General features: G+C 34.6%; 2 protein-coding genes and 1 pseudogene across 3 annotated transcripts; all 3 read left to right on the plus strand.

Annotated features, from left to right (window-relative positions):
- Nucleotides 1–9826: 9826 nt before the first annotated feature.
- Nucleotides 9827–12766, plus strand: SLITRK3 (SLIT and NTRK like family member 3; the record flags this gene model as incomplete). Its single annotated transcript, XM_079705617.1, has 1 exon — nt 9827–12766. One exon carries the CDS (start codon nt 9827–9829, stop codon nt 12764–12766), a length of 2940 nt encoding a protein of 979 aa, XP_079561743.1.
- Nucleotides 12767–99361: 86595 nt separating this feature from the next.
- SI (sucrase-isomaltase) lies at nt 99362–216987 on the plus strand (the record flags this gene model as incomplete). The annotated part of the gene is made up of 47 exons (XM_079704827.1): nt 99362–99479; nt 100940–101076; nt 102662–102779; nt 103075–103184; nt 110204–110355; nt 111544–111715; nt 113363–113462; nt 114404–114516; nt 117581–117706; nt 118346–118477; nt 118565–118684; nt 133004–133117; nt 137438–137522; nt 138469–138586; nt 150225–150396; nt 153582–153698; nt 155602–155756; nt 156609–156693; nt 157464–157520; nt 158648–158772; nt 160727–160815; nt 163586–163635; nt 164603–164773; nt 166509–166664; nt 171118–171324; nt 172925–173079; nt 174476–174644; nt 176524–176620; nt 176713–176825; nt 176913–177038; nt 178536–178664; nt 179777–179887; nt 181572–181631; nt 190684–190800; nt 192076–192163; nt 193068–193206; nt 199846–199979; nt 201283–201317; nt 201405–201521; nt 204005–204153; nt 205976–206060; nt 206144–206200; nt 206805–206929; nt 209572–209660; nt 213570–213619; nt 213857–214021; nt 216919–216987. 47 exons carry the CDS (start codon nt 99362–99364, stop codon nt 216985–216987), a joined length of 5478 nt encoding a protein of 1825 aa, XP_079560953.1.
- On the plus strand, nt 126142–127500 carry LOC307053431 (elongation factor Tu, mitochondrial-like; annotated as a pseudogene). Its single transcript has one exon. The product of its transcript is annotated as an elongation factor Tu, mitochondrial-like (transcript).
- Nucleotides 216988–288358: the final 71371 nt, after the last annotated feature.

Here is a 288358-nt window from a genome sequence, read left to right on the forward strand (position 1 = left end):
TCAAATAAGTAGGAAGTTTATTACTTTAGATTTTTAAACAAATCCTCAAGAGGTAACTAATACAAATTAATGGGAAGTAGAAGAAAACGTTTTCTTTTCAGTTTGCTTAAACATTTTTCTATTGATTAGATTTGTCCAAAAATAAAATGGGCTGCTCTGAAATGTACTATGATCCACATCATAGGCAATTTGAAAGCATAGTCTAGATAACAACTTGGCAAGGGATAGTGAAGTAGGAATTTGAATATCACATAATCGGTGAGACAAGATAAACTTTCAAGTCCTGTTTAATTCTGAGATTCTATAATGCTATAAAATTACTCTTATTCTCTTCTCTCATCATATATATTTTTTAAAAACTTCCTTCACTGCTAAAACTTACATGAGTTACCTCTTTCCATTACGTATAACACTTATTGTTAGTTTCCTGCTGTATTATTTAACAGTTTAATTCATTTCAACAAATATATTTGATTAATTTCCTCTTAATTTGGTCACTTAAGGATTTTTTTTTGTCTCTCAGTAGTTTTAATCTTAATACCTACAATCTGTTAACTCCAAATACATTTAGAAAATCTCTTATAAAAGAAACAACAGCTTTGTATGCTTAATCCAGACTACAGATAAAAATCTGGAAGTTTATTCATATTGAAAGATTAACTCTGGGAGTCCTAAAATAGTTTACATTTGAGATTAAAAGATGTGTTTACTTCAAAAATAAACTGAGATTTCATTTAGTGGATGCCTATGAAATGTTTCTAAATCTTTAGTGAAACAGTATAGAAAAGATCAATGTCTAGTTGAATATCTTGGAACTACTCCATATTTATAGCTTGTTAGTTATAATGACAATGCAGCTAACATTACAAATCTATGTTGATTCACTAAATTTTACAAGATGCTTTTGAAAAAAGTTACCAATGCTTTGGAACTTTTTCTACATGATATAAAATGTTTCAAACATGTTTTTTCTATGGAGGTTTAGGAAGATCTATACAAATAAACATTTATATAAGTATGTAATCCTCAGTATCAATTGTTCAATCCTATGAATTCTTACAATAAACACCAAGCTCAATAGAACAAAATTAAAAATACTTAATGTTTTATCATACTTTTATTTGCCTATTTTCTTTTCTGCAGGTTAAATTCCCATTTAAAAAATGTGTGTCCGAGTAACTGTATTTTCAATTGTTTCAACAGTAGTATAAAAAGTTGATGGAATGAGGATACAATTAGTTTTTTGATAATTATCAAATACGTAGTTTCTTGGCATGAAAATTATTTGGAATGCACAAAGAAAAATTATTTGGAATGCACAAAGAAAAAAAAAAGAGGCAGGCTTCATGATGCTTGTGAATTGTTAAAAACAAATGAATATGATATAAAGGTGACTTAGATATGCCGTATATAATCATAAATTGCTGCAGTTTGAAACTTTCTTGGATGGTTGCTCCATTATACAACAAACTCACTAGCACTACTTCAATTAGTTTTAAATCCTTCAAAAGATGTATTTATTTCATTTAAATCAGAGTGAGTAAAACATATGCTAGACAAGAGAAATATGCCTACTTTATTCATTTTAATACCTTGTCCTTCTCTGGAAAATGTCACAGTAGTAAAAAGGAAGCTGTAAAGTAGTAAGAAAGAAGCTGTAAAGTCTTTGTAACCAAAAATATATGTCAATCAGCAATATAAACATTTAAGTTTTATTGAACTGACAATTACATTTTGTATGTTATATCTATATTTTCCTTTTATCCATTATGCATTATTAATAAAGAACAGTTTTTTTCACAAAAGTTCTTCTTTTTTACTATGTAAATTTATGTGTGATTAAAATATAACTATGGACATATAAATGCCTTCACAGAATGCATTACAAATTCACAACATAGAATCACTCCAAGGCCCATCACAACCACTTACTCTACAACATTTTTATCTGGCCTGAAATATTTGTGTTGGAAGTACTCTTAACACTAACAACCCATCCTAACTATTCAATCTTCTGTAGCTCCCCAGTACCATCAAACCATACCAACATCTGTTCAGAATAAATGTATTAACATATTCAGAGTTCTCTCATCAACAAATAACCTTGAAAAACAAATAAAATGAAAAAAGTTCCAAAAGTTAAAGAGATTCAGCTATTTTAGGAATGATGTTGCCTGATGTCTTTCAGGGTTACTCTAATATCCTCCAGCCCTGAAGCTCAGGGGCGTGTGTGTGATTTCACACCTGCCCACATAGAATATGGTGTACTCAGGAGTGATTCTCCTCAAATTGAGCAACCACCTGAAAAGGCCAGAAACATGTCTTTGACTCATCAGCTTACTGATGTAGCTTGGTTTCTCCTAAATCAGACTGATTTGTTATAGGAATGGATCTTTTTTGCAACCTTTCCTGGATATAGCTCTTTAAAAGTGAATTTGAAGACCTAATGGGTGAAAAACCTGAGACAAATGTTCTTTTCATATCCATGTTTTCACATATGTAAAATTCATATGGAAGCATTTATTATCCAAGAAAATACTGAGGAAAGTATTTGAAATTCATGCCAGTAGATGTGCAAAGATATATTTAAAGGAATAGGTTTTGATATCATGGTACTTTTATCACTTCCTTGGTTCCTATAGATATCTTGTTAATCTAAGTAGTTTTAAAGGAAACTGAGTACTTTGGAGAACAAATTGAAACATTGTAAGTATGTTATTTTTAAAAAGCAATATAAACTCACACTTTATGCATAACCAATACAGTTGCTATACTAAATTTGGCATATATATGTGTATATATATATATTTTTGGAATATATATATATATATATATATATATATTCCAAAAAATTCCACAGGCCTCTAGTTTTCACTATAACCAGCTCCATACCTGTCTCTCTTTCAATGAAGGTAATATGGACACCAGACTTGTTGTATTATATGTATACAGTAAAGAGTAACAATGTTATAACACAGTATATAGAATCCAATATATAAAGGCTAAAATCATATCTCTAGGCCTGCTTCTCAGAGATTTTCATATATAAAAGTACTGTCTCTTTTCAAGGGTTGAGTTAGAGTTCCTTTGAAAGCTTTTGAAAATAGGGTGAGTTCATTTTACATCTACAATTATAACAGCTACACAACTTCCCTTGCCTTGGACAATTTATTGCATTCACTTCAGGAGGGAATGGTAAGAGATAGAGATGATTCCCCAGACTACCTCCTATTCAGTTTGGGAGCTAGTGGAAGACTGCCTTCTCTCCAACACCAGTCTCTGATGAACGGGATCTATTAAAAAGAACTGCGTTGGTTTACACTGCAGATTGAATGGAGCACTAAGTGACTGCGTTAGTATTCTGAAGTGGGGGTAATGGTCGCCTCCAGTTGGTATATAATGTTGCAATAATACTTTCACACAGATGCAACAATTGTTCAAGTGTCCTTATTTAAGTTGTCACTACTACCCAGCATATCTCCATCAAATGCCCCCACCTCCCTTCACCCCACAGTTTTTTCCTCCCTCTTAGCAGGTGTAAACAGATGAGGAAATATGTGTACTTTCAAACTGTCATCTATGTATCATGAAGGTGGGAGGCTACTGCAAATAACTTGGAAACTGCTTCTAGGAGGCGTTTAGCGATACAGCCCACCGGTACAGGTCAGATGCTATTAATTGGATCACCCCCAACCCCTCAGGCCTGGGCTGTAATTTGCCAAACAGCTATCTCTCATTTGCAAATAAAAGTTAAAATCAATCCACAGATACAGAATGCTGACTTCCTGTCACTCAAATTTACGGGGGTTTTCTTTGTAGAGCTGGCAGATTGTGACCGAGAGAGACAGAGAGAGAGAGAGAGAGAGAGAGAGAGAGAGAGAGAGAGAGAGAGAGAGAGAGAGGAGAGGGAGAGGGAGAGGGAAAGAGAGAGAGAGGATGAATATCACTTGCTTCCTAAGCAGGGATTTGCCTGCGATGCGCGGCGAGAGGACTGCGGCGGCTGATTTACACAGTTGGAGCGGAGGAGGAGCCGGGGGGTGCTGGGGGGACAAGCTGGCTGAGGCTCCGGCGATGGGCTGATCTGGGGCTCCCGAGCGCCGCTCCCTCTCTGCGCGATTTGGGGACGGCTGATGGATTTGCATTCGGGTTCCAGCCAGGCGTTTGGTATATTATCTCCTAACACCCGACCTGGCGCTCCCAGTTTGGGTGCAGACGCTGGTAAGTAACGTGTAATCCTATTTTAGTTATTTCCTAGGCCATTAAAGTGGCACTTTTAAAGCAGGTCAGTCTTAAATGATGCCGCTGCCGAGAGCGTCTCCTTCGCCTGAAACGTTCCGCGGTCTCCTCCCCGCTCCCCCCCCCCACCCCGCCCCCCGCTCCAGAAGTGAGGGTGCTTGAATGGTGAGCTGTCAGGGGGCTCACTCTCTGCCAACCGAATCGCTTCACCTTGGTGCTTTGCCCGAGATCCCCCAAATTCAAGTAGAATTTGGTGTGTACAGCCGTACTGTTGTATTCGTATCCCGTCTCTGCTTTTCTCTCCTCCCCCCACACCGCCACCACCTTCGCTGTCTGGTCAATGCTGGGATCTGGGATCCGGTCACCCCCTTCCACCCTCCTTCCCACTCCTCCCCACCCTCTTCTCTCATCTACACAGCACCCAGCCCCACTACCACCTACTCAAAGGGTCAAGAGCAAAGACACCCGGAGAAGGCAAGGTCTAGTCCCAGCTCCTCCTAAGGAAGGAGGCCTCGCGAAGGGATTGCGCTGTGAGTGACAACCTTTCAGGAAGCGAGAGAGAGAAAAAAACAAAACAAAAAACCCAGAGACCGAGCCAGGGCTCTCGGGGACCGCGAAGCTCGCCACTGAATCGAGAGCACCGAGATCTGAAAACAAAGAACCCAGTCCTGGGACACTCACTGCCTGCCATCGAGGGTATGTAGAGCTGCGGTCGGGAGCTGCCTGTCACTGGCACTGCCGCGCTAGGTGTGCGCCCGGCTTTCACATTGGTATGCAGCGACCATTTCCCTGCAAGTCGCAAAGGTGGAAGCACTTAAAAGGATTACAAGCGTGATTTGGTGGCCTTTCTGAAAGTTGGTGCCTGAGGAGGAGAAACTGCAGGCTACTGCATGATGGATACAATTCAGCCTCCCAGAGAGTTTGCACCTCTCGCTGGGAAGCCCCTCGGAGTAAACCTCGGAGATCGAGAGCGCTCTGCACGGATAGGTACTCACCGCCATCCTTTCCTACTTTGCCCAATTGAAACCAGTATTCTCGCGTGTAAGGATATTCTTTGTAGAGCATATAGTTTGGCCGCGGTGGCTTCTATAAGCTCACAGGTGCTAGAGGGTTGTATTTTTGAACTGGATATTTAGCTGTAAGGACGGTGTTAGAAAGAGTGGTACTGGAGACTAACATACCCTCGGACCCCTTTTCTTGGGGGAGTAAATAGTAAGTAACTCAAATAAATAGGCCAGGTGGTGGAGCGAAGGGCCCCTCCCCCAGCGGATCGCTCGTGTTGTAAAGCATAGAAGGAAAATGGCTTGAGCTTTTAATCATTTTCCATTTCTAAACAGACCCATTGTGCGTTTCGCCCGGCGATAGATTAGAAAAGGACCTCTGGAAGGCTCAGGGCTTTTCAGAAAATGAATGATGCAGCATTTTAATTATTTGTTCTAGGGAAGATCATTTTGCTTCCATATTGGAATATTTAATCTTAGATATGGAGAGATTAGTGGGCTCGGAGATCCAGCAAAGCGGAGGGGGAGGTGGGAGGGGGTACAATGGGGAGAAAGGGCTTCTTGTCCTCCCTGTGGACAAATGATGCCCGGGCGTTCGCAGCAGAAAGCAGTCGAAATCCGGGCTCCAGAGCCCTTCATCCCCTAACTTTTAGAGCTCTTCCTATAGCTTAGACACCCTACACTGAGATAAAGGAAAAGAAAATGGTGAAATAGCCTTTGGACATGTCCCAGATCAAGAACTTAGGGGGTTGTTGTTCAAGAGAGAACAGAGAATGATTGCCAAGGGGGCCATTTACTGTCACTGGGAAGCCTCCCGGTTACCCATCGATTCCATCGCATCTTGGGTTCCGATAAGATCCCTGAAACAGTCACCGTCTCTGCACGTTGGGTACAGAAGGTGGTGTGTGTGTGTGTGGCGGGGGCAGATGGTGAAGGAGAAGGGACTGCTCTCGTTCTGAGCTCAGACTGTTAGTGTTGGTCTGCTTCTCGGTTGAGACCCGGAGAAATAGGGTGGGTCTGGAACGTTAAGGGTGTGGAATGTTAGAGAATCCTGCCGGCCTGCTTACTTAGTCTCTGACGGCTACTGTGAAGTGGCAGACACAGGTGCGGTCATTTCTAATGCAAAATACCATGCAAATATCCGATGGCTGACTCTTAAGTAACGTTTTGTTGAGTTAGGTGATTTATATATATTTAGAATGGTAAGAAACTGATACATAAAGTTGGGTTTTGTAAAAAGCGCTTTAAGAAACAATCAGCTCTACGGTCTAACTTTGAGCCCTTGGGCAAGTGAGTCCAGTTCTTTAGAGACCAGAAAGTCCCTCCCTTCCCCATGAGTTGGTGACAGGATTGGCATGTGTTGCGGGGCTGGGGGGCGACATTGTGGAGGCACAGTTCCCGCTGACGAGACTCCTTTGCTGCACACTTGCCTCTCTCCAGCTTCTCTACTAAGGTGCATTTCCTCCCAGCAGGTAGGACTGTAGAACCATCAGGTGAGCCTTTAAAAACTCCTTAGAGGATTCTTGTGAGCTCTGGTCTGGTGGCTCCTCTTCATTGAAACGTCTTCCCTCAATCATCCCCACCCTCAGGACTCTCTACCATCCCCTTGCCGAAAATATCACGGAGAAATATTTGGGGGGACGAGGGGATGGTAGGAAAGAAAAGAAAGAATCTAAACCCTGAAATGCTGCCCCCTATCCCCGAGAGGTCTTCCCCGGTGTAAGAAGTGAAATGTGTCATTGTTACCCAAGTGGTCTGCGTATCCTTCCAGAGCATTGGTTCGTCTCTGGTTTTAAAGAGGTGCAGCAAACACATAGCTGTTGAATCCAGGGGAAATCGAAGGCTTTGAGCTGCAGCAAAACAAAATGATTCCTGGTGCAAAGAGATCGAAGCAAAATGCAGGAGAAACTCGGTCCAAGTCGCTCAGGCTGCCTGAGCTCTTACTCAGGACACTCAAGCAGAATCAGCTAGATTCAGGTCTTCTGCTATGGAGACCTGAATTTCCCTTTATTCCAGTCTTTGGAGGGAAGTGTGTGCTGTGAAAAGGGTAATTCCGAAGGACAGTCTTACTTTTCAAACTCTCTAGAGAGTGGAGATTGTGGGAACTAGAGGAGCAAACTAGTCAGGCAATGGTTTCCTTTAGAGTTAAAATAAATTAAAAATAAAAATTTAAAAATGCCTAACCCCTCCCCCAGTCCCAACCAAAGGAACGTTTCCCCTTGGTTGATCTCTTCTTCCTTCTTGTTTTATTCTGACAATTTGTCATCTTGACCTCTTCACTTCTTTTCTCTCACCTTACACACACACACACACACACACACACACACACACACACACAACTGTATAGTCACGGCTTCCTAGTGCTCGCGCCCGACCCCATGCTAAGCGCGTTCCCCTTCTTGGAGCTCATTTTGGTGACGTGGAAAGCCGGATCCAGGGTTACAGCACATATTAAAAAAAAAAAAAAAAAAAAAAATCCAGCGCAAGAGAAGTCCGAGATTCTGCACCGTGACTGAGCCTGCCTTCCTCCCTGCCTTCCTCCCGCCCTCCTTCCAAGGATGCCCAATGATGTGTTGCCGGTACCCAGGAAGAGAAGCTACGGCGGTGGCAGCAGCAGCGGCGGCAGCGAAGCTGGAAGCCTACAGCAGCCCCTTCTCCCTACTCTATTGAGTGTTCCAAGCGGTAGTTCTGCATTCTAAAGAAACCCATTGAAAGGCCCATTGCATTCCCAGCACGTCTCAAGCTTGCTGCCTTTTATTTTTTTCCCTTGGTCTCCCCCCCCAATCCCCCAACCCCCTTGCCTTCAGCTTCAGCAAAAGGAAGGAAGGGAGAGGGAGAGAGAGAATCCTTAAACTCAAGCTTTTTCTTTTTTTTTCCTCCCCCGATGTTCAATGCTAAAAAAAAAAAAAAAAAAAAACTCCTTCAAAATAGGTAAGTCAAAGACATCTGGAGCCTTTCTTGTCTAAATCTCAAGGACCTCAAAAACAAGGAAAAGCATTTTTAAAAAAGAATGGTGAAAAGGAAATAACTTAAGTAGATTTTAATATTTTAAAAGGGATACAGGGAAGACTAACTGATACTGCAATGTAGCCTCATCTGCCTTCTCTCTTTTTGCATTTAATTGTTTCCAAAAATTGAGTATGCATGCCTGAGGCAAATTTCTCTTTGCTTTCTTATGGGTTCTCCTTTCCTTACAGCTGTGTACATCATATGCAAGTTGAGTGCGGAGATTTATTCTTTTCACTCTCTCTGTAAATTATACCATTGTGTTTTAAGTTAGAGGGTTGACAAAATATTTCCTTAATGGATGCATCTGTGTGGAAAGAAAATATATGCTAAAAATTCGTTTATTTTTATTGATTACAAACAATTCAATTTTGACTGCTATTTCAGTGACTCAGAAAGGGCAATCTAATAAAACTGCATTATTATAATTTATTTATGTACGTATTTTCATATACTGATGATATTTGGCAAGGAATGAAAGCCAAAGAGGAAGGCTCTGTATTATTAGAATAGTGCACTGTATTTGTTTCTTCTGATGGGAAAAGAACGATGTCTTTCTTTGAAATGTATTTCATGTGACAGAACATCTATCAGCAGGTAAGAATCCAGGTTTCCACTCTTTCTTGCCTTTAACTACCCAAATCTCCTCTAGCCAACCACCTGCCATCCCATCTTTTAGCAGGGTTCCTTAGTTGATCTCAAAGGCACAGATATACATTCCAAACTAAGCTCTGAAAGTGTTTTTAATACAGACACTCCCAGGCTCAGCATCCTTTAGCTGTCACTATCTTTAGCTCTGACAATTGCATGGGCTTGTTCTTTAGAAAGGCTAATCACTCCTAAAGGATTTAAACGGCCAAAATGATACACATATGTAGAAATCATTTAATTAAACGAGATGTTAATTTTTGCTTGGGCAAAAGTGGTTGGGGTATAGTGTGTTACTGAGCATGCACTATAATTAAGCATATTGTGCTCATTTCTTAAGAGAAATCTTAGGTTTTCCTGAGATACTAATCATCTTATACATCTCAACATCTGATTGGTCAATGGGCTAATAATTTATCATACTCTTTAATAACTTTCGGGTATGCCATGTCTTTTTATGAATAGAAACCCATAGTTTAAAGAACACTTCCTTCCCTCAGAGTTTCAATCAGATCCATAATAGGCACCTCTGAAATCAATATGATTTTTAACAGGCAAACAGGTGTAATGGCCAAATGATTGCCATTATTACTGAATCTGCCTATCCCTAAAAGGAATCACTGTATGCAGTTTCTTTGCTTGCTATAAGAAGCAATGAAGGCTGCTTTTGATTTCATGATATGCCCTTTACCAAATATGGCTTGATTCAGGAAAATGTCATCACATGGTACAATATTTCATCTCCTAATTTTAAGATATAGGACATGTTAAGCATGTTGATAGGTTATTTTGAGTGTCAGTTCAACAATTACTAAAGTTTTTGTATCACTCTTAAAAAGCCCCACATGTATGAGACAATTAGAAAAGAGCATATGACTAAAAGCTAAAAATCTGCATCTTTATTTCTGTTGCAGTTTTGTAATCATCCGTGAACGATGAAATCTTCTATAGCTGAGCTGCTTCACAGAGGGAGGATGTTGTGGATAATTCTTCTAAGCACAATTGCTTTAGGATGGACTACCCCGATTCCCCTGATAGAGGACTCAGAGGAAATAGATGAGCCCTGTTTTGATCCATGCTACTGTGAAGTGAAAGAAAGCCTCTTTCATATACATTGTGACAGCAAAGGATTTACAAATATTAGTCAGATTGCTGAGTTCTGGTCAAGACCTTTTAAACTATATCTGCAGAGGAATTCAATGAGGAAATTGTACACCAACAGTTTTCTTCATTTGAATAATGCTGTGTCCATTAACCTTGGGAACAATGCATTGCAGGACATTCAAACAGGAGCTTTCAATGGTCTTAAGATTTTAAAGAGGCTATATCTGCACGAGAACAAACTAGACATCTTCAGAAATGACAGCTTCCTTGGCTTGGAAAGTCTGGAATATCTGCAGGCAGATTACAATGTCATTAAACGTATTGAGAGTGGGGCATTTCGGAACCTAAGTAAACTGAGAGTTCTGATTTTAAATGATAATCTCATCCCCATGCTTCCAACCAATTTATTTAAGGCTGTCTCCTTAACCCACTTGGACCTACGTGGAAACAGGTTAAAAGTTCTTTTTTACCGAGGAATGCTAGATCACATTGGCAGAAGCCTGATGGAGCTCCAGCTGGAAGAAAATCCCTGGAACTGTACGTGTGAAATTGTGCAATTGAAGAGTTGGCTGGAACGCATTCCTTACACTGCCCTGGTGGGAGACATCACCTGCGAGACTCCTTTCCATTTCCATGGAAAGGACCTGCGAGAAATCAGGAAGACAGAACTCTGTCCCTTGTTGTCTGACTCTGAGGTGGAGGCTAGTTTGGGGATTCCCCACTTGTCATCAAGCAAGGAGAATGCATGGCCAACTAAGCCTTCCTCAATGCTGTCCTCTGTCCATTTTACTGCTTCTTCTGTTGAATACAAGTCCTCAAATAAACAGCCCAAACCCACCAAACAACCTCGAACACCAAGGCCACCCTCCACATCCCAAGCTTTATACCCTGGTCCAAACCAACCTCCCATCGCTCCTTACCAAACCAGACCCCCCATTCCCATTATATGCCCTACTGGGTGTACCTGTAATTTGCACATCAATGACCTTGGCTTGACGGTCAACTGCAAAGAGCGAGGATTTCATAACATTTCTGAACTTCTTCCAAGGCCACTGAATGCTAAGAAACTGTATCTGAGTAGCAATCTGATTCAGAAAATATACCGTTCTGATTTTTGGAATTTCTCTTCCTTGGATCTCTTACATCTAGGGAATAATCGCATTTCTTACGTCCAGGATGGAGCTTTCATCAACCTGCCTAACCTAAAGAGCCTCTTTCTCAATGGCAACGATATCGAGAAGCTGACACCGGGCATGTTCCGAGGCCTACAGAGTCTACACTACTTGTATTTTGAGTTCAATGTCATCCGGGAAATCCAGCCTGCGGCCTTCAGCCTCATGCCCAACTTGAAGCTGCTATTCCTCAACAATAACTTGCTGAGAACCCTGCCAACAGACGCCTTTGCAGGCACATCTCTGGCTCGGCTCAACTTGAGGAAGAACTACTTCCTCTACCTTCCTGTGGCTGGTGTCCTAGAACACTTGAACGCCATTGTCCAGATAGACCTCAATGAGAATCCTTGGGACTGTACCTGTGACCTGGTTCCCTTCAAACAGTGGATCGAAACCATCAGCTCAGTCAGTGTGGTGGGTGATGTCCTGTGCAGGAGCCCTGAGAACCTCACCCACCGTGACGTGCGCACTATCGAGCTGGAAGTTCTCTGCCCAGAGATGCTGCACCTTGAGCCAGATGGAGCATCCCCAGCTCAGCCTGGAGATTCTCATCTTGCTGGGGGGCCAACGAGTGCATCACCTTATGAATTCTCTCCCCCTGGGGGTCCTGTGCCACTTTCTGTGTTGATTCTCAGCCTGCTGGTTCTGTTTTTTTCAGCAGTCTTCATTGCGGCAGGCCTCTTTGCCTATGTCCTCCGACGGCGCCGGAAGAAGCTGCCCTTTAGAAGCAAGCGGCAAGAAGGTGTGGACCTCACTGGCATCCAGATGCAATGCCACCGGCTTTTTGAGGATGGTGGAGGTGGTGGAGGTGGAAGTGGAGGTGGGGGACGACCGGCTATTTCTTCTCCAGAGAAGGCCCCTCCTGTGGGTCATGTATATGAGTACATACCCCACCCTGTTACTCAGATGTGCAATAACCCCATCTACAAGCCTCGCGAGGAGGAGGAGGTGGCCGTTTCATCAGTCCAGGAGACAGGGCATGCAGAACGCGGGGCTCCTGGGACACAACCCCGAGGAATGGGAGAGGCTCTCCTAGGAAGTGAGCAGTTTGCTGAGACACCCAAGGAAAACCACAGCAACTACCGGACATTGCTAGAAAAAGAAAAGGAGTGGGCCTTGGCAGTGTCCAGCTCCCAGCTCAACACCATAGTGACCATGAATCATCATCACCCTCAGCCTCACCACCCAGCCGCTGGTGGGGTGTCAGGGGTAGCTGCGGGAACTGGGGGAGACTTGGCTGGGTTCCGCCGCCATGAGAAGAATGGTGGGGTGGTGCTGTTTCCCCCCGGGGGAGGCTGTGGTGGTGGCAGTACGCTACTAGACCGAGAGAGGCCGCCACCAGCCCCCTGCACAGTGGGGTTTGTGGACTGTCTCTATGGCACAGTGCCCAAATTAAAGGAACTGCACGTCCACCCTCCTGGCATGCAATACCCAGACTTACAGCAGGACGCCAGGCTCAAAGAAACCCTTCTCTTCTCGGCTGGAAAGGGCTTCACAGACCACCAAACCCAAAAAAGTGATTACCTCGAGTTAAGGGCCAAACTTCAAACCAAGCCGGATTACCTCGAAGTCCTGGAGAAGACAACATATAGGTTCTAACAGAAAAAGAAAAATAAATTAGTGCTTTTTATTCAAAAGAAAATAAAAAGAAAAAATATATCCCTTGCTCCCTTTATACTTGTCCCAATAACTCCATTCTTACAAACTTCCCTGCCCTGAACAGAACTGAAACCGCATGATAACTAGAAAATACAGATGTATGCTCTCTCCACTCAGATGTGATTCGGAGGAAGGGCCATACTCAGATCATTAAACAATGAAGTGCCTTCGCAGACTTTTGCCAGCAAATGTTATTATTTTTTTATACTGAAACTTGAGACTTTGACTGTGCCATGTATAAGGTATATTAGGGATCGTTGTATTGATCCTAATTAAGTAAAATTCGATGTGTCTTTTTCTTTTCAGTAACTTTTGTTTTTAGTTGTAGTTTTGTTTTGACAAGGGGGGGGGAAACAAATTGACATTTGTGGCTTTCGTTCCTCTTGCCCTCATGGCACAGATTCTGTACATGTATTAATAATGCAGTTTGCTGCATGCCTGGAAACTGCAAGGCGGGGAGGGAGGGGGCGGGTCTTGCTCGAACGTTCTCACCCACTCGTTTTTCTCTTACACACATACCCACACGCAAATCACAAATCTCTGCACATAGGTCCCTACACCTGCAGCCTCTTCCTTATGGTGTAGGTACATACACACACACACACACACACACCCACTCCCGTTCAACCCAATCTAATTAGTTCGGGTTCAATCCATTCCTATCCTCTCCATAGCTTCACCTTCCCTTCACCCCTAGTGTACAGCTCACAGCGTCTCTCCTCCACCCTGGGAAAAGTCATCTTCCAGGGTGGAGCCAACTGACGTGGAGGGCCTGGTGGTTTAACAGCCGTAGGCCCTCACCTAGTATGAACACATTCTTTGTGACACTTCATCCTGATGCCAAGATTTTTTGGAGAACATCTGCACTTTCTTATATATATATATATATATATATATATACATATATATATATAAAATATAAAAAACATAAAAAAGCAACTGGGTATATATCACTAACAGCTTTGTAGGAAGCACTTTTAATGTTTTCTCTCTCACACACAAAGATTCAAAAGAAATGTGCATATATTTATTCTGTAATTTCAGTGATTATAAATTGTAAAGGTAATGTTTAATCATTGTATAGTGATTATGCGTCTGGTATAGCTTTCCTAATAAAAAGATTTTGAAAAACATAATACATTATATATAGAGGATACAAAGCTTGAACCTTAAATTCCAGCTATGCCATGCCTTTCGTGCTCCCTTTTTATTTTTTTGAAAAACTTTCTTTTACTTCTTATACAGAAAGCTAGTTTATTAACAAGTTTGATGCACTGTGATATTGATAAATCTTATAACCCATCATGCCCATCCCATACCAGGATATAAGTGGGACATTAAAAATAATCTGATTTATATAGTTTACCTCTTTCTCTTGGATTATGAATTTCAAACTTAGTACTCCAATGATGCATCATTTTTCCTAGGCAGGATACAATTGGGAGAAAACACAGTAACTATATTGCTAAGAAGTACAGGATTAATTAGGAGGAGATGATCAAGGATCCATGAATTGTATGATAGTTAAAGACATAATAGAGGAAAAGGAAAGTGAAATTGCTATACTTTTTAAAAACGTACACTAAAATTACTTACACTCACACACACCAACCAATAAAAATATAAGGCCTTGGAGCCAGTTTGTCAGAATTCTGTTATCTGTTGTCACTGTTATATTTTAGCTACTTTTTTTCCCAACCACTTACTGCAACCGGCCCCAAACATTCTTGAACAAAGACAGGATACTGAAAGAGTTTTTCTTTCTGTATGACACTAAAATATGTTGAAAAATTAACCAGACAATAATCCAAGTTATGATCCATTTACATGTGAGCGAAACCAAAGATAATCGGATATTTAAGGTGCCAGTATCTTGTTTGTGGAGGAAACTAAACTGATACAAAGGAACTCGGGAGCTTTGAGGCAGGCACTTATCTCATCAGGCCAGTAGAGGACAGCAGAGCTCCAGAGATTCATAGAACCTGTAGCTGCAGCATTATGCAGTGAGGCCAGTGTTCTCTGCTAGTGTTTCCTCAAGTTGCCCTTAGTAGAAATTATTATTATGCTTTGAATGTAACTCACTACAAGTCACTGATGCCTTACATCACATTTTTTTCCATAAAAAAGGAGACTAGTGGCTTCTAAAACTCCATAACTGATATAAAACTAAGGCATTGTATTTAAAAAGAAAAAAAAATGAATGTCTAGAGTAACCTATTTATATATCTCTTGATTAATTATATTTGGGTAATAACATAGATATGCATAAAATTAAAAAAAACCACAAGTATATCAATATGAAATGCAACTTTTCAGGGCTACCTTGCATTTGGTACATCATACCTAAACCTTTTGTCCTCCATTATTTGAAGTATATTTTGGAATTAGTTCAGATGAAGAAAAGCCCATGGACGTGATTCACTATTTCTCTATATACAATATTGAAATGCAACTCTTCTTATGCAAGAGGATCAGACCCACTATTAAATAGGTGTCATTCTTCTTTGTTTCTTATTTTCTTTTTACTTTCCCATAAGTCACCTTTTTCATAGTTATCTCACTTTCCTTGTTTTTTCTAATCATCTCTCCATCCTTCACCTGAAGTCTTTTATTTTGAGGCACAGAAAGCTAGTATTAACCTTTAAGTGTTTTAATATCAGATTTATGAAGTCCCTCTTAGCTAGTTATTTATCATGTCCCCATTCCTCCTAATCAAATATTTTGATGTATAGTAGAAAGATGTGCATAATAAAAATTCAAAGTGCAAATCTAGATACTTACAATTTCCTTAATAACTGTGCATATATTCATAACATGGCATATTATCAGACTAAAGTACAATTCCTAACAATCCCAGAGCTTTTGACATTTGAAAAATGAGTGTCCATAAACCATATCAAATTATAATATAATTTGATAATTATAATGCTTATATTTTATTTATTATAGAAAGTAAGACTATCTTGTCTGAAATATAGGTATAAATTTTACCCTTGAATTAGGAGTAAATTTATTTAGTGAAAATAAATTTATATGAGAATGGAATTTTGTATCAAAGGAGGTAATATTTTGCTTCCATGGAGTTTTCTACCCCCTTGGCTAGGCCACTTATTTTAGCTGTGCATTAGAAGTACTTAAGTTAGCTTTACATTATAATACCAGATATGTTTTCTTAAAGTACCATGGGTATTAATATAGGTCCTATGATTAAGATTTGTTCTATGTTTTTGCTGCAGTAAAATGATTATTTTTAAGAAAAAGGTAGATTACTAATTCACTTCAGAGTGCTGGTCAATTAAACTGAAGTAGACCCAGATCTGACAGATGTTTGTTATTATTCTTTGCTATTTTATTACAAATTATAATAATAATGTTTGAAAGTAATAAAATGTATTGTAATATGCCTTTAACTATGAGATGGTGAGTAGAAAATAACTGAAAGTGATATATTAGTTTGATTCAGTACTAGTTTTAACACATTATTTTTCTATACTGTATTATTATGTGAATGCTTTTATGTTTTTATTTAAAAAGCTGTATTATTTCATCTAATTGCAAAATACTAAAAAATATAAGGATGATGACCACCATATTTTAAATAAAAGTTTAGAGAGAGATCACAAGAAAAGTTTAATTATTGAGCTTGAAAAGTCTTTTTTTTTTCTTACCTAAGAATATTGGTTTTAAACCCTTGTTATCTGCAAAGAATATTTATGTTTAGATTATGAAAATTGATAATGCAATTGAAGAACATAAGGATTTTTCATTAACCATTGCAACACATTATTTTGATTCATTTAGTGCAAATTCATTGTTCATACAGTACTATCCTTTTGCAATTATGTTGTCTAAGCCAATAAATGTTGCATTTTTGTAAAATGGCTATGACAAAGGAATGATTAACAAAATGCTCCACAAAATGTAAGACATATGACTGTAACGAGTCAAGAAAATATGAGAGGAAATGGTAATAAAAGACTTCATCTTAAGTCATTTGAGCAATTTGAATTTGCGCTTAGACATTTATAACTTATACTTAGCTCAAAATCCTCAACTGTGAAAATTCTGGTAAACAGAACATAAATAACTATCACGAATTTCACTATATAAGTGTTCTGTTTAATAAATATACTATATGCCTTTTAAAAGAAATAAGAGCAATAACATGTATAATTGGGCCATCATGTGTGTGTTTATATAAATATAGTACTATTATATATATGTATATACACTGTATATACATGTATATAGTTTATATATGCTGGATTATACTTACATGTAAATTATGGATTTTTTTCTTTCACGTATAACAATTGCAGTTTTATGCATTTATTTTCCTTGCTTCTGTCTAGCTATGTCCAAGTGAAGCTGGATGAAATTATAAGTCTTCACTTTGGGAATATTCACATGTAAAAAGTAACTCTACAATTACTATTTCTGAATTTAAAAGTCTTTTATCTTCCAATTTTTTTCATTTTATTATTTAAGTCATAGGGGACAAATGTCAGTCAAACTGTGAGTTAAATCAAGTCCTCACAGTAAAGAAACGAATCTCTTGATGAGATTCTAAGATTCTAAGACACTTCAATTTCCATCAGTTAAGATAATCATTGGACATGAAATCAACCCTCAACAGTAACTAAAGCAAATATAATTAAAAGTAATTTTTTTGTGTGTATATGTCAATCCCAATCTCCCAATTTATCCCTCCCCTCCCTTACCCCCAGTAACCGTTTGTTTTCTACATCTGTAACTCTATTTCTGTTTTTGTAGATAAGTTCACTTGTACACTTTTTTGAGATACCACATATAAGTGATATCATATGATTTGTCTTTCTTTGTCTGACTGACCTCACTATAACAAACTCTAGATCCATCCATGTTGCTGCAAATGGTATTATTTTGTTCTTTTTTATGGCTGAGTACTATTCCATTGTATATATGTGTCACAGCTTCTTTACCTATTCCTCTGTCGATGGACTTTTAGGTTGCTTCCATGTCCTGGCTATTGTAAGTAGTGCTGCAATGAACACTGGGGTGCATGTATCTTTTCGAATTATGGTTTTCTCTGGATATATGCCCAAGAGTGGGATTGCTGGATCATATGGTAGCTCTATTTTTAGTTTTTTAAGGAATCTCCATACTGTTCTCCATAGTGGTTGTACCAATTTACTTTCCCACCAACAGTGCAAGAGGGTTCCCTTTTCTCCACACCCTCTCCCGCATTTATTGTTTGTAGATTTTTTTGATGATGGCTTTTCTGACTGGTGTTTGGTGATACCTCATTGTAGTTTTGATTTGCATTTCTTTAATAATTAGTGATGTTGAGCATCTTTTCATGTGCTTTTTAGCCATCTGTATGTCTTCTTTGGAGAAATGTCCATTAAGATCTTCTGCCCATTTTTTGATTGGGTTGTTTGTTTTTTTGATATTGAGCTGCATGAGCTGTTTGTATATTTTGGAGATTAATCCCTTGTCGGTTGCTTCATTTGCAAATATTTTCTCCCATTCTGAGGGTTGTCTTTTCGTTTTGTTTATGGTTTCCTTTGCTGTGCAAAAGCTTTTAAGTTTAATTAGGTCCCATTTGTTTATTTTTGTTTTTATTTTCATTACTCTTGGAGGTCGATCGAAAAAGATCTTGCTGCAATTTACGTCAAAGAGAGTTCGCCTATGTTTCCCTTTAAGAGTTTTGTAGCATCTGGCCTTAAATTTAGATCGTTACTCCATTTTGAGTTTATTTTTGTGTATGGTGTTAAGGAGTGTTAAAAGTAAATTTTAATGCAAAAGAAATCACAAGGGTAAACTGAGGCAACAGTGCAAACTAAGGCATTTAGCTTAGTTCATGGTACAGATGTGTAAAATGAATTATAAAAGTCCTCTCTTTTTTTTTTTAATTAGTAGTTTTTCCAAATAATACATAACTCATTATGCCACAGTTAATTTTGAGGCCATCTTAGCATAAGTTTTTTGTTTGCCCCATGTCAGAATTTATTTAAGGAAGACAACCCAGTTATTAATATTTATTTAAGAAAATATTTATTAAAAATTTCCTATAATTTGTCATATAATATATCCCAGAGCTATGACTATTCCAGAGCCAAATATATGTAGTTTAAAACAATTTTCATTATCTATAATATTGTTCTTCTCTATTGGTATTTATGATTTGAATTTTATCAGTATAAATGATATTGAAATTGCTCCTTAATTTGGATCATATACTCTTCTCTCTTTATAAATGTAGATAACGGGTAGTTGAACATTGCTTAACTGAATTTTAATATATATATTCTGTATATATGTAAATATATACACACATATATATGGATTTTATTTACTAACAACTTTATCAAATAAATTTACATAATGCATCACTGCACAGGTGGAATTTTAAAAAGATTTAAATTTAAGGTTCAAAATGGGGTAAGATATAGTGTGGAATGCTGAACAATACATAAAACCTAGTTGCTAATGTTTTATTTGTTAATTGAACCAGGCTTAAGTTTGACAATAAATCACTTCTCTTCCCATGTTAATTTAAATATGGCCACCCCGTTCTGAGATAATACATTCACTACTCCTACGGCATTTCAAAAAAATAAATTAGCATTTCTATAAATCATTGTGTCTTAAAGAACGGCAGGTAGAGATATCAATTCTGGGGAACTTCTCTGCAAACTACTCTCTGTCTATCCTAACTGCAACACGCAGAGCTCTACTCTTATTTCCACTGAAAAGGGCATCACAGAATGATAATAAACAAATATGTATTGCAAACAGAAAATGAAGAGAGAGAGAAGACAGTGTGTATTCAGTTGGAAAAAGCTTGTAAGGTAGTTCTGATATGCTCACTCATCAACCCCCACTTTGAAAACTACTGTTCCCAGCAAGTATCTTTAGCTGCATCCAAGCAAATACTTTATCTTTCAGTATATTCAATTTGCTAATTTCCATGTTTGTACAAATCACTGTGGTTATTCTTTTATTTTCTGAAAATACACATCTCTAATGGGCATCAAAATTTAGTTTCAAGTTTCCTTCATCCAGTAGGCCTTTATTGATACAGTAAACAAAATTCTGATATTCTCTCAAACACTTATGCACACTATTTATTCTATGCTGATTTATATAAAATATGTTGGAATATTTTACCTTCAGTGTCCTTCAGTCACTTTGCCTGTCTGTACCAAGAATTCTGGCTTTTCCATTATATTATAAGTACTTGAAAATACAGACTCTCTTCAAGGTCTTCTGTAGCCCAGTGTCTAGGACCATATTTTGCACAGCTATGGAAAATATATTCTGAACAATCTTTGGAGTTTCATGGATCCTATCTTGTTTCTAGCATAGCCACAGTACTACCTTTTTTCCCCCGTTATTTCTAACACACAGCCTTAATAACAATAGACAGTATGTAAATATTTATTGACTAAATGAATGAACGGAGTTTTAAAATATGTATGGTCTATGCATTCTTGCAAAAGGTGATAGACCTTTGGTATGTAACCCAGAGAAAAGATGAAAAGGGATAGAGAGGGTTGGAGTGTGGAAGAGGCAGCAAGAAGTGTTACAGTATGGGAAATGTAATAACTTCTTGTACTTTTCTTGGATTTCTTTATTAGTAACATACACACTGACCTCAAGGAAATAAAACTGAGGAAACTGAGTAGTGTGAGTATGTCTCTGGGGAGAAAATAATGAAAAGGAAGGAAGGGAGGGAGGAGGTCTAAAGCTTAGTTTTATCTTCCTCAACAGCAGCAAAAGCAAAGGAGTTTGCCTGGTAGTGTGCAGATGTGGCATTAGTGAAGCTTGTGCTCAGTTATTTAAATGCTTATAAATAAGAGCAATAATTTAATAGAGTTTGTTGATGTCTTCTTTGTTATGATGGCTTAACTGGTGGTTCTACCACTTTACTGAAAATTCTATCGGAAAGTTAATCCAGCCAAGAGTATTAAATAAAAAGGGCACAAATACAAGTATTATACATACTACCTTCTTTTAGAGAGATGTGCAAATTAAAATTTTTATTTCTTCTACACCAGCCACATATACAAGATTTCACTCTTAGAGCGACAGAATATGACTATCTCTATTCATATATTTCAGCCTCTGATCCTGTTGTGGACAAAGGTGATGTAAATTTAGCTGATGAATGAAGAAGTACATGGATCATCATATGAATGAATATATAAAATGTATTTCTATCTTATAAGATGCAAATATTAATGTATAGCTAACCACATTTTCACTTAGGTGATGTGAGACTTTAAAAAGAGAAAAAAATCATCTGTGTTCTTACTAATGTTTAAATCTTGAAATGTTACTATGATCATATTCTCCTTTATCTTACCAAAGGGTATAATAAACTAACCAATGAGAGTTTAGTTTATTAAATTTAGCCCAAAAATAAACATGTAAGGCAAACACAAAGACATGCTTTTAAAATAATTTGCAGACATTTATTTCATTTATTTTCATTAAAGCTATGGATATGCCTTTGGAAATTCAGAGTTCTTTTTTGGTATCTGGAAGCTTGCTATTGTGGTGCTACACCTTAGCTTGCTTTAGTGTAGCACCAAAGCAAAGTCTTGGATGTTTGACTTTGTATTAAAATTATATATTCTTGTTGGCATTTTATGCTGTCCTTGAAAAAAATGATCCTAAATTGTACATTTATATCTTTTAATACATCTAGAGTATAATTCAAGTATCTTAGAAGTTATTGTGCAAAAGAATTGCAGAATTTCAAACTGTTGTCAAGGCAAATAAATGGCACGTAGTCAACTATGTCTTAGAAGATGTAACATAAGAATATCTTGCTTATTAAATAGAATCAGGGATGTAGAGATGAATTCTTCAAATGTAAAGTAAGCTTATATAAAATTAAAATATAAAAACATGATATTTAGGACTATTTAATATATTAGAATTTTAAAGTAAAATCTTCATGTGTATAGATATGTGTACCGATATTCCACATACTTTTATTACTATTTCCATTACAAAAATGCTATAATCATATATAAAAAAGTTAATATACAACTTACAAAAGCTATGAACATGAGATACAAATTGAGTTGTATATATTGACCCACTGTAAAAGTTAGTAAGCATATCAACTTGAAGTTTTCTGAATAACTAACTGTGTAAAAACATGATGTTATATGGAGGGCAGATATGGTAATAATTAATAACTCCTAGGGAAAGCTTTCTTATGCCTTAAAAATGCTCACAAACTGTAAACTTCATTGGCACTTTATAGCATGCTGATATCTAAGAAACATAAAAAGCCTTTTGTACCTCCTATTAAAATGTATTTTTTATTTGATTGCTTATAGTTCTGAAATTGTGATATGATTAGATTTGTTTTAAATAGTTGAGGATCTCCTATCACTATGGTAGGTAGATTCTGCTCTGAGTCAATATTATTTTATTATGGACTATGCTCTTATCTTAAAAAGCAAAAATGTCAAAACAAATGTAAAATATAAAAAACAAAATCCAACAACTATGAATCTTTGCTAAATGAGTACTGTAGGGAGTTAGATTTCCTCTGCCTCCTGCTATTAACAGTTGAAGCAACGACTGGATAAGAAAAGACTACTGTAGTTTGCAATCTCATCCTTTTGTCCAAGTCTCTCCACTAAAGTTCCTATGGTTCAATAGAAAGCTAAGTCTAATGAGGATCCCACAGAAAACCAGAGATAATAGGCCTCACTGCTAAATGCCTTTCCCTCTGTGAAAATGGAACTTGGTAAATTAGAGCTCCTTGACCTAATATGAAGATAAGCAGGCTATAATAATACAGCTTGAAAATCCTTGAAGATTTTTTTACATAGTTTTAGTTCCCCATTACACTCTAGAATGTGGAATGGGGCTAAACTTTAGAGGATGTCTTCATGATCCAGCTATTGCTTCATAAGGAAGGGGAGACTGAAGCTCCATATGCAGAACGTGGGACCTCTGCTAATGACCATTTTGATAGTGCATCCTTTTGAATGTACATCCCAGTAAGCCATCATGGTGAAGGCAATTGTGACCACTGTAATAACCTCTCAGGAAGACTTTTTCTCATACCTTAAGAAAAATCTCAGACACTGCATTGTAGCTGAAAAGCAGAAAAAAACTTTTCCTTTTCCTCACTCTCCTATTAGTTTAGTTGATATTGATAAACATTTCTCAGGATTTTGAATCGGACTGAATTTACACCATGAATGGGATATATGCAAAGATGGGAAACAATGACTTCTTTGTGATACGTGCTGAGCTCATGGCTCACGTAGAGAACCCAGTAGTAAAATGCTTAAGAAATATTGAATTCTGTCAGATCTGGGTGAGAATCCCTGTTCAGCCATTAATACCTATATAATCTTGGACAGGTTGTTTTAATCTTTTTGAGTTACTTAAAATCTCTAAGTTGCATGATTTATATTATTAGAAGATCACTCTAGCAACTGTGAAGACTGGACTGAGCGTGGCTAGACAGCAGCTAAGAAAACAGTTTGGGTTTATAAAAATATTTTTCTTTGCAATAATTTTAGATGTACAGAAAAGTTGCAAAGATAGTAAAGAGAGTTCCCTGGGTATAATTCAGTCAGGCTCCCCTAACGTTAACATCTCACATACTGATGGTGCGTCAAAACTAAAAATTGGTACAACACTGCAAGCTAAACTACAGACTTTATTTATATTTCAACAGTTTTTTTTTTTTTTCCACTAATTCCCTTTTTTTCTGTTCTAGGAGCCAACTCAGGATATCATATTGCATTTAATAGTGTTGCTTTTACATTTTTATTTTTTTTCCACATTACAGCCTAAAGATACTGGTGACCTAGACTAGCTGGTAGCAGTGAAGAAGGAAGAAAGCAGATGTGAAACATATGCTGAAGCTAGAAACGATGGGTGAGATTACTAATAGATATAAGTCGTGAAGCAAAGGAAAGAATCAAGGATGATTTGCACCTTCTGGCTTGAAGAACTGAGTGGATGGTGGTGACTTTTACTAAGACAGGTGACTGGAGGGAGGGTGGGATTGAAAACATGTTTAGAATGAAAATCATGAGTTTCATGTTAGACTTGTTAAGATGTGAGTATTAGCAATAATATACATAAAACATTTAGATCAATGTTGCCATATAGTCTGTGTTCAATAAGTGATGGCCATTATGAAATTATTATTATTATAATCATCATCATTATCATCATTATTATCATCAAGAAGGAATTTCAATACTGCTTCAGGTTGCAAAGAAATTTTCTATCCAAGTGACAGTGAGAGAGGCATTCCTGTTTGGTTCTACACTTTTCTCTGCACAGTGTTTTCAGAGACTTATCCAATGGAAGTGTAAGCTGGAAATGCCAGGCCTTGTTTGGGGCTGCAGAAGTATATGCATATAACATTCCCTAACTAGGGACCCTATAGTACAAAGCGCTCCACTGTAAAATCCCAAGTTGAGAGGGTACTACATAACTTGAACAAAGTCATAGAGGTATAAAAGGGAACAAAATGTTAAGAAAATGGAAGAGGTTTGGTGAGTCGAAGGGAATGGTTAAAGATGATACTAGTAAGGCAAATTGGGGTCATGGTGAGAATGGCTTAAATGCATACTAAGGAGTTTGGAATTTATCCCAGTAGAGGGGAGAGTACATAATTTTGCAATATCAAGATCTTTATCAGTGGGAAAACTACATCAATGTAATAATGGAATTCTAATGTAAAAAATCCTTATAAGGAACATGATTTCCTATGTTCAGGCCATTGCTAACCACAGTGCTTTTCAGAGTAGCAAGAATGCATATTTTGAGGATGAGAATGGTGAATTTAGCAAAAAGAGTCACTTTTGCTTTTGATAGAAATATTTAGTAGATTCCTATGCTGAAAAAGGCCCAGGGCTACTGTAAAGGCTCAATTATGATGTGCCTTTCCTTTATCAATCTTAAAACATTCTCTTCAAGTCAGAGAGAGAGAAGACTAACGTGCCAAAAATGCAGGACTGATCTTACTCTCTGAAGGATGGTAGAATATTATAGATCCTAGCATAAGTTTTATCCAGTGCAAAATAACAGAAGTAAATTCTGGTTGAGCTAAAAAAATGAGACATTTCCAGGGTAAGAAAGGGCAGTATTTCTTCATGATGCTATAAGTATACTTTCTTTGCGCTGTACATAGCCAAAATACCCAGAATTTACAAGTACCAGCATGTATCTAGCCTTTAGCTAATGATAAGCTATTTTGACTGGAATTGTATGTTACATTTAATCTTGTAGCAGGTTCATTTTACATGTGCCTTGAACATCAAAGAGGGACAAAAGGGCAGATTCAATGTACTACTGGATGTAAAAATAGGAAATGATTTGTATATATACTAAAATATTAACAATTAAGTGTTATTCTACCATTCATTAGATGGAAGGTGGGTGCGTGTAAGTTGGTAGAATAAAATCAAACAAAGGAACAAAGACTTCTTCATAACTATGAATAATCTTTCATACTCTATTCATATTTCCCCAATGCTGGCATCATTGGGCATTAGACATATTACCCAGAATTACTTCATTGTGTTGACATAGGTCCTGAGACTCAGATTCTTCAGTGTAAATAATGAAGAAAGTATTGGAGCTGACTTCACCATGGGGCCTTATATGTATCTTTTATTAGATCTGCTTATATTTTATTCTTTGAACACATGTGCATGCTAAGCAGTAGAGACAATAAATAGGGTTTAAAGCAGTCACAAACAAGGGAATGCTATTAAAAAAATGAATGTTTTCATTTAGAATTAGCATGGTAGAATCCAGGCCATGAATCCTATTAGAAGATTTAGTCCTTTAACTGCAGCCCCTGGGGTCAGACAAAATGCCGATAAAAATTCACTTCACATACATATATGAAGGATAAGAGTGTGAATGATGGAGCCCCGGAGGAAGATGGCGGAAGAGTAAGACGTAGAGATCACCTTCCTCCCCACAGATACATCAGAAATTCAACTACACGTGGAACAACTCCTACAGAACACCTACTGAACGCTGACAGAAGACCTCAGACCCCCCAAAAGGCAAGAAACTCCCCACATACCTGGGTAGGGCAAAAGAAAAAAAGAATAAACAGAGACAATAGGATAGGGACGGGACCTGCACCAGTGGGAGGGAGCCGTGAAGGAGGAAAGGTTTCCACACACTACAAGCCCCTTCACGGGCGGAGACTGCAGGGGGCGGAGGGGGAAAGCTTCGGAGTAGCGGAGGAGAGCACAGCAACGGGTGTGGAGGGCAAAGCAGAGAGATTCCGGCACAGAGGATCGGTGCCCTCAGGCACACACCAGCCCGAGAGGCTTGTCTGCTTGGCCGCCGGGGCGGGCGGGGCTGGGAGCTGAGGCTTGGGTATCGGGTTTCAGTCGGAAGGCAGGGAGGGGACTGGGGCTGGCGGCAGGAAGAGAGCCTAAAGGGGTTAGTGCACCACGGCTAGCCCGGAGGGAGTCCGGGGAAAGGGTCTGGAGCTGCCGAAGAGGCAAGAGACTTTTTTCCCTTTTGTTTCCTGGTGCGAGAGGAGAGGGCATTAAGAGGGCTGCTTGGGGAAGCGCCGGAGACAGGCGCGAGCCGCGCCTAAAGGCGCGGACCTCGGAGACGGGCGTGGGACGCTGGGGCTGCTGCTGCCGCCGCCGCCGCCGCGGGGCCTGTGTGCAAGCGCGGGTCACTGTCCGCCCCGCCTTCCGGGGGGCCTGTGCACTCCGCCACTGCCAGGGTCCCGGCACCCGGGGACGGCTTTCACGGGAAAGCGCACGGAGCGCCTCGGGCTGCTGCAACGTCACGCCGGCCTCTGCCACCGCAGGCCCGCCCCACACTGCGCGCCCCTCCCTCCCCTCTGCCTGAGTGAGCCAGAGCCCCCGAATCAGCGGCTCCTTTAAACCTGTCCTGTCTGAGCGAAGAACGGATGCCCTCCGGCGACCTACGCGCAGAGGCGGGGCCAGGTCCAAGGCTGAGACCCGGGAGCTGTGAGAGTAGAGACAGGGAAATGTCTCTGTGCAGCCTCGGAGGCAGCGGATTAAAGCTCCACGGTCCATTTGATGTGCCCTGCGTCTGTGGAGTGCATAAATGGACAGCGAATCATCCCAAATTGAGGAAGTGGACTTTGAGGACAAGATTTAAAGACTTTCCCCCCTTTTCCTCTTTTTACAACGAATTATCCCAAATTAAGGAGGTGGACTTGGAGAGCAAGATTTCAGACTTCTAGTCCTTTTCCTCTTTTTACAACGAATTATCCCAAATTGAGGAGGTGGACTTGGAGAGCAAGATTTTTGATTTTTCCCCCTGCTCTCTTTTAGTGAATGTGTAGGTGTAATCTTCTGTGTAAGATTCTCTCTGTATAGCTTTGCTTCCACCATATGACCCAGGGTTCTATCTGTCCTTTTTTTTTTTTTCAGTAATTACTTTTTAATTTTAATAACACTACTATATTTCATACTTTATTCTATTTTACTTTACCTGCTCTTTCTTTTTTTCCTACCTTCCCTTCCTCCCTCCCTCCCCCCGCTCCTCCTTTCCTTCTTTCTTTTCCTTTCCTCCCTCCCTCCCACCCTTCTTCTTCCCACTTTCTTTTTCTTTCCTTCCTCCCTCCCTCCCTCCTGTTTTTCTTTCTTTCGTTCCTTCCTCCCTCCACCCCTCCCTTCTTCCATTCACTCTTCCTTTTGCTTTCATTCCTCTCTCCCTCCCTCCTTTCTTTCTTTCTTTCTTTCCATCCTTCCTCCCTCCCTCCCTCCTTTCTTTCTTCCTTCCTTTCTTTCCCTCTCTCTTTCTTTCTTCTACTAAATCTTTCTTTCTACTTTTTCTCCCTGTTATTCTGAGCTGGGTGGATGAAACGCTCTTGGTGCTGCAGCCAGGAGTCAGTGCTGTGCCTCTGAAGTGGGGGAGCCAACTTCAGGACACGGGTCCACAAGAGACCTCCCAGCTCCACATAATATCAAGCAGCGAAAATCTCCCAGAGATCTCCATCTCAACACCAGCACCCAGCTTCAGTCAACGACCAGCAAGCTACAGTGCTGGTCAACCTATGCCAAGCAACGAGCAAGGCAGGGACACAACCCCACCCATTAGCAGAGAGGCTACGTAAAAACATAATAAGGCCACAGGCACCCCAAAACACACCACCAGACGTGGACCTGTCCAACAGAAAGATAAGATTGAGCCTCAACCACCAGAACAGAGGCATTAGTCCCCCCTACCAGGAAGCGTACACAACCTACTGAAACAACCTTAGCCACTGGTGACAGACACCAAAAACAACGGGAACTACGAATCTGCAGCCTGCAAAAAGGAGACCCCAAACACAGTAACATAAGCAAAATGAGAAGACAGAAAAACACACAGCAGGTGAAGGAGTAAGATAAAAACCTACCAGACCTAACAAATGAAGAGGTAATAGGCAGTCTACCTGAAAAAGAATTCAGAATAATGATAGTAAAGCTGATCCAAGATTCTATTTCAAAGATCCAAAATCTTGGAAATAGAATAGAAACAGTTAACAAGGACTTAGAAGAACTAAAGATGAATCAAGCATCGATTAAAAACACAATAAATGAATTGAAAAATACTCCAGATGGGATCAATAGCAGAATAACTGAGGCAGAAGAACGGATAAGTGAGGTGGAAGATAAAATACTGGAAATAAGTGATGCAGAGCAAAATAAAGAAAAAAGAATGAAAAGAACAGAGGACAGTCTCAGAGACCTCTGGGACAACATTAAACGCACCAACATTTGACTTATAGGGGTTCCAGAAGCAGAAGACAAACAGAAAGGGACTGAGAAAATATTTGAAGAGATTATAGTTGAAAACTTCCCTAATATGGGAAAGGAAATAGTTAATCAAGTCCAGGAGGCACAGAGAGTCCCATACAGAATAAATCCAAGGAGAAATAAGCCAAGACACATATTAATCAAACTGTCAAAAATTAAACACAAAGAAATCATATTAAAAGCAGCAAGGGAAAAACAACAAATAACACACAAGGGAATCCCCATCAGGTTAACAGCTTATCTCTCAGCAGAAACTCTACAAGCCAGAAGGGAGTGGCAGGACATAATTAAAGTGATGAAGGAGAGAAACCTGCAACCAAGATTACTCTTCCCAGCAAGGATCTCATTCAGATTTGATGGAGAAATTAAAACGTTTACAGACAAGCAAAAGCTGAGAGAGTTCAGCACCACCAAACCAGCTTTACAACAAATGCTAAAGGAACTTCTCTAGGCAAGAAACACAACAGAAGGTATATACCTACAGTAACGAACCCAAAGCAATTAAGGAAATGGGAATAGGAACATACATATCAATAATTACCTTAAATGTAAATGGACTAAATGCTCCCACCAAAAGACACAGAGTGGCTGAATGGATACAAAAACAAGACCCATATATATGATGTCTACAAGAGACCCAGTTCAGACCTAGAGACACATACAGATTGAAAGTAAGGGGATGGAAAAAGATATTCCATGCAAATGGAAATCAAAAGAAAGCTGGAGTAGCAATTCTTATATCAGACAAAATAGACTTTAAAATAAAGACTATTAGAAGAGACAAAGAAGGACACTACATAATGAAAAAGGGATCGATCCAAGAAGAAGATATAACAATTGTAAATATTTATGCACCCAACATAGGAGCACCTCAGTACATAAGGCAAATACTAACAGCCATAAAAGGGGAAATCGACAGTAACACAATCATAGTAGGGGACTTTAACACCCCACTTTCACCAATGGACAGATCATCCAAAATGAAAATAAATAAGGAAACACAAGCTTTAAATGATACATTAAACAAGATGGACTTAGTTGATATTTATAGGACATTCCATCCAAAAACAACAGAATACACATTTTTCTCAAGTGCTCATGGAACATTCTCCAGGATAGATCATATCTTGGGTCACAAATCAAGCCTTGGTAAATTTAAGAAAATTGAAATTTTATCAAGTATCTTTTCCGACCACAATGCTATGAGACTAGACATCAATTACTGGAAAAGATCTGTAAAAAATACAAACACATGGAGGCTAAACAATACACTACTCAATAACGAAGTGATCACTGAAGAAATCAAAGAGGAAATTAAAAAATACCTAGAAATAAATGACGATAGAAACACGACGACCCAAAACCTATGGGACGCAGCAAAAGCAGTTCTAAGGGGGAAGTTTATAGCAATACAATCCCACCTTAAGAAACAGGAAACATCTCGAGTAAACAAACTGAACCTGCACCTAAAGCAATTAGAGAAAGAAGAACAAAAAAACCCCAAAGTTAGCAGAAGGAAAGAAATCATAAAGATCAGATCAGAAATAAATGAAAAAGAAATGAAGGAAACGATAGCAAAGATCAACCAAACTAAAAGCTGGTCCTTTGAGAAGATAAACAAAATTGAAAAACCATTAGCCAGACTCATCAAGAAAAGAAGGGAGAAGACTCAAATCAATAGAATTAGAAATGAAAAAGGAGAAGTAACAACTGACACTGCAGAAATACAAAAGATCATGAGAGATTACTACAAGCAACTCTATGCCAACAAAATGGACAATCTGGAAGAAATGGACAAATTCTTAGAAATGCACAACCTGCCAAGACTGAATCAGGAAGAAATAGAAAATATGAATAGACCAATCACAAGCACTGAAATTGAAACTGTGATTAAAATCTTCCAACAAACAAAAGCCTAGGACCAGATGGCTTCACAGGCGAATTCTATCAAACATTTAGAGAAGAGCTAACACCCATCCTTCTTAAACTCTTCCAAACAATATCAGAGGAAGGAACACTCCCAAACTCATTCTATGAGACCACCATCACCTTGATACCAAAACCAGGCAAGGATGTCACAAAGAAAGAAAACTACAGGCCAATATCACTGATGAACATAGATGCAAAAATCCTCAACAAAATACTAGCAAACAGAATCCAACAGCACATTAAAAGGATCATACACCATGATCAAGTGGGGTTTATTCCAGGAATGCAAGGATTCTTCAATATACGCAAATCAATCAATGTGATACACCATATTAACAAGTTGAAGGAGAAAAACCATATGATCATCTCAATAGATGCAGAGAAAGCTTTCGACAAAATTCAACACCCATTTATGATAAAAACCCTGCAGAAAGTAGGCATAGAGGGAACTTTCCTCAACATAATAAAGGCCATATATGACAAACCCACAGCCAACATTGTCCTCAATGGTGAAAAACTGAAACCATTTCCACTAAGATCAGGAACAAGACAAGGCTGCCCACTCTCACCACTCTTATTCAACATAGTTTTGGAAGTTTTAGCCACAGCAATCAGAGAAGAAAAGGAAATAAAAGGAATCCAAATTGGAAAAGAAGTAAAGCTGTCACTGTTTGCAGATGACATGATACTATACATAGAGAATCCTAAAGATGCTACCAGAAAACTACTAGAGCTAATCAATGAATTTGGTAAAGTAGCAGGATACAAAATTAATGCACAGAAATCTCTGGCATTCCTGTACACTAATGATGAAAAATCTGAAAATGAAATCAAGAAAACACTCCCATTTACCATTGCAACAGAAAGAATAAATATCTACGAATAAACCTACCTAAGGAGACAAAAGACCTGTATTCAGAAAATTATAAGACACTGATGAAAGAAATTAAAGATGATACAAATAGATGGAGAGATATACCATGCTCCTGGATTGGAAGAATCAGTATTGTGAAAATGACTCTACTACCCAAAGCAATCTACAGATTCAATGCAATCCCTATCAAACTACCACTGGCATTTTTCACAGAACTAGAACAAAAAATTTCAAAATTTGTTGGGAAAAACAAAAGACCCCGAATAGCCAAAGCAATCTTGAGAACGAAAAACGGAGCTGGAGGAATCAGGCTCCCTGACTTCAGACTATACTACAAAGCTACAGTAACCAAGACAGTGTGGTACTGGCATAAAAACAGAAAGATAGATCAATGGAACAGGATAGAAAGCCCAGAGATAAACCCACGCACATATGGTCAACTTATCTTTGATAAAGGAGGTAGGAATGTACAGTGGAGAAAGGACAGCCTCTTCAATAAGTGGTGCTGGGAAAACTGGACAGGGACATGTAAAAGTATGAGATTAGATCATTCCCTAACACCATACACAAAAATAAGCTCAAAATGGATTAAAGACCTAAATGTAAGGCCAGAAACTATCAAACTCTTAGAGGAAAATATAGGCAGAACACTCTATGACATAAATCACAGCAAGATCCTTTTGGACCCACCTCCTAGAGAAATGGAAATAAAAACAAAGATAAACAAATGGGACCTCATGAAACTTCAAAGCTTTTGCACAGCAAAGGAAACCATAAACAAGACCAAAAGACAACCTTCAGAATGGGAGAAAATATTTGCAAATGAAGCAACTGACAGAGGATTAATCTCCAAAATTTATAAACAGCTCATGCAGCTCAATAGCAAAAACACAAACAACCCAATCCAAAAATGGGCAGAATACCTAAATAGACATTTCCCCAAAGAAGATATACAGACTGCCAACAAACACATGAAAAAATGCTCAACATCATTAATCATTAGAGAAATGCAAATCAAAACTACAATGAGATATCATCTCACACCAGTCAGAATGGCCATCATCAAGAATTCTAGAAACAAATAAATGCTGGAGAGGGTGTGGAGAAAAGGGAACACTCTTGCACTGCTGGTGGGAATGTGAATTGGTACAGCCACTATGGAGAACAGTATGGAGGTTCCTTAAAAAACTAAAAATAGAACTACCATATGACCCAGCAATCCCACTACTAGGCATATACCCTGAGAAAACCATAATTCAAAAAGAGACATGTACCAAAATGTTCATTGCAGCTCTATTCACAATAGCCCGGAGCTGGAAACAACCTAAGTGTCCATCATCGGATGAATGGATAAAGAAGGTGTGGCACATATATACAATGGAATATTACTCAGCCATAAAAAGAAACGAAACTGAGCTATTTGTAATGAGGTGGATAGACCTAGAGTCTGTCATACAGAGTGAAGTAAGTCAGAAAGAGAAAGACAAATACTGTATGCTAACACATATATATGGAATTAAAAAAAAAATGTCATGAAGAACCTAGGGGTAAAACGGGAATAAAGACACAGACCTACTTGAGAATGGACTTGAGGATATGGGGAGGGGGAAGGGTAAGCTGTGACAAAGCAAAAGAGAGGCATGGACATATATACACTACCAAACGTAAGGTAGATAGATAGTGGGAAGCAGCCGCAGAGCACAGGGAGACCAGCTTGGTGCTTTGTGACCGCCTGGAGGGGTGGGATGGGGAGGGTGGGAGGGAGGGAGATGCATGAGGGAAGGGATGTGGGAACAGATGTATATTATGACTGATTCACTTTGTTATAAAGCAGAAACTAATTAAAAAAAAAAGAGTGTGAATGATTAGAAACACTCCCATGTCTTCCTTGTTCAAAGGGTTATTTAATCTTGCTGGTGTTATTTGAAACAATGGTCTCAACCCTCTGCTTTGCTTTTCCTGTGCAGACACAGCCATCACAGTGCTGAGTGGAGAATCTACTGTTTTCATAATTTAAGTATTGTTAGAATAGAAGTAGGAGAAGAGCCTTCAGTAATGTATGTACCATTTAAAAATATCTTTGGAAGTTCTCTAAAAAAGCTTCTATAGGTTTCTTCCTTAAAGTAAGATATGTAATCTTTAAAGGCTTAATTCTGAATGACTTTAACATTGTTGTCTGTGATACTGATGCCTGATTTTTCTCAGTTACACTTAGTCCAGTTTCTGCACTAGTAATTTTTGCCCTATTTGTATTTTTTCTTGTTTGAGTGAAGAATCTAATTATATAAGTTTAAATTTTAAACCTGCTATAAAACAGTCAACAAAGTGGCAGGAATTTTATGAATAAAATATAACATGATGCTTCTTAAATGATGTTTAAAATATGACTTTTAGGTGTCTGTTCCAAGAATGATACAAAGTTACTTATCAAGAAGTTGATGAGGTACTGACAAGAATACACAGTATCATATTTTGCATACGGCTATTGAATATCTACTTCAAGGCAAGTCACTGTGAATACAAACTATATTATCTCAAGGAAATGACAGACTGGTTTTGGGAGATGTGACTTACACATGCAAACTCTTTAAAGATATTAAAAACTATTGCTATAGATATAACACTATAGGAATTAGTCGCTGTGAATACAGACTATATTATCTTAAGGAAATGACAGACTAGTTTTGGGAGATGCGACTTACACATGCAAATTATTTAAAGGTATTAAAAACTATTGCTATAGATATAACACACTACAGGAATTAAGAAGGAGTTAATTACTGTTTGATACTGTTTGATACCTTAATATTTAATCTGATGTCCTCAACACCCAGGTCAGCCCTGAGTAAGGACCTTTTGAAATGCTGAAGAACACAGCCTTAGCTCCCTGTTCACAGCTCATTTCTGTTTCAGTTTGTATTAGCTTGAATCAACTATTAAGTGTGTAGAATAGTGAAGTCTGTAAAGGAAAATATTAACCATGATTCTACACTTAAAAGTCCTGAGCTTCAGAATCACTTAATGATACAGTTATAATTATTCAAACTCTTGCATTTTTTTAAAGTGTTCTAGATTTAGAAAAATGCTGATTTGTTCAAACAACTGCATCTGAAATCATTACACTCCTTTTGCAAAAAAATAAAAAAAAATCCGTATCATGATGGTTTAAAATATTCATTTAAGCATATGTTATGGAAATAAACTCCAGCTCCCTGAATTTGGTTGTACTGCCATCTTTATCTCTGAATTGATGTATAATCATTGTTTCCATGCAGCCTTTTGTGAATGGTAGGAAAGGACTCGCATTGCTGTGAAAGAATGGCTGAGGTTATAGTGGTTGTACAGTTGGGAATCAGGTCAGGTTTTTCCAGACTCTTCTAGGTTGCTAACACTGCTCTCATCAGTCTGCACATATTCTACTAATTTCAATAAATAATTATTGATCTCTGCAATAAATCTATAGGAGTCAGCAATATTCTGCTCCTTAGAACTTAAAAAAGAGTCTCTTAAAGTAAAAATCATAAGCATAATACAATAAGTTCATAATGGAAAATGTTATCCATCTGCAGAATAACTCAGACAGTTGTTTCTGTTGAGGAGTTTCTTATATAATCATATTTGGTCACAATGATTTAGGTGTAGTCTCAGGAATCCACAGGAGGGAAAAGACAGCCTATTGATTTTTATAACCCAAATATTTCTGGAATTATTTATATCCATCTCTAAGAAACCACTCTTTAAGCCATCATAATTTATTCTTGAACTAAAGTAATAGCTAATTATTCTAACAATTTTCACTCTTGACACTACCCCCATAAATACCTTATCAAGAGCAGCCAAACTGATAATTTTTAAGTGCAATTCTAATTAGTTTCTTCCTTGCTTAAAAGCCCTTCAACAACTTCTTATAAAGTCCAAAATCTGTAATATATTCAGGAATGCCCAGCATGGTCTTCACCTCCCAAATCCTCACCTCCACCCCTCATTATTTTATCAATCTTTCCCTCATTCACTAAGTTTCAATGCATCCACTCTCTGTTACTTACTTAAAAGACGCAGGTTATTTCCCACTTAAGGAAATGTTCCATGTCCCCACTGCCTAAAATCTCTTTCTCTACTTCTCTGTGGTGTCCATGCTATAAATCCTTTAAGTCCTATCTTAAAAATCACTTCCACAGGAAAGCCTTCCCTGACTTCCCACAGAAAACTGGGTCCTGTATTTTGCAGTCTCACAACCCCACTTAATTTTTCTTCAGAGTCACAAAAGCAATTGTAATTAATTTTTTGTGTGATTACCTCTTCAATAACTGACTCCATCACTAAACTATAAGTTGAGAACAGGAACTATGTTTGCCTTGTTAATGGGTGTCTTCACTGATTTACTGGGTACTTAGCACACGGTCTGTGTTGAATAAATATTTTTAAATGAATTAATCAATGAATAAATGAAAACTAAAACCTAGTCAAGTTCGAGGAAGAACTATTAATACCAAGGACTAACTAAAGGAAGTCAACGAGCAAGAACTTATCACTGCTTCACCAACACTGTGTCAGGAATGCAGGTGCCTCCTGAGGAAACACCACGGTTAAGGGTCCTGCTATGAATCAGAATGAATTACCATTAAGATTATCCAGCTACTACCCTTGCTTGATTCTATGCTCATCAAACAATACTCTCTTTTCAATTTTTTCTTTCCTTGTTATTTTTTCAGAAAGAAATCCCACTGTGAAACATGGGACTATCCTGATCTCTATGACATACTTCTCACTGTAAATAAAAGATATTGATATTCCAGTTTATACATAATCCCTTATTAATTGAGTTAATATGAGTCAGTCTCACAAATCTAAATACCTCTTCCCTGGTGGATAGAGTGGGGAAGAGCTAAGAAAACAGGATTTTGAAGAAAGTAATCCAGTCAAGACTGCAGTGGACCTTAAATCAAAGGCATGAGCACAAACTGTTCTAGTAAAAAAAAAAAAAAAAAAAAAATTAATGTCTAGAAGGGACTTCAAGTCTATAGAATAGAAACTATTATAAATGCAGGATACAGAGCTAAGAATTCAATAGCCAAACCAAAAAAAGTGAGAGGAGGCTGAGTAGAACTAAAGAGTGGCCTGGGAAAATTGTATGCCACAAACACTGTTGCTCATAGTACCAGAAGTAGTACGTTGTGGCTGCTTGGTCAGCTACAGTTAAAGCACAGCAGGCATGAGTGACACTAAGGACTGGACACAAATGCAGCATTGCAACAAGTCTAAAAGTATGCCAGTTAAAAACTGATCCACCTCTCTAGGGAGGCAGGAGAATGCGGAGTCACAGTGTGTTGATCCGGAGATGGGATCTAGAGTTAGAATGCCTATACCGAGTCCCAGATCTCCACATAATAACTATGTGACCTTGGGCAAGTGACTTTATATTGTTAAGCATTAGTTTCCTTTTCTATAAAATGGTAATAATAATAATAGTACCAACTTGTGAAAATTAGATGGGAATTTATGTATACACTGTTATTTAGCGCAGTCCATGGGACAAAATAATGCTTTGTAACTGTAATGGTACCCTAAATCAAATAACCTACTATGTTCAAAGCACTGTGATAACCATTCACAGGAGGAGATAAGGCAGGGTGAAGGAAGATAAATCTAAAGATAAATGAGACTGAATTCCTATGATTTCATAAGGGAGATTTATGATTAAAAAACAGGAGACTTTCTGATTAAAAAAAAAAATCAAGAGCCTGTCCTGTCACTGTTTGCACAGGATAAATTCTTTTGGCAGATGGGCTTAGTTATACGAGATGGAGAAAAGATGAAGTACAGAGATTAACTTGTTAGAATGTGGATAATTTATTTAACCTTTCAAGAATTTATTTTGGTAAAACTGAATTAATAAAACTCAGTAGAAGACAATTCGCAAAGTAATTTAGGGACATGAAAAGTAAAATTCCTGTTTAAACAGAAATATTATGTCATACTAAAATGAAGTCTGGATGCAAAAGCTCACTCAAATAAAAGTGATTTGTGTTTTGGGACTTACTAATGTGTGTAATTGTATAATAACAACTAAATGATGCTCACCTCCTTTGAAAAATTCTGAGCAATGTTTATGGAATGGAGAAGTTGAAGATTTCAAAAATAAAACCTGCATCAGAGGAAAGAAAAGGAACAATGTGATGGATATGAGAGGACTGCTCAGTTCGCATATACTCTTACACATATATATTAGGTAGGTGGTCGACCATTTGGGACAAACTATACCTGTAGCTATTGAAACAGTAAATTATAAGAGGAAGGTTATCGTCAATATTTTACTAGTAAAGCACAAAATAATGACTTAGTAACAGGAAGCCAACTTGAGCTGTTTAAAGCATATTGGAATAGCAAGTGTTACAGACAATGCAGTAAGTCAGCACAGTAAGAAGCTTACGTAACTAAGCCAAACATTGGTTTCGAGTTTTTGGTTGAAACCACCTACTGATGACTCAGAATGAGACTGAAAAGAAGGAATGAGTAAAAGAGTATGCCTGGAGATTAGAAAAGTGTATGTGTGTGTGTTAAATAAACAAGTACACATGACAGAAAACAAAAGACTGAAAATTCAACTGACTAATAAGAATAAACTAATGATAGCAAAAACAAAAACTGATGTAAGGAGTACATCCTTGACCACATAAAGTGACCTTGCAAGTGTGATAAAAATTTCCCACTTCATAAAACTGCTACAAAAAAATAGACCATTTACCTCATTTACCAAGGTTTACCTTTACCTTGGTAAAGGTTTATCTCCTTTACCAAGATTCAAGACTCAGATGATAAGATGAATTTCAATTCAGCAAAACTAAACAGGCCTAGAGGCAAATTTACGGATTAAAGAAATGCCAAACCATGTCTAAGTGTTACCAGTTATTCAGGTGTTTTGATCAAGATGTTATGACAAAACATAATCCCTGAAACTATATGTAGAGGCCTTGAGAAAGGAAATTCTCTAAATTCTGAGGACCTCTCTATATTCTGAGCAGTAGTTAATGGTAATAATGAAATCTGTTTGACTGCTGGGTGTTTGTGTGTGTGAGAATACAGGTTAAAAATTCAAACTACAAAATTTGAATTCCACATAACTATTCTGCTCTAAGTTTTTCTATGGGATTGTATTAATATATTTGTCTTTTTGTCAAAAGCATTTATTGTGCTTAATAATTTTATATTTGTGGATCATTATGTTTTATCAACTACATTTTATCATCTGAGGTTACATCTTCTAAACTTGCTGTAGACACGTGTGTTCTAAAAGCCTTTTCAATACTAAATCATCATATTTTAAATTTCAATTTTTTTTAGTTTGATATTACAGGTTGCATTGAAACCTCTACAAAGTTTCATTTTATTTGCTTTTAATGTAGCTTGTCTTTAACATTTATTTCAAATGCATAATAGAAGGCAATTCCATTTACTCCAAACAAAAACTAAGTAGAAATAAAGTCTCCCTTCATAGAAAACTCTATGGAAAAATTATATACAGGAGAAGAGACAGATACTGTGTATACCTATAAAAGTGAAGACCAAAACATACTGAGGTCCTTTTCCCATTTCAGTAAGACAGCAACAAGTAATGATCTTGCCTTCCTCAAAAAAAAAAAAATTAATACCGTGTTCGGAATGTCATATTCAGCATTCAGCTTCACAGAATTCTGCTCCTATTATTAAAAATGGGGTTTCAGAAGTTCATGGGAGAGCAAAATCTACCCCTTAAGATGTATGCTCATTAATTTTCCACTGAAGGAAAAAAAATACAGAATGTAGTTCTGACAAAACCTATTTATACAATTAATCTTTTGATATGGAATGTCCCAAACTTTTGAATAGAATTTGCTTAAAGTCAAGGTTTTTAAGGAACCCACCTTAATTATTCAGCCTTAGTAGAACAGAGTTTCAATACTATGGCTCCTTAAAGCAGTGTGTTTCATCATCCTAGCCATTTATGAAATATTATGTTATGGGTTAGAAAGGGTGAGATGAAATCATGAATTCTTTTTAAACATGTGTTTCACTTGTTTTAAGATTGAAATACACAGGGGATGATCACAAAACTTTTGTGTAAGTGAATATTTTAGATATAATTTTAAAGCACAAAGAAATGAATATCATTCTCCTCTCAACTGTAAGAAAGTTCTCCTAAGGCGTAGAAATGCTAGTGGGAAAGTATGTTCAATTGCACTTGTCTTTATTTATTTATTTATTCATTTGTTTATTTATGGCTGTGTGGGTCTTCATTGCTGTGTGCAGGCTTTCTCTAGTTGTGGCGAGTGGGGACTACTCTTCATTGCAGTGCGTGGGCCTCTCATTGTGGTGGCTTCTCTTGTTGTGGAGCATGGGCTCTAGGCTCGCGGACTTCAGTAGTGGTGGCACAAGGGCTTAGTTGCTCTGTGGCATGTGGGATCCTTCTGAACCAGGGATCGGACCCATGTCCCCTGCATTGTCAGGCAGAATCTTAACCACTGTGCCACCAGGGAAGCCCCTGTACTTGTCTTTAATACTTTGTTGCTAAACATGTTAGTATGTTATCCATGCATTTAAAGGGAAAACTTCTATTTTTACACAAGTGCCTAATGTTTATTCAGGAAATCTGCTAACAGTGCATTGTCTGGATATAAAAAAAGAAATTTTAAATAAACATATTTTTATTTCTAAACTAAATGATAAAATATATGAACTACTTCTCTCTAGCATAACTAAAGAGGGCAAAAATTTATAAAAGTGATTCACTCTGGATTTGTACTCAAAAAGAGGGTAGTACACCTGTAGAAGGCTGCATTTTGCGGGTTCATATTGATGGGGTTGCTATGTTAAGCCGGAGAATACATCCCAACTAGGTGCGCTGGCCTTGTTTTTACAAATGTGCTGTACAGACTGAATGTTAGTGCCCCCCCAAACTCATATATATTAAATCTTAATGCCCAATGTGATGGTATTAGGAGATGGGGCCTTAGCAAAGTTATTCAGTTGAACCCTCATGAATAGGATTTGTGGCCTCAGAAAGAGACCCCAGAGAGCTCCCTTTCCCCTTCTACCGTATGAGAACACACAGAGAAGACTGTGGTCTATAAGCCAGAAAATGGGATCTCACCAGACACGGATCTGCAGGTTCCTTGACTTTGGACTTTCCAGCATTTAGAACTGTAAGAAATAAATTTCTGTTGTTTATAGGCCACCTAGTCTATACTATTTTGTTATGGCAACCCAAATGGACTAGAACAGAATGACTAAGGTTGATATGAAATATGCACATTTTGTATCATTCCATTAAACAGTGGCTTAATAATTTCTGCTTGAGCCAGGCTTCAGGAATGAGAAGAAAGTCCAGAAGAGAAAAAAATCAGGTTATTAGGCTATGTAGGGTTATATATGCCAGGCTTAACAGACCATAGGTTTTCCTAAAAGAAATAAAAAGTCTGTCTGTCTCTCTGTCTCTGTCTCTTTCTTGCTTTTTTATCAATATATGCTTGTAACTTTCAGAGCTTACATAGATAGGGATAATGCAAAAAATTATAGACTTGAATAATATTCCTGGGAAATTTACATTTTGGTGGGACAATTTCTCTTCTTTGGCTGTAAAATATATATTACTTTTACCACCACAAAGAATATGAGAGTGTATGATTATAAAGTGGTTTTTTTCAGGGTCATATAAAGGGTGGGACACATGTGAACTTAATGGTTTGTTTCAGTTGGGTAAGATTCCACAGATTTGGATAGACTAGACTAAGGTTTAGAAGGTGCTGCGATAAGACAACAAGCTTTTGCTATACCAGGGACAGGGAGAGCTTTCCCCAGACCGTACAAAAGAGATTATACTAGTAGGATTAGACTAACATGAAAATTGGAATTAGGAGGTGTTTAAAATTTGGCCTGAATGGGATAACAAAACTGATATTCTCAAAGGAGACATACTGAGATGAGACAAGACTTTAGAATTGGGTAGTTACTTTTTTTTTAGTAAATTATTTCCATAAGTTGATGCTTAAATATTAGTGATTAGGGGGGATAAGAAAAAGATTAGAGCTGACCTGTACCATACTTTCTATCTGTTTCAACTTGTAAATGTTTTAATCTGTATTCAGGGTAGATTAATAGCCTGTAAATGTGTGTCATACCATAAATCTGTGTTGGAATGCAACAGGATAAATACCTTACTTGAAAATATGTTATCTGAATTTAATGTACTTGTTTCAGTTTCAGGGAGTAGAAATGGACATATTATTAAATGTTGAGTAGTCATAAAGTGTCAATTCATTAAAAAAAATTAGCACTAAAACTAACTAAAAGCCATTTAAGCTCACTAATAGGACTCTCTGACTTTTCAGTAACATCCATTGATATTAACAATAATAATAGGAAAATTAACTTTGATGGCATAATAGATGGTTTATATTATTTAGTACCTAAAAACAGAAGCACAAGTGCACTAGGCTAGAAGGGGTTATGGTTAATGTAAAAATCATAAGCACTCAGCCACAAAAAAAATAAATTCTTATAGTTAGTGCCTGAGGTCAGTAAAAGTATAAAGTATGCCTTCACTATGTGCTCTGAATAATTTTGGAAGCCATAAAACAGAAAGGAGGGACACATTCCAAAGGATTTTTTGGGGAACTGGATTGAGAATTATTTTAACATGTTGAGCATAAAATTGGAACTAGTGATATGACTGCTCTAACCCCACATCTAAATCCTAAGCAGGCATCAGTGGGAAATCAGAAGTAAAATAATCCTTGTGGTTCAGAAGTCCCAGATAGGGCCTGGATTCTATCTCCTTTAACCTGAGCTAAAAAAAAAAAAAAAAAAAAAAAAAAAAAAAAAAAAAAATTCTCCTACTAAAATAATAGATTTTCCTACTTGACTGTAACTTCTTCATGGTCAGAGGTTGTGCACATCTTAGTATCTAGCAGAGTTTCTGGCATAAGACACTCAAAAAACAGTTTGTTCTTGTTATTTCCAGTAGTTATTTTCTACAAAGGTCGGGGAGAACACTTAGTAAATGCTGAACTGTTGCTCCTAGGAGAAATACATATATAGGTGTGTGTATATATATATATATATATATATATATATGTATATATATATACATATATATATGTATGTATATACTATGCACACACATATCACATATAAATTACAATATTAATCTTAAAAACAACTCATCTTGGTAAATTCTATTTTCTTTATTTTACAAAAGAGGAAATGAGGTTCAGAAATGTTAAGTGACTTTCCTGAGGCTGCCCCATTAATAGGTGTCAGAGTTGGGATCCAAATCTCACCCAACTGGCCCCAGAGCTGGAGCATCTTGCAGTATACTGCACTGACCCCTACTGTCTCCATCTTCTGGTCATCTATGAACAAGAACTGAGCCTAGGCAGCGTGTTGCCATGTTTGATCTCAGCTGGAAATATGTACATTTTTAGGTGCTCTGCACATGTCCAGCATTTAACCCAGAAAGTGCCTCAAGTATTAACCTTGGGGTTACAAATAAATTTCAGTAAGAAGGTGAATTCACAAATATAGAATCCATGAATAACAAGTCCTGCTCCTGCTTGAGGCTCATCTTGTATATTTCCTGCCACAATCATTTCTACAATACAAGAAACCCTGGTTTCTTTTAGCAGTAAATGGTATTAGAAACCAAGATCTGGGTTCTAGTCATGCTCATTGCTACTGGGATGACTTTTCTTTAAGGCCCTTTCAACTGATAAAGAAAATAAATCTATCTTTGTACACTAATGTATAGATGCATATCTATAAATATTTCTATATCTAACCATAATTAACTCTGTTAAACACGAGTTCTAACTGATAACTCTAATTCATTATGACATGAATAATCCTAGTGTCTTTCTCCTTGCTAATTTGTAAATTCACACTCCAATAGTGATAAACCTGGCTCCCATCATCCACCATGCACTTACTTATTGGGTTCTAGAATCATGTATGGCAGTAACAGGTTGATAACCTGTACCTCTGTGGGAAAAAATTCATTAACCAGAGTACAGTGCTTATGTACCGTAAAGGTCCTTTTACCTTTAATCTTACAGATTCTGTTCATTTCCAAAGTCACTTAGGTCAGTACCTCCACCATAGGAATGCTTTACCTCCTCCATCAGGTTGTTTCGTACATTTGTAATGAAATTAGACTCCCTTGTCACAGTGTTCATTCTTTCATAGGACCTCAACCTCCTAAATTATTATTTTAAATTGCATACTTATGTTTCACTCTGTGCTATAAAGTTCCATGGGCTTTGACAAATGCGTAATATCATATCCACTATTATGGGTTTAATTGTTTTGCACCCCAGAGTACATGTTTGAGTTCTAACCCCCCAGTACCTCAAAATGTGGCCTTATTTGAGATAGTCTTTACAGAGGTGATATGTAAAATAAGGTCACTGAGGTGAGCCCTAATCCAATAAAGCTAGTTTCCTTATAAAACGAGTATACAGAGACACACACAGGGATGCCATGTTAAGATGAGGCAGAGATCATGGTGATTCATTACAAGCCAAAGGATGCAAAATTTTCCAGCAAACCACTAGAAGCTAGGAGAGAGGCATGGAACAGATTCTCCCTCATAGCCCTCCAAAGGAACTAACCATGCCAATACCTCGATTTCAGAGTTTCAGTCTCCAAAACTTTTGTTCTAAGCCACCCAGTTTTTGGTAATTTGTCAGGCAGGTCTAGGAATCTAATACATCCACCATTACATATAGAATAGTTTCACTGTCTAAAAATGTCCTGTGCTTCACCTATTCATCTCTCACTCCTTCCCCCTGCGTCCCTGACAATCACTAATATTAATGTTTCTAATGTTTTGCCTATGAAATGTAATTTTTAAGTAGAACTTTGGATAATCACGGGCAGCTAAAAAAAGAAAGAGAGAAAGAGAGAAGAAAATCACTTGACTTTCAACTGGTACATTCAGGTATTTGTTGAAAATTATAGGAATAATTAAATGTGGAAACTAGTATAAAAAGAACTGTCAGAACAAATAATCCTTCCATTTTTTGAGGGTACATGTGGAGTAAAGTAAAATAACAGGTGTTGCTGGCAAATAGTAAAAACGTAAGTACAAAATATTATGTCAGTTATAAAACTTAGCACTGAGGTCAAAGCAGAGTAATCATCCTATCAAAGCAATGATAAATTAATTGGATTAATGGAATTCATAGTAACTTAAAACGTCTGTTATGCCTTTTGCTGCATAAGCAGGGGGCATACACTCAGATTTCAGTTTATTAGCAAGGTATATAATGTGCAAAGCCTAAAAGATATAATGTTCATATGTAGTTACGAACTTGTGCTCAGCAAAAGATGTCAAAATTTATCAATAACTTCTCTTAAAATGTACACAGAAATGAAAGAGAATAAAGATGACATCCTTTAAATGGGCAGAGATAACTTTACAATGATTATTAACTAAATGTTAAATCCTTTACTCCCTCTTTTTCATCAAAAATGCATTGCTGCATAGAGAAGCACACATCAAAGTTTAGGCATCAATTGATCACTTTCTAGAGGTGAACACTGCCTCTAGTTGCTTCTAGGGAAAACGGACTCAAGAAAAAAGAGTGAACTATGCTTTGGTTTTAGTAATTCCATCCAACTCATTTGCTTTGCACACACAGTTGAATATTTTGTTAAGAAGTGAGCATATTATTCAATATTTTGTTATCACATAGAGGGTTTTGGGTACTATAGTATGGAATCTACTATATTACACACAACCAATTGTGTGTGTGTGTGTGATCTGTTTTCTCTGTTACACACTGGGATTTGAAGATGGCAGGGACCATGTTCTATTTATCTTTAATTCCCAAATACTTTACACTTGGAATATAGTATGTAGTCAATAAACATATGTTTTAAAATTATTTTCTCCTTCTTAGTCCAAGATTATTTAAAAAATGTTGAATTACATAAAAATATAAAGCAAAATATTTAAATAACCAGTAAGATTACAAACCCAAATTAAACACTTATATCTTGATATATTTTCTTCGGACTTTTTAAAAATGCACACATACTTATATACCTATATGTAGGTATATATTACATAATTTGGATCAGATAATAAATTCTGTTTAGAGCCTCCTTATTTTGCTTACTATTATACATGCTTATTTTACAATATCATTAAAATCACTTAAATATGTCTTAAATGGCTATGCAATATACACTGATTTATTTAATCATTCTCACCTTGGCTAATTAATATTTTAAATTAAATTTATAGTGTATACAATTTCATGATGAAGCAACATTGTCTTAGAGTCTATGAGCACAGAACATTATTATGGCTTAGCAGGAGTTTCCTTTTAAAATTTTTTTATTGAAGTATAGTTGATTTACCATGTTGTGCTAATTACTGCTGTACAGCAAAGTGACTCAGTTATACATACATATACATTCTTTTTCATATTCTTTTCCATCATGGTTTATCACAGGATATTGAATATAGTTCTCTGTGCTATGTAGTAGAAACTTGTTGTTTATCCATTCTATATATACCAATTTGCATCTGCCAATTGCAAACCCTTAATCCAGCCCTCTCCCACTCCCTACTCCTTGGCAACCACCTATCTAGTCTCTATGTCCGTGATTATATTTCTGTTTCATAGATACGTTCCTCTGTTTCATATTTTAGATTCCACATATAAGTGATAACATATGGTATTTGTCTTTCTCATTCTGACTTCACTTAGTTTGATAATCTCTAGTTGCACCCATGTTGTTGCAAATTGCATTATTTCATTATTTTTTATGGTTGAGCACTATTCCACTGTATATATGTACCACATTTTCTTTATCCATTCCTCTCTCAATGGACATTTAGGCTGTTTCCATGTCTTCACTATTGTGAATAGTGCTGTTATAAACATAGAAGTGCATGTATCTTTTTGGATTAGAGTTTTGTCTGGATATATGCCCAGGAGTGGGATTCCTGGATCATATGGTAATTCTATTTTTAGTTTTCTGAGGAACCTCCATAGCATTCTCCATAGTGGCAGTACCAACTTACATTCCTACCAACAGTGTAGGAGGCTTCCCTTTTCTCCACACCCTCTCTAGTATTTGTTATTTGTAGACTTTTAAACGATAGCCATTCTGACTGTCGTGTGGTGGTACCTCATTGTAGTTGTGATTTGCATTTGTCTAATGATTAGTGATGTTGAGTATCTTCTCATGGGCCTATTGGACATCTGTATTTCTTCTCTGGTGAAATGTCTCTTTAGGGCTTCTGCCAATTTTCCAATTGGGTTGGTTTTGTTGTTGTTGTTGTTGAGTTGTATGAGCTGTTTGTATATTTTGGAAATGAAGCCCCTGTTGGTCGCATCATTTGCAAATGTTTTCTCCCATTCTGCAGGTTGTCTTTTCATTTTGTTTATGGTTCCCTTTGCTGTGCAAAAGCTTGTTAAGTTTGATTAGGTCCCATTTGTTTATTTTTGCTTTTATTTCTATTGCTTTGCGAGACCTAAGAAAACTTTGGTACGATTTATGTCAGAGAATGTTTTGCTTCTGTTCTCTTCTAGAGTTTTATGGTGTCATGTCTTATGTTTAAGTCTTTAAGCCATTTTGAGTTTATTTTTGTGTATGGTGAGAGAGTATGTTCTAACTTCATTGATTTACATGTGGTTGTCCAACTTTCCCAACACCACTTGCTGAAGAGACTGTCTTTGTCCCATTCTTTGCCTCCTTTGTCAAAGATTAATTGACTGTAGGCAAGTGGGTTTATTTCTGGGCTCTCTATTCTGTTCCATTGATCCATATGTCTGTTTTTGTGCCAATACCTTGCTCTTTTGATTACTGTAGCTTTATAGTTTGTCTGAAGTCTGGGATGGTTATGCCTCCTGTTTTGTTCTTTTTTTTTTAGGATTGCCTGGGCAATTCTGGGTCTTTTATGGTTCTGTATACATTTTAGGATTATTTGTTCTAGTTCTGTGAAAAATGTCATGGGTAATTTGATAGAGATAGAGTTTAATCTGTAGATTGCTTTAGATAGTATGGCTATTTTAACAATATTAATTCTTCCAACCCAAGAGCATGGGATTTCCGTTTCTTTGAATCATCTTCAATTTCCTTTATTAATGTTTTATAGTTCTCTGCATATAAGTCTTTTACCTCCTTGGTGAGGTTTATTCCTAAGTATTTTATTTTTTTGGGTGGCTTAGCAAGTGTTTCTAATTTTTTTTGTGTGTGTGTGGTACGCGGGCCTCTCACTGTTGTGGTCTCTCCCGTTGTGGAGCACAGGTGCTCTGGATGCACCGGCTCAGTGGCCATGGCTCACAGGCCCAGCCGCTCTGCGGCATGTGGGATCTTCCCAGACTGGGGCACAAACCTGTATCCCCTGCATCGGCAGGTGGACTCAACCACTGCGCCACCAGGGAAGCCCCTCTAATTTTTATGTTGCGTTAATTTTTGTTAAGATTTTTAGAGCATATTATTAAATTCGAAAAATGATAGGATTAGGACTAGGGTGAGGCAAGCAAAGTGCCTAAGGCAAAAATTTAAGGAGGTATACACTCTTCAGTGCAAATGCTGACCCTGCACTTACATGAACTCAAGTGTGAGTGCTTCCTTAAACTTTGCACTAGTTCCCTTGTTTGCCTCACCCTAGTCAGGTCCCTGACTAAATGTTAATCTTAATTTTTGCAGCATCCTAAAAATACACCATGTGAGAAGTATTAGACTATTCTGTTCCTAAAACCTAACTTCTAATTTCACATTTAGAAAGCATTCTTTGTAAATCATTATTTTTCATTTGGAGTTCATCTGTGTGTATCATTACTTCTAAGTCAGGATTTTTAAATCTTTCTGTTATGTTATTATGGATAAAGTATATTACCTCTAATGTGATGCTGTTTATAACAGAGGCCAAAAGCAACTTTGTGTTATTTTCCATTTCACCACTTAGGAAAATTAGGCAAGTTTTTGATCTATTAAACAATAAAGCCTATCACATAGGATTTTTTTAAACTATTAAATGGCAGTGTATGTAAATCATCTGGCACAGGGCTTGACATAAAGCAAGCTCTAAAAATGAAAGTTATTAGTTATTATTATTTATTAATTATTATTGCCATACATGTCTACCTCTTTTTTGTCTATCTTAGTAGATGGCTTCTCCTACTGTCTGCTTCTGATTCTACATGTGTGCTCTTAATTCTATGTCCCTCTGTCTCCTCAACACTGTGACCATTAGCCAAATGCCTTAAATAGAATAGTCAACACTTATTGGCTTTACTTCTTAATCTGCCATTAATTTCTAAATGTGACTAACAGTCTAGTCCTCAAAACCTGTGCAAAATGTACTGTCATTAACATATTTTTCCTTTCTGTAGCACTGGAATATGGAATAGTATCTCTTTGAACCCCATTCTTCTTGCCTGGAGCCTCTAACACCATTCAATCATGACTGTCTTTATATCTCTAAGGACATTTCTGCTTAGTTTTTTGTTTGCTTGTTCATTTTCTTTCATTTCCTTTTTTGCTTTTTTGGAATGGCAATAGACATTGAGTAGGATTTGAAATGTTAAGATGGTATATCTAAAGGGTTTTGTGGAAATAGTTTGTAGTGAAGAATGGGAAAAGTAAGAAATAATATGTGGATGGAGATTACAGAAAAAAGGAATTATAGAAGAAGGAGCTAATTTGGGAAAGAAAGTTCATTTTAAGTGTATTGTGTTGGAGAGGTCTATAGGACATTTGGAAGGGAAGATCAAGTAAGCAGTTGAGATACACAGTTCTAAGAAACCTAGTTGGAGTTACGAATTTGGCGGTGACTAGCACAGAGATAGTTACTCAAGTCTATTGCTTAATGACATCTCCTTGAAATATTAATAAGAAAAATAAAATAAGACAAAAGATAGAACAGAATTCTGGGGATGAAAATGTAATGGCTGGGTAGAAAATGAAAATCCTGAAACTGAAAAGCAGTTGGTGATTGATAATGAAAAGGCCTCTGAAAGGAACTGTGATGACAGAGCGTCATTTGTTTTGGCATTTGTGAGGCACTGAGTGTCTGACCTTCAAGATCAGGGAAGGAATATGAATAGATGTTCAATGCAAAAATGTAATGATAATGTATAAGAAACTGAAACACCAAATGACAGTCTAATAAGTTCAAGAAATTTGGTGGTATGGAAGTTTAAGTGGGACCTGAAATGGAGAGAACAATTTTTTCATTAATTATTAAAAACATGACCGTGTTTATGGATCTGTTAATAGTGGCTTGACATTTCACTCTAGATAAGTAAAAGAAATGTTTGGTACAGTTGAAGGTTTCTCTGAAATTATTTACTTGACTTTTTAGGGGATTCAATCTGCAATTAGGTGACTTTTCTGTAGTGCTTAGAATCATGGGACTTAACAACATAAGGAAGGAAAATATGAAGTCAGTGGACCTGGGAGAGAAGGAATGGTGGGAATATGAAAGTGGCAGGGAAATATTCTAAGTTTAATATCAAGGAAGTAGAGCAGTTCCAAGTGATAATCAGGCCAAAGAGGCAACTGTGCATGTGAGTTGTAACTGGCATAGAGGACTTCCATGAACTATAAAGTAAAGGTGCCAGGAAAGGGCACCAAGGTGAAGAAGTATGGTATATACAACTGAGTATGGCTGTGATAAAGGAAAATAATACATTCTTTAAGTGATGGAGTTTGACCCTTGGTATTTTACCACAAATAACTAAATCACAAATAAGTTAATCTGAATCATAAAATCATAAAGCTTTAAAACTGAAATGGATATCTAAGATAGACTTGCTGAACTGCCATCATTTTACAATTGAGGAAGTGGTGGAAATGTGAGTTGTCAGAGGTCACACTTCTAGTGAGTAACAAATTTAAGGCTACATAAAAACTTAGCACTTCATGGATGGACCTAGAGGTTATCATACTAAGTGAAGTAAGTCAGAGAAAGACAGATATCATATAATATCACTTATATGTGGAATCTAATAAAAAGTTATAGAAATGAACATTTTTACAAAACAGAAACAGAATCACAGATTTCAAAATCAAACTTATGGTTACAGAGGAGAACTGTGGGGGGAAGTGATAAATTAGGAGATTGGGATTAACATATACACACTACTATATATAAAATAGGTAACTAACAAGGACCTACTGTATAGCGCAGGGAACTCTACTCAATATTCTGTAATAACCTATATGACAAAAGAATCTGAAAAGGAATGTGTGTGTGTATGTGTGTATATATATATATATATATATATATATATATATATACATACATATATCTGATTCAGTTTGCTGTATACCTGAAATGAACAAAACATTATAAATCAACTATACTCCAATTAAAAAAAAACAAAAAAAACTTAGTACTTGGCTATATGTAAAGGCATATCTCAGAGGTATTGTGAGTTTGGTTCCAGACCATCACAATAAAGTGAATATAGCAATAAAGTGAGTCACACAAATTTTTGTTTCCCAGTCCGTATAAAAGTTATGTTTACACTGCCCTGTAGTCTGAGTAGCATTATGTCTAAAAAAAGTACATACCTAATTTAAAAATACTTTATTGCTAAAAATACTGTCATCTGAGACTTCAGCAAGTTGTAAGTTTTTTGCTGGTGGCAAGTTTAAAATATTGTGGGAATTGCCAAAATGTGCCACAGGAACAGGAAGTGAGCAAATGTTGTTGGAAAAATGGTGGTGATAGACTTGCTCAATGCAGGGTTGCCACAAACCTTCAATTTGCAAAAAGTGCAGTATCTTTGAAGTGCAATACAGCAAAGTACAATAAAACAAGGTATGCCTGTAATTCAAATGGGTCATATCTTACTGATACTGAAGAATGTTTTCTATCACGTGAAGAGTATCTGATTTGTCCTTTCTACAGAGTTGCATTTTTAGTTCTTTGTCTGCCAGGATTTGGTAATGGTTTATTAATTGATAAAATACTGTTTTTTTAGACAAGAGACGTAGTTATACAGAATATGCAGGTTTTGATTGGTTCTAGCAGATTATATAATTTTTTAACAACTTTATATTTTATTTATAATTTACATTGATTGAAAATGTATGCTCAAATTTTGTCATTGGCTAGTGTTGAACAATGTCTGAAACACATTGTGATGTGCCCAACTAAATATTAGTTTCTTTTAATTTCACTAAGCTCAATAGAAAAGAATTATTAATTTCTCTTTGTGTGTCTAATCACTTAGCAGAATTGTAGAATGAATCACACTGCTAAAAGAGTTCATTGACATTAACCAATCCCACACCCTCAGTTTTTAGATGCGCAAAATAGAGATCAGAAAAGTTTAAATGATTGGCCTCACATGACTTGTGCTACATGATTAGGTTTCTTAGATTTCTTAATTCCTTTGGCACTTTCCAAGCTCCTTGTATCCCAGGAATGTAAGTACTTGGTGACAACAGTTGTGGATTAATAGAGTTTCCAAGCCTCAATCTCCATTACAATTCATTTTAGTGTACATATTCTCTCCTCTCAGTATAACATCTTATTTAACCTTACTCTACACATTGATATTCAGCTCCTTCATAACAGATGGCCATAGCAATTTATATTTTTGGTTGACAAAAAAATCCCTAGAAAGGAGCAGCCTAACAAGACAAAATACTTTTAGATGATAAACACTCTACTACAGTAAAAAAAAAAAACAAAAACAAAAACTGTGGTCCCAAGCCCACCCATTAGCAAAAGCTGAGTGGGATCACAGACTTCTGCCCTCACAAGTACATACTAAAGTGTCTCTACATGCTCACTGAGATTGTTGCAGGAGAGATCACATGGGGAGTCTGGACTTGAACCCTCACTAGGTAGTAACCAGATCCCCCTCCCCTTCCCCTCTGGAAAGGTATTAAAGGAGGCTTAATGAAGTTAGGACTTTCACTATCACCTGACAGAAATGAGGTCACCCACACTGCAGCACTAGGGGACATCTGGGGAGCCAGAAGCCCCACCCTCATCCAGGAAAATGAGAATCCTCGCCCTCATTTGTCAATGCAGACCAAGTGGGGAAACCTGGACTTCTACCTCCATCTGGTAGTAATAAAAAGGTACCCTTCTTTTCCCCAATGGAGTGAGCAGTGTCAAATAAAGTCAATTAAAATAGAAGATTTAAGTAAGATGTGAGGTCTCACAATATAATGTTAAATAATCAGGTTTCAATCACAAACCATTCATCACCCAACTACAAGGAAGATCTCCAACTAAATGAAAAAAGATAATCAATACATGCCAATACTGAGCTGGCAGAAATGTTAGAGTTATCTGACAAAGAGTTCTAAGCAGCCATGATAAAAATACTTCAATAAGCATTTATGATCATTCTTGAAAAATTAAAAAAAATAGAAAGCCTCAGAAAATAAATAGAAAGTTTTGATAAAGAAATAAATGATATAGAGTACCATCAATTGAAAATTTTAGAACTGAAAAACATAACAATGAAAATGAAAATCTCAGTGGATTCTCTTTTTTGCATCTTCCATTATAGAATGAAAGATGCAAAAGAAAGAATCAGTAACACAGAAGATGGAACAATAAAAATTACCAATCTGAACAAATTAAAAATAAAATGGGGAATAAAAACCCCAAAACATCAGGGCCCTATCGGACTATAATAAAAGATCTAGCATTTTTGTCATCACTGTTGTGGATGGAGAGAAAAGAAAGCAATGCTGAAAAAATACTTGAAGAAATAACAGCTGAAAGCTTTGCAAATATGACAAGAGATATGAATCTACAGACTCAAGAAATAATAACCCCAAACATGAGAAACCTAAGGAATTCCACACCAAGACACATCATAATTAAGATGAAAACTAAAAACAAAGAAAATATCTTGAAATCAGTCAGAGAAAAATGATGCTATATCTCTAAGGGAAAAACAATTTAAATGACAGAGGGTTTCCCATCAGAAACCACAGGAGACAGAAGAAATGGGCACAACAGGAAGGAACTGTGGCCCAGCATCTTACACCCAGCAAAAATATCCTTCAGTAATGAAAGGGAAATCAAGACACTCTCCAATGAAGAAAAAGGTAATAGAATTTATTACCAGATATCCCCTAAAAAACTGGCTAAAGGAAGTTTTCTAAACAGAAAGGACATGATAAAAGAAGGAACCTTGAAACAACAGGTAGGAAAAAAGAACATGCATGGTAAGTAAAATATGGGTAAATTCAACAAGTTTCCCCTCTACTCCTAAAATTTCTAATTTATGTTTGAAGGTTAAAGCAAACATCATAAGACTGTCTAATGTGGTTCCAAATGCATGTTGAAGAAATATTTAAAACAATTATAAATAGAAGAAAATAAGGGATATGCAGGGAAATTAGTTTTCTATACTTCAAAAAATCTTATAAACTAATGACTCCAGGTGACCGTGATAATATGTATATATAATGTAATACCTATAGCAACCAATTAAGAAAAACTATACAAAGATATACTCAAAAACACTAGAAAGATACACTCAAAACAAAAAAAGGAAAAAAGAACACAAATAAGGAAAAAAGGCAGACTTAAGCCTTAACATGTCATTAATTACCCTGTAAGTGGTATAAATACAGCAATTAAAAGGCAAAGATTGGCAGATTTGATTAAAACTTATGGCCCAACTATATGCTGCCTATAAGAAATTCATTTCATGTATAACAACACATGCAAGTTGGAAGTATAAGAATGGAAAATATATATATCATATAAACACTAATTAAAGGAAAGTAAGACTGTGAATATCAAATCAACTTTAGAGAAAATAAAATTAACAGGGACAGAGAGGGAAACTATAAAATAATAGAAAGGTAAATCCAAAAAGAAAACACAGCAATCCTAAATAAGTAGGCATCAAACAATGAAGCTGCAAAATATATGAAGCAAAAATCGGTAAAGCTAAAAGTAGAAATAGAAAAACCTACAATTATAGTTAGATGTTTCAACTGTCTTCCCTCAACAATTGATAGAACAACTAGACAAAAAATCAGCAAGTATATAGAAACTCTGAACAACATCAACCAACTGGATGTAATTAAAATTTATACAATGCTTCACCTAACACCAGCAGAATGTACATTCTTTTCATGTCCCCAAGAATATACAACAAGATAGGCCATACTCTGGGCAAGAAAACAAATTTAAAAGAGCTGAAATCATAAGAGTTCATTCTCTGACCACAAAAAACAGAAATCAATAATAGAAAGATACCAGGTAAATCTCCAAACCCTTGGAAACTAAAAAACACAATTTTAAACAATCCATGTGCCAAGGAGAAAGTCTCAAGGGGATATTTTTTTTAAAAAAATGAACTGAATGAAAATGCAAATACAACATGTCAGATTTGTGGGACAAACCTAAAGCAATGCCGAGAGGAAGGCTTATAGCACTTAGTGCATATGTTAGAAAGGAGAAATCACAAATCAATAATCTAAGTCTCATCTTAAGAATCTAGAAAAAGAAGACCAATATAAACAAAAGCAAGCAGAAGGAGGGACACAGTAAAGATAAGAGCAGATTTAAATTCAGTTGAAAACAGAAAACAATACAGAAATATCAATGAAGAAAGAGAACAAAGATCTAGTTCTTTGAAAAGATAATAAAATTGGACAAACCTCTAGCAAAACTGGAAAAAAAAAGATGCAAATTACCAATATCAGGAATGAAACAGAGAATATCACAATAGACTCTTCAGGCATCAAAAGAATAATAAAGAAATACTGTGAACAACTTTACACACACGGATTTGACACAGGGAAGGAATGGACCAATTCTTCAGAAACCAGAACTATCAAAATTCATCCAATATGAAATAAGTAATTTAAGTAGATTTATATAATTTATATATAACATATTTATATAACATAAATTTATATAACATAAATATTAAGGAAACTGAGTTCACAATTTTGAACATCCCAAAAACAAAACATCCAGGTCCAGAGGATTTCACTGGAGAATTCTACCAAATATTTAAAGAAGAGTTAACACAAATTCAAAACTATCTCTTCAGGAAAATATAAGAGATTATAAAATTTTCCAATTCATTTTATTAAACTAGTATTACTTAAATACCAAAATAAGACAAATAGTCAGTACACAAAAAAAGAAAACTACAAACATACATCCCTCATGTATACAGATGCAACAGTCCTTAACAAATTATTAGCAAGTAGAATTCAGTAATAGTTAAAAGAATTATAAACCATAATCAAGTAGGGTTTATTCCATATATGCAAAGCTGGTTCAATATTTGAACATCAATCAATGTAATCCACCATATCAACAGGTTAAAGAGATTAAAAGTCACATTGATTCTAGCAGTGAAAAGATGGAAGAAGGACCTCCGTTTTTGTCTTCTTTGAAGAAAGAATTCAGCAAAGAGACCAAGATTGTGAAAAAGATAAAAGCTTTTACTAGAAGCAAAGTACATGAGAAAGAACACACAAGTGGACTCAGAATGACTTACTCACCATAAGGGCGGCTTAGGTTGATTACATGGGGACAGTTTTCTGGGTTGTCTTTGGCCAATCATCTCCATATTTGGTCCTGGTGTGCACATGCATCTCTCAGCTAAGATGAATTCCAGGGGGCGTCTTCTCCCTCCTTTTGTCCTTCCACTAGACTAAGGACCTTCTCTGTGCATGTGTTGGGCCGGGAAATCCAGGAGAATGCACCCAGCCAGGGCCCAGTGCTCCTGCCGGTATCCCATCTGGAAGCCTCAGCAGTAGACCGGCTGCAGTTGTTCAGCCTGGGGCCTATCTACTCCTACCTCAACATGGCCATATCAACATATACAGAAAAAGCCTTTGGCAAATTTCAACAGCCATATATGATAAAAATAAGCTTGATAAAAAGCATCTACCAAAAAAAAAAAAAAAAAAAGAAAAACCTACAGCTAACATTATATTTAATAGTCAAAAAATAAATGCTTTCATCCACAAAGAACAAGATAAGGATGTCTACTCTCACTACTCATTCAACATAGCGCCAGAAGTTCCAGCCAATGCAAAAAAGGCCAAGCACAATATTTAGAATGTATAAAGAGGTCTCAGAACCTAATAATAATAATAATAAAAATCCAGTTAGAAAATGGGCAAAAGAAGAGACATTTCACTAATGAGGACATACAGATGACAAATAAGCACATGTATGTTCAGCATTATTTGAGAAATGTAAATTAAAACCATGAGATATTATTTACCAGAATGCCTAAAATAACAAAAATAATGACAGCACCAGATGCTGGTAAAGGATTCAGAGAAACTGGATCACTCACACATTGCTGATGAGAATGTAAAATGGCACAGTCACTCCCAAAAAGTTCTGCAGTTTTTATAAAACTAAACATGCAACTACCATATTACTCAGAAATTGCACTCTTGGGCATTTATCCCAGAGAAATGTAAATTTATGTTCACACAAAAACCTGTATATAAATATTTATACCAGCTTTATTAGTAATAGCCCAACACTGGAAAAAACCCAGATGTCCAACTGGTGAACAGTTAAAGGAACCGTGGTATATTGATACTATGCAAAATTACTCAGAAATAAAAAAGAACAAACTACTAACACACACAACTTGGATAAATCTCCATAATTATGCTGAGTGAAAAAAGCCAACCCTAAAAAGTAAGTTACTCTATGATCCCATTTATATAACATTCTGGAAATGACAAAATTATATAAATGGAGAACAGATGAGTGGTTGCTGGGAATTAGAAGAAGGTGGTGACAGGGAGTGAATTGGGTGTGGCTATAAAAGAATAACATGAGGGATCCCTGTTGCTATGGATTGTTCTGCAACTTGTATCAATATCAATATCTTGGTTGTGATATTGTACTATAATTTTTTCAAGATGTTACTATTGAGGGAAACTAGGTAAAGAATACATGAAGTATTTCCGTATTATTTCTTACAACTTACATGTGAATCTATGATAATTTAAAACTAAAAAGTGTAAATAAGCAACAAATCCCTAGCTCTCTCCTTCCCTTTCCTGACACCCACTCGACCACCAAAAGTTTCTTCTTTCAAGTGAAACAAAGTCACTCCTACTATATTAAAAAAAAAAGCAATTGCAGCACATAAATTATTATAAAAGGTCTTAAATCTTTACATTGGATGGAAGAATGAAAAGAATCAGATTACTCCAAATAATGCATAATCCTCTGACAAAATATTTCTTCATCTCTTATAAAGCTGTGGCCACTTTTGATAAATATAAAAATCACACATTTTCCCTATAATACTATTGAAATTTCAAAATAAATGATAATCACTAAACCATTCAAAACTGTAAAAAAATTTGACTGTGGGTTTTCAACCTTCCTCCCAGAGACTGAATGCACTGGAATCCATAAAACAACAACATAGAAGGAACACAGCCTTAATCTGAGCCAGGCTGTTCCTGCTATGTTTGACTTTATGCCATCCAGGTCTCTGCTGGTTTCCCAGGGCCTTGCAATTGGATGTTGTGACTGAGAAGAAAGCCAAAAGAAAATAAATATATTTCATTCTCTTTAAAAGTTGAAGCTTGACTCTACTTGGTTTGGTTAACATCATCAATAAGGAAAACAACACAAGCACACAGAAGAGAACGTGGTCATGGAATACTCATCTTCCTTGAGAACTGGTGCCAGACAGGGGGCTTCAAAAGAATGAAGCACATGAACAGACTGTTGTTTCTTTCCTGTTGCCTCTCTCATTTATAAAAATCTATATCTATATCTACATCTCCAGAATCCACTTCTCACCACTGTCATCACTACGATCCTGGGACAAACCACCACCACGCCACCCAATTCTCGCAATAGACGTCTCCACATCTATAAGCGATACCTGACCATTTATTCTCCACACAACAGCCGGAGAGCCTCACTAAACAGAAGTTAGGTCGTTTCTGTTACTTCTCTGCTCAGAACAGAGTGGCTCCTACTCGTCTCAAGGAAAAGCCGAAATCCTATACTTGTCTGCAAGGTCCTGCAGGCCAAGCCCCACGTTCACCTCATTCGCGCAGCTCTGGCCGCGCCAGCTTCCTCCTCAGGAAAGGCCGGGTCCTCAGGAGCCGGGAGCCTGCGCTTCGCCTTCCCATCCTCAGCTCTATCCGCACCGCAGGGATCCCGCGTGGACACCAGGCCTCTCTCCAACCCCACCAGTCCTTTTCCTCCACAGCTGCCGGTCACAGTCACCTCAACCCTGGCCCCAGGACAGCAGGGAAGGAGGCCCCGCAGGCGCCCGAAGCGGGAGGCGGGAACTCAGGGGGCCCCGGTACCCAATTAGAGGTCAAAGATGGCGGCGCCCCGAGGCTGGGACGTGTGCGCCCTCTGGGCTCTGGCCAATCCCCGGAAGGGAGTCGAGCGGGGATGGTGGGGAGCGACGGTGGAGAGTAGAGTGCAGCAGCTCCGTGCAGGCTCTCCGCAGAGTTCTCGTGCTCCGGCTGTTCCTCCCACACTGGGTAAGTGCTCTCGCTTAGGTTCTCTGTCGCCTCCGGTCCCTCTACCTGCGGTGTTTGCCCCGATATGCCTGTGACTCGCTCCCTCACGGCCTTCGAGGTGTTGCTTAAATCACCCGTTCTCAAAGTGGCATCATCTGACCAGAATATTTCGTTGTACAGCCATTATCCCCACCCTTTCGATCCATGCCCCTTTATTTACTTTTTCTTTGTTCAAACAACTACTCACTTTCTAAGGTAGATATTTTTACTTTTTTGTTTTCCGTAACACACGGCTAAAAGGTAACTTTGTTTAGGGCAAGGGAAAAACTTCTCTAGCCATACCGGCTTCAGCTTTTAGGTCACAGCAAGGACTTTGTCTCCTACTTCAGATCTGGCTCTTTTCTTCATGCTCACGGTCACTATCTAGAGCCAAGCAACCATCCTTCTCTTGAATTACCACCATAACCTTAAGCTGCTTACTATTCAGTGCATCCCCTTACATGCATCTAGAGGGTTTTCTAACATTCAAACATGATTATATTACTCCCCTGTCTAAAACCATTTAATGTTTTCTCATTGCATTTAGGATTACATCGAAGTTGAGTGAGGGACAAAGAAGCTGTCAAAAAGAAGAATGGTGGAGCATTCTTACAGACAGTTAAGCTTGGAGATGGTAGAATTATTCCCATTCCAGTGGGGCTTCTGAATATGTCCTTAGAAGAGGGACTGGTTGTGACTTGGGGCACTCTGGAATTTGAGAGTGACGTGCATGACTTTAGGTGTCACCCCGTTCCAGGCTGGACAAATGAACTTCTCCAGCAGTCTTCTGCATTCCCAGTTTAGACACAGAGTAGACAGTCAATGAGATTCTCTCAGGGTTTCTGCTTTGCCAGTAGTTTAACAATATTGAGGAACTTGGAAGTTTATTAGCATGAAAGGAAGACTTTGTGAGGATTAGGGGAGAAGTGAAACAAGGCAGCATGGGAGCAATTGTTTAGAGAGATTTATAACATTCCTTGGTATTTAGCAAAGATACTATCTTCTGATGGCAGGAGGGGAGATGGTGAAGTTAATATTGATCAGTAGCCTGGTCTCCAGGTGCTGAGGGCAGGAATTTGAGATCATGTAGAACCGGTGACACAAAAAAAGGTAAAGCTAGAAGATATCTTAGTAAAATCTTAATATATTATGTAGTAAAATCTTAGTATACATTGATACTCAGTAATATCTTTACATCTATTTCATTCCAGGTAAATTCTGTGAATGTTTAGCTAATTTAAAACACCTCTATCTCAAGATGGAATATGGATAAGAGTGTTGTATCATTACATAAATAATGTCATATTCTTATTAAATAGACTAATTTCCATCAAAACATGGATCATATCTGTCTTATTTGTTATTCTTGGTTCCTAGAGAAATGCCTGGGAGCATGCTTTTTTATTTTTTTGAATAAATGAATCACATTTATTAGTTTTATTTCATTTTTGTTTCATATCATATTACCATTATATGCATGAAGATTTTTTTTTAAATGTTTTACTTGAATGACAATTTTGCAATTTGATGGTCTATGTATAATATCCTGTAAAAAATAACATATGAAGGACAGTTTGAAGGATGGATGTTCATGATGGATTACCTTGAAGTCAGAAAAAAGAAAGTCCTGTTATGACGTATTTTAACTTAGATTATATAATAGGTAGTTAGTAGGTAGGTAATCCTCATTGTGCAGTGACTTGAAAATATATTCACGTTGTGGAAGCTGGATTGTAGTGGATCTGATACATCTTACATTATTTTAAACTGGAGCTAAAGGAAAATATATAAAATCAAAAATTTGAATAAAAACATATGACAGAAGCAACCTAAGTGTCCATCGACAGATGAATGGATAAATAAGATGTGGCACATATATACAATGGATTATTAATCAGCCATAAAAAGAAACAAAATTGAGTTATTTGTGGTGAGGTGGATGGACCTAGAGTCTGTCATACAGAGTGAAGTAAGTCAGAAAGAGAAAAACAAATACTGTATGCTAACACATATATATGGAATCTCAAAAAAAAAGGTCAGGAAGAACCTAGGGGCAGGACAGGAATAAAGATGCAGACCTACTAGAGAATGGACTTGAGGATATGGGGAGGGGGAAGGGTAAGCTGGGACAAAGTGAGAGAGTGTCATGGACATATATACACTACCAAATGTAAAATAGGTATCTAGTAGGAAGCAGCCGCATAGCACAGGGAGACCAGCTCAGTGTTTTGTGACCACCTAGAGGGGTGGCATAGGGAGGGTGGGAGGTGGAGCAGAAACTAACACACTATTGTAAAGCAATTATACTCCAGTAAAAAAAAAAATAGTTTAATACAAAATTTTGGAACTTAAGTCGCTCATCACCTACTTATTGAGAATTTACATTATACTAGGATATGGAGTCAAAACAAAGTCCCTATCAACACATTCACACACACACACACACACACACACACACACACACATACACGCACCACCCCATAATCTTTATATGCCTACTATAAATATATACATACCTATATAATTACTTTATCTAGTTACATATACCTGTATACCTATTACATATACACACAAACATACCTACTACTTATATTGTACATACATATATATTTTCTGAGACTTAAGAGAATATCACAATTAAAACTGGAGACTAAAACCACTGTGGATGAGAAAATAATTTTATAATTTTAATAACAAGTGAATAAACATGGAACTAAAAGTCATTATCTAAGATTTAAAAATAAATAAAATGAGCATAAGAAAAAGTTTGTAATTTTATGAAATGACATTGTCTAAGCAATAACAGCTTTAATATGTAATTTTTTTTTCAAAATTGTATCTTAGAAGCATTCATACTAGAATATGTATTCAATTGTTAATTACTGCTTTGTCATAATTTTAATTGCATCTCTTCAAGTTTTTTCTGTTATCTCTGAAGGATTCACCTTGCTAAAATGATTATTCAATTTTAAAAACATTCTGTTTTTAAAATGTTATTAAAGAAAAGCCATGTCAACCAATTATTTAGCCTATTTTAAAATGGCACTGCATAAATATTCTGCTAGACCCTCTCCGTGCTTCCTGGAAACCTCTCTGTATAAGATGCATTGACTCAGGCAATCAAGGTGCTGTTTAGTAAATGGCTTCACAGAACATCAATTTCTATGTAAACCAGTTCTAGTTGCTCTTCTTTGTCAGCCATTGTCGAAAGTATTTATTTTTAAAAGACAAGAGTAAATGAAATGAATGAAATATTTCTCTTTCCCTTGCTAAGTTTGACAGATTTATATGCCAAATGTATTTGTATTCTGAATCTTGTGTTTTAATTAACGCATGTGCCTTGTAAAAGCATGTGTTTCCAGCCATGTGCAGAAAGCTGACCCCTAATTATGTGTCCTATCTAATCATTTTTATGGCTGATTATTATAGGATTTGTGTACTGGAGAAAGACCAATTTAAAACAAGTGGAGGTAAATGCTATTATAATATGGCTTGTTATTAAGTGGAATCAGTTTTATGTCAAATCTTGTCCTCCAAAATACTTAAAGTACATACTGTAAAAATTTGATAAACTGTTCACCTGAAGATAAAATGATCATACTACATATGGATTAATAAATGCAAAAACGAGAAAAGTGTGTAAAGTAGGATGAAAAGTCAGGATTCAGGAAGAGAGAAGAAAGAGAGCAATGGTAGGCAGGAAACAGAATATTATGTATAGACAGATAAAGAACAAAAAGATCTCAACAAAATGGTGTATTGTTACTTCTTACTTATCTGGTCCCTTTTTCCCAGTTTCCTCAATATTTGTGATGATGTTAAAATTTAAAAATTTTGCATCACTATTCTTACATATGTAAGACCCCTCCTCTTCCTTACTACCAACTCAGTTTTGCCAGCCAGAAAATACCCTTGAAAAACTGCTTCTGTGTGTGGACAGATGGAGAAGACGAAGGGAAAGAAGGAGGAATATATATATATACACACAATATATATATATTTAACAGTTGACTAACAAGTGAGGGACGATGCTTTAGCAACTGTGTCATTCAAGGAAAAATTTTTCGCTTCTTTCAGCTTGTGGCGTTAATGAGTAGCCACAAAGTTGTAGCCAAAATCAATGTCAGATGGTTCTGAGGAAGGTTTTCTAATGATTTTCTTATTATTTGTTTACTTTGGAAGAAATGATTTTACAGAAAATCAACATAACACTCACACAGATCCATCTGTGCTTCTGGGTCATAACATAGTCCTTGTGACTTCAGTGATAGCAGAAGAATCCTGTCTTGAACAGCTTTAGAGTTCTTAAAATGTAAAGAGATTCCCCAAACTCTTTCAGCATATGAATTGCCTAGGAATTGCCTAGTTGAAATACATATTCTTGGGCCACTGCCTTTATGATTTGGATCCATTATTTCTGGGGCAGTTTCCAGGGGTCTGTTCTTTGTGGGTATTCCAAGTGATTCTTATGTGCCTTCTTTAAGGACCACTATTTTAGTAAAACATAAATAAGCCTTGCTAACAAACCAGGAGGCTGCTTCTCTGGTCATTCCTATTCTGAGTTCAGAAATTTCAGGCATTTGTCAGCATCTGTACTCAGTTTGGACAACTTTCTGTAACCATAATTGAAATGATTCAGTAATTTGGAATTTGTGAAGATGACAAAAATAGTTAAAATTAGTGAGGCCACATTATTCAATGAGAGCTGTATTCACTGTACATTTAACCTGAATAAGTGTTTATAACCAAAACAAGTGGGTATTATAATATATTCCTTTGGACTCAAAATCAGTAGTTGCTTGGCATCCTACAGTTCCCTTTTTAAATTAGTAAATTAAATCGCTTTCAAAACGCTTGAAGCTTTTCCTTTGTTTTTGAGCAAAGTACGTAGCTTTATTGCTGTTATACCTAGGAAGGTGACATTGGAAGCCGATGCCATATTCTTCTTTTCTTTCACTTCATTACCTGATGTAATGAACCAAAGTAGGAGATCTTTAGTCTTTTATTGAATTTGTTCTTTTTTGAATTCCTGATTAGGATGTTGTCAGTGCATACCATAATATCTGGAATTCTGGAAAGCACAGGTCCATAAAACTTCGGACAATTCACAGAGTAATAGAAATTTGAGCTGGAAGAATTTCACTTGAAAAACTGAGTAGAAAAATGATTATTAAGAAGGACTGGAGAAAGAAAAGCCCTGTTTCTCAAATGTGAAAATTCTAGGAATCATGTGGTATAGATGTTAAACATGCAGATTTGATTGGTCTTAAAATCTATGTGTGGACCCTGAAATCTATGTGTTTAACAATTACACAGGCCTTTTTATGACCACTCAAGTTTGGTATATACTGAAACAGAATTAATGATGGGTTAGCTTGATGAAGGCATGTTTGTAAAAGTCTTCACAGCTGAATCTGGGAGGAGTTCATGACCCTGGCCACCAAATATGGGTGAGTCTTAGATTCTTATTCACAGTGCTTCTATAACCCCTATAAACTTTTTAAATGCAAATTTATTTTGAGGAAATTTATATACAATAAAATGTACCCATTTTAAGTGAACCTTTGAATGAGTTTTGTCTCTATACAGTTATAGTGATGCAATACTTGGTACATATTAATGTTTTGAGGAAATATCTATTAATCTTTAAAAATTGAAAATAATTCTCCCTTTGATTTTTTTTTAAACCTTGATAGCAAGGTTATCAAGGCTATAACAAGGCTATAACAGATAGGCTCAGAGAATGGCTTGGGACATCTGTTAATAACTTCTGGTAGTTTGCCTATTGTGATAATATGAATGCCTTCAAATCTGATTGCTTAAGTCTTTGTGTAAACAAATTATTTTCCATGGGACTCTTACATGCCCTTCTTTAAGTCTTCATTTGAAGTTCCACATTTGATGACATTATCCTGGAATGCGTAACATCCAATAATTACATTTAAGTTTATTCTATTGATAATATTAAAAAACATATGACAGTCGCAACAATTTTGACAAAGGTAGTAAAGAATGCTGTGGAAAGCATCTTTATAAATCACAATCAGAATGCTTTTTATCTACTTTTGGAGAAATTTGTGAGTACGTATGCTGAAACCACAGAATGCCATGTATATTGCCTTGTTATTTCTGAAAATTATGTAACTCCTTCACTTCACAATCATTTAGGGTATTCAAGACATGTTTATTCTAGAAGTTGTGAACTGAATAGGTGATAGAGGGTAAACAGTACTATCAAGCATCATCAAATTCAGATCTTTACCCAACAAGCCTATGAAAAACCAAAACCACTGCTAACAACCCTTTAATGTGTGGCTTTATTTCATTTATATTTGCTTAACAAATAAAAGTAAACTTGAGATGTCTTTGATTCAATAAATAGATATTCTTGATCTACGTTTTATCGTTAATTATTGCATAGGTTCAGTAGTTAAGAACATGTTCTAACTCAGTGACCAAGAATGCTCACTAGATCTTGAAATGTTTTCTCAAATATAAGTTTCTAAATTCTGGGTAGAGTTTGGAAGTAAGGAATGTATTATGGTTATTTACTTGGGCCTTAAATAAATGTCTATGGACCATCCTGTAGTGCTGTTTATTTCATTTTGTAGTCTTTTACTTAAAACATCTTTCACCTGAATAGAAATAATTCCTTTTATAGTTCACTACATTGTACTGTCTAAAACTTTTTTCTACTCTGATCTTTGATAATCCTATTGAATTATATTTTTCTACCAATTAGGCTTTCAAAAAAATTTTTTTAGTAATTATGGGCATACAGTACTGTCATCTATTCCCTTTAGTTTCCTGTCTTTGTTCAAAGGACTTTCCATAATCTAACTTTGAGTTCTGACTGATGTTTATGTTTGTGAAAATGTATCTTTTAGATAGTAAGGATGAGATGTAAGTTCATCCTGATAAAATAAACTTACTAATTGAATGTGATGGTAGTGGGACAAAGGGAAAATTTAAACAACAAAAGTATTTGGTAGCCTTAAATTTGGGTATGGCACTGGATGTATTTGACATTCATGCTCTAAATATGACTTCTTCAAGATAACCATTTGTATAATTAGTGTACAGTTTCTTAGCCAGATTGACTGTTAATTGCCGATGTTCTCCAGCCACATTCATTTTATTATATAGTGTTTGTTGTACTGTTTTAATTTAGGGAAGCAAATATTAGTTATTTCAAATATTCCAAAACAAATTGAAATTAAAGAATGCATGGAAAGGGACATATGCTCTTGACCAAAGCTAAAATATTTCAAGTTACTAATTTCCAGGTCATGTTGTGCTATTTATCTTTAGTTATCCTGAGGGTTACCTCCAAAACCCTATCTCCCACAAGAATCCAATGCAAAATTAAATCCTATGTATTTTAATTTTCAACTTATTTTGCTAAATAATACTTCATTTTAAAGATATGGGAAAATGTGTCATAAAAATGAATGATATGATGTTTCAAGCTTTTACTGTTTTTAAGTAAGTTAAATGTTAATAAGTAACTCTAAAGTTAACATACTGTAAATCTCCAAAGTATGTAAGATTCTTTTAAGTTATATAATTATAACTACAATATTCATGTTAATCAAGAGCAATTTAAGAAAATTTATGTGTGTGCTTATCTTATTATATTGCTATCAAGGAAATTCTGTTTGAAAATATACTCGTGAATAGGTTATTAAAATTAAGCAGACAACAGCTTTAGTCTTTTCTGTCTGTAACAATCTTATGTCTCTAAACAAATCATTTAAACTTTCTGAACCTCGGTGTCTTCATTGGCACTACTACGTGATAGACATTATCCTCATGTTATAAATTATGAAAATTAAGTGTAGATGGCTTGTCACTTGTCAAGGACACAAAACCAAGAACTAACAGAGCAAAACCTTAGACTTAGGTTTGTAGCCTCAAATCCCATGACTTGACTGACTAGGACACACTGTCTTTCATTAAAATAAGGTTGTATCTTTGTTAGGTAAACTGAGACAAAGAGAGGTTAGAGTACTTATCCAAGATTATATGGTCAATAAATGTCAAAGCTGAGACTTGCATACAGAGCTTCTAATTCTGATTCTAGTTCTTTCTTCTGTACCACAGTGAAGGCCTCATGAAGTTCAGCGGGAGTTAGAAGCAAAAGACTCTAGAAACAATGCCTGGTGTGTGTGTGTGTGTGTGTGTGTGTGTGTGTGTGTGTGTATGGTACATATATGTACCACATATATATTATAAATGTACATCCAGTAGATCCAGTTTTTTTCAAATTGTAATATATGTTCATGATGCATATTATACACACTATTTTGCTTCTTGCTTTTATTCTCTTGGAAGTCCTGACATAGGAGTCACTGTATATCTGTCTTTCTTTTAAATGGTTGTATAATATTCTGTTTTATATGTGTACCATAAGTTACTTAACTAGCCCACAATTTTTTCCCATTCAAGAATGTCTGTAACATCAAAAAAAAAAAAGAAAAAGAAAGAATGCCTGTGATAAAATGTTCTAGGCCAATATATTTCAGAATGCAGGACTGGTTCTAATTTAGAACAGACTACAGACCTGGAGTTAAGGGAAAGAAGTGCTGACAGTCATGCCCAAGGTTTTAATTGCCCTTCTGCTATAACTATGCTTGGGAGAACACAAAAATCATTAATGAAAATGAATTATTAAGGCAAAAAGCTATTAAGGAAAAGAAAAATGGTAAGAATACGAGTAACAAGAAAGAACTGGAAAAGATGCACAATTCTTTTAAAACAAAGATTGCTTGGAAGGAAAAGGGATAGGGGAATTAGATCATCAAAATGTTATAGGAAAGAAACATGCTTTGGGTTTTCCTGATGAATGGAATAAAATAATGAACTTAAAAATTCCAGTTGTTTGGTATTATAAACAAAACTGCAGGGAATATACATCATTTTAATGTATGCAATTATACATGTATTAAGAAAAAGACCTATGGGTGTAATTGCTGGGTGAACAAATATATACATTAAAATTTTAATACATATTCCCAAAATTGCTGTTCACCAAGCTGGCACCAATTTCCTACCCAGCTGCACATATGAGAATGACTGTTTCCTACACATACTCCATCACAGTGTTTTCCAGTTATTTTATTGCTCAGGGGTGAAACATGATCTGACAGCTTTAATTTTTATACCTCCTATCATGAGTGATTTTCAGCATGTTTATTTTCTAAGAGCAATTTTTTTTTTTTTTGCTAATGTCAATTCATATATTTTGCCATTTTTCAATTTGTCCATTTGTCTATTTCTTATTTATTTGTAGGAACTTTTAATTCCAGAAAGTAAACTTCGGCATTTTATATGAATTCCCCAAATTTTCTCAATCTGTCTTTTAATCTTTTCTTTGTTTAGGGTGTTTTGAGCAAAGATGATTGTTTATATTTTTATGTAGTTGATTTATCAATGTGTTCTCTTTATAGCTTCTGAGTGTTGAAATATACTTAGATGCATTTTCTACTCAGTTTCTATTTTTAAAAAGTAGAGGAGAATGATTAAGTAAACTTCTTATTTTCTTCTAGTAATTTTATGTTCATGTTAAAAAATCAATTTATTTGAGACTTATTTTGGAGTAAAGGTGAGGTAAAAATCCCACATTTTGTTTTTCTCCAGGTTACTGCCCTCTTTTTCTAACACCATTTATGGAATAATCTTTATTTCCCCACAGATCTGAAACAAAAATTTTAAGGTTCATTAATTGCTTTTTTTTTTTTAAACAGTATTTTATAAAGTATTTAAAGAGCTATCTGCCCTCTGTTAACCAAGTTTAGCACATGTCAGGAAGACATTGTAATACTTTCTAAGCCCTTGAGTTACCTTGGAAGAAGTAATGGACTGATTTGACCATATTCAGTTGTTGAGTTAAATGTTTACTTAATGCAACTTCTATAAATAAGATTTAGGTAATAATTAAGGGTAAAGAGAAAGTGTAGTCAGCAAACAGAAGCGCTATCTATGAAAAATCTTGAATGTCACAGTCTTGAGTGTCATGTTTTGCCAAAAGCCTTACTTTTGGTTTCAAGTTTCATAGGACTCACTGAGAAAATAACCACTCTACACTCAGTTAAATAAGAATTTAGAGAGAGTTTATTGAATTAACAAAGTTTGCAGTATACTAATTAAGAAAAGTATAGTATAACTGACTAAGAAAGAATAGCAAAGTCAGGTTTATACATCACCAAATTGGGGAAGCAGCTACATCCACATCCAAGCAGTGCTGGGAAGTCCCTTGAACAGCAATCTGGAGTCCCAGTTGGGAAGGTCCCAGGTGGTGCATCCACCCCACGTGTGAGACTTCAGTTTGCCACTCAAAGGACCCCAGCTTTTAGCACCAGGCCACAGGCTGATGACAATCAACCTACGTGCAAGTTTGCAGCTCTGGTTATTGTCATAAATGGCTTGGTCTTAACTTGTAAGTGGTGGCATGTTCTTGATCCCACGGGGCTGGCCAAACCCTCAAGGTGCAAGAAGTCCCATGACTTACTCCCTATCTTATCTAATGGTTTACAATGTGTGCTGGTGCCACCCTTGCTGGCCTGGGTGTAGCTCAGCAGTTTGGCATGCAGCCAGCTTTAGCATCATTGTCTGGTCAGAGAGAGGCCTAGTGCCACCTCTGAAGCCTGAACAAGACTACTTTACTAGCTTCCCCAACATCACAGTAGTACACATTTAGTAATTTCTTTCCTGGCAAGAATCAATCATTAAAGTGAAAATTATAGCTGGTATTTGGTATTTGTTATCACAGGCTTATGTAAATATGGATAAGTTTAGAATTTCTGGAGATGGTTGGGGAGTCTTAGATATATTTACAACTGTACAGACACTCCTGATCTGAAACAATATTTGTCTTTTACATGCATTTTTAATTATCTACTTAATTCAGAAAATTCTACTGCCCTGCCACATCTCCAGTCACCACAGTTGAGAGAGAAATAAAACATGCCTTAACAAAGTGCCTCATTGGAAACTAGTCCCTACTGTAACATGTGATTCCTGCATATACACTCTCGCTATCAAGCTGATATCCTTATAAATAAAAATGACCTGATGAACTCTGAGACTTCACGCAGGTAATTCAGATAGTTCTAAGGAGCTTATTCGTGCCATATTGTGCAGGAACATGTTATTTACTGCTTAAAATATGTGATAGGCTAAACTCCAGTTATTCATGCTTTCATGCTCTTCCACTGGCTGTGTACATTGAAATCTGCCTTCCCCACCTTTAACTCTGGAGAAGTTGTTCATTTAATGTTTTTTTTTTATATAATTTAAAATAATGAGAAAGGAATAGCACAGAGTTTTATACAAAAGCTTAGTATATGTGAACTCCCTTTCTTTTCTATCCTCTTCTAGAAACTTTTTATTTCATAATAACAGATGTTTTACCTTACTTCAACAATTTGCTGTAATAACTCTCCTAATATGTTATTATCAATTTAAAATATTTTTATTACTTGAAGTCATTTTTTGTGGAAACTAGTTTCTAAATACAAATTCCTTTTCCCTTAAGAGCAAGGTAACTATAACACGACCTGAAATATCCAAAATATTTCAAGTAATTAATTATATTTCAAACAATATATTAATTTTTTAATAAAAAGCAACCTAGAATCCCATAACATACATTTTGAGTGATTAAATGATGATTTATGATCTTTCTTTATGTTTTGAATGGTATTTTGTCTATGTTACATGACTTTCAGTCCTTTTCCTGTGCAGAGTTACCTCCTTTTGATGGTTTTTCTTAAAATTCTTTTGCTGTTAGTGGCCTTGAAGGAGAAAATATAGGCTCATGACATCGTTTTTTTTTTTTTCAGCATCTTTATTGGAATATAATTCCTTTACAGTAGTGTGTTAGTTTCTGCTTTATAGTGAATCAGTTATACATATACATATATCCCGATATCTCTTCCCTCTTGTATCTCCCTCCCTCCCACCCTCCCTATCCCACCCCTCTAGGTGGTCACAAAGCACCGAGCTGATCTCCCTGTGCTATGTGGCTGCTTCCCACTAGCTATCTATTTTACATTTGGTAGTGTATATATGTCCATGCCACATTCACTTTGTCCCAGCTTACCCTTCCCCCTCCCCGTATCCTCAAGTCCATTCTCTACTAGGTCTGTGTCTTTATTCCTGTCTTGCCCTTAGGTTCTTCATGACCATTTTTTTGTTTGTTTTTTAGATTCCATATATGTGTGTTAGCCCACGGTATTTTGTTTTTCTCTTTCTGACTTACTTCACTCTGTATGACAGACTCTAGGTCCATCCACCTCACCACAAATAACTCAATTTCGTTTCTTTTTATGACTGAGTAATATTCCATTGTATATATTTGCCACATCTTCTTTATCCATTCATCTGTTGATGGACACTTAGGTTGCTTCCATGTCCTGGCTACTGAAAATAGAGCTGCAATGAACATTGTGGTACATGACTCTTTTTGAATTACGGTTTTCTCAGGGTATATGCCTAGTAGTGGGATTGTTTGGTCTTATGGTAGTTCTATATTTAGTTTTTTAAGGAACCTCCATACTGTTCTCCATACTGGCTATATCAGTTTACATTCCCACCAACAATGTAAAAGGGTTCCCTTTTCTCCACACCCTCTCCATCATTTATTGTTTGTATATGTTTTGATGATTGCCATTCTGACTGGTGTGAGATGATATCTCATTGCAGTTTTGATTTGCATTTCTCTAATGATTAGTGAGGTTGAGCATCATTTCATGTGTTTGTTGGCAATCTGTATATCTTCTTTGGAGAAGTGTCTATATAGGTCTTCTGCCCAATTTTGGATTGGGTTGTTTGTTTTTTTGATATTGAGATGCATGAGCTGCTTGTAAATTTTGGAGATTAATCCTTTGTCAGTTGCTTCATTTGCAAATATTTTCTCCCATTCTGAGGGTTTTCTTTTTGTCTTGTTTATGGTTGCGTTTGCTGTGCAAAAGCTTTTAAGTTTCATTAGGTCCAATTTGTTTATTTTTGTTTTTATTTCCATTTCTCTAGGAGGTGGGTCAAAAAGGATCTTGTTGTGATTTATGTCATAGAGTTCTGCCTATGTTTTCCTCTAAGAGTTTGATAGTGTCTGGCCTTACATTTAGGTCTTTAATCCATTTTGAGTTTATTTTGTGTATGGTGTTAGGGAGTGTTCTAATATCATTCTTTTACATGTAGCTGTCCAGTTTTCCCAGCACCACTTATTGAAGAGGCTGTCTCTTCTCCACAGTATATTCTTGCCTCCTTTATCAAAGATAAGGCGACCATGTGCGTGAGTTTATCTCTGGGCTTTCTATCCTGTTCCATTGATCTATATTTCTGCTGTATGTGTCCCTAGGTCTGAAGTGGGTCTCTTGTAGACAGCATATATATGGCTCTTGTTTTTGTATCCATTCAGCACGTCTATGTCTTTTGGTTGGAACATTTAATCCATCTACATTTAAGGTAATTATCGATATGTATTCTCCTATTACCATTTTCTTAATTGTTTTGGGTTTTTTTAATTGTAGGTCTTTTCCCTCTCCTGTTTTTCCTGTCTAGAGAAGTTCCTTTAGCATTTGTTGTAAAGCTGGTTTGTTGGTGCTGAACTCTCTTAGCTTTTGCTTGTCTGTAAAGGTTTCATTTTCTCTGTCGAATCTGAATGAGGTCCTTTCTGGGTAGAGTAATCTTGGTTGTAGGTTTTTCCCTTTCATCAATTTAAATATGTCCTGCCACTCCCTTCTGGCTTGCAGAGTTTCTGCTGAAAGATCAGCTGTTAACCTTATGGGGATTCCCTTGTGTGCTATTTGTTGTTTTTCCTTTGCTGCTTCTGATTTTTTTTTCTTTGTATTTAATTTTTGATAGTTTGATTAATATTGTCTTGGCATGTTTTCTCCTTGGATTTATGCTGTTTGGGACTCTCTGTGCTTCCTGGACTTGATTAACTATTTCCTTTCCCATATTAGGGAAGTTTTCAACTATAATCTCTTCAAATATTTTCTCAGTCCCTTTTGCTCTTCTTCTTCTGGGACCCCTATAATTTGAATGTTGGTGTGTTTAATGTTGACCCAGAGGTCTCTGAGACTGTCCTCAATTCTTTTCATTCTTTTTTCTTTATTCTGCTGTGCAGTAGTTATTTCCATTATTTTATCTTCCAGGTCACTTATCCATTCTTCTGCCTCAGTTATTCTGCTATTGTTCCCTTCTAGAGAATTTTTAATTTCATTTATTGTGTTGTTCATCATTGTTTGTTTGCTCTTTAGTTCTTCTAGGTCCTTGTTAAATGTTTCTTGTATTTTCTCCATTTTATTTCCAAGATTTTGGATCATCTTTACTATCATTATTCTGAATTCTTTTTCAGGTAGACTGCCTACTTCCTCTTCATTTGTTAGGTCTGGTGGGTTTTTACCTTGCTCCTTCACCTGCTGTGGGTTTCTGTGTCTTCTCATTTTGCTTCACTTACTGTGTTTGGGGTCTCCTTTTCACAGGCTGCAGGTTCGTAGTTCCCATTGTTTTTGGTGTCTGCCCACAGTGGCTAAGGTTGGTTCAGTGGATTGTGTAGGCTTCCTGGTGGAGGGGACTAGTGCCTGTGTTCTGGTGGATGAGGCTGGACCTTGTCTTTCTGGTGGGCAGGTTCACATACGGTGGTGTGTTTTGGGATGTCTGTGGCCTTATTATGATTTTAGGCACCCTCTCTGCTAATGGGTGGGGTTGTGTACTGTCTTGCTAGTTGTTTGGCATAGGGTGTCCAGCACTATTGCTTGCTGGTCATTGAGTGAAGCTGGGTCTTGGCATTGAGATGGACATCTCTGGGATATTTTCCCCATTTGATATTACGTGGAGCTGGGAGGTCTCTTGTGGACCAATGTCCTGTACTTAGCTCTCTCACATCAGAGGCACAGCCCTGACGCCTGGCTGGAGCACCAAGAGCCTGTCATCCACTCGGCTCAGAAGAAAAGGGAGAAAAAAAAAAGAAGAAGAAAATAAAATAAAATAAAATAAAATGAAGTTATTAAAAGAAAAACTAAAAAAATAATTATTAAATTTTTTATGTAATAAAAAAAAGAGCAACCAACCAAAAATACAAATCTACCAATGATAACAAGTGCTAAAAACTATACTTAAAAAAAAAAAAAAAAGGACAGACGGAACCCTAGACAAATTGTAAAAGTAAAGCTATACAGACAAACCCCCACACAGAAGCATACACATACACATTCACAAAAAGAGAAAAAGGGGGAAATATATATATATATATATATATATATATATATATATATATATATATATATATATATATATATATATATCGTTGCTCCCAAAGTCCACCTCGTCAATTTGGGATGATTCGTTGTCTATTCAGGTATTCCACAGATGCAGGGTACATCAAGTTGATTGTGGAGATTTAATCCACTGCTTCTGAGGCTGCTGGGAGAAATTTCCCTTTCTCTTCTTTGATCGCACAGCTCCCGGGGTTCAGCTTTGGATTTGGCCCCGCCTCTGTGTTTAGGTCTCCTGAGGGCGTCTGTTCTTAGCTCAGACAGGATGGGGTTAAAGGAGTTACTGATTCAGGGGCTCTGGCTCACTCAGGCCAGGGGAGGGAGGGGTACAGAGTGTGGGGAGAGCCTGCGGCGGCAGAGGCCAGCGTGACGTTGCACCAGCCTGAGGCGCATGCGTTCTCCTGGGGAAGTTGTCCCTGGATCACGTGACACTGGCAGTGTCGGGCTGCACAGGCTCCCGGGTGGGGAGGTGTGGATAGTGACCTGTGCTCGCACACAGGCTTCTTGGTGGAGGCAGCAGCAGCCTTAGCACCTCATGCCTGTCTCTGGGGTCTATGCTCTTAGCCATGGCCCACGCCCATCTCTGGAGCTCCTTTAAGCAGTGATCTTAATCCCCTCTCCTCTGTGCACCAGGAAACAAAGAGGGAAGAAAATGTCTCTTGTCTCTTCAGCAGCTCCAGATTTTTCCCGGACTCCCTCCCGGCTAGCCACGGCACACTAACCCCTTCAGGCTGTGTTCACGCTGCCAGTCCTCTCCCTCCGATCCGACTGAAGCCTGAGCCTCAGCTCCCAGCCCCACCCACCCCGGCAGGTGAGTTGACAAGCCTCTTGGGCTGGTGAGTGCAGGCTGGCACCGATCCTCTGTGCGGGAATCTCTCCACTTGGCCCTCTGCACCCCTGTTGCTGTGCTCTCCTCTGCAGCCCTGAAGCTTCCCCCCTCTGCCTCCTGCAGTCTCCACCCGTGAATGGGCTTCTAGTGTGTGGAGACCTTTCCTCCTTCACAGCTCCCTCCCACTGGTGCAGGCCCCATCCCTATTCTTTTGTCTCTGTTTTTCCTTTTTTCTTTTGCCCTACCCAGGTACGTGGTGGACCTTCATGCCTTTTGGGAGGTCTGAGGTCTTCTGCCAGTGTTCAGTAGGTGTTCTGTAGGAGTTGTTCCACATGTAGATGTATTTCTGATGTATTTATGGGGAGGAAGATGATCTTCGTGTCTTATTCCTCCGCCACCTTGAAACTCCTCCGGCTCATGATATTTTAAAAGCAATTCATTTGGGCTTGTTGGCATTAACTTGAGTGTTGATGTTGTTGTAATAGTAGGACAGATTTTCCCCAAAGAAATAACATGTACTCCCTCCCTTTATTGAACAATGTGACCAACAGAATACTCAAAATGAATTTAATCTGATTTAATTGCACACTCTTATTTCTTGCTTAATGTAGGAGATAAAGTTGATGTTAGGTACCACAAAAAAATTCATGTAGAATGAGGTTTATTTAAATTTATACCTCCCTACATCCAGCTTTATTGTTTTGCTTCTTTTCATGCATTTATTTGTATCCTACAGCTGATCTTGAAATCAAGAAAATGATGATTTACTAAATGAATATAGTATTTTTTGAAATAGGTTTCCATTCTTGACTTCTGGAGTTATACTTTAAGGACAAGAGGTAGTTCTGTATGATTATAATTCTCTCATTATTTGGTCCATATCAAGAGATTTGACTGTTGATGTCTCTACTCATTATAATCTGAATGTACAACCCTTGTTTCTGATATTATCCCAGTCACATCTGACTGATATCTGTGGTGTTTCTAATCTATAAAGTGCTCAAACAATAGTAATCATCTTATTCAATGTCTACTCCCTTTTGTACACCTCAATCACTGTAACTGCAAAACTTAACATAATTGTTAGTAGACATCAGTGGGCATAGTATCAGTGGGGTGATAGGACTGAGGGAAGGGAAAGGGGTTAGTGAGCCAGAACTGATATTAGCATCCTTATAAAGGACAGCGATATAGAAAAAAGAATCTAGGAAAAAAGGAAGAGAAGATCAAGTATCTGAAATTATTTTATCTACTTCAGACAGGTAGATGGAAAAACATTATTTTTATGACTATTCAAGAAATGTATGCAAATAGAAATACATACAAATAAGAATTTCCTAATTTTAGTCCAGATATTTTATTCTGGAAGCAAGGACAGGAAGGGTTGAAAAACAGTTTGTCTGAGATGAAAAAATTAAATCTAATAGATCTTTAATTAAAATGAAACTTATTTTATAGATGAGAAAATTGAAGGGAATGTGAAATGACATGCTTAGTCTCAAATTTAAGTATTCTGTAGTTCAGAAAGAGATATCTCCCAGTCCAACATTCAGTTAGCTGTACAGGAGAGCAAGTTGCCATGAGTATGAGGTAGGGTGATATTAATTATCCCACCTTTATGCCAGTTTTAGAAGTAAACACATGGAAAAACAACAATAACAACAAAATGAACCTCACTATTCTTGAAATGTTATGACATGAAGAAAGCATTTAATATCCCATTAATTAACCAATAATTTGTTCTCATTCAAGAGACATTTATTGAGTGCCTACTATGACAAAACTCTTACATAACCTGGAATACATATCAAAGGCCACTTACATACTTTCTTCTTTCCTCTATTGCCTGTCATTTATCTTTGGTCAAAGATGAAAGTTATTTCCTCTTTTATAAATGTTTCTGTCTTAAACGTGTTTTTCAAAATCTACATTCAGGGAAAGTTTGGAAATAGTAGGAAAATAATTATTGTCTATGCTTTCTTGGTTGGGATTTTTTTTTTCCTTCCAATTGATTGATCCTATTTCTAGGAAAGTTTGAGGGGTTTGATTTGTACTTCCCCATTTCAGTTGAACTATTAGATATTTTCATGGATACTACTAATCACTTACTTCCTAAAACTAAGTGGAAACTGGCAGAAGGACTCCTGTACAACCACGGCTGTAAGAAAGATACACACATAATCAGGTAAGAAGGGGAGAAAAATGATGGGGTCAGGATCTGTGCCCCTGGGAGGGGACTCAGAGGAAAAGGGAGATTACACGGGTTGACACCCACCTTGGGGAGTGAGCAGCTTGAGCCACAGATTGGGCACCCCAGTCATTGGGTCCTAAGTGGAGGAGACAAGCCCTCTTCTCTGGTTGGAGGACCATTGAGACTAACAGAAGGCCAGTGAGAATCCTGGACTCTGCTCATGAAGAGCATATGCACACACACACCTGAGGCAGGGTGGAGAGAGGTCTGCCCTAGCAGCTGTCTGGTTTCCCATGACTGCCCAATCACACACCTTAGCCAAAGCCAAGAGAATGCTCAGGCCCTGCTCACTCCACATCACAGCATAGCACTGGATATGGGATGGCCATGACTGGGGAAAAGACTCAACAGTGGATGCAGAAGTGACCCAGTCCTGGAACAAAGACTGGGTGGAGTAGCAGAGGCCGTTGTTGGTACTTACTCAAGCAACATATCAGAAGCAGCCCAGAGCTCTCACTGTGGCCACTTCACCACAGCTTATCCCTAATACATGGCCAGAGGCCATGTGGGCCCCATCTGGCCTGTGGAAAAATTCCACAACAGGCTGAGGGAAGCAGAGGTTAGGGGCAGTAATTGACTGTGAGAAACAAAGGGGACTTGCACCCAAGACTGCGAGCAGAGCAGTGGGTGGCTGCACAGGCAGCTCATTGGACCTCTGTGGCCTACAGAAGCTGAGAGCCCACACAGGTCTCACTTGTTTCTTCACTCACCCCCTCTGGGGCAAAGTTCTGGTACAGGGAGTGTAAAAAACACATAGTTAAAGGGAACAGAACCAGCTTGGGTCCAATCCTCAGGGCTTCTGCTGCAGCAACTTGGGATGAGACCCCACCCCTGTTACAGTGGTAATGGGCACTGAGCAGAGGGGAAGTCCTACCTCATACCCAGCTCCAGCTCTATCCCTTTCATCTCCTGCTCCACCTCCTATCAAGGTGATAGCTGACAGCACACCCTGAGGAAGGATTTTACTTGCATCCAAATCATACCCAGCTCTCCCAGCAAAGGTGTTGGGCACACTCCATCTGCATAGGGAGGCCTCCACATAAAATCAACTCTTTAAGACCACAATAGGTAACTGTTTCACCTAAATTCATAGAGGCAGAGAAAGTTAAGCAAAATGGAAAGGCAGAGGAACTACTACAATTGAAGGAACAGGAGAAAAGCCCTGAAAAAATAAATCAGGAAACTGAAGTAAACAATTTACCAGATAAATTATTGAAAGCATAGGTAATAAAAATGTTAAATGAATTAAGGGGGAAAAATTGATTTACACAGTGAATACTTTAACAAGGAACTAGAGAATATAAAAAAACCCAATCAGAAATGAGGAATGCAATAGCTGAAATAAAAAAAAAAAACACACACACACTAGAAGGAATGAATAGCAGACTAAATGATACAGAAAAATGCATAAGTGGCCTGGAAGATAGAGTAATCAAAACGACCCAATCAGGACAGTAAAAAGAAACACAAATTTAAAAAAATGAAAACAATTTAAGAGGTTTCTGTGATAACATTAAGTGTACAAACACCTGCATATCGTCTGTAGAAGGAGAAGAAAGAGGTGATCAAAAATGTGTTCAAGGGGGCTTCCCTGGTGGCGCAGTGGTTGACAGTACACCTGCCGATGTAGGGGACATAGGTTCATGCCCTGGTCTGGGAAGATCCCACATACCACAGAGTGGCTAGGCCCGTGAGCCATGGCTGCTGAGCCTGCTCATCCGGAGCCTGTGCTCCACAATGGGAGAGGCCACAACAGTGAGAGACCCATGTATCGCAAATATGTATATGTATATATATATATATATATATATATATATATATATATATATATATATATATATTCAAGGAAATTATGGCTGAAAATTTCCCAAACCTGAAGAAAGAAACAAATATCGAGGTAAATGAAGCACAGAGGGTTCCAAACAGGATGAACCCAAATAGACCCCCACTCCAAGACATATAATTAAAACAACAAAAGTTAAAGAGATTATTCTAAAGGCAGCACAAGAAAAACAAAGAATTAATTACAAGGGAATCCCCATAAGGCTATTAGCTGGTTTCTCTGCAGAAACTGTGAAGGCCAGAAGGGAGTAGTATTATATAGTCAAAGGGCTGAAAGGGAAAAACCTGTAACCTAGAATAACCTATCCAGCAAGATTATCATTTAGAATAAAAGAGATAAAGACATTATCTGACAAGCAAAAACTAAAAGAATTCATCAACTCTAAACTTATTCTAAAAGAAATGGTAAAGTGTCTTCTCTAAGTGGAAAGAAGTAAGAATCTATAGGAAAGGGACAATCCCAGTTGGAAAGACCAATATATCATAAGGACTGAAATTCGAACACGTAAGCCAGAACAAAGATTAAAAGACAAAAAAAAAAAAAAAAAAAAAAAAAGTAAAAGCAATGATAACTAAAATAAGGGATAAGGGATAAGCATGAAGTTGTAAAATATGGCATGAAAAACACAATATCTAGGGGAGTAAAAAATATAGAACGTTTAGAAAGTGTGTGGCCTTAAATGACTACCAGTTTAAAATAAGTAGATATATAGTTATAGGTCAACATGTATGAACCTCAAGGTAACCACAAATGAAAACTTACAATAGTTACACAAAAAATAAAAAGAAAGGAACAAAAGCATGCTACTAAAGAAAATCATCAAACCACAGGGGAAGAAATAAAAAGCAAAAGTAATGATCAGAGAAGAACTACCAAAACAGCAAGAAAACAAGTAACAAAATTGCAATAAGTGCATATCTATCAATAATTACTTTAGGGGAGGAATCAACATGGCAGAATAGAAGAATGTATAACTTACCTCTTCCCACAAATACATCAAAAATACATCTACATGTGGAACAATTCTCACAGGATAACTTACTGAATGCTGGCAAAAGATATCAGACACCCAGAAGTGCAAGAAAGATCTCCATGTAACCAGGTAGGACAAAAGAAAAAAAGACAAAAAGAATTGGGCCGGGACCTGTACCCCTGGAAGGGGGCTGAAAAAGAGGAAAGGTTCCCACACCCCGGGAAGCCCCTTCACTGGTGGGGAGATCAGCTGGGACAGAAAGGGAGCTTCAAAGCCTCAGGGGAGAGTGCAACAGCCAGTTGGTGTCAGGCAGAACAGAGAGATACTGGCACAGAGGATCCTTGCTACCTTGCTGCAATCCCCAGACCAAGACACACACCTGCTGGTACATGCAGGGGCTGGGTGTGGAACCTTGGGCTTTAGAGGACAGACCTCAGGAGAAGACTGGGGTTGGCTGCACAGAGACAGCCTGACGGGGCTGGAGTGTGGTACAGTCCACAACCAGGGAGGTACATGGAGGAAGCCTGGCCCTGCCATAGAAGTGAACCCTCGCTAAGGAGCACAAGATGGGAGGGCCAGGGCCTACCATAGCAGCCTCACTTTTGGAGTGCTCATGGCAGACGTGCATGGCCATTGAAATCCCACTGTTAATGCACAAGTGAGGGAAGGGCTGGACCTGCCATAGCAGCCTCTTTCTCAGTGCTGCCTCTGGGAGCTCTGGGAGCAGGAAAATACATACTACCATGGCTGGGAGAGGTCCAGCCTTAGCATCTGTGGACTTCGTGGGAGTGTACACACAGAGGCAGAGCAAGGGTCTAGGCTGCTTCCATAGCTCCCACAGCAGGTCCAGGTACTGTGTTCCTGGTACCTGACTTCTTCAGTGGATCAGTGCCTAAGGATCTCTGCTGGCAGCTTTGTGAACACAGCACCTGAGGGAAACCAGGGCAGATTACCTGCATTCCAACAGTGGAGGCAGAGACAGTGGCAGTGCCAACAACAGTGTACTTTGTGAGCACACACAGGCAACACCATGGAGCACACTCTCCAGTGGACAACTCTGACAAAGGAATACTCAGAGGCTCCTCTCCCAGTGGGAGTGATCCAGTCCCACCTATCTCACACTGTAGCCCAGAAACAGATCTAAGGGCTTCTACTCTTAACAACTAGGGAGCAGACCTTACCCCTGACAGGGTAGTGACAACCACAGAACAAAGAAGAGGCCCCACTCAATATCCAGTGCAGGCTCTGGTCACCACAACACCAATCATACCCCCTATCAAGGGGATAATAGCCAGCACACAGTGAGGAAAGAGGTGGTAGGCATCCATACGAAAAACAGCCCTTGCACCAAAAATACTAAACCAACACAGGCTACACAAGGACATTCCCACATAAAAATAGCCCTCCAAGACCACAGTAAACAACTGTTTATCCTAAATTCATGAAGTAAGACAAAAGTCAAATGAAAAAGCAAAGGAGCCACTCCCAATTAAAAGATCAAAAGAATTCCCCTGAAACAACAAACAATGAAACAGACCTCTTTAGTCTAGTAGACACTGAGTTTGAAAAGGAGATAATGAAAATACTGAAGGAATTAAGAAGGGTTATGATAGAAATGAAGGTTACTGTAAAAAGGAACTAGAAACTATAAAGAGGAACCAAGAAGTATTAAAAATCACATTTGCCAATGCGAAAGATGAGCTAAAGGCAATGAATAGCAGAATGAATAATGCAGAAGACCAAATAAGTCATCTGGAAGGCAGAATAATGGAAATCACCCAATTGGGACAGCAGACAGAAAACCAAATTAAAAACAAAAACAAAACAAAAACAAAACAACATAAGAGACCTATGGGATAATATAAAGTATTCCAATCTATACATAATAGGGATCCCAGAAGGAGAAGAAAGAGAAAAGGGGATTGAAAATGTATTTGAAGAAATTATGGATGAAAACTTCTTAAACCTAAAGAAAGAAACAGATATCCAGGTACAGGAAGCACAGAAGGTCCCAAATAAGATGAATCCAAACAGACCTACACCAAAACATGTTAAAATTAGAATGGCAAAAGTTAAAGAGAGGATTCTAAAGGCAGCAGGAGAAAAACAAAGAGTTAATTAAAAGGGAACCGACATAAGGCTATCAGCTGATTTCTTTGCAGAAACATTGCAGGCCAGAAGGGAGTGGCAAGATTTATTAAAGTCCTAAAAGGAAAAAGTCTGCAACCTAGAATCCTCTACCCAGCAAGATTATCATTTAGAATAGAAGGAGAGATAAAGAATTTCTCAGACAAGCAAAAACTAAAAAGATTACAGCAATACTAAATCTATCCTAAAGGAAATATTAAAGGTCTTCTCTAAATAAAAAAGAAGCAGGAATCTATAGGAAAAAGGAAATCACAATTGGAAAGTAAATCACTTAAATAAACCAGTACACAGATTTAAAAAAATCAAAATAATTTCTATGAAAATGATGATAGCCACAATGAATAGCAAAAGGATGAACATAAAGATGTAAAAGAAGACATCAAAATTATAAAATATTGGAGATGAGAGTAACAAAACGTAGATTTTTTTTCCCACAATGTGTTTGAGCCTATATGACTACCAGTCTAAAGCAGATATAGACATAGAAAGGGGTTAACATAGTTGAAAAACAGGGTAACCACAAATCAAAAACATACAATAGATTCACAAAAACCAAAAAGAAGAGAACACAAAAATAATACAAAAGAAAATGATCGAACCACAAAAGGAAAAAGAAAAAGGGACAAATAAGGAATATAAAATCAATGGGAAAAAAAAGGTTTAAAATGGCAACAAATACATATCCATCAATAATTACCTTAAATGTCAGTGGTCTAAATGCTCCAATCAAAAGACTCGGAGTGGCATATTGGATTTAAGAAAAAAAAAAATCCTACAATATGCTCCCTATAAGAGACTCACTTCAGGGCTAAAGACACACACAGACTGAAAGTGAGAGGATGTAAAAAGATATATCATGCAAACAGAAAAAACAAGAAAGGGGGGGTCAAAATACTAATATCAGACAAAATAGTCTTCAAAACAAAGGGTAGAAAGAAAGATAAACAAGGTCACAATATAATGATAAAAGGATCAATACAAGAAGAGGATATTACATTCGTCAACATATATGCACCCAATATAGGAGAACCCAAATGCATAAAACAAATACTAACAGACATAAAGGGAGAAAATTATGGGAATACAATAATAGCAGGAAACTTTAACACCCTACTCACATCAATGGACATTGCTTCAAGACAGAATATAAATAAGGCAACAGAGATCCTAAATGATAAAATAGAACAATTAGACTTAATTGATATTTTCAGGACATTGCATCCAAAAAACAGAATACACATTCTTTTCAAGTGCACATGGAACATTCTCTAGGACTGACCACATACTAGGACATTAAATAAGCCTCAACAAATGTAAGAGAATAGAAATTATTTCAAGCACCTTTTCTGACCATAATGGCATGAAACTAGAAAAAGAAAAAGAAATGAGAGAAAAACAAATCCATGGAGACTAAGCAACATGCTACTAAAAAAACCAATGAGTAAACAGTGAAATCAAAGAAGAAATTAAAAAATACGTTGAAGCAAATGACAATGAAAACACACCATACAAAATCTATGAGATGCAGCAAAAGCAGTTCTTAGAGGGAAGTTCATAGTGATACAGGCCTTCTTCAAGAAACAAGAAAAATCTCAAATAAACAACCTAAGCCACCAGCAGAAGAATTAGAAAAAGAAGAACAAATGAAACCTAAAGTCAGCAGAAGGAAGGAAATAATAAAGATCAGAGAGGAAATAAATAAAATATAGATTAAAAAAACAATAGAAAAAATCAATAAAACCAAGAGCCAGTTCTTTGAAAGGGTAAAAAAAAAAAATTACAAATCTCTGGCCATGCTCACCAAGGAGAAAAGAGAGAAGACCCAAATAAACAAAATAAGAAACGAAAGGGAAGAAATCACAACTGATACTAGAGAAATACAAAAAAATGTAAGAGAATACTATGAACAATTATACACCAGCAAATTAGACAATGTAGAAGAAATGGACAAGTTTCCAGAAACATACAGCTCAGCAAAACTGGATTAAGAAGAAATAGATAACTTGAACAGACTGATCACTAGAAGTGAAATAGAATCTGTAAAAAAAAAAAAAAAAAATTCCCTACAAACAAAAGTCCAGGACCAGATGGCTTCAGAGGTGAATGCAACCAAACATACAAAGAAGAACTCATACCGATCCTTCTCAAATTCTTCCAAAAGACTGAAGAAGAAGGAACACTTCCAAAGACCTTTTATGAAGCCACCATCTCCCTGATACCAAACAAAAAACCAGACAAATAAACTACCAAAAAAGAACATTACAATCCAAAACCTTTGATGAATATAGATGCAAAAATTCTCAATAATATACTAGCAAACCGAATCCAACAACACATAAGAAAGATCATCCACCATGACCAAGTTGGATTCATCCCAGGATCACAAGGATGGTTCAACATATGCAAATCAATCAATGTGATACACCATGTCAACAAAGGAAAAGACAAAAACCACATTATCATCTCAAGAGATGCAGAAAAAGTGTTTGATGAAATTCAACCCTTATGATAGAAACCCTTATGAAAGTGCGTATAAAGAGAACGTATCTCAACATAAGAAAGGCCATTTATGACAAACCCACAGCTAACATCATGCTCAATGGTGAAAAGCTGAAAGCCTTTCCTCTAAAGTTAGGAACAGGGCAAGGATGCCCACTCTCACAACTTCTACTTAACATATTATTGGAAGTCCTAGCCACAGCAGTCAGAGAAGAAAATGAATAAAAGTTCATTGGAAGGAAAGAAGTAAAACTGTCACTACTTTCAGATGACGTTATACTTTATATAGAAAACCCTAAAATCTCCACCCCCAAAATATTAGAACTAATAAGTGAATTCAGCAAAGTAGCAGGATACAAGATTAATATACAAAAATCTGTTACTTTTCTATACACTAATTGTAAACTATCAGAAAGAGAAACTAAAAAATAATCCCATTTGAAATTGCACCAAAAATAATTAAGTACTTAGGAATATAATTAACCAAGGAGGTGAAAGACCTGTACTCTGAATACTATAAAACATTGATAAAGGAAATTGAAGATGATACAAATAAATGGAATGATATCCCATGCTCTTGAATTGGAAGAATTAATATTGTTAAAATGTCCATACTACCCAAAGCAATCTACAGATTTAATGAAATCTCTATAAAAATACCCATGACATTTCTAAAAGAACTAGAACAAATAATCCTAAAATTCATATGGAACCACAAAAGACCCCAAATTTCCAAAGTAATCTTGAGAAAAATGAACAGAGCTTCAGGTATCACCCTCCCAGACTTCAGCCTACAAAGCTACTGTAATCAAAATAGCATAGTACTGGAACAAAAACAGACACATAGATCAATGGAACAGAATACAGAGCCCAGAATTAAAACCGCATACTTATGGCCAATTAACATATAGCAAAGGAGGTAAGCATATACAACGTAGAATAGACAGTCTCTTCATTGAGTGATGTTGTGAAAACTGAACAGCTGCATGTTAAACAATGAGATTAGAACATTTCCTCACACCATACAAAAATAAACTCAAAATAGATTAAAGACCAAATATAAGACCTGAACCCAGTAAAAACCCTATAAGAGAACATAGGCAGAACACTCTTTGATATAAATTGTAGCAATACTTTTTGGATCTGTCTTCTAAGTTAAAAGAAACAAAAGCAAATATTTTTAAAGTTAAATACAGGCCAGTGTGTGGGGAAAAAAAGAAACAAAAGCAAAAATAAACAAATGGGACCTAATTAAACATAAAAGCTTTTGCACAGCAAAGGAAATCATCAACAAAAGGAAAAAACCTACAGAATGTACAAAAATGTTTGCAAATGATGTGACTTACAAGGGGTTAATATCCAATATATATAAACAGCTCATATAACTAAATATCAAAAAACAAGTAACTTAATCATAAAATGGTCAGAAGACCTGAACAGACATTTTTCCAAAGAAGACATACAGATAGCTAACAGACTCATGAAAATAGATTAACATCACTAACTACTAGAAAAATGCAAATCAAAACAACAATGAGATATCACATCACACCTGTCAGAATGGCCATCATCAAAATACCTACAAATAATAAATGCTGGAGAGGGTGTGGAGAAAAGGGAACCCTCCTACACTGTCGGTGGGAATGTAAATTTGTTCAGCCACTGTGGAAAACTGTATGGAAATTCCTTAAAAAAATAAAAGTAGAGCTACCATGTGATCCAGTAATCCCACTCCTGGATATATCCAGAACAAAAACTCTATTTAGAAAAGATACATGCACTGCAATGTTCATAGCAGCAGTATTTACAATAGCCAAGTCATGGAAGTAATGTAAATGTCTACTGACAGATGAATGGATAAAGAACATGTGGAATATATATATATATATATATATATATATATTTGTGTATATAAACAAACACAATGGAATATACACAAACACAATGAAATAATATATATACACAAACACAATGGAATAATACACAAACAATGGAATCATACTCAGCCATAAAAAAAAGAATGAAATAATGCCATTTGCTGCAACATGGATGGACCTAGAGACTATTATATCAAATGAAGAAAGTCACTTCTCAAGACAATTTGGCCTTATATAACCTGAATCCTGATAATAATTTAGGTTAAGTACTTAATATTTTTGGATAGGAATACTTATCCTTTTTCTTAATGTTTTAAAAAATGTTTTAGTCAGAAATTAGTCGAGACAAATATTAGGTCTCCACTGAAGGCAATTTTTATGCCTGGCTCATGTTATTTAAAGGTTTTATTTTTCCAACAGGCTTCTTATGAATCATATTGCTTCAGTTTAAATTTTTCTTTTATATAAACGTTCACTTTTTCCTCATTATCTTGATTAAAAATAATTTATGCAAAATTTTAATTCCTTCAGTACATATAGGCATGAGTTAACATTTTTCCTGTAGAATACATCTTGGAATTCAAAATTAGTATAATGTACATATCTCTAATTGCATCACTAAAATTTTTTCTTCACTATAAAATTTTAATTAGTAAATATTGTATTAAAAATAAATTTATTAAATAAGGTAATTAAAGAGAGATAATACACTATACATGATCTAATGGAAGTATACTATTAAGCATTATTTGGACAATTAAATGTAAATCTAATACTAAGGTAAACTGGGATATTTGTTGTATAGTAGAGACTAAGTTAAACAATATTTCAGCCTGAAAATGGGTACATCTTGACCGTTGCTTGGCTTTTACTGTGGAATGTTGTGTCAATCAAGTCAGGAGCTAAAGTGAGTTGGGATTTTGTTGTTCTAAGGGCACCCTAATTGTATCACAAGCTTCACATTTCTTTAGAGTCACCTTACTTTTGAATTGTCCTTACTTCAATAGAAGAGAGGGGAAATATGGGATTACAGTGTATGTTCTCAGTGCTTGCACCACCCTCAGCTTTAGGTCTTGCCTTTTCCTCTGTGCCTGAGAGAAGGTAAGCTGTCTCCATGCTCTTTTATATCCTCAATTAACTGCAGAATTCTGTTTCCTGTATCTCAGTGGTCTTTAGCTAGGTTGGTGGCAGGGAATATTCTCTGTTGTTCTTGTTTACCCTCTATTTTGGGCAGTTACTGTGTCCCTGAGTCTCAGGCCTGGCTTTCTCGGTGATTCTGCCCCATTCTCGGCTTTAGGAAGACATTCCTAATGGTCTGGGTCCAAGACGTATTCTTGCCCCTTTCCCCAGATTCAACAGGTCTTCTTTACCTATGCCCCAAAGATGTCAGGGTTTACTGCCGTTTTCTAGGGTCTTAAGGCCTTTGCTCCATAAGGGAGTTATGGAAGAAGGTGCAATATTATGCCTTTCTTGCTGTGGCAGCCATCTGTTTCCACTATGCCTGCCTCACCAGGGAGGATTTCCCAAGACTCTCCATCTAGTCCCCAGTCCTATGTTTGAAAAGAGCCTGTGAATAAGTACAAATTTCCCTTGTGTCTTTGGCTCCCAGGGTTATTCTCATAATAGCCACACGCAGCCTCTAGCAATTCATTACAAATTTTAGCTGAATTCTCCTTACTGGTTTGTATGGCATTGGTGTCCATGTAATCTAGGTAAGCAAAAGTTGAGTCCTGTGTCTCCTTACATTCCTCTAACTTAGATTCAGGTTACTAAACTTACCTGTAACCATCAACTGTCCAGCGAATTCAAGAAAAGTTGTGGGTTTTCAGAGTAGTCAATTTTTTTGTTGTTTAAAAAAGTGGTAGCATTATGATCTTTCCAGATTTCTATATTCCAGGCAGAAGTTAGAATCTCCACATTTTGAAGTGTAAGTAAAACAAACTTCTTTTTAAGAAATTGTGTTGCTAAAATTGACCTATCAGAAAGTAGAAATTCTTAGCAACTCAGTGTTAATGGACGAAGCTGATGAAATATGTCTTGGTGAAAGGAGTTTTCAGTTTCGTGCTAGCAACCTTGTGGCTATCAAAAGCATTACATGTTTTCTGGGTTGTTTTCCTCTGTTACTTGGGAAAGAGCAGAGCAGTTAATTAGATATGTGTATTATAGGTGACATGCAAAACATGGACTTTTCCTGGATTAGAATTTCTTTTAATGTAATTCAAATAATGTAGTACAAACCCAAAATTAACCCCAACTATTAGTTTTACTTTATATTGTAAGTATAGATTCTCAGACATTCTGGAAGAAATAATTATAGTAGAAATAATATTAGTATTATAAACTTTGTTTTGTATATTCTGAAAACGTCAGAGAAGATTGCTAATAATATAAAATGTTATCTCTTTGGTCTGTTTTCTCATTTTAATTTGACACTTTTCCTATTGTATTATAAAGAGTTTCATATCTTAAGACTTTTGTACCCAGTGCAAAGTCTCACATACTTTATCAGGCAGTGATTGTAGAAATGGGAGTACCATTCATCACTTTATTCTCCTTAATGCAAAGTTGGCATTTAATAGCATATCAATTGGTTAGAATGGTCATAGGGTGGGTGAGAGGGAGGGAGACACAAGAGGGAAGAGATATGGGGATATATGTATATGTATAGCTGATTCACTTTGTTATAAAGCAGAAACTAACACACCATTGTAAAGCAATTATACTCCAATAAAGATGTTAAAAAAAAGAATGTCATAAAATTCTCAAAATGTAGCGAATATGAATATTAGAGTTGGGCAGAATTTCTTAGTTCAATGGTTGATTTAGCTTGGAAAACTTATGAGTTAAATGAGCTATGAGTCTATATTTTCCTCCTAAAAACTTATGTTTCATGAAACTATTTCTGATAGAGGTGAATACTAAAATGAATATTGGAAAATATCTGATATAATTTTAATTGAAAATGTAGAAAGATTACATCTTGGAGATGCTCACCCATTGGAGTACTTCATTACCTTCAAATAATTTGTATTTAAATTGATTTAAAATTCACTTTTAGTAATTGTCAACTAATAAATATTTTGTGAATTACATTATGGGTGAGAAATAAGAAACTGAAATGTTTAGTCCATGTTTCACTGAGAAACTACTGTCATTGTTGAAACCTTTATAGAAGTAGAATTGGAAATTTGTTGAACACAGAGTTCTATGCAATTTTTACTAATTATTCTTAACAGTATAGTAATTACCTCAGAAGGATTTAGAAAGTTAAGTTTCTAATCTGGCTTCAGTGTTCTTATTTTATTTGCCAAAGAAAAATGGCTTTAATTCTCTAGTAAATATTTATCTAAAGTAGGTAAATCTCACAGTGCTAAGGGAATCAGATTAATTTTAGAGCATCCTCTAGTCACTTTAATTCTATTTTTCTTTATTGTTATGCATGGAACTACTATTGTTGGAATATATACATTAAGTAGCCATTCAAAAGAAATCATGGTCCATTTACTTCGAATTCATTACTTAGTCTTTTTTAATATTGGCTATTTCCAATATGTGAATGAATATTCCATCATCAAAAAGTGGTTTTTCCTACAATAAATTCCCTAGAATCAAAATATGGAAATAGGGTCAAGAAAATTATTAATAAGTTGGAAATTTTAGGACTGTTTTCATAAACTAAATATCATTTTGATATTTATATCATTTCAATAATATTTGCAGTACAAACAATAATAATCAGAAAGATTATTTTCAGGCATTAATTTTTATTAGCTGTTCCATTTTATGTGAACTGCATAGACTGATATTACAGACAAAATATTTTTTTACTATCATATGATTAAAATTTATTTATTTATTTATTTATTTATTACATCTTTATTGGAGTATAATTGCTCTACAATGGTGTGTTAGCTTCTGCTTTATAACAAAATGAATCAGTTATACATATACATATGTTCCCATATCTCTTCCCTCTTGCATCTCTCTCCCTCCCACCCTCCCTATCCCACCCCTCTAGGTGGTCACAAAGCACCGAGCTGATCTCCCTGTGCTATGTGGCTGCTTCCCACTAGCTATCTCTTTTACATTTGGTAGTGTATATATGTCCATGCCACTCTCTCACTTTGTCACAGCTTACCCTTCCCCCTCCCCATATCCTCAAGTCCATTCTCTAGTAGGTCTGTGTCTTTATTCCTGTCTTATCCCTAGGTTCTTCATGACATTTGTTTTTTTCTTAAATTCCATATATATGTGTTAGTATACGGTATTTGTCTTTCTCTTTCTGACTTACTTCACTCTGTATCACAGACTCTAGGTCCATCCACCTCATTACAAATAGCTCAATTTCGTTTCTTTTTATGGCTGAATAATATTCCATTGTATATATGTGCCACATTTTCTTTATCCATTCATCTGATGATGGACACTTAGATTGTTTCCATCTCCTGACTATTGTAAATAGAGCTGCAATGAACATTTTGGTACACGACTCTTTTTGAATTATGGTTTTCTCAGGGTATAAGACAGGTAGTGGGATTGCTTGGTCATATGGTAGTTCTATTTGTAGTTTTTAAGGAACTTCCATACTGTTCTCCATAGTGGCTGTACCAATTCACATTCCCACCAGCAGTGCAAGAGTGTTCCCTTTTCTCCTCACCCTCTCCAGCATTTGAATGAAATTTAATAATAGTCTATTTTGTCGATTTTTTCCAATAATGATTAAATGACAGATTTTGAAAATTAACTTACTAGGAGTTCTTCGAGAACTTATATTTGAAATGAACCAGCCCTTCCCATCCAAGTCACTGGTCACATTTCAAGAATGCAAATTTGACAAAAACAAAAACTTTCCCCCCAAAATAGCAAAGCATGAATAATAAAGTATGAATTTTATTTCCTTTGGCAATCAATTTATAGTGATTCTATTAGTCGTTTTAAGATTTTATTATTTTTTATTAGTCCTAGATATTTATGCAGGGTATGTATGCATATAGTTTCCTGATTTGTAAAAAATACTTGGCAATCTACACAACTGAAAGCCAAGGAGGTAATAGATAATACATATAATCCAACTAGCAGCCTCTTGATTTATGGTGGACACTCCTAACATTTTATCATTAGAATTCATAATTCAATAGCCAATTTCTATTCTTACCTTCTGTATTGGATGTGTATAAAGTGCTCTAATAAAGATGGTCAAACCTTCACCGGTTCAAAGCAGATAGATTACTTCTCTCTTATTTAACATTTCAGAGGAAAGTTAATGATAGGGTGGATAGGTTCCTCTGGTTCACAAGATGATCCAGGAATTTAAATCTCTTCTAACTTCTTACTCCACTGGGGATAGTTGGTCAAAGCTGGCTTACAGAACAACATTCTCATAGAAAGAATTAAATAATAGGATGTGGAGGGCAAGCAGTTTCTTCTTGAAAATGTAAGGTGGAAGTTGCATGCATGAATTCTGGTTTCATCTCACTGACTAGGATTTAGTTACATCATCAAAATCAACATCTGAGAGATTGGAAAATGTAGTCTGTAGGTACACATGTACCTTAATAAATTTAGGGATTCTCTGCCACTAAAAGAAGAAAAGAGAGAACACAGAGAAAATGAAAAATTGGCTCTGTTGCTGGTGATACTGATAAACAGTGTTTTTAAGTAAACCATCTTGTTGTTGCAAAAACTGACTTTTGAGTGTATTACCAGTGATGTTCCCCAGCTCCATTTTGTTCTTTCCACCTCCTGAACAAGTATTAGGATATTTAATTGTTGAATTTCCCTCACTTCTGGACATTATCCAATCCAGACCTAGTCCCTCCCCCTTCTCTAATTTCTCTTTGTAGTCACTTAGCATAAGTCCAAATCCTATAATAAACCTCTCCCAACTTTGTCTAAGACACCTTTCCCTTCCTTGTTTGAATTCAGTCATGTTCCTGGTGGTCTTTGGCTGGTTGGCTTTGACAAGGGAGAATCGATATAGGTAAACAATTGGTAGTCACTGCTATATCTTGCTTCATAAAATGTTGTGTGTACTATTGTGAATTAAGTAAAGGGGAGGAAGACATTGTCCTTGCTCTCTAAATGTTCTCAGTCTCATGTGGGCAATATAAGCAAACATGGATACCTGTAATATGAGATAAACTAAGACAGTACTGTAACACAAGTGTAAAATACACTGTTATGGAGGGGAATGGGGAGATATTAACTAATGCTCTTAAGGGCAAGTAGAAAAATTTGAATAGTCCCTTTGGAAGAAGAGTGATGTCAACTGACACTAGAAAGATAGGTAAAATTTATATTGAAAAGGGCAATCTAGCTTCTGAACCAAATAAGCACACATGTGAGAGTAAGAAAATGGAGGAGCTTAGTAGATGGATATGGCAGGAGAGTGGGTTGATTGAGGATATAAGATGAAATGGCAGACACCAAATTTAGAGTTTTAAATATAAGATTAAGAAATTTAGATCTTTATCTTCAGGCACTTTGTGATACTGGAGTACTGCCTTGAGATTAAAACAAGTTGCATTATTTTGTTGGGGAGAGGTAGGTGGATACTTTAGGGAAAAGAGAATTAGAATATCTGGAGTCTGGAAGACAAGTTAAGAAAGAATTATAGTAATGTAGGTTTGAAGTTATAAATTACAGCAGCAGCAGTAAAGCAGTAAAGAAAGGATTGCATATAAGATATTGAGAGAGAAACACTTGCAGAATTAAATGTCTACATATGATGCCGAACAAAAAGGAGCTGAAAATTTTGAGCTTTCATGACTTGGAGAAAAGTGGAGATATTAAGACAGAGAGATAAACAATGCTTTTGATGGGAACAGTAATGAGTTCTGATTTAGATCTGCTGAAGATGAGTTGTCTGGAAACTTGCGTCTAAAACTTAGAGGAATAGCCATATCTAGAGCTAAAAAAACTGGAGAGTCAGCTGTGAAATTAATCAGTGAGTGATTAAACTTGGATACCAGAACTCATCATGGTCTCTCTAATGGTGCTGGCCTCTAGCTCCTTACATTGTCCTCCAAATTCCTTTGCATTCAATGTTTCATATGTGTCTTAAAGCAGGAACCTTGGCTTCTCTCTTTGTATTTGTATCTACTCTACCTACTTCCAGCATCTAGAGGTAACAACTCAAACAAATTTAACAATTCCTAGAACCTGCTTACATCCCTTCTCCTCTCCCCATGTGGCCATTTTCCTTCTAGATTTTTCATAGGCCTCTGAAAGAAATAGGACATTTTTGGTAACTCAGGTTTTTTTAGTACCTCTGCATCATCTCTGTGAAAATCAGATTTTTCTCTTCTGTTGCATTCTGCTGGCCAGCAATATATGAAACTAGCATATTAAATCATATAACTTTTAACCTAAAGTGTATGTTTGATATACATAAGTTATACTGAAATACATACAGCAAAGTCCATGAAGAGAGTACTTAAATGTTCTGATTACTAAAAGTGTCAATCACCAGGTATGGCTTAATATCACCCTTGGTCTTTACAACTTTTTTTACCTATTGCCTACCCAACTCAATTTTTCTGTTATTTTACTTCATTAAGTTTTAACTGTTTGTACAATTTGTATATTAAAAAGTAAAATTTTTAAAACTCATAATTGCTTTTAAAGAAAAAATATATTTTAAGTTAAAATGCCTTATTTCATTGCTGTATATAATTTCCCTATATCTATAATTGAGTACCCTTATACTGGGGTTTTGTCTAAATTTACCTTCTAAGCCATTTATGAACACATTGCTTCCCTATTGGTGAGTTTAATGAATAGAACCAGAACTAGGGTGGGGAGATGTATGGAACAGAGGGAGCAAAAGGAACTAATCAAAGCAAAGCCCAGCTCATGGCACCAGAGAGGGAAATCTGGACACAAAATTGAAGATATACAAATTTTAAATCACATGAAACTTTTTAAATAGCACAAAAACTGTTACTTAAAATATGTCTACAATAAAAGAAAATCTAAAAGACGACTAGTTAAAACTTGACACAGATTTAGTTTCAATTCAAAGATGTTGGAAACTGGAAAGAGTGTTTGATCTTACTCCTAAAAATGGGGGAAAAAGTGGACAAACTGCTAATTAATTACTTGTTGTGAAACAGTCAGAAAACTGAAATTTCAGGGAAAACAACTAACTTGAATTTTAAGGTTGATCCATACTGTTGCATGACTCAATATTCATAACTCTTTACTGCTGAGTAGTATGTCATTGTATACATATGCCAGGTGTTGACAGATACCTAAGGTATTTCCAGTTTGGGGAAATTATAAAGTTGCTATAAACACAGATGCCAAAAATTTACAATCAACTTGTTTATATCTATTTGCTTGGATTTTTATTGAAATTATATTGAATATATAGATCTAATTGTTAAGAACAAGAACTTAACAATATTGAGTTTTCTAATCCATAAATATGGTTTATCTCTCCATTTATTTAGATGTTCGACTTCTTTTATCAACATTTTGCTGTTTTCAGAATAGAGATTCTACATATATTTTGTTAGATTTATACACAAGTGCTTATTTTTCATGCTATCATAAATTATCTATTCACTTATATCTCTCTAAATATTGGGCTGGCCAAAAAGTTTGTTTGGGTTTTTCCATAACATGAAAAACCCAAATGCACTTTTTGGCCAACCAATATTTATAGCTATATCTATTTCTTTCTATCTATCTATCTGTCTATCTATATTTTAGTTTCATTTTCCAGTCATTCTTTGCTTTTATGTAGGAACATGATTGACTTTTGTACATTGACTTTATATACTGTGACTTGGCTACATTCACATCTTTGTTCTAGAAGATTTGGGTTGATTTAATGAGATTTTCCACTTGTATAATTATGTGCTTTGTGAATAGAGAGGAAATCACTAAAATTTCTATTACATTCGATTTAGTTCTGCCTGTTGAGACTATTCTAGAAGATTCTTATCTTATTTCCATATCACTGCTCTTTCTATACTGGAAGTTCTCCTTTATATCTCCCCAAGGTCTTAACAGTACTCCATACATCTGCTTTTTTTACTGTTTCTCTTTAAACTCATATTCAGGATACCTCAAAAAAACTAGTCAATCTACTCTATGTGACCACATTATTTTAATATATATTTCTTTGAAAAGGTAGTGCCCAGATTATATGCAGCATTCAAGTATTAACTGTTTCAGAGTCAAATTGTACTCTTTGTGGTAGCAGAGCTGTAATAATGGTAATAGACTATGTAAGCACATATAATTCTCACAGTGACCCTATGAATAAGTATTTTTATTTCTAATTTGTAGATAAAGAGACTGAGGCTTGAAAAAATTAGCAAATGTGCCCAGAGTTTCTCAGATATATGTGGTACAGCTGGTATTTGTACCCAAGTCTCTTATATCAAGTCCTTTGCTCTTAAACATTATTGTAGCTTAAACCAGTATAATTGATAGCACATTTTTTCCTGTATGAAATTGTATTTACACTATAATTTTTGATAATAAAATTGTGCTATAACTAATAAATAGATAAATAAAATGTTGATTTACTTCTGTATTACTTATTTATATAGCTCTACTTTTACCTTTTATTCTTACGTATTTTGTCAGTTCTTCGGCCTTAAGATTAATAAGACACAGAGATAACTTATTTAATAATTGCCTTTTATGAAATATTATCTTCTAATTGTTAGTTTCTGCAAATGTTTTTCAAACCCTAGCTTACAAATATGTTTCCACTTTCCAGTGAGAGTTTAAATTTCACACGAGATAAAACAGTAATTAAAACAACATCCAAATAGTAGAAGAAATACAATTTTGAAAAGAGAAAAAAAACAATATAAATAAGTACTTTTATGTTCTTAAACTAGCTCATAGCTTCCAGAAATCAAAGAGCATCTGAGAGCACAATTATTAATTAACTAGATTCCCAGAGAGAGATATTCACACAAGCTGTTTTCAGGGTTAAGTTTTTTTAGATTGCATGTGAGCAGAAGTTTATTAAATACTGATAGGCTGGTGAGAGTGCAATAAAACATTATGAGTAGCTCAATTTATAGCTGAGCAGTTTTCCCTGATCATTACTTTGGTAGCCTTGCCCAACTCTGGTACAGCAAAGCAAAACCAGACTAGGAAATAAGGTAAGTTTACCGATCATATGTCTTTGTTACTTTCGTGTTTCCAAGTAATTGTGTGTTCCTTTAATTCATGTTAGCAATATTCCTGTCTATCTGCACTTGTTTAAAATAGCAGCTATAACATATTTTCATTTGTCATTTTAAATATATAGCCCTTTGTACTAAAACAGGAAAAAACATTTCTAATTTTTTTTAAAGATAGAATATTTTCTTTGCCCAGCTCTTCATTAAAATTTTTGTCAGACTCAAGTAGAATCATAGCAAGTTTAGTTGAATTGCTCTATATAGATGAAAATAAAGATCAAAATATTTTGAAATATAAAGAAATACTCTAGGTATGATTAAATATATTTTATTTAAGAAAAATATATATGCAGAATAGAATGCTATATTTATAAAACATTTAATCTTTTGTAGCAGGTCTTTTAAAGATCAGTTATCAAGTTAGCATCTAATAGTGTTACTCATTTTGAAAATAAATATACAGAGAAAGGACATCAGTATATAATTTCCCCAAAAATATTTTGCTTAAAATTACTGTGATCCAAAATACGAACACTGTAATTACCACCTACAGCAAATGAACAACTTTAGTACTGATCATTTATAAGTACTCGTATGAATAATTTAATTTTGGTACATTAATTTTATTCTGAATTTTTTAGTTTAAAGAGGGTTAGCTTCAGGACAATGCACTTTTTCTTTGATTTCCCTTAACAAAATAAATGCATAATCCTTTTTATTGGCGTTTTGATCTCAAAGTGAAATTACTTTGAGTGATAGTTAAGCTTATTTAAAGTTAAACATTAAATGCAACTGTGTTGTTTCTCACATAACATTGAGCAACTGGGTTTCATTTTCTAAACAGCTGCTTAGATCATGTGTCTTTATTTAAATTTAGCTTACATTCATTCAGATTCTCTGAAGATTCCTGATGTAATAAACAGTTTACATATCTATAACAGGAAATCATATGCTAAAATTGAATGCTAATCTTTAAGCATTCAATCATAAGGTATATTTTAAAAATTGAGCTTGTACTTATTCGATGTCAGGCTCTGAACTACTTTCATGATTCTTGGTATTAGGAATATAACAAGCCAATGGAGGAAATTAACACATGTTTAAATAATTGCAATAGATATACTATGTGCTATTGTAAAATGGGAAGAGGATAGATTAACTCTGCTTCTAAAAGTAGGAAAACATTCACAGATGACATGGCACTTGAACTGGACATAAATTGGAACTAACCCAGAAGAGCAGATGTGGAAGAATTGAAGAAAGATTAAACAGCGTTTACTAAGAAGACATGTTATTCAAAAAAAATATATTTCATTGGTGGGGGTAAGATAAGGGTATAATTCTGAAAATATTCTTGAGGTAGAATTAACAGGACTTGTTGAATGATTTAATGTGGTAGAAAGATATGAAAGAGGGAAAATAAATTTTTAGGTTGGAACAACTGAGTATGTGAATTGACATAGATAGCTACAGGAGGAGGGACTGGTATGAGAGGGCAAAAAATTTTATTTTAAAACCAGCAATCTATAAGAGCAATTATTGTGAAAATTCTGAATTTCTATCTAGGTATATGCATTGAATTAAAACATATAAAAACATAAAATACAGAAAAGTCATGGAAACTTAAGACTAGGAGAGATAAGAGATGTATGGTCAAAACTAAGTTAAACAAATAAGTTTTAAGATAATTACTAGAGAAGAGCTCTTCCCTACCTACATTTAGGCACCTCTGGATGCTAACTCAGATGTATAATGTTATCTGAAATGAATATATATATATATATATATATATATATGAATATATATTTTTGATATGAGAGTTTGGTATATTTTATTTGCTATTTAAGGGTGGAACTTGGAGAGCATGTTGTTCAATTTTCTTTTTTTTTTTAAGAAACAACTCCTAAATATATACCATATGTATGTGTGTATATATATGTGTGTGTGTGTGTGTGTGTGTGTGTGTGTGTGTGGTGTATATATATATATTTTACATTTTATATTGTATTCTTTTATATAATTATATGTATTTTCTTTGCCACATATTTATATTTATATTCTTTTCCACAATATCCTTATAAGAAAGCACTGTTGGAATTGGAGAGCAATAGTTATAGTACGAAGAACTGGATTTTTTGACTTTGAAAAAAATAACATTTTCTCTAATCCTGAAGTTCCTAATGAGTAAAATGTGAATAACAGCATCTCCTTCATACAATTGTTGTGGAAGTAGGGATCATAATGCAAGCATAAGCTTTCTTTGACTTGAAAAAATGTTCTAAAATGAGAGAGCAAGATGCACCTACTTGGAGATCTTTTTCCTTTTGTATTTTCATTTTAGTGTACTACTATAATGTGCATCACTAATTCATTCTTTTTACTTAAAACTGCATGTGTTGTTTACACTTTTGCTAATGTGTATTATTTTAGTTTATAAACTGATAGAGCTGTCTGCGGTTCTGCTTGTGTTATGCTCAGTAGACAAAAAAACCAAATGTGTATAGTTTTATATTAATAATGGTCACTTATTGTAGTTATATATTCTACATTTCAAACATATATTCCTTTTCTTTCTTTAGATGGCAAGGAAGAAATTTACTGGATTAGAAATCACTCTGATTGTCCTCTTTGCTATAGTTACAATAATAGCTATTGCCCTAATTGCTGTTTTAGCAACTAAGACTCCTGCTGTTGAAGGTAAATAATATTGAAAATACTTATTATAGTGAGGTTGAGATAAAGTTTGCTCCATAATAGTTATGGATTTTGAAAAGTAATCTATATGAGATGAAATGCATGAAGAAAGATCTCAGGTACGTTACACAATTACTCCAACTTTTTCTATCGCAGGTTTTTCAATGAAGCATCATTATAATTAAGGAATCTATGTGCTTTGATATTAATGGCCTTCCCCATATTGTGTTCCTTAAGAAATAGCAAACAGACAAAAGGATCAGGATGTTAATGAACAGTGGAATAATCATCTAGAGTTACCAGTGAGGTTCTTCTAACTAGTAGGAAATCTCATTAGTGGTGTTTTGCTCTGGGTTTCAGACACCTGCAGGGAGGTGGGGGGGGGGAATTTAGGAGGATAATCTCTTTGTCATAGGCTTAATTTTTTATTAAGAAGAGAGATGTTGTATGAGAAAAACAGGTAGCAGGAATGAAACCAGCTTGAAACGTTTATCTTTTTTTTTCTGAATATTTCTATCCTGATTTAAGGTTGATACATGCCAGTCTGATCCACCTAATCTACTTTTTCTTTCTTCATCATTCTGTCTTGACTAAATCATAATTGGAAAACATATTGCAAATTATCTTCTAATCTAACAGTAGTTAGCATTTTCTGCTGCCTCTGGTCTCTTGGTTTACCTTCTTTTAGTAAACTGAAATCTCGGTAGATTGTGAAGCAATCAAATTTATCTTCCCCATCTCTGATTGCTAGAAAGTCGCTCTTTATTACACAGAGCTGGAATTTAGTTTTCTTTACTATTCCCTGCTTTCTCTTCTATTCACTTCAAGTATCTTCTTCCTCTTTTTTTTTTTTTTTTTTTTTTTGCAGTACGCGGGCCTCTCACTGTTGTGGCCTCTCCCGTTGCGGAGCACAGGCTCCAGATGCGCAGGCTCAGCGGCCATGGCTCACGGGCCCAGCCGCTTCGCAGCATGTGGGATCCTCCCAGACCGGGGCACGAACCCATGCCCCTGCATTGGCAGGCGGACTCTCAACCACTGCGCCACCAGGGAAGCCCCTCTTTTTCTTCTTAATCTTCTCTTTTCTGCTCTAATTCTTGTCTCCTTCTCTACATCCTTTCCCCATCCATGTATCTCCACCTTCTTTTTTCATCTCTAAAACACAATTTTTAAGCACACTGGGAATATACATTTTGTTTCCTTTTGAATCTACCTCAAGACCTCCTGTGAATGTATTTTGATTCTCTGAAGGAACAGTCAACAGGGCTTTGACAGTTTTAAATATCATTTGGATCTTTCCCTTTTGGTGACTAGGACTTGAATTTGTGGGGGGTTTTTTAATGCAAAGTTTATGTTCATTTTCATTATATATACATTTATGAATACTTTTAATGTATTTGTTACTTGAAAATTTGAAAAATTAATTTAAAACCATGTTTTCTTTTATTGACCTTTTTCTTTCCCAGAAGTCAGTGGTTCTACTTCAACCCCTGCTACCATTCGCACAACCACTGTGTATCCTGGTTCAGGAAAATGTCCAAGTGTGCTAAATGATCTTATCAATGAGAGAATAAACTGCATTCCAGAACAATTTCCAACACAGGTCTGCAACAAATGTATTTAATACTTTTATGAATAGATATATAGTATGATAATTATATTAAGATAATTATGTAATATTGGATCAATTCCATATTTTTAAAACTCTAGCCATTAATTAGGGTGCATTTCTTTTTATTGTATTTAGGTATGAACAGATGAAAGATAATGGAAATTACTGAGCTTGCTTTTCTGTACTTCCTTTCAATTCAAATTAACAAGTTAATATTTTCCCATGCTTAACAAGCTATTGTTAAATTTACAAATCTTCATGAAATTCTATCCTCTCCAATCTACTTGTTAAAAATAAGTATAACCTTTGACAATATAGGACATTTGAGAAAGATATCTACATTCTATTAAAGTATTTGTGAAGATAACATTAAGAAAACAAAGTAACATTGATTCTTCTAATTTTTTAAAATTATTTATTTTTATTATTTGGTAATTGGGGAGAAGGGGCTCAAATGGAGAAAAGTAAGTGTAACAGAATGGATTCACATAACCCTAGTTGACTTTCCCTTGGTCTTCATAACTTGCGTGGGATTAAAATGTCAATGAATGAATTTGTGTGTGTATGTGTGTGTGTCTTCCCATTTTGCAATATCTATATCAAAAGTCACACATACTTTAGATTCTGTTAGTTAATGACCCTCCAAAATTCTCAGCTCCCATTTGCTCTCATTTGCAATATATATATATATATTTGCATGTGTATGTGTGCACACGTGTGTGTATGTGTACCTGATGCCATTTTAATTTGATGTTAAAAATAGGAGAGAAGTTAACATGTATACTATCAGCTGGTAAAAGTGGAGGCTTTTAACATTTTTTTCAAGGCAAATAGCCAAGAAGAAAAAGCTCACAAGCATTCAAATTATGAAAACATGTCACACTATTAAATTTAAATATTAAATAGATTTTTGATTATACCAATGTTAACACACAGCAGCACCATGTGACTCAACTTTTACTATAAACATATATAATTTTTCTTCCACTTAATATAATCTTTCCATATAGATCATAAAATTACTGAGAATTTAGTATTTTACTTTATTCATTGGATGTTGCAACAACTGGCACATAAACTAGTTTAAATCATATTGAACTACTAATTTTCTGGAGATAACTACATTTTATGTAGGCTTAAGTTTAGGGCCATATCTTCATCTTTATAGCCTCACTTGCAACTTGATACATAATTGGTACACAATAAATATTTTAGTTCTTCTGCATTGACTACATGACAACAGAATACACTGTAATTATCCAGAGTGCAGGAATGTTTAAAATAACATGAGCTTACAATAATGTGTATTGATATGTAAATTTGATAAATCACAACTCAGAACATCAGTCTCTGATAGGGTGTAATTGATTCAATTCATCAAATATTTACATTTCTTCCAAGTGAAAGGAACAAAAGAATAAATGATATTTTAGCATATTATATATTTGAAGAAATAAGATTTTTTTAAAACATTCACTCAGACATTTATTGGAATGACTGTATGTTTAAAAAATAGAGATTGACCCATATGATAATAATACTAACCCCATGATTCCTTTAATAAATGTTTTATCAGACACTTTGTGCAGCTCGAGGTTGCTGCTGGAGGCCATGGAATAATTCTGTTATTCCTTGGTGCTTCTTCGTAGATAACCATGGCTATAATGCTGAGGGAACAACATCAACAAATACTGGTGAGAAGTGTTCTATCATGATGATCCAACATATTTTAAGTCTAATGAAAAAAGTACATTTAAAAATTTTCTTGGAAAGATATCTTAAATAAAATCAAATGGAAAATATGTACACAAAAATGTTCAAATTGATATATTTAGGACATTTTTTGCATGATTGTATCTTCCAAATGAAAAAACAAAGTCATTATATGTGACAGGCAAGAAAATTAGAAAATGTGAAAATATTTAATACTTATTAATCTTTGTAAATAAAGTCATAATTCATGCAAACATTTTTTTTTCTTTCTTTAAGGACTTGAAGCCAAATTAAACAGGATACCTTCACCAACACTCTTTGGAAATGACATTAACACTGTTCTCCTCACAACTCAAAGTCAGACACCCAAACGTTTCCGGTTCAAGGTTTGGTCTTTGAGATTTCTAAAGAAAAGTTATTAATAAAACACGTTATGAATAGACTTTTCACCCCAAGAAGACATTTCCCTCTTAATAAATATTTATTTCAAAGCAAAGAACTAGTTTAGACTCATTACTCCACTTCTCTGAGACTGTCTACTCAAATATAACATAAGAGATTTTCCTCTGGCAGTAGTTTTTGGAGAATGTAATAATATAGTCAATGTAAAATATTTGGTACAGTGTCCTGAGAAGAATAAACACTCAAAAAACTTTAGTAATTTTATTCAACTAAAGACTGTGATAAAATATTAGTTTAAAATTTAATTTGAGAAAGATGTTAATTGTCTTATATCAATGTGACACACTCTCTAGTTCTTTTTATTGATATCACTTCTAGTCATGATTTTTTTTTGAATTTTATTATTTTTTTTTATACATCAGGTTCTTATTAGTTATCTATTTTATACATATTAGGGCATATATGTCAATCCAAATCTCCTAGTTCATCCCACCACAACAAACCTCCACCCCCGCTTTCCCCACTTGGTGTCTATATGTTTGTTCTCTACATCTGTGTCTCTATTTCTGACTTGCACACTGGTTCATCTGTACCATTTTTCTAGATTACATATATATGCATTCATACACAGTATTTCTTTTTCTCTTTCTGATTTATTTCACTCTGTATGACAGTCTCTAGGTCCATCCACATCTCTACAAATGATCCAATTTCATTCCTTTTTATGAGAGCAATATCCCATTGTATATATGTACCACATTTTCTTTATCCATTTGTCTGTCGAGGGGCATTTAGGTTATTTCCATGACCTGGCTATTGTAAATAGTGCTGCAATGAACATTGGGGTGCATGTGTCTTTTTGAATTATGGTTTTCTCTGGGTATATGCCCAGTAGTGGGATTCCTGGGTCATATGGTAGTTATATTTTTAGTTTTTTAAGGAACATCCATACTGTTCTCCATAGTGGCTGTATCAATTTTCACTCCCACCAAGAGTGCAAGAGGGTTCCCTTTTCTCCACACCCTCTCCAGCATTGGTTGTTTGTAGATTTTCTGATGATGCCCATTCTAAGCGGTGTGAGGTGATACCTCATTGTAGCTTTGATTTGCATTTCTCTAATAATTAGTGATGTTGAGCAGCTTTTCATGGGCCTCTTGGCCATCTGTATGTCTTCTTTGGAGAAATGTCTGTTTAGATCTTCTGCCCGTTTTTTGATTGGGTTGTTTTTTATTTTTATTGAGCTGAATGAGCTGTCTATATATTTTGGAGATTAATCCTCTGTTTGTTGATTCATTTGCAAAAGTTATCTCCCATTCTGAGGGTTGTCATTATATTTTGTTTATAGTTTCCTTTGCTGTGCAAAAGCTTTTAAGTTTCATGAGGTCCCATTTGTTTATTTTTGTTTTTATTTCCTTTACTCTAGGAGGTGGGTCAAAAAGGATCTTGCTGTGATTTATGTCAAAGAGTGTTCTTCCTATGTTTTCCTCTAAGAGTTTTATGGTGTCTGATGTTACATTTAGGTCTTTAATCCATTAGGAGTTTATTTTTGTGTATGGTGTCAGGGAGTGTTCTAATTTCATTATTTTACATGTAGCTGTCCAGTCTTCTCAGCACCACTTAATGAAGAGACTGTCTTTTCTCCATTATAGATCCTTGCCTCCTTTGTCATAGATTAGTTTACCATAGGTGCGTGGGTTTACCTCTGGGCTTTCTAACCTTTTCCATTGATCTGTTTTTGTGCCAGTACCATATTGTCTTGGTCACCATAGATTTGTAGTATAGTCTGAAGTCAGCGAGTCTGATTCCTCTGGTCCGTTTTTCCCCTCAAGATTGCTTTGGCTATTTGGGGTCTTTTGTGTCCATACAAATTTTAAATTTTTCTTGTTCTAGTTCTGTAAAAAATGCTTTTGGTAATTTGATAGGGATTGCACTGAATCTATAGATTGCTTTATGTAGAATAGTCATTTTCACAATATTGATTCTTCCAATCCAAGAACATGGTATATCTCTCCATCTGTTTGTGTCATCTTTGATTTCTTTCATCAGTGTCTTATAGTTTTCTGAGTTCAGGTCTTTTACTTCCTTAGGTAGGTTTATTCCTAGGTATTTTATTCATTTTGTTGCTATGATAAATGGAAGTGTTTCCTTAATTTCTCTTTCTGATCTTTCGTTGTTAGTATATAGGAATGCAAGAGATTTCTGTGCATTAATTTTGTATCCTGCAACATTACAAAATTCATTGATTAGCTCTAGCAGTTTTCTGGTGGCATCTTTAGGAATATCTATGTATAGTATCATGTCCTCTGCAAACAGTGACAGTTTTACTTCTTTTCCAATTTGTATTCCTTTTGTTTCTTTTTCTTCTCTGATTGCCATGGCTAGGACTTCCAAAACGATGTTGAATAATAGTGGCGAAAGTGGACCTCCTTGTCTTTTTCCTGATCTTAGAGGAAATGCTTTCAGTTTTTCACCATTGAGAATGATGTTTTCTGTGGGTTTTTCATATATGACCTTTATTATGTTGATGTAGGTTCCCTCTATGCCTACTTTCTGGAGGGTTTTTATCATAAATGGGTGTTGAATTTTGTCGAAAGCTTTTTCTGCATCTACTAAGATGATCATATGTTTTTTTATTCTTCAGTTTGTTAATATGGTGTATCACATTGATTGATTTGTGTATATTGAAGAATCCTTTCATCCTTGTGAAAAATCCCATTTGATATGGTGTATGACACTTTTAAGGAGTTGTGTTATGTTTGCTAGTATTTTGCTGAGGATTTTTGCATTTATATTCATCAGTGATGTTGGTGTGTCATTTTCTTTTTGTTTAGTATCTTTGTCTGGTTTTGGTATCAGGGTGATGTTGGCCTCATAGAATGAGTTTGGGATTGTTCCTTCCTCTGTAATTTTTTGGAAGAGTTTGCGAAAGATGGGTGTTAGCTCTTCTCTAAATGTTTGATAGAATTCACTTTAACCAACTGGTCCTGAACTTTTGTTTATTGGAAGATTTTAATCACATTTTCAATTTCAATGCTTGTGATTGGTCTGTTCATATTTTCTATTTCTTCCTTGTTCAGTCTTGGAAGATTATAGTTTTCTAAGAATTTGTCCATTTCTTCCAGGTTGTCCATTTTATTGGCATAAATTTGCTTGTAGTAGTCTCTTATGATGTTTTTATTTCTGTGGTGTCCATTGTAACTTCTCCTTTTCATTTCTAATTTTATTGATTTGAGTCCTCTCACTCTTTTTCTTGATGAGTCTGGCTAAACGTTTATCAATTTTTTTTTATCTTCTCAATGAATCACCTTTTCGTTGTATTGATCTTTGTTATTGTTTTCTTTGTTTCTATTTCATTTATTTCTGCTCTGATATTTTTGATTTCTTTCCTTCTACTAACTTTGGGTTTTGTTTGGTCTTCCTTCTCTAGTTCCTTTAGGTTTAGGTTAGACTGTTTATTTGAGATTTTTCTTGTTTCTTGAGGTAGGATTGTATTGCTATATACTTCCCTCTTAGAATTACTTTTGCTGCATCCCATGGGTTTTGGATCATTGTTTTTTCATTTTCATTTGTCTCTAGATATTTTTTGATTTCCGTTTTGATTTCTTCAGTGATCTCTTTGTTATTTAGCAACGTATTGTTTAGCCTCCAGGTGTTTGTGTTTTTTATATTTTAGTCCCTGCAATTGATTTCTAATCCCATAGTGTTTTTGTCAGAAAACATGCTTGATATGATTGCAATTTTCTTAAATTTACTGAGGCTTGATTTGTGACCCAAGATGTGATCTATCCTGGAGAATATTGCATGTGCACTTGAGAAGAAAGTGTAATCTGCTGTTTTTGGATGGAGTGTCCTATAAATATCAATTAAATCTATCTGTTCTATTGTGCCATTTAAAGGTTGTGTTTCCTTATTAATTTTCTGTCTGGATGATCTGTCCATTGGTGTAAGTGAGGTGTTAAAGCCCCCCACTATTGTTGTGTTACTGCCAATCCCCTCTTTTATAGCTGTTAGCATTTGCCTTATTTATTGAGGTGCTTCTATGTTGGGTGCATATATATTTATAATTGTTACGTCTTCTTCTTGGATTGATCTCTTGATCATTATGTAGTGTCCTTCCTTGTCTCTTGTCACATTCTCTATTTTAAAGTCTATTTTATCTGATATGAGTATTGCTACTCCTTTTGATTTCCATTTGCATGGAATATCTTTTTCCAACCCCTCACTTTCTGTCTGTATGTGTCCCTAGGTCTGAAGTGGGTCTCTTGTAGACAGCATATATATGTGTCTTGTTTTTGTATCCATTCAGTGAACCTGTGTCTTTTGGTTAGAGCATTTAATCCATACACTTTTAAGGTAATTATCAATATGTATGTTCCTGTTACCATTTTCTTAATTGTTTTGCATTTGTTTTGTAGGTCCTTTTCTTCTCTTGTGTTTCCCAGTTAGGAAAGTTCCTTTAGCATTTGTTGTATAGCTGGTTTGGTGGCGCTGAATTCTCTTAGCTTTTGCTTGTCTGTAAAGCTTTGATATCTCCATCGAATCTGAATGAGATCCTTGCTGGGTACTACAACTTGGTTGTAGTTTCTTTCCTTTAGAAAGAAAATAGTTTTTCTTTCCTTTCATCATTTAGATATATCATGCCACTCCGTTCTGGCTTCTAGAGTTTCTGCTAAGAAATTAGCTGTTAGCCTTATGGGATTTCCCGTTTATGTTATTTGTCATTTTTCCCTTGTTGATTTTAATAGTTTTTCTTTTCCTTTAATTTTTTCAATTTGATTACCATGTGTCTCGGCTGGTTTCTTCTTGGGTTTATCCTGCCTCGGACTCTCTACACTTCCTGGACTTGGGTGGCTATTTCCTTTCCCATGTTAGGGAAGTTTTTGACTATAATCTCTTCAAATATTGTCTCGGGTCCTTTATCTCTCTCTTCTCCTTCTGGGACCCCTACCTTGCGTATGTTGGTGCATTTTGTATTGTCCCAGATGTCTCTTAGGTTCTCTTCATTTCTTTTCATTCTTTTTTCTCTATTCTGTTCCATGTCATTGCAGCCTACAATTCTGCCTTCCAGGTAACTTATCCATTCTTCTGCCTTAGTTATTCTGCTGTTGATTCCTTCTAGTGTATTTTTCATTTCAGTTATTGTATTGTTCATCTATGTTTGTTCTTTAATTCCTCTAGGTCTTTGTTAAACATTTCTTGCACCTTCTCAATCTTTGCCTGCATTCTTTTTCCAAGGTCCTGGATCATCTTCCCTATCATTATTCTGAATTCTTTTTCTGAAAAGTTGCCTATCTCCAGTTTATTTAGCGTTTTTCTGGGTTTTTATCTTGTTCCTTCATCTGGTACATAGTCCTCTGCCTTTTCATTTTTTCTCTCTTTCTGTGAATGTGGTTTTCCTTCCACAGGTGGCAGGATTGTAGCTCTTTTTGTTTCTTCTGTCTGCCTTCTGGTGGATGAGGCCATCTAGGAGGCTTGTGCAAACTTCCTGATAGGAGGGACTGGTGGTGGGTAGAGCTAAGTTTTACTCTGGTCAGCAGAGTTCAGTAAAACTTTAATCCACTTGTCTGCTGGTAGATGGGACTGAGTTCCCTCTATGTTGGTTGTTTGGCTTGACGTGACTGAGCACTGGAGTCTACAGGCTGTTTGGTGGGGCTAATGGCAGACTCTGGGAGGGCTCATGCCAAAGAGTACTTCCCAGAACTTCTGCTGCCAGTGTCCTTGTCCCCATGGTGAGTTACAGCCACCCCCTGCCTCTGCAGGAGACCCTCCAAACCAGCAGGTAGGTCTGGTTCAGTCTTCTATGGGGTCAGTGCTTCTTTCTCCTGGGTCCTGATGTGCACACTACTTTGTTTGTGCCCTCCAAGAGTAGAGTCTCTGTTTCCTTCAGTCCTGTTGAAGTCCTGCAATCAAATCCCACTAGCCTTCAATGTCTGATTCTCTGGGAATTCCTCATCACATTGCCAGACCCCTAGGCTCAGGAGCCTAATGTGGGTCTCAGAACCTTCACTCTAGTGGGTAGACTTCTGTGGTATAATTGTTCTCCAGTTTGTGAGTCACCCAACACAGTGCTTATGGGATAAGATTTTTATTGTGATTGCACCCCTCCTACCATCTCACTGAGGCTTCTCCTTTGTCTTTGGATGTCGGGTATATTTTTGGTGAGTTCCAATGTCTTCCTGCTGATGACTGTTCATTAATTAGTTGTGATTCCAATGCTCTCAGAAGAGGGAGTGCTCTACTCATGATTTTAAAGAAACTAATTTCTGCTGTTTTTTTTTACCAAGTAGTTTATTAGTATCGTCTTTTGGATTTGTCAGTGAAAACACTATATCCTTTGTACATTACCTTCTAGCCATAATTTCACAAATATTAAGATTTATTTTAAACAAAATTCAAAAGTCTTGCAGGATTTTTAAACAGGTGATAACTGAAATGTAACAAGGGTAATTAAATTACAAAACCCAGTATTCAAGAATCAATATTTAATAATACTATCATTATTTATTTATATTGGTCAATAAAAATTTTTATTTGATATAGTACCATTATGACCCACTAATTCTATTAATTCATTTACAGTTTATTCTGTGCATAGCCATTCAACAATATTAAAGTTAAGTTTATGACTAGATTAATAGCTCATCTATAAAATTATTTAATTTTTTTATAGCTTTTTTTTTTTTTTTTTTTTTTGGCTGTATGTGGGCCTCTCACTGTTGTGGCCTCTCCCGTTGTGGAGCACAGGCTCCGGACGTGCAGGCTCAGCGGCCATGGCTCACGGGCTCAGCCGCTGCATGGCATGTGGGATCTTCCCGAACTGGCGCACGAACCCGTGTGCCCTGCATCGGCAGGCGGACTCTCAATCACTGCGCCACCAGGGAAGCCCCAAATTATTTAATTTATTATTTCATGTTTAGAACTCGCATTTAATACTTAGTTCAGAATTGAAAAATTAAATAACAGTTTTGAATCAAATAATGCTAATTTTTCAAAATCTTTGCAGATTACTGATCCAAATAATAGAAGATATGAAGTTCCTCATCAGTTTGTAAAAGAATTTAGTGGAACTGCAGCTTCTGATACATTATACGATGTGAAGGTTATAGACAATCTGTTTAGCATTAAAGTTTATAGAAAAAGCAATGATAGACTTTTGTAAGTAATTATTTTATATTAATAAAAGATTAAATAATTGGTCACTTTTATTATATTATCATAGAATTATGAAAGTATTAATTTTAGGGCATTTTCAGAAAGATTAAGTTTCCTCCCAAAAGAGGGTGGGTGTATGTGTTTTAAAGATTATAATGTTAAAGGGATTTTAATTTCTCATGGAAGAAAGGAACAAGAACATGAATGAAAGTATAGAAATGGGCCAACCAAAGTTGAAGGTGAAGAGCATCACTGATACAATCTAAGCCTTGTTTATATTTTTGCATACTTAAAATTCCTGTTGTGTCTTTTCCCCTTTATTTATCATATTCTGTTGTGAATTTGTAGTGTCAAATAGATACTAAGCAGAGAGTGACGAATTTCCATAGTACAATTAGAGGATTTTTCATATATATGTATGAAATTAAATTGAATATATATTAACATATAATAAATTTAAATTACTATACATATATTAATTTAAATATTACATGAATGCCTTCATTATAAATGTATTTTGAGGGATACTCGTTGCAAATAATTTAATAACTTTCAAGATCATAGCTCTTGAATCTCCAAGAAAGGTTAATTAAACAATTGTAAAAACTGAATCTCAGCAATTACTTTCTGTAAATATATTTTAATAACTTGCGATTGAGTTTATGTTAAATCACAAAAGAAATGCTGTTTAACATTTCTCATAGTATATATTTGATATGCATAAAACATGTAACCTTTCTCTTTTTGGAAAAATAATTTTGAACTTAATTTTAATATATATATTAGAGGTGTGGAAACCAGTATAGTACTGTATTTTAAAACTCTGTCTCTGAAGCAAAGCAGAACTATGTCTGAAATTTGGCTCTGCTGCCTAACCTTGAAAACATGAATAAATTTGTCCAATTTGTGTCATTTGTGAAATGAAATTTATAATGGTAGTTGTGCTTTAGGATTTTGGTGAAGATAAAAGGAGAGAATGCATGTGAAAAATCATATTGATGATGAAACAAATTGTGTTAATAGAATTAACAAGTTCTGGTTATGGTATAAAATTTATGTGTTACTAAGAATTGATCACAGCTAAAGACTGACATATTTAAAATGCAATATTCTGGATGATAACATAGACCTGTATTTAGTAGAACATTTTATATGTTTCTAGCTCATTTATTTATTTATTTCATACTACAGGTTTGACACCAGCATTGGTCCACTGGTATACTCCGACCAGTATTTACAGATCTCAGCCAGACTTTCCAGTGAATATATTTATGGTATTGGGGAACATATTCATAAGAGATTTCGTCATGATTTATATTGGAAAACATGGCCAATTTTTACACGGGATCAACTTCCTGGTGATGTAAGCCACTCTCTTTCTTGTTATAAATAAAATAGGTATATTTGAGGATAATTTTAGCCTATTTGAAACCATCATTTTTTTGATGTCAGTGATACACATTCCAGAAGCTTGTTTAATTTAGGGGTGAGGATTGATATCAAAGTCCTAAAATAAATAAGTGACCAACTGATTTTATAAATTTCCAATTTATGAATGTTTTCTTTTTTCACTTTTATATTTTATCATTCCATTCTTGTACTTAAACTTATCCAGGGTTAGTTATTGCACAAGAATAATTCCAAACACCTTGTTCTACATGGCTTTGTATGATATGGTGTCTGCCTATCTATTGGACATCATGTCCTGCATCTATACCCACTTTTTCCTTTACCATAACATATGATCATCTTTCTTAAGTTCACATATTTTCACAAGAGGTTGGTTCTCTTTGTAAGTGCTAAACCATGAAGTTCTTTATTATTTATACAAGTCATTGATAGCTCAGTTGGTTTCACCTCATAAGAATTTTTCCCAAGCTCCTCCATGAAGAATTAATCTTTACTTTCTAACCCTTTATTCATATTTTAATATGACAACCATCACAGTGTATTATTTGTGTATACATTTGTCTGTACTTCTAGAATATACGACTATTCAGGACAAAGACCATACCATTAAAAAAACTCTTTTTTTATTCATTCATGATAGCTTTGAGTCAAATGTTAATGATTTTTAAAATGCAGATGCTCTTTCATTCCTCAAAATGAATGTGAGTTGTTGTTTTAAAGACCCTCATTTCGTACAAAAATATTAATAACTTTTGCCAATCTTTGTTTACAGCATCACTGTCTATAATAAACACCTAAGAAACACCAGGCTAATAAATACCTCATAGCTATTTTCATACATCTTTCCTTTGAACTTCCATACCCAATCAGCCAAGAAGCCTTTCTCCTTTCACTTTTTAAGTTCATTTCCAATTTTCCTCCACCACTTCATCTACTCATCAGCTTTCAACCACTGTACTGCAAAAGTTCTATGAGGGTGGGCTTCCCTGGTGGCGCAGTGGTTGAGAGTCCGCCTGCCGATGCAGGGGACACGGGTTCGTGCCCCGGTCTGGGAAGATCCCACATGCCGCAGAGCGGCTAGGCCCATGAGCCATGGCCACTGAGCCTGTGCTCCAGAGCCTGTGCTCCGCAAGGGGAGAGGCCACAACAGTGAGAGGCCCGCCTACCACAAAAAAAAAAAAAAAAAAAAAGTTCTATGAGGGTGGACATCATTTTGGAATTCCCTGCAATACCTTGGGCATACCTGAGACATAATGGATAAGCATGCTATTACCCTATCACGGATAGCTTTTTTTAAAATTGAAATATAGTTGATTAATATCTTATTAAAACTCATTTAATCATAATAAAACATAAAAGAAGGTAAACTATTAATAGTATAATATATAGCTATATATTTATATCTTAATATATTAATAATTAAAATAAGTTCAATTTTTTTTGTGCTACAATATTTCATATGGTACTTATGTAGAGAAAATTGTTATAGGAGTATGGGAGTAAGTTAAATATGAAGAGTAAATTACAAGAATGAATTGGAATCCATAAAGTCCATTTTCAGTGTATAATCTTTTTATTTTAAATAAATTTATGCCTATAGAATAATAATAATTTATATGGCCATCAAACATTCTTCATGTGCATTGAAGATACTTCTGGAAAGTCATTTGGTGTTTTCTTAATGAACAGCAATGCAATGGGTAAGAGTAATTTATCTGATAATATATTTAAATGAAACTTAAAATGCTTAACTGCTTTCTTTATTCCAATCATAGATATTGTATACCAGAGTAAGCTTTGTTGTTACTGATTTAGAAGGTGAAATTATTATAAGCAGGTTTTGTCGTTAGTGAGGCATGGATTTTTGCATATCTGTGCTTCTGTTTGGGGGAAAGTATGCTGTATTGTGATATTCGGGCACTTCATTTTCCCTCCAGAGGAACACCGAACACATCCATACAAATGAATATTCCCATTCACATAGCCTCATTTGTTAAGATAAGTTAATATGTCACTCCAGGTAAAAAAGAGAAAGGTCTATATGGGTATAGAAAGAAGGAAGAATGATTTTTTTAAGTTTATCATAATTGAAGTAGTGTAGAACCTTTTGTTTTTCAATGTTGTGAATTATGTAATACCTAAATTGGATAGGTGAATCAGTGATAGTAAAAACTACAAAAATTCAAGCAAGAGCTGTATACCATATGGTTATACAGACAATTACTATGTCTTGCATATAGACAAATTAAAAACCTATGTAGTTTTTTTCTTAGAAATCAACATGTGATAATATGATCTTTCACAGAATCTTCAATTAAAATAACTAATTACAGTGCAATTTTAAAAAGAAATCTTTTTGTTGTAAAAAGATGGATCCTCTATTCCTTGCTAAGCAGTTTCTAGAGGAGCTTTTGCCAACATCTGTAAAAGGCAGCATCTGGAATATACTATCTTAAACCTCATGTATGGTGGCATTCCACTTTTCTCCTATATTCTTATCTTCAATACCTAATCTTAATCACTTAAAAAACACTGTAAAACTATGTGATTAATATAAAGTAATTTAAATAGACATTGCAATTATTTTATCACATGTACATGTTTACTATTTACATATGCTTTTCCAATTTTTGTTTTGTAGAGATTTTCATCCAGCCTACTCCAATAGTAACTTACAGAGTTACAGGTGGCATTCTGGACTTTTACATTTTTCTAGGAGATACTCCAGAACAAGTAGTTCAACAGTATCAAGAGGTGTGTTTCAGGTTTATTTTATAAAATTTTTTCTACCATACTTTCAGACATGTCTACATATTAAAATGATTTTAGCTAAGATATTTGAGGCCTCTTAGCTAAATATATTTTTAAACCTTACCATTTCTCAGATATGAGAAAGTGTTTCTTATTTTTGTTTTTGTTATACAGTGACACCTAGGTATATTTAGATGTCTACATTTCAGATATCAAGTTGTTTCTTGCTTCTAGGCAGGTGAGATCAGTAGTTGGATTCCTTTGAGATGTGGCATATTAAATCTTATTCAAGACCTTCTTTGGTGGGATAAAACAAAAGGAAATATCTTATCTTCAAGTCTGAGGATAAGTAATGGGCATATAGGTCATTCATCCCTTTGATAAGAATCTTAGAGGCAAGTGAGTTATGAGGAAGGTTACTGAAACTTGCTGTTAATGTACCATAGGTAAATTCCAGGAAAATTGGCTCTGACACTCAGGCTTAGAAGGAAAGATTTTGAAACATAGTCTGAGGTCCTAACTTCTTGAGGTTACTGTCTAAACAACTCTCATTTACCTATTAAATAACGTCTTAGTGTACCTGAGCCCAAGATGGACCTTAGAAAGGTGAGGAATCCAAGGCGTATTTTGAGCCTAATTCTAGACGTTTCTCCCATGTAAATTGTTCTCCTGTGACTGTTAGTGTATATAATTTCTGGTGTTATTATGAAAAATAAATCATTTTTATAGATATAAGATTTAAGAATCATGCTTATTTATAAAATCTTGTTTTATTGATAAATCTCTTGACATATAAGTCCCATTTTCAAAATGATCTCAAAAGAGAAGCAATTACTATCAAAAACTTTAGTTAGGATCTAAAAACCTGAAATAAGAGTAGGTAGGGTTTTACACAATTGAATAATTTACAATGTCTAGCAATTCCCAAATTGCTGTTCATAAATGTGAATTTCAGAAAGGCAACAAAATTTACAGTCTCTATAATATGAAATCATAGTTATTGTATACAGTTATCACACCATCAAAAGAGGGGAAAGCACATTTTTGTAAAAATTTGATATTTTATTTGTGAAATATTAGTTGGGACAGTTGTCTATTACATGCCAGGTAAAGTCTGTGGTCAGCAGTAGTTGAGTTTGAGTCATGCTTGACATGAGAATGCAACATTCATGTGATATAGCAGTCCACTTGCATACATCATTTTATGGGCAGATTTGTAGAAGCTTGAACTTAAAGAATAAGATAAATGACTTGTATAGAATATAGCACTATTAATCACTGCTGCATTTCAATGGGGCACAAATTATGTAGAGAGAGGCAAAAAAACCTACTTCTTGTTTGAAGAAAAACAAATTATCCTCTCTGTATAAATTAATACATTAGTGGTCCCAGTATGTCAAAATTTAAAACATAATGCATTTGAATGATTAGACCGTTTCATAAGTTTTAAAGTTAATATATACATATAAGTTATAAGATTTATACATAAATTAATATAATATATAATAAAATATGTTTTATACATTTTTATAAAAATAAATTATGTGATACATATAATACACACACACACACACACACACACACACACACAGAAATTTCAATCACATGTCCAAATCTTTAAAGAAGTTCAATGGAGCATAAGGTGTTTATGAATAGAGTTTAAACATACTGAGTTTAGGGGGAGTTTTATTTGATACCAAGTTTTTAAAAATTAATTTAATGCTTAAATTGAATAGAATACAATAACCTGAGTTTTTTTAATTTATATTTTATTTTTACATAGCACCTTTTTTTAACATCTTTATTGGAGTATAATTGCTTTACAATGGTGTGTTAGTTTCTGCTGTAAAACAAAGTGAATCAGCTATACATACACATATATCTCCATATCTCCTCCCTCTTTCGTCTCCCTCCCACCCTCCCTATCCAACCCCTCTAGGTGGTCACAAAGCACCTAGCTGATCTCCCTGTGTTATGCTGTTGCTTCCCCCTAGCTATCTATTTTACATTTGGTAGTGTATATATGTCCATGACACTCTCTCACTTTGTCCCAGCTTACCCTTCCCCCTCCCCATATCCTCAAGTTCATTTTCTAGTAGGTCTGAGTCTTTATTCCCATCTTTCCCATAGCACTTTTTAGACCTACATGATGAAGAAATCATGGATCCAAAAAAAAGTATATTACATAAAGATACATATATATAAACATATATATATATATATATATATATATATATATATATATATATATATATATATATACACACACACATAAGCCAAAGAAAACCCATCATGCCAAATAAGATATTTGTCTTAATGTAACCTAATACTTAGTTTTTGGTGAGAAAACTTAATATCAGTTGCATTCATCTTTCCATGTGCAAAATCCTGTGCTCTGTTGTGATGAGACACTGGTGCTCTGTTGTGAGTTTGCACTGAGCCTGCTTGGGCCACCAGAGAGTGGGAGGAGAAGGGCCCATTTGGCCCTTGGAGGAGGGAAGAAACCAATGTCCTACATGTGAATATAAGTACCTTATGAAATAACTGCCTGGGATCCTTGTAGAAATATATTTTATTAATATTTTTGCAAACTCAGAGAGAAATAAGTGCCAAAATGCAAGGAGATAGAAATTGTATACTTTTAAACATCTCTTTTTCTTATGTGATTATCATTCATTCATTCATTTTGTTGCTACAAGAAGTGGGAGTGTGGTGGGACAATACTCTTTTTCTCAAATCTCTTTAAGGCTATTCTTTTATTCTCTTTTTTAACTTTCCATGCAGAGCAAAATATACTTTTGTAAATGCTACTTTTTTAAGTGCTACCTTTCTGATTTTTTAACACAAAATTAACAAAAGATGAGTGACAGAACATAAACTTGCTAAGTGTTTCATAACAAAATTCTAAGAGAATATCCAGGATACATTTAGAATGCAGATACAAAATCTTTGTTTAAAATATGTAGTTAAACTCAAATCAATACTAGAGATGTAACAATAAGAAGCATATTAATATTTGTTTCTAATGTTCATTTTTGAGACTAATTAAATATCCATTTACTTCAAGCTCATTGGACGACCAAAAATGCCAGCATATTGGAGTCTTGGTTTCCAACTTAGTCGCTGGAATTATAAGTCACTTGATGTAGTGAAAGAAGTGGTACGAAGAAATCGGGAAGCTGGCATACCATTTGTAAGTAGGATGAAGGGTTTGTGGGAATATATTTCAAGTTAAATGTTGTCATATAATAATAATTGTAGGAAATTGTCAGGATTATCATATATACCATATAGATATAGATATAAATATAAATTATTAAGCTGGTTTTTTAATGATAAAGTACACATTATGTCCATATGCAATGTCCAGGCCTACCTGAATTTTGAGAACTGATTATTAGTTATACTACACTAGAAGACATGTTGAAGTGTGAACAAAATTATAGACAGTTTTTTAAATATACTTTATTTTTAGAGCTTATATACTTTTTAATAAAATTTTAATGTATTTTATGTAATGTGCAGTTTGGTTTTTTATCCAAAGAACCCCATATATGTACATATACATATATATATATATATCGACCTAATACATATCCAGTGATCATCACTGAAACAAATGTGAATAATCATTTAATGCTTGTGTACTTTAGAATTAGAAAAACTAGTTTTATAAGCAATTACACTGTGTCTTTAGTGAAATAAAAGAGATCTAAGTTCATTTACTTTTTAATCATTATATTTATAATACAAATTCTTTGGACTTAAAGGTTGAGGTGATTAGAGGGTTCTTTCAGTACTGTTTATTGAAATATACTCTGCTAATTTTCAGGATACACAGGTCACTGATATTGACTATATGGAAGACAAGAAAGACTTTACTTATGATCAAGTTGCATTTAATGGCCTCCCTGAATTTGTTCAAGATTTGCATGACCATGGGCAGAAATATGTCATCATCTTGGTAATAACTGATTATATATATATTATTTGTAGTATCTACACATTTGTAAATTAATTGATTCTCTATAGTTTCTTTTCTCAATATTAGGACCCTGCAATTTCCATAGAGAAACGTGCCAATGGAGCAGCATATGAAACCTACGAAAGGGGAACTGCACAAAATGTGTGGGTAAATGAGTCAGATGGGACTACAGCAATTATTGGAGAGGTAAAGCATGATATTCATTAAGTTTGTGTTGCTCAGATTTTCTGTTGTGCAACAACAAAGTATTTCAGAGTGTGTGTGTTTGTGTGTGTGTGTGTGAGTTTATTTGCTTTCAAATCTGCATTTAATATTTAACTGCATAGAGAAATTTTAGAGCAAATATTTCAATTATCTCTAAACAGTTTTTGTAGAAAGACAGATAATTTTCAGTGACATAAACAAAACTAATGATAAAATATATGATAAATTATTTGGATTATTATAAAATTCTGATCATTTGGACTTCCGGGTAAGATGGAGGAAGAGTAAGACGCGGAGATCACCTTCCTCCCCACGGATACACCAGAAATACAGCTACACGTGGAACAGCTCCTACAGAACACCTACTGAACGCTGGCAGAAGACCCCAGACCTCCCAAAAGGCAAGAAACTCCCAACAAACCTGGGTAGGGCAAAGCGGAGAGATTCCCGCACAGAGGATCGGTGCCGAGCGGCACTCACCAGCCCGAGAGGCTTGTCTGCTCGCCCGCCGGGGCAGGCGGCGCTGGAAGCTGAGGCTCGGGCTTCGGTCAGAGCGCAGGGAGAGGACTGGGGCTGGCGGTGAGAACTCAGCCTGAAGGGGGCTAATGTGCCACAGCTAGCCGGGAGGGAGTCCGGGAAAACTCTGGAGCTGCCGAAGAGGCAAGAGACTTTTTCTTCCCTCTTGGTTTCCTGGTGCTCGAGGAGAGGGGATTAAGAGCGCTGCTTAAAGGAGCTCCACAGACGGGCGCGAGTCGCAGCAGAAAGCACGGAGCCCAGTGACGGGCGTGGGACGCTGGGGCTGCTGCTGCTGCCGCCAAGAAGCCTGTGTGTGAGCGCAGGTCACTGTCCACACCCCCCTTCCGGGGACACTGTGCAGCCGGCCACTGCCGGGGTCCCGGGATCCAGGGGCGGCTTCCCTGGGAGAACGCACGGTGCGCCTCGGGCTGGTGCAACGTCACGCCGGCCTCTGCCACTGCAGGATCATCCCGCACTCCGTGCCCGTCCCTCCCGCCCGGCCTGAGTGAGCCAGAGTCCACTAAGAGGCTGCTTCTTTAACCCTGTCCTGTCTGAAGAACAGATGCCCTGCGGCAACCTACACGCTGAGGCGGGGCCAAATCCAAAGCTGAGACCCAGGAGATGTGAGAACAAAGAAGAGAAAGGGAAACCTCTCCCAGCAGCCTCAGAAGCAGCGGATTAAAGCTCCACAATCAACTTGATATACCCTGCATCTGTGGAATACATGAATAGACAACAAATCATCCCAAATTGAGGCGCCAGGAGTCAGTGCTGTGCCTCTGAGGTGGGAGAGCCAACTTCAGGACACTGGTCCACAAGAGACCTCCCAGCTCCACATAATACCAAAACAGCGAAAATCTTCCAGAGATCTCCATCTCAACACCAGCACCCAACTTCACTCAACGACCAGCAAGCTACAGTGCTGGACACCCTATGCCAAACAACTAGCAAGACAGGAACACAACGCCACCCATTATCAGAGAGGTGGCCTAAAATCATAAAAAGTCCGCAGACACCCCAAAACACACCACCAGACGTGGACCTGCCCACCAGAAAGAAAAGATCCAGCCTCATACACCAGAACACAGGCACTAGTCCCCTCCACCAGTAAGCCTAAACAACCCACTAAACAAACCTTAGCCACTGGGGACAGACACCAAAAACAACGGGAACTACGAACCTGCAGCCTTCAAAAAGGAGACCCCAAACACAGTAACATAAGCAAAATGAGAAGACAGAAAAACACACAGCAGGAGAAGGAGCAAGATAAAAACCCACCAGACCTAACAAATGAAGAGGTAATAGGCAGTCTACCTGAAAAAGAATTCAGAATAATGATGGTAAAGATGATACAAGATTCTATTTCCAAGATCCAAAATCTTGGAAATAGAATAGACAAAATGCAAGAAACAGTTAACAAGGACCTAGAAGAACTAAAGATGAATCAAGCATCGATTCAAAACACAATAAATGAAATAAAAAATACTCTAGATGGGATCAATAGCAGAATAACTGAGGCAGAAGAACGGATAAGTGAGGTGGAAGATAAAATAGTGGAAATAAGTGATGCAGAGCAAAATAAAGAAAAAACAATGAAAAGAACAGAGGACAGTCTCAGAGACATCTGGGACAACATTAAAGCACCAACATTCGAATTATAGGGGTTCCAGAAGAAGAAGAGAAAAAGAAAGAGACTGAGAAAATATTTGAAGAGATTATAGTTGAAAACTTCCCTAATATGGGAAAGGAAATAGTTAATCAAGTCCAGGAGGCACAGAGAGTCCCATACAGAATAAATCCAAGGAGAAATACGCCAAGACACATATTAATCAAACTGTCAAAAATTAAACACAAAGAAATCATATTAAAAGCAGCAAGGGAAAAGCAACAAATAACACACAAGGGAATCCCCATCAGGTTAACAGCTGATCTCTCAGCAGAAACTCTACAAGCCAGAAGGGAGTGGCAGGACATAATTAAAGTGATGAAGGAGAAAAACCTGCAACCAAGATTACTCTAACCAGCAAGGATCTCATTCAGATTTGATGGAGAAATTAAAACATTTACAGACAAGCAAAAGCTGAGAGAGTTCAGCACCACCAAACCAGCTTTACAACAAATGCTAAAGGAACTTCTCTAGGCAAGAAACACAACAGAAGGAAAAGAACTACAATAACGAACCCAAAACAATTAAAGAAATGGGAATAGGAGCATACATATCGATAATTACCTTAAATGTAAATGGATTAAATGCTCCCACCAAAAGACACAGATTGGCTGAATGGATACAAAAACAAGACCCATATATATGCTGTCTACAAGAGACCCACTTCAGACCTAGAGACACATACAGACTGAAAGTAAGGGGATGGAAAAAGATATTCCATGCAAATGGAAACCAAAAGAAAGCTGGAGTAGCAATTCTCATATCAGAGAAAATAGACTTTAAAATAAAGACTACTAGAGGAGACAAAGAAGGACACTACATAATGATCAAGGGATCGATCCAGGAAGAAGATATAACAATTGTAAATATTTATGTACCAAACATAGGAGCACCTCAATACATAAGGGAAATACTAACAGCCATAAAAGGAGAAATCGACAGTAACACAATCATAGTAGGGGACTTTAACACCCCACTTTCACCAATGGACACATCATCCAAAATGAAAATAAATAAGGAAACACAAGCTTTAAATGATACATTAAACAAGATGGACTTAATTGATATTTATACGACATTCCATCCAAAAACAACAGAATACACATTTTTCTCAAGTGCTCATGGAACATTCTCCAGGATAGATCATATCTTGGGTCACAAATCAAGCCTTGGTAAATTTAAGAAAATTGAAATTGTATCAAGTATCTTTTCCGACCACAATGCTATGAGACTAGATATCAATTACAGGAAAAGAGCAGTAAAAAATACAAACACATGGAGGCTAAACAATACAGTACTTATTAACGAAGTGATCACTGAAGAAATCAAAGAGGAAATTAAAAAATACCTAGAAACAAATGACAATGGAGACACGACGACCCAAAACCTATGGGATGCAGCAAAAGCAGTTCTAAGAGGTAAGTTTAAAGAAATACAATCGCACCTTAAGAAACAGGAGACATCTTGAATAAACAACCTAAACTTGCACCCAAAGCAATTAGAGAAAGAAGAACAAAAACATCCCAAAGTTAGCAGAAGGAAAGAAATCATAAAAATCAGATCAGAAATAAATAAAAAAGAAATGAAGGAAACGATAGCAAAGATCAATAAAACTAAAAGCTGGTTCTTTGAGAAGATAAACAAAATTGATAAACCATTAGGCAGACTCATCAAGAAAAAAAGGGAGAAGACTCAAATCAATAGAATTAGAAATGAAAAAGGAGAAGTAACAACTGACACTGCAGAAATACAAAAGATCATGAGAGATTACTACAAGCAACTCTATGCCAATAAAATGGACAACCTGGAAGAAATGGACAAATTCTTAGAAATGCACAACCTGCCAAGACTGAATCAGGAAGAAATAGAAAATATGAACAGACCAATCACAAGCACTGAAATTGAAACTGTGATAAAAAATCTTCCAACAAACAAAAGCCTAGGACCAGATGGCTTCACAGGCGAATTCTATCAAGCATTTAGAGAAGAGCTAACACCTATCCTTCTCAAACTCTTCCAAAATATAGCAGAGGGAGGAACACTCCCAAACTCATTCTATGAGGCCACCATCACCTTGATACCAAAACCAGACAAGGATGTCACAAAGAGAGAAAACTACAGGGCAATATCACTGATGAACATAGATGCAAAAATCCTCAACAAAATACTAGCAAACAGAATCCAACAGCACATTAAAAGGATCATACACCATGATCAAGTGGTGTTTATTCCAGGAATGCAAGGATTCTTCAATATATGCAAATCAATCAACGTGATACACCATATTAACAAATTGAATGAGAAAAACCATATGATCATCTCAATAGATGCAGAGAAAGCTTTCGTCAAAATTCAGCATCCATTTATGATAAAAACCCTGCAGAAAGTAGGCATAGAGGGAACTTTCCTCAACATAATAAAGGCCATATATGACAAACCACAGCCAGCATCATCCTCAATGGTGAAAAACTGAAACCATTTCCACTAAGATCAGGAAGAAGACAAGGTTGCCCACTCTCACCACTCTTATTCAACATAGTTTTGGAAGTTTTAGCCACAGCAATCAGAGAAGAAAAGGAAATAAAAGGAATCCAATTCGGAAAAGAAGAAGTAAAGCTGTCACTGTTTGTAGATGACATGATACTATACATAGAGAATCCTAAAGATGCTACCAGAAAACTACTAGAGCTAATCAATGAATTTGGTAAAGTGGCAGGATACAAAATTAATGCACAGAAATCTCTTGCATTCCTATATACTAATGATGAAAAATCTGAAAGTGAAATCAAGAAAACACTCCCATTTACCATTGCAACAAAAAGAATAAAATATCTAGGAATACACCTACCTAAGGAGACAAAAGACCTGTATGCAGAAAATTATAAGACACTGATGAAAGAAATTAAAGATGATACAAATAGATGGAGAGATATACCATGTTCTTGGATTGGAAGAATCAACATTGTTAAAATGACTCTACTACCCAAAGCAATCTACAGATTCAATGCAATCCCTATCAAACTACCACTGGCATTTTTCACAGAACTAGAACAAAAAATTTCACAATTTGTATGGAAACACAAAAGACCCCGAATAGCCAAAGCAATCTTGAGAACGAAAAATGGAGCTGGAGGAATCAGGCTCCCTGACTTCAGACTATACTACAAAGCTACAGTAATCAAGACAGTATGGTACTGGCACAAAAACAGAAAGATAGATCAATGGAGCAGGATACAAAGCCCAGAGATAAACCCACGCACATATGGTCACCTTATCTTTGATAAAGGAGGCAGGAATGTACAGTGGAGAAAGGACAGTCTCTTCAATAAATTGTGCTGGGAAAGCTGGACAGGGACATGTAAAAGTATGAGATTAGATCACTCCCTAACACCATACACAAAAATAAGCTCAAAATGGATTAAAGACCTAAATGTAAGGCCAGGAACTATCAAACTCTTAGAGGAAAACATAGTCAGAACACTCTATGACATAAATCACAGCAAGATCCTTTTTGACCCACCTCCTAGAGAAATGGAAATAAAGACAAAAATAAACACATGGGACCTAATGAAACTTCAAAGCTTTTGCACAGCAAAGGAAACCATAAACAAGACCAAAAGACAACCCTCAGAATTGGAGAAAATATTTGCAAATGAAGCAACTGACAAAGGATTAATCTCCAAAATTTATAAACAGCTCATGCAGCTCAATAGCAAAAAAACAAACAACCCAATCCAAAAATGGGCAGAAGACCTAAATAGACATTTCTCAACAGAAGACATACAGACTGCCAACAAACACATGAAATGATGCTCAGCATCTTTACTCATTAGAGAAATGCAAATCAAAACTACAATGAGATATCATCTCACATCAGTCAGAATGGCCATCATCAAAAAATCTAGAAACAATAAATGCTGCAGGGGGTGTGGAAAAAAGGGAACACTCTTGCACTGCTGGTGGGAATGTGAATTGGTACAGCCGCTATGGAGAATGGCATGGAGGTTCCTTAAAAAACTAAAAATAGAACTACCATATGACCCAGCAATCCCACTACTAGGCATATACCCTGAGAAAACCATAATTCAAAAAGAGACATGTACCAAAATGTTCATAGCAGCCCTATTTACAATAGCCCAGAGATGGAAACAACCTAAGTGTCCATCATTGGATGAATGGGTAAAGAAGATGTGGCACATATATACAATGGAATATTACTCAGCCATAAAAAGAAACGAAATTGAGCTATTTGTAATGAGATGGTTGGACCGTGAGCCTGTCATACAGAGTGAAGTAAGTCAGAAAGAGAAAGACAAATACTGTATGCTGACACATATATATGGAATTTAAGAAAAAAAATATCATGAAGAACATAGGGGTAAGACAGGAATAAAGACACAGACCTACTAGAGAATGGACTTGAGGATATGGGGAGGGGGAAGGGTAAGCTGTAACAAAGTGAAAGAGCGGCATGGACATATATACACTACCAAACGTAAGGTAGATAGCTAGTGGGAAGCAGCCGCATAGCACAGGGAGATCAGCTCGGTGCTTTGTGACCGCCTGGAGGGGTGGGATAAGGAGGGTGGGAGGGAGATGCAAAAGGGAGGGGATATGGGAACATATGTATATGTATAACTGATTAAATTTGTTATAAAGCAATAAAAAAATTCTGATCATTTGATGTAAAATAATTGTATGTATAAACTGCGTACTTAAATGCTGGGTAATAGGATTTATAGTGTACATCTTCACAATGAAATCATAAGATAGCTATGATTAAAATTATTACTTCACATGTGGAAAAAAGTGAATTTGAGAGAGGTAAGGTAACTTTCCTCATGTCACAAAATTAATAAAGAGCAGTGTCAGGAAACTGCCAGCTCCAAAACGCATAATTTTTAAGCAGAACAAATATTCTTTTGGAGACAACTTTATAAGACATATCAAAAACTCATATCAGATAAAATAGAGTTTAAAATAAAGAATGTTACAAGAGACAAGGAAGGACACAACATAATGATCAAAGGATCAATCCAAGAAGAAGATACAACAATTATAAATATATATGCACCCAACATAGGAGCACCTCAACCCATAAGGCAACTGCTAACAGCTATAAAACAGGAAATCGACAGTAACACAATGATAGTGGGGTACTTTAACACCTCACTTACACCAATGGACAGATAATCCAAAATGAAAATAAACAGGGAAACAGAGGGTACACACTAGTCAGAGCACCAGTACGACCACAATGGCGGCCTCGTCCCTGCTCTGCACGATGCCCCTCTTCAGTGGTCTCGGCGCCAGCCCAACCCCACTGCTGAAGTTTCTTTTGTGGTTGCTAAAGGCCCCAGCATTGCCCCTCTTGTGCCACGACCTGGCTGTGGAGGCCAAGAAGATGTATGTGCGCAACAAGCCCCATGTGAACTTGGGTACCATTGGCCATGTAGACCACGGCAAGACCACACTGACTGCGGCCATCATGAAAATTTTAGCCGAGGGAGGTGAGGCCAAATTTTTGAAATACGAGGAGATTGACAATGCCCCGGAGGAGCGAGCCCGAGGTATCACAATTAATGCTGCACATGTGGAGTACAACACCGCTGCGCGCCACTATGCCCACACTGACTGTCCCGGTCATACAGACTACGTTAAGAATATGATCACAGGCACAGCCCCCCTCGACGGCTACATCTTGGTGGTGGCAGCCAACGATGGCCTTATGCCCCAGAACTGAGAACACTTATTACTGGCCAAACAGATTGGAGTAGAGCGTGTGGTGGTGTATGTGAACAAGGCAGATGCTGTGCAGGACTCTGAGATGGTGGAGCTGGTGGAGCTGGAGATCAGGTAACTGCTCACTGAGTTTGGCTACAAAGGGGAGGAGACTCCGATCATCATTGGCTCTGCCCTCTGTGCCCTTGAGCAACGTGACCCTGAGCTAGGCGTGAAGTCTGTGCAGAAGCTGCTGGATGCTGTGGACACTTACATCACAGTGCCCACCCAGGACCTGGAGAAGCCTTTCCTGCTGCCTATAGAGTCAGTGTACTCTATCCCCAGCCGAAGCATGGTGGTGAGAGGCACACTAGAGCGTGGCATTTTGAAGAGGGGAGATGAGTGTGAGTTCCTGGGACATAGCAAGAATATTCGCAGTGTGGTGACAGGCATCGAGATGTTCCACAAGAGCCTGGAGAGGGCAGAGGCAGGTGACAACCTTGGGGCCCTGGTCCGCGGCTTGAAGCGGGAGGACCTGAGGCGTGGCCTGGTCATGGCTAAGCCAGGTTCCATCCAGCCCCACCAGAAGGTGGAGGCACAGGTGTACATCCTCAGTAAGGAGGAGGGTGGCCGCCACAAGCCCTTTGTATCCCACTTCATGCCTGTCATGTTCTCCCTGACTTGGGACATGGCCTGTCGGATTGTCCTGCCTCCAGGGAAGGAGCTTGCCATGCCCGGGGAGGACCTGAACCTCACCCTAATCCTGCGGCAGCCAATGATCTTAGAAAACGGACACCATTTCACCCTGCGAGATGGCAACCAGACCATCGGCACCAGCCTCGTCACTGACACGCCAGCCATGACCGAGGAAGACAGGAACATCAAGTGGAGCTGAGTCTGGGCCTCTGCTGGGGCTCTCTTGTGTTCATGGCTGCCCTGGCCAGTGTTCTCTCCTGCCTCTCGTGCCCCCTTCTCAGGGCAGAGGCTGCAGCCCAGCTGAGTTGCAGCTAGACTGACACTTCCCCTGGCCAGAGGGCCACATGGCCGGCCAGGTGAGGTAGGTCAATAAACTGTTCTGTGAATAGAAAAAAAAAAAAAAATACCAAGGAAACAGAAACTTTAAATGACACAATAGACCAGATAGATTTAATTGATATTTATATGACATTCCATCATAAAACAGCAGATTACACTTTCTTCTCAAGGGCACATGGAACATTCTCCAGGATAGATCACATCTTGGGACACAAATCAAGCCTCAGTGAATTTAAGAAAATTGAAATCAAACCAAGCATCTTTTCTGATCACAACACTGTGAGATTAGAAATCAGTTACAGGGGAAAAAACATAAAAAAAAACACACATGGACGCTAAACAATACATTACTAAATAAGCAAGAGATCACTGGAGAAATCAAAGAAGAAATCAAAAAATGCCTAGAGACAAATGACAATGAAAACACGATGATCCAAAACCTATGGGATACAGCAAAAGCAGTTCTAACAGGGAAGTTTATAGCTATACAAGCCTACATCAAGAAACAAGAAAAATCTCAAATAAACAATCTAACCTGACACAAAAGGAACTGGAGAAAGAAGAACAAACAAAACCCAAAATTAGCAGAAGGAAAGAAATCATAAAGATCAGAGCAAAAATAAAGAGAAACGAAGAAAACAATAACAAAGATCAATAAAACTAAAAGCTGTTTCTTTGAGAAGAAAAACAAAATTGATAAACCATTAGCCAGAGTCATCAAGAAAAAGAGGAAGGGAATCAAATCAATAAAATTAAAAATGAAAAAGGTGAAGTAACAACAGACACCGCACAAATACAAAGCATCCTAAGAGAATACTACAAGCAGCTCTATGCCAACAAAATGGACAACCTGGAAGAAATGGACAAATTCTTACAAAGGTATAACCTTCTAAGACTGAACCAGGAAGAAACAGATAATGTGAACAAACCAATCACAAGTAATGAAACTGAAACTGTGATTAAAAATCTTCCAACAAACAAAAGTCCAAGACTAGATGGCTTCACAGGTGAATTCTATCAAACACTTAGAGAAGAGCTAACACCCATCCTTCTGAAACTCTTCCAAAAATTTACAGAGGAAGGAACACTCCCAAACTCATTCTATAAGGCCACCATCACCCTGATACCAAAACCAGACAAAAATACTACAAAAAGAGAAAATTACAGACCAATATCACTGATGAATATAGATACAAAAATCCTCAACAGAATACTAGCAAACTGAATCCAACAACACATTAAAAGGATCATACACCATGATCAAGTGGGATTTATCCCAGGGATGCAAGGATTCTTCAATATATGCAAATCAATCAATGTGATACATCACAGTAACAAATTAGAATAAAAACCATATGATCTTCTCAATAGATGCAGAAAAGTCTTTTGACAAAATTCAAAACCCATTTATGATAAAAACTCTCCAGAAAGTGGGCATAGAGGGAACCTACCTCAACATAATAAAGGCCATATATGACAAACCCACAACAAACATCATTCTCAATGGTGAAAAACTGAAAGCATTTCCTCTAAGATCAGTAATAAGACAAGCATGTCCACTCTCACCACTATTATTCAACATAGTTTTGGAAGTCCTACCTTGGCAACAGAGAAGAAAAAGAAATAAAAGGAATACAAATTGAAAAAGAAGAAGTAACACTGTCAGTGTTTGCAGATGACATGATATTATACATAGAGAATCCTAAAAATGCCACCAGAAAACTACTAGAGCTAATCAATGAATTTGGTAAACTTACAGGATACAAAATTAATGCACAGAAATCTCTTGCATTCCTCTACACTAATGATGCAAAATCTGAAAGAGAAATTAAGGAAACACTCCCATTTACCATCACAACAAAACAAATAAAATACCTAGGAATAAAGCTACCTAGGGAGACAAAAGACCTGTATGCAGAAAACTATAAGAAACTGATGAAAGAAATTAAAGATGATACCATCAGATGGAGAGATATACCATGTTCTTGGATTGGAAGAATCAATATTCTGAAAATGACTATACTACCCAAAGCAATCTAAATATTCAATGCAATCCCTATGAAGTTACCAATAGCATTTTTTACAGAACTACAACAAAAAATCTTAAAATTTGTATGGAGACACAAAAGACCCCGAATAGCCAAAGCAGTCTTGAGGGAAAAAAATGGAGCTGGAGGAATCAGACTCCCTGTCTTCAGACTATAGTACAAAGCTACAGTAATTAATACAATATGGTACTGGCACAAAAACAGAAACATAGATTAATGAAAAAAGATAGGAAGTCCAGAGATAAACCCATGCACCTATGGTCAACTAATCTATGACAAGGAGGCAAGGATATACAATGGAGAAAAGACAGTCTCTTCAATAAGTGGTGCTGGGAAACCTGGACAGCTACATGTAAAATAATTAAATTAGAACACTCCCTAACACCATACACAAAAATAAACTCAAAATGGATTCACGACCTAAATGTAAGACCGTACACTATAAAACTCTTAGAGGAAAACAAGGGAAGAACACTCTTTGACATAAATCACAGTGCATTAATTTTGTATCCTGTAAGTTTACCAAAGATCTTTTTTGATCCACCTCCTAAAGTAATGGAAAAAAAAAACAAAAATAATCAAATGGGACCTAATTTAACTTAAATGCTTTTGCCCAACAAAGGAAACCATAAACAAGATGAAAAGACAACCCTCAGAATGGGAGAAAATATTTGTAAATGAATCAACAGACAAAAGATTAATCTCCAAAATATATAAACAGCTCATGCAGCTCAGTATTAAAAACAACAGACAACCCAATCCAAAAATGGGCAGAAGACCTAAATGGACATTTCTACAAAGAAGACATACAGATGGCCAAGAAGCACATGAAAACCTGCTCAACATCACTAATTATTAGAGAAATGAAAATCAAAACTACAATGAGGTATCACCTCACACCAGTTAGAACGGGCATCATCAGAAAATCTACAAACAACAAATGCTGGAGAGGGTATGGAGAAAAGGGAATCCTCTTGCACCCTTGGTAGGAATGTAAATTGATACATCCACTATGGAGAACAGTATGGAGGTTCCTTAAAAAACTAAAAATATAACTACCATATGACCCAGCAATCCTACTACTGGCATATACTCAGAGAAAACCATAATTCAAAAAGACACATGCAGAACAGTGTTCATTGCAGCACTATTTACAATAGCCAGGTCATGGAAGTAACCTAAATGCCCATCAACAGACAAATGGATAAAAAGATGTGGTACATATATACAATGGAATATTATTCAGCTATAAAAAGGAATGAAATTGATTCATTTGTTGAGACATGGTTGGATCTAGAGACTGTCATACAGAGTGAAGTAAGTCAGAAAGAGAAAAACAAATATCACATATTAAAGTATGTATGTGGAACCTAGAAAAATGGTGCAGATGAACTGGTTTGCAGGGCAGAAGTTGAGACACAGATGTAGAGAACAAACGTATGGATGCCAAGTGGGGAAAGCTGCAGGAGTGTGGGGATGGTGGTGTGCTGAATTGGGTGCTTGGGATTGACATGTATACACTGATGTGTATAAAATTGATGACTAATAAGAACCTGCTGTATAAAAAAATAAATAAAATAAAATTCAAAAAAAAAACCTAATACTAAACTTTCTTTGAGTTATTTGTGTGGAAGTATATTAATATAAATGTTTCAGACATTACATGAAATTCCTAAAATCTTAAACGTTCTGGCATAATGTTATAAGTCATAATTCTAGTCATTACCTTAAAATGTATATCTCAGAAATAACTACATTTCCTTGTCAATTGCATTATTATGAACTTTCTTCAAATCTTTAACCACGGTCATTTTTAAGTCTTTTGTCATTTAGAGACAGCTCTGGGTGTACTCTTTTGCTTTTGCAAAAGTGTTCCTATAAAAGCATTTTGTCTTCAAGGAATTCATGGAAAAGACTCTGACAAGCACAGGTTTCTGCTAACTGACTATACTGCTGAACTGAATGAATAAGCATTTCAGAACTCTAATGGAAAATTGATGAATTCATAAAAGTGCTAACAAAAGATCAAGATAAATAAATTAATTACATGGGACTAAGTGAACTGATGAGGATGATTATAATTTTTGTGACTTTGTTTGAAAAAAAAAGAATCAATAAAAAAATGTGATTCTAGATACATTATCCTGATAATTTCACTTCTGTAATTTAATCAAAGGAAATAAAACAGGAGAAAATATTAATTTATGAAAACATTTTATTATAGCATTATTTACAATGATAAAGAATATCCTGACCATCACTTTCTATCACATTCATCAAAGTTAAAATTACTACTGAAAGTTTTCTTCAAATAATTATGAGTTCCATCAGGAAACAAAACCCAATATTCCTCCCCATAGTGCCCATTAATATCTCAGAGAATACATTTTGTTATGACCTGTTCTGTTGAATATGGACAGATCAGATAGCCAATATGCATAATTTGGATATAAAACAATATTATTTATCCCAATACATCTGAAATTGAATTCCTCTTGTTGAATGTCATTATTTTAAATAGTAAGTAAAATAATTTGAAGAAGCATAAATCATAAAGAGGTAGCACCATACATGTAGTGTTTAATAGCGTGGAACCTGATATGAGACTGCCTAGATTTGAATTCCTTCTGTACCACTTAGTAGCGGTGTAACCTTGAAAAACTTCTCTGTTCCTCACTTCTCCCATCTGTAAAATGGGTTTAATTATACTACTTACCTCAGCTGTAAAGTGATGATAAAATTAGTACCTATTCCCTAAAATTCATATGAAGATTTAATGAATTAATAACTAAAAGCACTTGGAACAGTCCCCAGCACACAATAAGAGTTATATTCACACTTGTTAAATAAAAATAAATACACAAGGAATACTTTTGCTTGAATTTCTTGGAAACAAATGTCTTTGGAAATGAACTAATGTAATTTATTTTATCAGACAATGCATATATTATACAGTTTTTGTTTATTTGTTTTTTAACTTAACCCACTAGATGCTAAAAAATAAATTAGTGAAGTCAAAATAGCAGCTGCATCCCATATTCTTATATTTTTCCCAACTTAAGTGCTTCATGTTCTCACTCTCTCTTTACTTTAACTATCAATACTTTCCCTTAAATGAACTTTAAAGTAGACCTGAGATTATTATAAATATAGATGGTGCATGGATCACATATACGTAAAGAAGTACAATGTCATAACTTCAATAATTTTTTACTCTTATTCTTCACTCAGTTTGATTTTTCATTAATTTTTGAATTTTCATTTATTTATGTTTCTTTTTATTTATGTATATATGTGAATGATCTATTCTTCCAGGTATGGCCAGGATTAACAGTATACCCTGATTTCACTAATCCAAACTGCATAGAATGGTGGGCAAATGAATGCAGTATTTTCCATCAACAAGTGAATTATGATGGACTTTGGATTGTAAGTGGTTACTTTAGACTTGTGATTTTGGACAATGAGCATAGGATTATTTTTCCATAAAAATGATTATTAAGTTGACAAAAATATTTTATAACATATTGAACATAAAATTAGTGTTCTTATATTTTTCTAGAATGTATAAATGTCATACCTGTCATGTTCATGGGTCAGAAAAAGAATACAAACTAAAAACTGTAAATTGAGATTTTTCTTATCCAGTAATATACTTTATAGGATAAAGTTCATTTCTGTCACTAAGGTGTTGTACCTTTATGACTAATAATTTATGTTGAAAAGAGTTAACAAAATTTGGAGATTAGCCTACAGTAGTGCAACTTCAAAAACTTTTACTAAAGTCTGCAGTAGTCAATCAAGCAATTGCAGCAACATGAACTTAAATAAGCCCTCAGCCTTTAGAAACTTTCCTTTTAGTAAGTTATTAAGTGGAACAAATCAAAATTGGCAGTAGGTTAAGTGTTTTATCTCAAGATAAACAACAACAACCAACAAATAATATCCTAGATTACTGTTAAAGTTATTAAAGGAAAACACTAATTTTTAAACGTTTCTTTGGACGAAGTTTTATATCTGTAGCTATTGATGCCTGCTGGTAGATTTATAATTTAGAATAATACTGATGATAGTCAATGATTTAGTGTCTTTTGTTAAGGAAACTGTAACAATATTTGGGGAATGAAACTACTTGGTGATCCCAGAATTCTATATTTCAGAAAAAAATATCTAATAATCTTGAGCACAGAGAGAACATGGGGGATGTTTTTCATAGGTATTACAACTGTACGGAATTTTGGAAGGAGAGAGAATGGATATCTGGGAATAGTTAAATTTTTTGATTGTTTAGATCACAGTATCTCTACTTTCCTAAAGTTCTCATTATTAATTCAGTCATTATTTAAATTATTTATTTATTCAATCAATTACAAGTGTTTATTTTGCATCATCATGAATATGTGGAGTTGAGTAGAAGGTTAACATAACCATCAGAATTCCTATGAAGGTAATAGAATGAAGATGGAGAGGCTTTGTTATTTGACACAAAATCAGTGAGATTGCAGTGATGATACCTAGCTGCTGGTAGAAATAACAAAAAAATTGCAATCTGCTCTTGTGTTTTGTTTTTAATTCTAGCTCCAATTTCAATTATATTATTTAATGTAAATTAAAAGTACATTTTTTCCTTCTTTCCTTTATTTTTCTTTCTTTTCTTTCTTTCTTTTTCTTGTATAGGAAAAACTTGAATCCACTACAGCAGAGTTACAAGTATAAATGACATTTAGGAATAGTGAAAAAGCATCTGATTGTGCTATATAGAGAGAATGTACTTCATTTCCTACATCCATTGAAGACTGAAATACATGATTCATCTCCAAAGAGAGGGAGGGATGGGAAGTAGAGGAGCATCTGAGAAAAATAGAGTAGTTATGATACTAATACAGAAGCATTTTGACTAATGCTTATGATAACCAGTATGATTTCAAAGCTCACTAAATATCACTGAATTAATATATGCTATGTATAAGCAGTGAATATTCTTCTTCTAGCTCTTACCTGAATAATTGCCAAACCCTACTGCTAGATTGTTTCTCAAATTCTTTTTCTTTTTTCAGGTTATTTTTTCTGACAGAATGAATTAATAGTAAAGCAGTGTTATTTAACTGATGAAATTTTATTTTCATGTCAAATATTTAGTTTTATAATTTTCTAGACTTTTAACTTAGATTCAGTGCTAATGCTTTAAAATTTTAAATTTAAATATTATAATAATTTTGGGAAATGATATGAACTTAATTGTAATTGAAAAATAGACTTTAGCATATAAACACATTATGGTTGAATTCTCTTTTTTTGTATCATGCTTAAGATAATCTAATATTTGAAAAATAAGAGCCTCCTGTTTTGGTATAATTAAGACTAATGCTGTGATTTCAAAATAAAAAAACATTAGTATTTTTAAAATTCAAGGAATATTTCCATTTTTCTGAAAAAATAAGCATATTTTTGGATCATGTTTTTACTATGATTTTGTTCTTTAAAATCTAACAAGCAGAATTCTTCCATAAAGAAATCTAATAATTTAATATATAGTTTTGGGAAACTTAAAATTCATTGAGAAGATATATCCAAACACATTCATATATAAAAATAACTGGGGGTTTAATTGGATATATTATCTGTACATTTTATAGGATTCTTAGAAAAAAATCAGTTATTTAAAAATTTCTTTGAAAATAGGGTTATTTTTATTTAGATTTAGTTTAAAAGTGAAGTTATGAAATGCCACCAGATTTTTATACAGTTTTCATTAGATTTTAAAAAACATCTCTAAAAATGGTATTGACAATTCCTAGAAATGATCACTACTAGACTTGAGGTGATTTTAATGATACTGTAGGAGTACTTATTACTATCAATCCACTGAGTCCTTTGTCTCATGACTTACAGTGCTTGAATCTACTGGCTGTAATATTGACAATGCTAATCAAATTCACTTTCACATGACATTAAATAAATGTAACATCACTTAAATACTTGAATAGGTTAGAGAAAAGTATTTTCAGAATTTTGAAAGAAGCAAAAATACAAAATACATTAAAACAGATACAAATAAATTCTATTAAATTATGAGTAGTAAGTTTAACCTATTAATAATATAATCTTTTCAAATAAACATTTTAATAAAAAATAATCAAATATCAAATGCTTTGTTTTAAATATGGTTAAAGTCTATTTTGAGTAAGTGCTATAAGAGCTTGTGAATTTTATTTCAAGTTTTCAAATACTTAGTTCAAATAGAATAACATTAATTTCAGAGTTAAATGTTTTGTCCTTGCACTTCCTTGGTGAATATTATATACAAGAGGTAATAAAATGGTTTAGAAAAAGACTCAAAATTTAAAATAATGCAACTCAGTTCCATTTATGAGTTTCAGTAGTTGAAGCTGTTTTTGAATTTAATTCAGTTAGTACATTCATGAAGAAAAATTACTTAGGTTCATCTAAAATTATTGGCTGTACAACTATAGTATCTCTTTGTATTAATTTTACTGGATATAGGACAACAAAATTGAATATAATATATCAGGTAATTTTAATAAAATAACCCCAATGTGTACTTTAGAATAACTACATAATTGTCCTTTGTGGCTATTAAGAAAACAAAAATCTGTTACATAATGAGAAATTTATTATTTTCTCCCTTGAGCAGCCTTCATTTTTCACATTAATTCCATCTGAGCATCATTTTGATGGGAGAAGGGAAGAGTGATAAAGAGAATATACTTCTGAGGAAAACAAAATTAACAAGGGACTTGAATGAGTGTGATGCCTTTGTGAGAGCAGAGAGAACGTATTATAGAGATATGGGAAATAAGGCTCAAAAATTCTTTGATGCCATTAACAGGGATGGAGAAAGACATACACATTTCTTGAGCATGTGTAGTGTAATATATGATTTTATATTAATAATCTTTTTTACTCCAAAGATTTTACTTAACTGGTTATGGACTAGAACTAGTAAACAGCAAGACAATACTGGGGCCTCAGTTTACAAGGCAAGAAAATCCATAAATGCAATACCCCACAACTCTGACTCCAAGAGATATTTAGGTCACTGGTTCCCATAATGTGGCCCAGGAGTGCTAGGATTCCCTGAGAATCTTCCCATGATTCAATAAGCTCATAACCATTTTCATTAGAATACTAAAATGCTGTTTGACTTTTTTCACTTTCATTCTCTCATGAAAGTGTAGTAGTTGTATGCTAGGCAAAAAGTGTTGTGCCTAGTTGCTAGCAAGGCACATCATAGAAACTAGATAAATGCCAGCTGAAATTAATAAACTATGTTGAATAAATGAATGTGCTGGAAATATGTACAATGATAGTCTCACAGTGAGAAGACTGATACAACCATTTAGAAAAGACAGTTGCTTAATACTTTTAATGTAATATAATTAATGCTTTATATGTATAATTAAAACTAGGTAAATCACATATATTGGGTTGTATAAAATCATTTAATCCCACCTAAGATACCTCTGTAATCTGGTATATACATTTATGAAAAAACAAATATTATTTTTCTCACTATAATGACTTGTTCATGCTGGAAGTATTTTGGAATCAAGTAGTGAGAATAGTTAAGCAAGTTTGTTTGTAGGTTGGTAGCTTATATATGTCTTCTAGGAGCAGAGGAACATCATGGTTGCCCTAGATAAAATATTTACAAACAAGTAGAGAGTTTCTGCTTATATGATTTAGAATTACTTAAAATCTGCTGTTCTTTATCTTATATCCATTCAGGACATGAATGAAGTTTCCAGCTTTATTCATGGTTCAAAGAAAGGATGCAGTGACAACAAACTGAATTACCCAGCTTTTACTCCTGGTAAATTTCATTTAACTATCTCCTTACCATTAATTGAGAATAGTTATCTTTATTTACTGGTAAATTGTAGCATATATTTCTAAATCACAAACTTTGATATAATTTTGAGACCCTGAAATAACTGGTATTTTGTTTATTTTTTTGTTTTATTTCTGGCCAAAACATTTATGTCTAAGAGAAGGAGTATGTTTTTAAATTTTGGTGTAAATTATTGATTTGTCTTTACCTCTGATGAACTGCCCATGATTAAATGATTAATGAAAAGAAACAAAATTGGTTTGAAATCATAATTTAAGTGATCAAATTTGTTCCTTGAGCACTTTGCTTTAAGGCTCTGCAGTTATTAGATGTACCTGATGTGAATAGTTACATCTCACTTATTCCAAAAAGCATGTTTTCATCATTAAAATCAGTAAAAAAATTTCACCAAAGAAACAGAAGTGCTCTGAGGGGAGTAGATTATTATAAGTATATCTGAAGAAAGATGACAATAATTATCACAGTACAATATAATCCTGCAAATTAAAGCACAATAAAATCTGAAAATCAGAGATTTAAATAATTTGTTATTGTGTAAAAGGTCTACATGTGTGGAATTAGGTTATATTTAAATAAATTATAAAGCTTTCAAATGGGTCTATAGTTACATGATTTATAATATATATATATATATATATATATTTCTATATGCATGTTAAAGTGTATTTTCTCCATGAATTTATTTATTACTGAAGTTAGGAAACAGAGTATTCATTATTGTAAGTGCAAATGTAATTTTTAATCGGTAAGAGTAAAGGGTGAAGACCCAACTGGAACTTAGCATAAATTGTTGTCTTTCATTACTTTTTAACTAAATATGGTATTACATAGTACATCACGTAAGGATTATAAAGTTTAAAATGGCAAAATATTTCTTAAGAAATTATTTCTTATATTTTTTTCTAAGATATTCTTGACAAAATCCTGTATTCCAAAACAATTTGCATGGATGCTATGCAACACTGGGGGAAACAGTATGATGTTCACAGCCTCTATGGATACAGTATGGCTATAGCCACAGAGAGGTAAGTGCTATTTCACTCAGAAAGCCCTTTAATATATATTTCTAGAAACAAATTTGGTAATTTACATATAGTGGATAATAACAAGAGTAGGAAAGCAAAGAAAGATATTTTAATGGTGAAAAATTAGGGCATTAAAAGCATCACCTCTTTTATTAATATTCACAAATTTGAAACTTAGTTATCAAGAACTACATGATATATGAATAAAACTATGATTCTTTTTTAATTCATAAATTGAAATTTTCCTTTCAAATTTTGATTCAGTTTGGTATCTCTGAATATGTGCTCTAAGCAAGAAATTCACAATTGGCCTGAGAGAATGGTGCTTCTAAAACAAGTCTTTATAAAAAACAAGAGTTTCACACTTCTGCACATGGGACCCTAAGCTGAGGTCTCCGCACAGTTGTTTCATAGGAGGAACTCTGGTCTGAAGGGCCAGGTGTGAGGCCTCAGCATTGAGCCCCCTGTGAACAAGTGAAACTAGACTTAAGCACAAAGAAAAAGTCCTTGAGACTGGGAAATCCAAGATCAAGGTGCCTGCTGATCCAGTGTCTGGACTTGGCTCACACAGTTATGGAGGTTGGCAAGCCCAAAATCTCTAGCATGGCTCAGCAAGTTGAAGAGCAGGATCTTGGTGCTCCAGCCTGGTGTCAGGCTTGAGCCTCTAAGGTGAGAGAGATGAGCTCAGGACCCTGGACCAACAGAGACTTCCCAGCCCTATGTAATATCAAAGGATGAGAGCTCTCCCAGAGATCTCCATCTCAAAACTAAGACCCAGCTCCACCCAAGGGCCAGCAAGTTTCAGTTCTAGACAATCCATGCCAAACAACTAACAAGTCAGGAACACAACCCCAGCCATTAACAGAGAGGCTGCCTAAAATCATAATAAGGTAACAGACACCCCAAAACACAGCACCGGACACTGTTCTGCCCACCAGAAAGACAAGTACCAGCCTAATCCAGCAGAACACAGGCACTAGTGCCCTCCAGCAGGAAGCCTACACAACCCAATGAACCAAACTTAGCCACTGGGAGCAGAGCCCAAAAACAATGGGAACTACAAACCAGCAGCCTGCAAAAAGGAGACCCCAAACATAGTAAGATAAGCAAAATGAGAAGACAGAGAAACACACAGCAGATGAAGGAGCAAGGCAAAAACCCACCAGACCAAACAAATGAAGAGGAAATAGGCAGTCTACATGAAAAAGAATTCAGAGTAATCATAGTAAAGATGATCCAAAATCCTGGAAATAGAATGGAGAAAATACAAGAAATATTTAACAATGACCTAGAAGAACAGAAGAGCAAACAAACAATAATGAACAACACAATAAATGAAATTAAAAATTCTCTGGAAGGAATGAATAGCAGAATAACAGGCAGAGGAACGGATAAATGACCTGGAAAATAAAATAGTAGAAATAACTACTGCAGAGCACAATAAAGAAAAAAAGAATGAAAATAATTGAGGACAGTCACAGAGACCTCTGGGACAACATAAAATGCACCAACATTCGAATCATAGGGGTGCCAAAAGAAGAAGAGAAAAAGAAAGGCTCTGAGAAAATATTTGAAGTGATTATAGTTGAAAACTTCCCTAACATGGGAAAGGAAATAGTCAATCAAGTCTACGAAATACAGAGAGTCCCATACAGGATAAATCCAAGGAGAAACATGCCAAGACACATATTCATCCAACTATCAAAAATTAAATACAAAGAAAAATATTAAAAGCAGCAAGGGAAAAGCAACAAATAACATACAAGGGAATCCCCATAAGGTTAACAGCTGATCTTTCAGCAGAAACTCTGCACCCAGCAGGGAGTGGCAGGACATATAAAGTGATGAAAGGCTAAAACCTACAACCAAGATTGCTCCAACCAGCAAAGATCTCATTCAGATTCGACAGAGAAATTAAAACCTTTACAGACAAGCAAAAGTTAAGAGAATTCAGCACAACAAAACCAGATTTACAACAAATGCTAAAGGAACATCTCTAGGCAGGAAACACAAGATAAGGAAAAGGTCTACAAAAATAAGCCCAAAACAATGAAAAAATGGTAATAGGAACATGCATATCAATAATTACCTTAAAAGTAAATGGGGGACTTCCCTGGTGGCACAGTGGTTAAGAGTCTGCCTGCCAAATGCAGGGGACACAGGTTCAAGCCCTGGTCCGGGAAGATCCCACATGCCGCAGAGCAGCTAGGCCCATGTGCCACAACTACTGCTGCCCACGTGCCTAGAGCACATGCTCCGCAATAGAGAAGCCAACGCACCGCAAGGAAAAGTAGCTCCCACTGGCTGCAACTAGAGAAAGCCCACGCATGTAGCAATGGCAATCCAGCGCAGCCAAAAATAAAAATAAAATAATAAATAAATAAATTTAAAAAAAAAAGTAAATGGAATAAATGCTCCAACCAAAAGACATAGACTGGCTGAATGGATACAAAAACAAGACCTGTATATATGCTGTCTACAAGAGACAGAGTTCAGACCCAGAGGCACATACAGACTGAAAGTGAGGGGATGGAAAAAATATTCCATGCAAATGGAAATCAAAAGAAAGCTGGAGTAGCAATTCTCATATCGGATAAAATAGACTTTAAAATAAAGTATTACAGGAGACAAGGAAGGACACTACATAATCATTGAGGGATCAATCCAAGAACAATTGTAAATATTTATGCACCCAACATAGGAGCACCTCAATACATAAGGCAAATGCTAACAGCCATAAAAGGGGAAATGGACAGTTACACAATAATAATAGTATAATATTAGTATAATAATATATATTTAATATAGTATAATAATACTATAATAATAGTAGGGGACTTTAAAACCCCAGTTTCACCAATGGACAGATCATCCAAAATGAAAATAAGGAAACACAAGCTTTAAATGACACATTAGATAAGATGGACTTAATTGATATTTATAGGACATTCCATCCAAAAACAACAGAATACACTTTCTCTCAAGTGCTCGTGGAACATTCTCCAGGATAGATCATATCTTGGGTCACAAATTAAGTGTTGGTAAATTTAAGAAAATGGAAATCATATCAAGTATCTTTTCTGACCACAACACTATGAAACTAGATATCAATTACAGGAAAAAAGAACTGTAAAAAATACAAACACATGGAAGATAAACAATATGCTATGAAATAAGAGATCACTGAAGAAATCAAAGAGGAAATCAAAAAGATACCTAGAGCCAGCCTGGGAGACCTTCAAGATGGTGGAGGAGTAAGACGTGTAGATCACCTTCCTCCCCACAAATACATCAGAAATACATCTACATGTTGGACAACTCGTACAAAACACCTACTGAACACTGGCAGAAGACCTCTGACTTCCCAAAAGGCAAGAAACTCCCCACGTACCTGGGTAGGGCAAAAGAAAAAAGAAAAAACAGAGACAAAAGAATATGGACAGGACCTGCACCTCTGGGAGGGAGCTGTGAAGGAGGAAAAGTTTCCACACACTAGGAAACCCCTTCACTGGTGGAGATGGAAGGTGGTGGGGGGGAAGCTCTGGAGCCTTGGAGGAGAGTGCAGCAATAGGGGTGTAAAGGGTAAAGCCGAGAGATTCCCACACAGAGGATCAGCGCCTACCAATACTCACCAGCCTGAGAAGCTTGTCTGCTCACCTGCTGGGTTGGGTGGGGGCTGGAAGCTAAGGCTCCAGCTTCGGAAGTCAGATCCCAGGGAGAGAACAAGGGTTGGCTGTGTGAACACAGCCTGAAGGGAGCTAGTGCACCACAGTTGGCTGGGATGGAATCAGGGAAAATATCTGCACTAGCTAAGAGGCAAGAGACCATTGTTTCAGGGTGCAACAGCAGAGGGGATTCAGAGAACTGCCTAAACGAGCTCCAGACATGGGCGTGAGCCACAGCTATCAGCGTGGACAACAGAGACGAGTATGAAACACTAAGGCTGCTGCTGCAGCTACCAAGAAGCCTGTGTGCAAGCACAGATCATCATCCACAGCTCCCCTCCTGGAAGCCTGTGCGCCTGCCACTGCCCGGGTCCGTGTTTCAGAGACAACTTCTCCGAGAGAACATATGGCATGCCTCCAGCTGTTGCACTGTCACACCGGCCTCTGCCACTGCAGGCTCGCCCTGCATTCCATACCCCTCCTACCCTGCCGGTCTGAGTGAGCCAGAGACCCCTAATCAGCTGCTACTTTAACCCCATCCTGTCTGAGCAAAGAACAGACACCCTCAGGTGACCTACATGCAGAGGAAGGGCAAAATCCAAAGCTGAACCCCAGGAGCTGTGTGAACAAAGAAGAGACAAAGGGAAATTTCTCCCAGCAGCCTCAGGAGCAGCAGATTAAATCTCCACAATCGCTTGATGTACCCTGCATCTGTGGAATACCAGAATAGACAATGAATCATCCCAAAATTGAGATGGTGGATTTTGGGAGCAACTGTAGGCTTGGGATTTGCTTTCTGCATCTAATTGGTTTCTGGATTTATGCTATCTTACTTTAGTATTTAGAGTTTATTATCATTGGTAGATTTGTTTATTGATTTAGTTTCTTCCTTTTTTTATGTATAGATATATATATATTTTTTCCTTTTTCTCTTTTTGTGAGTGTGTATGTGTATGCTTCTTTGTGTGATTTTGTCTGTATAGCTTTGCTTTTACCATTTGTTCTAGGGTTCTCTCCTTTTTTTTTTTTTTTTTAGTATAATTTTTAGCACTTGTTATCATTGGTGGACTGCTTTTCTGGTTTGGTTGCTCTCATCATTTTTCTTTGTTTTTTTTGCTTTTTCTATTACTTTTAATTTTTTTATTTTTAATATTTTTTTTAATTTTAATAACTATTTTATTTTTTCTTTCTTTATATCTTTTTTTTCTCACTTTTCTTCTGAGTTGTGTGGCTGACAGGGTCTTGGTGCTCCAGCATGGTGTCAGGCCTGTGCCTCTAAGGTGGAAGAGCCAAGTTCAGGACAAAGTACACCAGAGACCTCCTGGCTCCATGTAATGTCAAATGGCAAAAGCTCTCCCAGAGATCTCCATCTCAATGCTAAGACCCAGCTCCACTCAATGACCAACAAGCTAGAGTGCTCTACACCGTATGCCAAACAACTAGCAAGACAAGAACACAGACCCACCCATTAGTAGAGAGGCAGCCTAAAATCATAAGGTCACAGACACCCCAAAACACACCACTGGACGCTGTCCTGCCCACCAGAAAGACAAGATCCAGCCTCATCAACCAGAACACAGACACAACTCACCTCCACTAGGAAGCCTACAAAACACACTGAGCCAACCTTAGCCACTGGGGGCAGACAGCAAAAACAACGGGAATTACAAACCTGCAGCCTGTGAAACGGAGACGCCAAACACAGTAAGTGAAGCAAAATGAGAAGACAGAGAAACACAGAGCAGATGAAGGAGCAAGGTAAAAACCCACCAGACCAAACAAATGAAGAGGAAATAGGCAGTCTACCGGAAAAAGAATTCACAGTAATGATAGTAAAAATATCCAAACTCTGAGAAATAGAATGGAGAAAAAACAAACAAACAAAAAGTTTAACAAGGACCAAGAAGAACTAAATAGCAAAAAAAAAAAAAAAAAATGATAAACAAGACAATAAATGAAATTGAAAATTCTCTAGAAGGAATCAATAGCAGAATAACTGAGGAAGAACAATGGATAAGTGACCTGGATGATAAAATAGTAGAAATAGCTACCTCAGAACAGAATAAAGAAAAAAAGAATGAAAATAATTGAAGACAGTCTCAGAGACCTCTGGGACAACATTAAACGCACCAACATTCGAATTATAAGGGTCTCAGAAGAAGAAGAGAAAAAGAAAGAGACTGAGAAAACATATGAAGAGATTAAACTTGAAAACTTCCCTAATATGGGAAAGGAAATAGTCAATCAAGTGCAGGAAGCACAGAGTCCCATACAGTATATATCCAAAGAGAAATACGTCAAGAAACATAATAATCAAACTATCAAAAATTAAATAAAAAAGAAAAAAATACTAAAAGCAACAAGGGAAAAACAACAAATAACATACACAGGAATCCCCATAAGGTTAACAGCTGATCTTTCAACAGAAACTCTGAAAGTCAGAAGGGAGTGTCAGGACATATTTAAAGTGATGAAAAGGAAAAACCTACAACCAAGATTACCCAGCAAGGATCTCATTCATATTCGACAGAGAAATTAAAACCTTTACAGAGAAGAAAAACTTAAGAGAATTCAGTACCACTAAACCAGCTTTACAAAAAATGCTAAAGGCACTTATCTAGGCAGGAAACACAGAGAAGGACAATACTTAAAATAACAAAAATGAAACAATTGAGAAAATGGTAATAGCAACATATATATAAATAACTATCTTAAAAATAAATGGATTAAATATTCCACCCAAAAGACATAGACCACCTGAATGGATACAAAAAACAAGACCTGTATATATGCTTTCTACAAGAGACACTGTTCAGACACATAAAGACTGAAAGTGAGGGGATGGAAAAAGATATACCATGCAAAAGGAAATCAAAAGAAATCTGGAGTAGCAATTCTCATATCAGACAAAATAGATTTAAAAACAAAGACTATTACAAGGGGCAGGGAAGGTCACAACATAATGATCAAGAGATTAATCCAAGAAGAAGATATAACAGTTGTAAATATATATGCACCCAACATAGGAGCACCTCAATACATAAGGCAAATACTAACAGCCATAAAAAGGGAAATCGACAGTAACACAGTCATAATTGGGGACTTTAAAACTCCATTTTCACCAATGGACAGATCATCCAAAATGAAAATAAATAAAGAAACACAAGCTTTAAATGATACATTAAACAAGATGGACTTAATTGATATTTATAGGACATTCCATCCAAAAAACAACAGAATACACTTTCTTCTCAAGTTCTGATGGAACATTTTCCAGTATAGATTATATCCTGGGTCACAAATCAAGCCTTGGTAAATTTAAGAAAATTGAAATCATATCAAGTATCTTTTCTGACCACAGTGCTACAAGATTAGATATCAATTAGATGACAAAAACTGTAAAAAACCCCCAAAAAACAAACAAAAAAACCCCACATGGAAGTGAAAAAATATGCTACTAAATAACTAAAAGCTCACTGAAGAAATCAAAGACGAAATTAAAAAAATACTGAGAAACAAATGACAATGAAAACACGATGACCCAAAACCTATGGGATGTAGCAAAAGCAGTTCTAACAGGGAAATTTATAGCAAGAGAAATCTACCCCAAGAAAGAAGAAATATCTCAAATAAACAACCTAACCTTACACCTAAAGCAATTAAAGAAAGAAGAAGAGCAACAACAACAACAACAAAAGCCTGCAAAGTTGGCAGAAGGAAATAAATCATAAAGATTAGATCAGAAATAAATGAAAAGGAAATAAGGAAAGTTAGCAAAGATCAATAGAACTAAAATGTGGTTCTTTGAGAAGATAAACAAAATTGATAAACCATTAGCCAGACTCATCAAGGAAAGAAGGAAAAAACCTCAAATCAATAGAATTAGAAATGAAAAAGGAGAAGTGACACTGCCGAAATATGAAGGATCATGAGAGATTACTACAAGCAAGTCTACACTAATAAAATGGACAACCTGGAAGAAATGGACAAATTCTTAGAAAAGCACAACCTTCGAAGACTGAACCAGGAAGAAATTAAAAAAATATAAACACACTAATCACAAGCACTGAAATTGAGACTGTCATTTAAAATCTTCCAACAAACAAAACCCCAGAACAAAATGGCTTCACAGGCGAATTCTATAAAAAATATAGAGAAGAGCTAACACCTATCCTTCACAAACTCTTCCAAAACATAGCAGAGGAAGGAACACTCCCAAACTCATTCTATGAGGCCACCATCACCCTGACACCAAAAGTAGACAAAGATGCCATGAAGAAAGAAAACTACAGACCAATACCACTGATGAACATAGATGCAAAAATCCTCAAAAAATACTTGCAAACAGAATCCAAGAACACATTGAAAGGATAATACACCATGATCAAGTGGGGTTTATCCCAGGAAAGCAAGGATTCTTCAATATATGCAAATCAATCAAAGTGATAAACCATATTAACAAATTGAAGTAGAAAAACCATATGATCATCTCAATAGATGCAGAAAAACTTGACAAAATTCCAAACCGACTTATGATAAATACCCTCCAGAAAGTAGGCATAGAGGGAACCTACCTCAACATAATAAAAGCCATATATGACAAACCCACAGCCAACATCATTCTCAATGGTGAAAAATTGAAACCATTTCCTCTAAGATCAGGAACAAAGCAAGGTTTTCCCCTCTCACCATTATTATTCAACACTGTTGTGGAAGTTTTACCTACAACAAACAGAGAAGAAAAATAAATAAAAGGACTCCAAATTGGAAAAGAAGAAGTAAAGCTGTCACTGTTTGCAGAAGACATGATACTATACATAGAGAATGCTAAGGATGCTACCAGAAAACTAATAAAGCTAATCAATGAATTTGGTAAAGTAGCAGGATACAAAATTAATGCACAGAAATCTCTTGCATTCCTATACATTAATGATGAAAAATCTGAAAGAGAAATTAAGGAAACACTCCCATTTACCACTGCAACAAAAATAATAAAATACCTAGGAATAAACCTACCTAGGGAGACAAAAGACCTGTATGCAGAAAACTATAAGACACTGATGAAAGATACTAAAGATGATACAAACAGATGGAGAGATATACCATGTTCTTGGGTTGGAAGAATCAACATTGTGAAAATGACTATACCCAGGGCAATCTATGGATTCACTACAATTCTTATCAAACTACCAATGGCATTTTTCACAGAACTAGAATAAAAAAAAATTAACAATTTTTATGGAAAAACAAAAGACCCTGAAGAGCCAAACAGTCTTGAGAAAGAAAAAGGGAGCTGGAGGAATCAGGCTCCCAGACTTCAGACTATATTACAAAGGTACAGTAATCAAGACAGTATGGTACTGGCATGAAAACAGAAATATAGGTCAATGGCACAGGATGGAAATCCCAGAGATAAACCCATGCACATATGGTCACCTTATTTTTGATAAAGGAGGCAAGAATATATGTTCGAGAGAAGACAGCCTCTTCAATAAGTGGTGTTGGGAAAACTGGACACCTATAGGTAAAAGAATGAAATTAGAACACTCCCTAACACGATATACAAAAATAAACACAAAATAGATTAAAGACCTAAATGTAAGGTCAGACACTATAAAACTGTTAGAGGAAAACATAGGCAGAAGACTCTGTGACGTAAATCATAGTGAGAGCATTTTTGACCCACCTCCTGGAGAAATGGAAATAAAAACAAAAGTAAACAAGTGGGACCTAATGAAACTTAAAACTTTTGCACAGCAAAGGATACCATAAACAAGATGAAAAGAAAACCCTCAGAATTGGAGAAAATATTTGCAAATGAAGCAACTGACAAAGGATTAATCTCCAAAACTTACAAGTAGTTTGTGAAGCTCAATATTAAAAAAACAAACCACCCAGTCCAAAAATGGGCAGAAGACCTAAATAGACATTTCTCCAGAAAAAGATATACAGATTGCCAACAAACACATGAAAGGATGCTCATCATCACTAATCATTAGAGAAATGCAAATCAAAATTACAATGAGGTATCACCTCACACCAGTAAGAATGTCCATCATCAAAAAATCTACAAACACTAAATGCTGGAGAGGGTGTGGAGAAAAGGGGACCCTCTTGCACTGTTGGTGGGAATGTAAATTTATACAGCCACTATGGAGAACAGTATGGAGGTTCCTTAAAAAAAACTAGAAATAGAACTACCATATGACCCAGCATTCCCTCTACTCTGCATATACCCTGAGAAAACGAGAATTCAGAAAGAGTCATGTACCATAATGTTCATTGCAGCTCTATTTACAATAGCCAGGACATGGAAGCAACCTGAGTGTCCATTGACAGAAGAATGGATAAAGAAGATGTGGCACATATATGCAATGGAATATTAATCAGCCATAAAAAGAAATGAACTTGAGTTACTTGTTGTGAGGTAGGTAGACGTAGAGTCTGTCATACAGAGTGAAGTAAGTCAGAAAGAGAAGAACAAATACCGTATTCTAACACATATATATGGAATCTAAGAAAAAAAATGGTTCTGAAGAACCTAGGGGCAGGACAGGAATAGAGACACAGATGTAGAGAATGGACTTGAGGACACAGGGAGGGGGAAGGGTAAGCTGGGACGAAGTGAGAGAGTGGCATTGACATATATACACTACGAAATGTAAAATAGATAGCTAGTGGGAAGCAGCTGCACAGCACAGGGAGATCAGCTTGGTGCTCTGTGACCACATGGAGGTGTGGGATGGGGGTGTATGAGTGAGAGGCAAGAGGGAGGTGATATGGTGATATATGTATACGTATAGTTGATTCACTTTGTTATACAGCAGAAACTAACACACCATTGTAAAGCAATTATACTCCAATAAAAATGTTAAAAATAAATAAATAACAAAAAAATGAGAAGAGTTTCAATTAATATATAGGTTTCTATGTATTATCTCACAAAGTAATTCTCTAACGGAATGTGTTGCTTTATATAAAAAAGGAGCATGATACAAAACAAAGGAAGGGGACAATCATATATTGACTGCCTACTATTTTCCAAGCATAGTATAAGGACCTATAATGCTATAGTTAATAAAAACCAGATTCTGTGTCTATAAATTTAAAATTTTCTCATAATTAACTGTATTCAAGTTTTAATTCAAAACCATATTTGGTCCGAGATCATACCATGATATCAAAATTTTATACAGTATCTTCATAGTGTTTGTTTACTTAAGAGAACATTATATGTCATAGAGTATAAGTAAACAAATTCTAGAAAGAAAAAAGAACACCATAGTTCATATATAAGTAATATTATAGAAAACGCACATGAGAATACTATTATACTTTTACTATGGTAGTCTGGATAACTTTAGATACTGAATTAAACTTTTGTATCTTTTTTCTGATTATTTTCCAATTATGGAAAATTTTGTCAACAACATTCAGGTACCAGTAGTGGTGAGATGAATAATGCCAATATTTGTGGATGATGAACTTCTAAAAACAAAATAAAATGCCTCTCAAATATATTAGTTTTATTTCAGCATTGCTTGATAATATTTGAAAATGCAGATATTAAGGTATAATTAACATCATTGAACCACAAAAATGTGTATTGTGTTCAAGTTCAGATTACTATATTTTGTATTGTAAAGAGATTTCAATGGGTTTAAATCACACATTTCAAAAACAAATATTGAGTGGATACAAAAAGCACATGTTTAATTTGGTAAAGAATATTATTCAAAGTTTAAATATTTTCTAGAAGATTTCTTTTCTCTGTGTTTGATCAGAATGTGTTTAACTAAGTAAATATTTATAGCTAAATTCAAAATTAATATAAAATATTGATAAAATAGTTGCAAATATTATGGCTTGGCTCTAGGAGCTGTAATACATGCATTGAAATTAAGATTTTAGAATTTATAAAATCAATATTATTTTAAAGTAAATGTTATTTATTGATTTGATTTTGTTTCTAGAGCTGTACAAAAAGTTTTTCCTAATAAAAGAAGCTTTATTCTCTCCCGGTCAACTTTTGCTGGATCTGGAAGCTATGCTGCACATTGGTTAGGAGACAATACTGCTTCTTGGGAACAAATGGAATGGTCTATTACAGGAATGCTGGAGTTTGGTTTGTTTGGAATACCTTTGGTAAGTGGTCTTATACCATGTTATTTATAAACACTGAAATTACAATTAATTTTGTAGTATTATCATCAATGATTTTCAGTAAAATGATTAAAGGTATGTTACAGAAAATTTAAGTCTTTATTCATAGGGTATTTATGAGGAAAATAAGGTTGTGGATGATGTCTATAACACTCAAGCCATTAGAATGGAAAAATAGAATGAAGAAAATTCAATCAAATCAAACTAATTGGGCTTTCCTGGTGGCACAGTGGTTGAGAGTCCGCCTGCTGATGCAGTGGACACGGGTTCGTGCCCCGGTCTGGGAGGATCCTACATGCCGTGGAGCAGCTGGGCCCGTGAGCCATGGCCACTGAGCCTGCGTGTCCGGAGCCTGTGCTCCACAACAGGAGAGGCCACAACAGTGAGAGGCCCGTGTACCGCAAAAAAAAAAAAAAAAAAAAAAAAAAAAAAATCAAACTAATTCATAAAACAAATGTCAGTATAAACAAAGCATAACAAAACTTATATAATAAATATAAAGCACCAGAGAAAATGGTAGGGAAAAATCCGAATTTGGGATTGTAATAAAAGTAAATATCAAAAGTCTAGATATATTTAAAATACTAGACTGTCAGTTTAGGTTAAAAAAAATAAAGCTCTTTCCTCTATTTAAAAGATAAAAAATAATGACAGAAAATTTTCAAATTTTTAAAGCAGAGAAAATTTATATATGCAATTCTAAACATAAGAAATCTGGTAATTCTCTATATCAAGCAAAAAAAAAGAACTAGGTAATGTTGATATTCAACACTAAAGAGTGTCATTACATAACAAAATAAATGTAAAATATTTAGAAAATTATAGTTGTTCATTTATTCTTTCATATTCATTGAACCAAATGAAAACCAAAAACAAACCAACAAAAAAAAAGCTAACACCCACACACACATACATACCATCTTGAATTTGGAAAGTAAAAAAACATATTACCAAATGATTCATCAAAATAAACTGGATGGAAATGAGAGAGGAAAACCTTAAAACTGAAAGCTAACAATTGTACTTCATATCAGAACTGTGGGATATCAGCTAAATTGGTATTTAGAAGAAAAATTTTGACCTTAAATGCTTAGATTATAAACAAGGGTTGAATGTTAATTAATGAAGGGCATGAATTAAGAAAATGGAAAAAGAAAAACAGAATAAACATAAAGATGTAGGTAATGAAAATAAGAGAAGAAATGAATGCAATGAAAGCAATGTCTCTAGAGAAAAGTTAACAAAGTACAAAGTGACTCTGAAAGCTTGAATAAAATAGACCAATACATGGCAAGTTTTGTGCAAAAAAAGAGGAAAAAAATAAGCAATGTTAAGATGTATTTCAAGGTAAGGTGTTATATAGTATAGAAACTAATTAATAAACAATAACCAGGAGTAAATATTCAAACTAAGTGTAGGATTTTTTGAGAGAAATTTTAATAACTTAGTAAATTAAAGATATACCGTTTTCATGGAAAAGAAGTCTCAATATACTAGAAATATGCATTCTCCCCAAACTATTATCCAAATTCAGTGATATTCCAATTTAAACTATACAGGGAATTTGAAGAATATAAAAGATTATTTTAAACTTCTTATGGAAGACAATACAATTTAAAGAAGTAGAAAACAGCACAGGTATTTGCCTTACCAGATAAAATAATAATATAACACAATGATACTTAACTGTGAATATTCAAATATATTAATATTGCAAAATAGGTCATGGGCCCATACATTAATGGAAATTTGTTTAATGGTAGCACTATCACTGTAGATCAGTGAGGAAAGTATCAACCTTTCATATGGACAATTGATTATCCATTTAAAAAATAAAATAAAATGGCTCTCTGTCTCACCTCATACCCAATCGATGTGTGAAAATTAAACTTTAAACATCTTAGAAAAAAATATAAGTGGGTAACTTTATGGCATTAGGTTAAGAGAAGAATGTCATAAACAGAACACAGAAGGCACAAATAATAAAGATACATTAATTTCGTTACAACAAAATGAAAACTTCTGTTCATCAAAAGTCTGTCTTAAAAAGTTAGAAATAAAATGTTTCTACTATGGGAAAATTATATTTGCAATTCATATAATCAAGAAATGATTATTATTTAATTTGAAGAACCTACTATAAATCTGAAGAAGGTAAAAACAATAGAAAAATTAGCAAAGGATATATACAAGCAATTCTATAGAAAGAGAAATCCATATGGATTCAATAAAAAATATGAAAAAAATTCTCAACTTTCCTAGTAATCAGAGAAATGCAAGTAAAAACTCTAGTAAGATACATTTAATATATATAGGTGATAAAAATTAAAAGTCTGAAAATATCAGAAATTGGCAAGAAAATGGAGCAATGGCAGCTTTTATGTACTGTGACTGTGCTTATAAATGGTAACAACCAGTTTTGATTAAACAATGTACATTTCCAATAAATCAGGAAAATAATCCTATATATATATATATTTCAGAATAAGACTACATTTTACATATTCACAAAGAAACCTATACAGACACTTCATAGAAGTATATTTTATAGTGATGGGATCCCATACAATAGAGAACTACAGCCATATTAACATATTTGAATCTCACAAAAGTAACACTTTGAGAAAATAATGAAATACAGTGTAATGCATACAACATGCCATCTATACAAAGTTAATAAGCATGCAAAACAATGTTATATATTGTTTATAGATACATATATACTATTTAGAAAAATAAATGCTTGTAAACAATAAATATTGATAGTAAGTTAAGGATAATATTTTTTGTTTTGTTTTGTTTTTTTCCTCTGGAGGGTCCTTGAAGGATGAGGAATGCAATTATATATCAGCATACATCTGGCAATTTTTTTAATACTATTTTACTCCTACAGTAATATATTTTAAACGGGAAAAGTCAAATCGTAGGGGGTGAGTTTTTGATTAAGACACGACACATTTTAATAATACAATTTTAGCTTTATACATTCAATTAATGTCAAGTAATGTGGCAAAAATGGAAAATAAACTTGGCCAAGGAAGAGTATATGAAGACAGTAAAACAAAAAGATTGTTAGTGCAAATTAATCAGCTGAGGCATAAAATGTGATGCTCTGGGCAAATCTGAGAATCCTTACACTTTAAATAATAGATATGTATGTTATTTAGGTTGGAGCAGATATCTGTGGATTTGTGGCTGAGACCACAGAAGAGCTTTGCAGAAGGTGGATGCAACTTGGGGCTTTTTATCCATTTTCCAGAAACCATAATGCTGATGGATATGAGGTAAATGCCTCTTGTTCTCCATGTTTCAAAATAAAACATAATTTTAAACTTAAATTTATATCTATAGAAGATCTGGTCTGAGGGTGTGTAGTATAAATCATAAAGAAGAGTTGGAAGTCCACTTCTCAGGGTCTATAAATATTTTGTATATATAAATATGATCAAATAAGGAAATCATGAGACATAGTCATAGCATAAATATTTTACTTAAGCCTAAAGCATATACACATGTGTCAAATCACAATATTTTAAGTTAAGGACAAAGCTTTTTGAGTCTGGATTCTTACATTCTAACAATATAAGTCCAGGTAACTTTCATAAAATTATAATATACTATTAAGGATTTCCAGTTTTTCTTTCATTAAAGATACACAAGAAATTAAAGATACTTGCAAAGCAGTTTGAGGCCATAGTCTTTCTGTAATAGGTAAAACTGTAATGACAGGTGGGGAAAAAATAAAACTAACACTTTTAAAACATGCATCTGAACTGAGCATTCCGCGTGCAGTGGGCTCTCATAGGTATATTTCTCAAAGGGAATGAGGAAATTAGGTGAAAGCATTAAGTCAATTAAGTACATGTTGGTTAAAAATATTCACTGTGCACACACTGGGGCTTAATTCTCTTTGAGAAGAGGGACAACCACTCAGAGCTCAGCCTGGAAGGAAGCATGATAGTACAGAAGTAAAAGATATAAATTGGATATTCGTCACTTCCTAATCTACCTAAGTGATGCTTCAAGAAATTTGCATTCATGGGAGATCCTGATATGAATTACATTATAATTTGTGTTCATTTCTGATCCCCAAAAAGCAGATGCCAAGAGACAATTAGACACGTTAGAGATTTATTTGTGAAGCACTTGTGGTGGATAAAGGTGAGGAAGCAGGAGAAAGTGGAGAGAGCCTTCAGATCACAATTCAGGTCTGAACCAGGTGAAGATGAAGGCAAAGAAGGTTTGATAGGGAGAGTTATATACTACAGCCCAGTTCTAAGGAAAATACGGTCCAGTAGGGAGTCCTCAAGGTGAAGTTGACCACTGGGAGACCCCTGTATCTCCCTGGAATGGGCCTGAATAGTAGTCCCACCTTGCTTATTGATTTCCTGGGAGCAGCCAAAGGGAAATATGGCTTTGTGGTAAATATGATGGTGAATCTAGGGAAGCAGTAGCTGGTTCCCTCAGTTAATTTTGTTACCCATAACAGGAAATCTAAGCAGGTTTGCTCACATCATTACACCTTGGCTGAGAGAGTCAGCTAATCTAGCTTGGGCTCAGCAAGGAGGCTGTCCTTCAAGTTGCAAGCCTATAGGCTGGCCAGGCAGCTCTCTTCCCTGTATCCCTTGGCTAGCAGACCATTTGGGCTTATTGTTCTAATAGCAATGTCAAGGCACAAGGCAGCAAGTCCTCAGGTAAGCACATTTTCAGCCCTTACTTGAAGGTGTCACATGTAGTAAGACTCCATTGGCCAGAGTATGTCATATAGCTGAGCACAAAGCCAAGTCATGGGGAAGTACAATCCACTGCTAGAGGTAGGTGCAAAGTCACATAGCAAAAGTTGAGGGTACAAGGAAGCATGAAAATTGGGACCAATAATTCAATCTACCACAAATAACAGAAGAGAAGAATGCTTTGTTAAAATAGTTTCCATCTTCTCTAAGTATGTATATTTAAAAGGGAAATGTCCACTTTAAAATAAAGTTTAATTAATATATAATATATCCAAATGAAAACATAAAAGTTAGAAATTCATATCCTTTGATAATGAAATAGGAGTAATCTCAACTTTTTACAAACAAGATAAAATGTATACATTTTGGTTTTCAAAAATATATTTAATGCTTCTATTTTAATTTTCATTCATGTTTTAACTTTCCTATTTCAATTCCTCTATTTATGCCACAGCATCAGGATCCAGCGTTTTTTGGACTGAATTCTCTTTTGGTTAATTCATCAAGGCACTATTTGAATATTCGCTATACCTTGTTACCTTTCCTCTATACGCTATTTTATAAAGCCCATATGTTTGGAGAAACAGTAGCAAGGCCAGTTCTTCATGAGTGAGTACTGTGTTCAAGAATTTCAGTATTTTTCAAATTATATTCAGACATATGAAAAATTAATAGAGGTAAATCAAGATGTCAAGTAGATTTCTACTGCTTTTTCTTACACTTATGTAAATAAGTTGATTAACTGTGGAATGATAGTAGTAAGTATAATTAATTTGTTGAATTGGACAAGATTAATCTAGAAATGTGAGAATTGTATATAACTTAAAAGGAAAAAGATATGTGGAATAATTTGAGAAATTATACTGATAAGCAATATTAAATATAGAATACTGAAAACATAATCATGTATATATTGTGAAAATCATCTAATTATAGATAGTGTATAGTATAGTTACAAAACAAGGAATTGTGCTTGTCTTTGTACTTCTTGACCAAGGCAGGGACTTTCCTCAAGAAATGACTAAAGATCCTTTCAAATCCAAGTCAAAATGGGAGTTTATAAAGAAAAAAGTGTAAAAGGAGGAAAGTAGAATATGAAATATTTCTGGTACTTTATGAAACTATCTTACAGGAGAAAAATTAATTAAACAGAATAGTTGTTTATTACAGATAAAAAGGAGCCTTATCATATATGATGGATTTTTTTGAGTTCCAAATGAACTAATTTCCTCTCTCCCTTTCTCCCTCTTTTCTCCCCTCTCTCCCTTCCTTTCTACCTTCTTTTTTTGAGTGTCAGATGAACCATAAGGATGTAATAACTATAGATTCAAAATGACATATTAAATAAGTAAAATTAAAGACACTAATTATTCCCAGGGAAAACTTAAAACATAAACCAAATGAAGAATTGGGAAAACTTATTTTTTATCTTTGTATTGTAAATATTGTCATTGTTCTTAGGTTTTATGAGGATACTAATAGCTGGATTGAGGACACTCAGTTCTTATGGGGCCCCTCATTACTTATTACCCCTGTCTTGAAACAGGTAGGATACAATTTTAATAAATTTATATTTTAATGGAAACTTTGTATAATCAAATCCACACTAAATTACAAAACATCTGGGTAATAAATATTACTCAATAGACTGCTTCAACCTGATAAGTATTAAACCGAATTCTAAAATGCAGAAGAAATTGTGAAAAATTATAAATATATTAAGTAGATTTATGCTGTTCAAATATATAATATGTACTGGGGAGAAAAATGTTGTATAAAATTAGTATTCTTCTGAAAAGGAAAGCTTTATTTATTAAATGAAATCAAATCTTATAGTAATAATAAGGAATTCTCATTCAAGTAGACATAGACATTGAAATTTTGCTATATTGTAAATAAAGGTGAACTTGAAAACCAGTGGATCATATGAAAATGTTGAAAAATAGTCAAATGAGTTATATGGTTTTTATCTGTTATTTAAAAGTCTATATGCCATGGAAATATACAGCAGTGAATGTGTTCACACTCACAATTACCATGTAGATTACAGAAATACAAATGCATGTATCCATTATTTTAGTTGCCACTTAAATTAATTTGATCTTTGCTTTAGGAATATTTTACATTATAATATCTAAAGCTAGTAAAATAGCCTTTTGATTACTATATATAGAAAATATTGGAGTATAACAGTACAAAGGAAGTTTCTTTTCACTTCACTATGAAAATCCAACTTAACATTTGATGTGATTCTCTTCCATTACATATTGAAGTAAAAAATATATATCTATATACAAACTATCTTGTTTATTTTAGGGAGCAGATACAGTGAGTGCATACATCCCTAATGCTACTTGGTATGATTTCGAAACTGTAAGTAACCTTAATATAATAATAGATCACAAGTACATATTGCTCAACATCTGTACATGGAAACTTAACTACAAACACACAACATATCTTTTCTTCAGTAGTTCTGTTATTATTATAAAAATAATAATTCCAAATTTTAATAATGTGGAAGAGTCTGTGTGGGTGTATATTTTGTTGCATGTGAGAAAGTATATTTTTTTTGCACGTGATTAATATGAAGTTATATTCTTTAGTGTAAAGAGTTATCCATTTTAAATTGTGGAAATAAAAGGTCAAGAGTAATTTTAAGAAGGAGTAGTGGGCCTCCCTGGTGGCGCAGTGGTTGAGAGTCCGCCTGCCGATGCAGGGGATACGGGTTCGTGCCCCGGTCTGGGAGGATCCCATATGCCGCGGAGCGGCTGGGCCCGTGAGCCATGGCTGCTGAGCCTGCGCATCCAGAGCCTGTGCTCCGCAACGGGAGAGGCCACAACAGTGAGAGGCCCGCATACCACAAAAAAAAAAAAAAAAAAAAAGAAGGAGTAGTAACTTATTTTAATAATTTCCCTATTTTACATATTCATCTTATGGCCAGAAAATTGAGTATTAAGCTAATCTTAAACATTTGTTTTTATATGGTATATTGTAATGTTTGGGAAAGATTTTCATCTCAATCTTGAAAAGGCAACATAGCAGGATTCATACACACAACCTATTTTTTTTTAATTGACCAAGACCTTCTGAGAATATTTATTTTAAAGGAAAGTATTTTGTAATGCACTTACATTTGCTAAGCAGGCACTTTATTTTTATGAGAACTGATGTTTAAAAAATTCTTTCTAGAGACATGGTTAACTTTAAACCAAAACAAAGAATAAAAAATAGTGCTAATTAAGAATATTGTTAATTATTGTAGAAGGGAAATGGATTTCTCTACGTTGATTTTTTTTGTGAAACCAAACTTACTTTTACCCAGATTTCATCAGTAAACTGAAAGAGTTTTCTTTAAAAGTTAGAAAATGGCATGTTAATATTCACTAAGATGACACAAATTTCTCATAATAAGAATTATTTCTATGTGTCATTCTAGTAAAATGGGGTTTAAATTCTTTACAATAATGAAAAAAATATTTTTATCTTCCAAATATTAGGGTGCAAAAAGGCCATGGAAAGGACAACGTGTTGATATGTATCTTCCAGCAGACAAAATAGGATTACATCTTAGAGGAGGTTACATTATCCCCATTCAACAACCTGCTGTAACTACAACAGCAAGGTAAAATGAAAAGGCATTAACTGAAATCTGAAATATAATTCAAGTTTTAATGTTTCACATTTTTATTAAGAATCAAATATTGATATTTGGTTTTTTCACCAGAAGATATTTGATATACATAAGGACTTCTTGCATATAACCATCATGTTTATAAAAAGAAGAATCCAATTATGTATATTACTACAAACTTCTTGATTTAAAAAATAAGCATAGATTAGAAATTTATTTCCTATGCCAAAATGTACTGACATTCTCTAAAGAATATGTATAATTAAAGTTAACTGCTGATTCTTAATAAAAAATGAAATATTAAGTAAGTTATGTAATTGATTAAAGTGTCAGTTGTTACATATTTGGATTTTCAATACATAAATGTCACAATGTTTTTCTTTCAGCTAAAACATTTTAAGTTAATAAATGAGGTGGATATTTCTGTTAAGTAAAGAACAAGATAGAAGCTAAGTTGTTCAGTAAGAATAAATGTTAGAACTGCTTAGAAAAAAAGCAGAAACTTGAAAATTCTGGTGCTTTATCTTGCAACATTCATTCTGGGTACATGGACAGAATGTGTCATATTGAATCTACGCATTTCCCCATATTCTACAACACCCCAATAGATATCTATTCCTTACTCTGCTGTATTTTCTTCATAACATTAAGAATATCTGGAATTATATTTTTACTTTTTCTTGTATGTAGTGTGTCTGCTCCCCCAGACTATAAACTCCATGAAGGCAGAGACTTGACTTTTCACTGCTTTAGTCCCCAAACCAATAATAGTGTCAGCCTATTATGGAATAGGCTCCTGATTTTCTCTAAATGTTTGTTGAAGGAACAAATTAATGAGTGAATGGATGTGTGTTAGTAACTTAATTATTTTTGTTTTCTAGAATTGATTACTTTCATATTGTAACTGTTTCATGACTATGTTCTCAAAATAATTGGTTATACTCTAGAGCTGTATTGAACAAGAAAAACATACACTTTGATGAGTGCATGTTGGAAGGAATATATTCTGTATAGAGCAGTTACCTGAACTGTATAGCCTCATTTTAAGTTTAAAAACCTATAGCAATATATAACTAAAAAAATATTCATCATGTTTCATTTCACATGATAGAATTAGCTTCATTTGTAAGACTATTAGAGATTCCACTTAGCATTTAAAATTTTATTTTATAGTGCTTTTCATTGTTTTGTAACCTTGGTACACTGCAATTTAGGGTTAATGTGTATGTGGCAAATACATGTTGAATTGAGCAATCATAAGATATATTTAATTTTGTTGTTTGAATTGAAATATTTTTATACCATTTCAATTTTGATGGTGTCTTGGCCCCCAAGAAATTCCATATTGTATATTTTTAAATTAATTTAATTAATTTATTTATTTTTGGCTGTGTTGGGTCTTCGTTGCTGTGCATGGTCTTTCACTAGTTGCAGCAAGCATTGGGGGGGCTACTCTTCATTGTGGTGCATGGGCTTCTCATTGCAGTGGCTTCTCTTGTTTTGGAGCACAGGCTCTACGTGCACAGGCTTCAGTAGTTGTGGCACGTGGGCTCAGTGTGTCTCACAGGCTCTAGAGAGCAGGCTCTAGAGAGCAGACTCAGTATTTGTGGTGCACGGGCTTTGTTGCTCCCCAGAATGTGGGATCTTCTCAGACCAGGGCTCCAAACTATGTCCCCTGCATTGGCAGGCAGATTCTTAACCACTGTGCCACCAGGGAAGCCCTCCATATTGTATTTATTCCTTTCATTTATTTTCTAAGCATATGAATTAATTTTCTCATTGATAAATTACTAATAAGTATAGACATGAATTTTATTAATATCAGTCTTCTCATGTGAATGCAGAACTCCTACAAGTCCCTTATGTTGAAATGGATTTATTTATAGGAAATTTCACTATTATACATTTATTTTTAATCATATATGCACCCAAACTTACTTAACAGCCGAAATAACCCTCTAGGACTTATAGTTGCTTTAGATGAAGATAACACAGCAAAAGGAGACTTTTTCTGGGATGATGGAGAAACTAAAGGTAAGTTTCAAAGTGATATGCTTTTAAATGTTCATTTCATGATGGGAAGTTTTGCTTTTATTATGAAATTGCACAAAAATGTCACAAGTTTTAATTTTTAATTGCTGTTTTTTATCTATCTTAAGATTTTAGGTTACTTTCCGAAATTTAACATTGGTATTTAAATTATGTATATTTAATTACAATATTTGGTTTTATCTTTTGGTTTATCATAAAAAGTCTTTGACAAATATAAATACCTTTATTAGATTACTGTATAAAAATTAAAATAGGTAGTAAATTCACAGATGTATAACTTGCATCCTATTTTCAACTATCTTATATGATTATAGTGGTTAAAACTAAAGTTTTATTACTGTAAAAGAAAACCAACATTAAGGCTTTAGTTAATTAATGTAGTGGGGGAGGGATAAATTGGGAATTGGGGATTAACAAATACACAATACTATATATGTATAAATAGATAAACAACAAGGACCTAATGTATAGCACAGGGAACTATATTGAATATATTTTAATGAACTATAATGGACAAGAATCTGAAAAAGTATATATATATATATATATATATATATATATATATATATATATGTATAACTGAATCACTTTGCTTTACCTGAAACATTGTAAATCAACGATACTTCAATAAAAAAGCTTTAGTTATTTAATGTCAAATTATTTGAGATAAAGATTTTGCCATATAAACGTATCACAATTTATTTCAATTATTAAATATCTTTTATTTAATTAGACCCAAATTTGAGAATTCAGTACACCAAGGGAATAAAAAGAGTCGTTTTTGCTAATATTAAATTATGCCATAGAAAATTAATCTCTTTGAATTTACTTAGTTACAATCAGTCTCATAAATTTAAGGTTTTTTAATCTTATTTTTTAATAGAGGACTCTTAGGTATGTGTTTTATATATGTACATATAAAAAATTATAGTTTACCTTCTATTATAGCTCACTACTTTTCAGATATATTAAAGAATGCCCTATACGCCTTTGTATATAGTATATGAAACATCCAAAATCTCTAAATTAACTCCAAGAAATAGCCTATGTATTGGTGTGCTCCCTTACAATGTTGAAAATATGGAATCTATGAAAAAAAATTCTGTTCTTTTTTAAGTCTTATCTCCTATGAATATGTAGATTACCACAACATATCTGCTCCACCAGATATATTGTCTTCCCCTTGTCAGTTGATGATAATTTCATCTCTACAAGATGCCAAAAACTTTAGAGTTCACTCTTGTCTGTTACAACCTAGGAATTTCTCTTGGTTCTACCTTGATCTTGGTTCTCTCATAAACTCCACCATTATCATCACTAGTTTTCATTTTAATTACTGCAATAGCTCCCTAACTGGTCTCTAGGTCAATAGCTCTTGTCAATCCCCCTTTTTTACATTCTATTTACCAACCAGCAGATAGAGTAATCCCTTTAAAAGATGATTCAAATCATCACACTTCTGCTCAAAACCCTCTATCAATTCTCCATTTTACTCAATTAAGAGTCACAGTCTTTTCCAAGACCTAGAGCATTCACTATGTCCTGTACATTTTACACACACATGCACACACATACAAACTGTGCCCTACCATTCTCCATTGCTCCTTCTACGCCAGCACACCAGCCTTCTCCCTCTTTCTCAAATACCTTAGAGTCAAACACACTAGGGTGAGCTCTGCCCTGAGAATAGATTCAAAGCATTTACTACATAGAAATTCTGTAAGAGAGGATTCCAGCAGAAGTAAATTTTTTCGTAATCATCAGGTAAAGAATGTTGTTGAGATAATACCTCTATTGGTAGCATGTGGAACCTGAGTTTAAGGTTATTCTCATTTCTCAGATTATATAAATATTTCCAAATTCATTCCTTTTTTCTTCTTGCAAAAAATTATATTGATAATTTACTTCATATAAAATGATTAAAAATATGGAGTTATGATTTAATCAGTCATTTAATATGATATCTATATACTGAAGTGTGTTAAAAAGTTAAAATCAAAATTTTCTGAATAATCAATCAAACACAAGATAATAAAACGACCTTCAGTTAGGGTTTTGATTCTATTTTTATTTCCTAGGATTAAAATTTTAAGTAAATTAATGTTATTCAAAGTATTGTATATAAATCCTAGTATTCCCTTTATATTTTCCACTCTGTTTCTTCCTAATTATTTTAGTTATAATCTTTAGTTCCTGTTAAAGAAACATGTTGATAAAAAGTTATGTTACATTGTTACATATATGATGCAGAAAATAATTGTTTTCTTCAATTTTTCTCATTAAAGTTTATTTGAAACTTTAACGTCTCCACATTCACTCATTCTTCAAATAATGAAAAATATACTGAAAGATGCAAACCAAAATTGTGGTGTGCCATGTCTTCCCAAAATAAACTGAATGTTACACAGTTTACTAAAAAGAGATAAAATATCATTCAAAAAATAGTTATAATTATATATATTTTACTACAAGTTTTGTGCTCTCTGAATTTCCAGAACTATTTTAGCAGTCTTTGAAAAATCAAACTGGACAAAGATGGATTCATTACCTTTACTTCCTGGGAAAATAAACTACCATAATAGTTTCATTTAAAGATAATTAAGAACCTTAATTTAAAAGAATAATCTGTTTAATTTGCTTCATTAATAAATAATATCTATTTTTTAAAAAATTCCCCGTGTTGTCTAACTGTAAAAATAAAACAGAATTTAACATTACATTTTGATCTGATAATTTTTTTTCACCATTTCAGATACCATCCAAAATGGCAACTACATTTTATATACATTTTCAGTTTCTAATGTAAGCATTCTCCTTGAACACATAGCTAAATATAATACCTTGTTAATGTCTAGACCGTGCCTTTTCTTGGAATGATGTTACATTTCTCTCCAGAAATCAGTGGAAAGAAACAAAATAGATTGTTCAATTTAAATTATTAAATTATATATGAATTACCTTAAATTTTTATATTTCAATGTAATAGATGAGTTTCTGTTGATGAAATTGATGCACAGGTATCTTCAGACTTCTTGTAGCACTATGTCTGGTTTAAGCAATATGTCCTGGGAAAATAATCTCAATATATTTGAAAATGTTTTAATATACCAGTCACAGCCGTGACTGTCATGGATTTGGGGTGAAAATGAAAAAGCTATGCACAAGATTAAATTTTGAATAATTAGTAGCAATGTTTTTTGTAGAAGTTAGATTTCTACATATATTCTTTTTTGCCAAAGATAATTTATTCTTCACCAATGTAGAGAATGAGAAGGAATATACATGATTTGCATCATGCATAATTTATATCTGAAAATAATTTTACAGCATGTATAAAAAACAATTTTAAAGAGTTACTAATAAGTGTATTTATATAGGGTACTTTGATGTGAAGAGCTGTTGGGAATGGAGGGATAGATGATTGGTTCTTTTCTTATTATACTGTATTACTAAATACTAAATAATGCCATAATTTAGTACTAAATAATACTAAATTATTAGTGTTATCAGCATAAATAAATTCTAAATTATACGAGATGTAGAACATTTTCTTAGAATTTTGGCTAATTCCTAAGCTCTCTTGTCTAGAGTTTTTCACTTAGCAATTTTCATAAAAATATGTATTGGTTAATTATTTTTATTTAGTAAATACACTATAGCTTATACATTTTTAGAACTATAAGATTTAATCAATATAAATACACTTGTTATTTCTGATTTGTATCCAATGACCTTCTACTTGATATATAATATTATATACATTTTTCAGAACAAATTAGATATTATCTGCACACATTCGTCATACCAGGAAGGAACCACTTTAGCATTTGAGACTATAAAAATCCTTGGGTTGATAGACACTGTTACAGAAGTTTCAGTGATGGAAGATAATCAACCAATGAGAGCTCACTACAATTTCACTTACGATACTTCCAACCAGGTAAATACAATCTTAATATATTTTAGTTAACACATACTCTCATATTTAACATTATATAACTATTCAGGCTCTTGGTTTTGTGATTTTTTTCTTCATTACATATCTTTCTTTTCTTTTCCTTTTGCTGGCAATATTCCATTTTAGCTTATCTCAATTTATGTTGAGATATCAACCTTAAGGTGAATTGATACTACTTCTCCCTCTCTATTTAATTTTATCTTGGATATCACTTATGTATGCCTTTTGAATATTTTTTGATACCATTCTCCTACCCTGAACTCTTACCTACTGCATATGATAAAGAGTCTAAAAGTTTTACCTTCTCATTTAAGACTTCTTAAGATAATGATTGAATCCATTTCATCAATTATCTCTTCTTTCATGAACTCCCTTTGTCCTCAATATATCTTGTACTTCTCTTTCAAACTTTTGTTTACAGTCTCCCCTTCTAGTAGTCCCTTTCTTATCCTCATTCTTGCCTTGTTTAACAAGTGTACTAGAGAGGGATAAGGAGTAACAGAATTGGGCTCAAATTCCAGCCCTGCAGTCTATGCATTTAAACACAATAAATTAATCTCTCATTATCTCAGCTTCCTCATATGTAAAATGTCATATTTAATCATAATGTTGCTTCAGGTAAAAAATTAATTATTTAAAATGATAGAGACAAAAATAATTTAAAACATGGAAGTGATTTTTATTGGCATTTACTTTTCTACCATTCCTATATTCCTAAATATTAGTAATGTTAGCATAAATTCTAAATTGAGACGTAGGACATTTTCTTAGAGTATTTTTGTGTAGCTTCTAAGTCCTCTGGCCCAGTTTTTCACTTAGGAATTTCCATAAAAATATGTATTGGTTAATTATTTTTATTAGTAAATACACTATAATGTATATATTCCTAGGACTATAAGAACTAATCAATATAAATTTAAATAATACAGGCTTATTGAGAACTCTATGACTCTAACAAAGATTATTAAGTGGGCATAATACAAAATTACTTTATTGTATGTTTTTACAATCCCAGTTTATATCTGTTTCTATTTTTATGCTAATGTAAAGATTTACAAAGACACTTGTAGATACATCTTTCTACTTCTCCTGTGCTTGGACACTATCCTTTCACTTTTTTTTCTTTTTGCATAATACCATGTTATCTCCTCTCTAACTTGTCCCTCAAATATTATAAGCAGTGTATAAAATTAGGAAAATAAATAAATAATATTCCCCTCCTCTGACTCTGGGAGCCTCCAAATCAATCAAAGTGGTCAACATTTTCTTCCCTTTTTCTTCATTGAGGGGACTAATATTTATTTCATACCTGGTATGCCCCAAGCACTATGCTAGGTGTTTTAAATTTCACAGATAATTTATTCATTATCCCCATTTTACAGGGGGAGGAAATTGAAGATAAAACAGGGTAGATAATTTCCACAGATTCATGAGCATTAATTATCAGAACTGAGAATTGAACACATCTGTATTTAAAGATAATGTTTTTCATCAGTATTCTATAATTTCTCATAGTTTTGAGAACTGTCTTGAGATTCTAGCTATTTCAGTGGCATGCCATGTTTTCTCTTTTCTATTCTTTCTTTTAGTATTATATTAAAATTATTAATGATTTGATTTGAAGAATTGCTGTGGGGTTGCTGCATTTTAAAAATGTTAAGTATTTTTAAATCGTCCAGTGGTCAGAAATATTTTAAAGTTTTCTTTCTCTTCAAAGAATCTACTAATTTACAATCTCATGTTTAACCTTGGAAGAAACTTTACTGTTCAATGGGATCAAACTTTCTTGGAAGCTGAAAAGTTTACTTGTTATCCAGATGCAGACATTGCAACTAAACAACGCTGTGAAGAACGTGGCTGCTTATGGGAAACGGTAATAAGAATTTTAATTATTCATGATATGGCTTTCACATAAATGTTTCAAAGTAAACCGTACATATTATAATTTTAATTCTACAACATATAAACTAAATTCAGCTAGAGAAGCATTTGGAATATGAAATTAGGACTTCTAATAGATAATTTATCTTTATCTTAATTAATTCTCCAAAGACATAATTTAGTATATGCCAGACTAAATTGATGTGTAAGTTGCTTTCCAGGCATTTTGGATAGTGTTACTTTATTTAATAAACTAGAACCCTATTTGTTGCACTCTGTTAGATGTTAGTTGTGGCTGACTAGCTTAATTGAGCAAGGTATTATGTCAGTAGGGAGTAGTCTTTCAAAAGCATTGTCTCAAGTTATTAAAATTTCTGAAATTGATTGATGGGCTGTATCTGTTCCACTAAGAGGTGACAATTTCTGCCAGTAATTTTGGTCAAGATTTCAAGAACAGTGCTTCCCTGGTGGTGCAGTGGTTAGGAATCTGCCTGCCAATGCAGGGCACACGGGTTTGAGCTCTAGCCCAGGAAGATGCCACATGCCGTGGAGTAGCTAGGCCCGTGCGCCACAACTGATGATCTTGCACTCTAGAGTCCACGAGCCACAACTACTGGGACCTGCGCACCTAGATCCTGTGCTCTCAACGGGAGAGGCCACCACAATGAGAAGCCTACACACCACAAGGAAGAGTATGCCCCGCTCTCCACAACTAGACAAAGCCCACGCACAGCAACAAAGATCCAATGCAGCCAAAAATAAATAAATAAAATTAATTAATTAAAAAAAAAACTTTCAACAACAATGATGGTCATTGATAGTAGACGTTTTTACAGAAAGGGATATGGGAAAAGTCCCCGCTTGCTACACTCATTTTATTTTTTAAATTCTGAACTTTTGGTTACATCATTGAGTTTTGTCAGCAAAAAAAGAAATTATTTCATATAATCAATAAATTAAATGCATGTGTTATAACACTGAGAAGAGTCTAGACACATCTGCCAGCAACTTCCCAAAAATGTCTACACTTATATGAGGGAATATATAGAATCTCTGCCACCAGAGAAATGGCCCTCATTCCTCTGCATTGCTTGATAAAGTAGCATAATCTTTACCATTAGGTAAGTTTATGGAAAAATTGAACAAAGAAGTGAGGAGGATAAAAAATAATGAAATCAATAAAAACCAAATAGTGAAGTATCTTTCCAATATGCCTCCAAAATCTTCTTTTTAAATTCCAGCTCTTCATTCAAATCCATACCCATTCTCCATTGCATTCAATGCATGGTCACTTACTCTCATTATCACCTGAAACTAACACAACCATGTTAATCAACTATACTCCAATATAAAAGTTAAAAAAATGAATATAAATGATATTCCAGAAAGAAAATACATCAACCTGAAGTACATCTGAAGTAAGAATGTGCCTGGTATAGTCCACAAACAGCAAGGAGGCCATCGTGTCTGAAACAGAGTGAGTGAATGGAAGAACAGCAGAAGATGAAATTATAGACATATGGGAACAAATAATATAGATCAATTACTTAGACCATTTTTAGGATTAAGATTTTTACTCCGAGATAGAATACTTCTGGAGAGTTTTGAAAAGATGAATGAGAAAATTAAATTTCCATCTTAATAGGACTATAATGACTCTGTGTTGAGAACAGACTGTTAGCAGAATAAGGCAGGGAGACCAGGAAAGAGGCTGTTACAGTAATCAAAATAAAATATTGGTAGATTGAGCCACAGTGGTAATGGTAGAATTAGTAATAAGTGTTTACCTTTTCTGCATATTTTAAAGACAAAGCCAAAAATTGTTGTTCCTTGATTGGATATAGAATATGATAGAAGGGTAAAAATGACTTCAAGTTTTTGGTTTAAACAGCTGGAAAAAAGAAAGTTGATAGTAACAAAGATGGACAAAACTGTGTGGAAACGAACATGGAGGGGAAGAGTTAAGATTTAGACAAATTAAGGTTGAGGTACTCAATACAAATCCAAGTGCAGTTTTCCAATTGTGAGATGTAAACTAATCAAACTGAAAATTTTATATCATTGGTAAGATCTAAAATTTAGAGTCAACGTATATACAGTGTTTCAAATCATGTGATGAGGACATCATCAAAGGAATGAGCTTGAATAGAAAAGGGAAAAGGTCAAAAACTAAACCCTGAATCATCCAACATTTAGACTCAGGGAAATGATAAGGAACCAGAAAAGAGACTGAGAACAAATTGTAAAAGAAGTAGGTTGAAAGCAGATAAAATGTTGCTTCCTGTCAGCCATGTGAACAAAGCGTTCCAAGACAGAGAAAATTATCAACTGTGCAAATTATACTTATAAATCAGTAAAATAAGAACTAGAAACTGAAGTATGGATTTGGCAGCATGGAAATCTTTGGTAACTATTACAAGAGAAATACTGATGGAATGCTGGGATTTAAAGCCTGGTCAGAGTGAGAATGAGATTCCAGTAAGAATGAAGAGACAAATTAGAGAGAGTGAATATGGCAAACCTTTTATGTTTTGCTCTAAGGAAAGCATAAAAAAATACAGCAGTAATTTGAGAAATGAGTGAGGTGACAGTTTCTTTTAACATGGGAGAAATCAAATTGGTTTATGCCATTGAGAATAACCAATAATAAGTGGAATATTAGTGATGCAGGACAGAGAATTGAGAATTGCAGGAGAAATGTCTTTGTTGTCAAGGAGGCATGGGATTGGGTGCACGAATGAAATGGTTCACTTTAGATAGAAGCGTAGACCATACATATTTTGTAACAGGAGGTAAAGAGGTGGGTGGGTAGTTGTGGTGTTTCGTTCTGATTTTTCTCCCAATTGCTTTCTTTTCCATACTAAAATACTAACGAAAATCATTAGGAGATGATGAGAATAGGGAGGGTTTTTGTGGCTGGAGAAAAAAGGAAAATGTTTTTCAGGGCAGTGTGATAGTGAGTGAACTAGGCAAATATATTATGATTGATCTTTTGGACCCACTCTAACTTTCATGATTATATAAAGGGAGAGCAGTCTACATGATTGTGTGCATTTTTCAAGCCATTCAGCCACACAGTTGTAGTCACTGAGAATGCAGAGGATAGGCTTTTTTTCCCAGAATTGTTGTTTTGCAACTGAGTGTAAGAAAGCAAGTGAGGGACATAGTGATTGAGATTATATGAAAAGGGGTGGTTTAGATGGGATTTATACAGTTTCCATAAATTAAATCACAAGATTATTTTCATCCTAACTACAAAAAATAACAATGCTGATAAACTACCAAGAAAGATAAATGAGAACACATAAAATGATAAAGGGAAAGTGTTACTGGGCAGAAAGATAGCTATGAAGCAGACATATACAGACATTCTAAAGTCATTTTCTAAAGTTGACCATTTTCCTGGTTCCATTGGCACTCGATTCCATGCCTTTGGAATGAGTACTGAAGTATTCCTATCAGTTAAGGATTGCCTGAAGCTGAAGGTATCAGAGACCTAAAATCTGATTTGGTTAAACAAGACAGGATTTATTTTTCTATTACAGAAAAAATCTCAGGCCTAATATTCTGGTATCTAAATGTTGTCACTGTCCCCTATTTATCATTTGTCTTTCATCCACAAAGTTTTATTATACAATTACATATGCATTCCAGGCCTGGAAGGTGGAAGAGCAAAGGATATCCTAATTTAGTCAGCTTATATCCTTTTCTTTTAAGGAGATTTGTGGGGGTGGTCACATACAACTTCCTCAAAAGAGACTGGGAAATATAGATGGGCACATTGCTTCTTCCAACAATATATTAATTTCATAAGAAAGATGGGAGAATGGATTGTGGTAATGCAACTGGCCATCAAAGCCACAGTGTTTCATTCTTTTTCTAAGGTCTTAGCTGCCACCCCTATACAAACTAATTAGCCCTGATCTTTGGCCACAGTTCCTATTATAATACTGGTCAGGATGTAATTAACCAATAGAAAGACCAGTCATGAAATAAAGAATAATATACTTTGATTATAAGTAAAAGAAAAGAACTTTAAATTCATGCCACTCTGAGGGTTATTGTAGAGCCATTTTACACACACAAAAAAAGGCAGTAATCAATAAGAAGTGTAAAAACAAACTTGCGATCAAAAGTTATGAGTAATATACTTAATTATTTTCAGAGACAACACAATCATCTATATTCTGAATTGAAAAACTATGACATTTGATTGTTCTGTTCTACCTGTCTGTCTTTAGAGTCAAAATATAAATATTCTAAACATTTTACTACATGGTGTGTCATGTTGCCTAATAGATATTTTGTGCTATGACTGCAATTTCATTTTAGTATTAAACAATAATATTTGTAAATCATACAACATGTGATTAACATGTCTACCTTATTTTTATTTAATATTACAATGCTTACAATTTGTGACAATGAACTTGTCTTGTTTTTAGGCTCCTTTAGGATCCAAAACACCTGAGTGTTACTTTCCTAAAGAAGACAACTCTTACTTAGTCCAGTCAACTCATTACTCATCAGTGGGTATAACAGCTGACCTCCAGCTGAATACTGTAAAAGCTCGAATAAAGCTACCTTCTGATCCCATCTCAACTCTTCATGTGGAGGTGAAATATCATAAAGATGATATGCTGCAGTTTAAGGTATGTTTAATATAAACTATTAATATAAACTATCTCAATGCATGATTCATCTCTCAAGACAGATTTTAAATAGATTTGGTGCTTGGATTTTTCATGTAATACTAAGGATTATTAATTGGGTTGATGACTTTTTTTTATTAGTTTCTGCTTTATAACAAAGTGAATCAGTCATAGATATACATCTGTTCCCACATCCCTTCCCTCCTGCGTCTCCCTCCCTCCCACCCTCCCCATCCCACCCCTCCAGGCGGTCACAAAGCACCGAGCCAATCTCCCTGTGCTATGCGGCTGCTTCCCACTATCTATCTAGCTTACGTTTGGTACTGTATATATGTCCATGCCTCTCTTTCACTTTGTCACAGCTTACCCTTCCCCCTCCCCATTAGGTTGATGACATTTTGATTCTATAAAGTAAAGTGCTTTTTTTCCAACAGAGCTCATAGCTAGATGAACAATAAATAAATTTTTTTGTTTTTGCTAGCTTTGTGAATAATTAAACATATAGTGGTGTTTTTTAATTATTTAAATTCTTGATAAATCACTTAGAATTAGACTATGTTGTTTGTCCCATTAAAATAAGCAAAACAGAAAAAAATAAACACAATAGGATGCTTACTGTTTCCATTATTTCTTTTTAAACAGTGATCTGAATTTTCTGGCCAATGCAATAAAAAATACAAAAGAGAGAATTTCTTTCAATAGTTACACTTAGCAATTATTTTTTACCTAAGAGCTCCAAGGGAATCCATTAAGAAAACTCTTAGAAATAGTACTGACTCATATATGACAAATGGAAAGCAATTTCAACTCATACAATCAAGAAAAATATTAAGACCTCACAAGCAGACATTTAACAGAAGAAGAAATAAAATTTGGAATAAAATATTAAAGTACTTATACTCATTAAAAATAAAAGGAACTAAAGGCAAATACAAAGAATGGGAAAGCTAAATTTGGATAATCATGTAGAAAATGGTTTATCCTCATCAGCAAGGAAATAAATGACAGTTTGAGAAATAAATGCTTTTTAGTTTAACATATAATAGTATTAGAGTACACATTTTAGTGAGAATATTAATTAGTACACTAATTCTGGAAAACAGTTTGCCAATAGTTTATCAAGGATCCTAAAAATGTTAGAATACTCTGACCTAATACTATCACTTATAAGTATTGTACTGGGGAAATAAAGACATGAATGAAGATAAATTAGCATTAATATTCATTGTAAGATCATACATAAGGCAAAAATATTGAAACAACTTTGTCTAACCATGACGTGATAAATAATTTTGTGTATGCATATAAGTGAATATTTAGCTTTAAAGTTCTCTTTTTGAAGATTTCTCATTGTATGGAAAAATGAATTATAAAACATTAAAACAGGTAAAATACAGTATATAATTTGAGTCCATTACATATCTATGTATGTGTATAGAATTCTATATAGATATATGGGCCATGGATACAAAATTAGGAATTATGATAAGAATTCTAAATGTTCTTGTTTGAACCATTATTTAAATTATTTAATGATATGTACCTAATATGTTGGCAATAAGAACAAAACATACCTGTTTTCATTATCTCTCTGTAATAGATTTATGACCCCCAAAATAAGAGATATGAAGTTCCAGTACCATTAAACATTCCAGCTACACCAACAAGTACTTATGAAAATAGACTTTATGATGTTGAAATCAAGGAAAATCCTTTTGGCATCCAGATTCGAAGGAGAAGCACAGGAAGAATTATGTAAGTGATTCAATTATTTGATATGAAGGATATTTTCACTGTGCTAGCATGTCATCACACCAAAAGTGGTTTTAGGTGCATGTATTAAATAATTTAGCTTATTTTAACATTTAAAAACTAAAGTCAGCAAACCATTAACAGTTGGTGTAAAATTTTATTTACACTTTGGATGTGATGAATTTCATTATTAAATATCAGACCTATTCTTCTAATCAAGTTGAGAACCAAAACCAAGACTCCTATTGAAAAGCATGATGAGTGTTGTCAAAATGAGCAGTTGGAAATGTGTTATGTAAATATTTTATTAGAACTATTGAAATTGGAGTTTTTTGGTCCTGGAATTTGATAGAGTTAATACTATCTTTGCCAGGAATTGATGAAATGAAATTAAGATATACACATATAGATATGTTTTTATGTCTAATGAATAAACTAATTTTAAAATATTATCTTTATTTGGTAAAAAGCTCTACAAACTACAGTGTATTAAAAGATACTTCTATGTAATTTAAGCTTGCCCTGCTATCCTTTACAAGATGCTGTCACTATGTGTTCAGGTATTGTCAGTATGGATACAAATAATGAAGAAAATTATGTTTATATTGTTTTAAAATTTTGTTGTTATGATAATAGTTTTGTTCCAAAGGATAAGAAGCAAAATGATTTTGTAGAAAATTCCTGATGCAGAGGCATTATTTATTGTTATTCAGGAAGCATTACTCTTTAGTAAATACTTTTTCAAAATCATTAATATAAAAATTTGAATGTCTCAAATTCTTTTTAATACTTATGTTTCCTTTCCCTGCCAACTTTCTTTTCTTCTTTTTTTATCTTCTTCTTACAAATGACATTCTCTGTAGCACATTTCTTCTGGATTTTTTTCATAAACACGTTTTTATAAATACAAAACAAAAGAAGAAGAAAGTGATTGGGAATAGTAATAGAGTTTAGAATTAAAATATCCATTATACCTTATAGTTTATTTTGATATTGATTTCTTTTTGTTCTATAAGTAGTAAACATTTACTGATTATCTCAAGGGAACAGGACAATAAAGCACTTTCAATTCCTAGGACATATATTACTTCTAGGTCATATATTACTGATAACTTTATATTAATTTTATTTTAAAAAGCAATATATGTCTAAAGACAAACACATAGCCATAATAAGATTATGAATATATGAATATATGAAACATATTTTAGATATTCCTTAACTTAGTCAAAAAAATGTATTGGAAAAATTATCTATTTCTATTTGTATCTGGGTATGATAAGGCCTATAGAGAAAAATACAATTGATTTTTATAACACCTAAGATTGAATTACCATTATTATTTGTGATACTATTTGTATATGTATACAGGAATAAAATTGTTTTCCTTTGTTTTCAGTTGGGATTCTCGCCTTCCTGGATTTGCTTTTAACAACCAGTTCATTCAAATATCTACACGCCTACCATCAGAATATATATATGGTTTTGGGGAAATGGAACACACAGCATTTAAGCGAGATCTGAACTGGCGTACTTGGGGAATGTTCACAAGAGACCAACCACCTGGTGTAGGTACCAATATTTGACTACCCCAAGTGGCAACAAAGACCATGATTCAGACCCCAGCCACTTCTTTGTAGGCCTGTACTTCAATATTGAAGCAATGAAAAGAGGCTAGAGATCCCAAGAGCTGCTAGAGTGATTTTCTGAAAAACAAATGAAAAGTCACCATAAATTACAGGTGAAAGTAGAGGATCGAATGGATAACATCATTGACTACAGTGAGAAGTGAGGTTGTGACCCAATTCCTTACCCTCTCAACTGCATAGAAAGAACATTCAGATTCAGAATTCCTTGTCAAATACATGTTTACTTTCAGCTTTTAGAAAATAACTGGCTTCTCCTTGAAATTTTTTTCCACTCCTTAGATAAAGATTTGAATGCTTTTTCCTTTGTTACCCTAAGCTGCAGTTGTGCATTTTTATGAGGTTATATTGCAAGTTACAGTTTTAGAAAATGTTTTTATATGTTCGTATCACTTTTCCCAATGTTTTGTCTTATTAATGGTGTACATTTCATGAATATTTAATACATTGCACAATTGATATAAACTATAATTATTCTAAACATATAATGGAAAATACATTTTAATAAAAATACTCGCTCATTTCCATTTTTCACATGTGATGTTAACTTAAAGTATATATTCAGTATGAGATTATAAATGTGTATAATGTCATAACCACTTTTTATTGTTAGGTGCTCATACAACTTTTATTTGTATCACAATAGCTCAGACTTATGAAAGCTGTTTTTCATTTATTCCACTTGAAAGAATATGTTCTACCAAAATTTACCTCTTTAAAATCCTTCAGAGGCTTCCCTGGCAGCCAAGTGGTTAAGACTCCATGCTCCTACTGCAGGGCATGGGTTCAATCCCTGGCCTGGGAAGTAAGATCCCACATGCCCTGCAGTGGGGCCAAAAAAAAAAAAAAACAGAAAAATCCCTTCAACATTAGTATTGGCATTATTAGTTTAATATAACCTTGATTCTTAATATATAAATTTTCTTTCACATGCTAATCAGTTACTGGGGTTCAGTGTGTGTCAATGATATCAATTTGATTAGGGATCATCAACTTGTAAGCTTTGTAATCTTGACAAGATATTTCATGACCCCGAGTATAGATTTTCTATTCTGAAAAATGAAAAGATCTAGCTGAAAATGAAATTAAATGCTTTGTATATAAACAGCGTATTAATGTTTAAAATATTATCAAAATATTATATAAACTTAAATATTATCACATTAAGTACTTAAAGAGTTTGAGTACTTTGATCAGTTTAATCATTTATAGAGCATTCTATTATTTAAAAAGAAGTACAAATTTATTAATAAATTAAGACACATAACCTGTGAAAAGAAACCCAACTATTCTAAAACCAATGTTTTTTTTTTGTTGTGTTTTGTTTTGTTTTTGTGATACGCGGGCCTCTCACTGTTGTGGCCTCTCCCGTTGTGGAGCACAGGCGCCATATGCGCAGGCTCAGCGGCCATGGCTCACAAGCCCAGCTGCTCCGCGGCATGTGGGATCTTCCCAGACTGGGGCATTAACCCATTTCCCCTGCATCGGCAGGCGGGCTCTCAACCACTGCGCCACGAGGGAAGCCCTAAAACCAATGTTTTTTTACATAAGTTAATGTGGCAGTATTTGTGAGTGTTACACATTTGTATATTCATTCACATTCTCTAATGCAGTAAGGCTTCAAATAATAAATAAATGATTTTCTAAAAAAATGTGTTTAATTCAATCATAGTTTATATGTGCAATGAAGGAACATTTAAATTCCTAGGTTCAATTGTAGAGTGAATTTAAATATTACATTTACAAAATTCACATTCTATTATTATTTAAATATATATTATGTTTTTTTTTTTAATTTTAGTATAAACTTAATTCCTATGGATTTCATCCCTATTACATGGCTCTGGAAGATGAGAGCCATGCTCATGGAGTTCTCTTACTTAACAGCAATGCAATGGGTAAAAAAATTTTTTTTTAGTTTGTCATATTTTATGTGACTTTAATAAAATAATAACATAGATTAAAATGTAATCATATTTTGGACTTCCAGATGTTACATTTCAACCAACTCCTGCTCTAACTTATCGCATAATTGGAGGAATATTGGACTTTTATATGTTTTTGGGCCCATCTCCAGAAGTTGCAACAAAGCAATACCATAAAGTATGATTTCACATTAAAAAAATAATAATAAAGTTTTTTAATGATATAAAGTAATTCTCTTTGTTCACAAATAATTTTTTTTCAAAGGTAATTGGCCAACCAGTCATGCCACCTTATTGGGCTTTGGGATTCCAGTTATGTCTTTATGGGTACAGAAATACGTCACAAGTTGAAGAAGTATATAATGGCATGGTGGCTGCTCAGATCCCCTATGTACGTATATCAATTTTTAAAATGGTGTTAAATATGTCACCTATAAAAGCAGAATGAAATAATTAAACACATATACTTGAAAATTATTTTAAGCATTTGGCAAAAATCAGTGCTTGTTAGTAGCACCAAATGAATTGGATATGAGATTTTATTAGTAGTCTTTATCAGATGGATAAAATAAAGGAATAATACCATTCCTTTTCCTTCTTTCTCACCTATTCCATAGCTGTGAGTTGTACTAAACAAGTTACTGTGCACTTGCTTTTCTCTCAGAAGCTTTGGGTCTCGTAGGTAGTCAAACACATTTCTTCTCTTCTCATTAAATGAGAGTAAGAGTCCATAGAAACCTATTTCATCAACTAATGTGACAAATTACACAAAAAGAATTCGAGGTGAAACAGTTATTTTTGCCATGAAATAAACAATAGTTGACATATTAGAATACAGAATTAGTGGGCTTGCAGAATATCTTCTTCCCTTAGTGTTTGGGAAAGTAAATATTCTTATGTATCCAGAAATAATCACTTCCTGTGATTTTTATTTTTTAGGAAGATTAAGTAATCTCAGGTATCCTCCTGGTAATATTTAAACATTGAAATCTAGAATGCTTTGTATATAAGAACTCATTCTAAGAAGAGTAAGAAGGACCTCATTTATAAGACATCAGTACCTATAGTAGAATCCAATATATGGTTCCTTAATACATTATTATAGGGAAACTAATTGTTTAGGTTGATGATGTAGCAATACGCAAGTGAAAAAGATGTTTTAAAAAGGAGATTTTTTCATTATTAGGTCTACTATGCTAGCCATATTTTTATAACACCTAGAAGAAGAAATTGTCTATTAACGAAAATAATGTTTTTAAATGTTATTTAGGCCTAAATGAAAGATTTCATAAAGCATTTATTACTTTAAATATATTTGTAAATACCTACTTGTAAACAATATTTTTCTTATTTAAGCTTGGGATGTTATTTCAAAAATGACTTTGGTGGATAATAAAAGAATAATTTTATAATTAATGATGGGTTTACTAATAATTCTTTCTTCCCCTTTGGCAATATTAGAATTATTTGAAATTATCCCATATTTGCTTTGTGTTTCCAGAAATACAGCAATACCTATTTCTATATATCGTACAAAATTCCAAATTTCCATTTAATATAATTTCATGACCTCATAAGTCCTTTATTTCTGTGTCTTCCTATTTCCTTTGGAAATTATATAACAAAAGATACTGATTTGAAAGAACTTGTACTTCTAAATCAAAATGACTATTTAATGAACTGTTAACAAAACAGAGCACTTACACGAACTTGCTCTTAGAATATTTTGCATCTATACATGCTACTTTTATTTCTTGAACATTGCATTACTTGATTAATTCTCTTAGGAATTGAAACTTTCATATTGCTGTTACTTTCATAAGTATAATAGAATGTGACAAACTCCCTCTATTGAATCTTACCCCACTAAAATTCTTATATCTTTCAGGATGTTCAATACACAGACACTGATTACATGGAAAGGCAACTAGACTTTACGATTGATGAAGAATTCCGTGACCTTCCTCAGTTTGTTGACAAAATAAGAAGTGAGGGGATGAGATACATTATTGTCCTGGTCAGTGTTTATATTTTATATTCTATCTGAGCCTTATTATCTTAGTTTTTTTAAGATTTCTCTCCTGAATGAGGAAGGAAAAGGTGTTTCAGAATATGAAGTGTATTATTTTGGATTGTACTCCCAAATCTAAATCTTTCTTCCTTTAACACTTCATTTCATTTACATGGCTGCCACAGGCTACCTTCATTCTTAGGTGTATCCTTAGAGATTTAAGACTAAATAAAGCTGGGAATCAAAGGCAGTTTGTTTTCTAGTAGTCACCCAAGCTACAGACTGGTCTCAATTTACAGACACTATCACAAAGTGATGATGGATTTTCTATTCCTATACAATTCTCAACTTATTCTCTGGGACTGCTTCTTATGCTTGTCATGTTTAAAAATTTTCCTTCAAGTTAGTGATTCAGGGGCTTCCCTGGTGGCACAGCTGTTAAGAATCTGCCTGCCAATGCAGGGAACACGGGTTTGAGCTCTGGCCCGGGAAGACCCCGCATGCCATGGAGCAACTATGCCTGTGTGCCACAACTACTGAGCCTGTGCTCTAGAGCCCGCAAGCCACAACTACACTGAGCGTATGCACCACAACTACTGAAGCCCGCGTGCCTAGAGCCCTTGCTCTGCAACAAGAGAAGTCATCACACTGAGAAGCCCGTGCACCGCAACAAAGAGTAACCCCTGCTTGCCACAAGTAGGGAAAGCCTGTGCGCAGCAACGAAGATCCAACACAGCTAAAAATAAATAAATAAATAGATTTATTTTAAAAAGTTAGTGATTCAGTGGGAAGAATATTTCATCAATATCTTACAGAAAGCAAGGTAGGTAGCCAGAAATCCCATGGAGATATAAAAACAAAGCAAAAAACACCTGTAATCTTGCTTGAAATCATAGCTAATACATTTTCAAAAGTTCTTAAATTTTCCTTCTAGGGAATTTAGAAGACAATCTAACTAGAACAAAAAAGTTTATGCCATCAGTCCCTTTGTCAGTCCATGTGAGACTACAATACAATGATAATCTAATAATGGAAAATTGTAACATTTTATAAGAGCTACTCAAGTGGATATACTTTTATACCATAGTTACCTGGATTGTATTTCATTTTAATTTTAGGATCCAGCAATTTCAGGGAATGAAACGAAGCCTTACCCTGCCTTTGAAAGAGGACAAGAGAAAGATGTCTTTGTCAAATGGCCTAACACCAATGATATTTGTTGGGCAAAGGTACTGAATTGATATCTTGAAAGAAAATAAGTATAAAAATGCTATTTGAAAGTTTCTATTTAATTAAGCCACAGTTAAAAACATATTCAGAGGGAGAGATGTAATGACTTAATAGGTAATAAATAAAATAATACTCTTTGAGTTCAATCCAAATTATTAGAAACAAAGAAAGAATTTATATGTCCTATGTTCAAATACTATTTGTTTCATCTTTAAATTGTCTTTTATTGTATTTCTTGGTACCTCTTGTGTTTTATTATAAAACTTACATTAATAATATGGTTATTCACTATTCTATACTACATGGGTCATTTAAATGTTTGTACTTCTCTTAAAAACATCTCATTGATAAAAGAAACAATGTTTGTAAAAGCTATACTTATAGTATTCCTGACTTGAACAGGGAATATAATTCATTGTATTTAATTTAAGCAATAATATCTCAACCTGTGTATATTAACACATTATAGAAAGCATCCTGATTTTGCTTATATATAAAGAGTAAAGAAAAAATCCACTAGTCATAACTAGAATGAAAAAAAATCCCATAATGGGAGATGTAATTAATGAAATATGGGAGCCTTTTTGGATCTTGGACCAAAAATAGAATGCTAGTGATAAAAGTGGTGAAATTCGAACATAGACTGTAGATTAGTTAATAATATTCTACTAATGTTAATATCTTGGTTTTGATAATTGTACAGTGGTTATAAATATGTTAATATTAGGGGAAGCATAGTGAAGTGTATAGAAAAACACTAGATATAATGTTGGTGACATTTCTATAAGTCTGAAAATATTTCAAATTAAAACGGTAAAAGTAAAATAGAAAAAATTATGTGATAAACAGTGAAAAATCACAATGTTTTAAGAAACATTACAGGTATACACTAGTGGCTATAGAAAGGGATTCTTTTTCTTCTTACTTTCTCCTCATTTTATATTTTCTCATTCCATACATTTTCTCAGATTTCTACCTTTCAAGCACTATTCTCTATCAGCAACTAATTCCTTGTATGTAATTACCACTCTGTGGATTATTTACATTTTTATATGGGACTTTCTAATTTTTACAACATAGATTTAAATCCCAGAGCTTTTGGCCTGATTGAATTTGGGCTCTGTTCTGTGTTTGTGGTTGCGGTAGAAGAAAACATTGGTAGGCGGGGGGCAGGGGCTCGAGTAGGTGTGTGGGAAAGAGGAGGATTTAGTACTAACTGCAAAAACCAAGAAGATATTTGCCTCAGCATGGCATCCTCCAACTCAGTTCTTCAATACCTTTAATATAAATATATACTTTTTGTTTTTAGATTTTAATCCTGGGGTAATTGTAGAAAGAGTTTTAATATACCACATTAAATTAAATTTAGCATATGCTTTTCATATTAATTCTTGACCAGACCTTTTGGTTACATGCATTGTTTGCAAAATCGCTACTGACCACAAAGGATGGTATTCTTTTCCTTATTTGCCCTACTAAAGAGGAGATTAATATGGAAAATGGGAATAGTTTGCAAATGATACATATACCAGAACACAAACTGAAAAAAATAATTGAAGGAATTGCTGATCTGGGATCTTGAGTCTGTAATATGCTTCTAAAACTCTATTACACTTTGTTTACAACAGTCATACCACACTGAATTTATTTTGAACTGGTTTCCCATTTCTTCTCTCTTTGTAGGTTTGGCCAGATTTGCCAAATGTAACAAAAGATGAAAGTCTAATAGATGAAGCTGTTAATGTAAGTTTCATATTGATTAACTATTTAACTGAAAGAAATTCAGCACTGGGATTTAATGACGACTTTGACCAATAATTCAATTTTAATACTTTCCTTAAAAAAAGTGATGGCTTATTTTCTAATTCTCTGTATCAGACCATATTAAATCAGATTTATTTATTTTTTAAAATACCAACATGTTTCAGTCACTCTATGAAGCAATTTTACATTTTATTGTATTTAATCCAAGGAACAATTCTTTTCTTTTTAATTTAAATTTTTTTGTAGTAAGAATGCTTAATATGACACTTACTCTTAAAATTTTAAGTTTAAGATATAGCATCCTTCACCCTAGGGACAGTGTTGTACAGAAGATCATTAGAACTTATTCATCTCGTGTAATTGACACTTTATGACTATTGAATAGCAACTCCCAATTACCCCTGGAACCCCAGCCCCTGGCAACTACCAGTCAACTCTCAGATTCTATGAGTTTGACTATTTTAGATACCTCCTATAAGTGGAATTGTGCAGTATTTGTCTTTCTATAAATGGCTGATTTTACTCAGCATAGTGTCCTTAAGGTTTATTCATGTTGCCCCGTATTGGAGAATCTCCTTCTGTTTGAAGACTGAATAGAACTCCATTGTATATACCACATTTTCTTTATCAATTCATCCATCAATGGACATTTAATTTATTTCAATATCTTCACTCTTGTAAATAATGTAGCAATAAATATAGGAGTTCAGATACCTCTTTGAGATCCTGATTTTAGGTCTTTTTGGATAAATGTCCCCAAATGGGAGTGCTGGATCATATGGTAGTTCTATTTTTAATTTTTGGAAGAATTTTAATACTGTTTTTCTCAGTGGCTGCACCATTTTTCATTCCCACTAACAGTGTACAGGCATCCAGTTTCTCCACATCTTCACCAGCACTTGTTTTCCCTCTTTTATGGATAATAGACATCCCAACAGGTGTGAGGTGACATCTCACTGTGGTTTTGATTTGCATTTCCCTGATGACTAGTGATGTTGAACATTTTTTCATCTATCTGTTGGCCATTTGTATGTGTTCTTTAGAGAAATGTCTATTCAAATCTTTGCCCATTATCTAAGTGAGTTATAGTGTTTTCTCTATTGGGTTGTAGGTTACATTTTCACTTCATTGATTGTTTCTTATTTTGTGCAAAAACTTTTTAGTTTGATTTAGTCTCACTGATCTATTTTTGGTTTTTTGCCTGTGCTTTTGGTGTCATATCCATGAAATCTTTGCCAAGACCATTGTCATGAAGCTTTTCCCTTATGTTTTTTCCTAGAAGTTTTGCAGTTTTGGGTGTTACATTTAGGTCTTTAGTCCATTGTGGTTTGATTTTTGTCTACTGTGTAAGATAAGGATCTGATTTCATTCTTCCACATGTGAATATCCAGTTTTCCCAGCACCATTCGTTAAATAGACTATACTTTCCTCATTGTATACTCTTGGCACCCTTGTCAAAATTCAGTTGACTATACATGTGTGGATTGATTTCATGTGCCATTGGCCTATGTCTTTATTTTTATGCCAAGACGATACTTTTTTTTTTTTATTAGTTTCTGCTTTATAACAAAGTGAATCAGTCATACATATACATCTGTTCCCACATCCCCTCCCTCATGCATCTCCCTCCCTCCCACCCTCCCCATCCACCCCTCCAGGCGGTCACAAAGCACCAAGCTGATCTCCCTGTGCTCTGCGGCTGCTTCCCACTATCTATCTACCTTACGTTTGGTAGTGTATATATGTCCATGCCTCTCTTTCCCTTTGTCACAGCTTACCCTTCCCCTTCCCCATATCCTCAAGTCCATTCTCAAATAGGTCTGTGTCTTTATTCCCGTTTTACCCCTAGGTTCTTCATGACATTTTTTTTTTAATTCCATATATATGTGTTAGCATACGGTATTTGTCTTTCTCTTTCTGACTTACTTCACTCTGTATGACAGACTCTAGGTCTATCCACCTCATTACAAATAGCTCAGTTTCGTTTCTTTTTATGGCTGAGTAATATTCCATTGTATATATGTGCCACATCTTCTTTATCCATTCATCCGATGATGGACACTTAGGTTGTTTCCAGCTCCGGGCTATTGTGAATAGAGCTGCAATGAACATTTTGGTACATGTCTCTTTTTGAATTATGGTTTTCTCAGGGTATATGCCTAGTAGTGGGATTGCTGGGTCATATGGTAGTTCTATTTTTAGTTTTTTAAGGAACCTCCATAATGTTCTCCATAGTGGCTGTACCAATTCACATTCCCACCAGCAGTGCAAGAGTGTTCCCTTTTCTCCACACCCTCTCCAGCATTTATTGTTTCTAGATTTCTTGATGATGGCCATTCTGACTGGTGTGAGATGATATCTCATTGTAGTTTTGATTTGCATTTCTCTAATGATTAATGATGTTGAGCATTCTTTCATGTGTTTGTTGGCAGTCTGTATATCTTCTTTGGAGAAATGCCTATTTAAGTCTTCTGCCCATTTTTGGATTGGGTTGTTTGTTTTTTTGCTATTGAGCTGCATGAGCTGTTTATAAATTTTGGAGATTAATCCTTTGTCAGTTGCTTCATTTGCAAATATTTTCTCCCATTCTGAGGGTTGTCTTTTGGTCTTGTTTATGGTTTCCTTTGCTGTGCAAAAGCTTTGAAGTTTCATTAGGTCCCATTTGTTTATCTTTGTTTTTATTTCCATTTCTCTAGGAGGTGGGTCCAAAAGGATCTTGCTGTGATTTATGTCATAGAGTGTTCTACCTATGTTTTCCTCTAAGAGTTTGATAGTTTCTGGCCTTACATTTAGGTCTTTAATCCATTTTGAGCTTATTTTTGTGTATGGTGTTAGGGAATGATCTAATCTCATACTTTTACGTGTCCCTGTCCAGTTTTCCCAGCACCACTTATTGAAGAGACTGTCCTTTCTCCACTGTACATTCCTGCCTCCTTTATCAAAGATAAGTTGGCCATATGTGCGTGGGTTTATCTCTGGGCTTTCTATCCTGATCCACTGATCTATCTTTCTGTTTTTATGCCAGTACCACACTGTCTTAATTACTGTAGCTTTGTAGTATAGTCTGAAGTCAGGCAGCCTGATTCCTCCAGCTCCGTTTTTCGTTCTCAAGATTGCTTTGGCTATTCGGGGTCTTTTGTTTTTCCAAACAAATTTTGAAATTTTTTGTTCTACTTCTGTGAAAAATGCCAGTGGTAGTTTGATAGGGATTGCATTGAATCTGTAGATTGCTTTGGGTAGTAGAGTCATTTTCACAATATTGATTCTTCCAATCCAGGAGCATGGTATATCTCTCCATCTATTTATATCGTCTTTAATTTCTTTCATCAGTGTCTTATAATTTTCTGCATACAGGTCTTTTGTCTCCTTAGGTAGGTTTATTCCTAGATATTTTATTCTTTTTCTTGCAATGGTAAATGGGAGTGTTTTCTTGATTTCATTTTCAGATTATTCATCATTAGTGTACAGGAATGCCAGAGATTTCTGTGCATTAATTTTGTATCCTGCTACTTTACCAAATTCATTGATTAGCTCTAGTAGTTTTTCGGTAGCATCTTTAGGATTCTCTATGTATAGTATCATGTCATCTGCAAACAGTGACAGCTTTACTTCTTCTTTTCCAATTTGGAATCCTTTTATTTCCTTTTCTTCTCTGATTGCTGTGGCTAAAACTTCCAAAACTATGTTGAATAAGAGTGGTGAGAGTGGGCAGCCTTGTCTTGTTCCTGATCTTAGTGGAAATGGTTTCAGTTTTTCACCATTGAGGACAATGTTGGCTGTGGGTTTGTCATATATGGCCTTTATTATGTTGAGAAAAGTTCCCTCTATGCCTACTTTCTGCAGGGTTTTTATCATAAATGGGTGTTGAATTTTGTCGAAAGCTTTCTCTGCATCTATTGAGATGATCATATGGTTTTTCTCCTTCAACTTGTTAATATGGTGTATCACATTGATTGATTTGCGTATATTGAAGAATCCTTGCATTCCTGGAATAAACCCCACTTGATCATGGTGTATGATCCTTTTAATGTGCTGTTGGATTCTGTTTGCTAGTATTTTGTTGAGGATTTTTGCATCTATGTTCATCAGTGATATTGGCCTGTAGTTTTCTTTCTTTGTGACATCCTTGCCTGGTTTTGGTATCAAGGTGATGGTGGCCTCGTAGAATGAGTTTGGGAGTGTTCCTTCCTCTGATATTGTTTGGAAGAGTTTGAGAAGGATGGGTGTTAGCTCTTCTCTAAATGTTTGATAGAATTCGCCTGTGAAGCCATCTGGTCCTGGGCTTTTGTTTGATGGAAGATTTTTAATCACAGTTTCAATTTCAGTGCTTGTGATTGGTCTATTCATATTTTCTATTTCTTCCAGAGTCAGTCTTGGTAGGTTGTGCATTTCTAAGAATTTGTCCATTTCTTCCAGGTTGTCCATTTTATTGGCATAGAGTTGCTTATAGTAATCTCTCATGATCTTTTGTATTTCTGCAGTGTCAGTTGTTACTTCTCCTTTTTCATTTCTAATTCTACTGATTTGAGTCTTCTCCCTTCTTTTCTTGATGAGTCTGGCTAATGGTTTGTCAATTTTGTTTATCTTCTCAAAGAACCAGCTTTTAGTTTGGTTGATCTTTGCTATCGTTTCCTTCATTTCTTTTTCATTTATTTCTGATCTGATCTTTATGATTTCTTTCCTTCTGCTAACTTTGGGGGTTTTTTGTTCTTCTTTCTCTAATTGCTTTAGGTGCAGGGTCAGGTTGTTTACTCGAGATGTTTCCTGTTTCTTAAGGTGGGATTGTATTGCTATAAACTTCCCCCTTAGAACTGCTTTTGCTGCGTCCCATAGGTTTTGGGTCGTCGTGTTTCTATCGTCATTTATTTCTAGGTATTTTTTAATTTCCTCTTTGATTTCTTCAGTGATCACTTCGTTATTGAGTAGTGTATTGTTTAGCCTCCATGTGTTTGTATTTTTTACAGATCTTTTCCTGTAATTGATGTCTAGTCTCATAGCATTGTGGTCGGAAAAGATACTTGATACAATTTCAATTTTCTTAAATTTACCAAGGCTTGATTTGTGACCCAAGATATGATCTATCCTGGAGAATGTTCCATGAGCACTTGAGAAAAATGTGTATTCTGTTGTTTTTGGGTGGAATGTCCTATAAATATCAATTAAGTCCATCTTGTTTAATGTATCATTTAAAGCTTGTGTTTCCTTATTTATTTTCATTTTGGATGATCTGTCCATTGGTGAAAGTGGGGTGTTAAAGTCCCCTACTATGATTGTGTTACTGTCGATTTCCCCTTTTATGACTGTTAGTATTTGCCTTATGTATTGAGGTGCTCCTATGTTGGGTGCATAAATATTTACAATTGTTATATCTTCTTCTTGGATCGATCCCTTTATCGTTATGTAGTGTCCTTCTTTGTCTCTTCTAATAGTCTTTATTTTAAAGTCTATTTTGTCTGATATAAGAATTGCTACTCCAGCTTTCTTTTGATTTCCATTTGCATGGAATATCTTTTTCCATCCCCTTACTTTCAATCTGTATGTGTCTCTAGGTCTGAAGTGGGTCTCTTGTAGACAGCATATATATGGGTCTTGTTTTTGTATCCATTCAGCCACTCTGTGTCTTTTGGTGGGAACATTTAGTCCATTTACATTTAAGGTAATTATTGATATGTATGTTCCTATTCCCATTTCCTTAATGGCTTTGGGTTCGTTATTGTAGGTATAGTCCTTCTGTTGTGTTTCTTGCCTAGAGAAGTTCCTTTAGCATTTGTTGTAAAGCTGGTTTGGTGGTGCTGAACTCTCTCAGCTTTTGCTTGTCTGTAAACGTTTTAATTTCTCCATCAAATCTGAATGAGATCCTTGCTGGGTAGAGTAATCTTGGTTGCAGGTTTCTCTCCTTCATCACTTTAATTATGTCCTGCCACTCCCTTCTGGCTTGTAGAGTTTCTGCTGAGAGATCAGCTGTTAACCTGATGGGGATTCCCTTGTGTGTTATTTGTTGTTTTTCCCTTGCTGCTTTTAATATGATTTCTTTGTGTTTAATTTTTGACAGTTTGATTAATATGTGTCTTGGCGTATTTCTTCTTGGATTTATTCTGTATGGGACTCTCTGTGCCTCCTGGACTTGATTAACTATTTCCTTTCCCATATTAGGGAAGTTTTCAACTATAATCTCTTCAAATATTTTCTCAGTCCCTTTCTTTTTCTCTTCTTCTTCTGGAACCCCTATAATTCGAATGTTGGTGCGTTTAATGTTGTCCCAGAGGTCTCTGAGACTGTCCTCTGTTCTTTTCATTCTTTTTTCTTTATTTTTCTCTGCATCAGTTATTTCCACTATTTTATCTTCCACCTCACTTATCCGTTCTTCTGCCTCAGTTATTCTGCTATTGATCCCATCTAGAGTATTTTTCATTTCATTTATTGTGTTTTTAATCGATGCTTGATTCATCTTTAGTTCTTCTAGGTCCTTGTTAACTGTTTCTTGCATATTGTCTATTCTATTTCCAAGATTTTGGATCTGGGAAATAGAATCTTGGATCAGCTTTACTATCATTATTCTGAATTCTTTTTCAGGTAGACTGCCTATTACCTCTTCATTTGTTAGGTCTGGTAGGTTTTTATCTTGCTCCTTCACCTGCTGTGTGTTTTTCTGCTTTCTCATTTTGCTTATGTTACTGTGTTTGGGGTCTCCTTTTTGCAGGCTGCAGATTCGTAGTTCCCGTTGTTTTTGGTGTCTGTCCCCCGTGGCTAAGGTTGTTTCAGTAGGTTGTGTAGGCTTCCTGGTGGGGGGGAATAATGCCTGTGTTCTGGTGGTTGAAGCTCGATCTTGTCTTTCTGGTGGACAGGTCCACGTCTGGTGGTGTGTTTTGGGGTGCCTGTGGCCTTATTATGTTTTTAGATATCCTCTCTGCTAATGGGTGGGGTTGTGTTCCTGCCTTGCTAGTTGCTTGGCATAGGGTGACCAGCACTGTAGCTTGCTGGTCGTTGACTGAAGCTGGGTGCTGGTGTTGAGATGGAGATCCCTGGGAGATTTTCGCTGCTTGATATTATGTGGAGCTGGGAGGTCTCTTGTGGACCCGTGTCCTGAAGTTGGCTCTCCCACTTCAGAGGCACAGCACTAACTCCTTGCTGCAGCACCAAGAGCCTTTCATCCACCGGAGTGCTCTGGTGGTCTTTGAGCAGCTATAATCCGACTCCAGGCCCATCCTGCCAAACTCTGGGATGTTGGAGTTGTGGCTGCTCACCGTGTCGCTGCTTTGCCATCTGGCTCCCGCATAGGTTCTACCAATAGGAGGTACTGGAGGGGAGGAAGGAGGATAGAGGCTTGTCTTGGGTGTCCACAAAATGAGTAGATCTCCACACCTCCAAGACGATACTTTTAATTACTGTAGCTTTGGAATATATTTTGAAATCAGGAAATGTGATGCCTTCAGCTTTGTTCTACTTACTCAAGATTATTTTGCCTATTCAGGGACTTTCATGTTTCCAAATACATTGTAGGATTGTTTTTTATATTTCTGTAAAAGATGCCATTGGGATTTTGACAGGGGTTGCATTGAATCTACGGATTGCTTTCAATACTATGGACATTTTCACAATATTAATTATTTCAGTTCATGAGCATGGATTATCTTTCCATTTTTCTGTTTCTTCTTCAATAGCTTTCAGTAATGTTTTGTAGTTTTCAGTGTACAAATCTTTCATCTCCTTAGTCAAGTTTATTCCTAAGTATTTTATTGTTGTTTGTTGCTACTGTAAATAAGATTATTTTCCTTTCAAACAGTTCATTTCAGTCTATAGAGATGTTACTGATTTTTGCATGTTGATTTTGTATCCCCACTTTCCTGAATGTATTTATTAGTTCTAATAGTTGTGTGTGTGTGTGTGTGTTCTTTAGAGATTTCTACATATAAGATTACATCGTCTACAAACAGGGACACTTTCACTTCTTCCTTTCTGATTAGGGTGCTTTTTTTTCCCCCTTATTTATTTCTAGTTAGTTGGGCTAGGATTGCCAGGACTATGTTAAATAGAAGTGGCAAGAGTGAGCATACTTGTCTTGTTTCTGATATGAACTAAAACTCTGAAAGTTTTTTTTCTAAATGAGTATATTAGCTGTGGGCATTTATTATAGAGCCTTTATCATGTTGAGGTAATTTCTTTCTATTCTTAGTTTGTTGAGAGTTTTTATCATGAAAGAGTGTTGAATTTTATCAAATAGATTTTCTGCATTGCTTATTGGTATGACCCTGTGTTGTTTTTTTTTTTTTTTTTTTTTTTTTTTTGTGGTACACAGGCCTCTCACTGTTGTGGCCTCTCCCATTGAGGAGCACAGGCTCAGGATGTGCAGGCTCAGCAGCCATGGCTCACGAGCCCAGCCGCTCCATGGCATGTGGGATCTTCCCAGACTGGGGCACGAACCCGTGTCCCCTGCATCGGCAGGTGGACTCTCAACCACTGTGCCACCAGGGAAGCCCTGACCATGTGAATTTTATCATTCATTCCGTTGATGTACTGAATCACAATGATTGATTTTTGTATGTTAAATAATCCTTGCCTCACAGGGAAAAATCCCACTTATTCATGGTGTATGAGCCTTTTAATGTGCTCTTGAATGTGATTGCTAATATTTTGGTTGAGGATGTTTGCATCTCTACTCATCAGATATTGTTAAGTTGTCTGAAACTAGAAATGTGTCCATTTCTTCTAGGTTATCTAGTCTGTTGTATAATTATTTATCATGGCCTCTTACGATCCTTTCTATTTCTGTGACATTAGCTGTAATTCTCATCTTCTCTTTTTTTCTTAGTCTAGTTAACAGTTTGTAAATTTTGTATATGCTGTCTATAAGAAACTCAGTTTAGATTTAATAACACACATAGGCTTGAGTGGCTGTAGGAAAATTATACACATTCATTAAAGTTGAGATCAGGCTGCCTTCACTATCACTTGTGAATCTGACAGATAAATGTCTGACTGACTGGTCTCTCTTACGATTTTCTATATGTGGGTCTAAATTTTGTTTTAACAGGGTTCCAGAACTCATGTAGCTTTTCCAGATTTCTTCAGGAACTCCACAGCAGAGTGGTGGACAAGGGAAATTATAGATTTCTACAATAACCAGATGAAGTTTGATGGCTTGTGGATTGTAAGTAAACTTCAAGAAATTTATAGTTTAAGTTATTTATTGTGTATTGATTATGCAAAATTCTTACTAGATTTTAATAATGTTAACAGAGTATTCTTTATGAAATTAGCTCACTCATTTTTTCCGTAGAACCTTCTTATGCAAAAGACTGGTAAAATGCAGTTTAACAATTCAGTTTAAGTATTTAGTTGCTTTTTCCTGAATATTAAGTTGAATATATTCAACTTGACCAAGAAACCAAAATAGTCTCTTTATATAATGATATATAAATGCTTATAAATATTTATTTTATTTTCATTCGATATAGATATGTCTCACACTCGACTGTCAGTCTTTGGTGTAAGAAGTCATAAACTCTTGCAGATGTAGCAAAATCATCTCCTAAATAATATCTTAATTTTAACTTTAAAATGCTGGCAATAAGATTTTTATTATAATTTTGAGATAGCATAAAAAGAATTTACTTTATCACAAGTAAATATTTAATACAGGAGATATTTACATAATACTTATCTGGATTTTTGGAGGTGACATTTCTATTCTGCTGATTTTTTGATATGTATGCATTAATTTACTTACTTTTTAAATTAAAAACCTTATAGGGGTGCTGTTATGTATAAGCCTTGAGGATGTAAAGTTGTATAAAGATAGTTTTTTTAATTATATAAAGTTATGTACTATAAGGGATTCCATTAAATATATCCCCAATAATTATATCTTGATCCAGAAAAGATAACCTTTTTATGATGGAGGAATCACCTTTAAATGGCAATTAATTTATATATTTATATGATGGTCCGTTTATATATGGTTACTAAAATTCTGAAATGTGTACTCAATAGAGATACTCTTTGAAATTTTCTGTATTTGTAAACTATTACCTTGTGGTTTTAAAAACCACAAACCATTGTTTTAAAAAAGTTGATACAACACTCCAGGGCAGAAATGGAGGGAAAGTCATGGGGGAATATACACTATTATAATTTAATGTCTAAAAACATAGAAAACAATTCACTTTTATATAGATTTTATCTACAGAGAAAAATAGGACATTTTATGGTTTTCAAAAGGAGATGTGAATTATAAAACGTTAAGAAAGACTGAGCTAAACTAAATTCTTTAGTATTGTTGAGATGCCTTATACTTTTGCTTTTTAGAATAGTAAAGTACTATTATTCAAATATCCTACTTTAACTTACTGGGTGTCTGAATTAGTTCTTTTAAGAAGATATGCCCTAAATTTGTTTTTTGTTTACTTTTCTTTCTCTTTTTAAGGATATGAATGAACCAGCAAGCTTTGTAAATGGAACAACTACTAATCAATGCAGAAATACAGAGCTAAATTATCCACCTTATTTCCCAGGTACAATATTGCTGCTGTGCCTTGGCTGTTATCATGCTATTATTATTTATTAATCAGGTTTGTATACCTTATGACATAGAGAACAGGATTCACATTTCCAGTGCTCACTACCCATCTACACACTGGACCACACCTCAACCCATTACCAATATCATCTAAATCATCTAACATTACTTCAAGAAGAAAACTCAAGAAACATGTTTTATCTATATGACTACATTTCTAAATTTGAAGTTGTTACTTTGATTGTCTTAAGAATCTTCCCAGATTTGAGAATTCTCAATATTCTTTAAGATAAAAAATTAAAATCTTTTATAAAGATTTTTTAAAGTTTCTCTTTATTAGGAAAAAAGTGAAAAAATGCTAACAACACTTCTTTGGTTGTCCCTGACCTAGGAGGGAAAAGCACAGTCTTTCAGGATTCATCCTCATGCTCTTATGTAGGCAGTAAACTGCATAAACAGTTACATATCAAGTGATGGCAAAGCTCTGAAAATTTGCATCTGAAACAGAAAATATGCCAGGGCTTTATGTTAGCATATGGATTTTTTTTTAAAATCTATTTAATCAGTATTTCTTATCTAAATGCATAAAATTTAGTAGACTTTTCGGAGTACACTTACTTTTCAGGTTTTTATGAGTTCATGTTAATTAGTAACATTTTTATTATTGAATATAGTAAAATTGTGCACATATTTTCCAGTCACAACTGTAACTGCAATCACATTGAAGACCATTTTTTTCATTTATAATTAGCATAAACAAAGTGCACAAACGGTTAAAAAATCAACAATATTTTCAAACAATGATTAATGTTTTGCCAAAATAATTTATAGTTACAATTTACATATTTCAATATAGGTTACTTTATAACATATTAATATTTTTTATTCATTCTCCCCAGAACTCACAGAAAGAACTGATGGATTACATTTCAGAACCGTGTGTATGGAAACTGAGCAGATTCTTAGTGATGGATCATCTGTTTTGCATTACGATGTTCACAATCTATATGGATGGTCACAAGCGAAACTTACTTATGAGTAAGCAATCTTCATAATCATCATTTCTGACTCTTATTTTTCAGATATTAGATTTAATCTTACCTTTTTTGAGTCCTTCCCTGCTGGCCTTATCTTACTTGGTCCTACATGGCACTTAGAATAATTGTCTTTCTCTCTCTCTGTATCTTTGTTTTAAATGTTTATCCAATTCCCAAAAGAACCCTGAACCATTTTATTTTGTTCCCCAGTATGCACCCAGCTTATAGTAGCAAAATGCCTAACAAATAGTCGGTGCTCAAAGAATAATTTTTAATGAATAATTGAGTAAATAATATATAGTTTGATGTCACTAATTAAAACATTAAATCTGACTAAATCTGCTATTTAAATCCATTATTAACAAATAAGAATATATGTCAATGATCTTAAGCTTCTGAAACTTGAATATCCATATTAATCAAAATCTTATATGAGGCTAATGATGATGGAATACAGGCCTTTCTTTGAGTATCAAGTCTTTATTAACACTGTGCAATAAAATGTTCTGCAATGAGAGAAATGTTCTGTAATTCTCTATTGTCCAATATGGTAGCTGCTAGCCATATATGGTTGTTGAGCAATGTGGCTAGTGTGACTCAGGAATAGAATTTAAAATTTTATTTAATTTTCATAAATGTAAATTAAATGGCCCCACATGGCTAGTGGTCACTATATTACACAGTGCAGCTCTAGATCACTGGTTCTTAACTACACATTGTAATCAACTGGAGATTATTTTTTTAATTTTTATTTTATATTGGAGTATATTTGATTTACAATGTTGTGTTAGTTTCAGGTGTAGAGCAAAGTGATTCAGTTATATGTATACATATATATATATATATATATATATATATATATATATATATATATGTCTTCTTTTCCAAATTCTTTTCCCATTTAGCTTGTTACAGAATATTGAGTAGAGTTACCTGTGCTATACAGCAGGTCCTTGTTGGTTATCTATTTTAAATATAGTTCAAACTGAAGATTTTTTAATAAATGCTGATTTAATTAATCTGAACTATAGCATAAGCATCTGAATTTTTAAAAATCCCCCAGGTGGTTCTAATGAGTATCCAGGGTTGAAAAACATGGCTCTAATATATGACGGAAGTTGGAAAAAGGATGAAAAGCATTTTGGAGTAAAGGTTATGGGTAATATTTCCTCACTTAGTGAAACATGCTTATCTTATTTCTAGCAGCAAATTCTTTTTCAACCTAGAATATGTGAATTATTTAAGATTTTATTACATGAATGAATGACTACAGATTTGTTGACCAAATCCCAATGTAAGGGCACTAAGAACATGCAGAAAGACTAAGGAATGTCAGCAGGACAGGAATAAAGATGCAGAGAATGGACTAGAGGACACAGGGAAGGGGAAGGGCAAGCTGGAACAAAGTGAGAGAGTAGCATTGACATATATGCACTACCAAATGTAAAATAGATAGCTAGTTGGAAGCAGCTGCATAGCACAGGGAGATCAGCTTGGTGATTTGTGACCACCTAGAGCGGTGAGATAAGGAGGGTGGGAGGGAGATGCAAGAGGGAGGGGATATGGGGATATATGTATGCATATAGCTGATTCACTTTGTTATACAGCAGAAACTAACACAACATTGTAAAGCAATTTTACTCCAAAAAAGACGTTAAAAAAAAGTAAACAAACTGACAAAAAAACAAAACCTGTGTAATGTGATAGATACTACAATAGTGTTATGAGAATCAAGGAGAATGCTCAGCTAATTCTATCAGGAAAACAAAAGTGACATCAAAAGAAAAGTTATCATTTGAACTGATCTTGAAGAATAAAAGGAATTATGCCAGGGAGTAAAGGAAGGATACTACATTTCACCAAGGCAAAGAAAGTATATAAAATTTGTCATAAGCTATTTCTAAGGTATCTATGGCCACCTAAGACATAATAAGTGCATTATAGCTTCTACAATTGAGATCTGTGGATAAGAATCATGGATTTGCTCTTTGTCAATCTGTGACACGGATATGGTTGGCACACTTCTAGGATTTAATGAATGTGTCAGTATGTTACTAGACAATGCCAATGAATTTAAAATCTCCATGGAGGGAGGAATAATAATCAATTAAAATATATTTGGCTAAGTGGAACTAAAACAATGCTTGTCCCTGGGAAATAAGGATCTGAGGTGAGGATGAATCTCCTTGTCTTGTGCTAGAATTTTTTGTTGTTTGACAATAACATCAAAATAGAGGCTCTTCAAGATTCTAAATTCTATTATGCTGTAATTCAAAGTTGTGTATAAAGAGAAACTACTTTGGAGAAACACTGACAATGTCAACTTGAAAAAATTCATAATAAATATTCTGTAATATAAAAAAAGAATAAACAAACTGGTCTTCAATAATGCCTTTATATTGGGACAAATGCTTCTTCAATTAACCCTACTCGAGCATAATATTGGAGCACAATTATCCTCAGCTAACCTCACTTTACCATAAAGCTATAGATATTAAACATAACAAAAGTATTGAGAAGTGAGTGATGAACTCTTTGGCAAAACTTATGCATCTTGAGATGAAAGTATGTTCTTTAAGGAAAATTGGAAGAAAGTATTTATTTCATAGAGGGCAGTAAATTGAACTTCTGGAGCACATTACAGAATCTAGCATGGCTCCTGACACACTGTAGGATGTTTAGTAAATTTAAGTGAATCAATTTTTATTTCACCACAATTATCAAAATTATATAAATAAATTCAAGGCAAAAGTAGGTAAATTTCTAAATAGTTGACATACAAAGGTGTTTAGAGATGTTTAAGAACCATTTTTTAATGCTTAAATAACATTATGAAGAAGATATCAGTACAATCTTCCAAAGAACATCCCTTTAATAATGTTAATTTTGCTCCTGTCCATAAAATTTTTCAGTAAAATTTAACCACATTTGTTGTTTAAGTTAAACAGATTAATAAATTTTAATGTTGAGTTAAAAAGCCCAATTTATGCATAGCTATAGACTTATTATATCTTTTAAATACTTTCTTACTATTTATGTTTTTCAGTTATATGAGAAAAAAATGGTTGAACTCTTCTTCAGATATTTTAGAGATTAAATATAGTCATTATACGTTTAAGACCTTGACAAATGTAAAAGGATGCTATAAATAAATTATATTGAATCAAATAATGGAGAGTAAAGACTTTTTATCAGTTGAGAAAACTGAAAGGATTAAGAGTATAATTTATTTCTTCAAATTACTCAGACTGTACCATTTTATTGTTCCTTTCTGTGACTCATTTTCTGTTTTCATAATTGGCACACATTTGACATTCACCTAGTTCTTGTTATTGTGCTCTTCACTTAACGTGAAACAAACAACCCAAACAAGGAAAGAACAGAATGAGTGGATGCAGAAATAGGAGGTAAATAATCAGCTTGAAAGACTGCAAACGGTTCCATAGAAAAAAACCTTGGAGATCAGTGGCAAATGAAGAAATTTCATGTATAAATCCCATACAAAAAGTTTTCAGTCTTCAGTTGATCTTTGTCTTATTTAAAATTCAATATTGTACTGAAATAAAGCCTATGCTTCAGATGTAGGGAGAAATATATTTTTAAAATTTCAAATTGTGTGTTTAAATCTCAGATAATTATCCAAGGATTATACAGCTATATATTCCATACTTTCATCTTCAACAATACCTTGAATGACTTTTGAGAGTACTACATATTTTTCATTAGAGAGAACATAGAAAAATAAAAATCTTTGACTCCCTTTATAAGTTCAGGTTGTGTTAAGTATATAATTTTTAAGTAAATGCCCAAGATTTTTGTAATCTTAATTTAGAATGAAATAAAAATGTTAATAAATATAAGTTATTTTATCAGATATTCCTAGAGACTGGGTTATTTAGCAACTTGGAAAATTACGTTGCTTTAAGATGTTTAGTGAATCTAACCTGAAAAATAAGGGGCTTTTTTTTTTTTTTTGGAAGAATTGTGTACTATAGGAAGTGACCTCTTCTTGCAATTTTTTTTAACAAAAAATAAGACCAGTATAGATTAAAAAAACAAAAAACAAAAAACAAACACTATACAGGTCATATATAATTTGGAAGTTTTCTTGGTTATAGCTGTAACTTTCTCTTAATTAATTGTTAATAACTTGAAAAAATATGGAATATGTGTCTCTTAGATATTACTTTCTGATTAATATGGCTGAGTTGATATAGCTGGTATCAATGTTTAAAAAAATTGAGATCTGAAACCATAAAACCATTTCCATGGTTTAGACTTTCACATTCTTCTCACTAAAAAAATCTCAAATTTAAGTTTTACTTATACACTCAAAAACAATGGAAATATTTCAGCTTACAAAAACTTTTTATCCAACTCTAAAACTAAAACTGAAATTACATTTTCTGATCTAATGGTGAGTCTCTTTGAGTTGTGAAACTGGCAAGTTACTATTTCTATTGGATAGTAAATATATAATACTAATTTTTTTGCTTTCTAAAAATATAATTCAAAAAAAGTCTTCAGTTTTCAAAAATATTTTTTAAATAAACATTGAGAGAAACATCCTGTATTACTTTCTCTTCTTTGAGCATTACTGCTCAGTGTTCTAAAATAATTTAATATCACACAGTCAGAGATAGCAGTATTGTGGGTATATTTACCAATTGATTTCATCAGTAATTTAAAAAAATAGTCAATTTAATAATTTTGAAATTATTATCTTTTGAAACCATGACAAAAATAAAGATATTTATTTCTTGTTAGGGCTTTAAGATATTTAATTTATTTTCAATTCAATATTCTCCTTTCACATAACCCACATTTGTAATCTACACATACAGTTTTCTAAAACTCATTGTTTTCCTTTAGAAGGACTTTTTGTCCCAATAACATAAGATATTTTTATAACTTTTCTAATACTTTTCAAAAACTGCTCATGTAGACAATCATAAACATGTAATAAAAATGTTTCTGTAACACAACATTGAAATTCATTTTATAAGCTAAATTTTCCAAATTAACTTGTAACAGAGAACAAACTGTATTATGGTTGAAAAGTGTTTCTTAAAATTAAATTAAGTTCATTGTAATTAACTGTCTGTAAAGTTGGAACATGATGGAAATATGTACAAAATATTTATAGCTATGTAATTTTAAATTATAGTTTTAGTGGTGGCAAGTGATTTCCCAAATAAGAAATATTCTGTGAAGGGTTACAAAGGAGATTTTTCTAATGCAAGACGTTAGATTTCCCTTAAGAGAAAATTGTTATGAAAATATTTTATGCAGAATTCTTCTCAATCAGAAATCTAAAAAGGCATATATTTGGTTATTAACTTAAAGCCTCAGTAAAGACTTTTTGCAAAAGTAAGACATAAGGCAGAGAAAAAGAACCTTCAAGAATATGTATTTCTTGTATGTGGAAGCATTAAAGATTTGGGACAACTCTATCCTTGTAAATAATTTTTATATCAATTAAATAAAATGAATTTTCTTTACAAATTAACTAAACTTAAGATATGTTTCCATGAAGATTTCTAAACTGATCATCAGTTCTTCCATTCCCTATATAAATATACATTCATTTCTTGTTAAATGTCTGCATATATGTCTGACATATGTTAAATATATTACTGATTCTCAATTGACTAGATCCTTTATATTTGTTATAAAAAATGAAGCAGTGAAGATGGTTTTCTTATATGATTTTTTTAAGAGAGACATACAAGTAGGAAATTTTAAGTTAGCAAATACAATATTGTTTCTATTATCAACAGATGGTTCAATATATCATCATATATCTGTTTAAAATATTCTCAGTTTCCTGTAATTTTGAGATATTCATGAATTCAAAAATTTCTTAAGCTACTATTATATGTATTAGGTGTAAGGAATATAAAGAAAATTAAGTCAGTCCTTAACCTCAAGTATCTCAAGGTGTCATTGAAGAAGCTTTATGTATAAACAAATCAGTACAAATACTGTGGTCCATCTGTAACAAGGAAATGATTAGATACAGTTTATAACATGGTAGTGGGTTACAAATCTGCCTAATTAAGTATATGAAATATTTCCTCCTGATATAGTTCTCTAGTCCTTGTTCATATGCAAATTATTTTAAGTAATATAAAAATAAACATTTTCTTTCCAATTAATATATATATATGAATACTCCCTAAAACAGGGTGTATTATAGCAAATATTCTCTGCAGAGTAATATGAAGATTAAATGTTGACAAGTTATAAATAAGAAGGGTTGGAGCAATTAATGGAGCCTAAATCTTTATCAAGAAAACACATTTAAGTAGAATAAAATGTGTTCATTCAAAAACTCACAATATAACTAGTTGATTTGATAATATCAATAGTTAACTTGTATTCACTGAACCAATAAATAAAGGGCCACTTAGACATGTCACTCTGGAAATTGTTGGAAGGGAAAAAAGATGTCCTTCATGCTTGTAAGGATTTTATAGTATAATGAGCAAAGACTCACTTATAAAGAGCTAGTCATAATAAGAGACAGCATAGACACCATAAATCAGATAGCTTTTTCTTTAATGAAGTTGTCCTAAGTAGAAATATCCAAAGAAAATACCTCATGTAAAAACTCATAGATCCTCTCCATCTATATTAGTGCATTGCAGAAGGCAACTGGCAAAAGAGGAATTGTTATTTCTCGTTCCACATATCCTACTGCTGGAAGATGGGTAGGACACTGGCTTGGAGACAACTATGCAAAATGGGACAATTTGGACAAATCTATCATTGGTATGTAAGAGTCACCATCTTTATCATTATTCTTTTGAATCTTCTATTAGGTATTCACTTTTGCTAGTTCATATACTTTGTAAGTCCTTCTCTGAAATGTGCTTTTGGCATCATATTTTATGACAAACAGCATAATGAAAAGGCAATGGGCCAGAAAGCAGGATCTAGTTTATTTTGAGAAAATAATTTCATCCCTTTTTGTCTCAGTTTCTTTCTATGAAAGGGCAAGAGATGGGAAGGATAACATATAGAGCTAAGAATAGAAATGCTTAGAAATTCTAGATTCTAGGGAATAAGAATCACTCATAGATGCTAACGTATGAAACATCTCAAACCAAATTTTGAAAGTTTTCTGACAATAGTTGGATAAAGAGTAAATGAAATATTATTTTAAAGATAATATTTTTCTGTTTCATATCTAGACATAAAAATTCTTTACTATTTATATTAGGATTCAAGGAAAACAATCAATCTTTAGAAATATTCCTTTAAAAGAAGAGTTGGGAATTCACATGCATTCTATTTTATTAAAATGATCATTCCTCAGGAGATTTTTAGCTAATAAGGATAATTCAATTTGTTTCATATAATGAGACCTATGGTTAAATAATTACAGAGACAGCATTTTGTTTTAAAAATAAAACCAAGGAAGGCTTTCCTGGTGGTGCAGTGGTTAAGAATCTGCCTGCCAATGCAGGGGACACGGGTTTGAGCCTTGGCCCGGGAAGATCCCAGATGACACAGAGCACCTAAGCCTGTGCTCCATAACTACTGAGGCTGCACTCTAAAGCCCACGAGCCACAACTACTGAAGCCCGAGTGTCTAGAGCCCGTGCTCCACAACAAGAGAAGCCACTGCAATGAGAAGCCCACACACCACAACGAACAGTAGCCCCTGCTTGCCGCAACTAGGGAAAGCCTGAACGCAGCAATGAACACCCAGTGCAGCCATAAATAAAAAAAAAATAAATAAATAACTTTATTTTTAAAAAAAAGGAACCACTAACGCTTTCTTCTCATACTATAAGTATTCGTAACAGTTTTGTGATCTAAATGTGCCATCTTCAAAGTGTCAAGGAGGCATTATTACAGTGTCTTATTTTTATAAATGTTATTGACATTATAAAGTAAAAATACATAAATTTCATGGAAGAAATGATAGAAAAATATATCAATAATCTGAAAAATGTGTCATTGAATTAGAGGTCAGTATTAGAAATAGAACATCTTCATAAATGGAAAAAAATCAAATGTCAAAATATATGAAATAGTGGCCTTCTATAATTTTTTTCCTAATTTTTTAGGTATGATGGAATTTAGTTTGTTTGGAATGTCATATGTAAGTAGCTCTATTCCTTTTATCTTCATCACTTGTTAATATTAAAAAACAAACTATTAAAATTAATTAAATATAACTGTATTTTAGACTGGAGCAGATATCTGTGGTTTCTTCAACAATTCGGAATATCAGCTCTGTGCCCGCTGGATGCAACTTGGAGCATTTTATCCAAATGCAAGACATCACAGCAGTGCATTTACTGGAGTATGTAATTACTGCATTTACTCTCATTCCTTTGCCCCACTAACCTTAAACGTTTTTGAATAGAATTCACCCTCCCTGGCTGATTTCCAGATGAATGTTTTGAATCTCTTTACATTTACTGATGGCATCTGAGCCCAAGACTCTGAGAAGTTTCTGACTTGGGGTTCTTTGGGGTTCAAGACTTGGTTAGCTGGCATACTTACTGCCCTTCTATATAATTTTGGATTAGCCAGAAAAAAACAGTCCTTCTGGAAATTATTCCAAACCTGGACAGAATGATAAAAAAAAAAAAAATCAGTTTCAAACTAAATAATTAGAATTGTCACTTAAAATCAATGCACGAAATGGGCAGATTTAAAAAGCAAATGTTTTAAAAATGAGTTGAGAAACAGAAAAAAATAAAAGGAAAAGGGAATCATGAAAACTAATTTCTGAGTGGTGACACTATTTACTTTACTATATACTTTACTAAACTGGAAGAACTTTTTGAGTGAGGGGGAGACAATAATAAAAATTATGAAAAAGTATAAACAATTGCAAGCAATATCTAAGTAAGTGCTAAATTTTGTTATACTTTCAGTGAAGACATAGAGAAGAAAGATAAATAATCAAAATGCACCTCATTGAAGAATTGCAGACAGAGCTGGACTTTTAAGGATGGGTTCCAGCCATAGTAACTGAATGGTAGAGCTCATCATGAGTTTTGAATTCTTCATGTCACCCTGGGAAATTTTTTGTCAGAATAGAAGGGAGAATTTATATTAGAAAATGAAAAATAAAAATGAAAATCTATACAAGGTTAGAAGGCAGTATGGGACCACATTTTGGAAAAATTTGAAAGTTGGACAATAGAGACAACTTTATGGGATAGGAATATTTTAGCAGGAAAACTTTATGTCACTAATGAAATTCAGAAAGCTGTATTGTTGGGAGAGTGAGGCATGAATCAATAAAATCCTGAACAGGGATTCATTCAACAAGAATTCATTGAAAATCTATTATTTAATATTTACAAAATCCCTGCCCTAATGCTTTATATAATGCAGGAAGGATAGAGATAACAGATAATAGACAATTATATAGATAGATAGATAGATAGATAGATGATAGATAGATAGATAAAACAGCAGGTACAAATAAATCATATGAGGGAAAACTAGAGTAAGCTAAAATGATAGAGATTTGTGGGTGTTCTGGTTTAGAAGGGATGCCCAAGGTGGTCCTCTTGGATGAAATGACCTTAGCATTAGAGAAGAGACTTGAGTTGAGAAAAGCAACAAATTTACATATATGGGGGAGAATTCCAGTTCTGGGGAAGAAGTGAAAGACTCCAAGATGTGAATGTGGCTGGAGGTTTTGAGAAGATGAAATGGGAGAGGGAAAGACTGAGGAAGTACTTCTGAATAAAAATCTACAGAACTCAACTTAAGTTTAATTATGAGGTAATATAATTGAATTCAGGAATGTATGGTTTAGAATTAAATGCTTGTGTTTTATCATGTTAAAACTGAAATAACATCAACAAAGTCTGTATGCAACAGATATGATCTTTGCCTTTTCTAACTTGACTTTGAATCTAGTAACAGTAGGATCATATTGATATATAGCTTAATATTTCTTGGACCATTGCACTTTCAAGGTTTTGTCTATTCTAACACTACATGTACCAGTGATAGCAATGGGTCATCATTCAAACCTTCTTACTACTTAAATCTAGAAAAGTCGGAATCTTCATAGATATGATACCACTCTTAAGGGCTCTGCTCCTGTTGATAACAACAAAAAAACATTGCAAGTGTTGCCCCCTGGAGTTATGTGGCAGCCTTGTTTTTTCCCTTGATATAAATTAGAATGTAAAATTCTAATCACTCTCCTTATTATTTTTTTTAGCCAGTAAGTGCAATAACATTTTTTAGAAGCTTTTATCTTTCCAGTGTCAATTTTAGTCTTTTTACCTGGAGAGTATATTCCAGAGCAGACATGGGCATGTTCTTTTTTCTTATCCAACATTAATTAGATCCCCTCTTCCTCCTATACTATTAATTCTTTAGTACCATAACTTATTCATTTCTCATGAGAACACACAATGTGCAGGGTCACCATGATAGGCTCTGCATGTCTGTTTATTTCAATGCACTTATATATAGCATTCTGTTTCTCTCCTAGGCTTTTCATCCTACACTGAGCATCACCACAGTTCACAATGTGTTTGTCACCTATTCAAACGTGAACTGCTCTTTACATATGTTCACCTAAATGAAATCAAGCCATGGACTTAATTTGCATTTTCTTATTAAAATATTAGTTATTCTTTCTCTTTCCATTGTATGGGATAGAAATAACTACTCCATAAGGTTTTCGTGATGTAGCACATGACAGTGAATTAAATTATGGCTTATTTTTTATTCTTCAAATATGTATTTGAAAATTATGATTTAAACAAGGACAATAGCTTATGACACTTTCATTTTGATTTGTTTCAGAGACAAGATCCTGCTTCCTGGAATGCAACTTTTTCTGAAATGTCAAAGAATATTCTGAATATTAGATACACTTTATTGCCCTATTTCTATACACAGATGCATGAAATTCATGCTCATGGTGGCACTGTTATCAGACCCCTTTTGCATGAGTAAGCACAACTTTTTTTTCCTATCATGCAGAGAGATAGCTTTCATTTAATTTACTCAATAATCACTTATACTGCCATATAAAACATTTTAAATTGAAAGCTTTTTCATTGTTATTTAAGTATACATTTTGGGTTAATAAGCATTTACATAAATAAATCTACTAATAAACAGACTAATATATGCCGTTAAAAATGAAACACAATCAGTTTTTAAAAAGTAATAATTCTTAGGAATAACAATTGTATACCAGGTATTGTTTGAGAGAATTTACATACCCTATTACATTGAGTGTTTTCAAAAGATCTTGGAAATAAGTAATATTATCTCTATATTATGGTTGACTTAATTGAAGTTTACAGCAGTTAAGTAAACCCACCATATACAAATGCCTGACTAAACAAGACCATCCTAACTCCTCCTAGAGGTGTTCTAATTGGGTACCCTAGAACAGTTCTACCATTCTCTGTGACAATTGTTTTGGATTTACTCCTTGAAGCTCAAACTGATATATGACCAAATATTGAAATTCTATTCTATGGAGTATAGTTGCAAAAATTTTAGCCTGTTCTATTTTTAAGGCAAATATAAGCAATTTCTTATGGACGTTACAAACACACACACACACACACACACACACATTCAACCATAAATACGAAAAAACCCTTGAAATAATCATGATATACTTAGCTTCTTGTGTGCCCTATATTACCAGAGTAATTGATTGAGGTGATTTGTTAGATTTCACTATTGGTAAATCAGTAAAAGATAAACAGCAAATATTTACTCAATTAAACAGTAGTAGCCAAGATAAAATTACCAAAATAATAAGTAGATCAATATGCCTTCTGTTCTAATAATAAAAGATCCAACTTTCCAAAAAAAAGGAAAAAAATATACTTCCTAGATTCAAATTATCCTCTAGTAATTTATTACCATAATCTCTTCTTTATTTCTGGTAACATTTTATTAAACCCTTTCCTCTTTTATTTCTAGAAATTTCCTCTTTGTCTTCTCCCTATTAACTTTCCATAAGAGCTGGAGTATCAGCACTGGTGTGAGTGCCCAGCCAGAAACATTATTATTAACTATGCAGGCTCTTGTCCTGCTGAGAACTTCTGGATTTTTGTTCCCATGGGAAGTACATAGAGGAAAACCCCAGCAGTCCAATTTAGCATTAATCTCGGTTTAGAATAAAACAAAACACAAACAAAAGAACAAAAATAAAAAATGTATACTTCCATTTCAATTAAGGAAAAAATGTGGACATTTAATAGGGGCAATTCTCAAACTATAAAAAGCAGATTTTGTTTTTTCAGCCATTTATATCTCAAACTCAGAAACATATTAACAAATGGAAGAACCTTTAGGATTTATAAATTCACTATTCAGTGAGCTTAATTTACATAGGATGTGCAAACTCTTTAAAGTTACCAAATTAAGATTCTTATAACACACTTGTCTCACACTTTTCTTCCAGAGTGTTTATAATTCTTGCTTCCTGGTTTGTTGATCTTCTACTAGACAAAGTTGATATTTGAATTTATGTGAGTTCTCTTCAAAGGAGATTTCTCACTCGGTCTTATACATCTATGGCAACTCTGCACTTTGTTGGAAGGTTTAGTCATGGTCTAGATTTACTTATAAAGTATTGTACTACTGCACACTGAATTCCAAGTGATAAAATTGTTTTTGATTTTTTATGTTTTGATTTTCATTTCAATCCACAAAAGTCCATAATGCAAAATGTGATTTTAATAATTATTTTATGGTATTCAGAAGAGAGAAATTTCTTTGATTCAATTTTGTAAATATTTTGTCCAGGTTCTTTAATGAAAAGCCAACCTGGGATATATTCAAACAATTCCTGTGGGGTCCAGCATTTATGGTTACCCCTGTATTGGAAGCTGTAAGTCCTACCACATATTTTTGTTCACAAAATAATTTTTCCATGGTTTATATGTTTTTAATGACTATATCTTTAAATTCCAGTACTCTGACACTGTAGAAGGCTACGTCCCTAATGCTAGGTGGTTTGATTACCATACAGTAAGTACTTAAGGAATTCTGGGGGGTTGACTAAACAGAAATGGGTAACAACTTAATTATAGCCTTTTTATTAATGACATACGTGTTTTCCTTTCCACTTAAAAAGAGCAAGATATTTCTTGCTAGTTATATCAGAATCAAATTAACAAACAGTGAAAGAGTTAATTTATTCTGCCATAGTTTCTTATGTAGTCATTGATTTATTTTACCAAATAAACGTGGAAATTATACAGTATACACAAAAAGGTCATTGCCCTTTATTAGGTATGCAGAAAGATCATTAAAAGTAATGCAGTCCTTTAAAGAAAAATGTATATGACAAATCAGGAATAACTTTTGTGACCCATCAAAAACCCATATATTTTCTTCATGTGAGCACCACAAAAACAAGTGGTGGTAAATTACTTTCAAAGCTATCAATAAACTAAGGAATAAGTATATGCTTTAACAACATGAATTCCTGAATAAATGTTTGTGGTTTTATTATTTTTTAAATTAAAAAGTGTATTATTTGATTCTATAAATGTGCCCTCTCAAGTACCAATATTGCTGGTGATTCTGCTTCTTATTGTTTTGTTCTTTCGTTCAACGCTGTCATTTCCAGGGCAAATATATTGGTGTCAGAGAAAAATTTCATACATTTGCAGCTCCTTTACATGAAATAAATCTACATGTTCGTGGTGGTTATATTCTACCTTGTCAAGAGGCTGCTCAAAACACATTTTACAGGTAAGTGAAGTGTTCAGAGAACTCAGATTAGATTTTGAGAGAGAGCATGCTAGAACTGTCAAGAACTGGGAAAGGTCTGAGCTTTTATCCTACTTCCAAGCTTACAGGTTAGGCTGCCACAGTTTCATGGATTCTGGGTCTGAGACAAAGGTCTTTCTTACTCTTGGCATAGCAAGAAATATGAGTTTCATGTTTGCTCCAGTTGCCCCTGTCCCCCAAGTCTCATGTGGGTGACATCAAGTGGCCCAGGTAGATACTTCCCACCCAGGAGGCTTATGTCACAGCTAAGGAAGGCAACACTTTGGAAACTCAATCTTTTATAATAGGCTGTAAGCAAAAGCATCCATTATTTGCTTTGAAGGGAGAAAAACTGTCTTTGCTTCTGTATGCAAAATATGTGGAAACTTGAGAAACTCATGGAAAATTGTCCTCCAACATGATAGAATGTTTCCCCGGCCAAGATACCAATGGAAACTTAATGTCCTCTGTGTAAACATGCAAAGGTATTGATAAACGGATGTCTTGTATTTTAAATGCCAGTCTCACGTAAGACCTCGTCATTTTTTCTGAGTCTATTTGGAAAGAAATATTATTTACTTTATGAAAATATGTTTTTTTTTAATGAACTTTTCTGTGAGCTTTAAGCAAACATGGCTCAGAGGGCTTCTCTTTCCTTCTATCTTTTCTGCTCCCCCTGTCCTGTGACACATACCCGGACCCACTTTAGTCTATGAAATGTAGATATCCATTGACAAGATCACTACTTCTTCATGCTATTTAAGTCCTCTGCTGTCTGCAGAAGAACCAGACCTATTTGTAGCAACCTTGTCCCATTTAACAATGAAAGGTAACTCAGATTTTCTATCTGTTACCATTTATAACTGATCATCTGCTAAGACCCCTTATGTGATATTCTCTCCTTCACAGTCAACAACATGTCCTATTTCCACGGATCATGGGTCCATTCTGTCTCCTGTGACTGATGTAAGAGTGAATTTCTGAGACCAGTCATAGAGTCTATTTCCCCTGACTAAATTCCTGGCTTAAACATTCAGATTCTAGAGGACTCAGTTCTGTTTCTCTTCTCATCTCATGCTGTACCCATTCTTGTGGTGATCTACATGCCCCAGTTGGCATGATTAGACTCTTTCTAGCTTCTGGAGCTACCCAGATCCCTGAAGTCATTTGAAGAGGAGAAAAATGATTATACCTAAGAAATGAGAGTTTCATGGAGGAGACCATTCATAAGTTGTGCCTTGAGGAATCCTTATGTTATGAGAGATGAGTAGAGAAGCCATTCTGGGTGTTCTGGGTGTGTGTGTGTGTGTGTGTGTGTGTAGGTGGGTAAAGTAAATAAGATATTGGGTTTAGGTATACCGTTGACCTTTGAACAGCATGAGTTTGAATCACATGGGTCCAATTTTACATGGATTTTTTCAATAGTAAATAGCACGGTACTACTCAGTCCATGGTCGGTTGAATCTGTGGATGCAGAGGAACTGTGGATACTTGGATACACATTGTTCATTGGTCAACTGTATATACAGGGTAGAATGAAATTTGTGAAACTCTTTTAATCTTATTTTAAGTATGTTAGGAAATTGTGGGTTAAACCAGATTTTAATGTTGCTAATAAGTTCTACTTATCTTTTACCTCAGTGACTATGAATTGAAATACATATATACATGCATGTTAAGACATGCCAATATCTGTACATGGAAAATATAAAGTTGCTGTGGAGATTTTTTTTGCAGTATGCGGGCCTCTCACTGTTGTGGCCTCTCCCGTTGTGGAGCACAGGCTCCGGACTCGCAGGCTCAGCGACCATGGCTCACGGGCCCAGCCACTCCGCCACATGTGGGGTCTTCCCAGACCGGGGCACGAACCCATGTCCCCTGTATCGGCAGACAGACTCTCAAACACTGCGCCACCAGGGAAGCCCTGCTGTGGAGATTTGAACTCTAGATATTCTGGATATTTTAGGAGACTTCCATAGCAGTATAACCTTCAACATTTGTGATTGGAAAAGGCAGATAGCTAAGCATAATTTGTCTGAGAAATCCTTCCATAGCAATATGAGGCTGTCAAACCAAGCTTTTATACTGAGCACGGAAGCAGATATTTTGTTCATAGATAGGCCTATTGTAGGCACAAGCTTGGAAGTACTGTCCAATCCAAGGAAAAGACTTGCAATTCTGGCTACTCTTCACATTCTTATTAACAGTTGCCAATGATAATTAAGTGATTTATATATGGAAATGTGAGGAAGGCTTAAGTCATATGAGATTAAAACATGCTATTGAAACAGCTTTATGTTTAATGGTCAATGACAGTGTTATCAGAGAGAAGAATAAATAAATATATCAATAAACTTAATATGGATTTAATTATAAATGAGGTCACTTCTGATTTGTTACAGTAGGTGAATCCTTGATGTCAAAGAAATGCATGATATTTTCTATTAAATATGAAGGATTTTATGGTTTATATAATTTCCATTAACTCATTAAAAAAGGAAAATCCTTTTATTTTCTTTGCCTAAAACAGTCTGTGTTCCTTTGAACACTTATATGGATGTCATATCATAACAAGAAATATGCTATTCTATAAACCTTGGTAAAATTGTATTTTTTTCTTATAGTCGAAAAAATTACATGAAGCTCATTGTTGCTGCAGATGATAATCAGATGGCACAAGGATCTCTCTTTTGGGATGATGGAGAGACTATAGGTAAGTGTTCCATTTAGGAGATAAATAAAGCAGGTAACATACATATTATCTCACATTACTTTTTTGTTATCTATTATTGTACATTGGAAGCTGAATAAAAAGCCAATAATAATACTCAAAGCTAAAATAGTTTAATAAATAGTTGAATCAACTTAAAAAATAGACTTCCAAATATTTAAAGACTTTCTTCTTATCCTAAATATATTTAATCCCTGCGATCAGTGTCTAGATGACTAAGAGTTTTGTGTGGGCAGGGCTGATATATTGATCATCTTTGTAGTCCCATAAGTTAGCCCAGTGCTGTTCGCATAATAGACACTCAGTATGTGTGAGGTCAACTGAGCTGAAAAGCCACATTCCCATGCACGCATATTGATGCACAAAGGATGCCTCTAAAACATGAGACAGTTCAGAAACAAAATTCAAACTTGTTCTCTGTGCTTTATGGCTATAGCTTTTGTTTTGTTTTTGTTTTTGTTTTAATATTCAGCAGTATTTTTACATGAAAAGCTTAAAGATTTAAACTTAAATCTTTGTTTATTCCATGGCTACTCCTCAAAATCAGACAGAACTACTAAATTTTTAGCAGTGCGTGCTTTGCTACCTGGGATCGTTTGTAAAGAATGCATATTCTGGGGCCCATCCAAATTCCATTAATCTGGGGAGAGGCCCAGGAATCTGCCTTTGAGTAAAATGCCCCGGGGTCATTATTATGCTGTTAAATAAACACTGTTAGAGGATTAGGTTTACTGACTGCCTTTAGTAGTGCCAGCTCTGCTAGATGGGACTTCTGAGCATTCTCTTGACACAAATTTTTGTCTTAAAAACTAACATCTGTGTGGAGCTATAGGGCAGTTCACTGCAATTTAAATAAATTATCCATAGATGAGAGATTTTTCATTAATAGCAAAGACATACCTCTTTCATCTTTTCAGGTAAATCATAGTTAATATTCTGCAAACATAATAAATAGGAATTTATTAGTGAGTAAAGTATATCAGAAAGTGATATAAGAATCATATGGTAATAAGCAAGACTCAAAAATAAAATCACCTCTTCCTAGTATTTTGTGATTTAGAAGGTGAAGAACTCAACTGCTATTAGTTAAAATCATATGTTCTCAGAGACCTGAACTTCATTAATACATTAAGGGAGGTTCTAAAAAGTTTGAAAACTTTCTGCCTCACTGGGCCCAGCAAGAGGCACTTTGAATTTGCCTACAATTTCCTAGGGATGCAAAGTTGAGTTATACATAATTTGCATGCTTGTCTTGGGATATTTGAATCTTACTATCCAACAAATTGAGTTAATTCGTTTTAACAGTAAGGGGGACAAAATTTCTCTTAGAATTTTTTCCCAGCTCTTTCTATCAAACTAAGATAGCAGATGAAAGAACTTGGTATAACATTTACCCTTTGGAAGTTTCATGGCAGATTTTTTGTTTTATCACTGGAAAGTAACTGAACATAATTCATATATTTCTCTCTGTTCTCTTCATCCAAGCATACAAAATTGTTCTGGCCCATTACATCTACTTTTTTGGTTCTATTTCACAATCTCAGTATATTTGTTATAATTAAGTATAAAGATCTCAACTAATACCCTGAAATTTCTTGAGTGAACAGCAAAAACAATACATAACAAATGCTTGGAGTCTCTGGATTTATTAGATCAAAATCTCCAAAGAAGTCTTCTCTCACAGCAAGCTTGCCAAACTACTCGATAAACTAGATGATATCTAAATGATTTCCTCTTTTAAGTACATTTAAAATTTATGGAATACTATTGAAATCGTAGAAATACATCTTGGTGGGCTCCAAGGAGCTCCAGTTCTTTATGTCTCAGCACAGAAAGAATTAAACGAGAGGCAAAGTGATAGATAAGAAATGATTTAATAAAATAGGATGCTTTTGAGGTTTACAAGCAGGCAGGCAAGAGGATGCCACGCAGAAAACTTAGTGGACTACAGTTTTATAATCGAAGGAAAAGTGGGGAGGGGAAGAAGACCACCTTCTTCCTCATTCTTGAATAGATGTCAAGTTTCCTTCATGGGGCGGGGAAGTTTTCATGTCCCTACATGGTCAAACCGGGACTGTCATGGCACAATGGAAATGAGCAAAAAGGTGGTAACATATACTAAAATATGGTAAATCATCTCAGGTTTCAGTATAATGTCTCCTTTTCCTTATATTTTTGTTTTTTGTGTGGTCAGAAAAGCATGTCCTAGGAATCATTAACTTACTGACCTCACTGGGCAGGATGTGGGTCTCATTTCACCATTGTTTTATTGTTTTGGGGCATGTCTCATTCTTATGCTGTATGGTTTTTTTGCTAAGCAAGCCTGCTTGATTTTGTGGTTAAGCAAACCTAATCTCTTGAGTGATCACTAACTTACAGGTTTTTTTCCTTTACTTACAATCACTTACTGGAATTAAGTATTTAATCACCTACTTGGTCCCTTTACTCTGTCCCAATCACTATTATTTGCAGACATATTTTTTCTCTCTCAAAAAAATAAAAAATAAAGCAAAATAAACTTATTTTGAAATGTGTATACATTAAGTAAATTTTGTTCTAGCTAATGTTCTAGATGTTCTAAAACATAGATGTTCTAATGTTCTAAAACTGTTCTAGCTAATGAAATTGTAGCTTAGTAAAATATTAATTTGTCTTACTCATCTTAGTGAAATAGACATATGTCTACTCTGGACTAAGTTCATATGTGGTATCTTTCTCTTATTCATTAAAAACAGCAAAAGAGCAAAACAGTTCATATCCTCTTAATAGCTTCACTTTTGTTTCCTTTTATCTCATGGATTTGTACTTTAAAAATTGCTCTTAAAAACTTAAGCTATAATTATGTATTTAAAATTGAGACTAAAATTTTTGCCTTAAAATGCATATTAAATAAGCGATGTATACATTAATATATACAGAGAAAGTTTGGGACAGAATATCATTTAATTTTAGTGTAGGCACAATTAGTCTCAAATTAAGCAATTTTCTTCCCAAGAATTAACGAATATAATGCTGGCATGTATAAGTGGAAAAGAGAATTAAAATTTGTTGCTTTTTCAATGTTATCCAAATACTTGTTTTAGTCATGCATTTGACTCTACTTTTGCCTTTTTGTCTTACACGTTTGTTTGGTTTTACATATGACACAATCATAGAAGTCAGAGAAAACTGGACATAAGTCTAGACTTGATAATAATTAGTTGTTTCACTTTTGGCCATTTATTTAACTTTTCTTTTCCTCTTTTATACAGTGAGAGTAATAATACATATATCTTACAGCATTGTGATAAAGTACTTAGAATTTGACAAATACTAAATAATAAATTTTAGTTCTAAGATTATTTTTTAAACTGATTTTAAATTTGGCAAGATTAAATCTTATTTAAAGCCTATGTTTTATTAGTTTGATATCAGTTGACCTTTAATAATCTCTCACAATTGAATATTTTTCTCAAACGACACTAGGGTAAGTTACCATCATGTTCTCTTTTCTATATAATATTATTTTATTGTCAGTCATTGAGGTGGCCAATATGTGTCCACGACTATCACACCCAATTCTCTTTATTCTTACACTTCTTCTACCCTCCCAGAGCTCTATGAAGGTGATTTTACATGTGTCACTGCTTTAGTGTTACTCTCCTACATACAAACAGGCACACACCAACTTACCCATCCATCTAGTACCCTCTCTGGTGACTCATCCTTCGTATTTCAGTGCCCTTGGACTGTGTTCAAATAAGATATATAAACTTAGAGAAGATTAAATATACATTGATGGTGTTTGGTACCCTTTTACTGTGAAAGAAAAGCAAATATATATAGTACTAGTATTTACTATTGCTCTTCTTTGGAAATATAAATACATCACTCTTTTTTTTTTCTTTATAGACACTTATGAAAGAGACCTATATTTCTTTGTACAATTTAATTTAAACAAGGTATGTAGTCATTACAGATCATTTATTTGCAATTGTGTTAAATAATATTTGAAGTTTTATGCTGTATTTTATATTTACATATTTTATATATATTATATACTATACCTCTTTTCAAATATATGAATAAACAATTTGCTATACTATGAAATACATTTTGGTTAATAGATATATGCTTTTTAAAGATTTAATTGCTTTTGCTAGATGAAGGGTTTAATTTCTTTTTATTTGTCTTTATAGACCATCTTAACAAGCACTATACTGAAAAATAGTTACATAAACAAAAATGAAATGCGGCTTGGATACATCCATATATGGGGGAAAGAAAAGACTCCTGTTAGTGAGGTTAATCTCATATATAATGGAAATAAAGAGTCTGTTAACTTTGAAAACCCAGACCTGGAGGTAAGTGATGTAAGAAAACGTTTCTTTTTAAATTGAGCTATTCAAAACGTCTACATGAATGTCTGGTATTTCTTAGTCCTAAAGAAACATAATTATGGGTCAACTATTACTTCCTTGTTTATTTATTTTCATTAAATATCCATATCTATTTCCATATTATCATCCTTGGTAACATATAAATCAACCTAACAGCATCTATTTTATAATTGTTCTGATATAATCAAAGCAAAATTAAATTTACATTAAATCTCTAAATCATTTTCATCCCTCAAACCCTAATACTTTTCAAAACCAAAATGTTCACATTTGAACATTTAATATGTCTTAGATAAAATATACTTGAAAATCCTTGCGAAATTAATAGAATTTTCTATTAGCATCTATGAATAATTTGACATAGAGCTGTATGAGGATATGATTTACACGAAGAGGTCAGGATTCTTATGTTATAATCCCTTTGCTGATAGTAACGAGCTTTTTACATTGAATAAATAATTTCAGGACTTCTTTTTCCTTACAGTTAAGTAAGAATATGCAAGTAAACAACCTCTTAAGCTCCTTCCAGTCTTAAATTCTGTGAAAGTAGATTTCAAAGAACATATATTCTAGAAGCCAGCTAACTGTTTTAAGTGTTTGATCCAAGTTTAAGGCTACATCTGCACTGCTAAAACTTTGAGTGTGTGTACACATACCTGTTTGTGTTTAATCATAAATCATACAAGATGTAAGAGTTGAACAGCACCTGAGAAGCCATTTCTTTCAGTTGAAATTTAACATCTGTCCTATTATTATTGCTGTTCTGTAGGCAATCAGAATTTCCCCTTTAATATGCAGCTATTTCTTAATTTCTACTTTGGCATTAAAATACTTCTATTTATTTAAATTCTATCAAGTTTGGAAAATTAGAGTTTTATATATTTAATGACCTTCCATGGTAAAATAAAAGTTGATAACCCACCACCTCACCCCCATTTTTATTCTTTTAAAATTTCACCTGTTTATAAAATTCCAAAGTAAGGGAATCAATGATTTAGTCCAGTGGTCTCATATGGCAAACTAAGAAACTGAATCTTTAAAAAGGAAAATTAATTCCTCAGGAATAAATAGTCAATGATTATCAATCATAATTAGAAATCACTTTTTTTTGAACAGCACAATGTTCAATGAGATTAAAGAACACTGGTTTTCCTTACATTTTTTCTTGTTCTTATTTACTACAACAATGGTGAAAAATAAAGCTCACAATTTTTATTATAATAGTAAACTAAATGCAGTCAGCTGAACGAGGTCAAATAAGATATTTTAACATATCAAGTATTATTTCAAGATAATTTCGACCAAATACTTGGCATAAAAAAACACCATTTATAAAGAAAATTTCATTCCACTGCTTTCAAACACATTCACAAATAATTTTAAATATCAAGAATAAATTTTTTTCATGGTTCATTATCTCAATGATTCCAAAAGAAGATATTAACTTTACTAACAAAGGAATAGTCCCTTCTAAGTGTATTTAAATACAACAAATATTTATGAGCATCTACTCTTTTCTGACTTTTTATAGATATATGAGAAAAGGAGGGAGTAGTCAAATTCTTTCTCTATTTTGGTTGCCCTTTCCATGAGTGTAGAAATTATATGCAAAGGACATTTAATTGCTCTATCAATACAATTTTTTAAACACTTTCCTAGCAGCAATTATGCCTAGTTGCCATCTGTATAGGTATTAAAATCTATGTGAGGTACTTCTTGTTTTTCACTTTTGATATAAAGGAACTAAGTTAGGTTTTGGTGTAAGATGGATCAGTTTCAAACCTGACTAATAGATACTAAAAAAATATTTTACCTTTTACTTTTTAAACTCTTCTATTATGAAGCATGGGAAATAAATCCTAAGACGCTGTGCTTTAGTAAAGAATAAATTTTATAAATTCCCCAGTGAGTGTTTGGTATTTGTTTAGCAGTAAGGAAATGTTGGTTTTCTTCTTCTCTTGCATATTTGATGACTGAATTCAACTTTCTGAGTTAAGGCACTGAGAGTCATGTGAGTCTATTGGAGCAATGGAAAAGCCTAATGAAATCGACATACTATAAAAATATTACAGATGATTGTTTGAGTACAGTGGCTTAATTGGTCACCTCCATACTTAGTCCCTATATGGTCTGACAGAGATTCTCTCCAGTGAAAGAAAGTAACATCCACAATGAAATCATTGGCAATAAATTCAGCATCTTAAAGCCCTTTAAGATTGATGTAAAAAAAACATATTTCTAGGGGCTTGCCTGGTGTCGCAGTGGTTGAGAGTCCACCTGCCGCTGCAGGGGACACGGGTTCGTGCCCCTGTCCGGGAAGATCCTAGATTCCACGGAGCGGCTAGGCCCGTGAGCCATGGCCACTGAGCCTGCGCGTCCGGAGCCTGTGCTCCACAATGGGAGAGGCCACAACAGTGAGAAGCCTGCGTACCACAAAAAAAAAAAAAAAAACAACATATTTCTAAAATCTAAGTTTTGTCTCTAGATGACTGGATAATATTTGAGGGTGGAATGCATAGAGATCTATGTAGTGCAATTATGAATAACTGCATATTTAGGAGACATGGAGAAAGAGTAAAGTAGTAGAAATAAGGTAGTTGGTTAATAGTCTCAGTTTTTAGTTGTATTTTGACAACCATTCTCCCCCTCTGAGACTTATTTTCATCATCTGTATAATGGGTGGGTTGGGTGAGACTATTACTGAGATGGTTGTGAGCTCTCTGGAATAAAAATTAATCAAAATGGAAAAGAAAAACAAGCTATACCTGTTTACTAATAGAACATTTATTTATGGAATTAGTTTTTGTTAAGAAAACAGTTCTGGTTAAACAATTATTTGCATTTTATTTATTTTTTTTTAGATATTAAACATTGATCTAAGACAGAATAACGTTACTCTAGATGAACCAATAGAAATCAACTGGTCATGAAGATCACCATCAGTCCCAGTTGTCAAAGAGAAATTAACATCTGGATTTAAGTTTCACCATACTTATTTACTTATTCACCCTAATTATTTACCCTCTTCATTTATTTCTTATATTGTGTAAAATGTGATTTTCATAACATCTATCTAAAGTTATTGCACAGTGTACAATATTAATACTGATTTTATAATATTAATGTGGTCTTGATTCAATGTTTTAACATATTTAGAAGAATTTAATTGTTCTAGTTACTCTTGCTAAGTATCAGCTAAAACTGTATATTAGTTACTAAATATGTATGTGTGTGTAATTAAGATATAATTAAAATAGGTGATTTTTAAATTAAGCAAAATTTTTATGTAATTTTATATATTTTCTTCAGTGTTTAGTAGATTTATGTACCAATAATTGTCATCAGATTTAATTATTTCTTAGTGTGTACATTTAATTAGAAAAGAGAAAATAAAATATATATAAGTACATACACTGTACATTTTTAAAAATTTTCCAAAAGAAAATTGTCTTGGTTTGGGTTGCTATAACAATTTACCATAGAATGCATGGCTTAAACAATAAATATATATTTCTCACAGTTGTGGAGCCTGGGAAGTTTGAGATCAGGGTACCTGCAGATTTGGTGGCTGGTGAGGTCCCTCTTTCTGCTTTGCAGACAGCCAGATTCTCCTTGTGTCCTCACATGGCACAAAACAAACAGAAGGGATGCAAGCCCTCTGATGTCACTTCTTCTAAGACACTAATTCCATTACTGAGGGCTCCACATGCATTACTGTGTATGTACCAAAGGCACATCTCCAAATACCATCACACTGGTGATTAGAGATTCAACATATGAATTTGGGAAAGGGGGACACAAACTTCAGTCCATAACAAAAGTCCAAATTTCTTCTTCTAACTTTGCTTTATGGATAGGAGAAAAAAATGTTACTATCTATTCTATTTAATTAGTTGAAAAATCATCTTAGCTCATTCATTAAGGTTGTAGGACTAAGTCATGGCCTAAAAGAGTAATTGTTGATATTTTTTAACACTTAGGTTGCTTTGAATTTACTTAATCAACTAATATCTGTAACTTGATATAATTCTTTCCTAATTAGAATATTAGAATATTGTTATAATGAAATATTTAAGACAATTCATAACTCAGAATATAAGCACCAGGGAAAAATAAAATGATAATGATGGCTATAATCAAAAATACAAGAAACAAGTGTTGGTGAGGATGTGGATAAAAGGGAACCCTTGAGGACTATTGGTGGCAATGTACATTGGTGCCACCACTATAGAAAACAGTTTTGAGTTTCCTCAAAAAATTAAAAATAAAACTACCATATGATCCAGCAATTCCATTTCTGGGGATTTGACTGAAGAAAATGAAAGCACTAACTCAGAAAGATATATGTGTCACCAATATTTATTGCAGCACTATTTACAATAGCCAAGATATGGAAACAACCTAAGTGTTCATCAATGGGTGAATGGATAAAGAAGGTGTGGTACATATATACAATGGATATTATTCAGTTTTAAAAAATAATGAAATGTTGCCATTTTTGACAACATGGATGGAGTTTGAAAGCATTATGCTAAGGGAAATAAGTCAGAAAGAGAAAGACAATACCATATGATAGCTCTTATATGTGGAATCCAAAACAAAAACAAACAAAAAACAAACAAGCAAACAAAAAACTCATTGATAGAGAACAGATTGGTAGTTGCCAGAAGCAGAGCTGGGGAATGGGAGAAATGGGTAAAGAAAGTCAAAAGATTAAAAAATTAATAAATAAAATTAGAATATCGCTATGGTAACTCAGAATATAAGGACCAGGAAAAACAATAATGATAATGACAATAGTAATAATAATGAAGTTTACTTCCAAGAAATATTATAGCAATTAAGGGGAATTTACAAGCAGGTTATAAATTAAAAAGCCAGATGCTGAGAAGGAATTCAGTCATTACAGATGAGATTATAAATGAGTGCAGCCATCTCTGGAGGACAATAATGTCATTCGTATTCAGTAAAGTTAAGTTTGTATTTTCCCTTTGACCCAGGGTTCCACCTTGAGATATTCTCACAGATGTGCACAAAGATGTATGTACAAGCATACTCACTTCTTATTGAAGAAAAAGAAAAAAAAATCATTGACTGCTGTCAGTTTAGAGTTAGCTTCGTCCTCAAGATTAGGCTGTGGTGCTTTTCTGTGAAAATAAGTATTTTCACAGAACACTTACATCAGACAAGTTCATCTGTAACCACAATGGATCAAGACAATAAAAAGACCACTCCATAAACATTTTGAGGACAGAAAACAATAGAAAGACTCTCCAAACCACAAAATACCAAACAAACACCTGCTTCTCTAAGTTAATATGAGTGACTTGCTTTTTTTTTATCAATTGCAGCTTTAGTCCTACTCCATTCCTTCCACCTCCAGAAAAATAAATTAATTAAAAAATAATTGACACAAAGGCATCAATTTTGACTATGGTATCAAAGAAGTGGAGATAGTGTCTATCCTGGTAGTTCTCCTAATGACAATATCCTATATGAGACCTAAGTCATTTGGTCCCCATAATGAAATATTAGTTAAAACATATCAGCTTTAAATATACACCTAACTGGTTCAATGTAATTATTACTAAAGCAATTGTTATTTTGTTTTCAATGTCATACTTTATATATGAGTGTGAAGGCTTCTATGTATGCATTTTAAAAGGGAATGATAAGTTACTTGCAGCTATCCTTATAAAAATTAGATTTCTATACTTTGTCTCCTAAACAACCTGAGGCTGTCTATGCCTTTGTTCTATGCCACCACTATTTCTGTTTATAATATCTCTAATAGACCCACTAATTTTTCCTTGCCTTTTCCAGGCAAGGAAGAACTGACTTACCTTAGGGAACTTCAGGGTATCAAAACAACTTCCCCTATAATAGTATCCTACTGTTGTGTTAAAAAATTATTACAAATTTAGCAGCTTAAAACAACTCAGATTCATTATTTCACAGTTTCCAAGATTTAGGAGGTGGGTCATAGCTTAGCAGGCTGCTCTGCTCAGGGTTTCAATGGCTGAAGTCAAGAGTTGACTGGGTTTTGTTATCATCTTGGGACTACACTGGGGAAGAATTTACTTCCAAACTTTCTTAGATTGTTGGTAGTCTTTATTTTCTTGCATTAGAAGGACTGAGGACCAGCCTTCTTGGTGGTTGTCAGCTACAGGTTGCACTCAACTTGTAGATATTGCCCTCACCTCCTAGAGGTCACCTATAGTTCCTTGCCATGTATGTTTACTTAACATGGCACTTAGTCAAGACAGCAAGAAGAATCTCTAGAATGAGTCTGCTAACAAAATAGAGCAAGGGTCCCCAACACCCGGGCAGCAGATTGGTAGGAATTGGGCTGCACAGCAAGAGGTGAGCGGTAGGAGAGCCAGTGAAGCTTCATCTGCTGCTCCCCCTGCCACTCCCCATCGGTCTCATTACCACCTGAACCATCCCCACCCCACCTCCTCCACCCCGTGCATGGAAAAATTGTCTTCCATGAAACCAGTCCCTGGTGCCAAAAATTTGGGGACTGCTGAGATAAAGTATTATATAACATAATATAATCATGGGAGTTACATCTCATCAAACTTGTCATATTCTATTTATTAAAGGAATTGACAGGTTGTATTCACACTCAAGGGGAAGAAATTACACAAATGCATGAACACCAGGAGGTGATGATTATGTAAGCCATCTTAAATTCTGTCTGCTCTATCCCCAAACTTACTCATGGGCCAAACAGAAAACAATCAGATGAATAAAATAACTCACTATCAGAAGTAAGGCTCCACCAAGGATTCTAAAAACAATAGACCAAAGACCATTATGTCTGTACCTGACAAACCATGGCAAGCACTATAATAATCAATTAGCAATATTTACTGAGTATTAACTACACACAAAGATGTATAAGATATCATATTGGCATTTGGAACCAAATTTCAGGTGAAGACAAAAACTTAGCATGAATTGACAATCAGTCCCTCATTCCATAAAAAGCCAACCTATATTAGCAATACTAAAAAAAAAAAAAAGTTCAAAATGAGTATTATGTATATGTCCATCAACAGATGACTGAATAAAAAAGATGTGGTATATATATTTACAATGAAATATTACTCAGCCATAAAAAAGAATGAAATTTTGCCATTTCCAACAACAGGGATGGAACTGGAGAGTATTATGCTTAGTGAAATAAGTCAGACAGAGAAAGAAAAATACTGGATGTTATCACTTATATATGAAATCTAAAAAATAAAAATAAATAAATAAATATAACAAAACAGAAACAGATTCATAGGTACCACAGAACAAACTAGTGGTTACCAGTGGGAGTAGGGATGGGGGAGGGGCAAGGTAGGGTTAGGGGATTAAGAGGTACAAACTGCTATGTATAAAATAGGTAAGATAACAAAGATATATTGTACAACACAGGGAATATAGCCAATATTTAAATAACTCTAAAAGAAGTGCAATCTATAAAAATATTGAATCAATGTGTTGTAAAAATGAAACTAATATAACTTTTCACATCAATTACACTTTCATAAAAATATAAGTATTCTGCAATTAAAAACTATTACACTAAATATGCAATATGCTTAAATTATGATTCTTTACCCAAAATAACTTTATGAGATTTATGTTCCTGCCAGTGATACAGTATGCTAGAGAATGGAGGTTCCTTTAAAACTATAAATAGAACTCCCATATGACCCAGCACTTCCACTACTGAGCATATACCCTGAGAAAACCATAATTCAAAAAGAGACATGTACCACAATGTTCATTGAAGCACTATTTACAGTAGCCATGATACGGAACCAATATAAATGTCCATCAACAGATGAATGGATAAAGAAGATGTGGCACATATATATAGTGGAATGTTAGCCATAAAAGAAACAAAACTGAGTTATTTGTAGTGAGGTGGATGGACCTAGAGTCTGTCATACAAAGTGAAGTAAGTCAGAAAGACAGAAATAAATACCATATGCTAACACATATATACGGAATCCCCCCCCCCCCCAAAAAAAAATGTACTGAGGAACCTAGTGTCCGGGCAGGAATAAAGATATAGACATAAAGAGTAGACTTGAGTACATGGGGAAGGAGGGGGAAGCTGGGGCGAACTGAGAGCAGCATCAACATTTGTACACTACCAAATGTAAAATAGCTATTGTGAAGCAGCAGCATAGCACAGGGAGATCAGCTCGGTGCTTTGTGATGACCTGGAGAGGTGGGATGGGGAGGGTGGGAGGGAGGTTCACGGGAGGAGGGGATGTAGGGATGTATGTGTACATGTGGCTGATTCACTTTGTTGTACGACAGAGACTAACACAATATTGTGAAGCAAGTATATTCCAATAAAGACCTATTAAAAACAAATAAATTTTTTTTCTGTTTTTTTTTTTATTTTATTTGTTTGTTTAATTTTTGAATTTTATTTTACTTATCTTTTTATACAGCAGGCTCTTATGAGTTATCTATTTTATACATATTAGTGTATACATGTCAATCCCTATCTCCCAACTCATCCCACTACCACCACCACCCCTGCCACTTTTCCCCCTTTGTGTCCATACATTTGTTTTCTACATCTGTGTCTCTAAAATAAATAAATATTTTTTTTTAAAAAAAAGAGAGAATAGTATAGACTAGAGGTTTAGAAATGTTGTCCCCTAAAGAACCCTAACATTTCTGTAGAGGTTTCTCCAAATAAATGAAAAAAGAAATTTAGCAGGCCAAGTTGCCTCACTTTACCCATGTGAGCTCTGGTATATGTGACTTATGCACTTGGCTACCCAATAAGCTAAAGTCGGGCATCAAACAGATTTGAGTTTGAATTCTAGTTCCAACATTTAATAGTGTGATGTAGAATCTGCTGCATAATTTTAGCTATCCTCATTATACATACATAGTGATTAGTGGCTACATTTCAGATCACAAAAAATATATATATGATGTAGAAAGTACATGGTATTCACAATCTTCCCTAGTGATTCACAAAATCAATGTTACAAATCTGATTTAAGGGCTAAGAAGAGTAACTTGGTGATGATTACATCAAGGAGAATTTGCAGTAATATAAAATAAAATAGCCCATATCTTTAAATGTCATATATTTTATATTTTAAGCCCCTCTTCAGTCTATTATCTCCTCTCTACTTTTGCTCAGGTCACCATTGTTTCTAATCTGGAAACATTTTTTAGACCATCTTAAATATTTATTATTGCTTCCACTCTCGTCTCCTCCAATCTTTCCCAGTTATGACATACTACAAAAAAATCTAAGATACAAACCTTATCATTTTATTTTCTTTAATGATTCCCCTCAAATAAAATCCAGAACTCTTACTATCAAATAAAAGGCTATAATTGAATGGGAAAAAATACTGTAAAGTTCTACTAAATATTTTAGACAGAAATACCTTATTTTTGATAAAGAGGTTTAATTTTAACCTAATCTCCCACACTCATTTTATTTCTTCCCCACCTCATTACCTAGAATGTTGCTTCTTTCTGTCTTATTCTTTCAACAAACTCTTGTTACCATATTATAGCTATGTTTCACTGACAAATTAATGGGCAGATTTTCTAACTACTCAAAGCAAAATTAGTTCTCTCTTCCTTCAAGTTTCCATAGTATCTCCTGTATTACATTACCTTGAAATGGAAATTGGCTATTTATACCATCCAACTAGATTATGACCTTTTGAGGACAAAATACAAGGATTGATTGCTGGCTTTTTTCCAATGACAAATACCTAACTCTGCACACAGTAGTAGGTGTTAATAAATGTGTTTAATAAGGAAGAAGAAGAAGAAGGAGAAAGAGAAGGAGGGAAAGGGAGGGGGACGGGGGCAGGGGAGGGGAAGGAGGAGAGGGAGGCCTGGCAAATTGATGGCAGCATCTTTCTAGACAAGTTACCAGAAATGTGAGTTTTATATTCTTTTCTCCCTGCTTCTCCTTTCAGTTGCTTGCCTCATTGCTGGTAATGAAAATCTTCATTGACTTCCCAGTGTTAATTTCACTGGGATTTATGTTTAAAGAAATTGTCTTATTATATATGTATTATGCAAGGTTCCATTATTAAAAAAATAATCTGTACTCTATATTAAAAATTCCCTTAAATGATTTGACGTTGAAAAGATTAGGACAACACAAAACAATAAAAGTAAAAATGATAATGATGTGGAAATTAAATCTGAACTATGTAAATATCATGCACATTTCTGTTTTCCTCTAAATTTGTTCCCCATATGCAACATGAAATTAAATCATATCTAATGTAGTTTCCTCTGCATATTAGATCATTCAAATGGCAAGTCTGTATTTGACATAACTATAAATAGTGGTTGGTGGGTGATAAATTAGAACAAAGTACATAGGATTTTTAATAAGTTAAAAATGGCTTTTTTTTTTTTTTTGTATGGATTTGGGAAAGTCATTCTAGGTGAGGAGAAATCCAAGAATAAGGTAGGAGCATGCTAACTGGTACCAAGCTCTCTGCAAAGAACAAAATATATTTAACTTAGTCTATCTGAAGTTAATATTTTTACTTACATCAAAGGTGTGAGAGCAGGTGCACACTGTACACAGAGGACTCTCTCCCTGGGAGACCTTCTGGTTTAACTAGGTGGAAAACGTTGAGACATCTTTTGAGCAGTTGAAAGACTGCAGAGGAGATTATGGTGCTTTTATCTTTTGTCATTACAATTTTTTATGAATGGATGTTTCAAAATTAATACAATTTGCATAATATTAGGGGAAATGAAATATTATTTTATTAACCCATATGTTTTACTTTTCAAGATACAACTCTTAGATTCCAGAGTTTGAACATAATGATAAATTAATCAATAAACAAATCATCTCATAATCTCTCTTGAGAGCATGTATAATATCATACATACATAAACTGAGTACTATAGTTTGCAGTTGTTTGTTAATATGTTCTTAATTTTTATATCTTCCAAAACATATCTTTTTGTCTTTTCTCAAAATTTAAATATTCTTCTCCTTATATTTTCTTTTAATGAAATTGTTGTATTTTCTATACCAAGCTCAATTAAAGTTGGAGAAATTATTTGAAGTGTGTTCTTTTATAAAATTCTTTTTCTTCTGCTTCTTGTCTATTTTTATAGCTCCTTATTATATTCTTAGGTATTTTAGCTATTTGAATATCTGGATATAAGTTTGTTCCTTTTTAAACTTGACATATCATGTAGGACTTGAAATTATCCACCATTTGATCAAATAATTATTTCCTTAATTACCCAGGTCTTTCACATTTTGTTCCTGATGTGTGTTACTGCCATAGCTGACTAAGCGTTTTCTCCTATGATATATGTTATTCATGTCTCTTAACGTCATTTTAGTAAATATTTTAAAGCTCTTTGATATAACTTTCTGTTTACTATGAATATGAATGTTGGTACATTTTTTACATTAATATTAACTATATGTAGTGACCACACATCATTTTACTTTAAAATGAGATTGAAATAAAATAGGTTAACTGGTAACAAAATACATATATTACTTTCAGTCCCTTTATCACTTTGGACTTTGTAACATATTATCAACTAGTATTTCATTTCTCAGCAGTAAGTTTGGGAAAATATTATAGCTCATTTAGGTGAAATCCATACTTGAAATATATGAATATCATGTAATATTCAAAAAAGTCATAATATATGATTTGGGAAAAATAATTATCTAGAAGTACAATAAGATTAAATAGCATTTATCATACATTTACTCTTAAACTTCATCTGATGTGGTAGTATAAATGTGAAAGTTATTATCAATACACAGAAGTTATGGTAATGTAAATCTTAAGAATTTGGAAGTAAGATGTCTCTGAAATCAACATGCAATGGTTCAGAGCAGAAATATGTAAATTAACCTTAGAGTTATTCCACATCACCCAAAAGCTCATTACATCCTTTTCCCTTCACAGGTCTTTACTTCTCTACCTCTTATTTTCTGAACCATTCCTCCTTCACAGTCAGTTAATGATCTTCAACAGATCTTCAACTTCTCCAAATATTCCCTCAGCACGTTTTGCTGTCCTTAGCTGAAACTTGGCTGATTCCCCCATGGCACTGCTTTTCTAGCTATTTATTACTTCAAGCTTCAGCAATCTTACATCCAGGCCAGGTTTCTACCATGGGCTTCACATCTGTGTATTCAACTCCCTCCTTTTCAGTAGTTTCTTGGACATCTACAAGCACCTCAAATGTGAACTTTTCAAAACTGAACTCATGATCTTGCCCACCTTCTCAACTCCACTTTATTTGCCAAACTAGCTCTTCATCCACTCCTTCTCTCCTCAGAATATGACCCAACCATTCACCCAGTAGTTCATGCCAAAATTTGGGGGGGATCATTTTTGACAGTGATTTCTTCTTTACACCCTAGAACTAATGTGTCACCAAATTCTGTCAATTCTAGGTCCTAAATCCTTCTTTCTGCTCTTTATCTCTCCAGCTACCAACATAGTACAAGTCGTTGTTATGACTCATCTGGAATACCACAATAGCCCATTAATTACTCTATCTTCCTCAATTTCCTCAATTCTTTCCCTCTCCCTATCTATCCCCTTTACAGAAGCCAACATGTTTAATAAAAACAAGAATACAATTATGTTATCCTCATGCTTACCCACCAGTGGCTTCCCTTTACTCTTGGGGTGGGAATAAAGCCTTCACATGAGCATTCCTGATAATGGTGTAGTTCTCCATATTTACCTTGTGTCACACTATCCTTCACTCTCCCTGCTTCAATTATACTTACCTTCTTTGTGTTCCTAGAAACACTATGCTTCTTCCCACTTGAGAAATTTGAACATACGCCCCTCTTTGGACACTCCTTGTTCTACAGGTAATAGCACATCTGGCTCCCTCACTTCCTTTAGGTCTTTGACTATCGTTGTCTGCTCAATGAGGTCTCCCTGACCACACCCCTGCACTCCCTACCCCCCTTCCTTGGTTCATCTTTAGCTTTTATTACCATAAAACATGCTATAATATTTATTGGTGTATTCCCTGTCTCCCATCCCCAGAATGTGAGCTCTTTGAGAGCATGACTTTGTCTTATTTGCTCATTGCCTTATGCCTAACTCCTAGAAAAGTACCTGCCAATGAGTAGACACTCTATAAATATTTTTGGAGAAATTAACTGATCTTAACTCTCCTGACAACACAATATTTATATAATTATCTCTATTTTTAAAATGAGGAAGCTGACTATTAAGGTCAGTCAGCATGAAAGTGGTAGAGCAGGGGTTAGAATCTCAGCTATTTGGCTGCAAGTTATTCTGGTTTGACACACTCACATGCACTTGCATGAATAAAGAGTAGTTTCCTCCAATAGAATGGTTATTACTTTACATGGACATCCCCTGTTTCTATTTTAAATGATGTATTTTATAAGGAAACAGAATCGGTATTATTTACCTTGGCACTGATGTGTTTCTGCATTTAATTAGACATATATGTGGTAAAATTTAGCTGACCCGAGGAGCACTCTCACTCCTGAAACATCAAAATACAGAAAACATTTGCATTTGACACACTGAAAATATGGATGCTTCCTTTTTCAATTCAACACATTCTAATAGGTGTAAATTGGTTTAAAATAGGATTCAGAAATGTGTTTTATCTCTTCAGATACTGTTAACTTTTAAAATATACTTTTCCTTAAACGAAACAACATTTTCCTTGCTAGAAACAATGCTATGAAATGAAAACTTTAGAAAGTGCATCCTACATTCTATGTTTATAATAATGAAATTCCCACAAAACACTGCCACAGCTATCATCACAACAATTACCATAGCAAATAGATTTTGGGGGAGGTGGGGACTTGGTATATTTGCTCAAACAAGACCACAGTAATCAGATAGTCATCCACTTAAAGCTTAGTGAGCTGAAATCTTATCTTTAGTCTATTTTTATACCCAATTGTGGTAAGCAGAACAATGCCTAATGCAAAGATGTTCATGTCCTTATACTCAGAGCCCATGAATGTATTAGGTCACACAGCAAAGGAAAATTAATGTTGTAGAAGAAATTAAGTTTTCTAATCAACTAACCTTGAGATGGGAAAACTATCTTGGATTATTTGAGTAGTCTCAATGTAATCACAAGGATCCTTATAAGTGGAGGAGGGAGGCAGAAGAGAATCAGTGTTAGGGTTGTGTGATTGGCCATTTTTGGCTTTGAAGATGGAAAGGGGGCACAAGACAGGAAATAAATAACAGAACCCCTTTGGCAAGAAAGTCTGGGAAATGTTTACAGGCCTAATGCCCTTGTGGTAAGAGTTTAGAGAGATAGGTATGGTTCTGAATATCAACAAACATTATTGAGACTATTAAGTGTATGACTTTGGGCACATTATGTAATTATTTTCATCTGTGAAAAGGGATAATAATAGTATCTACCTTGTATATTTGTATGGATTAAAGAAAATCATCCTTAGAAATAATTTAAGGAAAGTCTGATACACAGAAAGATTGTAATATAGTTTAGCACTTATTTTAATTTCAGAAGAAAATATTAAAATAATAATGCATGTAAAACTTAGGTGGTCATGGATTTAACTCTTGATTATAGTATCACTTACTAGTTGTATTCATTTGCTAAGTTACTTAATTCTCTAGCCCTTTTTCTTTAGCTATAAAATGTAGACACATTCATCTATGAGATAACATATGGCAGACACAATTAGAGATCAATATATTAAAGTCAATATTATTATTAATAATTACTATCACAAATAATAAATTTAAGTAAATATATTCTTATTAGATATGTGTTGTGTATCAATAAATGAGAGCTGAATGCAAATATATAAAATGTGAAGCAAGACTTTTGATTACATTGTTAAGTCCAGCTTTATCTCGAAATGGTATGTTAAAAGAGATAATTCATGAAGAGCATTTTCTCGCTAATCCCATAAAAATAAAAAACCGTTGTATATTAAACTCAATTGACTTGAAACCTGGGCTTTCTATTGTATTTAGTGAATGATAAAAGCACACAATAAAGCAAATAATTTAGAATGCTTATATAATACTTAAAGGTATTAGAAATGATTTTTGTTATTTTCAATTGTCTATTATTTAAGGAAATATACTGTATTGAACTTTTTTAATAGAACAAAGCAGAAAAATACAAAGAGAAAACATTTTAAATCACCCAAAATCACACCACCCAGAAATGATGTTATTTACATTTGATGACCACTATTATAGAGATCTCATTATTTATATGTACAGAGAGACACCAAAAACTGCTTCTTGTAGAACACCTCATTTTCATTGTTAGTGTCAAAGCATAACAACTTCAGTAGCTTTTGTATTCTACTTTTTCTTCTTATGCATTTTATAACTAGTACTATCTTAGAAAAATATATAGACTTGTAAGTATAGGGGTTACTACACTACAGTTTTGTTTGAAACTGTCATTTTATAATGTTCTGCTCAGATTGTCATTAGGAAGGTGTCAGAAAAGATAAGATTTTATTCTCTTACTTCTAGGACAAGAAAACAAAATCACTTTCCCTTTAACTTTGATTTTGACCTCTGCTGAATGTAAAGCTACAGGTTTCCTAGCACAGGTTTTGTTTGTATGTGTGTGTGTGTGTGTGTGTGTTATTTTCAGAGGAGATTTATTTAATTCTAATCTTTAATAGGAAACAAAAATTTGTAAGCCCATTCCCAGGATTCGAATTTCTAAATTTTGTAATACAAATTAACAATGAAAATTTTAGGTAACCACCTTCAGCCCTGAATTAAGTTTATAGAGGGAACAGACACAAGTGGAAAAGAGGAAAACTACATTGAATTTTTGATGCTGTGTAGTAAATTAAGCTCACTTCCCAGGTGAATGTCTCTTCCACATTTAAGACTTCTAGCAAGTGTATGATTGAAATTTGTTTCCTTGCAAAGTTGCAAATTACCATGCCATAGACTTTCCAAGTCATTCATGAATTGTTCAAACCAAGAATGCAAATGAAAGGTTTTATGTCATCTCATTTCAGATATTTATATTTGCATTTCTGGCTTGAATTCCAAGAGGTTGTTAACTTTGACTTTTCAGGCTTGAGAAAAATGAATCCACTCTTGGTGACTTTATAAAAATCATTCTCCTGAGTTTGCAAGACTGCTGGGCAAGTTCTGATGCATGGCTAGTTCAGTAAAGCAGTACTAACTTGTGTCTCCACAAACTGATTTATCTGAATCACCATGGAGACAGTGGCCAACTTTCTTCTTACTAGAGAGCTCAAAAAGGTGCATTTAAATTTTAGCACTGTAAATTATCAGATAAATGTATTATTGTACTTGAGAATAGAACCTGTTAGCTCTGAGATTACTAATATATGGCTGTTTTGAAATTTTATAAACAATTTTGACATAGTTGCTCAACATATTACTTTGAAGAAATGAGAATTTCAGTGGTGTAAAGAATTGCAGCACAAAGTTGATTGATTGCCAGGAGTAGAGCATCAAAAGGAATAGCAGCAGTGGAATAGAGCTGGTTCAGCAGATGCCTATGTGATTTTCTTGAGTGGCTTAATAACTGGAAGATGGTGGTATCATTAACTGAGATACTGAGGTAATGAAGTAGGGAAATGGGGGGAAATACCACAGGATAGAGGGGAAGTTGATGGACAGATAACTTAGCAGGGATTTGCTAAAAGTAACAAACTCTTTTTTTTTTTTCACTGTTGTGGCCTCTTCCGTTGCGGAGCACAGTCTCCAGACGCACAGGCACAGTGGCCATGACTCATGGGCCCAGTCGCTCCACGGCATGTGGGATCTTCCCGGACGGGGGAACGAACACGTGTCCCCTGCATCGGCAGGCAGACTCTCAACCACTGCACCACCAGGGAAACCCAACTTTTTTTTTGATGTGCAAGGAAGGAGCATCTTGTTCATTAACATATGACATACACAGTGAAATCCTAAAATATTGAAACCTACATAAATTAGTTTACATACAAATTTCCAAACTTATATGTCCATCAGATCTATTTTCCATAATAACACTTTTCAACATTCAGTAGAATTACTGTCCCAAATAATATGATTAGTAGAGTATTGGTATAGTCCCCTTCTTAAATTTACTTATTCTCCCTATATTTGGGTTGTACCAATTTGGGGAGGCAAGGTAACCCATTTTCTGAAATTCCTAGTTTTATTTCCTAGATTACACAGATTATTTGCATAGTTGAATTTGAATAGCCTTATAATTATATTTCTCAATTAGCTACAATTACATTGTGATTCAGTATATCATTATCCAAATTATCATAAGAATATTTTAGTAAAAGCATTTACTACTTTCCTTTTCTATGGGTGGAAACTTAAAGCTTCTCATCTGAGAGTAACATGACAAACAATTAGAATATTTTGAATTAAAATCTACTTTTCTTCATTATCATTCAACACTAGAAAAGGCCTCCTATCTATTACTCAAATGATTCTCTGGGAAATATGCACAATAATTTTACTCTGATTCTTTGAATATCTGTTACAGTATGATACATATGAAGAGTCATATGCATGGGTCAGATGTGTATATTCCTCAATACTGCTTCTCTTTTCAGCAAAGGAAGAAAATGGATTTTATATGATTAAACATTTTTTATAAGTTAAGATTTCTGAGAGGTTTGAATACATTATCTTATACCTCTAACGTGTGTTTGTTTCCAGGCTAATTTAAACATGGACTTTTGTTTTTTTCTTTTTTCTCTCTCCTCTCCCTCACTCATTTTTCTTAGGAGCATATCTCCACATCAGTACAAGGACACATCAGGAAGGACTAGTATAGTTTCCCATTATAATACTCTTAGTTTTTTGAAATTAGGAATTCAAAATATTAATTAATTAAAGTAAAGATAAATAATTTGTTTTAAAAGTATTAACATCATTTTATAAAATCATACTTTTAATTTAATTTTGTTACCTAGTAAAATATTTCTTAACATAATTGAATCACATTGCTTAGGTACTCCAGCAAACTGAAACATACTTTGGAATTTTGGAAATAAAAAATATGGGTTGACAAATATGACCATTTGTTCTTGAAAACAGAAGATACATGGTTTTTAATTTATTTTTATTTTCTATAGTGTAATAGTGTTTTCAGGAACAATCAATTCCAGCTATTCTGTTTTGTAGTCACACAAAGTTGTACACAGTTTTATATTCAGAAAGCTAGTGTATGTGTACTGTACGTGAGCATGTGTGCTATGGAAATTACTTACAGGTGAACTATGAAGAAAGATCAATCTTGCAGACTTCTGCATGGAATGTCTGCACAAGTGTACAAGATTACTTTTACTTCTCCATTGTATGTATACATTGAAACTAGATGCAGGAAACTACTGAGGAGGTTAGAAATTGGTCATCAAAATATAGAGTTTGGCTTTATTCATCTCTATATCCCTATTTCCCCAAATCTTAAATCCTATGCTACCAGCCAAACCTTCTGAGAAAGAAATGTGTTGAATAAACCTAGTGCAATCTAAATTATGATAAAAAGGAACTATAGCATTAAGTACACTTACCAAGGAAATGGACTTTAAATTTATCTTGAAAATGATAATTCATAAACTCATTAATAAACATTTTCAAGTTCTATTCTTCTTCACTTTCTATAAATTTAAAACTGTTATTTTCAGGAAAAAAGGTTCATCTTGTTGGTTATGGTCCTAAAATGTTAATATTTATAAATAGTTACAAATAGAGTGAAAGAACAAGGAGTATGATACTCTCAGGTACATTGATTATGGTTTATGTATACCAAATACAGAAGAAAACAAAAAAGAAGATTAACAGAGAGTTAGATAATTATTTGCTAACTTGAGGGGAGATAAAACTGAGAATTCTGGAAGAAACTGAAGAGAAAATTCAAAGGAAATCTTGAGGTTCAGATCAAATGTACAAAAGTAAAGTAGAAACAAATGGTGAACATAGACTAAAATGAGGTCAGAACTAACACAACAAATGGCACATGGAGATTCAATAAACAAGAGAGTAAATTAATATGTGACAGTAATCTGATAATTTTAGCAAAAAGTTTTTTGAAAAGACACACAAGAAAGAACCAAGTATAGCACTCTCCTACCGTAAATATTGTTATATAAAAAGAAAGAAAAAAATATAAAGCAAAAACACAAAAGAGGAGATTTTGAATACTCATTAGAAAGCAATATAAAAATAGTTAATACATTTCCATGTCAATTTACAAATGAAGATAAATTGAAGATGGTGGCAAAATAGAGGATAAAATCAACATTAAAATATCAGCTAGGAAAACATATTTATAAAGGAACTCTATGCATGTCAATAAAATACAATTTATAGCCTACAAAAAATAGGACATTAATGACAATTTGGGGCCACCATTTACTACATCTCAAATAAGAAATGACACTTTTAGAATTGTCCAGGCAAGAGAGAGTTTTCACTCAAAACAATGTTGTGGTAAAGAAGAGATTGTAAAGATATCAATCATCATGTTGATAAGTCAAAGCTGGGTAGAAATTGAAATTGGAGGGGGCACCAAGCCATGTGGTAAAGAGAAATGTCCAATTGAGACTTGTTTATGAAGAGCCATTAAACTTATATTTGATGTAGTGATAACCTTCCTGAGAATTTATCATAAGAATATGAAGCAAATATTAGTAATAGTTATCCATATTAAAAGACAAAGATTAGTGATATCTAAAGATCTTTAGAGTTTAAGTAGGAAAAATATCCATAATGTTATGTATACAAAAATTAAACCTCATATGTCTGAATAAATTCTGGAATGCAAAATGAAACATTTAACTTAAGTAAGTGTACATATACAGGCAAATTTATTAAACAGATTGACAGAGATATATGTTATTTTGAGTTGAAATATATTTTGGGATCCTAGCATTTTTATATTAAATGTATCACCTATTATTGTAATAGAAAGTGAACAAAGGTACAATAAAAATGAAGAACATCTATAATTCTCTTAGCCAGAGAGATAACACAATTAACTTTTAATGTATTTTTCTTTTAATCATATTGTAGGTAGATGATAGATAGATAGATAATAGAGTTTTCTCCTTACATCTTATACAGCACTAGAAACATCCTATTATGCTGTCTTTTTATTTGCAATATGATAATGGTTATTTTTATTGTCATTAAAATTCTGATATTTAGTGACTATATTTCTAATCATTTATCTCTTAATCTAAATTTTAGTTGTGTCCATTGTTTTGCTCCTTTTTGTGTTGTAAAACACCCTATTTTACTCTGAAATGGCAAGATGGTGGTACCAAGAATCTTGATACAAGTATGTTTTGTTCTCTAACCGTTGGGTAAAAAGAACTGATGAGCAATGATAGACAGAGAACATGAAGATGGCATGGTATCTATTTCCTATCCTGGCTTCAAGAACCTAGATCTGAACCTAGTTCCTTATAGGAGGAACTATCACAAGAACATGATGTTTGAGCTAAGAAATGAGTAGCAGGAAGGAGTAAATATGTAATAAGCTGGGAGGAGCCTGGAACAGCACGTGTTGAAGCCTTGAGATAAGAACCAGCCTATGGTGTTTGAGGACCCAAAAGGCCAATGTATCTGGTGATAAGGGGGTAAGGAGGAGAGGGTAAGAAAGATGTGGGAAAGGTAGGCATAGGTCATTTCAGGTAAGGTTTTTTGGGTTGAAGAAATGAGAATATATTCATTCTAGCTGTAATGGAAAACAGAAAAGAGATATAAGTTGGTTCATATTTGAAAATACGACTCTACTTGATGATAGTTTAGACATTTGAAAAAAATTTGCACCGTGCTAAAAATCTTTAAAAATGATGATTAAAGGAGAATCAGTTATTCAAAAAGAATAAAAACTTAAGGCATGTGCAGATGTAGAAAGAAAATATATGTTTCCTGTGAAAGGAGAATAAAAATTTGTGGTGTTTTTTTACCTAATAATTCCTCACTTATCAATATGGCCCACAAATGCAGCTCAAATGGAAAAAAAATAGCTTTTTCACACCTGTTAAAAACATTTAGAGTTAAACCAAAAAGATTTCCTAGCAATTAGAAAATATCTGAGTAGTCCATACAATTTCTTACTTTAATTAAAATGATAGATATTTAGAAATGCTGTGTAAATAAACATAAAGGGAACAAAGATGAGTATAAATAAGATTATGATCTGCTTAAAACAACTGGAAAAGTGTAGATAGAGTCTTGAAGCTGCTAGTGAAATACATTCTTTTACTTTTTTTTTGTAAAAATATCTAAGTATTTAATAAACAATATTATAACAGATATGGAGAATAGTCACATTGAACAAAATAATTAAATGATATAGACCTGAGCATGAATGCATATTCTTTTGGCAGAGCAGAAGTTGTACTACCATGGGCTGTGGATACAAGTGGCTAAAGCATTAGAACATATACAAAAGCATATACTGAATAAATAATGGTAATTTGAGCTTATTTCTTTATAAAGAATTGTCAATTTTGGGAGAAAGTGTGGTGATTGATCTTGATATATTTAAATAACTTTTGTAATGTATCTGTGACTCACAAAAAAGAAATTTTATGCCAAAGATTTTAAATATATAATTCAGAGAAGAGGATGGATGGGGTTTTCTTCTTCCCAGTGAAAAGTTAATTCTATGACTTCTGGGGACAGCTCTTCCTCATAATGTGGCTGGGAAAGGCAGCCTAGGACTAATTATCTGGAAGAAATATGTATTTCATTCTTCCTGGGCCCTCCTAATTAAAGCTTGAATTGCTTAATTCTTTTATCTCCATAATGATCCTTGCCATCACTAGCCTTCTTATCCATTCTAGATTAACCTTCTAAAGACACTTTGCAGGTTTGGGTGTTTTCAGTGGTTTAGTTAGTCAGGAACAGAGTGAGCATGTGTTCCACAGGCCCCAGGTTAAGTGCTGTTTCTTCTCTTTTGGACTCTTCCAGCCTTGCTTCTTCAAATATAAGGATGCAATAAAAAATATTACTATGGGTGAAAATGTGTTTTTCCAAAATATGTGTTCAAGTACTAATCTCCAGTACCTTAGAATGTGACTTTATTTGGAAATATGGTCTTTACAGAGGTAATCAATTTAAAAAGAGGTCCTTAGGTTGGGCAGTAATCCAATAAGACTTATCAAGAGAGGAAATTTTTACACAGAGGCAGGCATACAGAGGGAAGATTATGTGAAGAGACATAGGGAGAACATTATGTGAAGATGAGAGCAGAGATTGGATGCATCTGTTATACAAGCCAATGAATGACAAGGATTGCCTGCAAATGACAAGAAGCTAGGAGAGAAGGATGGGACAGATTTACCCTCACAACCCTCAGAAGGAACTACTCCTATTGATACCTTGATCTTGGACTACTAGCCTCTAGAACTGTGAGACAATAAACTTCTGATGTTTTAAACTACCTAGTTTATGGTACTTTGTCACAGTAGCCTTAAGAAACTAATACAATGTGTTTTTAAGAGGAAGTGGATAGACACCTTCACATTAATCACTGATGAATTATTTTAGTGCCCTCAATACTCTTTCCATGCTTGTGTTAACCATCTAATCACAGTTTTTAATTACATTTTTGATTATTTTAGAGATACGATCTGGGAATTAGTGGCTTTGAGTAGCTGCCATAAATCATAGAAGATACTATCATAAGTAAGCAACAGGTTAATTGCTAATCTGTCTCTTGTTTATTATTGTCTAGATGCTTTTTTCTGCAATATTATTCAGTTATTAAAAAGTATTTTGAGTACCTACTATGTTCAGCATTGTACTAAAATATGGAATGGTGGAATATTCCTTCTTTCTTTCATAGAAATGATGAGGTAGGGCCCAATATCTGAACTGTTCATGTCTATGCAAATACATAGCTGTACCAGTGACAAGAGTTGCACTTTCCACCAAAGGTATCTACTGTTATCCTCAGTAACTACTTACAATGTCCCAGAACTTCATCTTAGTGCAGTAATTTGCATCCATTCATCCTACTTAAAAAAAAAAAATTCCTAGTAAGCAAGTATTAATGCATTTTAATTTTCTAGAAAGCATATCAACAATATACATTTTCTGAATTGGATGCTATTTATATCTTCTATCATTTATAAGATAGTTTCCCATAGTTTTGCATGTCACTTCTTTGGTTTAATATACATTATGCCAGTGAAAACAAAAAAGTTTCATGCACATTTGGCTATGGAATCAGGGTGACAGCGGGTGATGCTGAAATCTCAGACTCTGTGCACTGAATTGAATCTCAGAGACAGAGTTTTGGGTGAAATAGAAAAGAATAACTTTATTGCTTTGCCAGGCAAAGGGGGATGCAGTGTGCTCTTGACCTCCAAATGATGTATCTGGACTGGAAAGGACTTGGTGAGAAGTTTTACAGTAATGGTTCAAGGGCACAGTTATGATAAGGTGCAGGGCCTGCCCTCCTTTAATCCAGCCTCAGGTGGTCTCCTGATGAGCTTCGAGTTTATCAAGCTGTGACCTTCTCTCCTGAACATCTTCCATTTGGTGGGAGTTTTAGTTCTGCAGAAAAACTTGAAGATATTGTCATGTGTATCCCTTGAGGTAGAACCAGGACCCTATCCCAAGGCTGCACTATTGTTTCTTGACTGCTCCTCCCTTTTCTCTGCATCCCCTCCCTTCCCTGATTAACAAATGTTTGAAACTGACCTTTGGAACTCAGGGAAGGTCATAGAGACTAGAGTCTATTCCCTACAAACAAGAAACAGGAGACAGAAAGACTTCTGTGCCCAGGAGCCCCACAGGGTCCTGCTCAATTTCACGGACAATGATGACCAGAAACTGGGAGTTAAATAATAAAAGGAAGGGAATTGAGATCTGCTGGTGCAGTTAAACTATCAAAACATGTTTATTTCCAAAGTTCTTTTTTTTTAAATTTATTTTATTAAAGTATAGTTGATTTACAATTTGTGTTAATTTCTGCTGTACAGCACAGTGATTCAGTGTATAACCATAATGGGAGAGAATAGGAGAAATAATATATTATTTTCCTATTATTTCCCATTAGGGTTTATTACAGGATATTGAATGTAGTTACCTGTGCTATACAGTAGGACCTTGCTGTTTATCCTCCAAAGTTCTTTTAGTATACTCCTTGGGATCTTTTTTTTCCTTTAATAAGTAAGGGGTGAGAGAATAGGAAGAAAGGGAAGAGTCTCTTATGCATCCACAAAGAGCTAAAAATATATTTGTTTCATAAGACTAAGATAATTCTACTCCAGTGTACATATAAAGCATTAGTGAAAATATATAATGGTGGTTACTTATAATTATATTACATGTGTCATACATACAGTATTCTGATACTGCAATCTGTTACTTAAAAATATTTGACCGATCATTAATTGCTTCTCTCTAAATTCTAAATATTTAACAGAACTTCTAAATCTCTTCTCAGTTTGGCCCATACTTCTCTCTTCTTTATCCTCGCTTCCTGTTATTTCTTTACACTCAAACACACATTATACTCTAGACATATTTTTAAACAGTAACAGTTAAACTATGTTTTGCATGACTCATGTTGCTCTAGGTTTGCCTATGAATTAAGGCAAAAGGGTTGCAGGATAAACTCAATTTATTCTAAGTTTCTTGAACCTATCCTTCATATTGATTGTGAAATATTTGCTTGTGTCTATATATTGTGATATTTTTAGGATTTAGTAAGTTTATACAATGAAAATTAGGGAAGCAGTGGTATACTTTACTCAATATAAATGCAAAATGGAAAAGATTGAGATATGCAGTAGCTTAGCTATTACACAGCATAGCTTAACATCAGCTTTTATGTCTTCTTACTACTTGCAAATTTTGAAGATGAAAGAATGTATTATGTACACTTTTATTTCAGTAATTTATATAGTCTGCTCATTATTGTTGAAGATATGCAGAAATGTCCTTGACAACAGAGAGGAATTAGAAAGACAACAGTGCATCTGGTAAGAAAGGGTACAGAATGACCTATGACATCTATACCTGTTTGTCATAAAAAAAGACAAGGTCACAGCAGTGAAAATCAAATGAAACCACAAATGGAATCCTCTTAGTAAAACATAGCTTTTGAAGATAGTATTCATTATCCACAATGATAGGGAACAGGTAACATTTAAGAAAGATAATTAGTAGAATGCTCTGATAAAAAATGGAACACACACACACAATAAAAAGTTTAAAGTATTTAAGTATTGCTTAAAAGTTTAGACAAAAAGAATCAGGAATGTGAGCCACAGATTTAGGCTTGGTTCACCAATTTACTACTTGACTTGAGTCAAACAATTTCACAGATTAATTTAACTTTTTGGGAAAATAAGCTGGTAAGATGGAATAATATGTGTACTTCAAGGCCCACAAATACAAATGATTTTGTGACGAAATTTAGGCTGATGGTAAAAAAAAAAAATCTGATATGAGGAAAGCTGATAATCATAAATGGAACTGAAACATGACCCGTTGGAGGAAGAGGGATACTAAATATCAACATTTAATAAGCAAGAGTCATTTCTGGGGATCACAAAATATGTTACATGAATTTTAATGTATTAATTAGCATTATTCAGGTATAAAATTAGTATGATTGCTGACCATTTAAAATTCATTTTGTGCAAAAGAAATGCAGCTCTATTAAGGATTAGGGATTTTCCATTCAGTCATTGAAAAATATGTATGAAAAATATACAAAAAATTCAAAGGTAACTGTTTCTATAACTATTTAGGATAACATTAACTTATTTTTTTGAAGCTTGTAATCAATTAATATTTATAAAGTAGATATAAGTAGCCCTGGAGTTTCTATATGTGAGTTATTTATAACTTACTTCTACCTCTACCAACCCTTCCCCAATAACTTCCAGGCACCGAGGATAAATATCTTTACATTAATTCCTTACCATGATATTATCACCTTAAGAGTATGCACAAAACAAATTAATTTTTATCCCTGGATTAGCTAAGCTATATATAATATTTCTTGAATTGCCCAATATTTTCTTCATTTAGGGAAGCTGTAGCATTATTCCTTTCAATGGATAATTGAGAATGGACTACCTGGATCAAACATTTAAAACTTCAAGACAAAAAAAAATTCATTATGTTCTCTCTCGGTTATCAGAATAAGCAACTGTAGAATTTCTTCTGTTGACATCTCTGAATTTCTTACATTACAAATTACACTGACATTCAGATGAGTATCTATTGAGGGAGATTTGTTACTAGGAGTGTCAGGAGGAATGTGTCCCCCTCTGAGTGTGCCTGTGTTCTGCATTTGTTTTTATAAGGGTATTTACTCTTACATACCATCATTGGTATAACTGGGAAAGAAATATATATTAAAAATAAAAAAACACAAACAGAGAGAGAAAAATAAAAAACAACTACATGAAAGTGTCAATGAAAAATTGATCAGTCAATCTAAGAAAGAAATGGAAAATTTTATTCGAGCCAAATTTGAGGATTATAACTCTGGAAAGAGCATCTTAGAAAGTTCTGAGAACTGTTTCCACCTGTTAGAAGTCAAGGCACAGTTATATAGGTGTTTGGAGAAAGAAGGCCATACATCAAATGAAGTTGTTTTTTTTTTTTGCTGTACACGGACCTCTCACTGTTGTGGCTTCTCCCATTGTGGAGCACAGGCTCTGGACACACAGGCTCAGCAGCCATGGCTCACGGGCCCAGCCGCTCCACGGCATCTGGGATCTTCCTGGACCGGGGCATGAACCCATGTCCCCTGCATCAGCAGGCGGACTCTCAACCACTGCGCCACCAGGGAAGCCCCAAAGTATTATTGACAGTTAACATAATTCAGATCTAAGCATCACTGTGGTGGGTCATGTGACTCCTGACAAGATCAAGAAGGAATGTTATCTTTTAAGGAGTTGTCTTGTTGATACTAGGAGAATGTTGCTCTCTATGGCTGAGCAGATATTCCTGTTGATGGGCGAAGATGGGAAAGGTTTGGTCAATGCATAATGCAGATACACAATGCACAGTGGGGGGAGAGAGGAGGCCAAGGGCAGAGAAGAATTTTTGTTTAAATTCCTCTTGTCTTGCCATAAAAATATTACTTTTATTTCACAAAAGTGAGCAGATTTTAAAGATAAGAAGAAATTCATGTTATAGGTGATGCCAATAAACCCGAGGCATTAAAATTTTCTCTTCATCTCCTGAAAAAGAGCCCTCTGACTTTCACCTTTTTGTAGGGAATTTCTATGGAAAGTAGTAAATAAAATGAAGCTATTGATAGTATGTAATAGGACTCAAGTCAAAAAATAAAATAGGGCTTCCCTGGTGGCGCAGTGGTTGAGAGTCCGCCTGCTGATGCAGGGGACGCGGGTTCGTGCCCCGGTCCGGGAAGATCCCACATGCCGCGGAGCAGCTGGGCCCGTGAGCCATGGCCACTGAGCCTGCGCGTCCGGAGCCTGTGCTCCGCAACGGGAGAGGCCACAGCAGTGAGAGGCCCACGTAATGCAAAAAAAAAAAACAAAAAAAAAAAAAAAAAAAAAAAAAAAAAAAAAATAAAATATCTAAAATCAATATCTAAGATAGCTTGTTTAACAGAAGAATTAAACACATGCACTTTTCTCCACTCTATTCCAAAACAGTAAAGTTAAAAATTTATAAACACACAAGAGCAATCAGAACAGAAGAGACAACAGATGAGAGGTATAAAAACATTTCTAGAAGATGTGAAGTAAATAAACAGATCATTATTGACTTAGGAGACTAGAGAAAGCATAAAATCATTATTGAATATTAGAATAGAAATTCACTTTTCAACAATGGGTGCTAAAGGACAATGGAGCATCCTATATTGAAAATTCTGAAAAAAAATTATTTGTATAGACTTTAATCAAAGCCAATTCAAAATTAAATGTCAGAGTAGACAAAGAAATTTTTGGACACACATGGACTCATAAAATTATTACTGTATTAGATTTCTAGGCTGTGTGACAAATTACCATAAATTTAACAGCTTATGAGAAAACACATTTGTTATCTTACTGTTTCTATGCATCAGAAATCCAAGTACAACTGAGCTACATCTTCTCAGGGTCTCACAAGTCTACAATTAAAGTGTTGGCCAGGACTTAGTTCTCATCTGGAAGTGAGTTAAGGAAGGACCCACTTCCCTGATCACGTGGTTGTTGGCAGTGTTTATTCCCTGCAGTTGTAGGATTAAGAGCTTCGGGGTTTTTTTTCCTGGCTGGCTGTCAAAGACAGACCTCAGCTCCTGGAAGCTGCCTGCAGTTCCTAGAGGCTGCTCATGGTTCCTTGCCACTTGCCATGTGGGCTTCCTCAACATGGCTGCTTACTTCATCAAGTCAATAAGGAAAGAGAGACACTGGCGCAAGATAGGTGCTTCAATCATATATAATAATGTACAAGTCCTGCCCACAGTCAAAGAGAGATTATACAAAGGCATGAATACCAAGAGGTGGGAATCATGGGTAGCTGCCCTAGAGTATGTTTGCCACACCTACGCTGGCTATTTTCCAAGAAGAAATGGAGGATATGCTCACAAAACAAGGGAATATAGAGGAATGTGTATTATATCATGGTAAACAGGGATACAACACAGGAAAGAGGCAAAGGGAATTCCCAATATGACAAAGATAACAGCTTTACATCTGGCCTACTGAGAAGTCAGGTTAGAGCAAGTTGTGATATAGGGAGCATCAGGATAGACATTGTAGAAAAAAGAAAAAGAAAAAATTACCTAATGTATTCAAGTATGTTAAAATTTTTATTCAAAGGGCTTTTATAATTCTATTGAAGAGTTTGCAAAGAATTCATGATAAGTACCTACAAATTAAGAAAATAAGAAGAAAACAAAAGGCATTATTTACTCCAGAAGAAAAACAATGAGAGTACATAATGTTCCATGAAAATGCTAAAATAAAAAAGAAATTTAAATTGTATAAAGATCCAGTTTCAGCAGTAAGCTGCATTTATTCCTTCAACAAAACTCTGTTGAATATTATGTTCCAAATATTGCTTAGTACTACAGATAGAGCAGGAAAAAAGAAAACTCCCTGCCCTCACAGAAATTACATTCTAGAAAGGAAAGGCAGAAAATAAATGATATAAAAATTAATATAAAATGCAATATCAGGTAGTGATAAGTGTTTAGAAGAATATTAAAACAGGGTAAGGAGATAAAGAATGATACTGTGGACATAGAGCAGGAAGGACTAATAGTGAATAACCAAAAGCTTTAAAAAAGTTTCAGGAAGAGAGATAAAGGAAAGTGAGATGATGCAATAATGTTCAAATTTCATCTTTCCTAATAGATATTTTGTAAAATTAATAAAAGTTTTTTTTTTTTTTTTTTTTTTTTTTTGCGGTACGCAGGCCTCTCACTGTTGTGGCCTCTCCTGTTGTGGAGCACAGGCTCCGGACATGCAGGTTCAGCGGCCATGGCTCACGGAATCAGCCACTCCGCGGCATGTAGTATCTTCCCGGACTGGGACACGAACCCATGTCCCCTGCATTGGCAGGCGGGCTCTCAACCAGTGCGCCACCAGGGAAGCCCAGTAGAAGTATTTTTAAACATAAACCAAGTATCCAAGATGTTGCATTCATGATTTTCTAAAATAATATACTGAAAGCAAAAATTGCCATAATAATTATGCTATGTCTATGTATTCTATGATACTTGATATTTATGTTTCAATTTTTCTACAGAAACATTCATTCAGCCTACATCAGTAATAACTTACAGGGTTACTGCAGATATTCTATACTTTTTTTATTTTTGTGAGAAATAATCCAGAAGAAGTAGTACAACAGCATGTTGTATGTAATAAATAATGAATATGTAATAAGGAACCTGATGTTTCCTTTATTGTTCATTCTAGCTTTTGCAACACCTACATGCTTTTAAACCTTATGTCAGGTTAAGAGAAAATGTATGTAATATAGGTAACTTTCTTCACTGACCATTATGCTTGCTTTTCTGCTATAAATTCTTGATTCTTTATGTTATATCAATATATTATATTACAAATTTATTGAATTTCTATATTTATTAATGTTTTGATTGTAAAATTGTTTTCTTTAGTAAAATATTTTTTATTTAGAATCCAGAATTAGAAATGTACCTTGTTACTCTATTAGGGGATTTACTTTATAGAATTACCAATATATACATTTATTACTTCCCTCTAAGGTTTTCAATGGGAAATAATAATTCACCAAATTATCAAAAACTTTTTTGTATATTCTAAATAAAATAAAACCTTTCTAAGGTGAGCTTTTGCTGGCATTCATATAAAGTAATGGTATATTTTTGGGATAAGAAATTTAATGATGATGATATTGATGATAATGATAACTTTTAATCAAAGCCGTCGTTGCTTGGTAGAAATCTTATGTGACGGAGCTTTTGTCCCAAGTGAGGTTATACAAAAATAACTTAAATTCAATTGCCATAGATAATTATAATATTCTTATTAATACCAGCATTATATTTGTATATTTCTTGAGTAATAGACTTTCACAATGTCATCTTAAGACAGAGCACAAATAGAAAAGGAGAAGTTCTGGGAAGATGTGACTTTAATTTAATTTGGGTGAATAAATACAAAAAAAGTAAATGAAATACTAATTCTTTTTTTTTTTTTAACTAACAATCTGAACTTCAAGAAATTTTTTCTGATCCCAATATTTTTGTTTTAGAAGTCAGTAATATGCTTCTGTTGGGAGAAACTGATTTTGATTACTCATGAACTTAAGATAATTTATTTATTAAGTATGGGGAAACTAGATTTTTTACCCCAAATCATAAATATACATATTTATTTATATAGATATTTACCTTTAAATATAAAACTTTAAAGTAGACTCTGTTAAATACAGTTAACTTTTTTTGAGAGCTCACTACAGACCAGGTACCGTTCTAGACCAGGTACTATTCTAAACTACATGCTTACTTCATTTAATCCTCAATAATTGTTGCTGAAGTAGGAGAAAACAGGATTTCCTTACAAGACTTTGCGATTGTCTAACTTTCCTCTTTACTCAGAGTCAGAAATTTAAAAAGCAGACTTTACCTATTATTGTTTCAACTTGTTTTCTATGAAACACTCCTTTAATGCCTACTCTGATTCACTGAAGAGCAAAGAACTTCTTGTTGTTACTTTACTGAATTCTTATAGATTCACATATATCAATTAAATATATATAATGATTAGCTGAAATAACAAGCCAAGTTTTTCAAACTGCAAAATTTCAAGGTAAGGCATTTATGACTCTGGGTAAACACAGAATTTTTATTTTTTACAATGCAGGGAAATTTGGATCCTTATTAAAATATAATTAAATAAATTCCTTACTTCTTACCTCTGTCTTTATTTCTTTGCCCAAGCTTATTGGACTACTATTGATATCTTTATACTGAGCACTTGAATTCCACATGAACCACTGGAATTATTTAATTATGGGTGATGTGAAAGAGGTGGTAACTAGAAATTGGGAAACAGGCATTTCTTTGGTCTCCCTTGGTAACTAAGTATAATATGGAGCATTAGTTTTAGTTTTGAAAGGCAATTTTCCTCATAGCAAGTAAGATGTCTGAATTCAAATAAGGATATTTTAGAGAGGATTGTGCTTTTTGGGGAGATTAGATACCCTATAGCCACCATCAAGAGAGAGAATAATAATGACCTGCATAAATAAATGATAAACCAAGCAATATAAACTCTTAAAATGTCAGTGAGTTATTATTTAATCATGTGTATTTATCTATGGTTATGCATTACTGTAATATCAACAATGAACTAAATGTCATTTCAGTGTTTCCCAAACTGGCATGTTGGGTAATAATAGAACAAAATCTAAACAAAATAACCAAAACATCTTACATACACACATATACTGATATGTTATAATAAAATATTCTATATTTCAACAAATAAAGGAAATACTGATACAAAAATTTGAAGAAATAATTTTACAGAGGGAGAAGATGCTTTAGTTTAAAATGCTACTATGACAGTATGTACTGAGAATCTCCAAGAAATAGGCACTCTGTGTATCTTCACAAACAAGCATATTCAGGGAAAACTGTTTCAGGTCACTCCTGTGAACATGTCTCAAAACAGGACTGCTGATTTACATTAATACATTAGTTATATGTGGCTTTGGGAATCAACGTACATTTAAGATGTATGGATAAGTATTCTACAGAGCAAAATTTATTAATAGCTAGTGTCACTTGAGGCAATGCAGCTAGATGATTATTTAAAATGCTTTTTAACTAATAAGAATCTTGAAAGAGGTTCTTACCTGTGGAGCAGAACCTGAGTATGCAAGTTAAGGGAGAAGACATTTTTTTCCCTTTTTTTCCTGTCTCCTAACTCAATGTTGTATTTCCCACTGCAAAGGTGGGAGAGGATGGAAGGAGATTTAGAAGGGTGAGAAATAAAATGGGGTTCATAATACTTAAAATTAAAACTGAATTTTTAATAGCTGAAATAACACAGACAATTTTATTGCAGTTAAAATGACATATCACTTTGCTTTTTAAAGGAAATGGTGAAATTAAAATTCAGCTATATTCCTTTATATTTTTAAATAAAATAATATAGAGTTATCAGTGTTAAATCTGTTAGTAAAATATATTCTTAAAATATTTTAGATTAGACACAGAGCATAGTATTGTTCTAATATTTTTTCTAATGCATTTTTTTTTAGCCTCAAGATCTCTAGCATATTTTAGAAGTAACTTCCTTTTGATCACTATGTCAAAGCATTTTTTTGAACATTTGATATACAGTGCTGTCTTATCTCCTTACTCGAGTTTATAAATCCCGTGTGAATGAGACACAGTATCAAGGCCACTTCTGCATGAGTAAATCAAGTACTCACAAGTTTGTTTCATTTTCCAGGTATATTCAGTTACCTTTTAAAATATCACTGGGTATGTATTGTATAAATTTAAAATGAAATAGCTAAGTTAAATAGCAGCAGTTTATTTAAAGACTGTCATTGTTGTTGGAAATAACTATCCAGAAAAATATTACAGATTTTTTTTATGATTTATAAATACCTTTATGATGAAATGTTGGCCATTGTATTTTGTAAAGCACTGTTCCTTTGATATTGAAGGGATAGGATTTGTAACTAACTGAACAATCAATACTGAATATTACCAACAAATAGAAAGATGGGTGGAACATATTGTGATATGGAAGTTATACACGAGGAGAAAAGACTAAATTTGTAGTTAATCTTTTTTAGTATTTTATGTTCAGATACTTGAAAAAACAGATTAGCAGCAAAAATTTAAGAGTAATAAAAGTTCAGTGGTGGAATTAGAGTGCTCTGGTATATTTTCCCATTTTGATAAGAAATATAAATTATGGAAATAATTTTTTCTATTCATCCCTAGGGAACATTCACTTTAATAATGAGCTGTACATTATTTTAGAAAGATAATAAAAGTATGAGCTGTGAATAAAAATAACTAGATGTGGAGAGAAAATTTAAAATCCCCAGAAGATAAAGAAAGATTTTCTTAGAACAAGAAAGTTTAATTGTCATAATTTTTACTAATTATGACAGACCAATATTTTGCTTTATCTTAAATTTTATTTTGAAACAAATACCTGAACTGAGGACACTCAGTTCTTATGGGGCTCAGTGTTCTTTATCACTTCTCTCCTGAAAAAAATAAGTACAGTCCACCTATTGTATCTGCAGGTTCCACATCCACAGATTAAACCAACAGCAGTTTGAAAACATATCTTTAAAAAATTCCCGAAATATCCATAAAACAAAACTTGAATTTGCCTCCTGTCAGCAACTATTATGTAAGAATTACACTGTATTGGATAATTATTAGTAATCTAGAGATGATTTAAAGTATATGGGAAGATATGCATATGTTATATACAAATACTACACCGTTTTATATGAGACTTGAGCATCCATGGGTTTTGGTATGAAGAAGAGTCCTGGAACCAGTCCACTACCACAATTATATGAGTTTTGGAATATTAGTGTATGTTTCCATATAAAATTTCTTAAATACAGATGTAAAAGCTGGTATATTTTCAATAATAATTATTACTGAATTATCTTAATTTTATCTGGATCAGTTTACTGTGAATCACACAATATTACAGCCCAATGGTTATGATCATAACTAAAATTTATAGATAATTCAAATAACATATACATGTTATCAAAATATTTGTAAAATATCAAGCAATAAAGTATAAAGTACATCTATCATCTCCATACCTTGAGATACTCACTTTTCACATATTACTGGATATCCTGAAGGACATTTTAATTGTAAATACATGAAATTACTTACTCATTTAGTTGTTATTGTTGTTTATTTGTTTTTTTTACAATGATTGGATTGTACTACACACACTATTTTATCTTATTTTTTCTCACTTAAAATACTGGGGAATCTTTCCAGGTCAATAATACACTAGTAAACTTGAAGAAGACCTTTCATTGCCCATTTGCTATTCATATTTTAATAACCAGCCTGAAAGTTCATAGAGAGTAGTATAATCTGTTGTTGGGGAAATAACGTTGAATTTACGATGGCTCAATCAAAAGCTGTGCTGAAAAAAAATACAATTTAGGGAATACAACTGGAAGAAAAGACAGCTGTCCCTTTTGAGATGTGTGAAAGATGACCCTTGGATTCCATCAGACGATCAGAGAGTGCTGCTTATGCCATGCATGGCTCAGATTTGCTGCTCTGCCTTAGTTACAAAAAATGACCTGTTCATGTTCTCTCTTGTATTTTCTACAGAACTAACATTAGAAAATATTCTTGGGCTTCCCTGGTGGCGCTAGTGGTTGAAAGTCCACCTGCCGATGCAGGGGACGCAGGTTCGTGCCCCAGTCCGGGAAGATCCCACGTGCCACGAAGCGGTTGGGCCCGTGAGCCATGGCCACTGAGCCTGCGTGTCCGGAGCCTGTACTCCACAACGGGAGAGGCCACAACAGTGAGAGGCCCGTGTACCAAAAAAAAAAAAAAAAAAAAGAAAACATTCTTTATAGCATAGCATACTAACTATTTCATAAAACTTCTTGGGAGAGAAATGCGTTTCTGCTGACTAACTAGCTTGTTTTTAACTTATGAGGATAAAACAGTTTACATGTTAATATGTCCTACTTTGTGATGGCTAGCTGCAAATCCCAAAGATTTGCTATTTTCCTTTAGCAACTTTTGGAACTTGCTTATAAATGACAAACAATTTGAATCTTAATACTACCTGCCCTTATTCTTTTTCCTTCATGTGATTTTTCTCAGTTACATTTTTACCTTCTTGTACATAATTTATGAGCTTTTTCAAATCCTTTATATATTGACACAAAGTAAAAATAATTATATTGAAAAAGATATAGGTAAATGAATAAAGGTGGTTCCTTTGTGTATTTAAAGATAATTGTGGGAAGTGGAGGAGTTCACATTATAGTTCTTGGGAATTAAGACCATTGGTAAATTATTTGGTTTTCTCAATGTTGCTTTGGGGAACAGAGGTTTGAGGTTGAGGTATATACTTATAAGGCTTATATTGCAATGAATGTTTGCCAATTTGCTTAAGCTCTTCTGTCAACTTCCTCAGTTTGGTTCATGTATTTATTTAGCATGACCCTAGGAATCTTGATAATATTATTTGGTTTTAGGGATTTAAAAAAGACTGCTATGGCTCATTCTACATTTCCTCTTCTGGACCTGGAATTTTGTACTTTTTAAAGTAGTTCTAATTCCCTTTAGTGAGAAATGATATTCAGAGTCTTCCATGTGAATGTTAGGATGCTTGTTTTTCATAGAATTGGTGACTGTTCCCACACCTATTGCAATGAACAGAGCTACGAAATATGTATAATTTGAAAGCAGAAGTATATTGGGAACTAAATTGATATTTCTAGTTTAAATGTAGAATTGTGTGGTTTTAAAAAAATCTTCTTTAATGTATCTTCTATTTTCTCTTACACTTAAAATATTAATTCCTAAACATTAACATAACTATTTGCTATGTTTATTTCAGAATAAAGATATTAATATTGTCTCTAACAGTATTACTAAAAGCTGTTTAATTTTTTTCCCCAAGTTATTTTTATCCATTATCAAATTACTGTTCTTTAAGGTCACTTAATATATGTCCTCTCTGCATGATATAGCTACCAACTAAGGTTTAATTGTTCTATTTTGTTCATGGTTTTTAGGGATTACTTTATTTTTCCACCTTTGATTTACACTTGTTTTATAATTATGCAAAATTTTACATGCCTATAATGCCAAGAATACAAAAGAGCATATTCAGAGAAGTGTAGCTTGTTTCCTAATTCTCATTTCTGTCCTCCACATAACCATCTCATTCACTTAATGACTTACACTTACACTTCAAAAAAGTAAGCAAATATTGGGCTTCCCTGGTGGTGCAGTGGTTGGGAGTCCACCTGCCAATGCAGGGGACACGGGTTTGTGCCCCAGTCTGGGAAGATCCCACATGCCATGGAGTGGCTGGGCCCGTGAGCCATGGCCACTGAGCCTGCACATCTGGAGCCTGTGCTCCGCAACAGGAGAGGCCACAGCAGAGAGAGGCCTGAATACTGCAAAAAAAAAAAAAAAAAAGTAAGCAAATATGGATAAATTAAAATTTTATTTCTAAAAATACTTGTTGCCATAAATGTTTCTAATCATTTACATACTTAAATTTATTTTATTATAACAACAGAATCCCATAAGATGAATCACTCCCATCAGGGAACTTTCACAAGCCTCTTAGGTAGCCTCATCCACCAAAAGGCAGACAGCAGAAACAAAAAGAACTACAGTCCTGGAGCCTGTGGAACAAAAAGCACACTCACAGAAAGATAGACAAGATGAAAAGGCAGAGCACTATGTACCAGATGAAGGAACAAGATAAAACCCCAGAAAAATAACTAAATGAAATGGAGATAGGCAGTCTTCCAGAAAAAGAATACAGAATAATGATACTGAAAATGATCCAGGACCTCAAAAAAAGAATGGAGACAAAGATCGAGAAGATGCAAGAAATGTTTTAAAAATATCTGGAAGAACTAATAACAAACAGAGATGAACAATACAATAACTGGAATGAAAACTACACTAGAAGGAATCAATAGCAGAATAACTGAGGCAGAAGAACGGATAAGTGACCTGGAAGACAGAATGGTGGAATTCACTGCTGCAGAAGAGAATAAAGAAAAAAGAATGAAAAGAAGTGAAGACAGCCTAAGAGACCTCTGGGACAGCATTAAATGCAACAGCATTCACATTATAGGGGTCCCAGAAGGAGAAGAGAGAGAGAGGGAACCCGAGAAAATATTTGAAGAGATTAGAGTTGAAAATTTCCTTAACATGGGAAAGGAAATAGCCACCCAAGTCCAGGAAGGGCAGGGAGTCCCATACAGGATAAACCCATGGAGAAACATGCCAAGACAGATAGTAATAAAATGGGCAAAAATTGAAAACAAAGAAAAATTATTGAAAGCAGCAAGGGAAAAATGACAAATAACATACAAGGGAACTCTTATAAGGTTAACAGCTGATTTCTCAGCAGAAACTCTAAAAGCCAGAAGGGAGTGGCATGATATACTTAAAGTGATGAAAGGGGAGAACCTACAACCAAGATTACTCTACCCAGCAAGGATCTCATTCAGATTAGATGGAGAAATCAAAAGTTTTACAAACGAGCAAAAGCTAAGAGAATTCAGCACCACCAAACCAGCTCTACAACAAATGCTAAAGGAATTTCTCTAAGTGGGAAACACAAGAGAAGAAAAAGACCTACAGACACAAACCCTCAAAAATTAAGAAAATCATAATAGGAAGATACATATTGATAATTACCTTAAATGTGAATGGATTAAATGTTCCAACCAAAAGACACAGGCTTGCTGAATAGATTGAAAAACAAGGCCCATATGTATGCTGTCTACCAGAGACCCACTTCAGACCTAGGGACACATACAGACTGAAAGTGAGGGGATAGAAAAATATATTCCATGCAAATGGAAATCAAAAGAAAGCTGGAGTAGTAATACTCATATCAGAAAAAATAGACTTTATAATAAAGAATGTTACAAGAGACAAGGAAGGACACTACATAATGATCAAGAGATCAATCCAAGGAGAAGATATAACAATTATAAATATATATGCACCCAACATAGGAGCAGTTCAATACATAGGCAACTGCTAACAGCTATAAAAGAGGAAATCGACAGTAACACAATAATAGTGGGGGACTTTAACACCTCACTTACAACAATGGACAGATCATTGAAACAGAAAATTAAGAAGGAAACACAAGCTTTAAATGACACAACAGATTGGATAGATTTAATTAATATTTATAGGACATTCCATCCAAAAACAGCAGATTACACTTTCTTCTCAAGTGCGCATGGAACGTTCTCCAAGATAAATCACATCTTGGGTCACAAATCAACCCGCAGTAAATTTAAGAAAATTGAAATCATATCAAGCATCTTTTCTGACCACAACACTAAGAGATTAGAAATCAATTACAGGGGAAAAAAAGCAAAAACAAATGGAGGCTAGACAATATGTTACTAAATAACCAAGAGATCACTAAAGAAATCAAAGAGGAAATCAAAAAATACCTAGAGACAAATGACAATGAAAACATGACAATCCAAAACCTATGGGATGAAGAAAAAGCAGTTCTAAGAGGAAGTTTGTAGCTATACAAGCCTACCTCAAGAAACAAAAAGAATCTCAAACAAACAATCTAACGTTACACCTAAAGGAACTAGAGAAAGAAGAACAAAACCCAAAATTAGCAGAAGGAAAGAAATCATAAAGATCAGAGCAGAAATAAATGAAATAGAAACAAAGAAAACAATAACAAAGGACAATAAAACTAAATATGTTTCTTGAAGAAGATAAACAAAATTGATAAACAATTTACCAGACTCATCAAGAAAAAGAGGGAGAGGACTCAAACCAATAAAATTAGAAACGAAAAAGGAGAAGTTAAAACACACACCACAGAAATACAAAACATCCTAAGAAACTACTACAAGCAACTCTATGCCAACAAAATGGACAACCTGGAAGAAATGGACAAATTCTTAGAAAGGTATAACCTTCTAAGACTGAACAAGAAAGAAATAGAAAATATGAACAGACTGATCACAAGTAATTAAATTGAAACTGTGATTAAAAACCTTCCAACAAACAAAATTCTAGGACCAAATAGCTTCACAGGTGAATTCTATCAAACATTAAGAGAAGAGCTAACACCCATCCTTCTCAAACTCTTCCAAAAATTTGGAGAGGAAGGAACACTCTCAAATTCATTCTATGAGGCCACCACCACCCTGATACTAAAACCAGAAAAAGATAATACAGAAGAAGAAATTTACAGAGCAATATCACTGATGAGTATGCATGCAAACATCGACAACAGAATACTAGCAAACAGAATCCAGCAGTACATTAAAAGGAACATACACCATGATCAAGTGGGGTTCATCCCAGGGATGCAAGGATTCTTCAATATACACAAATCAATCAATGTGATACACCATATTAACAAATTGAAGGAGAAAAACCATATGATCATCTCAATAGATGAAGAAAAAGCTTTTGACAGAATTCAACACCCATTTATGATAAAAACTCTCCAGAAAGTGGACACAGAGGGAAACTACTTCAACATAATAAAGGCCATGTATGACAAACCCACATCCCACATCATTCTTAGTGGTGAAAAACTGAAAGCATTTTCTCTAAGATCAGGAACAAGGCAAGGATTTCCACTCTCACCACTATTATTCAACACAGTTTTGGAAGTCCTAGCTACGGCAATCAAAGAAGAAAAAGAAAAAAAAATACAAATTGGAAAAGAAGTAAAACTGTTGCTGTTTGCATATGACATGATACTATACACAGAGAATCCTAAAGATGCTACCAGAAAACTACTAGAGCTAATTAATGAATTTGGTAATGTTGCAGGATACAAAATTAATGCACAGAAGTCTCTTGCATTCCTATACACTAATGATGAAAAATCTGAAAGTGAAATTAAGGAAACACTCCCATTTACCATTGCAACAAAAGGAATAAAATACTTAGGAATAAACCTACCCAGGGAGACAAAAGGCCTGTATGCAGAATACTATAAGACACAGTTGAAAAAAATTAAAGATGTTACAAACAGATGGAGAGATATACCTTCTTAGATAGGAAGAATCAACATTGTGAAAATGACTATACTACCCAAAGCAATCTACAGATTCAATGCAATTCCTATCAAATTACCAATAGCATTTTTTACAGAACTAGAACAAAAAATCTTAAAATTTGTATAGAGACACAAAAGACCCTGAATAGCCAAAGCAGTGTTGAGGGAAGAAAACGGATCTGGAGGAATCAGGCTCCCTGACTTCAGACTATACTACAAAGCTACAGTAATCAATACAACATGGTACTGACACAAAAACAGAAACATAGATCAATGGAACAGGATAGAAAGCCCAAAGATAAATCCACGCACCTATGGTCAACTAATCTATGACAAAGTAGGCAAGGATATACAATGGAGAAAAGACAGTCTCTTCAGTAAGTGGTGCTGGGAAAACTGGACAGCTACATGTAAAAAATGAAATTAGAACACTCCCTAACACCATACACAAAAATAAACTCAAAATGGATTAGTGACCTAAATGTAAGACTGTGCACTATAAAACTGTTAGAGAAAAACATAGGAAGAACACTGTATCTCCAAAATATACTAGCAGCTCATTCAGCTCAATATCAAAAAGAACAAACAACCCAATCCAAAAATGGGCAGAAGACCTAAATAGACATTTCTCTAAAGAAGACATACAGATGGCCAAGAAGCACATGAAAACCTGCTCAACATCACTAATTATTAGAGAAATGCAAATCAAAACTACAGTGAGTTATCACCTCACACCAGTTAGAATGGGCATCATCAGAAAATCTACAAACAACAAATGCTGGAGAGGGTGTGGAGAAAAAGAAACCCTTTTGCACTGTGGATGGGAATGTAAATTGATACAGCCACTATCAGCCACTACAGCCACTAATTGAGAACAGTATGGAGGTTCCTTAAAAATCTACAAATAGAGCAATTTACTCTCAGTCTTGTTTTACTATTCTACCAAATGAAGTGGTTGAACCAAATGGGCCCAAAGTTATCTTTCTTAAATAGTATGATTGTCAACTGAATTAATCTTTCTAATCCTCAATTACTTAATCTGTATATATATATAAAATGCCTACCAGATAGGGCTATGCAAATTAAGTGTGATTTTATTTATAAAAGGATTAAATAAAAGGATTGTGCATTATGAGTATTCAACAAATTGAATTATTATTTTTGTTACTGTTATCATTATCAGAATATGTATTTATACCTTTGGAATATTTCCAGATAATGAATAAATATTTGATATTTAATTAATATTAGAAGACATTTTGCCAACAATTGTTCTTCTGCAGTTCCTCTGTACCTTGAGACTGTGCATATGGAAGACATACTTTAAAGTTTTTTCAATGTAGGATTTTTGACTGTGCAGAGAGAAGGCAACCTCACTCTCACGTTGTTTGAATGACAGACACAGAACTTGAGCCACAACTCACCTTCTGTGAGTTACAGACTCACATCTCAAGGTGTTATAGGCTGCAATGTTTTGCATTTTAAAGACACAAATCCCTAAAGTCAAGCTAATGAAGTTTTAATGTTGTAAGGTCATGCAAAAATATGACCATTTGAAGATAATTATTTAGGAAGTAGGTGGGCTTTTCATGTAACCAAATTTCCATTTCATCTAAATTTGAACTTTTACATAATATTATAATTGTTCTATCTCCCATAAAGAACTTCTGAAATCATCCTCTTTGAAACAATACCGTCTCTTCTGTCATCTCTCTTACCTGCACATTCACCTTGACCCTCTTTTGTGCTTCAGTATAATATCCAATCTTCTGACCAGTTTAGCTACCACTACACTACAACTTAAATGCCCATCAACAGATGAATGGATTAAGAAGATGTGGCACATATATACAATGGAATATTACTCAGCCATAAAAAGAAATGAAATTGAATTATTTGTAGTGGGATGGCTGGACCTAGTGTCTGTCATACAGAGTGAAGTAAGTCAGAAAGAGAAAAACAAATACCGTATGCTAACACATATATATATGGAATCTAAAAAAAAAAAAAAAAATGGCCATGAAGAACCTAGGGGCAAGACAGGAATAAAGATGCAGACCTACTAGAGAATGGACTTGAGGACACAGGGAGGGGGAATGGTAAGCTTGGACAAAGTGAGAGAGTGGTAGTGCATATATGGACATATATACACTACCAAATGTAAAATAGATAGCTAGTGGGAAGCAGCCACATAGCACAGGGAAATCAGCTCAGTGCTTTGTGACCAGCTAGAAGGGTGGGATAAGGAGGTTGGGAGGGAAGGAAATGCAAGAGGGAAGAGATATGGGGATATATGTATATGTATAACTGCTTCACTTTGTTATAAAGCAGGAATTAACACGTCATTGTAAAACAATTATACTCTAATAAAAATGTTAAAAAAGAAAAGAAAAAGAAAAGGGAACTGATTGATTTTTGAGAAAAATAGTCTCTAAAACTCTTAAACATGTCTTTCCAAATTGTCTCAAAATGTCTTTACAAAAAACAAAGACATAAAAATTGAAAGAGAAATAATAGGAAATATAAAGAAAAAAATTGAAGTTATATGTGTGATTAAAAAAATCCAAAAGGAGAGAATAGACAGAATAAGAAAACAAATAAGAAAAAAATAATTAAAAAACATTTCTCTGAGTTGAAAATAAGTAAAAGATTTCAGTTTGAAAGGAAGACTAAACAGAATTTCTGAATGATGCATAAAACTTCAATATGTCTTCCTGAAATTACAAATTTTCAAAGTAGAAGGAAAATCCTTAAACTCCTATTCATATGAAGGAGCACCAGGTTAGCAACAATCTTCTCATGAACAATACTAGAGGAAGTTCATGGATAGTTTTAATGTATTTGATACAATTGTCTAATAGAAGGCAATTGAAGTTATTGGACATCAGAGATTTTATATCACTTTGATTAAAGATATGGGCAGACTTGTTGAAATCAAATCTTATGTACAAAATTTACTTCATAATTATAACAGTAAACAAAATAGTTACATGTAAAATATATTCTATAAAAGATAATACATAACAGCCTAATATATTTTAGCATGATGAAAGATTATTTTATTGAATACATCTAGTTTACACATGTTTTGTGGTGTTGAGAATGATGGTGCAGATAAAATAACATAGGATCTGATACACATTACCTTTATTTAATTGTAATAATTAGATTTCATGGCACGACATTGCCTTATATTCAAAAAATATTAGATCTATATTAGGGATAATCTGTTAAAAAAACAAACTTAAGAAAGTGTCAAAAAATAAATGTGATGCTCCAAATACTCAAATCAGGATTTATTTCTAGCTTCAAATTAAGGTACTTTGCATTGTTAAATGCATATTATTCTTTTTCTTTTCAGGAATTATGTGTACTGAGGGAAATTCATAATAATGTAAAAACATATTGACAAAATCTACAAATATAAAGTAAAACTCTGTTTAGCAGTCTCTGTCAATAGTTGAAAGCAGAATTTTCCAACCCTGACTGCACATGATCACCCCTTGGGGAGATTTAAAAAGTATCACTGCTGAACACCAAGCCCCAGATATACTGATTAAATTGGCCCAGATGGCACCCCTGGAATGACAGTATTTCAAAGCTCTCAAGAGATTCTAATGTTCAGCCAGGAATGAAAACCACTGGTTGGAATTAATGGTACTGCATAGTGTATTAGTCACTATTAGCACATGAACTATTAGCACTATTAGTGACATTAGTCACTATTAGCAGAAGGGCTTCCTTGTTTCTAGCGCCCTGCTCCTGTCCCTAGTCAAGGTTCCCCTGGTACACCTAGAAGAAAATTTTGGTACCATTTATATGTGTGTGTATATATATATAAATATATACATATATATACATATATATATATATATATATATATATATATATATATATATACTGATGTTGCCCTCATACTTTTTCATTTATCTGTAGAACCCATGTATTTCTCTTCCTCCTCAGTATATTGCATTGCTTTGCTCAGCAGAGGAATGATTCAAGAATGACAATACTTTTATTTCCTGCATATCATCTCCACAATGTTAATTTTGAGAAAATATACACATGCTTTTATGTGGATCTGCTTGCACAGAAGTTTTCTTTTTTTTTTTTATCTTTTGAGAATGATCAGAGGAGATTTGATAGATAATAGATGATAGATAGATAGATAGATAGATAAAAGGAATAAAAAGTAGGCTAAATGCTAATATTGTATATTAGTCTTACCAGAATTCATGGTACAGTGGGAGGAATGGGAGTTTTGAGCAATTAGGATTTTCATTGGTTCCTCATGGGCACCATGAGGAACCCGTATTCTTATTCTTGATTTCTTCACTGGGGATTTCCTTTCTTTCCTGTGTGATAACAATTGCAATTCATTATCAAAAAAACTAGGACTCATGGGCTTCCCTGGTGGCACAGTGGATGAGAGTCCGCCTGCCGATGCAGGGGACATGGGTTCATGCCCTGGTCCAGGAAGATCCCACATGCCATGGAGCGTCTGGGCCCATGAGCCATGGCCACTGAGCCTGCGCGTCCAGAGCCTGTGCTCCACAACGGGAGAGGCCACAGCAGTGAGAGGCTTGTGTACCGCAAAAAAAAAAAAAAAAAAAAAAAAAGCTCGGTCTCAGAAAAAGAAATGTCATCTTAAAAAGATGACATATTTTAGAATTCAAAAATGTGGAAGTTATGATATTAAAAATGATGGTAATCAGTAAAACAAGTTAAAATGGTGATAAGCAGGAATTGTTTTGATGAATGTGGGCATGGATAAGATTTTGGTTAGTGCTTTTTTTAACATCTTTATTGAAGTAAAATTGATTTACAATGGTGTGTTAGTTTCTGCTGTATAAAAAAGTGAATCAGCTATATGTATATATATATATATATATCCCCATATCCCCTCCCACATGTGTCTCCCTCCTACACTCCCAATCCCACTCCTCTAGGTGGTCACAAAGCACCAAGCTTATCTCCCTGTGCTATGCAGCTGCTTCCCTCTAGCTATCTATTTTCCATTTAGTAGTGTATTTATGTCAATGTTACTCTCTCACTTCGTCCCAACTTACCCTTCTCCCTCCCCATGTCCTCAAGTCCATTCTCTACATCTGCGACTTTATTCCTGTCCTGGTCCTAGGTTCATCAGAACCATTTTTTTTTAGATTCCATATACATGTGTTAGCATATGGTATTAGTTTTCCTCTTCCTGACTTACTTCACTCTGTATGACAGACTCTAGGTCCATCCACCTCATTACAAATAGCTCAATTTCCTTTCTTTTTATGTCTGAGTAATAGTCCATTGTATATATGTGCCACATCTTCTTTATCCATTCATCTGTCAATGGACACTTAAGCTGTTTCCATCTCCTGGCTCTTGTAAATAGAGCTGCAATGAACACAGTAGTACATGACTCTTTTTGAATTATGGTTTTCTCAGGGTATATGCCCAGTAGTGGGATTGCTGGGTCATATGGTAATTCTATTTGTAGTATTTTAAGGAACTTCCATACTGTTCTCCATAGTGGCTGTGCCAATTCACATTCCCACCAGCAGTGCAAGAGGGTTCCCTTTTCTCCACACCCTCTCCAGCATTTATTGTTTCTAGACCTTTTGATAATGCCCATTCTGACCAGTGTGAGGTGATGCCTTATTGTGGTTTTGATTTGCATTTCTCTAATGATTAGGGATGTTGAGCATCCTTTCATGTGTTTGTTGGCAATCTGTATCTCTTCTTTGGAGAAATGTCTATTTAGGTCTTCTGCCCATTTTTGGATTGGTTTGTTTGTTTGTTTTGATACTGAGTGACTTTTAAAATTAAGATCTTTTTGTCCTCACTTTGGTAGCATATATACTAAAATTGGATCAATACAGAGTTTAAAATGACCCCTGCTCAATGTTGACATGAAGATTCATAAAGAATTTTATATTTTGTGATGATAGTTAACAATACTGTATTGTATATGTGAAGTTTTCAGAGGATAGAGCTTAAATTAATCTTCTTACCTCACACACACACACACACACAAAATGGTAACTATGTAGAAGTGATGGATAAGTTAATTAGCCTGATTGTAGTGCTTTTTTTTACAATTTATATATATTTATATATATATATATAATTATTTTGTACCTTAATTATATACAATTTTTATATGTCAAAGTTATGTCACTAAAGCTATGTGAAATTTTAAAAAATAAGTTTTTTTAAAGGTAGGGTTTATTGTTTAGAACATTTACTCTTTCTAAAATCTCATGGATTACTCATTTTAAAAATCAGACACTACAAACAAAAAGACATAAATAATGTTCATCCTGTATGAGATATTGTGTATGCTACTGTGAATCTGTGTTGATAAAAAGTATAAGTTGTAATTAGTAATTTTTATTTAAAAAAACATATTTCTAATTTTCATTTTCCTCTTTATGTGACAACACTTTCACTGCAGTAAAGAAAACAATTTATATAATTAATATTTTTGTCAATTGGAAAAATCTGATTTAATTTTTTGTGAATGACCAATTCTCTGTCATTCATGTGCACTTCTGAGACAAATCTAGAATGAAAAGATCGTTATTTTTTTGGATGACAGATCTTACCTCTACTGATGATTGTTCTTTTTCTCTTAAATTTCAGAAACTCCAGAATCCTTTGATTCATTTCCAGGTAGCAGTAAAGTGTTAGAGGAAAGGAACAATAATTCCAAATGTCCTGAAAACTCTCTTTTGTCTAAACAATTCAAAATCCAATAAATCTCCCAGATCAGAGGCTGAGGGCAGAATTGAGAAGAGCATCTCAGTGCTTCCACAGATTTACAGAAGTAGGTATGTAGTATTTTCTCTATTAATATGTGAGTTTTAGTAGATGGCTCGATGAGAACTGAGATCTCAATTACTCCGGCTGTAGGAGATTGATTGCTGATGGCTCTCAACTCAATCCCTCTCCAGGAATTGTCTTCAACCCAAAAGATCCACTTTGGCTAAATCCACGTCCCCTTTCCAGGGCAGCTTGCATCTGAGGACTGGTTTATAGAGGTTCGTAAAATACAACTTCCTTGTCTTAAGACAGAATGATTGTGTAAGACCATCCCAGCTGGAGAACTCCCCAAGTGGTGTGTTAAGGCCTTTATTGTAATTGCCTTTCAGTTCTCCTTCTTGACCTGCTCAACTCTACTCCCCTTCTCCCTCATAACTGATCCAATAATCTTACTGTATGGAAATCTCAGAGTCAGTATCCCAGAGAAACTTCCCTGTGACATGACTGTGTAGATACATGATTAAAGTACAAATGTATGTTCGTACCACATGTTAGGTTGGCCAAAAGTTCAATTTTTTTTCCATAAGATAGTTCTAATAGTGCTTAGTTGTCTTTAAATTCATTCGAAACTATTTTGTTAGATTGTATTGTGACAGCTGTCATATCAGCATGCATTAAAAAAAATCAAAATTGGTGAATTTTTGTGTAGCCATTTAAATATTGAAGATGGAAGAAAAAAATCAACATTTTCAGCATATTATGCTTTATTATTTCAAGAAAGGTAAAAACACAACCAAAACGCAAAAAAAGATTTGTGGAGAAGGTGCTGTGTCTGATCGAACGTGTCAAAGTGGTTTGCGAAGTTTCATGCTGGAGATTTCTCGCTGGACGATGCTCCACGGTCGGGTAGACCAGTTGAAGTTGATAGCGATCAAATCGAGACATTAATTGAGAACAATCAACATTATACTACGTGAGAGATAGACAACATACTCAAAATATCCAAATCAAGCATTGAAAATCATTTGCACCAGCTTGGTTATGTTAATCGCTTTGATGTGTGGGTTCCACATAAGCGAAAAAAACCTTCTTGATCATATTTCCTCATACGATTCTCTACTTAAACATAATGAAAATGTTCCATTTTTAGAACAAATTGTGACGGATGGTGAAAAGTGGATACTGTATAGTAACGTTGAATGGAAGAGATCATAGGGCAAGTGAAATAAACCACCACCATCCACACCAAAAGCCTGCCTTAGTCCAAAGAAGGTGATGTTGTGTATATGGTGGTATTGGAAAGGAGTCCCCTATTATGAGCTCCTTCCAGAAAACCAAATGATTAGTTCCAACAAGTATTGCTCCCAGTGAGACTAACTGAAAGCAGCACTCGACGAAAAGCATCCAGAATTAGTCAACAGAAAACTCATAATCTTCCATCAGGACAACACAAGACCACATGTTTCTTTGATGACCAGGCAAAACTGTTACAGCTTGGCTGGGAAGTTCTGATTCATCCGCTGTATTCATCAGACATTGCACCTTCAGATATCTATTTATTTCAGTCTTTACAAAATGCTCTTAATGGAAAAATTTCAATTCCCTGGAAGACTGTTAAAGGCATCTGGAACAGTTCTTTGCTTAAAAAGATAAAAAGTTTTGGGAAGATAGAATTATGAAAAATGAAGGTAGTGGAACAAAATGGTGAATATGTTGTTTAATAAAGTTCTGGGTAAAAATGAAAAATGTGTCTTTTATTTTTAGTTAAAAACCAAAGGAACTTTTTGACCCACCCAATATTTAAAGAAATCCATCTTCTGGGAACAGCCACACAGTCAGCACCTCTTCAGGACCCAAATGAAAGCACCCAGAACTGTTCACATACATCCTAAGAATTTCCTTTTGACCTTCACACAAAAAATGAACAAGTATGGATGTAAACTTTGCAGCCCTATTTGTTCTAGAAAATCATCTGCAAGACTAATGGCTTCTTCCAGGGTTGGAAAAAGTGTAGACTCTTTTGTGAAAATAAAATATTTCTCAACCAGGTTGGGGATCTCGAATAACTAACTGACGGCTCTGATTTCTAGGTAAATATGATGATGAATTCCTATTTTCTAGAAAAAGAATTGAAAAGTTATAACATCAAGCAGTAGTGGACAGTCCCCAGTAGCTCTGTGTTATCAATTGAATATCCAGGCTTTATAGGCATATTATGAATTTGCATTTACTTTATGTCTTTAGAGCTCCAGAGTAAAGAAACTAGACTGAAAAGAGGATAAATTAAAATAAACAATTGTCCTTTGGTTTTGCTTAAACGGCTGTGTAGCTAAGTGGTTTTTAACCAGTGATTTTGCCCCCAGAGGACATTTGAAATGTCTGGAGATATTTTCAATTGTCTCAACGTTGGAAGGGGGACTCCTATTGACATCTAGTAGGTAGAGAACAGCAATGCTGCTTAACATCCTACAATGCACAGTACAGACTGCTAAACAAAGAATTATGTGCTCCAAAATGTCAATAGTTTGAGAAACCCCGCCAGAAGGCACTCAGTAATTAAGGAAGTGACAGAGTTACTCTTTTCTTTCTATGGACAACTGCTAAATTAGCCAAACAATTTCTATAAATGTGGTGATTTTCTGTAAAAAAGTCCACAGTTAATTTTGCTTCTTTCTTTCTTATACTGTAGACTTCCAAAGTTTATACAGCTTTTCCAGATTTCTTAACATCAACAGATGAAGGAAAAATGATGAAAATTGCAGAAATATACAATACCATGCTGATCTCCTATTTGAAATTATATATATATATATATATATATATATATATATAACTTATATCCTGCAAACCATCAAACATGAGAGTGTAAGTTATATATATTTTATATATAATATATATAACTTACCTTTCTGTTACTTTGTACATTACAGATTATGTGAATGTAAAATCTTTGGCATCAGATAATAATGCTGGCAATATGACTTCTGTGAAAATAAGACTACAAACTTTTCCAGCAGTCTTTTCTTGTAAAAATGCTGGTGAACTGCTTCTCTAACACTTCAACTCAAGAAGTATTTATTGTGCTTACAACAGGTGCTGTTATGGAGGTTGGATAGAGTAACATATCATTCCTTCCTGGACAAGATACATTTTTCCACACAGCTGACTGCTTTGAATAGGACCAAACTATCTGTTTAAACAAACTTAAAATTTATTTTCTTTGTATAATCTGCTTTTAGAGAAACAAAAAGAAGAGTTTATTTTTCTAGCTCAAGCCATTAGCACCTCAAGATGAACCTCAGAAGAGTCTATTTAGACACAGATATGTTTTCTCATTATAGAATGCTACTTGCAGAAGGCTAACTGATCACATAGTTAGATAGTTTGATTTCTTTATTTAGCTAGAGAAACGGTTAATATAGTAAAAAAAACTTGTAATAGTCTATTTATGTAATGTTAGATTATAAGACTTGAAGCTGTTAGTCCAATTGTATTACTGAGACTAAAGCAAAGAGTCATCTCATGTTTAAGGATTGATTCTCTCCTAGGAATTGGACACATCCCTGCCAGTTCCACTATAAGTCATGATGCTGTGACCTGGATACTAATGCTATCTGTAGCAGTCATCAGAATTTCGATATTCTTCCCTATGAATTGACCTTTGTCCACACAAGAAGACAAGGATATTCATTAAAAAGAAATTCTCCATTGAGACCTCAAAGACAGTTTAGTGATCACCTGAATGACATTATGTCACCCTCTCTTTGTTAACAGTCTGTGAGGTCTTGATTTTGGTGTTTTATTTGAATTATTTGTTCAGCTTAGAAAAGACAGGCCATCAAAAGTCAGGAGGAGCCTTTGGCTTGAGGGAAAGTATACAGGACAAAAGATACACTAATGGACAGTCAGGCAAAAGTATTAAGTCCTCAGAGACTGGCAATGGAAGAAAGTTGAAGTTGTTAAAAATTTACAGGAGCATCTGGGTCATGTTGCCTGTCAGATGGAGGATCCTTTAGTCAGATTCTAGTAGGTACCAGCCAGTAGAACTATACCTATTACAAGTGCTAGCAGGAAAATATCTGAAGGTCATTTATTTTCAGTAAAAGCCAGTAATTGATCTTAATAATAAAATAAGGAAGAGATTATCCATACTGGCTCTGTTCAAGTATCAGCTCCACCACTTGCTAGCTATATATAGACATAAATATCTTCACCTCTCTGTATCTCAGTTTGTTTACCTCTAAAATCGGAAAATAAGTTGTTACAGAGATTAAAATAGTTAATATATGTAGTAATAACATTTTGCATGTTAGCTATTATTATGGTAAATATTTTAGCCTCAAATGTTAGCCTCTAAAATTAGAGAAATGAACTATACTTTTATTTTCACAAATCTGTTTGAGTACAGGCCATAAAATGATTTTGTGTTAGTATAGGCAATAAAATGATTCTAGTTGGTACTTTTACTCAAGGAACATTTATTAAGAGTTCTTAATGTCAATAGCTGCTTTTCTACCCTTAAAATTGAAGCTGAATCTGGCCTCTGTACCCCAGCACCGAATTAAGTCTTGGAGACAGAGTTTTGGGTGATATAGAAAAGAATAGCTTTATTGCTTCACCAAGCACAAGGGGCCAAAGCAGGCTAATGGCCTCAAAACTATGTGTCCTGGGTTTCCCTGGTGGTGCAGTGGTTAAGAGTCCGCCTGCCAATGCAGGGGACACGGGCTCGTGCCCCGGACTGGGAAGACCCCACATGCTGCAGAGCGGCTAGGCCCGTGAGACATGGCTGCTGAGCCTGCGCGTCCAGAGCCTGTGCTCCACAATGGAAGAGGCCACAACAGTGAGAGGTCTGCGTACAATAACAACAACAACAAAAAAATTAAATAGGACCTAATTATTTAGTGTTTTCCAAAAAAAATGGATAAAAATATTAAAAATGGAGTAACATTGTATGTGAAAGTAATCTCCAAATCATAGAATTCTAGAGTAAAGACTCTGGTCTTGGGATTAAATAGAGAAACTAAAAGGATTATAGTGTTCAATAATTTCATGGATATTATTAAGAAGGAGTTTAGAATGAAATTCTAAATAGGCTCAAGAAGAATTTACATAAATCATAAGTAATGCAACAAAGGAGTTATGGATATTTGTGTTACATAATTACATGCTAGGATTTTTTTTTTAAGGAAAATTGCTTGAAAGGAAATGTTAATTCCCTTCCCAAAGCAACCTTTATTGCTCCTGTTAGACACAAAATATTATCCCAGTTGGATTATTTTAAATGAGCAGGATGATTATCATGTACATAGAAATTATTAGTGAATATTAGACCCTGCAGTATAATAGAAAGAAAGGTGAATTTGAATCAGAGTGCAGGTGCCTGTCTGGGTTTTGCTTCTATATAGCTATATGAGTATAGGCAAGACAATTCATTTCTATGAGCCCTTGTTAGATATCAAGTGAAAAATAATTCCTATCTTTACCTTACAATTTTAATTAAGATCAGGTGAAAACAAGTTTATAGGTCTTTTCAAACATTAAAATAATATCAAATATAAGTAATAATTATTATTATTATCATTTTGCCTTAATTAACCAGGAATATCAACCAAGAAAATCAACCATGGTCAGTCACCATGCTCATTTTCAAACAAATCACATCTATCCTAGAATACTTAATGATAATTTGAAAATATTTATAGCTGATAGAGATTGATCTGAATGACCTTATATAATTCAGGTTTTAGATAAATTTTAGTCAAATGAGAAAACAATCTTTTTGAAAATTTCAAACTGCTAAATACTTCCATTTTTATTTTAAGTTCCTTCAGGAACTAAAAATATATAGTTCAAAATTCAGAAATTTTATTATAACATCAACTAGTGAGAAATAGACAGCTTAAGGGAAAATTGAGGTGGTTCACACTAATGGATTAACCATGTCCTACGAATGTGGACCATTTCTGGAAATGAGAATTTCAGTTCACTGAGCTTAATATGAACAAATATAAATTCTTCAGTTTTCTAAATATCACCCAGTGATTTAGTTCCTTTTACATGATTCTTTTACAGGAAAGTGAAATCATCAAAAACATGCTTAACAGCTCATTTTCAAATAATATCAAGAGAAAAAAAAGTTGTACGTGGCAAGGCAGAAGACCAATTCACTGAATTAGTCTGAAGGTTGGGAAGCAATTTGGCTACAAAAAAAAACTTGTGACTTCTTTCTCCAGATAGCTCTACTTTCATTACACTTTCTAAATCTACATATATATGCAAGTCATATTTACAACAAACATTTTTATTGTTGCATACATAAAGAAAATAGTTTTTATTTTGCTACTCCTAAATTCCATAATAGCCTCTTCTTCAGTGAGGTGAACATGTTAAATCCCCTTGTTCTATTCTCTTGATACCTTTCTCAATGAAGTTACACCGGTCCCTGCTGAACAGACAGTGAGCCATATGACCCCACTCCTACTGTTAGTTGATTCAAAAGAGCAGATTCTGATTCATACTTGCTTAACCTGTTTTTCTGTCTACGGAGTTGGAAATGTACTGAGGACACATTGATTCTACTTAGCCTGTGTCAGCACTGGAATGAGGACTTGACCAAAGAAGCAAAGAAAGACCGGAATCAAACTCAGAGAACAGAAGAGAGAAGAAACCAAGTAGCTTTAGAAATACTATTGTCCAGTGGATTTCTAGTTCCGTGCAAGTCCCAACTGTACTTTCTGTTTTTAGTTTAATTAAGGTTCTCCCTTTTTCCCTTACATTAAATTTCCCTTTTCTGCTTAAACCAATAAGAGTAAATTTTAGTTACTTTCAACAAAAGAAGTTGCCTGTGGAATAAAGAAACACTAACGTGCATGTTTATACATTTGCAATTGCAGAAATTGATATACAGAAATTAAGGGGCGGATTCACAGGTCACACTATTTGTCAGTGATAGAGCTGGATTAGGACCCAGTTATTCCATTGCTTCTTCTTTGTTCAATGTTCTTTTCATACGGTCCATTCTATTTACTTTCATATTATTTTTTTGTTTAAATTTTTTTATTATTTTTGTCTCTTCACCCCCATTAGAGCTCATGTGGCCAAATCACTTTAGCAAAGATAAAGTCCTACAAATTGGTGAGGAAAAATAAACCCAAAGGAAAACGTTACAAACATTTTATATATCTTCAATTAGAGGAATACAGTTTTCAGAACACATATTATTTTTTCTCCTTCCTCTTCTTATAAGCTTATTCTTTTTTTTTTTTTTTCCATACATAGGCCTCTCACTGTCATGTCCTCTCCTATTGCGGAGCACAGGCTCCGGACGTGCAGGCTCAGCGGCCATGGCTCACGGGCCCAACCGCTCCACGGCATGTGGGATCTTCCCGGACCGGGGCACGAACCTGTGTCCCCTGCATCGGCAGGCGGACTCTCAACCACTGTGCCACCAGGGAAGCCCCAGAACACATATTTTTTAAATGTAGAGTTTTTAATTGACTATAAACAACAGAACCTTCCTGGAAGATGTAGTATCTCAATCTTATCATTACTCCTGGACAGGAGATCTCTTTGAAATGTGAGAAATTACAAACAATGTATAGTTGATTAAGCTCTGACAAAAAAAAAGAGAGCAGAGAGAAGGATTCACTCATTCATTCATGAACAGTTCTTACCAATTTTCTTACAAGGGAAGACTTCAGATTTAGGGTACAAAGAACAAAATCCAATGAACAAGCATTTTCAGCACCTTACAATTAAGATAAAATCCTTTTAAAAAATCCAGCTGTGAATTTCTTTTAATTAGCTTGCTACTCAGTATAACACATATTGCAAGTATTTCTTCTTGAATAACTTCTTTGAATAATGCAGCTGGGAGTATAGTCAGTTGAGCATTGATGCAGCTGGGTAGCTGAAAAGATGAAAATCAAAAGTGAATTCTGATGAAGTAATTTCATTTTGAGCCTTTCATATTTCTTCCCCCCTAAATTAAAAAGAAATGAAACCTTGAATTCAGCTTGTTCACTGTCTACTCCATGCCAATGCACATTTTCAGATAATAAGATTATTTTGTCCAAAATGAATACTAAACACAAAATTCTATTTTCTCATCTAATGGTGAGAATTTTTTTATGTATAGAGCCTATAGTAATTTGCTGTGATAATATAATAGCTGACCTGCTTTTTGAAAGGAGGTGAAAATGTTATTATTGTTAATATAATATAACGTTGCTGTAATATTTTATCGTGAGATGTTATAATCTCTATAGACATTCACTTATAGTATGTTCAGTTTTAATAAGAATTCTATTGTGAAATAACTATAATGATTATGCTGGGATAATCTTTTCATTATGAAATCATATCAGTAAGTTTTCAGAGACCATTTTTTTACTACATATTTATAATGCAATGAATGCCTTCAGAAATTTAATCAGCTGATAACATCATAATTTAAAGCAATATATCCATGAAATACAATTAATATAATGGAAATATCTCTTGTTTTAGTTATATATATATGATAGCCCATTTTAATTACAGTATAGATTTTATTTTTAGCTCCCATTTGTTTTGTGTTAATATAATATTTAAATATATTGGACCCTAAAATATTAGAGTATAAAAAGTTTTTTCATCGTCTAACTTATCTATTTATTTGTCCAACAAATATTTACTGATGACCCATTATGTGCCAGATAGTATGTTAAGTACAGGAAACATAAAAATGAATAATACAAATGTTGGCTTTCAGATCCACAGTTTTTTTTAGAGAATGAGAGACCAACTTACAAACAAAAATAGTCTACATATTTATCAGATTGGCAAAAAAAAGTGACAATACAAAATGCTGTCAAGGATGTGCAGAAATGGGATCACTCATACATTGCTGGTGAGAAGGCAAAATAGTTCAGCCACCATAGGAATTTGTTTGGCAGCTTCTTATAAAACTAATCATGCAACTACATTATGACCCAGCACTTGTACTCTGGTAAATTTATGCCAGAGAAATGAAAACTTGTGTTCATACAAAACTCTGTATACAAATGTTCATAGCAGCTTTATTTGTAATGTCAAAACTGAAAACAGTCTTATGTCCTTCAAAAAGTGAATAGTTAAACAAACGGTGGTACATACATACCATGGAAACTCTATATATTAATAAAAAGGAACTAACTATTGAATCATGTAACGACTTTGATGAAACTCCAGGGAATTATACTGGGTGAAAATACCTAATTCCTAAAGGTTACAAACTTCATTGTTCCACTTTTATAATATTTTTGAAATAATAAAATTATTAAAATGAGAACAGATTAGTGGCTGCCAGTGGAAGGGAGGTAGGTGTGGTTATAAAAGGGCAACAGGAAGGATACTAGTGATGGACCATTCAGCATCCTGACTGCTGTGGTAGATATATGAACATACAAAAATGTGGTAAAATTGTATACATAATACTAAATACACACACTCAAGTGAGTACAGAAAATATTGGTGAAATATAAATAAGATCAGTGGATTGAATCAATTTCAATATTTTGGTTGTGATGTCTTACAGTTTTATAGAATGTTAGTATTGGGGGAAACTGAGTAAAGTGTACATGGAATCTCTCTGTATTATTTCTTACAACTACAGTGAATAAATATACAGTGAGTGACAGGGGATCATTATTTGATTGACAGTCCCGAGTTATGTAACAAGTTCACTCTCGTGCATGCCCTTACCCTTGATTCACTAAGAATAACCTCCCTGGGGGCGGGGGTCAAAACCACGTGCAGATTTTCTTATAATGATGGTATAATAAGTTTCGGTTTACTATAGGTTATAAGCCTGTCTAGTTTGGGCATGCGCAGCCTGGAAAGTTCCCTCATGTTACTGTGCTCCCTCTTTATCAGGATATGTTGCCCACCACCCGACCATAGTTTCCCCATTGTGGGTAGGGTCAGGGGAGTGTCCCCAGATGGTTAGGGTGTAACTTGACTACTCCCCTCTTGTCTTTTTGCCATTGCCACCTCCTTGCTGTAAATGTCAGGGGAGGGTCCCCAGATGGTTGGGGTGTGACTTGATTATTCTCCTCTTGTCTTTCCATGTTGTCACCTCTTTGCTGCTAATGTCTAACTACCTAACAATTTCAATTTCATTATGTGATATGATTTCTTTCTGTTATTCTATTTTGCAGACATTATACATCTCACAATATTTTTCCAGAGCACAGTAACAGCATAGTAGCCATGTTTTATTTCTGATTTATTACTTACTTAAACCTTCCTCTTTTTGATCAAACTGTGACACTGTGGCATTTTTAATCAATTTTTCATTCAAACTGAAAAGAAGTATATAACGAATAGTCCATAAAGTTTATTATACTTAATTGTAGGATGATATTTTGCAATTAGCTTGGATGTGTCAATATTCCTAGAATTTAAGTAAAAGCAAACCACTCATTTAGGCTCATGGATAAATATTAAGTGGTAAAATGTGCCTAGTGTGTTGCATTTCCTACTGAAGAATTTCTCAAATTAGACTTGGTTTATTTTTCTCTGTAAAATTGAAAAGGCACACTGCCGGAGTCCAGCTCCAGCGAGTCCAGGGATACCCGAGGGATGGATAGCGTCGGCGAAGGAAATAATTCTATTACACTTCTTAAAGTATCAGCATAGCATGTTTCTCTTTCTCATGTCTTTATCCTTCATTCTTCTTCTATTGTTTACAATCACAGGTTTATATATTGTAGTTGATTACCAGGTATGTGGCCAAACAATCTTAGCATAATCAAACCTCAAAATATTCTATAAAGATTTTTAAAAAAAAATATCCCCTAGTTTCTAGATGTCCTATTAAAATATTTCCCCAAGTTCCCATTAATCACAGGTGGTTTCTTAGTAACCAAGCCAAGCAGTTATATGATTATTTCAATTGTAAAAGTTGGAGCTACTTGTTCTTATTTCTCTTCTTGCATGGGCAACCTTTTACAATGGTTCCATGAAAATATTTAAAATGTACCTGCATGCTCTTTCTCGTTGTTTCCTTCAACTGAGACAGTGTTTTCTCCCTATCCTGTCAACCAATTCTGCTCTAGTCATTTGCTTTTCTATAATTAATATTCCTTTATAATAGAACCATAAATTTCCTATGTCATCAGGAACTCCGGCCCATGGCCATAACTCCATACTAGAGGGTGTTTTTCATAAAAACATCCCCTTAGTTCTAGGCTCTTAATTCTTTACCTATTTCCCCGGGGCTTTAGTGGGTACTTCCCATTCTCTGGTAGGTTCAGGAGGGGGAGTCCTAGAGGAATTTTTCTTTCACGTGGAGCAACATGCCCCCAAAATTGCCCCTGTATGTAAATTTATTATCATAAAACATAACAACGGAGCTGTAGTCCACCTTCCTGGCATGGCGCTGCCTTGCAGTTTTACCTTCCGTTGCTCATGACTTTGTCATGGTGCAGTGGCTCCAGGATGGCTTCCGACAGCACACTTGGTGGTATGAATGGCAATTTAAAAGACACCAGTAAAACAAAGTAAGGGCCCTTAGTGCAGAGAGTAGCTGAATTCTGATCTTTCAGCAATTATCAAGTGACTACTACCTGTTGGGGTTAGTGAGTAATAAGAAAATGAATAAGCTATTCCAAGGGGAAGCCAATACCCCAGTGACATTTGAGCCTTGACTGCCTTACTTCTTCGGCTGTGAAATAAGCTCATCTCATAACTTCATTACTTACATGAAGTGAAATCAAACCAAATACTTTATGTCAGATGGATTTCCCGTGAATTATTAATGATAAAGAGATTAGGTATACAGGTTTAAGTGTATTCAGAATTTCCTTAGGTACTTGATTAATTTCCTCATGTTAATTCTGTGCATAAGACAAAAGAAAATGAAGAATAGCCCATTTGCTGTTTAAAACAGTAATCATTTTATTTCCAACAGTTATATCAGTTTTAAGAGTTATTTACTCTGATGAATGAATTTAAGTAGAACCTGAGAAATGAAAAAGAATTACAAAATTAGATTCATTCTATTTCAATAAAGTGACAATTTTCTTCAACAATTACACTTGATAAAGATGTATTCAAAGAGTTTCAAACAGTGCTAACCACAAAATCTAGACTCATGATTAAATAGTGAAATTTTCTTTTCAATTTAAGAGTATAAATTTTAAAACATTCCACAAAATTTTATATTCATTGTACTTAGGTAAGAGGATTATATATGTCAGTACTGAATATTCTTCTTTCCAAAAATAAATGTAGAACAAGATGTAGAGAATACTCATACCAATGAGATATTTCTATCAAATATTGCAGTAAACCCCCCAAGAATGCTATTTTTTTTTTTTTTTTTACTGTATCATCCTCTTCTGGATAACCTCAGAATTGCAATCACATATAAAATTCTGGTATTAAACAAGGAAGTGACAATTAGAGATTGTTTACACTTAAGTCATCATGTTTGTGTTATAACAATATATAGTCTAGAGTCTACAACCTAGAAAGCAATCTATGTGGTAGTCAACAGGAAGACTCCACTCAACAAGATTTCCCTGGAAGGATTACAAACTCAAATGCTTATAATCTTCAAATAACATTTGCTAGGAAGTTTGTGGTTTTTTGAAAAATATTTCAGCATTGGCAGTGCTACATCATGTGTGTGCATGTATGTGTGCGTGTGAATGTGTGTGCACACATGTGCTAGTTAGGTTGGTTACACCACAGGTGAATTCATTGTTCAGATCAGTTACTCTTTAGGGAATGTATATAATCAGAAAGTCCTCATTTGAGAAATGTCTACTTTAAGTGCTTTAAGGTACCTATCATCATGTGAAGTTTCGTTAGTTAGCCAAATAAATGTCACAATTTTCTTGTGAAAATATTGCAATCCACATTTTTCAGATTGCCTAAAATATTCTTAGAACACTCCTTGCAAGAGATACTTCTTGTGACACACATCACATCCCCTTAGCTTCACCTTTAATTCCAACAGCTACTGCAATAAACATTCTAGGCAGGCTTCCATGCAGTTTATAATGATCAACATCCTACCAAATTTGATTTCCCTTTATTCACTTTAAGAAGGAATATGAGCAAATTATATAATACATAAAGAATTTATAACCACATTTAGCTGACTAGCGATCTGTGAAACACTGTTTTCTGTCAGGTGTTGTTTATTTTTTTTTAATGTGCTTAAATATGTTAAGAAAATACCAGTTAAAACAAAGTTAAATAGGTTAATTTATTGTAGGACAACACAAACCCTTAATATGTTAAAGTATTGTGGCTTTCAAAAAAGAGATTCTACACAATGTATACATTACTCACACCCAGAAAAACACATATATATACAGTGGGGGAAGAAACTATAACAAGATATTAAAAGCACTTGCATATGGCAAGCTACATTTATCATTAAAGGAAAAACTCAAAGTACTATTCATAGTTTTATACTTTTGTAATCTTTAAGGCCAAGGGAAAAAAATGATTTACTTAGGTTAGGGTTGTTGACCACCATTATTTCTGTCAATTGCAGGAGGATTTTTGTTAAACTCCTCAGGAAATAAAATAGAGATTTTTTTTGATTGGATTCTCCCAGAAAACTGTAAGTAATTTTCTGAACATATTTATTTTTCCCTGGCAAAATCCATGATGTCTGATTAGACATAGTGTCTGTCTGAATCCCTCGTTAAGGCACCAGGAGAGTTGTATACATACCTTTTCAAAACAGTGAGGAAACAACTACTGATTCTTACCAAAGACAGTGGAATACATAAAAAGTTAATGAATCACAGAAGTTGTCTTCAGTTTGCAGTATCTAGTTAAGTCTTTCAACATCTCCTATTTTTCTCCTTACTGATACCTTTCTGTGTGATGCAATCACCTTTGAACTTCCTACTCAAACTTTCCCCTGAAATGGAACTAATGAAATCACATGTGACCCCTAAATTAATTAAAGTTTACATGGAAAAAAAATTTCTAATTACAATGACTTTCCTAAAATAGGAACCCTATTTCTGGGGAAACGCGGAGAGGATCACATAACATAAGACACTCAGCCATCTTCAATAGTGTGGATAAAAGAATGCAAATCAGACCACAGTTTGGTCAGTTTTCTCTCTGTGTTTTGCCTTTCTCTTCCTACAAGTTTCCACTCTCTTTAAGACCTAATTGATCTGCACATTTTCTCCTGAATATACTAATTTACCTGCTTGAAATGTTTTGATCTATTTATGAATATTGATGCTATAATATATGTTTAATAAGTTAGAAATTTCTATATCTAATATAATGAATTATTTTCTTTGTAAGAAAGCACAGAAATAACATTACATTCCTCATCTTCAGAATAATAGACTTATTACAAAAAGACTAACTCCTCATGACAATATATTGTATATAAACTGCTATTAACCTCCCCAAATTAATAAAAAAATGGCAATGTTTATGCAGGTCCTCTGCCTGTTTTTTAATTAGGTTGTTTTGGTTTTTTGGTGTTGAATTTATGAGTTCTTTGTATATTTTAGGTAGTGACCCCTTGTCAAATATACTATTTGCAAATATCTTCCCCCATTCAGTAGGCTGCATTTTCGTTTTGTTGATAGTTTCCTTTGCTGTGCAAAAGCTTTTGAGTTAGATGTAGTCCCATTTATTTAATTTTACTTTTGTTTCCTTTGCCTGAGGATACAGAGCTAAAAAAATAGAGCTAAGACCAATGTCAAAAACTGTAATATCTATGTTTTCTTCCAGGAGTTTTATAGTTTCAGGTCTTACATTTAAGTCTTCAATCAATTCTGTGTTTATTTTTGTATATCGTGTGAGAAAGTAATCCAGTTTGAGCCTCTTGCATGTAGCTGTCGAATTTTCCTAACACTATTTATTGAAGAGGCTGTCTTTTTCTCATTTATTGTAGATTAATTTTGCCTCCTTTGTTGTAGATTAATTAATCATATAAGTGTGGGTTTATTCCTAGGTTGTCTACTCTGTTCCACTAAATTATGTGTCTAGGTTGTCTATTCTGTTCCATTTAATTATGTGTCTATTTTTGTGCCAGTACCATAATGTTTCATTATTGTAGCTTTGTACTATACTTCAAAATCTGGAGGGTGATACCTCTAGCTTTGTTCTTCTTTCTCAAAATATCTTTGGATATTTGGGGTCTTTTGTATTTCTACACAAATTTTAGAATTATTTGTTCTAGCTCTATGAAAAATGTCATGGGTATTTTATAGGGATTGCATTGAATCTGTAGATTGCTTTGTGTAGTATGGTCATTTTAACAATATTACTTCTTCCAATCCCAGAGCAAGATGTATCTCTGCATTTGTTTGTGTTATCTTCAATTTATTTCATCAATGACAGGTCTCCAAGTACAGGTCATTTTTTTTTCCCAGAGAAGACATACAGATGGTCAATAGACACATGAAAAGATGCTCAACATCACTAATCATCAGTCAGAGAAAAGCAAATCAAAACAACAAGATACCACCTCACACCTGTCAGAATGGCTATCATCCAAAAGATAGCAAATAACAAGTATGTCAAGGATGTGGAGAAAAGAGAACCCTCACTCACTGTTGGTGACATTGTAAATTGGTGTAGGTGCTATAAAAAACAGTATGGAGTTCCTGCAAAAAAGTAAAAATAGAACTGCCATATGATCCAGCAATTTCACTTCTGGGTATTTACCTGAAGAAAACAAAACCACTAATTTGAAAAGATATATGCACTCCAATGTTTATGGCAGCATTATTTACAATAACTAAGATATGAAATAAATTATGAATAGTAACAGATAAAGAAGACGTAATATATATATGTATATATGTATATATATATATATGAATATTAGCCATAAAAATGAAATCTTGCCATTTGCAACAACATAGATAGATCTAGAGGGTATCACACCACTTGAAGTAACTCAAGCAGAGAAAGACAAGTTTTGTGTGATCTTACATATATATATATATATATATATATATATATATATATGGAATATAAAAAACAAAACAAGCAAACTAACAAAACAAAATGAAAACAGACAACAGACTCATAGGTACAAAGGACAAACAAGTGGTTGCCAGAAATGAGGGATGTGAGGGTGTGAGCAAAATGGGTGAAAAATATTAAGAGGTACAAAACTCACTCTAGTTATATAAAAAATAAGTCACAGGGATGTAACATACAGCACAAAAATATGGTCAATAATATACAATAACTTTGTATGGAGACAGATGGTAACTAGACTTAGAGTGATGATCATTTTATAATGTAATCAAATGTCAAACAATTATGCAGTGTACCTGAAACTAACATAATATTGTACATTAACTGTATTTCAATAAAAGGGAAAATTAAAAAAATTAAATGGCAATGTTTTATTTAAAATTAGCTTTACATCAAATCTTTCTTATTAAATGTTTCTTTGTAATACTTTCTAGAATCAAGTTTCCAGATGTTTTCTCATTAAAAAAAAGACTGGGACCACTTAATTTAAATATTATTTGTAACAAACATTTGCTTGTTTGTCAATATGATAGACAAACTGGCTGTTTAATGTATCCACAGACACTTCCTATATGGAGAACTTTTGCTAACATGGTAACTAAATCTGACACCTTATGTGTTACAGCTATAGCCAGATTCAGAGAAACTATCAGATTATTGTAACTCAGTGGCTATTGCCTGCATGAATGAATTCTTATTACAATATCACAGATGGCTGAAACAGATCCTCATTGATTTTTGGAATTAACAGTGCATTAACTTATTGTGACATGAACTGTTTTTGCAAGAGAAAGAATACCATAAATGACCAAATGTAGCAATCTTTTAATTTCTAGACAGTCATAGGAGGAGTAGCTGTTGAGAATCTCTACTATTAAAAATGGATGTTTATGTAATTTAATAAATACCAGATTTAAAGAAAAGTTTTATAAAACTTTGTACTGAACCTGGAATGAGAATAATTTTCAAGGAGTCTGGTTTGATGAATTCTCACTATATATCAATTAGCTAAACTTCACAATAAAAAGTAGTGAATATATATTTTTAATGACAATGGAGTATGGATAGTATAAGTAAAAAATGGTGAGTCCATTGTGATAAATATGGGAATAACTTATAATGGAATAATCAGGTAGAACATTCCATTTAGATTGTGTTCTCTTCTAAATTATCAGTTGAACTGTGGGACACTTGGGGTTGTAAACATATATAACAAGTACACAAATTTGTTATTTATGTGTTTGAGTTTGCACTTTTTTTTTTTTTCGGTACGCAGGCCTCTCACTGTTGTGGCCTCTCTCATTGTGGAGCACAGATTCTGGACGCACAGGCTCAGAGGCCATGGCTCATGGGCCTAGCCGCTCTGCGACATGTGGGATCTTCCCAGACTGGGGCACGAACCTGTGTCCCCTGCATCGTCAGGTGGACTCTCAACCACCGCACCACCAGGGAAGCCCGACATTTTTTTAATAGATAAGATATTATCTAAAAATATTCCCCTCTCCCTTGACTTTTTGTAAGCTTGAAGCTGTTTTCTACTCAGTGGTGATTATATATTAAAATTCTTCCTTCACTTAAAATTTTTGTTTTGTTTTTATTATAAATCATTGCAAAGACTTTTTTGGAAGTTTGTAGTGTATAAAATATAAATAAATTCTGTTTACACTTATAGAGGTTTTATTAAATTTTTTCTTTTGTAGATTGAATAGACGATTTATCTCATTCTTTTTTTGTTGAGAGAGAAAGAAAAATATGTGACATAAATTGTCTAACTTTCTGCCAAGAAAGAGCAGCTGAATTTTTTTATATGAATGAAGAAGGGAATCATCAGGCAATTTCCCCCTTCTCTGCCATCATGGGATAATTTTTCCCTGGAGAATATCCCTTTGCTCTTATTTGCCTTCCTGTACATTTCAGGCAAAAATAAGCTCCTAAGTTATCATCCATGCCCTAAGGTTTTTATAATGAATAAAAATATTTTAAATGCTTTTCTAATATTCTTGTCACAATGAATATTACTAATTTAGAGAATATTTCAAAAGCTCTCCTTTTTGAGGAAGATAAAGCATAGATTAACGTTTAATATAAAATATTATTTCCACTAGAAGATCAATTTCAATCACCAAAAAAATTAAAAGAAAATGAATTTCAATGGATTTCTTTAGAGTAATGGATTATCAAGAGTATTATAGACTAGTAATCTCAAGCACCATGACACACTTTAAAATGACTATCATCACTTAGCAAATATTAAAGAAATTAATATATTTTGTCAGCATAATTTATATATAAGGTCCATTTAGATATATAATGCCTAGGGATTTTTAACCACCATAGTCCCCTATATATTATAAGCATATAAGAAATTATTATTAAGATATAAGCCCATTACATTTAAAATTTTTAAAAATCTACTATCTTTCAAAACAAAACTACAAATGAGAGATGATTAGTTGGTTGATTAAAAAATTAATTATTCTGATAAAAAATTCTCTACATATAGGACAGATACTATAGAAATAAAGGCCAAAATCCCTCTTAGGAAATACATTTTCTATTCACAGTATAATAGATAAATTTAAAGATATGCCATGAATTAATGAAAAAAATAGGGACCATAGGAATTTTTGTGCAAGTATCAACTTCTGTCATCCTTAGAAGATGTCTTACACTCTTAGTTTCTCAATTATCTGCAAATAAAGGTTTTATTATTAGTTTCACTTAGGGATTTGTTAATATCTAAAATTTTTCTTTGGGGTTAGTGGCAGTCTCCATCAACTAAATACTAGGACAATAGGATGGCATCGCTATGACTTTTTTAAAATATAATTTTTTAGAGCAGTTTTCGGTACACAGCAAAATAGACTGAAAGATCCAAAGATTTCCTATATTTCCCCTTCCCTTATACACACACAGTTTCCCCATTATCAACATTCTGCACCACAGCAGTACATTTGTTACAATTGATGAACCTACATTGACGCATCTTTATCATCCACAAAGTCCATAGTTTATATTAGGGGTCACTCAGTGTTGTACACACTATGGGTTTGAACAAGTGTATAATGACACGTATTTGTCATTATAGTATCATACAGAATAGATTCATTGTCCTAAAAATCCTCTATGTTATGTCTATTCCTCTTTCTCTACACTAACCCCTGACAATCACTGATCTTTATACTATCTGTAGTTTTGCCTTTTCCATAATGTCACATAGTTAGAATCATATAGTGAGAAGCTTTTTCGTATTGGCTTCTTTCACCTAGTAATATGCATTTAAGATTCTTCTATGTCTTCTCATGGCTTGATAACTCATTTCTCTTTAGCACTGGTTAATATTCCGTTTTCTGGGTATATCACATTTTATTCATTCACCTACTGAAAGATGTCTTGGTTGCTTCTAAGTTTGGGCATTTATGAGTAAAGTTGCTTAAAAAACCTTTCACAAATTTTTGTGTGGACATAAGTTTTTAATACATAAATACCAAGGAGCATAACTACTGGATTGTATGGTAAAAATATGTTCAGTTCTGTAAGAAACTGCCAAACTGTCTTCCAAATTACCTGAATTCGAACATTTTGAATTTCCACCAACAAGGAATGTGAGTTTCTGCTGTTCCACATTCTTGTCAGTATTTGGTATTGTCAGTGTTTTGGGTTTTGTTCTAATAAGTGAATAGTAGTATTTCACTGTTTTAATTTTTGATTCCTTTAGGGCATATAATGAACATTTTTGCATATACATATTTGCCATCTGTATATCCTTTTAGGTGAGGTCTCTGCACAGGTCTTTTATCCATTTTTAAATTAAGTTGTTCATTTTCCCATTGTTGAGTTTTAAGAGTTCTTTGTATGTTTTGGATAACAGTCCTTTATCAGTTGTCATTTGAAAATAGTCTCTGGTTTGTCTTCTCCTTCTACTCTCATGGTCTTCCACAAGCAGAGGTTTTTAATTTTAATGAAGTCTAGTTTCTCAATTATTTGTTTCATGGGTCTTGCCTTTGGTGTTTTATCTAAAAAGTCATTGCCATACCTAAGGTTATGTATAAGATATCATTTCTGCTAGATATATTCTAGAAATTTTATATTTTTGTGTTTTACATTTAGGTCTATGATTCATTTTAGGTTAGTTTTTGTGAAGTGTATAAAGTCTATGTAAAGATTCTTTCTTTGTATGTAGGTGGATGTACAGTTGTTCCAGCACCATTTGTTGAAGAGACTTTCTTTTCTCCATTGTATTGCCTTTTATCCTTTGTCAATTATTAGTCTACTAGATTTATATGGATCTATTTCTTTCCTTGACCTACTGTCTGTTCTTTTGACAATGCCTCACTGTATTCATTACTGTAGTTTTATAGTAGTCTTGAAATTGGTATTTCTGTCCTCCAACTTTGTTTTTCTCTTTGAATATTGGGTTGGATATCCTGAATCTTTTGCCTCTCCATATAACCTTTAAAGTCAGTTTGCCAGCATACACAAAATGATTTGTTGGGATTTTGATAGGGATTCCATTGAACTTATAGATCAAAAAGGGAAGAAATGATGACAATATTGAGTCTTCCTATCCATGAATGTAGACTATCTCTTCATTTACTCAGTTCTTCTTTGATTACTCTTATCAGAGTTTTGAAATTTTCCTCATGCAGATCTTGTACATATTTTGTTAGATTTACATACTTAAGTTTTTCAGTTTTGGATGCTAAATGATGCTGGGTTTTTAACTTCAAATTCCACTTGTTCATTACTTGACTGTAGAAAAACCAGTTGACTTTTATATATTATCATTGTATCTTCTGTAATTGCTCATTTGTTTCAGAATTTATTTTGTATATGCCTTAGGATTTTTTTAAAAAAATATTTATTTACTTATTTGGCTGCACCAGGTCTTAATTGAGGCATGCAGGATCTTCGTTGCATCATGGGGAATTTTTAGTTGCAGCATGAGAACCCTTAGTTGCAGTATGTGGGATTTAGCTCCCTGACTATAGATCGAACCTGGGCCCCCTGCATTGGGAGTGTGGAGTCTTAGCCACTGGATCACCAGGGAAGTCCTTCTTTTAGATTTTTACATAGGTAATCATGTGATCTACAGACAAAGGCAGTTTTCTTCTTTTCCAGTCCATATATACTTTTTTTTATTAGTTTCTGCTTTATAACAAAGTGAATCAGTCATACATATACATCTGTTCCCCCATCCCTTCCCTCTTGTGTCTCCCTCCCTCCCACACTCCCTATCCCACCCCTGCAGGAGGTCACAAAGCACTGAGCTGATCTCCCTGTGCTATGCAGCTGCTTCCCACTATCTATCTACCTTACGTTTGGTACTGTATATATGTCCATGCCTCTCGTTCACTTTGTCACAGCTTACCCTTCCCCCTCCCCATATCCTCAAGTCCATTCTCAAGTAGGTCTGTGTCTTTATTCTTGTTTTACCCCTGGGTTCTTCATGACATTTTTTTCCTTAAATTCCATATATATGTGTTAGCATACAGTATTTGTCTTTCTCTTTCTGACTTACTTCACTCTGTATGACAGACTCTAGGTCTATCCACCTCATTACAAATAGCTCAGTTCATTTCATTTTATGGCTCAGTAATATTCCATTGTATATATGTGCCACATCTTCTTTATCCATCCATCCGATGATGGACACTTAGGTTGTTTCCATCTCCGGGCTATTGTGAATAGAGCTGCAATGAACATTTTGGTACATGTCTCTTTTTAATTATGGTTTTCTCAGGGTATATGCCTAGTAGTGGGATTGCTGGGTCATATGGTAGTTCTATTTTTAGTTTTTTAAGGAACCTCCAACTGTTCTCCATAGTGGCTGTACCAATTCACATTCCCACCAGCAGTGCAAGAGTGTTCCCTTTTCTCCACACCCTTTCCAACATTTATTGTTTCTAGATTTCTTGATGATGGCCATTCTGACTGGTGTGAGATGATATCTCATTGTAGTTTTGATTTGCATTTCTCTAATGATTAATGATGTTGAGCATTCTTTCATGTGTTTCTTGGCAGTCTGTATATCCTCTTTGGAGAAATGCCTATTTAAGTCTTCGGCCATTTTTGGATTGGGTTGTTCGCTTTTTGCTATTGAGCTGCATGAGCTGTTTATAAATTTTGGAGATTAATCCTTTGTCAGTTGCTTCATTTGCAAATATTTTCTCCCATTCTGAGGGTTGTCTTTTGGTCTTGTTTATGGTTTCCTTTGCTGTGCAAAAGCTTTGAAGTTTCATTAGGTCCCATTTGTCTATCTTTGTTTTTATTTCCATTTCTCTAGGAGGTGGGTCCAAAAGGATCTTGCTGTGATTTATGACATAGAGTGTTCTGCCTATGTTTTCCTCTAAGAGTTTGATAGTTCCTGGCCTTACATTTAGGTCTTTAATCCATTTTGAGCTTATTTTTGTGTATGGTGTTAGGGAATGATCTAATCTCTTATTTTTACATGTCCCTGTCCAGTTTTCCCAGCACCACTTATTGAAGAGGCTGTCCTTTCTCCACTGTATATTCCTGCCTCCTTTATCAAAGATAAGTTGACCATATGTGCGTGGGTTTATCTCTGGGCTTTCTATCCTGTTCCATTGATCTATCTTTCTGTTTTTATGCCAGTACCACACTGTCTTGATTCCTGTAGCTTTGTAGTATAGTCTGAAGTCAGGGAGCCTGATTCCTCCAGCTCCATTTTTCTTTCTCAAGATTGCTTTGGCTATTTGGGGTCTTTTGTGTTTCCAAACAAATTTTGAAATTTTTTGTTCTAGCTCTGTGAAAAATGCCAGTGGTAGTTTGATAGGGATTGCATTGAATCTGTAGATTGCTTTGGGTAGTAGAGTCATTTTCACAATATTGATTCTTCCAATCCAGGAGCATGGTATATCTCTACAGCTATTTGTATCATCTTTAATTTCTTTCATCAGTGTCTTATAATTTTCTGCCTACAGATCTTTTGTCTCCTTAGTTAGGTTTATTCCTAGATATTTTATTCTTTTTGTTGCAATGGTAAATGGGAGTGTTTTCTTGATTTCACTTTAAGATTTTTCAGCATTAGTGTACAGGAAAGCCAGAGATTTCTGTGCATTAATTTTGTATCCTGCTACTTTACTAAATTCACTGATTAGCTCTAGTAGTTTTCTGGTATAATCTTTAGGATTCTCTATGTATAGTATCATGTCATTTGCGAACAGTGGTGGCTTTACTTCTTCTTTTCCAATATGGATTCTTTTTATTTCCTTTCCTTCTCTGATTGCTGTGGGTAAAACTTCCAAAACTAAGTTGAATAAGAGTGGTGAGAGTGGGCAGCCTTGTCTTGTTCCTGATCTTAGTGGAAATGGTTTCAGTTTTTCATCATTGAGAATGATGTTGGTTGTGGGTTTGTCATATATGGCCTTTATTACGGTGAGGAAAGTTCCCTCTGTGCCTACTTTCTGCAGGGTTTATATCATAAATGGGTGTTGAATTTTGTTGAAAGCTTTCTCTGCATCTATTGAGATGATCATATGGTTTTTCTCGTTCAATTTGTTAATATGGTGTATCACATTGATTGATTTGCATATATTGAAGAATCCTTGCATTCCTGGAATAAACCCCACTTGATCATGGTGTATGATCCTTTTAATGTTCTCCTGGATTCTGTTGCTAGTATTTTGTTGAGGATTTTTGCATCTATGTTCATCAGTGATATTGGCCTGTAGTATTCTTTCTTTGTGACATCCTAGCCTGGTTTTGGTATCAAGGTGATGGTGGCCTCGTAGAATGAGTTTGGGAGTGCTCCTCCCTCTGCTATATTTTGGAAGAGTTTGAGAAGGATAGGTGTTAGCTCTTCTCTAAATGTTTGATAGAATTCGCCTGTGCAGCCATCTGGTCCTGGGCTTTTGTTTGTTGGAAGATTTTTAATCACAGTTTCAATTTCAGTGCTTGTGATTGGTCTATTCATATTTTCTATTTCTTCCTGATTCAGTCTTGGCAGGTTGTGCATTTCTAAGAATTTGTCCATTTCTTCCAGGTTGTCCGTTTTATTGGCATAGAGTTGCATGTAGTAATCTCTCATGATCTTTTGTATTTCTGCAGTGTCAGTTGTTACTTCTCCTTTTTCATTTCTAACTCTATTGATTTGAGTCTTCTCCCTTCTTTTCTTGATGAGTCTGGCTAATGGTTTGTCTATTTTGTTTATCTTCTCAAAGAACCAGCTTTTAGTTTGATTGATCTTTGCTATCGTTTCCTTCATTTCTTTTTCATTTATTTCTGATCTGATCTTTATGATTTCTTTCCTTCTGATAACTTTGGTGTTTTTTTGTTCTTCTTTCTCTAATTCCTTTAGGTGCAGGGTCAGTTTGCTTACTCGAGATGTTTCCTGTTTCTTAACGTGGGATTGTATTGCTATAAACTTCCCCCTTAAAACTGCTTTTGCTGCGTCCATAGGTTTTGGGTCGCCGTGTATCCATTGTCATTTGTTTCTAGGTATTTTTTAAATTCCTCATTGATTTCTTCAGTGATCACTTCGTTATTGAGTAGTGTACTGTTTAACCTCCATGTGTTTGTGTTTTTTACAGATCTTTTCTGTAATTGATGTCTCGTCTCATAGCATTGTGGTCGGAAAAGATACTTGATATAATTTCAATTTTCTTAAATTTACCAAGGCTTGATTTGTGACCCAAGATATGATCTATCCTGGAGAATGTTCCATGAGTACTTGAGAAAAATGTGTATTCTGTTGTTTTTGACTGGAATGTCCTATAAATATCAATTAAGTCCATCTTGTTTAATGTATCATTTAAAGCTTGTGTTTCCTTATTTATTTTCATTTTGGATGATCTGTCCATTGGTGAAAGTGGGGTGTTAAAGTCCTCTACCATGAGTGTGTTACTGTTGATTTCCCCTTTTATGGCTGTTAGTATTTGCCTATGTATTGAGGTGCTCCTATGTTGGGTGCATAAATATTTACAATTGTTATATCTTCTTCTTGGATCGATCCCTTTATCATTATGTAGTGTCCTTCTTTGTCTCTTCTAATAGTCTTTATGTTAAAGTCTATTTTGTCTGATATATGAATTGCTACTCCAGCTTTCTTTTGATTTCCATTTGCATGGAATATCTTTTTCCATCCCCTTACTTTCAATCTGTATGTGTCTCTAGGTCTGAAGTGTGTCTCTTGTAGACAGCATATACATGGTTCTTGTTTTTGTATCCATTCAGCCAATCTGTGTCTTTTGCTGGGAGCATTTAGTCCATTTACATTTAAGGTAATTATTGATATGTATGTTCCTATTCCCATTTCCTTAATTGCTTTGGGTTCGTTATTGTAGGTATATACATTCTGTTGTGTTTCTTGCCTAGAGAAGTTCCTTTAGCATTTGTTGTAAAGCTGGTTTGGTGGTGCTGAACTCTCTCAGCTTTTGCTTGTCTGTAAACGTTTTAAGTTCTCCATCAAATCTGAATGAGATCCTTGCTGGGAAGAGTAATCTTGGTTGCAGGTTTCTCTCCTTCATCACTTTAATTATGTCCTGCCACTCCCTTCTGGCTTGTAGAGTTTCTGCTGAGAGATCAGCTGTTAACCTGATGAGGATTCCCTTGTGTGTTATTTGTTGTTTTTCCCTTGCTGCTTTTAATATGATTTCTTTGTGTTTAATTTTTGACAGTTTGATTAATATGTGTCTTGGCTTATTTCTCCTTGGATTTATTCTGTATGGGACTCTCTGTGCCTCCTGGACTTGATTAACTATTTCCTTTCCCATATTAGGGAAGTTTTCAACTATAATCTCTTCAAATATTTTCTCAGTCCCTTTCTTTTTCTCTTCTTCTTCTGGAACCCCTCTAATTCGAATGTTGGTGCGTTTAATGTTGTCCCAGAGGTCTCTGAGACTGTCCTCTATTCTTTTCATTCTTTTTTCTTTATTTTGCTCTTCATCAGTTATTTCCACTATTTTATCTTCCACCTCACTTATCCGTTCTTCTGCCTCAGTTATTCTGCTATTGATCCCATATAGAATATTTTTTATTTCATTTATTGTGTTTTTAATTGATGCTTGATTCATCTTTAGTTCTTCTAGGTCCTTGTTAACTGTTTCTTGCATTTTGTCTATTCTATTTCCAAGATTTTGGATCTTGGAATTAGAATCTTGGATCATCTTTACTATCATTATTCTGAATTCTTTTTCACGTAGACTGCCTATTACCTCTTCATTTGTTAGGTCTGGTGGGTTTTTATCTTGCTCCTTCTCCTGCTGTGTGTTTTTCTGTCTTCTCATTTTGCTTATGTTACTGTGTTTGGGGTCTCCTTTTTGCAGGCTGCAGATTCGTAGTTCCCGTTGTTTTTGGTGTCTGTCACCAGTGGCTAAGGTTGTTTCAGTAGGTTGTGTAGGCTTCCTGGTGGGGGGCAATAATGCCTGTGTTCTGGTGGTTGAGGCTCGATCTTGTCTTTCTGGTGGACAGGTCCATGTCTGGTGGTGTGTTTTGCGGTGCCTGTGGCCTTATTATGTTTTTAGGCAGCCTCTCTGTTAATGGGTGGGGTTGTGTTCCTGCCTTGCTCGTTGCTTGGCATAGGGTGACCAGCACTGTATCTTGTTGGTCGTTGACTGAAGCTGGGTGCTGGTGTTGAGATGGAGATCTCTGGGAGATTTTCACTGCTTGATATTATGTGGAGCTGGGAGGTCTCTTGTGGACCCGTGTCCTGAAGTTGGTCTCCCACTTCAGAGGCACAGCAGTGACTCCTGGCTGTAGCACCAAAAGCCTTTCATCTACCAGGCTCAGAATAAAAGGGAGAAAAAGTAGAAAGAAAGAATTAGTAGAAGAAAGAAAGAGAGAGAGAAAGAAAGAAAGGAAGAAGCGAAGAAAGGAAGGAAGGAAGGAAGGAAGAAAGAAAGAAAGGAGGGAGGGAGTAAGGATGGAAAGAAAGAAAGAAAGAAAGGAGGGAGGGAGGAATGAAAGAAAAAGGAAGAGTGAATGGAAGAAGGGAGGGAGGGAGGAAGGAAAGAAAGACAGGAGGGAGGGAGGAAAGAAAAAGAAAGAGTGAAAGGAAGAAGGGAGGGAGGGAGGGAGGAAGGAAAGAAAGAGAGAAAGAAGGAAAAGAGGAGCGGAGGGATGGAGCGAGGAAGGGAAGTTAGGAAAAAAAGAAAGATCAGGTAAAGTAAAATAGAATAAAGTATGAAATATAGTAGCATTATTAAAATTAAAAAGTAATTATTGAAAAAACACGGACAGATAGAACCCTGGGACATATGCTGGAAGCAAAGCTATACAGAGAGAATGTTACACAGAAG

The sequence above is a fragment of the Hyperoodon ampullatus genome, assembly GCF_949752795.1.
Source record: "Hyperoodon ampullatus genome assembly, chromosome: 5".
Lineage (NCBI taxonomy): Eukaryota > Metazoa > Chordata > Mammalia > Artiodactyla > Ziphiidae > Hyperoodon > Hyperoodon ampullatus.